General features: G+C 45.3%; 2 protein-coding genes and 2 long non-coding RNA genes across 6 annotated transcripts; 2 read left to right on the plus strand and 2 right to left on the minus strand.

Annotated features, from left to right (window-relative positions):
- The first annotated feature begins 21,150 nt into the window (after positions 1 to 21,150).
- On the plus strand, positions 21,151 to 51,992 carry PSMB7 (proteasome 20S subunit beta 7). The gene is given in 9 exon segments (XM_079962252.1): positions 21,151 to 21,180; positions 21,182 to 21,238; positions 23,631 to 23,726; positions 23,869 to 23,966; positions 24,316 to 24,456; positions 26,341 to 26,456; positions 33,729 to 33,787; positions 48,705 to 48,856; positions 51,763 to 51,992. Coding segments are annotated over 9 exon segments (846 nt in total). The 5' UTR covers positions 21,151 to 21,165; the 3' UTR covers positions 51,875 to 51,992.
- Positions 51,993 to 52,882: 890 nt separating this feature from the next.
- Positions 52,883 to 148,064, minus strand: NEK6 (NIMA related kinase 6). 3 transcript variants are annotated; one of them, XM_079962203.1, is made up of 10 exons: positions 147,743 to 148,064; positions 112,092 to 112,213; positions 100,380 to 100,520; positions 99,489 to 99,551; positions 92,279 to 92,389; positions 79,535 to 79,643; positions 78,359 to 78,466; positions 64,374 to 64,468; positions 58,892 to 59,005; positions 52,883 to 54,810 (listed from the first exon to the last, which is right to left on the minus strand). In XM_079962203.1, the coding sequence occupies exons 2-10, from the start codon at positions 112,182 to 112,184 to the stop codon at positions 54,700 to 54,702; spliced, it is 945 nt and encodes a 314-aa protein (XP_079818329.1). In that variant the 5' UTR covers positions 112,185 to 112,213; positions 147,743 to 148,064; the 3' UTR covers positions 52,883 to 54,699. The 3 variants fall into 3 exon arrangements, with proteins under 3 accessions (XP_079818329.1, XP_079818328.1, XP_079818330.1); XM_079962202.1 differs by lacking the exon at positions 147,743 to 148,064 and adding an exon at positions 145,558 to 145,585; XM_079962204.1 differs by lacking the exons at positions 112,092 to 112,213; positions 147,743 to 148,064 and adding an exon at positions 109,944 to 110,087.
- A 6,416-nt stretch (positions 148,065 to 154,480) lies between these two features.
- LOC307207973 lies at positions 154,481 to 157,329 on the plus strand. The gene is made up of 2 exons (XR_013834908.1): positions 154,481 to 155,282; positions 155,965 to 157,329. It is a non-coding gene; the product is annotated as an uncharacterized lncRNA (long non-coding RNA).
- A 38,079-nt stretch (positions 157,330 to 195,408) lies between these two features.
- LOC307207969 lies at positions 195,409 to 227,242 on the minus strand. The gene is made up of 4 exons (XR_013834904.1): positions 226,782 to 227,242; positions 212,609 to 213,029; positions 197,263 to 197,330; positions 195,409 to 195,757 (listed from the first exon to the last, which is right to left on the minus strand). It is a non-coding gene; the product is annotated as an uncharacterized lncRNA (long non-coding RNA).
- Positions 227,243 to 238,300: the final 11,058 nt, after the last annotated feature.

The following is a 238,300-nucleotide window of genomic DNA, read 5'->3' on the forward strand; positions in this document are numbered from 1 at the left end:
GTATACAGGACCGAGGCTGTTTAGGGCTTTAAAGGTCAGCATCAACACTTTGAATTGTGATCAGAAACATACTGGGAGCCAATGTAGGTCTTTCAAGATAGGTGCTTGAGGGCTCTTGGGGAGTTTCATTGATAAACTTGATCCAGCGACACTTCCACTTGCCTTGGGAACCACGGGCGGAACCCTTCAGAGTGGCTTCTGAGGGCCTTGTTTCCACTGAAGGCAGCCTCCTTCACCGTTCGTCATCCTGTAAAGAAGGCCAGGGTGTAAAATCGGCTAACCCAACGCCACCCATTTCTCTGACGGCGGCCTCCTAAGGAGGCATTTCTGCCCCTTTCCCAACAGGTAAGAAAGCAGACGATTGCACTCTCCCCATTTTTCCGGCTTCTGAGAAGTTCCAGGAGCACATCACTCAATTTGGCGTCCTTTGGGAGGGAGTCACTGGAGGCTCGAGGTGTTTTGTAATGTTAACTTTCCACTGCAAATATACAGGTTGCGTGGAGCAACAGACAGCTGCTTCCCTGCTAGGCACTTCCCTAAGTTGTTTCCGCCCTGTGGAATGCCCTCCCTTCAGATGTGAAGGAAATAAGCAGCTATCTTATCTTTAAAAGACATCTGAAGGCAGCCCTGTTTAGGGAAGTTTTTAATATTTAATGCTGCATTGTTTTAATACTCGATTGGAAGCCGCCCAGAGTGGCGAAACTCAGCCAGGTGGGCAGGGTATAAATAATAAATTTATTATTATTATTATTACTATTATTATTATTATTATTATTATTATTATTATTATTAATTCCAAGGCTCAAAACTCAGCTGTCTCCCACTTTCATGTTTCTTTTCACATGCACATCTGGCTTGCACCATTTTGAGCTGTGGGGAAGAAAGTTTTTTTCTTGGGTGAGCCCGTCTCACAATTAACACACGGGTGGGGGATATTTTCAGCCCACTGGGCCAGATCCTTAGCTCTCCCACTCACCGCAGACCACTGCAGTCGCCTGGCATGACCACAGCATTAGGTGACCAATTTTCCTTTGCAGCGGGGCTTGAGATCCAGCCATACTGAGCAGGGAGAGCCCAGCAGAGCCTGCTTGTGCCCCTGCTTGTGAGTTGAGCCGGTCCCCAGGGGGCTTGCATTTGGCACCAAACCTAAAAAAAGAAACCTTATACAAGCCCTACTTGCCAAGGCTCAATAGTAAGCACATTTAAAGGCTCCCCACTGTTCCTTTGCAACTGTTCCTTTGCCTGCCCCCACACCTGACATCATCAGGTATGAGCATACAGGTGAACCTCGAAAAATTAGAATATTGTGGAAAAGTTCCTTGATTTCCGTAATCCAACTTGAAAGGTGAAACTAATAGATGAGATCGACTCGTCACATGCCAAGTGAGATATGTCAAGCCTTGGTTTGTTATCATTGTGATGATCCTGGCGTACAGCTGGTGAAAACCCCAAATTATCTCAGAAAATTAGAATATTCAAGGAAATCAGCAAAACAAGGATTGCAGATGGAGCAAGATTGGACCTCTGAGAAGTAGAAGCAGATCTCGCTTTGCATGTCACGAGTCGATCTCATATATTAATGTCACCTTTTAAGTTGAATTACTGAAATCAATGAACTTTTCCATGATATTCTAATTTTTCGAGTTTCACCTGTACATGCCTCCCAGGTTGTTTTCATGCCCTTTCCTGGTCAAATGCATTTAAGATGACATGGTTCACCACTAGATGGCAGTAGCACCCTCCAGTTCAGTCCCGTAAGAACAGGAAGTTTGAGGGTTAAGAGGTTAATGATTTCAGAGCTGGGGGCCTTAAGCTTAAGTGCTGTAACCCCATACAGTTCAAGGCCATGTGCATTTCAAATCTAGGCGGAGCTGTGGGGAGGAAAGGAGACCACGTCCCTGGAAGTGTAACACATAGTTTGCGTGATGTGATTGCCGCTCAGTGATGTCACTAAGAAACACGTTCACCCCCAATACCTGAAGCATATATTTTTTTAAAGTTCCTTTTCTAAGGATGTGAAAATGAATATTCATGTAGTCCCATGCAGCTAAAAGATGTGCAGGCATGAAATTCCTGTGGGTCTCTTGTTGTTGTTGTTGTTGTTGTTTAGTTGTTTAGTCATGTCCAACTCTTTGTGATCCCCTGGACCAGAGCACGGCCAGGCACAACTGCCGAAACCTGGAAGTAACCCATTCCAGTACATTCCGGGTTTGGGCCGCCTGCGACAGGGTGAGCTCCCATTGCTCGGTCCCTGCTCCTGCCAACCTAGCAGTTCGAAAGCACATCATAGTGCAAGTAGATAAATAGGTACCACTCTGGCAGGAAGGTAAACGGCGTTTCCGTGCACTGCTCTGGTTCTCCAGAAGTGGCTTAGTCATGCTGGCCACATGACCCGGAAGCTGCACGCCGGCTCCCTCGGCCAGTAAAGTGAGATGAGCACCGCAACCCCAGAGTCGGCCATGACTGGACCTAACGGTCAGGAGTCCCTTTACCTTTACCTTTAACCTGAAAAAACGCAACATGAAGCGTCTGTAACCTGAGGTATGACTGTATAGCTATATATAAAATTTCATGCATTTCAGTTAATATCTTGACCCTCCTCCACGAAAATAACTGTTTACGTGGCCGTTTTCATATGTTGTGAAGGCTGAAATTTCAATTCAGTGGAGCCAAAACACAATCCATCCTCTAGATTTACGTATCTCTCTGCAGTCACCTCCTTATTATCAGAGGCCCATAATCCACATTCCTTTGTAAGAAAATATGAAATAATGTAAAACTATTTTTGCAGGCAAAAAATAAAAAAATAAAAAATCAATGTGGGGGGGGGGTAACAAGAAATTTTCCTCACCGGGTACCACCTGACCTTCGTACGCCTCTGCCAATGTGTAAGGACAGAAAGCCCGTGTCCACTGCCCTTCGTGTGGCCAGGCTGATACCCTGGAATATTTCAGTGATATCTTCACCATATTTTAGGTTCTGAAAATTGAGTCTTTGAGCCTATAGTGTTCAAAGCAAATTACCACATCTCTCAGGGCTTCCACAGTTCTGCTTCCCGGAATCTGGTGAGCTCTTTCTGTGTCATTGGGGGAGAGTGCTATGTTTAAAAACAGGGAGAGTATCCAGTCAATAATGAACTGAACCACATTCCACCCCCTTCCTGGTTCTATGGTAGACCTCAGAGACCAAACCTTTCCTCCCATCCCTGTCTGATGGGTCCTCCAGTTTCATAGCTAAATCTTCAGTCATCATTTGTAAGAGCTACATCTCAGACTGGTTGGTTAGAGCATGATTGTGTGCATCACTTGCTGTTTGAGAAATATCTGATAGAAAGCATGTAAAATTTCTGCTCCAACGTAGCTAAGGCCCAGTCCAAGGCCAGGGCTGCCTTATTTTGTTAATATACTCATCTGAGACTATGCCTTCCTCCATTATGGCAGCTCCTTTCCTGCCTTTTTGGTCTTTCATATTGCCTTTGGTCATGACAGTGTCGGGGGTCTCTTCTGTAGCCTCAGACAGAACTCACTCTGTTTCTTCCTGAAGATTTGCTTTTTGGATCATCACCTTGCTTAAGCTGTATAAAACATTTTGTTTGGATGTCAATAAAATCCACTCTGCTTAGATTTTGTCCCGGCGCCATCAGAGACCCAGAAGTATGCTACCATTTAGCTTTCCAGCTAGCCAAGCCCCGCCCCCCCCCCGCACCACCACTAATGACCATACTTAGGTGGTAACTATATCACAAAGGAAGGGATGCGGGTGGCGCTGTGGGCCTAGGGCTTGCCGATCAGAAGATTGGCGGTTCGAATCCCCACGACGGGGTGAGCTCGGTCTCAGCTCCTGCCAACCTAGCAGTTCAAAAGCACGTCAAAGTACAAGTAGATAAATAGGTACCGCTCTGGTGGGAAGGTAAACGGCGTTTCCGTGCACTGCTCTGGTTCGCCAGAAGCGGCTTAGTCATGCTGGCCACATGACCCGGAAGCTGTACGCCGGCTTCTTCGGCCAATAAAGTGAGATGAGCGCCGTAACCCCAGAGTCGTCCACGACTGGACCTAACAGTCAGGGGTCCCTTTACCTTTACCTTTATATCACAAAGGAACTTGCCTGGCTAGTTCAACAATGGAATCCTCCATTGGATTTTAACCTCTGCTGGACCCAAGACCCCAGGATTCAGAAAGGACTCAGGCATCGTGCAGACTAACACAGCAACAGTGTTACACACCACCCCAATCTCTGAGCAGTGAGAGGCTCCAGAGGGTCAGCAAACTTTTTCAGCAGGGGGCCGGTCCACTGTCCCTCAGACCTTGTGGGGGGCCGGACTATATTTTGAAAAATAATAATAATGAATGAATTCCTATGCCCACAAATAACCCAGAGATGCATTTTAAATAAAAGGACACATTCTACTCATGTAAAAACACGCTGATTCCCAGACCGTTTGCAAGCCAAATTTGGAAGGCGATTGGGCTGGATCCGGCCCCCGGGCCTTAGTTTGCCTACCCATGCTCCAGGGGTTCTAATGCTTAACCCAAGGTAAGGTTTCCTTGGGTTGAAAGGCAGCACATAGAATCATAGAATCATAGAATTGGAAGGGACCCCAAGAGGCATCTAGTCCAACCCTCTGCAATACCGGAATCTCATCTGAAGCATCCGTGGCAGATGGGAATCCATGATGGACTCTGCCACTGGCCAGAGGAGCAGGGGCCAGGAGGAAGCTGCCGCCCAAGAAGAACATCAAAGCATAGGGAAGGGTCACCTTGGCCCCATCAGTCAGCCAAAGAAGTAGCAGCTGCAAGGAGCTCACTTCACTGCTCCCTGATGGAAAGAACACTCTGCTCTGAGTGCCAGTCGTTCCGGGAATGCAGAGGAAAGTAAGCGGGGATAGGACAGTGGTGTAGCATGGGTTGCCAGGGCAAGGCAAGTATCATTGGCGACCTACCTGAGTGGCAGCTGCAGCCCCCTGTGAACATCAGGCACAGCAGAGAGCAGGATGGAGGATTGCTCAGGAGCAGGGATCTTTCTAAAGCAGGGGTCAGCAAACTTTTTCAGCAGGGAGCTGGTCCACTGTCCCTCAGACCATGTGGGGGGGCAGACTATATTTTGGGGGGAGGAAATGAATGAATTCCAATGCCCCAGAAATAACCCAGGGATGCATTCTTAAAAAAAGGACACATTCTACTCATGTAAAAACAGGCTGATTGCCAGACAGTCGGATTTAGAATTGGATTTAGAACTGGATTAGATTTAGATTGGGCCGGATCTGGCCCCTGGGCCTTAGTTTCCCTACCCATGTTCTAAAGCCTATGCTCCTCAGTTTGCCCGCACAAACATTAGGAGATTTTCTGTGTGAGGGCGATGACACACTATTTTTTTATTTATTATTTGCTTTGTTTTTCTTTTGACATTTCGTGCCCCTAATAATTTTACACCCAGGGCCCCTGTGGCTCCGCCCGTCCTGTGTCCCAGGGGAAAAACTGCCATTCAGGTAAGGGACATCAGCCAGCCTGGACTGGGTAAAAATGCCGACCTCTATATCTCTCCTCCTTTAGCTTCTCTTCTTTCTTCTGGAGGCAGGGACTCTCTTTCTCTTCATTGATATGAGCTGCTTGAAGAGACAATAATTGTCTGACCATTAGGTCCAGTCGTGGCTGAATCAGGGGTTGGGGCGCTCATCTCTCTTTATTGGCCGAGGGAGCTGGCGTGCAGCTTCCGGGTCATGTGGCCAGCAGGACTAAGCCACTTCTGGCGAACCAGAGCAGCGCATGAAAACGCTGTTTAGAATCCCGCCGGAGCGGTACCTATTTACCTACTTGCACTTTGACGTGCTTTCGAACTGCTAGGTTAGCAGTCTGTAATTGTCTGTAAAATAGATTAAAACTACTGTCAATAAATCATAGCCAAATAAGGCACCATTAACCCACCAAGCAGAATACTCTGTTTCCCACACAACTCACAAACTTAAATCTTTCTGTCTGCCACTTTGGGCAGCTTTGCAGCAAAGTGAGGAGCGTTGGGCTCCTCCAGATAAACTGTTCATTGAGCACTTGTCCTGAGCTGCTTTCACAAAGCTTATGTGGGGGTTGGATTATATCCATTATGCATTCCTTCTTATTTGTTTATGGTGCTGGAGGCGATACAATATTCAGCATTTGTCGTGCATTCACCCTAATTTGCTTGTCCACAGTTTACATGTCTTCCTGTTACTTCTTCTGGAATTTTCAGTGCATTTTTCCACCACCTTCCTAATTGGAAAAAGTCAGTTTCCTTTTTTAAAAAAGGATTTGTATTCTAAATGGTATCTGCTTGGTGGCTGGTTTCTAATTTTAACTTTTTATATGGCTATATGTTTTGTATGTACACTTATTGTAAATGTTTTCCGGGCTGTTTTTTTTTTTTTAAAGTAAAAAAATTTAATAGCAGCATATACATGCTTTCTTTGGGGACGCGGGTGGCGCTGTGGGTTAAACCACAGAGGCTAGGACTTGCCGATCAGAAGGTCGGCGGTTCGAATTCCTGCGACGGGGTGAGCTCCCGTTGCTTGGTCCCTGCTCCTGCCAACCTAGCAGTTCAAAAGCACCTCAAAGTGCAAGTACATAGATAGGTACCGCTCCGGCGGGAAGGTAAACAGCGTTTCCGTGCGCTGCTCTGGTTCACCAGAAGTGGCTTAGTCCTGCTGGCCACATGACCCGGAAGCTGTACGCCGGCTCCCTCAGCCAATAAAGCGAGATGAGCGCTGCAACCCCAGAGTCGGCCACGACTGGACCTAAAGGGTCAGGTGTCCCTTTACCTTTACCTTTACCTTTATACATGCTTTTAAATAAATGAATAATAGACAATTGTGTTGTGCTGGCATGAAAGAATAAGTTAATCCAACTAAATTGCACAAAACCTGAGCTTCCAGTGCTCCAGTTAAGTATTTTTATTTATCTACTTGATTTTTATTTTGGTGGGGGAGCTGCCCCCCGCTTGGCTATGCCCATATTCCAGCGCGCTCTCCTATCCACCTTGCAACAACCTCGCGCGCCCCAGCAAGCCATCTCCCCATTTCCAGGTGTCGGCAGCAGGTGGCGCCATAGCTGCGGGGAGGACCGTTTTGAACTGCCGCCAGACTCACCTGCACATCTGCAAGAGAGGCAGACACGTGTACCTGGGAGGATAGGGAAGAGAGGCATAGCCATTACTAGAGGTAAAATAATAATTGTAGGACATCTGCTTCGTTGTCAAGGACCAAGAGGGAAATAAAGCCGTTGTCCCTTCTAGCGAAAACCTGCTGTTTCTTTTCCCCCAGACTGCGCCCCCCCCCCACCAACTGCTCTGTTTGTTTGGATGCCAATCCAGTTCTGAAGCCTGTAATTCACCCCAGAGATTGGAGTTTAACTTCATCAAGTGAGGAGGCGGAGGGGAGGGAAGGGGGGGGGGAAAGAGAAGAAACCAAAGAAAAATAATATTAATAAAGGAAACCGTGTTGGAAGGCAAGAGAGCAGCTGGCTGCTCATTACAGCCTTTTTGCTTTTCCTATGGCAGCGAGGGGGCCAGAGGAAGGGGGGGGATCTCTTACTTCCTAGTGAAGTTACTCATGTTCTGGGTGCCAAGGTGAGCAAAGGGAGAGGAAGGGCAACTGGAGACAGAGGAATATATATATATATATGTTGGGGAGAGGGTATGCAGACCTTGCAAGAATAGGACCAACCCAAAAGTTCTTGATGCCGGCGGCAGATCAAATGGTACGCACCCATCCCACAAAGCCGGAACGTGTGTGGAGGAGGGGGACCAAGATGATCAAAGGTCTGGAACATGGGTATAGCCAGGAGCCATTTTTGACTCACAGCTGTCCATGGAGGCGCAGGTCAATTCTGTGTCCAGGGCAGCTGTCTATCAGCTCCATCTGGTACGCAGGCTGAGACCCTACCTGCCCGCAGACTGTTTCTCCAGAGTGGTGCATGCTCTGGTTATCTCCCGCTTGGACTACTGCAACGCTCTCTACGTGGGGCTACCTTTGAAGGTGACCTAGAAACTGCAATTAATCCAGAATGCGGCAGCTAGACTGGTGACTGGGAGCAGCTGCCGAGACCACATAACACCGGTCTTGAAAGACTTACACTGGCTCCCAGTACGTTTCCGAGCACAATTCAAAGTGTTGGTGCTGACCTTTAAAGCCCTAAACAGCCTCGGTCCTGTATACCTGAAGGAGCATCTCCACCCCCATCATCCATCCCAGACACTGAGGTCCAGCTCCGAGGGCCTTCTGGTTCCCTCCCTGCGAGAAGCCAAGTTACAGGGAACCAGGCAGAGGGCCTTCTCGGTGGTGGCGCCCACCCTGTGGAACGCCCTCCCACCAGATGTGAAGGAAATAAGCAGCTATCCTATCTTTAAAAGACATCTGAAGGCAGCCCTGTTTAGGGAAGTTTTTAATATTTAATACTGTATTGTTTTTAACACTCGATTGGGAGCCACCCAGAGTGGCTGGGGAAATTCAGCCAGATGTATAAATAATAAATAATTATAATTATAATAATAATAACAATAATTTATGTTAAGTGAGCAGGCTTTATGTTGGGGTGGGGGCAGAACCTCAGCTAAGTATTTTTTATTGATTTACTTAATATAGGAGGGCAGCTGACCCTTGCTCCCCCCCAACTATGCCCATGGTCTGGGAACCAGACCTCATGAGGGACTTTGGTATGTTTTAAAACAGAGGTTGCATAGCCACCTGTAGAATCACAGAGCTGGAAGGGACCCCGAGGGCCATCTAGTCCAGCCCCTGCAATCCAGGAATCTTTTGCCCACGACCCTGAGATGAAGAGTCTCCTGCTCTGCTGGCTAAGCTATAGTTGAATCTCCCACACTAGGGATGGATGGGCAGCAACTGAAAAGCAGGAGTCTGGCTTAAGAGGTGCAGAGCAGGCAGCTCAGCACACACGGTGGTGCTCTTCTCCAGCCGCCTGAGAAAGAGGGGCCTGCCTATTGCCACTTCATATATTTGATCTGTAACATGATCTGTGTGGTCCGAGGGCAGGAGCTCCCAAAAGGCAGGCGGTGGGCTCCTGATTCATTCCAGTAGTCTATGGTGTGCCCATGGATTTGTGGCTGCAGATAGGAGGTCTTATTATTAAATATACCAAGAAAGAAGCACACCAAGAACTCAGGCCAATGTACGACCTAGATCCCTAGGACCACTCCCACTATTGAAACTTACATTGGCCTGAGTTCTTGATGTTCTTTTTTCTTGCAGACGGGAGGTGGCGCACGGCCATCGCTCCAAGCATTCATATGGATTTCTAATTGTATTTTCATTCCTCCCTTTCTTTATTTTTTACGCTGTATTTTATGCATTACCATTTAAATTAAGAACATAGGAACATAAAGAAGAGGCTGTTGGGTCAGGCCAATGGCCCATCTAGTCCAGGATCCTGTTCTCATGGGGGCCAGCCAGATGCCGGGGCTTGGGCTAGATGCCCCTCAGGGTCCCTTCCAACTTAAAAAAACATTATGAGTCTATGATTCTGTGCCCCAGGGAAACCCAGAAGCAGCATTTTAACACAAGAGCACCTTCCCCCTCCTGTGGTTTCCAGGAACTGATGTTCAGAGGAATGAGGCTTCTGGTGCTGGAAGCAGAGCTGAGCCATTCTGGCCAGTGGACACCTTCCACATGCAAAGCTCTTTTTTGGGGGTGTCATTTAGTCGTGTCTGCCTCTTTGTGACCCCCTGGACTCAAAGGAAGGGTGGCGTCAAAATTTCATGAATGGTAAATAATGAGGTTCAACATCAAAAAGACTAAGATCATGGTCACTGGTCCCATCACCTCCTGGCAAATAGAAGGGGAAGAAATGGAGGCAGTGAGAGTTTTTACTTTCTTGGGCTCCATGATCACTGCAGATGGTGACAGCAGCCACGAAATTAAGAGACGCCTGCTTCTTGGGAGAAAAGCAATGACAAACCACTGATATTCCTCTCCTCCTCTGTGAATTTGTCTACTCCTTTTTGAAAGCCATTCACGTTGGTGGCCATCACAGCCTCTAGTGGGAGGGAGTCCCATCGTTTAACTCTGCGCTGCAGGAAGGGCATCGTTTTGCCTGAGGCCTCATCCACACTCACCCATTTGCCCCATGATTCCTAGCCATAGGTCTCCGTGGTTTTAGGGCTGCGTGGTTTTCCTGCTTTCCTCTGGAAAACCAGCTGCTTGCTGCTGAAGTGGACCAAATACCAATCTTCAGAAAACCCAGTGGATGCTTGTTTTGATTCAGTAGTTGTTCCAGGGAAAGCGGAGGAACAAAATAAAAACCTCTTGGATCCATGACTCGAAATCTTGGGACAAAAGGCGAGGAGAGGCAGGGCTGAGATGTGGAGATTTGCTTCAGAGATCCAGACCATGGGGAGCTCTAAAAAATTAATAATTATAATTTGGACTATAATTTGGTCTTTTTTATTTTAATTGGAGTATTATGATTGGATATATTAATTGGATGTTTTTTATTGGAAAATCAATAAAAATGATTTTAAAAAATAATAATCCTGGGACAAAAGGGAGTGTGCTGAAAGCCCCTATCGCTGGGCTGAAGGAGCTGCTGCAACAGGGTCTCTACACCCTAACACTGTGCTTTGCCTGCCAGCTGATTTCTTGCCTCTTGCCTTTGCCTGTGAACTGATTGGATCCTGACCTTGGACTGCTCTGACTTCGCCTCCTGCCTGCCTGGTCCCTTGGCTGTGTGGTGTAGTGGTTAAGAGGTCTCGTAATCTGGTGAACTGGGTTCGTGTCTCCGCTCCTCCACCTGCAGCTGCTGGGTGACCTTGGGCCAGTCACACTTCTCTGAAGTCTCTCAGCCCCACTCACCTCACAGAGTGCTTGTTGTGGGGGAGGAAGGGAAAGGAGAATGTTAGCCGCTTTGAGACTCCTGAAGGGGAGTGATAAAGCGGGGTATCAAATCCAAACTCTTCTTCTTCTTCTCTGCTTGCTTGGACCCTGACCTTGGACTGGGCCTGGGTACTGCTGTGATGGCAAGCTCCCTGCTCACTTTGGAGCCCTGGGAGAACAGGATGCTGCCTCTGGCTTGGAGATACTCCACACCACCTGTCAGGGTCCCGTCCCCCCGCCTGGCAAACCTCCTATCACCCTTGTGGGGCTACAGAAACAGAGGAGATGGAGGACCAAGCGGGAATGTCAGGGCTGACACCAAAAGGGCTGGGTTAGCTGTACGCAAGTGTACTCCAGGAGGAAGATGATGTACATGAAAGCACCTGCCTGGATCAGGGCCTGGCAGGGAGGAGGAAGAAGAGGAGGCAGAAAGGGGGACCCACACCTGCTAACACTTTGAAAAAAGGGAGATGGGCAAAAGAGGAAACCTTACAGCTCATACCCCCAGAACCCACTGAAGCAGAGCTTCTCCCTAGAAGCGAATCCTGGCCCACCTGTTCTGTAGCTGGAACTGTCATCGTGCACTGAAGGGGGAGAGAGAGGTCAGCTTGCCAGGCTCTGCACAGGACTGCTGCACCTTGCTAAGGGTCAGTGCCTATGGGCACCTGGGAGTACCAAGGCGATCTTCATCTGAGGCACAGGTGCTTTGCTGGAGCCTCTGTAATTAGGTGCACACATCGGAAGCTCTAAGCCTTTGGGCTAAGCAACCAATTTAGTGGGCAGCCTGCTGTTACTGCCAAAATGCCGGCTTCCCAGCACTGAATAGCTGAAAGGCACTTGTTAAGCCCATTACGCACCAGCTGTACTTTTCCACCTGTTCAAAAGACCTAGTTCAGAGGCTACCCCCGTCCACTGTGTGAGTCACCCCAGCCAACCCCAAGTGCACACTTCTTAGGAGCACCTGCTCTGTGTGTGTGTGTGTGTGTGTGTGTTGGGGGGAATTGCAGGTCTTAGTTCCCACAATCTATGGCGATGCACACATTAAAAACGCAGCGAGTTTGTTTCTCTCCCCCACCCCCCGTTTCAAGTTGTTTTTTTACTTTTCACACACCAGACAAGGGGCAGGTGATGTCTTAACCTGATGCACGTTTTCTGGTCTATTTCCCTATGCCTCCATCTCTCCCCCCCCCCCCCCCCCGCAGCTATCATTTGCACAAAGGCCGCCTCAAATGTACACACCTGAGTTTCATTGCAGCTTATGTTTTCAGACTGGAAAGACACTCTGCATATACTCAAAGACACTGTATTGGTATTGTGAAAGCTAATGCTCTCCCAATATTTTGGACCATCAACCCCAGCAATTTAAGGCCCTGTCAGATGGGATCAATGAGAGCTGTAATCCACAGAGTTCCAGAATGGGGAAATCTCCACTCAATAGTAGGGGTTGGTTTTTGAGAGTTCTGCTCAAAAGGCCTGATAAAGCAGGTTGCAGTGTAGCTATCCTCTGGCTTTCACACTTGCCCGCATGATCCAATGTAATCTCTGCTCAAAATCTCTGTTGGACTCTCCATTGGAGAGGCCAGGGTATTGGGCATAGGACCTTCTGCATGCAAAACAGCTGTTCTGCTGAGGCATCTAATCATAAGCCTGCATTTTTATCGAAGCTTATATTTTTGATTAAGGCCTGTATATTAAGATGAGCTTAAAGATTTTCAAATGTTTCATGCCAGGCAGAAGACCAGCTGCCTAAGAACCTTGGCAATGTTTATTCTCCTGGACAAGGGGGCCCCCTGATTTATAGCAGAAAACAATTCTCAAAGTCGTAAAAAGGGAATTACAGGCTGAGAGCGAGGACACTGACCTTGCATGTTGCAAAGTACAATTAAGCTGTAAGAGTGGTTAAATTAAGAGTTGGTAAATAGTAAAATAAAACCATGTGCCTCCCATTAAACTTGAGCCATATTTTCCTAAGGTTAAAAGGCCAAGAGCATCTGGCTGGCAGAAAGGAAGAGAATATTTTGGGAAGTCTTTTTCTAAAGTTGTTTCTTTCTTAAACTGAGATCCTTTTAAGATTTCTTTTCCTTTTAAAAAGTTATTTATGTTATGTATTAAATATATTGGTTTAAATGTAATTATGCAAAGGATTTAGAAACTAAGAAATGTTAAATCCTTATGCTAGATTCTTATTTCATATAGTTGAAAGAGATCACAGGGGCCATCAGCCCAGCCCCCCTGCCAAGCAGGAAACATCATTAGAGCACACATATGGTTGTCAGGCCTTTGTTTAAAGACCTCCAAAAGAAGGAGATCTTTCAATGATGATGTGAACCCAAGATCCTTGACATCTGTTTAAGATAAAAATTTAAGATTAACCATTTGTTTTGGAGGGCAATAGGGCAAGGAGGGCAAGAGGTGAGCTGGTAATTAAGGTTCCTTGTTGAGACACATGTAAGATATATTACTACTTATTTGTCATTTATAGATAGAAGAATATATAGTTTTTTGTTTCCCATAAAAGGGCAAAAGGAAATGGGTGTATCTTTTGTGATTGGTTCTAGCAAACAGCCAATAGGAATTTCAACCAGGCTGATTGGACAGAGGCAGCCACAGGAGGAGCAAGGGGGCTGGGTTAAGGAAATATAAGTGCTGGCCAGAATGGCAGGAGGGCAGGCCAGAGCTTGGTAACCATATACCACTGTGCCTCTCATTTATTTGTCTGACAAATAAATTATTATTTTAATTTCTCTATTGCTGCGTTGAATATTTCATTCCAGCTAAGCGTTAACCACAAGCAGGGTGCTACACTGCCACTGATCTCGTCCCAGCCATTTCCACATCCTCATATGAAGAATAGCTGGACTTGAGAAGGTATAGGTAGACAGAGCTTTAGAAGAACACACACTAGGAGCACAGCAGCAGCTGATGTTTTTAAATTCCAGACAAACTTTCACTACTGTTTGCTCCACACTGGATCCCAGCGAACGGACACCCTCTAAGGAACCCAACATGCCTCTGGCTTTGTAACATGGACTAACCCTCTCCCTGCTCCCTTGGCTGCCTCTAATAGATTTCTCAGGGAGATTGCAAATTGTTCCCAACTTTAGCTGCGTATGAGGAGTCAAATCCCTACAGGAGGGGGAGGTCAGCGCAGAGGTGCTCAGAGTCCAGTGCCAGATGAGGCTCGGGTTATTCGCATCCCACTCGCTAGAGGTCTAATTCACCCAATTAGAGGCTGGCTCCCTGCTTGCCACATTCCAGCTCAGGGCCATTTGTTTGTAGACCTTCCTCTGGACATGACTTCAAGTGCGCTCAGCTGAGCAATGCGCCTGGGCCCACATGCAAGATTTATACTCAGTTTTCTGCCTGAAGAAGCAACTGTCACTCACGCCAGATCTTTAAAGATTATGCATAACCTGATGAGATGTAGCAGTCAAGGTAGTTTTGCCCAACTTAAACATCTAACTTAGCAGCAGCTGCACACCTGCACAAGTTGCAAACCTGCCAAATCACTCAGGCAATGTGATGGCCACAGCTAGGTGACTGGGCTGCTGTGGCCTTCTATGTTTGAGGTTTGGGGTTAAGCCTCGGTCTCTCCTCCGTCCTCAATGCCTAGGACAGGCAGGCACCCCAGCTATTCCTGATTTTTGCCACCTAAGAAACAAGAATCAGCAATTTCTCTCCTCACCCTTAATTTGGTAAATATGAGAAACTCTTCAGGTGCCTTAACTGAACACTGGAGAAGTTGCTTGTTAATTGTGTGCATTAAAGAGAAAAGTTTAAATGACCCAGTCTCTTTTTTGCAAGACACCCTGAGGGAGTCCATAAAACCTGTGTTTTGATTTTGGGTATGTGCAGGGGTGTAGGAAGGGGGGCGGTGGGGGTGGTCTGCCCCGGGTGTCATCCCTGGTGTGTGTGTGACAAAATGCCCCCCTGGGTGGATCGCTGTGCCCCCCCCCGGCGCTGATCACTGCACTGATTGCCCCCAATGGGCGCTGATCGCCACGCTGATCACCCCCCTGGGCAGCTCGCCCCCAGGTGCATGGCATCTGTGCCACTCTGGGTGCCCTAGCAGCTAGCTCCGCCGCTGGGTATGTGCGCGGTGATTTGTGCTTTATTTGTGCAACAGTTGATGTTACACTGTGTGTGTGCACGTGCAAAACCAGTTATTTATTTTAAACTGTCCAGAGAATTTTATGTTATATGGCAGGAGCTGTGGAGGATGTGTTGGGGCTGCCGTTCCCCTGTCCTCTGTCTGGCTGAGTCACTGCAGTTACACCAGAATGGAGAAAGGGAGGGGCACAGTGGCCGTGGTGAGGCTAAGGGGGTTGCAAATGTGCTTGCGAGAGCACCGGATTGGCTCCACTGGCACGTTTCTTCTGCATGAGCCTTGATGCCACACACCTCCCCCACTCGGTCCCAGCATGCTGCAGCGACTCACCTGCATGAATCTCAGGTGAGCAGCTATTCAGTCTTGCTTCCATAGAGCAGTACACAAATGTCAATCTGTCATGGATGCTTTAGTTGAGATTCCTGCATTGTAAAGGGTTGGACTAGATGGCCCTCAGGGTCCCTTCCAACTTGACAGTCCTACACTTCTATGATTCTAATAAGGTAAACAAACACAACTTTAGGAAGAGGATTTTATTTATTAGACATCTTATCAGCCCTTTACCAGAAGGCTCCATGACAGGTAACCGTAATAAATTGTACTATTCCCCTACCCTATTCCTTAGTAAAATGTTGCTGTTGCCGGTTTTTGTTTTATATTGATTTTAATACATAGGAAATGTTTACTTTAATATACATCTACATCTATAACTTTAGATAGACATTGTGGCGTTTGCCCTCCTATGTGTGTGACATCATACTGGGTTCATAGGGAAAGGGTTAACTAATTGTAAAATGACTAACCAGTGGGAACCCAGGGGGCAGAGTTAACTGTGTACAGTGGTACCTCGGGATGTGAACTGGATCCGTTCTGGAGCCCCGTTTGCATCCTGAACAGAACGTAAGATGCGACTGCGCATCTGCGCGTGCGCTGTTCGCGTTTCGCCACTTCTGCGCATGTGCACGACATCATTTTGACCACGAGTGGTGAAACCCGGAAGTAACATGCTCCGTTACTTCCGGGTTGCTGCGGAGCGCAACCCGAAAATACTTATCCTGAAGCATATTTATCCCGAGGTATGACTGCATAAGGTTTAAGTGCAGAGGATTTTTTTTTAAGAGAGTTAGAGTTGTTGAGAAGACAGTCTGGAGTTAGGAGAGACAGAGAAGTCTGTGGGTTGGGCTAGTCTGGTGTGAGAGAGTGAGAGAATTTGTTAAGAGGAGTCAGTGAAACAGTTGTGATAATCAGTCAGAGAGTATTAGGAAGGTATAGGCCAGTAAAGAAACTAAAGTTAAGATACTGACAGGAATATTATCTGAGAAACCATAAACTTGTTAATGTTTGTAAAATAAACTTGGTTTTTTTGGTTCACTTTTAACAACTGTCTGGACTCAGTGTTTTACCAGAGAGTAACGGGTTGGTGGCAGCGGGGAAGCGAGCACAGTGGGGGCGCAGGGATCAATAGACCGTTAAATGTCCAGGGACCCTGTGTGATCGCCACAGGCATCTTAGTAGAGGGCATTTGAAAGATAGATCTGATTGTTTCTATTATTAATGGTTGTTCGGTGATTTGTTGTTTTAATGGATTGTGTTTACTAAAATAAAAATCTGGGGCGTGGGGAGACAATAAGACATACCATTATAAAACAATTACAAACATAAAACAAGAAAAGTGTAAAAGCAGTTCCACATATAAATCAATTCCATGTATAAAAGCAAAACAAACATTTAAAAATAAGTCCATATATAAAAGCAATTTAAAATAGTTCCAAAAAAACAGGTTTCCTTCCCTATTTCAGGGAATAATAAGTTCTTTTGGCTCAGATCTTTTATAAACATTTGGACCTGATTAAAGATGTAATAACTAGAAAAGAAGGAATGAAAAGATATAGGAAGCATGTTTTCCAACAACTAATAACTGCAGTGCTGCAATTTTTAATTTTAAAAATATTTATTAACACCACATTGCAAAAAGTCTAAGGCTGTGCCTGATCTTCAGATGCTACTCCTAGAAGTTTTTTGTAACTTATTTTTCTTACAGCTAAAGGATCCCCCCTCTTGTGCTCCACAGGAACTTAGGAAGCTCTGTGCATCTCACTCACTGTTGCCTACATACTGATGGCAACACCTCCAGAATTTCAGACTGGGGTCTCTCCCAGTCTTACCTGTGTATGCCAGGGACTGAACCTGGGACCTTCCATGACCTTCTGGACCCATGGACCAGAGCATGCCAGGCACTCCTGTCTCCCACTGCTTCCCGCAGTTTGGTCAAACTCATGTTCATAGCTTCGAGAACACTGTCCAACCATCTGGTCCTCTGTCGTCCCCTTCTCCTTGTGCCCTCCATCTTTCCCTTTTCCAGGGAGTCTTCTCTTCTCATGAGGTGGCCAAAGTCTAGGAGCCTCAGCTTCAGGATCTGTCCTTCCAGTGAGCACTCAGGGCTGATTTCCTTCAGAATAGAGAGGTTTGATCTTCTTGCAGTTCATGGGACTCTCAAGAGTCTCCTCCAGCACCAGAATTCAAAAGCATCCATTCTTCGGTGATCAGCCTTCTTTATGGTCCAGCTCTCACTTCCATACATCACTACTAGGAAAACCATAGCTTGAACTATACGGACCTTTGTCAGCAAGGTGATGTCTCTGCTTTTTAAGATGCTGTCTAGGTTTGTCATTAAAAGAAGCAGGCGTCTTTTAATTCAGTGACTGCTGTCACCATCTGCAGTGATGGTGGAGCCCAAGAAAGTAAAATCTCTCACTGCTGCCATTTCTTCCTCTTCTAATTGTCAGGAGGTGATGGGACCAGTGGCCATGATCTTACTTTTTTTAGTGTTGAGTTTCAGACCATATTTTGCGCTTTCCTCTTTCACCCTCATTAAGAGGTTCTTTAATTCCTCCTCACTTTCTGCCATCTAAGTTGTGTCATCTGCATATCTGAGGTTGTTAATATTTCTTCTGGCAATCTTAATTCAATCTATGTCAGAATCTTGGATCCCATTTTAAGACTGCGTTTACCTCCAACAATTTGTCACTTTCCTCAAAGCAAGGGGGGGGGGGGAATAAAATAAAATAAAAATAAAGACCTGTACCTATTAAACAGTTGGCAAAGTACATCATTCTCAACTGTCTTTATCACAAGTTGCCCCTTTTCCAAAATCTCTGGAGGATCTTTTTCTCTGCCTCTATTCCAGTTGGGTTAAAGAATCAAACCTTCTCCCTTCTGGACCACCAACAGCACCTGAAATTCAGCAGATGGTGCACCGGATGAGCAATTGCAAATGTGCCAAAATTAATTACTTAAAAGTCTCTAGGGCTGATCGTGGCAAAAACCTTTTGCACTTGTGTAGCTCCTGAGAATGCGTGCAGCTGAACAGGCTTCAATTATAGGCTAAAAAATGAGCACAGACGGGAAGAGGCAGAAGGAATAACAAAACGACACAAACCACGTGTACAAGGAGTGTAACTAGGATGGGCCGCTGCCCCTGGCACTTCTGTAACTTGTGTGAAAAGACAGGGGAGGGGGTAACCTAAGGAGTATTGACCCAGACCCTCGGAAGCTGGCCATGACCTGTAATGAACATGACTTCCCAGAGTTAAGATGAGCAGGATGGGGGGGGGGGGCAGTCAGTCAGAAGAGGAAGAAAGAGACTTGTCTTTTTCTCAGCTAGTCGAAGGCAATGGGCTTAAAAAAACAAAACAGCTCTGAGGTTTAATTACTGTGTATAATAAATCTTCTTGAAAATACAACCACTGCTTGCTGATTACCTAAGACGGCTGCCCGCCAGTTCCTGACTCTACCTGTTAAAGCAACTGGACTCCATAGCCAAAGGATGGCCACCCTGCCTACGGGCAGTAGCAGCCAATGGTGAGGTTGGTGAGTTTAAGGAAGGATGAAAACATGTCCCTGTTATATACACCCAGAAAGTATTAAGGGAGATCAATGATACCAATAGCTGGGTGGGACAACACGCAGTGACACACACTGCTTAAGGACTTCCTTACATAGCACTCCTGCTAAGCCTAACTGAGCTCAACTCCACAAGAGTCCCATTATCTTGTCCCCAAATTACATCCACATTTCCCAGCCAAAAGCACCTATAATTGGATTGCAGATGGAAATTAACTCGCTGGGGGAAATGATCCTACAGCAACAAATGGCATTAGACCCCCCCCCTTGGCCTGGGAGGGAGGCCTCTGCACCCTATATTAACCAGTCCTGCATTTATTATGTAAACCAGAGTGGTATCTGTAATCCTGATAATTGCTGTTGTATTGGAACTTGGGTGTATTTGCTTTCCTTTCCTGAATCAATGCTGTTCTAGGTTTGCTCCCCCGCCCCCTCAGTTGTCACCAATGCCATTTATCTTTTAGAAGTGTGGTACCATCTATTGAGGGACGTGGGTGGTGCTGTGGGTTAAACCACAGAGCCTAGGGCTTGCTGATCAGAAGGCCGGGGGTTTGAATCCCTGCAACGGGGTGAGCTCCCGTTGCTTGGTCCCTGCTCCTGCCAACCTAGCAGTTCGAAAGCACGTCAGAGTGCAAGTAGATCAATAGGTACTGCTCCAGCAGGAAGGTAAACGGTGTTTTCCTTGTGCCGCTCTGGTTGGCCAGAAGCGGCTTAATCATGCTGGCCACGTGACCCAAAGCTGTACGCCGGCTCCCTTGGCCAGTAAAGCGAGATGAGTGCCGCAACCCCAGAGTCATCCACGACTGGACCTAATGGTCAAGCCTTGAAATAAAATTATTTGTTAGCATAACTTTTGTGAAAATTATTTATATGCTTACTTATTTACAAGACTTCAGTTATCCCCAGGGTAAAAAATAAGGGGGGGGGGCACATTATCTACCTGGCCCGGGCCTCTGCCTGGCTCAGTACTCAAGGCAACACACTGCAACTGCTGCCCCTATCGTGCCCGGCTGCCCAGCCCCACACCATAATCCCGCCGCGGGAGCCGATGCATGGGGAGGCAGCAGTGCAAGGGGGGGCAGCCTTTCCTAAAAAGGGTCAACAACTTGGGGGTCCCCCCTGAAAAAAGGTCGACAACTCTGAGAAAGGGGGGAGGGGGCCGCCAGATATCCTTAAGAAGGCCCTGCCAAAGGGCTTTGCGTCCCCTTTTGCGGTGGGAGCGGAGGGAGGGAGGAATGGATATGACTCTCGCTTTAAGCCCCGAGGGCAGCTAAGAAGCTGTTTCATGTGGTTGCTCTTTGCTTCCTTCCATGTTTCGGACCCTCGGCTTCCTTCCTCCCTTTTCTGCCATCTTCGCCTCCATGAAAACCTTGACTCCACTTTGGGATTTTAGGACAAGACCTGCCAAGGAAAATAAATAACTTATTTATGTATGCTACAACAGCGGCAAGAGGATGGAAGAATGAGGAAACGCCGACGAAAGAACAGTGGCAACAAAAATTGATGGATCATGCAGAACTGGCTCAACTGACACACAAACTGTGAGACAAGGACAACTGCGCCTTCAAAGAACGGGAACTTTTTACAAATTACTTAAAATACAACAAAATGAATTGGACTCTTTGGCAGGTTTTGAATAAACATACAGAAATTTATCGACTGTTAACATAGTAAGATAATATATAGAATTGTACAACTTTACAGTATGCAGAGAATAATATGTGGTGAGAAATCAGAGAGATGAGCTGAGGGAAGTCTGGGGGGGGGGGAATAATGAATACGACATATTTTGATATTTTGTCATGTTGAAATTGAAAGGGGGGCTGAGGGAAGTCTGGGTTTGATGGGAGGAAATAATGAATATGGCATGTTTTGATATTTTGTCATGTTGAAATTGTTAATAAAAAAACATTTCTTTAAAATAAGGGAAACCTTGGCTCCTCTTTTAAGCAATCAGTGAAAACAAAGCGGAACGAAGGACCACCGAGGCCCCGCGCGGGATTTCAAACGAGAGAGAGAGAGAGAGAGGCCTTTTTATTTGGGGGTTGGGGTGTGTGGTTTAAACGTGACGAAGGAAGGAGAACTTTTAAGCCCTTTTTTCCCTCAGCGCTGAGAGGAAGGAAGGAAGGAAGGCGAGCGCAGAGGCGCCTCCGCCTCCCTCAGGTTTTTGGCGGGAAAGGGGCGGGGCCTCGCGCGTGACGCAGCAGCAGCAGAAGCCCCGCCTCCTCCTCCCTCCCTCCGAGGCCGCTTCCGCTTCCGCCGCCGCTGCCTGAGGGGAAACCGAAGCAGCAGCCCGAGCAAGATGGCGTCGCTCTCCCGTCTTGCAGGCCTCGCCGGCCGGCGCTGCCGGGGGATTCAGCTTCCACAACTGCGCCGGTCAGTGGCGGCCCCGGGGGCGGGGGGGGGGAGAAGGAGGGGGCAGGGCCGGGGGGGGGGAGAGCGGCGGCGGCGGCGGCGGCGTCTCGGGCGGCGGAGGGGAGCCGGGCGGGCGGGCGGGCGGTGACTCAGGAGGCTCCGAGGCCTAGCGAGAGAAAGGCGACTCTTCTGAAGCAGCAACAGCCACGGTAATACGTAGCGCAGCAACAACAATGGTAATGAGTGCCGCGCGCGCCGGCGCTGCCCTCGGTTTCCCCGCGGAGCTTCCTTCGCGGCCTTCGGGTTCGCCTCAGCGCAAAAGCCGCCGCCTTGGGTTCCGCGGATGCCGCGGTCTTTCCGGGGGGCGGGGGGAGGCGGAGGAGGAGCCCCCCCCCATGGACGTGGCTGAGCGAGCGAGACCCCCAAGGGCCGCCCATGGGGTGAGGGGACAGGCGGGGGGGGACTTTGCCCTGGGGGGGGTCTCAGAGAGAAGAAGGAAGGGCTGTCGCTTCGTCACTCTCAACCTCATGGGAAGCTTAAACCTGAGAGTTTCTTATCCACGCGTGGATTTCTTTCCTCCTCAATAACTAGACAGCTGACGGAGGGTGGAAATAGCGCTCAGGTTCTTTGCTGGGGGGGGGACGGGCGGGGAGACGGGAATGATGATGATAAGAATAATTATTATTATTTATATCCTGCCCTCCCCTGCCAAAACTGGGCTCAGAGCGGCTAACATCAAATGAATGACACATTAACATAAAATTAGACAATCAGTTAAAATACATCCTAAACTCAGATCATGATCAGAATAAAATCCAATCAGATGCCAACCCACAGATTAGGGTTGGGGACCTTAAATGCTCACAAGGCCCAACTGTTGGTGCTGAACTTATTGGGAGGCCACTTCCATGCAAGTTCTTATGAAAGGGGATGGGGAGTCAGAGTGAACCACAACCAGAGGCCAGGCGGAGCAGCTCCGTCTTGCAGGCCCTGCAGAAAGATGTCAAATCCACCTTCTTATCATGCTGGGCAGCTCATGCAGCGGTTCTCCACCTGTGGGTCCCCAGATGTTGTTGGACTACAACTCCCATCATCCCTGAGCTCTGGCCTTGCTAGCTAGGAGTGATGAGAGTTGTAGTTCAACAACATCTGGGGACCTACCAGTTGAGAAAGGCAGGCTTATTATTTTTTTTATAAATAATATTTATTAAAATTTTAAAGGTTACAAAAAGAAAGAGTAAAAACACCATATCAAACAAGAACAAAACAACGCATCACAATAAGAAAGAAGAAGAAAAAACACACAGCTAATCTTCCCATAACTTGTCTTTCATTTGCTTGTTTCCTTGACCTCGCACCTCCCTTTTTTGTATTCTAGTTCAGTTAACTATTTCAGCAAATCCTTTCCATCTTTTCCACTTTCTGTTCTGTAATTTATCTTAATATAATGTAACTTTACTTTCCCTCCTTTCACCAATTAACAGTCTATTTTTTCCTAAACCCTTATAACATTTCTGCTAAAACCACATAACTTCATTCCAACATCCTTCTAACATTCATTAATTTTACAATGTTTCTGTAGATAGTCTTTAAATTTCTTCCAATCTTCCTCCACCGAGAGAAAGGCAGGCCTAGAGCCTGGTGCTGACAATCCCACGTTTGCCCAGTTGCAGGTTTGATCCCTGCATGGGACGGCTTCGTATTCCTGCCTTGCAGGGAGCTGGACTAGGGCTAGGTGATCCTTCGGGTCCCTTCCAACACTGCGGTGCTATGAATCCCATGTTTGCCAAATCGTATCTCCTCCCATAGGAGCAAACGGTTGCTAGTTCCCCCACCCCCAATTATAAGGGGGGAGGGTAGAAGAGAATTGCAGGGGTGGGAGGAGCGTGAGGGTTGTTGATTTGGCTCCAAACTGCTTGTGTGTGCACTTGTCACCACCAAGGGAAAACACACTTGCCTGCTCCCCAGTAGGGCAGGTGGAGCACGCAAAAGCGATCCAGTGTTGTAGCCGACAGGTAGTCCAGCCCTTGGGCAGGCTTACTTAGAAGGTAAGTAAGGTTTGATTTCATTCTAGCAGGATCTGCTTATTATCTTCAATTTCTAAGAATAAAAATTTTAAATGCATGACAAACGTCCAGGGTGTGTGTGTCCTATAATGAACTATTCAGGGGGCCAGATTCAGGGAGCGATGGGGGTAGGTTGTTACTTTCCTGACGGGGCTGTCTTTCTTTCATTAAATCGGGAGGAGTGGGGTATTGGTGGGCTTGGTGCTTGCATTGGTTCGTTTTGCTGCATTCACTTCTTTCTCATCCTCTGGCAATTAGCATAGCCAGGATCTCCTTACAACATTTATGGAGAAGACTTTTTAATTTTTAGCACCAGTGCCTCGTTTTCATGATTACCTCCTGTTGTAGGAATTCTCACCTTGAAGCGGAGGGGACCAAGAAGGGCCTGCGTCTTCCCACAGCCCGCAAGACTGGCACCACCATTGCTGGGGTGGTCTTTAAGGTGAGGCCCCAATGCTTGTTGCAGTAAAAGCAGCTCTTTCAGTGCCTGTCCTATGCATGTCAGAAGCAAGTCCCACTAAGCTTAGTGACACTTGCTTCCAGGAAAGTGGGTATAGGATTGCCATCTCCCTTTCTTTCTCTAGGATGGGGTAGTACTTGGAGCAGATACAAGAGCCACTGAAGGGATGGTTGTTGCTGACAAGAACTGTTCAAAAATACACTATATATCTCCAAACATTTAGTAAGTATATATATTACTAACCTTTCTCTAGGCCTGCTCATGACCACAGATTTTCTGGAAGTGGAAAGTTGCAAAGTATTTGTTTCTAATGGAGGGAACCAGGGAAAAGTAGGAAGAAAAAACATGGGTATTTAATTGTTGATGTTTCACAAAGGGATTTCTCTGTCCTCTCCCGAAAATGACCAGCTGCTTTACTGGACTAAGGCTGCCTAGTTAGCTCTTGATTCCTATAGAGTGGCAAATGTATTCTGGGGTGGGGGTGGGGCGGCTGCCAACCAAGTGTGGCCATGGCTTCTGGATAATTGTTCAGAATCTGCTTGTTTACTAAATGAAATAAATATGTTTGCAGTTGTTGCGGTGCTGGAACGGCTGCAGACACAGAAATGACAACTCAGTTGATCTCTTCCAACATGGAGCTCCACTCGCTCTCAACTGGACGGCTTCCAAGGGTGGTCACAGCCAACCGGATGCTCAAGCAGATGCTCTTCAGGTAAGTGGCTTGTGGACTGAGCAGTGCTGTTGCCACTGTTCGCCTCCTCCCCTTTCTCTCTTCATTCAGTTAAGCAGTATACAGGCACAGGTAGTTGGGAAAGTTCAGCAGTCGAGTGGCATGTTCTAAAATATGTGTGTGTTTAAACAATTTTACAAGCAGAAGCACTTGCATTTCGGGGTGGTAACAAAAATAGCAGTAAGAAAGAGCCACAAGTAAGGCTGCTTTGGGCCCCGGGGAGAAATTCCTTTAGCTCATCGGAAAGTTCTCTGGGGAGCAAGCGGAAAGGGAACCGCGCTTCAGTCCCAGGACGCTGCCCTTGGCTCTCCTGCGCAGCCAGAGATCTTGCTCACAAATCTCCTAGCTGGAAATCTCATTTTGGTTGCTAGGTGGCGCCACTGAGTCGAAAAAGAGATGGGAGACTGGTTAATTTTGAATGCTGATGACAAACACAGAAATTGGGAGGACATATTTTAGAGCATGCCACTTCTGCACAAAGGCTTGGACTTGCCAGCAATGAGCTGCTGACCATGGGAAAGAGAGTGTGACCCCCATCACATGGTGGGAGAGAGGAGGGTGGGTGGACGGACTGGTGGGAGGGAGGCAGGATTATGCAAAAACAAGATCTCCAGAGCACAGTCTCTTCCAAGGCTGCCAGGGGAGGGGATGAATTGGAAAGGACCCCTCACTGCAAAAAAAAAAAAAAAAAAAAAAAGAGAGAGAGAGAGAGAGAGAGAGAGAACAAACCAGAAGCTGCAGTGTGCCTCATTGCATGGCCACTTCCTCTACACCACATTTGCATGTAGGTTTTGTGCGGCATCTTGGTGCCCTGTGTGGGGGGAGGGAGTTGGGAGGACTACCCCCTCACCCCAGCTGTTCAGCCTTACTTCCTCCTGCCCTTTGCTTCCATGCCCTTCCTGTCCAAAGCTTTCACCCTGCTAGCCTCCAGAGCAGGCTGGCTGGAGCCACTGGCACACCCTACCGAGGGGGGAGGGAGAGGCAGAGGATGTGCCCCTTTGCTGTGAGGGTGGCTGCTTGCTGGGTGTGGGTGGCTGGCTTGTGTGAGGGATGCCTCGTATACAGTGGCCTAGCAGAGCGGGCAGGCAGGAAGCAGCCCTTTACTGCAAAGTAAAGCCTTTTACACTGCGGAGTAAAGGGCTGCTTCCTGCCTGCTGAATCTGCAAGGCCAGAGAGATGCGGCTCTGTGAGCCTGCCTCCCCCCACCAACTCCATGTGTTCTACATCTCTCTGGCTGGGACTCTCTGTCCTGCAAGCCAGAGACTTTGGGCAATGCGCAGCTGACAGGTGGGCAGACAGGCAGCACTTCCTCCCCACCCCTCTCTCTTTGGGAAAGCTTCAAGTCAGTGGTGAAGGCTGCCGGGTGCACGGCCACCATGTTTCCTCTTTGCTCAACTTCTGTTTGTGCAGCATAAGCTGGGCGGGGGGTGGAGTGCAGGTGTTGGGGCAGCTGCTTTTTACTCTCTTGGAAGCCCATCTGTTTCATGAGAGGAGTCTTTGACGTTTCAACACTCTTAAGCAACCCCCTTGTTTTCCTGTTCCCTTTTATGGGTTTAAATAGTTTCTGCTAGGAAGGGTGAGGGCAGAGAGAGAAAACTCTGCACAGAACTGCATGGCTTGCACTGCCCCTGCCCCTGCTTTTGCAAGTTGGCTGTGGTTGTGCTCTTTTGGTGCTGCGCTGCTTGCAGATCCCCTGGCTCACGCGGGCACACAATCTTTTTCCCCCCCCCAATGAAAAGGCACCTAGGCATTCTTGTAGTGCCTGGAATGCAGGTTTAGGATGTCATTAGGCTCCTAGCTTTTATATCCCAGTTTCTAGCACTTTTTGGAATGCATTTCTGGTGTTCACACATTCATGTCTTCCAGGTATCAAGGTTACATTGGCGCAGCCCTGGTTCTGGGTGGGGTGGATGTCACTGGAGCCCATCTTTACAGCATCTATCCTCATGGATCTACTGACAAATTGCCTTATGTCACAATGGGTGAGTCTTTCCCTGTTACAATTTACCGTATTTTTGGTCCCATAGGACGCTCCGTCCCATAGGACGCACCTAGTTTTTTTGGGGGGGGAATAAAGGAAATCCCCCCCCCCCATTATTTCCCCCCCAAAACCAGGTCGGGGAAACAGAACCAGGTCGAGGAACAGCGGGATGGCGGCGCTGCGCCTCCCTGCTGTCTCCCGAGCTTGTGGGGCTGGCCGATGTCTGCCCGGCGTGAGGGGCGCTCTGCTTCAGGGCGCGCTGGGTGGCAGGCTGCTATCCGCAGTGTGGGGAGCCCTGCGGGGAACTCCTGCAGGGCTCCCCATGCTGCGGATGTCTGTCCGGCACGAGGGGCGCTTTGCTTCAGGGCGCCCCTTGCACCGGGAGGCAGGCTGCTATCCGCAGCCTAGACAGCCCTGCGGGAACTCCCGCAGGGCTGCCCAGGCTGCGGCTGTCTTCCTGAAGCCTGGAGAGCGAGAGGGGTTGGTGTGCACCGACCCCTCTCGTTCCCCAAGCTTCAGCGAAAGCCTGCATTTGCCCCATAGGATGCACCCAGATTTCCCCTTCATTTTTGGAGGGGAAAAAGTGCGTCCTATAGGGCGAAAAATACGGTAGGTAACTGCACTGCCCACTAGTGGAAATCTGTCGTAATTAGTTTTTCTTTCCTCATCTTTACTCTTGTGTGTGTGATTCTGAAATGTTGTTAGCGTTGTAGAAAGTGAAAGTAAAACAGGGATTTCATACTTTGTGTGATCATATCTCTTGATGCCTAATAATAATACTTTATATCATTGGCAAATTTTAAATGGCTGGGTGGGGAGATGGGAAATACATGGTGAATGGCAAGTGTTTTGCTAAATCAAATCCCAAGGCAGTGGTTCTTCTTCAGAACATTAAAGCAAACACACACAAAGTTTCTGAAATGCCATCAGAACCTCTAGAGAAATTACACTGTAACGATGATTTCAGATTTCTTAAAGCAGCCCTGTAGCTTATAAAGGGGTTGTCAGCAGCAAAAATAATGTTAGCTGACTGAAAATACAGGTGTGTAGCACTTGTCAGTGGAGAGTGAGAGAGCTTCTAATATAATGTTTTGCTCTTGAAATGGATGCAGTACTTAATAGGCAAATGCTACTATGGATGTTTGGTGGAGTTTGTCCACATAGATTCAGTTCATTCTGACCCCAATTTCACTTTGCTCTAATGCTTTGCCGCCTGTATGCACAAAAAAACCCACACCTCTGTGTTTACTAGGGTCAAACATTTTTCTTAAATTACTTGAAGAAATGATGTGTGTGTGTGTGTGTGCGTGTGCGTGTGCACACACACACACATACACACAAAACCATAGAAGCATCTCTTTTACAGATAGCCCTAGTTAGATTATGGAAGAGGCATCCTTAAAAATTACTGCATCTGTATGGTTTATTTTGATGTTCTTTCATGCCAGTGTTAGGGAAAATTGGAGTCCTGGGCATAGAGAAGCAGAGTTGTACAAAATGCTTAGAAGAACAGAGTGTGGCTTTTTTACACCAATAGATGGTGCCATGGTACCCTACAAAGTAGTAAATTATTTATTCTGTGCATGAAATCTATTTTTGAAAGAATGCTATTATAGGATTTATGATGTAATATTCTATTCAGACCCTTATATGAATTAACATAAAATATGAAATTGGATTAATATTTATAAATGTGCCCTGAAACTTATAAATTATTAAACTGCTGAACAATAAATTACCTTGCTGCATTTGTATAGTGAATGATTAGTGACCCAAAACTGCAGGATTCATGTCTGCCTTGCACCAGGAATCCTTTGACTCTGTTTTGTTTGAAGCTGTAGAGCATGGCTATCCTATGAATATTGTTCACTGAACCCAGGGAAAGAAATCTGACTGGTAAGGACTGCTGTCATTAAATGGGAATAGGCTTCTAAGCCTATGAAGCCTGGCAGTATTAATCTGTCTGTTTTATCTACCACGCTGCTATTCCTCTAAAAAGAGAAGAAGAAGAAGGAGGCTGCAATTCCAGTGTGTTTAAAAGCAAACCACACTGAACTCCACAGCACTTGTTTCCAAGTAAACGTGCTTATTAAGGTTGGGCTATTGCATACCTGATGGTGCTTCATTACAGGGTTCATTGTGCAGATCTCTGGTCTGGTAAATATCATACAGTATGGGCAACTTCAGTCCACTGTTTAAATAATTTGTCCAAATGTAGGGGCCATGTTTTAAATGTGATACTGCAGACTGAGAGTCTGAAGAATGAATTTCTTGCTCCAGTGTGCAGCATACCTAAGGCTTAGGGATTACAATCTTGAAATGATCATAAAACCAGACATCAAAATTCATGCCCTCAAGCTCTGTTATTGGGATGGATATCTGGCACAGACATGAATGTCTTGCAGTGACTCTACATTGACACAACCCAGTTTTGGCCTCTTCTGGGAAGAAAGGAGTGCATCCTTTTGATGGGCAGATGTGATGCAATATGAACACAGTTTGTGTTTTTAGTACTCCTGTGAAGGCTGACTGATCTCTTATGTGCCAAAATATTAGCATGATTTTTAAACTCAACATTTTGACAAGCTCCACACTTTAGGTTGGTGGCAGAGAATACATATTTAAGCCAGAAGGACTTAGCTATCACAGCAGAATAGTAAATACTCAGACCTGCTCATATTGGATCAGATGTTAGGCACACACAAGGCAGCAGTATTACTATTCCATGATTCCTCCATGTATCTACAAACTGAATGCTAATTTCCTCATACCTTTCTCTTGTTGTTTTAAGCAATATTTTACATGTGTGTGCGCGTAAGGCCTCTGTATTGTTGCTCAAAACAGGCAAAGAATAGAAATCCAGCATTTTGTGCCTAAATAAGAGACCAGTGTCGTTCCTTAGAAGGAGTTTAAAACATACTCAGTGCTTACTCAGGAGTGAAAACATCAAATTAAAGTGTTTATGCTGACAAAGGACAAATGCGGATTTCAGCAAACGATGCAAGATTGTCTGATTGCTGGCTTGTCTAGAAAAGCTTCTGGCCATGGCTATATAATGAAATGCATGCATACAATTAAAGGGCTTGAAGTCTGTACTTCAGACTTGGAAAGCAGCAAGATGCATTCTGGTGGTCTCTTGTGGCTGAGGCTGATCTCTTGGCACCAGTATTGTTTCATATTCATAAATCAGCTCTTCATGCATTGGCAATGTCTGTCTGCAGCACAGGCAATGCCACCAAGAGACCAGGCCTCTCAGCCAGGAACCAGAGTGAAAAATGATGCCGATCGATGGGTCTGTGGAGAGCACTGGATATCTACCTAGGAGGAACAGCAAATTGAATAACAATGAACGTTTGTGAATAAGTGCGCTGTCAGGGACTGTTGACACTGATGGATTAGAGAAATCTAAATGTTACTCTCTTCACAGTGCATTTGTTTGCCAGTGTGGCAGGCAGAGGCAGCAGCAAACAGGTTCTTGAGTGCTGGAAGATGCAGAAGGCTATTTAGTAAAAGAAAGCACCCTTCGCTGAATGTTTGGCGTTCAAAAGGCTGCTAGCTGCAGTGTGCAAATGGACAAGTCCAATATCAGTTAAATATGGGACAGCAAGGTCATTTTAAAACACAAGAAGTATCTCTAGGTCATCAGATGTATGAAGAGGAATGCTGTGACTCTAATGTAACTGTAAAGAGAACATAATTCAGATATTATTATTATTATTATTATTATTATTATTATTATTTATATATCGCCCTATACCCGGAGATCTCAGGGCTGTTCGCAGAAAAGATTCCCTATCTTGATATTCTTCTGGGTCTAATAAAAAAATCACTTTTGAGATTGGTGTAGAACTTATTTCTAGGCTGTTTTTAATTTAAATGCAGGCAGCACTGAGAAACTTACGTGCCCTGATCAGTTTATTTTAAAATATTTTTAAAACCACCCTTTCTCAGTTAAGATATCCAGATGATGTGCAGAATAAGACCAAAAGTGGCCATATAACCACAAAAGCCCCACATATAAAATACAGCCTAAACAACTTTACAAGGCAGCAAAATATAATAGAGGGACGACACACGCAAAGCAGCTTGAGCAAGCAGGAAAGTTTTGAATTGGCACCGTGAAAGATGACGTTGTCAGTGCCTATGCAATTCTGTGGGGATGTTCCACAATTGAAATGCCCTGACAAGAGGCATGTTCCTTCTTGCAGCATGTTCAATAAGAGCCTGGCCCACAGCAGGTTGTAAGGTGGTTGTAGGCTGGTGTAGGGGCAGGTGCTGCGTCAGGCAATTTAAGAGCATGTTCTTGCAGACTGCCTTGTGACCAGCGTTATGCAGTTCTCTTCAGTGTTGGGGGGGCGCATGGCATCCAGAGAGTTCCGTGCAGCTCCTGTCCCCAGATGCAGGCCTGTTGACTGGGCTTCTGGCGTTGAAGAGAATGAGCTACAGTGGTGCCTCGCAAGACGAAATTAATCCGTTCCGCGAGTCTCTTCGTCTTGCGGTTTTTTCGTCTTGCGAAGCACGGCTCTTAGCGGCTATTAACGGCTTAGCGGCTATTAACGGCTTAGCGGCTTTAAGAAAAAGGAAACGAACTCGCAAGACGTTTCGTCTTGCGAAGCAAGCCCATAGGGAAATTCGTCTTGCGAAGCACCTCAAAAAACGGAAAACTCTTTCGTCTAGCGAGTTTTTCGTCTTGCGGGGCACCACTGTAATTGATGAAGCTGCCTTGAGTATTTTGTGGTGCTTTGGGAAAGCGAGGGTGGTCTGTTACCCAGGCTTGTCACCCAGTGTTCTGGTTTAGCACCTCTCACTTCATTAACCCTTTTGTGTTGTTTATGCCAAGCTATATGCCATGATAGCCATTGTTTAAAATGCCAGCTCTGTGTCTTGGTCACACACCAGCATGATCAAGAAATGGGAAACCAGGGTGAAGCTGTGCAGAAAGAGGCTGCCTCCCCTAGTTGAGAACATCGTTCCCGGACAGAGCACCTCCTCTGCTCCAGGGAGAGAGCTGACCGAGTGCTTGGGGTGAGAGATAGGATGTGCCCCCCCCCCCCGGCAATATCCAGTCTCTGAATCCATTAAGGCTCTTCTTGGAAAGTCAAAAATGAGAGCGCTGCAGCTGCAAAGATGGGGATCAGAATCTGCCCCTACCACAGATGTTTGGGTAACGGGCTGGTGGTAACTTCGGGTCTGTGTATATATCTTCACAGTATGTTCTCTATTCACACCCTACTCATCCCCTGCCTTCCAAAATGTTGGGAATTTTGCTGGCGTGTGAATGCAAAATGGGCTGTTTCAGAACGAAGGCCTAGATATAAATTAAATAAAAAATAGATTGTTGTGAAATATTTCTTCTGCCACATTACAGCTCTTGTCTTGCCTGTTAAAACTCCAGAGCGAGGCTCTTCCAGACACCTTGCCTGCCTCTTATTCCACCTGATTCTGCTTATTCCCGTTGTGGGGAGCTTGGCAATAAGGCTTGCCTCACAAACTGCATCCAGAGCAGCCCGACAGGACTTCACTTTGACCTCCTTGTGGTTCAGCACAGTTCTTCTTGTTTGCTATTTTTGGCAGCTGGCATATTTTGTGCACGTTGCTCTCCTCTCCTGTTAGTCACTTGCAAAGAATTCCTTTTTGCTTCCCATTCCTACCTTTTTGAAAATGGAGCTGTGCGTGGGCTCCGAGGCAAAAACGAATAGCCGTTGCCTGGAGTATGAGAAGATGCTTTGTGCACCCCGCTGTTTATAAATGTGATGTATTTGGTACTGTAACGGTAATGATCCTCAACCACAGCAATATTCCATAACAGGAGGAGTCTTTGTCACATTCGCTGGAATTACCATGTTCATTGATTTGTGTCTGTAAATCTGCCTCTACCCTTTAAATTTGATCTATAATTGGACCTCCTTAAATGGTTCAGATAAGATAGTCTGTATTTTCTCAGCAATGTCACTGTCAGCTTCTCCCTTTTCATTATACATTCAGCAGACTTGATAAAATCAGCAGGACGCCTCATTTGAAACTCTTTAATCGCTGCCTTTTTCTTTACTAAACCATTGAGGTGGTCAAGCGATGTACACAAATCATTTTAAATGGAAAATATGGCTTTCTGGGTGACCCAGCTAAACAGATAGTGGTATGCAAAACAAGTTAAAAAGTAATAAATGCCAAAAAATCTCCTAATTGGCATAAAAAATTGTCACTAACTTTATTCAATCTCCAAAAGCAGAGCATCCTGAAATATTGTCTGGGCTGCACTGAAACATGATGATGATGATGTCTATGCAGGGAAGATTCACATTCTCTTCTGAACAAAGCTTATTTAAGATTGCTAAATAGTTCATAGCCGCTCTTTGCGTGGACTTGTAATGCCTGGAGCTCACATTGGAAAGGGGGTTCTTCTGTTAGTATTTTTGTAGGACAGCTCTTGAAATCGCCAAATGTGTGTGTTTAAACCTTTGTGTGTGATTCATGTTTGCCACTCTGGTCTGCTCTGCCTTACTGTTTGTTAGTGCAAACTAGAAACAATCCAAAACACAATAAAATAAAACACAATTGAACTGGGGTAGATGAGACTGTACGGCCACCCGGATTCCTCCTACCTTTCTGTGCATGTGCTAAACCAACTCACTGAAATAATCTGTTCCTTTCAGCTGATCCAAATGATTTTAAAGCCCTAGTCTGCCTCTTCTTAGAGCTTCTGGCTTGGTCATATATGGCTCAGTATATATATTTCTAGAAAATATCTCAGCTGTTCTAGAAATGTTGCCCCAATCTATATATATATATATATAAAAACTCCAGGATTTAGAGAGGTGCTTCTGCTGCTTCTAAAGCCTTGGTCATATACCCAGTAGGATTTTTTTACTTGCCTTGAACAGCAGGACCACCCACCACCCTCTCTGCCATACCACACCACTATTCACTTTTGATATTGAGAATATTTTCAAAAGCATTTGGGAAGGGGGCTTGGGTTCAAGAAATAAAAGCTGAACTTGCTCCCACTAAACCCTGGAACGGCTTCCGTTGGGAGCTTGTTGGGAGTTATCAACCTGCTTTTTCCCTTTGCCTTTCTTCAGAGTAAGGCTCCATTTGTTACTGAGCTAGGACAAGAGATGCTGCTCTAAGTAGCAAAACAAATGTATAGGAATGTAAATCAGTATTTGTAAAGTTCTTGTCTCGCTGTCGCCTTTTCTGTTCTGTCATTTGAAAACCACAATGGTGTATTGGATGCAATGAAAAAATTAAAACGAAAACTTCTTGCTCTTTTCAGGTTCAGGTTCATTGGCAGCCATGGCAGTTTTTGAGGACAAATTCAAGCCTGACATGGAGGTAAACACCCTCTTCGCCTCCTGCGCTCCCACTGTTTTATTTGTATAATTGTGATAGTAGCATAGTGCGATTTGTAGGATGGGGGGGTCCTTTGAATGATCCTTAATGGTTGGTTTTCAGTTACAGCAATGCCACAACAGTCTGAAGAGTCACTTTGTTGTCTTCTGTGGGGGTTATCCAAAGCATTGTTTCTGTGCTAATAAATATGCACAAAACTTGAGTTAGACACAAAACTGTAAAATGTGTGTACCTATGGAGAAATCCGTGCAAGTCTGACACCTGTCCCTTGTGGATGGAATTGCAGGAATTCTGTAGGATGTGTTAAACACATACCTGATGTTTCCTCAAATGCTGGTGTTTCCAGATATTTTGTGCCTGACTCTTTAAGCTATGAGGCCAAAAGTGGAAGGTATGGGTGATTATTGGGTCTGTGCATGTTCTTCACAAAGCCACATTCTGTGCCCTTGAGGGGTTTTTTAAGTGGAGATGGGCATTGAAGTTACTTTTTGTGGCTTAGTGGTTCTCTACTCCCAGCTTGTCAAGGGTGAAATCCTCACTACCATATTTGTGTGTTGAAACAGCAGAATGGCTAAAAATGGGAGCAGAAATAGTAAGTTTCTAGTTGCTTAAAGGCCAGCCTGATTTAACCAATTGTCATGCACACAATCAAGCGGCATTTTTAATTGGCTGCTGAATTGAGCATAAACAGGAATCCATTAATTTTGGTTGGCCATGGTAGCTGGTGCTGCTGCCTCTGAGTATCTGAAAATAATGTACTTTGCTTTCTGAGTCCTTTGAAGGAAGCCCAGTGCAGAGTAATGGAAGAGCCCCTACCTGCCCCTTGCCAGAGGTGTTCGCTCTTGGAGGTTCTATTTATCCTCACAGAGAAGAGCAAAATGTGACTCAGCACTCAGCTGAAGCTGACAGCTTGTCTTGGGAAAGCAGTCACCTTCAGCCCAACATTTTTACTTGATGGGTGATTGTCTTAATGAGTTGGATCTTAACTGCTGCTATCCTGGTAATATCACTACTTAACTCACAGTGAACATCTCCTAGATAGGCCAGGCTCCTGTGTCACCCTTGCACACAAGACTCAGATTAGCAGGCCAGTGCCAACCCAGCAATTCTGAGCTTTTATTCTTGATTGAGAATGGAGAAGACCAATACTTTGTGTGCCTGTGGTGTCACTTGTCAAGGTGCAGAAGCATTACAAAAGAGGGGCTGCCCCATTTGTCCCAGGGTCTTCACACCTGACTGTACTGCCTTGGCAGTCTTTTTGTTTGTTTATGATTTTACTGGTTTATTAATTTCCATACCACTCTTCATCCAAAGATCATCACCATTACTATATTAATGCTTTGGACAGAGCAGCTTGCTCTGTCCTCTGACTAGAAGAAAGAAGCAAGTTTCCATTTTGAAACAGCTTATAACCACATTTTGGGGTTTATATGGAAGAATTGGAGTGAGGATCCCCTCCACTCTTGCCCCATTCCTTCTCCTTCATCTTCCAGCCACTCCTCTCCCTAGTTGGAAAAAAAATGTTTTATTGGCTAATCTGGTTTTATGGGAGGGAGAGAATTGTATCCTGCTCTGACTACTATAGATAGCGTGGACTACCCAGAGCATGTGGATTTGGATGGCAAAAAGACTAGAATTCTGTTTGTGTATGTGCTGTTTTTAACTATGAAGGGAAGCTCTATCTTGGCCAGAATGAAGTACCCCTTTTAGATGGGTGTTCTCTAGCACAAATTCTTGGAAGGTTTAGTAGCATAACAGGTTGCATGAAGACAGCTCCTCTGTGAAAAGACTGAACAATATTTGGTAAATCTCTGTACCACTCCAGTGTGCTAATGTTGAATTGGTCAACTGCTGATGCACATGCAGTGAAAAGAACTTTAAAAATCTTGGTGCCATGGTCATTAAAATGTGTAGAAAATTAATATTTTTCCTGTCAAGATTAATGCAGCTCCTTTGTTTGCTAATTGTCAGAATATATTGATAGAGCTTTCAAAGGGCGGCCAGCGGTCTTCTTCAAGACCATCACATCGCACAGAAAAGATTCAAAGGCAAACAGTCCTGCACCCTCTGGTATCAACTTGCAAATTAGCATCTGGAATCTAATTAAACAAGCTTAATGAAATCAGCAGCTGAATACTGCAGGAAAAGACAATCAGCCCCCACCCCCTCTGATATATATTCTGTACTACTGAAGCCGTTCACCAAAAGCATCGTGTGAGCACAGTTAAAGAAATTAGCATTTATTTGAAGACAAGGAACTGTTTTTTTTCATTCTGTTACGCTTTTGGCATGCGCCAGCGTCCCCAGAGAGCCGTGCCACAACACATAGTGCACAATATTTATAAATCTGACAGGCAATAATAGCAACTTGAAAAATTTCTTTTGCTGGAATTTCAAGTTGAGAGCTGCCAAAAGCTGAGAGGATCAAACCTGCTCTGGCAGCTGCTGTGCCCTACAGTGAGAATAGCAGACTTTGAAGATGTTCGACTTAAAAAAAACCAGGACTGCAGGCTTAGCCAATTTTTGCAGGTTTCTCCAGCCCTGGCTCTCTGCCGTTTGAAGATGAGTTGTTGAAGCTTCTACCACTGCCTCAGGCATCCTCACACCAGCAGGGCTTGTCCCCCCCCCCCCCCGCACCTCCGACCGCGTCTTGAGTTTTAGGTAGCAAGTGGCTTTGTTGGTGCCAAGTGTGACAGCCCTTCCTTAGGCTGCAGCACAGAGTCTGTCTGTCGAGCCTTCTCAGGATAGATCAGTGGTGGGATGCTGGCCTCCAGAGGGGCTGTTACGGATTTCCAAGGATGGCAACTGCTTTAGGCCTAAAGCTCAGTCATGTTGTTGATGCTTCAGACAGGAGGTTGAGCCCCTGGCCACTGTAGGGCAAGCACAGTTGTTCACATGTGCACCTAAACTTGCCTGAAATAAGAATGGGAGAGTGGTATAGCTATTGATGGCTTGGGTTGAATTCTTGGAGCAGGGTTATACTGTTTGCATTCTGTAGCATCTTCCAGAAGGGGAAATTCCTAGGCCCCTAGGGACTTTTCCCCCTCTACCCTTGTGCAAGACTAACATCTAAACATTTAATGCTTATTCATTTTAACTGAGATTAAATGTAGGTTGGGCAACCTTGGGGAGAGGCTGTGTGAGGGAATATGCTGCTTCCTCTTGCTTCCAGGAGATATGGTGGCATTTTTATATGGGTAGCTCTTCTTCCAATCTCCAGTAATCTTGAAGCTGTTCATATCCTTAGCAATCATATGAACCTTACATGACAGAAAAGGCTTTCTTTCTTTCTTTCTTTCTTTCTTTCTTTCTTTCTTTCTTTCTTTCTGTGGTTAAATATTGCCATACTTTTTAGAGGCTTGGAGACAAACGGACCAGAATTAATCTTGGCCCAGATGAACCATGCTGATTTGTTTCTCATTTCTGCCTGGAAACACCCCTGAGTTTGCAGGACTGGTGCATGGTATGCAGGACTTGTGGAAGGAGACAAGGGCACATTCTTGAATGCTGGTAGGTTTGCTGGGCATCTTGCTAACAGGGCAACAGAGCTGGACTACAGCTGATGAGGACTGAAGGGGAGGAGGAGTGTGAGGAGACAGGAAGGTAAGGGAAAGTCAGCTCAGAAGAGGTGGAATTGCCTGCTGGGCTGCAGTCCTTCCTTACAGTCACATTTACTCACCGTTTAGCAGTTTGAAGTTTTTCCCCTCCCGCAGCCTTGACCTGACTTTAGAAATAGTTTCTCTAGCAGTTTGCTGTTCCCATTGTGGCAGTTTGGTCTGTCGTGTTGGGGTGGGAGAAGCATTGTGCTGTCCGATTTCATTGGTCCAGCATGCTGACATATTATTTATGTTGTTGTTAGGATTGGCCCTTCTCTGAAGAAGGTCTTGCATTCCATTCTATGGCTAGTGGTGTATTATCAGATACTTTGCACTTCCTAACAATTGTTCACAGTGGTACCTCTGGCTGCGAATGTGATCCGTTCCGGAGGCCCGTTCGCAACCTGAAAAGAACGCAACCCGTGTCTGTACAGGTGTGGGTTGCGATTTGCCACTTCTGCGCATGCGCACGACGTCATTTTGCGCATATGCACGAGCGGTGAAACCTGGAAGTAACCCTTTCTGGTACTTCCGGGTCGCCGTGGGACGCAACCTGAAAACGCGCAACCTGAAGCAAACGTAGCATGAGGCATGGCTGTATGTGAAAAAGGGCTCTGGAGATGCAGCTTCTGGAACTTGAGAGCCTCTGTATCGCTGCACTTAAGGGCCGTGCACTATGTATATTAGAGACAGTCATGCAAAGCACAAGTGAGCCCCCAGTGAAAAACAGCAAGTGCTGTCCCACGCCTTTTTCAGCCGTGGGGGCTAAAAGAAAGCATCATTCAGAACGCCACATTCAGCCCCACATGTTGGATTTGAACATTGGAAGCCTGGCAAGTGGCCTCTGCAGCCCAGCCCAGCCAGCCATCTGAAATCTGTTTTTGTTTGCAGATGTGAGGCATTTGGCCTGAAAGCTGTTAAGCTGTAGCCACTCCCCAGAAGCTTGTTCCCATCATGCAAGCACCATGACAAATGCATTGTCTGCAGTTCTCTTCACATTCCCACTGCAGCGGAATGTGAAACCCCTCTGCTTTAATAGGACGAGGGTGGCTGGTGGGTTCTGTGTGCAGATCTCACACGCACTGCAAGGTCTGTGGAAAGACACAGTCCAGCCTCCTGCCTCCCAGAGCGTTTTGAAACCACAGCTCTAGAGTGCAAGGGTGGACTGGCCAATGGACTGCTTTTCTGGACTTAAACGGTGGAAGATTCAGGATCTGTAGTTCAGGATGGATGTGAAAGAACAGGGCTCAGGTGGGGAGGTTGTGGAGAGTGAAGGAAATGACGGACATAATTATTTGCGGCTGGGCGCCTGATTAATGGCTGACAGCAATGCTGATAGTTGGGAGTTTTTGTTTGTTTTTTGACAATCGCCGAAACTTAAAACTTGATCAGGTGCTGGCGCCTCATCAGTCTCATTTAGGCTTCCTGTGTGAGTGACTGACACTCTGGAGCGGTGACACGCTGCATATGAATGCTGGCTTCATTAGTGGGGCTGATCAAAATGCCCGTGTCCCTGCCACAGGGCTCAGGTGTGGGTGTCTTCTGGCTAATCCCCCCAGTTGACACTTGGTGTTTTAATGACTCCATAGGAAGGTGGCCGCGTGCTGGGGGGGGGGGGGTTGCCAGCAGACGGCGGAGATCAAGGGAGACAGCCTGCATTAAGCGGCAGAGCTGCTGCCTGAGCAACCTGCATCCCCACTGGCAGCACACACAGCTTATGCAGAATGCGTTTCAAAACGGGGGCCCTTTGCGGGGGGGGGGAGGGGGAGCGCCCACCCCTTTGTGTATCTCTGGTGTTTGGTGCTTGCACTTTGCCTTGCCGGCCGCAGCCTCTCTGCCTTTTTCTCTGGGGCAGGAATTGTGAAGATTCATGCAAGGATGCTGGTATTTCTCCAAACTTCATCTCCCCATTTCCCTCTCTTAAATACAAACGTAATTGGGGGTGCTAATTTGGATTTTCCTTCACCGGTGGAACTTTCTACCTGGCATGAATTTTTCTACCTGGCATGCACAAAAAAATAATCCTGTGGAACTAATTATAGAAAAAACTCTTTTTTATTTTTTATTTAACGGGGGGGGGGGGATTTTCCAGTGATTGAGTACCTTGAGCTGTTTCATCAGTGTTCTCCCATAAGGAAATAATACATAAACTGTGGAATAAAACGTCACACTATTATGAGTGTTCCATCTGCAGAAGTATTTCAGCTAGGCAGATGAAATGATTCCCCTTTTCTCCCCCCATGTAGGGTTCCAGGGGGTCCCCCCCCCAATTTCAGGGCCCACACAAGGGGAAGGGGGGAGAGGAAAGCCCCTTTGCAACAGCTGAAGTGCTTGCATAGGACTTCCCCACGGGGTTTCTAAAGTGAATCCCACCCAAAGTTACCTTAAGGGTCTGATTTCTGTTAACACTGGCAGGCCTGCAGTTCCTTGCTAGTTTTCTTTAGTACTGTGTATAATTTGAAAATGTATGCTGAACTGTAGCACCTTTAAGCTGAGAGGTGCAGCAGCAACAGCCCGCTGAACTTCGTGGAAACGAAGTTAGTGCCTATTATATGAGCAGGTCTGCTCACAGTGGACTGTTGAAATCTGGTGATCGCTTTCACTCGTCGCAGAGTAGGTATGCCAGACAGGTAATTATTTTTGATGCATTTCTTAGGAGCCAAGTATTCAAACAAAAGTTGTATTACTGTTGTTTCTCGAACTGAATGAAATGGTGAGATTTTCCTGGAAAAAATCCCCCCCCCCCCATAATACAAGACTGGTTTGGTGCTTCTGCAGCAAGCAAGAGTTCTTAATACAAAATACATTTTGTATGCAAAGAGCCAAGAAATACTAAGTGGAGGAGGGGGTAGGGGTAGGGAAATATTTGTTGTGAACTTTGGAGAGAGGTTTTATTGGAATTCCCAGAATACTTTAATGATGTGGTTGTGGACTCTTCCCCTGCCTCTAAGATTGATTTTTTTCCCTGTTGACAGTAAAACATGAACAAATACACCTTAATACCCAACAGAGGGTTGCTGTTATAACACCGTTCACAATTCTGCAAGCTGCCTTTTCTTTTTCTTTTTGGTTCTCTGTCCATTTCCACCTTTCTGCTGTCACACAGATCCAGCTCCTCACTGCAGTTGTGAGAGGATGGATTAAGAAGATTTATAAAATCAAGGCTTTTTTCTCACAGCATTTGCTTGCTTGGATTTTGCTTCCAATCAGATCTTGGTTCCGTTTGCTACAATTTGTATCAGTAACAAATTAAATATGCCTGTGCATTTGTGTTTATCTTGTAGTAAATGAAAGCCCCTTGAAAATTCAGGTGGAGGCTGGCTCTGTGAGGTTTTATCCAGCAGAATGGCAGTGGCTGCTCATATAAGAATGAAATAAGAGGAGCCAGCCTTACTGAATGGTAGTTCTAGAATCATACATTTCTGCCTTGGCAGGTAATTCAACATAAATTGTTAATGTAAATTCAGGTTAGTGGAGAAGATATTTTTTACTAAAAAAGATAAACTGCTGATTAATTCAGTATAGAACTCAATTACAAATTGAAAGGGCCACTGCGGGACTGCAGAACCCTAAAGAGAACAGATGTTGAATTGATACTCCAGCATATTTCACACTGGTATGAAATATTAACATGGTTTATTATACTTGTGATGTAGATATGAGAAAGGGGAGGCCTGGCTTGCGTGTGTTTGTACTAGTGTGTTGTGAAAATAGCAAAGGTTCAGCCAGCTGTAATTAAAGGCTTTAAGAAATGGCTGATTCAGGGAGGATCTGAAGAACAAAGCCCAGTAAGTTTGTTTACAATTTGTTTTTAGATGTTTACAATGTGCAGAAGACAAATCATACAGCACAACATTTTTGCTAAATGCCCCAAAGGCAAGGACTCTTATATTGAACCTTGGCCTGCTTCAGATCGAGTTTTGTAACACGGGGTGAAAGAATGCTACTTTTGACCTGTGTGTCTTGTGATTCCATTTGGAGATTCAGCCTCTTTTTTCCACTTTATTGTTATGTCAGAAAAGGTGGGTTTGCATGGTGTGTGGCGTGGCTGAAGTAGTAATGTTTCCTTGCTTCTCTGAAATGCTCCTACCTGCAGTAACCCGTTGCAGAGCGCCTGTGTTCTTGTAAAATGTGGTTAACAGAACGGCCTGAAGGTTTGCTGTGCCAGAATGTGAGCCAAGGATAAGCTGCAGCAGCAGCACACACGTTGATGGTCAAGGCCAGCATTACTGCCAGGAAGTCTCATCCATGCATGCAGAGTTTACTGTTGTGCAAAGCACACTTCAAATATCAGCACCCATACAAGGAGTGAATTCTCGTGATGAAACAAACTCTTGTTTATTTATTGTTGCCAAAGCTTGTGTGTCTATGCTGTCTGTCATAGCTATACAGTGGTGCCCCGCAAGACAAACGCCTCGCAAGACAAAAAACCCGCTAGACGAAAGGGTTTTCCGTTTTGGAGGCGCTTTGCAAAACGAATTTCCCTATGGGCTTGCTTCGCAAGACGAAATGTCTTGCGAGTTTTTCCGACTTTCCCCCCTCCCCCCCCTTTTTCTAAGCCGCTTATCCGCTAAAAGCCGCTAATAGCGCTAATCCGCTAAGCCGTCAATGGGCTTGCTTCGCAAGACGAAAAAACCGCTAGACGAAGAGAATCGCGGAATGGATTCTTTTCGTCTTGCGAGGCACCACTGTATAGGTATCCTAGACAACACGCCCCCCCACTCCCAGATGTTTAAATTCTCAAACAAGAGTGGAGGACCCATGACCTCATAATTTCTCTTGCATTGAGATCTGGAAGATTACAGTGTGGTTACACCACCTGTTTGATTTCCTGCCTCATTGAAGCAAACATTCACATGGCATTTGGTCTGTAACATGGAAATCCACCACCTTTCGGTTCCCAGTGTGGAACTGAGAAGTGAGTCTTTTGTGTTCCTGATGCTTTTACTCCTTGCTGCTGAATGGTAACCAGAACAGCCTGGCTCTGCTGCATTAGGAATATCACCAGTGAGGTAAAATGCTTCACAAATGTACACAGCTTGCTGTAGCATTATATGCTGGAGGCCGGGTTAGGGTCACTTCATCCAGCTATTTCTGGATGCAAGGAAGAAATTGCTTAATTGGGTGAGGGTCAGTACAGGAGTAAATCTAGTCAGCTTGGATAAAGTGGTGCCCATTTTGAAAATTATTTGTATGGCAGCATAAGCTTCTGTGCTGCATTATTTTTTATGGGTCCTTCAATGCATCAGTTCATGAACAAGTTTGACCTTTCATTACGTAACTCACTAAATTAATATGAGAGTATATATCCTGTACTGATTTTTTTTTTTAATACCCGTTACTACTTTTAAATTAATACAGCTGGGGTACTGAGTGCAAAATAAGTTTTGAGTGCTATCCTATGAATCGTGATTTGGAAGTAAGTCCCACCAAGCTCACTTGGATTCCTGGGTAAATCAATGCACCTTGGATCGCCTCCTTTCCATGGATGCTAGATGATTCGTTGTGGGGTGGGGTGGGGGAGGAAGGGAAACTTGTTGCCCTCCAGATGTTGTTGGACTTCCAGCTTCCCCCAGCCCCAGCCAGCCTGGGCCAGTAGTGATGGATGATGGAAGCTTTAGTTCAACACCTAAAGGGCCACAGCCTCCCCATCCCTGCTGTAGGAAATTGTCTCTTTGATTTTAGCAAATGGAGACTTGGTGTATGTGGGGTGACCTCACGTTGATTTCCTCTGCCCCTGGTCTCCTGCCCTTGTGATAGCAGACAGCAGTGTTCTCCAGTTACAAAACTTGTGTTTCTTGATGACTTAGGAACTTGTGTGAAAAGCGTTGGATGGAGTGGAGAACTGGCACCACAAATTTCCCTTGTCCCAAATAAAACAATTGCTTCAGCAGTTTCTGGGTGATTGCTTGAAAGCTAAAGTCAGAAGAAAGCAATAATCTTGCCATCTTATTCCACTAGGAGGTTGTGCTTCAAAGCAACAATATCTGAATTGCTTTCCCCTCCTATTGTACTTTGGGAAATAAGGAGCATTAGAACTCAGGTCTCTATAAGCCTGTATGTCTCTGTCAGTTGAAGTTGGGGGCTTCCAGCCTTCCCTCTCCTTTTAAAAAATAAAATAAAACAAGGGAGGGGATGCAGGAAGTAATCAAACCTTTTTGATACGGAGCAGCTGCGCTGGGCTGGTTCTCTTCCTGAGCTTCCCAGCAGATTTAGCTCCGCTTCCAGTTATGTATTGATCTCGACAGAGTTTCTCCCAGAAGACAGGCATATCCACATTTCTATACAACCGAGGCTGCCGATTACTCTTCCATGGTCTAATTATCCTTCTCTAGGCTTTGGTATCCTTCAAGAGCTATCGTTTTGCTAGTCCCAAACTCCCAGCACTTCTGTATAGATTTTACTGCCGCTCTGACCTCCCGAATGCCCCCCTCTCCAGCCCAGTTATCTCTCTCAGATTCTCACTTAAAGTAATTTGTACATTTTATCTTTTTTATATATATAGTGAGGGCATAGAACATATTCCATTCTTCCACACTGGAACTATGGTGATGTGTTTCAAAATGTCAGGATGCAGCTGTTTACAGACAACCCAAAATACTGTTGGTGAATTTATAGGCACCTTTTCATGAGGTTGGAGTAGCTGGATGATGAAAAGCTGAAATAACTTTATGCAGGCTCTAAATATATAGAAATGTATTCACCTCTCGCCCCATTTCAGTGGACTGGCATTCTCCAAACAGTCCCAGGTTATTTTTTCTAAGGAAAGAGACATCCAGAAATGGACGTGAGGCAGTTCTGGCGTAACGTTTTGTAGATGGTGAAGTGACTTCTTTGCTTGCGACACAGCCAGCCTGCCTTTTCACTTGCAGAGTTGTCTCTCCTGTATGTGGATTAGGGTGCTCTGTACTCTTCCACCTGCAAATCAGTGAAGTGACCAAGGCACTTACTTGTAAAACAAACGTGGAAGTGTTGTGTCCTGGGGAAGGGAAGGGGAGAAACAGAGCTGACTTTGGGACTCTTGCCACTGCTGTTGGAGAGGGAGGTAATCTATCAGTTTTGGAGCATCTACAAAATGCAACTCTCCTGATAACGGGTTTAAAGTAAAGATTTAATACCGTCCTCTCTCTACTATGATGTTGCAGTGACAGTTTAAAACTCATTCTCTAAATCTCAGCAGACTTTACAGCCAGCAGTGGGCCAATATAGAGTTTAATGGCATTACAACACATAAATCATCTTTTAAAGATGCTACCAGTAGCTCCAAAATTAAATGCAGACAATGTCCTCAGTTATAAATAATTTATCAAACACCATTTCGGATGAGCCTTCATGCTGAGTTATTTATTTTAGCCTTTACTGTTCAATTCCTCAGATACGTTTTGAGAGATCCATTACTGGTCAGTTTAATGAACTTGGGGGTCTGCTGTGCCCCCCTCCAGCAGTTTGGCACATCTGTGGTGACCATTACATGGCTGGTCCAGACCTCTTTGTGCCTTTTACAAGTGCTGCCCATTTGTCATGTGGCGGTAAATGGAGGAGCACATTGGAGCCTTGGGACCCATTGCGTGATGCAGCAATGGAGGCAAGCCGAGCGCTCCATAAAGGGCTGCTTGTCACAGCTGACTTGTATTACAGTCCATCACTCTTACTGTAATCTCATTTAAGGAGCAGCCGTGGGCCCCAGAGAAGGATATTCCCAGTTAGCTTGGGCTTTGCAACCATAAAGGAGGAAGTGCTCCTTTTATATACTCAGAACTTTTAGGGTACTTTTTTAGATTAATTATTGCCCTGCGTCATTTGTGCTACCATCGTTAAGACTGCGACTGTCAGCACATTCAATATACACCTCTGTTTTGCAGCTTTAAAAACTTCGTTCGGTGGTAGGAATTAGCATATGTGGCATATATGCAGGGCCAGTTTTTCCTGAGCAGTGTTTCACAGTGCCATTCTTGAGCAAAAACAATATTCCACTCGTATGCAACTGTTTCTTTAATTAATAGGATTTAATAAAATGGATGTTAAAAGTGTTACGTGGGCCTGATGGTGGCACTTGATTTGGTAAAGTGGAGTTTGGTTTTGTCAGTTTAGACACGCAAGATGGCTTTGAAAGAATGCTAAAATAGTGTTGAATTTGGCACAGGGCAGACAGGCAGCTGTATTTTCAGTCTGAGGAAGAATGCCTCTGTTTTTCTGGTGGTGTCAAGTATTATGTTTGCTTATTTCAGTACATCTTTTTTTCTTGCTAAACTGAGGGATGTAGCTGAGATAGGGTCACATGAACACATCTGAGGCTTGTCTAAGGACTCATATTTGATGACAAAAATCCTGGAAGCTCATCTTTCTGCTTTTCTGCTTTTAATTCTGAACCAGGACAAAGCTTAGTTTGAGTGTGTTCTGAATAATCATTTTGTTCGGTGGAAGCAAATGAGGCAAGCAGAATGCAGACCTCTCTGCCTGTGTCACAATTGAGCTGTGAGACTCTTTGGGGCCTCTGCAGGAAGCACCTCTTGTGGGGAATCTCTGGAGAGTGCTGAACAACTGCTGGGAACAGGCACAATTTAATTTAAAAAATAATTAATTAATTACTATACTACCCTATACTCTGAGGTCTCAGTGCGGCTCACAGAACAAACTCAAAATAAAAACCTACAAAATATATAATCAAAATAAAAACAATAACCCCCCACACCCAATTTCTTAAACGGGCATAGGATGTCAATTAAATCAACCAAAGCTTGGTTAAAAAAGAACGTTTTTGCCTGGTGCCTAAAGGTGTATAATGAAGGTGCCAGGCAAACTTCCTTGGGGAGAGCATTCCATAAATGCGGAACCACTGCAGAGAAGGCCTGTTCTCGTGTTGTCACCCTCCAGACATCTCATGGAGGAGCCACATGGAAAAGGGCCTCAGAAGAATGATTTCAGGGTCCAGGTTCAAATGGAAAGTGGTACAGTATTGCGATCTTGAGCCGTTTAAGGCTTTAAAGGTCAAAACCAGCACTTCAGATTGGGTCCTTTGAATTCAAAGTATGTACTCCAGAATAACATCTAGCTGTATTGATGTCCAGCTGTTCCTCAGCCTGCTATGTGTTGTTTTCTCAATCTTCTATACCAGGCACCTAAAATTTGCCCTTTTATACCCAAAAAGTCCAAAAGGAGCTCTTCAATATTATTCTCATTAAATGTCCAAAATAGTTCTTCTCTGTTCCAATACGATGAATTTCTCAAGGATTCCGACAGATCTTAATAGTACTGTATAATAGTCCATGTTTGTTTACTTGTTGTGTCTTTATTAATTCTTACCCAATTCCATATATTCAAGTACTATTTCCGGTTGACCATGCCTCATCTTTAAGAAAAAAGGGGAAACACTTCTTCCACTTCCATTCTTTTTCCAAACCAATCGCCAAAAGCTTAAAGGCTTTTTCTTCTGTGTTCACTTCAGTTTGTACCCAAGGCCCTTTCTCTCTCAGCTCCATCTTTGCCATCTCCGGTTGTCTCTTAATGTCTGTATTCATAAGTCCCTTCATCATCATAGCAACATCCACTGTCCAGACAGCTATATGGATATCGTTGCATTCCTCCAGACAGCTATATGGATGTCATTGCATGTTCAGGCAGATATGGGTCCATATCTTTTTCCACAGGTTCTGAGCATTCTTTAATCTGATGTATCAAATCTTTTTTTTAATGTTCTATGCATTTCAGCTCTTAACTTCTGTCAGTTGTTCATCTAGTAGTTGGCATATGATACCAACAATCAATGAGGCATTTGGTGTTGTCTTTGCCGTATTGGGTTCTATTAATCTCTCCCTTGGCAGTATCTGGTTCACAAGAAGCTTGTGTCTGCTTCTTTATATATACAATTCCTTTCTCAAACATATAAGATTCAGTTTTGTTTTCACAGCCAACACAGTATGCATAAGATGGAGACTTACAGGCAGTATAAAGATTTAAAACAGATTCAGAGTCATCTTAATAAGTTGTATTCTTTCTTAGTCACCAGTGATTAAGATAAGCTTTTTGGTTTTTTTTTTAGCCTCTTAATTAGTGTCATTTAGTGCTTTTTTATGTTCTGGGTGCTAATTAACTAGCAGATAGAAAATCCACTTTATATTTATTTCCAGTCTTAGAAATAGTTAAAAGTAGGTTTTGCCAATCTGGTACCCTAATCTAAGGGCTATTATGTGGTGTGTGGGCCCAGTGAATGTTTCTTACTCCACCTCCAAAAACTTTTGCCTCTGGTGTGATGAATGTTTTATTCTGAGCATGTGAGGCTTATCCCTGAACTCCCTTATCTCAAAAGGGAGTTTGGGTAACCAAGATAAATACTTTGGTTATCGTGAATCACCACATAATTATCTCTGCCAATAGGAGTATCAGCAATCAATGACTAGTTTGCCTTTTTCCTCCCCGGAAGTCCCCAATGCCCTGCAATCCTGGGAAAGGGCATTTCGGTAACATGTTAGCTGATTCCAGGAGGCTCTCGCCTAAAAAATGCTGAATTCATCATTTGTAAGCATCCTCCGTTGCGCTGGAGATCCTTATCCCAAGCATCTTTTGAAATCCAAATTTCCTCCCCTCAGTGGGCCTGTAGAGGGTGCTAATGTAATGGGAATCACTTGCCATTTTCTGCTGTGATTTGGTTCAGAGTATTGGTGGCAAAAACATAAATTTTCTACTGGAAAATCAATTAAAAGGAGGAGTTTGCTCTCATAAAAATTGAGTGAGCTTTGGTTACCTGCATAGGATGTTACTTAAGATTAAGTAATGTGGTCTCTCTTAATGGCATTTCCAAGTCAGGTTAGTTTGCCTTTCGGTGAGTGTGCAGACTCACCAGAGTGGGTGATCATGAATTTGCTAATTCTTTTCTTACCAAAATGGGTCCCCTTGCACCATATAGGGAAAATGATGCTGGACTGCAACTCCCAGCAGCCGTTGAACACAGCCAAAAATATCTGGAGGACCACAAATTACTCATCCCTTCGATCAAAATTCCCTCCTTCCCCTGCTTGCTTTCCCAAGTGGATTTTGGTTTGGGTGTTCTCTTCCTTGGAATAGTTACAGCCTTTATGGATACACTTCGTTGCTGATTTGAATTGAGTAATATTTCCAGTTGCACAGGTTCTACCGAAGGGATCTTGGGCCTTGCAAACGGATCCTGTCCTGCGTTTGGTTTCTATGCAAGTTTTGCTTCAGGAGATGATCACTCCAATGGAGGCTGATGGCTGGCATTGTGCAATTGCTTGGAAATATGGGAAGGGGGGCAAATGTCTGATACCCACTTTGAATTTTTTCCCTAGGAGGAAGAAGCCAAACAGCTTGTGAGAGATGCCATAGCAGCTGGCATATACAACGATCTGGGCTCTGGCAGTAACATTGATCTTTGCGTCCTCAGTAAGAACAAGCTGGACTTTCTCCGTCCCTACGATATGCCCAACAAAAAGGGGAAGAGGTGAGTGTGTCCCTGTTTCAATTGTTTCCACAGACAAGAGAGTTAAACCTTCAGATACCAGGAGCAGGCAGATTACAAGTGCAAACACTTGTAGTTGAAATGCTACAGGTAATTGTATCCCAATTGTTGAGGCTGCACACTGTTCCAGCTTAGATCATTAAAACGCACTCCTGAAAAATAAATGCACAAGAATTTTTTGTCTGAAGTAGTTGTCAGCCTAAGAGAAAGTTTGCTCGTTCCTAAAGTGGAGGGAGTTCATTTTAATAGGAACGAAGGGCTTTTTCGAGAGACGTGCAAAAGACTCCTAGATAAACTGAGCAGTTATGGAATATGAGGAGAGGCCCTCGTGCACATCAGAAGTGGTTAGATAGCAGGAAGCCAAGAGAGTGGAAATACAGGTGGCTCATCATTTATGTGGGAGTTCCATTCCGGGCCCCTGCACACATACGCAAAATTGCATAAAATGGGGAGCACCTGGTGGCTTGTGAGGAGACCAACCCCAGAGCCCAAAGACAACCTTTTCAGGAGGGTTTACTCATGAATGAGCCTGAAGGGCGGCAGGAGGGCTTTGTTGAGCTACTCAGCCTCCCTGCCTGGCAGCTGCAGTTGCCTCTTCCCAGCGCATCGGCTGATTAAGCCCTGCCGCCCCCTGGCTTGTGTGTAGAACCTCCCCAGAGCCCTGGGGTGGGTGTCCTTGTGAGCCAGGATTCAGGCTGCTCCCCATTTCCAGATACCTCTTCTGGGTCCCTGGCACCACACGTGTGCAGTCATGCACAAATAGATTGCACATAAATGGGGACTTGCTTATAAATTGACAGTTCTCCGTATGAAAAGAATGTGGGGCTGTAGAAAGTGGAGACCTCCAAGGATCAGTATTGAGACCTGTGCTTTTTAACTTGTTTATAAACTGTCTTTGCTTAGGGGGGAGCAGTGAGGTGGCCAAATTTGCTGATGATGCTAAATTGTTCCGGTTTGCTAAAACAATTTGAGACTGTGAAGAGCTCCAAAGGACCTTCTGCAAACTGAGTAAAAGGGAGGCAAAGGAGCAAAGGCAGTTGAGTGTAAATGTAAGGTGATGTATTTTGTGGCATATATATATATATATATATATATATATATATATATATATATATATCACATCACACATATACACTCATAGGGTCTGAACTGGCAGTTACTGATCAGGAATGAGACCTTGGGTTTGTAGTGGATAGCTCAGTGAAGATGTTGACCCTGTGTGTGGCAGCTGTAAAAAAGGCAAATTCTGTGCTAGGGATCATTGGGAAAAGAATGTAAAATAAAACAGCAAACATCATTGTGCCATTATACCAATCTATGGTAGAACTGCCTTTGAAATACTATACACAGCTCTGGTCCCCTCACCTTAAAAGGGTAGAGTTGGAAAAGTTGAGAAATGTTCAACTAAAATGATCAAGGTGGAGCAACAGGTTGAAACCTTTGAGACTTTTAAGTTGACAGGAAAGGCAAGCAAGAGGTGACCTGATAGACGTTTATAAAATTATGCATGACATAAAGTGGCTAGGGAGGTTTTCTCCCTCACAACAGAACTCCTAGACATGCAGTGAAGCTGAACGTTGGAAGAATCAGGATATATAAAGTACTTCATGTGGAACCTGCTCCCACAGGAGGCAGTGATTCCGTTAAGGGAGGCTAAGGCTATCAGGGGCTACTAACCAAGACGCCCGTGTTCTGCCTCCACTGTCAGCAGTATGCTTTGGAAGACAAGTTGCTGGTAATGGCAGGTGGGCAGAGTGTGGTTTTGCTCATGTTCTGCTTATGGGCTTCCTCCATGTATGTGGTTGGCCACTGTGAGAAGAGGATGCTAGACCAGGTGGGCAATTGGCCTGGTCCAGGAGGCTGTTCTTATCTTCTTAAAGTGCAATTGTCCAGCGCAAATAGTATGGTGTGAAAAGGCAGCAGCTGGGATAGTGACCCTTTAGGGAGACCAGTATTCCCTGTACATCTGCTTTGTCTTTGCCAAGGACATGGCTGTTTCAAAGTAGGGAAGAGTCAGAACTTTCCATTTTTGTTGACAAGGGAATAGCCACTTTGCTGTGCAGTTTTCCATTCTGTTCCTTGCACCAGGTTATTCTTGAAGTTGCACTAGAGTGTGGGCAATAACAAGAACTGCATCATTTTGCATGGCAGCAGCTATTTGCTTCTTTCAAAGACTAGAAAGGACCATTTGGGAACCTACTCCTGACTGACCTTGAAAAAGGATCCTGTCTTTGCGGGAGCCACTTTCCCTGTGCTTGTAACCTTCTGTAAAAAGAAAAGGCTTATTGTAATCAGCTTTCTGGGTCACTGTCCTAATGCAATCCACAACTCCCCGGAAAGGTCACCTGGGGTTTCCACTCATAGCCTCCAACTGGGCTAACTGGCGGCACTGACATTCTCTCTATCCAGGAGAGGTTCTTCAAAAGCCAGAGTGCAAGAGGGATATGGATTACAAATACAGAATGAGGTGCTCTTGGCAGGGGTCGAAGCTCTAACTTGGCTTTCCGCTCCAAAATGGAGTCTTCCTTTCCAATAACTTTGTCTTAGAACGTATTCACACGCAGCATTAAACTGTTGTATTTTAATCTGTGTGTCCAGATGCCTCCCTCTTGGCCTACGTCTAACTGCCCTGCAGCAGAGGAAATAAGCTGGAGTCTGGCTTGTTGTGACTTGTAACTCTGGGCCTTGTGGTTTTGTTTCCTCTGTGGGTAGTCAGAAGGGGGCGATTAACCTGCTGTGTTCTATTTGGGAAAAGGGCAACTTTACTCAGTACAGCAACTAGATCTAAGTATATATCTCAGTCTCCATCTGCCCCCCTTGTTAGTGGGATTTCTGGCAGACACACATTACCCTCTATAATTGTTTCTCTATTCTCCACCCTCAAACAGGCAAGGGCGATACAGCTGTGAGAGGGGAACTACAGGTGTGCTCTATACGAAGGTTACACCCTTGGATCTTGAAGTGGCAGATGAGACGGTGCAAACAATGGATACATCTTGACTTCCTGGAAACTTCTGGGCAGTGGAAGAGGATTGAGAATTTTCATACATGAATTCTGTATCTGTATGCTGGCATTAATGTTTTGTATGCAGATTTAATAAAAACCAATATGAATTGACTGGTTGACTTGCGTAATAACTGGGGCAGGGAAAAATAATTTTGATTATTTGCTTCAGTAGGTCAGCCCAGTTGTACATCCAGCCTATTATGTGACCCCAGCCACTTCACAAGTAGAGCAGCAGTCATTCTTAGATGTAAAAGTTAACAGATCTTATCCCCTGTGTGCTAATGGTGTATTTATGCTGAAGCTGTCTGGTGACCAAGAAGCAATAGCCTAGGATTGTGTGGACTAAAAGCCTGCTTCATTAGATAAATCTGCTGAAGCAAGTTTTAGGTCATGAAAACTTGTGATGTAAATTTGTTGGTCTTTAAGGTGCTCAGCAGATTCCTTGGTTTTTGAATACAATATCCTTTTATATTTCTTTTATATTTATTCATTCATTTCCCATATTTTTCATAACTCAAGAGGAATAAATAAAGTGTGGTCACAGCATTTTTTGCTGAGCACTTTCACGTACCTTAAGCAGGTATAGCAGAGGCAGGGGGTTACAGATCATTTAGTAAGGCAACAAAGCAAAAGTAACAGACATAAGGTGGGAATTATTTGACCCTGGAACCCGTGTTGCTCTGGATTTTACACCAATCAGCCCCAAGTGGCTTTACCTCACCCCACACCTAAGCTATTTTGGGGGGATATAGTACAGGTAAATGAGGTGACAAGTGTACTTCCAAGGAAGAGGAAAGGCAGAAAGTCGGTATGAAGCGCAGTACGATTCAAACTAACTTTGATAAATGGCTATTATCCTACCTGTTACCCTTGAAACTTACATTTGCAGTATTTAATATGTGAACCAATTACCTAGTCCTTGGTTTAGTGGTCAACCATTTCAGCCTGTAACCATGGGAAATTCTTTCCTCAAGATTGCAAAAATATGTGCTCAGACAATATGCTTTTACACCAGGCACCTTTTTCTTTCTACAAAGAAAATTGTTTATTTTGTAAATCATTTAATCTTATCTAAAAATGCACATTCACAAAAAATTCTTTGGAAATACATGTACTTAAGCGCTAATAGATCTTAAGGAGTAAGTATATGAGACCAGATTTTAGCAGACACACCTGTAACATGGAATTGCCCAACAGACAGAAGTTTCATGTTGCACCCCAAGACCAGGTTATATATAAATTCAAATGAAGCCTGCAGTGCCAGGGAGAGACTACCTTGCTTTTAAAGACACCCACCAGCAGCAGCACCTGAGAGTTTGTAAGCAGATGTGCTGCCGCTGTACAATAAAGCTGAAATATTCTGACTTTCCACCAAGATTGATGGGATGGACTTCCCTGTGGCTTTCCACAGCCAGGATCTTTCACAGCAATTAAACACTAGCCTTATTACCCTTTGTAGATTGTTTCAGAACTGCTTAGTAGTTGCCATTGCCCTTCTCAATTTAAGGCAGACTGAGCTACACAGAAATCCACTGAAAAAGATGCATGTATATTCCATTCTTTATTTCCAGCAAAAAAACCTGCTTTGAAAATAGCCCAGAGGCCAGGCCACATTTCAGCCCCTGAAATGTGGACATCCTTCTCTAAATAGCATCCTTCAGTACTGAAGCTGATTGAGCACCATTACTCGGAAAGGAAAGAAAAAAGACAGATGCAAGAGAAAGCTGGCTTCCTGAGCAAAACCTTTCTTGGGCCAATGGAAACTGAATTACCAAGTCAATGAAGTAATTTAGCTGATTGAAAGTATGTGTAAATGCAAAGTCTTAATATGTCCTTCAAATCAGCTTGTTTAAAATATTCACATTCTTCAATGAGTCTTCACAGTCAAGAAGTGTGGGTGATCATTTGAGTTAAAATGAATGAATTCTATTTTAACTTACCTTATTGCATGGTCAATGTAATACCCTTTTACATTATGTTTTGAACACTGCTTCAAGGTAGTTGTAGATGGCCAAAGTACCACTGATTTTACAAAGCTTTTCTACCCCCCCCCCAACCCTGTATTCTGCGTGCAGTAACACTGGTCATGTAATATTAGCTATTGAGATTCTCACAAGATCTGTGCCAGCAGCGGCACAGAAACGGACAAAAAAGAGCTTTGGTTTGAGGCCTCACTGACTGCAGCCATAGTGACAAATAAAATGCATTGCAAAATATTAATCACAAAGTTTCAATTTCTTTAAAAAAATCTTCAAACATGTTCCCTCAGCAGACCCTATTATTGCAAAGGAGGGAAGTACAAAAACTCCAGGCTGGATGTTTTTTTAAAAAATATATGAACTAAAAACTGAATTTGCTATTAACCGTTTGCAAAAGAGGCAGAAGTAGCAGTTATACAAATTACACAAAATCTACTGTAATTCTTACATTAGTATAAAGTGATTTCACCAAAGGAATTATTTCAATATTTCACATTAGTTAAGATACAAGGGGTGTGTCAAATACACAAATGAGAAACCCTTGCTATAATAACCTAACCTAGATTACACACAACAGTTTTAAGAAAGGATCTTTTAAGAGATCTATATCTGTAACGTGTTATTTTAAAAAGTAACACCCTTGCAGCAGCATCTCACAGCCTTCACTTAGAGCGGATCCACTCTGTGAGCGCCCCTGCAAATGGCCAGCAGAAATCATGAAGCGTCTTCCTAGGAAGGCTAACTCTCCCATGTAAATTGGCGAGGCACCTCTTGGTTTCGTCCGAGACAGAAGGTTCAAGTAAGACTACGCTGGGATGGCTTTTCTGGGAGCACGTCGATCAAGTGCTGGAGGTCCACACATGCATCTGTTTTGCTAGCTGGTGCACATAACCAATGTCAGGTCTCTGGTCAGGATCTGGGTATATGCACATGCTGACCAGCTCTCGCAACTGCAAGGGGGAAAACAAGAGGACCGTGAGACACACCCTGCCGCCCATCACCATGCGCACCTGCCTGGTGGTGCAAGAGGGGCCCGTTCCCATTTGAAGGCACCCAAAGCCTTCCACTGCCAGCCTATGAATAAAATATTCTACCACCCTTGAGTTCTAGAGTAGACCTTGGTCAGCTCCATGGATTTTAAGACAGTTTGAAGACAAAACATGCATGCACACACACTCACAGATGCTCAAGTTAGAGAGTAGCACACTTGACTGGGGATACCAACATTTTAGATGCAGGTTTCAAAATTCCCACACTCACTGTTCAATACTTATTAATCCAACCTCACCTCCCTTTCCCTCTCTAATGGGCCTGGGCATACCATCAGAAAATGGCTCAGGCATTCAGGTCTTGCAGTAGTTGACAATATTGGAAAGTATCTGATGCAAGAAGTATATATCTACAGAGGGAGGTCAATGTGAAAGCCCTCATTAGCAATAATTGCCATACTGTTAATGTTCTGTGTTTGGTGGTGAAGAGAATGACATGTTGAGGTTCTGGCTCGAGAGGAAGCCGAGCCAGGACCTAATGAATATTTAGCTAACCTTCCTGTATGTACAACTGGAATAGCTGGGTATATGCCAAACTCAGAGCAGCACCCCCCCCCCCCCCGATGCTGATGGAATCCCAACCAACCAACAATGCCAATGGCCAAGGATGGTGACAACTGTAGACTTAGAAGGCACCAGGCAGTGAAACCCACCTGAAGGTGAGAATGAATTACCATGCAGAAGGAATCATTCAGGAGGGTGAAGAAGCCTAATGGAATCTCACATAGACATCTCACTTACATACCAGAGGACAGGGTAGATGGAGAAGTCTACAGATAATCTCACTGAGCCAGTCCCTGGCGGTGGAGGCTGTGTAGAGCACAGGAGAAGGAATTGCTCTTGCAGGCGCTCCTCCCTATATCAAAGCTTTTTGCCTGTTAGCTTAGAGCCAGGCTATGCTGGCTGGGACTGATGAGAGTTGCAGTTCAAGACATCTGGAGGGCACCAAGTTGGCAAAGGCTGAATCAGACTGGATAGCCTGACAGTGACCCTCTTAACACTGCTGTATAATACAGCAAGTGTAGAAAACAGCTCCAGTCCCCACCCCTTTTCATTTTGCATTTGAAAGATGAGCTTTTAATTGCACAGCCCCTGAAAGCAGATTAGACACCCTATGGCAAAAGAGGGAGAGGGAGAGGGAGAGGGAGAGGGAGAGGGAGAGGGAGAGGGAAAGAAAGAAAGAAAGAAAGAAAGAAAGAGAGAGAGAGAGAGAGAGAGAGAGAGAGAGAGAGAGAGAGAGAGAGAGCCTTGAGCCTCTGATCTTCTTCCATCCTGCCAGTAGCAATAGAATCAGTTATTTTAATGGTAATTAAAAGCCTGACCATCCCACAATCAGGTCCCGTGCATCAGGCGGAGATCCTCACAGGAGTAAAAAAAAGCGGTTTCCAGGCAGCAAGAGGGTGAATTGAAGATGGTTTCTGATGGTTGCAGATCACCTTCTGTACTTTTGTCAAATGCAAACCAGTCATGAGTGTTTCTACACTACTGAAAGAGAATAACCAAGCCCACCCCCCCACCCTGTCCGCATGTCCTCAGAGGAAGCCATTCTTGTAACTAGGAAGGGAGACACTGCTGGACACGGAAGGCGTTTTGTCAGGAATTAAGGAGCCACTCCAGACAGGGCTGCCTTGTCTTGTTCTGCTCTGCTCATCCAATGTCTCTCCTGAAAGGGAGGCCACCTGCATCACTGCCCCTCGCAAAGACAATACCCTATAGCCACCGCCAAATATCACTTCCCAGTCTCCTCTGCCTCTTCTTCAGCAAGGCACCACAACTTCACAGCACAGACTCCCCCCCATGAAGCATTTTCCTGACCCACACAGAATGAATCATTATGGAGTGCCAACTCAATACTCCAGAGACTAAATGTTTACTCACATGGCTAGGAATGTGTGTGGGATGTGTGTGTGTGTGTGTGTGTGTGTGTGTGTGTGTGTACTGGTACAGTTTCACACAACGGCAATTCACCCAGTGTGCTGGCCTGTTGCATGCAAATGCACCATCTGGAACGGAGTTCTCTGGGACCTGCCACTTTTATTTGAGCTCTCAACCATCCTCCTCACGCTGAATTGTATCACTAGACTGCACACTCTCTTTAGCACTGCCAGAGGGAGGCAAACCGATAGTAATTGGAAAGACAGGAAACACATCTGTCAACTTGCACTAATTCCTGCTGCCAGAAGGCAGATTCCAAGAAGCTGGAGCAGCAGCAAGGCGAAGGGAAAGACAATGAACCTGGCTGGGCCACAGGAGTGGTCTGCAAGAAGGAATCGTGCTCAAGCAGCCAGAAAGTTGCCAGGAGGGGCCGGCATGGCTGCATCAACACTCCTGCGCATCAGGAAGGGGAGAGGAAATGCAGGCACTTGTCCAAAGTAGGACCAGCAGCAGCCAGGGTCATTTAGCATAAGCCTTCCAGTATGGAAAGGGATGTGCATGACCAGTTTCCTCAGTTGCCATATGCAGCCGGGGTGGAAACTCTGTGCCAAAAAATGCCACAGCCTACAACTTGGACACCGTACAAGACCTGGGCTAATGTGCATACTGATGTTCCTTCTATTCTGAAGAGGAGGACACAGCACTGGAACCACCTCTCCTTGCCTACTGGAAACTCTGCTCAGGCACACTCTGCCCTTCCAGCTAAGCAATGCTCCGGACTTAGCAGCCAAGAGAAGCGGTGCAAGGAAAGGCAAATTTTGCAAGAAGCTGATTGGAATGCTCAAGACTGCCTGCTCCTGGTGCAAAGGCTGACACAACTCATCCCCCCCCCCCACGCCTCCACATCAAACTCTCAGCAACTTATACATAAGATCCCAGTGCATTCATGGTGATCTGCTTTTTACACACTGAATTCAGAGAAAAAAACTTGCTGGAATACTGGTCACCTTGCTCCCCTTAAGTTGTGTGTGTGTGTGTGTGTGTGTGTGTGTGTGTGTGTGTGTTAAATTCAGAGCTTGTTCCTTGTGCCCCTTCTCTGGCATTTATGCCCACCCCCACTTCCATTACCAAACAAGCAGGTTCACATTTCCTTAAAATCAAGACTACAGAAGCTACTGGTGTGCGGGAGGCAGCAGACTTCTGAAAGCGCACTTGGGTCTTTCATCTGCCCTGATCTCATCACTTGCTTTCCAACTCCAAAGGGTTAATATATTTGTTTAAAAGCTGCAGAGGCGCACATGTGCTGGCAGCACAATCACCGATCGGACTGCAGAATGTATGGCGAATATGTGTGTGGCAATGCACTGCTGCTGTTGTGGTGAGATGAAACAACAGAGAAGCTTCCTATCCTCCTTGCACTGCAATATAAAGGCCTGTGGATTTTTTTACCTCCTACTGGACACTTCAAGTACTTGGGCTGCATAAAACGTAGTAATTTCTAATGTGGCTATTGCAGGAAAGCGATTTTTTTCGATGTGTGGGTGCCAATACAGCTCCTTGCCAAGGGTGCAAGGGACCCTAGGTATGCATCTGGAAAATTGGCAGGAAGGAACACTGTCGACCACTCTCTCCCACCAGGTGCTCCTTCCATTCGTTCTTAAAACACTGCATTTCACAAATGATGAAGCTCGAAGCTTATGCTGAGATCCCCTGAGGGCTGTACTTGGTCCAGCATTTGACAGGCCCGTTTTTAGCAGATGCCAGGGGGCAACTTGCAGCACATTTGGGCCCAGTCACACGATGCTGTGCACTGGAGAAGGAAAACCAAGCTTTAGGCATCACGGTGCTGCCCATCCTGCTGCCTCAGCACTGCTCTGCTTTCCGTGAGCATCACACTTGCTGCTTTATGGTTCCTGATTAGAAAAAGTTTCTGAATATGCAGCTGTGTAAGCAGGAAGGCATTTCCCCCTTCTGAAAAGGCTTTGAGGATGTGCCAAGGCAGTTGCCTGAAGATGCTCCACTCTTGAGCTCCCTGCCATGTGTGTCTTTGTGTGTGCGTGTTCCTTCCATTCAGGGCCCAAGAGAGCGTACAGCTGAAGCTACTCACCTTGTCAGAATAATGTTCGGTTGGAAGAGGGGGGTAATCACACTGCTCTATCTTTTGGCAGAGCGAAAACAGGTTCATTTTATCGCCATAGAAGGGACTCTGGAGAGCTGCCATCTAGAAAGAAAATATTGGAAAATAAGTAATACAGGAGAAATGTTCAGGGGGGACCAACTGAAGTTCGCACGGGTCTGCTGCTTGGCAGTTGTGACCAAGTTGGTTGTGACCATTTCCACAAGCACAACTTGGAAACTTGCCAATAAACGGGTGGCTCTTCCAGGAGGTTCTAAGGACCATTGCAAATGAACTTCTTGAGGTGTCCTTGGCTACTCCCCCGCATTGCATTGGGATGGGCCATTGCATCCTGGTGGGGCAGCTCATGCTCCACCAGATGCCATCCGCCTCCAGCAGCTGCCCCCTCTTCAGAGAGCTGGATCTGCAGCCCCTCTGCAAGTATCTCTGAGCCACAGGTTTGGCCTGAGAAGAGCAAGTGCAAACTTTTCTGCCAATGGTAAAGACTCATGCTTCATACTGATGGAAACATTTTCTGTTTGCTTCATTCAAAGGGCAAATTATAACCTTGTTTACTGTACAGAGAGATCCAACTTCTTACGTAACAGCCCTGTCACTTTTTTGGTCCATTTGGTTGCAGAAGAGACACTTGCCCTGCACACGGGAAAAATTTTATGCAGGCTTTGCAGAAATGTGAGGCAGCATTGAAAGTGTCTGCTGGACAGCCAATCGCGCAGCCCTTATACATTCAAAGCAATTTATAACTTCAGAGATGGCAGAGGATAATCCAGCTGGATATTTTGTTAATTCACCCTCAGCAGCTTAAAAAAATTCTGCGGTTGCTTCTTTCTTTCACAAACCCAACCACTAAAAACAAGCAGTATGACTGACTGTAAACACATGCAGAAGACTCAAGCAACAAGGCTAATGGCATGAAAGGGCCTTTCAAAACAAACAAACAAGCAAACAAGCAAACAAATAATGGGTTGCATCCAACTAAGCCCTACTCAAGAGTCAACCCACTGGAATTGATGAATCCAAGTTAACCATGCTCATCAACTTCAATAGGTCAACTCTGAGTAGGACTAGCATTACATACAGCCCCATCTCTCTTCAGTCAAATCCTGCTTCCTATTTGAAACTCTTTCCCAACCCAAAGAAATATGTAAATTCTAGAAGTTGACCTGAACTTCAGCAGGACAGAAAAGCAGCTCCGTTTGCTCAACTTCACGGAAGTACAAAAGCAGCAATAAGATGCCCCTGTGCACCCCAGATACCTTTTCCTCTTCAGGCATGGGAGCAAGCAAACACACACACACACACACACACACACACACACACACACACAACGTGCCCCCAACAACACGCTCAGCAGAAGCATAAGGCCAGCCCCCCTCGCCTCCATCTCCAGGAAAAGAGCCAAAGACACACACACCCCGCTCCCCATTTACATCCGCCTCTAATAAGGTTGGTCTTCAAAGCGAGTGCCGCCAGCGAGTGGCACAGAGGCTCGGCAAGCGAGAGCGGCGTCCCCTCAGCATGCGGCCCCCATGGAGCCCCAGCTGCTTATTAATCCATAATGCTATTCAAGGGCTCCCTGTCACTCTCGCTGTCACAAGCTGCCCCTCCACAATGAAATAATCCTCCTCCTAATGAAGCACTATTGGATAATTGTGGATATTATCTACTCTGGTTAGAAGATCTTTTAAAGACCATTTTGCCGCAAGCTGCGGCAGATCGGCAAAGCCACCACTTCTTTTTATTTGTGTTTGCGGAGCCTCAGCTCTGAGCCACTATTTTAATAGGGAGGGTCTATTTGAAAAGTGTTAAGTCTTTTGCTCATTATCATGCACAGGGGGTAGCGACCTAAAGAAATCTGCCTCTTGGAAGGCAATCAGCAATCTCCCAGCAAAGGTGGTTGCTGTTGCTGTTGTTGTTGTTGTGGTTGTTGTTTCTAATGCAGTGAGGGGGGGGGGGAGAGAAGTTACTCCAAGGCACTTCTCACCCATTTATTACTTTTATAAACAATACTGATAGAGAACACAGACAAATTACCAATATCCATTTGGGCAGTTTAGAAATTTGGCAGTGAGGTAGAGGTCCCTTGATTTATCCATTAAGAAAAGGTGCCCAAATCAAACTGGATTTCCGTGATATTAAAACTTTGTTTCCCCAACAGCACAGCTTTAGTCACGGGCCTCAGTTCTGCTTCATACACCCTTCCATGTGTGTGGGGGGGGGGGAGGCACCCACCCCAGGGATGTGTTGGGAATGGGGAGTCAGCCATTGACGCCACTGAGACCCACTGAACACAGGCAGCTCTCCAACCCCTCCAGCGCAGGGTGGCTATTCAAGACTCCTTTGCCCACACAGGGGCCTGCACCAAATCCCCAGATCGTATCCTGAGAGATGGCTGCAGTGGCAAATCTGAAAACACAACGGTAAGACTCCCAGCAGTGCTAGCCAGAGCCCTGTTCCCCCATTCTTGTCATCTACGGACAAGGGCAGCCTGTCTGAGGCACTGAGCAAGAGGCCCCCTCACTCCTGTGACTGGAATGGCCAAGGTGGCTGGCTGAGGTCTGTGGCTTAGATGCATTTGAAGGCTTCGTTTTGACATCTGGATTAGAACAATTGCAGTGGAATGGCTGGATCCCCGTTTCAAACTGACCACCATGCTCTACGACTGGTCTAAGAAAATAAAAATTGCTCCCTGTGTTTAAATTGATTATCTTGTTAGAACTGCTAAAGCCATTGCTTGCAGCTATTTACAGGAGAAGGAGAACTTATTTTTATCCCTTGCAAGTTATCTTGATGACAGATCCCCAGGAGATGGTGAAGCCTTCCCACTATTTTGATAAGATTTAATATAAATCAATGTGAGATTGTAAATGTCAAGTTTAAGTGGCATTATCTGGCTTCACACACACACACACACACACACACACACACACACACACACACCAGCCCAAATAATGTTAAAGTGAATTCCAACTGGCATGTGTGCCTCTAGGCTACTTGGAGACAAAATTCCCCCAGTTTATCTGCACAACATAATCAAAAACAAAAAGCACAGAGAAAGCTTCTTCCACCCAGTCCACCGCTGCTTTCCCTATTTTTAACAAAGCAAGAGCGGAGGCATGAGGATGAGAACAGAGTATTGACACTGACATCTTTGGTGGCCTCCACTGCCACTAAGCAGTGGGCAGGACGGGGCTTGTTCAGGGCTGGCCACATTTGCAAAGATGCTTCCTTGGAACAATATCTGCAGATACGCTTATCTCCGCTGAACTGAAACTTCAAGATTACAGCTGGAAGTGCCATGGCTGGCTTAGAACTGACTTGGGCCTGAGTCACGGAAAAGCAGGCAATTATGAATTAATATACTAATATATACACACAGAAATAAGGAACACTCTTCCTGGTTGCTGACCTAAATGTGATCAAGGCCTGACTAGAGAGCCTGACTTAATTACAAGCTGCCACCATTTATGGAAGGTAACAAATGTGGGGAAAGACAAAAAACGCTCTGAGGGAGCCAAACCTCTTCTCATGCTGTTTCTGAGACAAACATAATCGCTGGAAGGTCTTTTTCAGGCACACCAAGGATAGGGCCACCTGGGGGAGAGCAGTGTCACCTGTGACTGTGGCTTTCCCAGAAGAGTGAGCCACAAAGGTTGCAGTTCCACTGGTGGGAATGGCAGAGACCGGCTGTGGGGGTTCTTCCTTTCAGAGTTAACAATACTGGGGAAGGGGGATAATTTTAGAGACTGTCACACTGCTGTGCTTTCCACAGTAGAAGACACTCAAGCAACCGTAGACACAAAAACACACTCCCACCTAGTGCTATAGTTCTAACAACTGCTAACGATGGCAGTACGGAGAGGAAAGCATTTTCATTTCATCTTGCCCATCCTAATGATACTGAGCAGGACACACCAGGACGTGCACCAGGGCCTCTGCTTGAGGGCTCACTCTGGACACATCAGGAGCAACTGGATGGCTTGCCTTGATTAGGTCTGTTTTAAGGGAAATCCCTCCCATCACCCACGACTTCAAAGTCAGTGGCAGCAGAGCTCTTGCAAGAGGAGCAGAGGGCTGTTACGAGTCACGCTGTGCTGCTCTCTCAAAGGCTACTCAATCCCTACCACGGCATCTCATTGATTTCATTTATTGACTTCTCCACACCGATATTTCTCTCTCCCTCTTGATGGACCCTGCATGGTGCTTTTGCACACTGCCAACAAATTAATCAGCACCTATTGAGCTGCTGGATGACTCAGACCTGAAACCCCAACAACAGCACACTGCCTGGTCCAACAAGCATCTCATTACACCTTGTGAGCCAAGCACACCCCCCCCCCCCCGCGAAGGAACAGCACTATCCCCACGGCTCTTATCTGACTTAGGACGGCCTCCTGCACCCAGTATTTTTGAGATTCTTCAGCTCAAAACCCAGCAAGGAAGACTGTCCTCTGGGGAAATGGGTCTTCTTAGGTCTTTCTCATCTGCCCTTGGACCTCAATGCAGAGTCAGCAGCACCTGAGTTCCTAACTGAGACTGTTTCCCCTCCTCTCTAGGTTGTTGTTGTTTTAAAGGCAAAACTATTGCAATTCATTCTGTCATTGGCTGATGCCAATACAAACACAACACAACGCAAGGACCACTGGAACTCTACCTTCCAAAGTAATACCCTACAGGCTACCCTGACCATGATCTGCAGGCAGGCAGACCCCGGGGTTCCCAAGCAGCTTGCTCTTCCAGGGCTCTTGGCACCAAGTCTCTCACTGAGTTTTAAAAGCAGCTCACATTGATGCACAGGAAGCTTCAGAAGAGCACCCAAGAGGCAACCCCCTGGGATGTTCCTCTGCCCTTGCCATCAATGCTCAAGTTCAGGGTCAGACATGCACTTTCAACACCACCGGTTGCTTGAGCATTGCAGCTCTCAGACCACATCACAAATCATACATAACTTCCTTCAAAACGTCTATGGTACTCACGTTGACAATTATAGGTTAAAACAAGTTACACTTTTATACCAGCGGCACAGTTGCAACAGGGTATTTTGAGAACAGCCCAGGACTAAGTAATATGCTAAGTATGGATGGAGCATGAATCCTCTGTGACCAAACCAAAGATGCAAGCAGTTTAAGTTTCTGAAACTCACTATCACACAAACTAAACAGCATGAATTTAAACTCTGTGTCAGAACCAAATTTTTGGGCAATGTAATTAATGATTTGCAAAACAGGAATCTGACTTTGTCCTTGATTCTTGCCTTCTTTGGTCAAGATCCAGCAATCCTAGGCACTGTATGGACTCCTCAAAATTTGGCATTTCCCCAGGTCTGTACTCATCCAACAGTCTACTAATTCGTGATATTCAGAATGGAAGGCAAGTTTTATTCTCTGAACTATTCATGTGCCACTTATTTCCATTTTTCCACACTGTGCATAAACATGAAAGTGATACTTACCTCATACAATAAGCAGCCCAAGGACCAGATGTCCGATTTAAAATTATAGCCATTTTCATGTATCCTTTCTGGGGACATATAGTAGGGTGTTCCCACTGCAAGAGACAAGCCCAGAAAGAGAGATCACTCTCTGAAGAGAGAGCACCATTTGTGCGATGATCTGTAAGCAAACTAACGGACCAGAAGCTGTGGGAGCAACAGGATACTTGACATTAAAGAAATTAAAGACTAGGAAATGAAAACATGGATATATTAAGAAAAACACATACTCTGAGGAAGACTCCATCTCAAAACCAAAGGTCACCTTTTCCTACTGACCACATTCAGCAACACAACTGCTAAAAGTTAGCAGCCTCTATTGGCCATTAAATAGAAGATCTCTCTGCCAGACTGTTGAGGACAAAAGCAGAGATTAAAATGGCTTCTCCGGTCCTCATTAATCCAAAGCCAAAGGTGACAATGGGTTCAGGGATTTGGCCCCCCAAAAAATTTGTTCCAGATCTGCCCATTGTCCATCTGTAGCATGAACAGCATTGGAATCGCATGTTGAACCAGAGGTCAAATGCTCTGGAAGGCCTGCAAATGCCATCTTCCTAGTTAAGATAACCCCAAACTAATTAGTAATTGTTGCAAGAATGAGCTCATGTATGTTTTATATTCACTTGGTTTGATATATGTTAATTGGCTAGCTTTGATGCTATGCTTACCTGTCAGCCTTGGGATGCTGGGCTCTAGGGCCGGAGCGGGGAGAAGCTTTGCACAGCCGCCACTCAGGTGTAATAAGGGGTTCTGGGCAAAATGATGTATACTGCTTTGTGCATAAAGGCTGTATGAATGGTTGCTTGGGTGTGGACACACATCTGTAAAGGCAGTGAGGCTCTGCACATGGTGGTGTAAGCTTACACCTTTCTTTATAAAGCAACAGAACTGGCCATTTTGGTCTTTTTGAAATCCTCCTTTGGTGTCCCTGCACCAAACCACTCACTCCTGCCATTCTTGGGAGCCTGCAGTTCAGAACAATTAAGGACTGACACAGCAGGGAGCAGTTCAAAGTTTAAGCCCATTAAAGAGGGGACATTGCCACTGCTTCAGGCAAAGCATGATAGCCTCAGTTAGCCCCACCTCTTATAACATAGGCAGTCAGAGTGCAGTAAAAACTCTCAAGGATTTGACAAGTGCAGTGCAGCAAGACATTTGATACTGGAAACACAGGAGATACCAGATCAGTGTGAGCTCCAAGACCACCAAAACCCAGCCTGGAGTACAGAGGAGAAATATACCAAGCTAAGCTCGCTGGCTCCTCTGGACAGCTGGAATATACTAAAGTAATAGAGGAACAAGGGCTTTCTCCTCCAGCTGCCTGCTACTGGGCTTTTGCCTTTGACAGCGGCTAGGAACCAATTATCAATATCCTAGTCTCAGTACAAAGTTGTGTGATTTTAAGGAGCATCTCTTCTGGTTGGGAATTGGGTCAACAAAGAGGGAGGCTCATTCCTTGTGAAGAGCAGCCTTTAGGAAAAGGAAAAGCCACACTGTTTAACATGCCTGCCTCCATTTCTCCCTCCTGTGCCCACACCAGCATTTCAAGTGAGATAAAATACTCAGTCGAGGTCTACTTCATCTGAGCCCTTGACCCAGGTCTGCTCTGACTGTGCAGCGGCGCAGAAGCCGGATTTGGTGTGTGTGTGTGTGCGCGCTCATTAGCTAGCACCTCTTTTAATGAACTACACAGGGAGACACACATCAGGACAGCAGAATACTAAGAGGAGGCAAGGCTGGGTGCTGGCTTTTGAAATCCTTGTCTGGCTAGGTTCTTAACCGCACACTTCAGGAAAGGGAAGCATATAATCAATGACTATTTTGCTGTCTCCTTCCAAAATGCATTATATTAGATCATTTAATCATGCTCTAATCATTGCTCTCCATGTGTTGTTGGACGACAACTCCCATCAGGTTCAGTAAGCATACTCAATAGGCAGGTATGATGGGTGTGCAGCAACATCTAGGGGGCCACAGGTCCCCCCTCCCAACCTGATGGTTTCTAAAACTGAAAAAGTTAAAGTCAACTGCTGCAGTAGAAATGGATTATCTGAAGCCTCTCCAGAAGGCAACACCCAAGGTCTCTTCTGAACCTGGATACCCAGCATGACTAATACTGAACATTCCCAATGGCTCCAAAATACTAAGCATTAACTGTGTATGTAGCACTTTTTCTTATTGTGCTGATCTTACAGTCATCCTCTTATTCATATCCACAAAAATTCTTAAGAGGCTGAGAATGATCTGCTTAACACCACCCACAGGCAGTGAAGAAGACCCTTGATTCTTGGCCTCCTCGATGGAGGTTTACCACTCTATCCATAAAACCTACTCACTTTCCTGTCCCCTCCTATTTTCAAGCCCTACTAGGTACATTTTTCTGTACTGAAATTAAAGTAGCCTTGGCCCAGCAGGACTCTCACATTCATGGGAGTGCTTACTTTTGAAGGAGAGGATGGAGATGGGTCCACTAAATACCAGATTTTGTTATCCAGAAGACGCACATTCTATAACCCTTTCCTGCGGTATCCTGAGTGAAGTAGCTCTGCACACGCTCAAAGGCACTGAGCCCTGAGTGAACCTGTGCACAACAGTGGGAGCGAGAAAATGTGTGTGAGGAAACACACACACCTACCCAAACCTTGGGGAGTCCAGAGCACTCTGGGGGCAAAGGCAGAGCCTCTGGCATTCATGAAATCAGAACACAAAGTCTTGGGTCACCACAGAGTCCTTTTGAGGAGACTTGGAAAGTTGCTGCTTTGCATTCTGCAGTTGTGCAATCCTTTGTTCAATATAAAATTGTCATTCCAAATAATGCCTGAAAACGACATTCAATCAAAGCAGAACGACAGTGTTTATGTTACGGGTGAGTGCGCCATATTCCTAATTTGCTTTCTGCACATTAAACTGTACTATTACGGGAAGTAGGTCTGTGGAACAGCCTGTTTGTCACCCTGGCCTGCTAAGACTACCCTGGGCACCTGCCTATCGGGGTGGTGGTGGTGGTGCTGTCAGCAAAGAAATGAACAGGCAGATCTCTGAGCTTGAAAAGAAGGAGAAGGGAGACTTCCGGGTCGGCGCCATCGCCGAATGGCGGACTCCCTCCGAGCTCCGGAGGGAGTCGGCTGGGTAGGGGTCGGGTCCTGCCGCGCTGGCGACGCGGGGACCCTCAAAAACCATGGGCGGAGATGCCCATGGACTTGGTGACTCGGCGGGCACCGTTTGCGGCCCCCCCGACCCGCGAAGGAGCCTTTTTAAAGGCTGCGGAGCGGGTGACGGGGGGGGGGGGAGTGTGGTGCTGTGAGTCCAATGCTTCCCCTGCCCAGCGAAGCCGCATGCCATTCGGCGGAGAGCAACGACTTCTTCTTTGAAAATTTCGGATTTGGACTAAAAGGAACAACCCGTGAGTAAATTGATTGGACTTAAAAGGGAAATTTGATCTTTGAATTTGGAGCGAGCGGGGGGAGTGCAAAAAGGAAGTCCGCCCCCCGCCCCCCCCGTTGTAGATGGCTCAACGCAAGGATGTGACAACTAAGATCGAGAGATGAACTTGTTTACCTGAAAAAAAATTTTAACTTCACGAAGGGAAATTACAATAATTGTGCTGGAGGAGAAGACTGATTTGTGGGAACTAAAATGCAACCCCCCCCGGGAACCGGGAACGATCCGCTATGAGAGACTGGTGAAGAGACACAGAAACTTTGACAGCTGTCAAAGTAGCTGTCAAAGCAGGAAAATAAAAGAGAACTTTGTTACGATGGCTTTGCTGGTTAGATTTGTTACAATTTGGACATAAATTATTGGAAATAAAGGCAACAAGTTATTTGACTTTTGGGTCTGATTTTGAAAGAAATTAAGTTACCATATTCCCTCTAGAGGGAGGCTGGGACATTGCAACAGTAGCAGCAAGTGGAAAAATACTATGAATTTGAGCAGGATCTGTTATCTCTTGGGAAAGCTGCAAAAACGAAGCATTATTTTGTCTACAGAGGTTTCTATACTAAAGGAGACAATGGATTTATCTATTGAAGAAAGGAAGGGACTTGACGCAAGTTATGTTCCTGAATAACAAAAGCCTCTGTGGAGAACAAGAAGTTTCTGAATTAGAAGGTTTCTGCAGCAGAACAGGAAAAAGCAACCTGAGGAATAAGAGCTGGACCAAATTTGAAGCCGGAGTATTTGGAACATCCAGACTTTAAAAGGACCAAGAAATAGAATTTAAGTTAGACTCTTAAACATAGAGGTCTGGATGGAAGAACAATGACTTTTTCTGAGAGTTTTTTCGAGATTGGACTTTCTGAAATTAAAAGCTATCAAAAGACGGCAAAGTGGAGTTGAGATATAGACGTGGATACACCAGGCTGGCAGTAGACAATGGATGAACTTTGGGGATTGGAACCGGGGAATGGGGGGGGGGGGGAGAGATTTGGAATCCAAAGGCTGTAAAATTATATATTATTTCTTTCTTTTCTTTTTTCATGTTTGTTGTTTGAAAATAGGGGAATTCGTGGAAGGGAAATGGGGTCGATCTTAGGGAATTATATAAAATATAAGGAGAAATGGTTCATTAAGATAAATAAGATAAATTAATTTGGAATAAATGGGTTATTTAAAATTATAAATAAGGTTTTAAAATTTGGGGTAAGAATCTGTGGAATCAATTTAAGGGAAATGGAATACAAGAGGGGGGGGGGGGGAATTCCGGGAAAGATGCCACTGAAACCAAGTGTAAATCATATTTGTTTTTTCTTTCTTTCTTGCTATCTTTCCTTTTTATTCTGGAAAATTTTTAATAAATATTATTAAAAAAAAAACAACAAAAGAAGGAGAAGGGAAAATGTATTATTTTTTAAATAAATGCCAAGATAAAAGACTGACAAGCCCAATTGTCTTCCTGGCCTGTCCAGCATTAAGTGGGGATCTCTTGTAATGAGCATCTTCCAGGAAAGTGCACAAGACTTCCGATTTAATCAGCCAGGACTCAGCAACGCATCACATCAGCCAATTTGACAAGAGGAGGCTAATCAGAGGCTATTAACCAGAAAGTTTCCATGGCAGAGAAGACAAGGATCCTGGGGGTGGAAGAACAGCCTATGGAACGAGAAGGCTTGGGATGAAGACCTGGGAGCCAGCTGTCAGATTTCATGTATGGGTTCTTTTGAGGGACAGGTGGCTACTATGGGCTGGGCTGCTGAAAGCACCTTTTATGGGTTATGCCATGTATGCAGGGCTGGTGTGCAATCAGAGCTTTACCATCAATCCTCCCAGGCTGAGAGGGGAAACTTCACAGGAGCATAAGAAGCCCCCGCTGCTGCATGCTCTGGGCATGGCTGGACTCTAGGGACATAGGCCATACACCAGGTTAGGCTACTGGCCCATCTAGCACAGCATCATCCGCACTGATTGGCAGTGGCTGTCCACGGCTTCAGGCAGAGAACGATCCCAGACCCACCTGGAAAGGCTGCCATGAATTGAACCTGGAGCCTTTTCTGCATGCAGAGCCGATGGGGTGGCGCTTGCCCTGAAGGAGCAGGCTCACAGTTTTGGGGAGCTTCTGCATCCACCTTTGTCACTGGGGGCTCAGGTAGCCTCAGAGGCTAGAAGTGCCTTTTACCAAGTGCAATTGGTATGAAGCTATGGACATTCCTGGACTGGGAAAGTCTGGCTACAATAGTTAATGCACTGGTTACTTCAAGACTGGATTACTGCAATGCGCTCTATGTGGAGCTTCCCTTGCGCTTCATGAGGAAGTTGCAGTCAGCAAAGAATGCTGCACTGGCTGCCGGTTCGTTACCAGGTGTTGCTCTTAGCATAGAAAGACCTTAACACATTGGGGCCAGTTTGCCTTTCAGATTGCACTCAACCACGTATGCTGCACTCAACCACTTTGATCTGTGGAGCTGTTGCTGATACAGGTGCCATACAAGACGTGTTCCACATTTGTGAGACACAGTTTTTTAGTGTGGCAATAGCCACCCTTTGGAACTCCCTGCCTGTTGACATCAGGCAGGTGCCTTCACTGTACTCTTTCCAGCACCTGCTGAAAACATTTTTGTTTAGGTAAGTCTACCTAGATATGTAAATGTTGATGCATGTTTTGTTTGCAGTTCTTCTGATCACATTTTTTTTAAAATGTTTTAAATATTTGTTTTAAAGTTTTTGCTGATAATTTTATTCTTTTATTCTCTTTGTAAATCATGTTGAAGTTTTGTACAATCAAGTAGTTTATAAATTTAATTAAATAAGATGAATAAATTGCTAATGTATAAGGGTGTGCTGGTTCACCTGGGTGTCTTTCTCCTGTACCTGCGACTAGTTAAGCGTGTGAGAGTGACTCAGCACAATCTAAAGCATGGTTACTTGTGCTTGAAGCAGTGCTTTTTCGGGGGGGAATACAGGGGTACGCATATCCCTAAATGTTTTGTGAATCTAACAGGAGAAGAAACGAAAATTTTAAAATGCTAAGTTTCTTCTCCAGCAACTGAATCATCAGTTCCACTGCCCCCCCCCCCAATCATGGTGGCTTCATTTCCTTTCCCAGTGTTTCCTGAGTCTCAGACGGAAGCGGGCATTTAATGTGTGAAGCAGTGTGGAATGTGGATGTGTGATGTTTTACTGATGAAAGTTTGGCCTCGTTGAGGGGCAGTATTTAAATCTGAATAGGAAAATGAGTATTTTTCATTATCACAGCCACCAAAGAAGTGTAAAGTTAATGATGACCTCTGTAAAAACAAAAGATGGCACAACAGCAAGCACAGGAATGGGGAAGATGTTAGTGCCCACAACCTCATACCGATGTGGAAGTTACTGCCAGCTGTGTAATATGAGGTAATGCATGTTCTTTGTACTTTTGTCCAATTACTGTATTTATTTTCCCCGCTTTGAACTATAAAATAGTGATTTTCTTGAGTCAAAATGAGAGTACCCCTAGTTTTTTTTTAGAAAAAAAGCATTGGCTTGAAGTCAGTTTGCTCTTGGTCCCTCCTGCCCTTGGCCGGAGCCTAGCCTGTTGGAACCTGGCAAGGAGACTGTGAGCTGCTGGAAGAATTGTGCAACATACAACTGCATGCCTACAAGCTGTGGATCTGCACTATACTCTCAGTAAAGGAAGTGACTCTACCTGGAACTGTCTGGTGTTTTTTCTGTTCCACTGGCACACTCCACATGCCACAACATAAATAAGTAAAGATTTACAATCCATTCGGCCACACGAAAGACTGCCATACACATAGCTAATTTAGTTTTTAGATAATTAGCCCATGCATTTTCAATTTCTTCCATAGCTATTCATAAGCTATTGTGAAGGCCCAATTTGGGCAAAAAGGGTTGTTCATAGATTTAATAAATAAAATGTCTAGGGCTGGAGAGCCATATTTATGCTTTATGTACTTTAATGGGCAATAAAATGATAGGCAGCCATGTGGATAGCCAGACAAGAGACTTGGGTTCAATACACACGTCTCTGCTATGGACTCACTGGGGCCAGTAAGATGGTCTCAGGCTTCCTGTTGCAAGATGGGAACAGTATAGCTGACCTACTTTACAGTTTGCACAAAAAGGGGAGCTACTACTTACACTATGCAACTTCATTTTCAAACACCTATCCACATAGAAACTAAATGCTGACACAGAGGTCCAGACATGAAACATGCATGAAGAGATGTGGCTTCAAATGACTTCTGTAAAAAGAACATCAATTTGATGTTTGCTTCCTTTGAACGGATACACTCAAAATTTAGAAGTGCTTTTCCCTACTCTTGCTGATTGTTTAAACCACAGCATTAGCTCCAAATATATAAGCAGGCTGAGGAGCAGGAGATGAGTGCTCATTTTCCCACGCTGTAAAAATTATTATTATACTATATGCTATTAGATCACAAAAATGCTGATTTAGAATTCTAAAACCCTGTTTATTAATTAGACAAAAACTTACTGATTAGAAATGCATGCTAATTTATTGCAAAAACTATAGAAACTTTTTTTTAAAAAAATAATTAGACTATTGACTGTGAGCCAATTGCAGAGATCAGATAGTTACTAGACATAAAAACGGAGTGAAAGATCATTCAGGGAATCAGTGGATGCCGCTAGTCCTCAGCCTCTAATAATATCAAGCCAAAATGGCTTTTTCTTTCTCAAGAAAAACAGTTGTAAATAAATAATAAATTCAATTTTAATTCAATTCAATTATATATTTGCATTAAATTCTGTTTTAAAACCATGCATATATATATATATATATATATGACTAAAACATTAATAAAATAAATTAATAATAATAATAATAATAATAATAATAATAATAATTTAAATCAACTGTTATCTACCATCATGCAAAAAATGTAAGTTCTCCCCAGGAATCACCACCCTAAGGCAGCCCTAAATTCTGACCTTCCCCAGTTTCAAACCAAGATACAAGAGGGCCTTGAAGGGGCAAAGCTGCTTAAGGCAGCAGTGAGTTCCAAAGATGCTCTGCTCCTATCAAGACAAACCCTGCAAGTTCTGAAGCATGTTCATGACGTATGAAAAAGGCAAAGAATGCTCCCTTCAGAAGATGCCTAACTGCTGCAAAGCTCCAGCCATTCAAAACAACTATTTTTTTAGGAATACTGAGTTTTAGAGTGTCACTTGCATCTCGGTTCAGTTATGATATAACTCCAAAGCTAGAGAGCGACATTCAGGGTCATTTAAGCCTGAACATTCTTCTCCAGGCACATAAGACACGTGGCCTGCTTCTTATGAGGAGCGCTGCTTCTTCAGCAACACTCAGTTTACTTCAGGTATAAATTGGAAAAATAAGTTTCTTGAGGCGTATGTTGCAAAAAGAAAATCTTCCCATTTTTTCACCTCCCTACTGTAAATAATCTGGTACTTTTAAAATTGTCTACAAAATAGGACTGTGTCAAAATATTTTAGTAAATTAATATTTTACAATTCATCTATTCTGGTAAACCATTAATATTTATTTTTTCTTTAAAAAGACATTACCTCTTAACTCCTGTGACATGGCTGAATTGTACAGAACAAGCATAGCGGATTCTCTGTCAAGACTATTCAAAATGTATTTTGCTGATTGGAAGCCAGGAGTTCAGCTCAGTGGCTGAGCACCCACCTTGCAAGCAGGAAATCCCAGGTACAATTACCAGCACCTTCAGGCCAGGCTGAAAAAAAAGACTCCTGCCTGCAGCCCTGGAGAACGGTTGCCGGTTAGCAATGTCAAGACTAGTGCCACTGGATTCTGCTCTGGTCAGACCTCACCTGGAGGAGTACTGTGTCCAGTTCTGGGCACCACAGTTCAAGAAGGACACTGACAAACCGGAACGTGTCCAGAGGAGGGCAACCAAAATGGTCAAAGGCCTAGAAACGATGCCTTATGAGGAACGGCTAAGGGAGCTGGGCATGTTTAGCCTGGAGAAGAGGAGGTCAAGGGGTGATATGATAGCCATGTTCAAATATATAAAAGGATGTCACATAGAGGAGGGAGAAAGGTTATTTTCTGCTGCTCCAGGGAAGCGGACACAGAGCAATGGATCCAAACTACAAGAAAGAAGATTCCACCTAAACATTAGGAAGAACTTCCTGACAGTAAGAGCTGTTCGACAGTGGAATATGCTGCCGAGGAGTGTGGTGGAGTCTCCTTCTTTGGAGGTCTTTAAGCAGAGGCTTGGCAACCATATGTCAGGAGTGCTCTGATGGTGTTTCCTGCTTGGCAGGGGGTTGGACTCGATGGCCCTTGTGGTCTCTTCCAACTCTAGGATTCTATGATTCTATGATTCTATGACTGCACTAGATGGAACAATCACCTGACTTGGCATAAGACTGCTTCCTGTGTTCCTAAATACAGGACGGAGAAGCCTTGGTTCCTCCTGCCCTCAGCCCAAACGCTAATGGCACAAGGGTGGCTTCACTACACAGAACCGCCATTCACACATGTGGGCTGATGCACCGACAAAGAGGCCCCTTCAGTACAAAGTTGGTCTGGCATGAGGAGCAACAGGATGTTTACACCTTGATGTTCTCTTTGGACAGAAATAGAAACAAAACCTAAGGGGCATAAGTCTGGATCAGATCAATGTGGGTGTGTGCCCCTAATCCAGGGTCTCGCTTCCAGCACTGACTAGCCAGGTGCTTCTAGGAAGTCCACAAGCAGTCTGTGATGATGCTGTCCAGCCCCACCCACTGGTTAATAATACTGTACAGATTCCATCTGCTGCCCATCGGCTATCAATGGCTGCATATTACTTCCAGTATCAGACAGTCTGAATAGCAGCTGCTGGGGAACACGAATGGGCGGTGTGCTACGACCATTAGCTTGCAGGCTTCGCATGGACATCTGGTTGACTGCCAGGAGAGCAAAATGCTGGACTAGAGAGGCCCTTGGTCTATGTTGTGTTACCAAGACTCTCTTGACCACACATCATTTCCCCAATCCCACATCTCTGCAGTTTTCTACACCACCAATACAAAAGTTGTCCTCTAAGAGAGTAAATACACAAGACCAAATCCTGTAAGGTATCTGTGGCATGAGAGCAGTTTCTGCCATTTGGGAAATAAGGCCATACATCAGGTTTCCTCAAAACAAAGAAAGAATGTCATTATTGAAAAAAGACTCTTTAAAAAATGCAGCTGTGGACTGTGCCTCACATAGTAATTTCATAAAAGTGACAACTCATTGTATATTTCAACACTGGGTTGCAATGCTAACATAGTTACTCGTAAGCTATTCTAACAGCATCCCATGAAAATCCAGGTGCCCCCCTGTGCAAGTCTGAATGTATAGTAATTAAATGTTCCTGGTAAAGAATAAACACAAGCTGTGAGAAGAGTAGGCAACTAAATGTATGAAATCCTTAGTTTGGAAAGCTTCTATAGCTGGTCACTGTATTACATGGTCCCCATATCCCACAATTATTTCCTGGAAGAACTTGCAAGTCAAGTATCTCCCAGCAAACCGTTAAGTGCATACACTGAACTACAGCTGAACTGGGCAATCCTGACATATGAAGGAGAACATCTCACCTTCCAACAGCAAAAGGCAGATGGTCAAAGGGGGAGCATCTGTAGAACACTGCCTAGACTTTGCTAAGGATTTTCTAACTGCTTGTGATGAGACAATATCACAATTTTCCCAGTGAGACCGACACGTTCCCTTCCCATGTTTGAATAAGGTTTGGGGTTTACTAGCATTAAGGACTCAACATGTGGAATGATGTGCACCTAAGTTTATTCTGCCAGCCTGCTGTCAGGTATTTATTTAAGTGGGCCTCACCCCTGTCTTGCTTTATGAATGCAGACTTGTGGTGAAGAAATAGGAGCCTCGAAATCCAGCCGTGTAATTTGTCGTGCACAGCCGAGACATTCGCTTGTATCTGGCGAGGAGCGTATGGGCAAATCTTTCATTTTTCTTTCATTACCCCGGCATGTACTGTCACTTAATTTTTATGTATGCAATCCTTCCTGACAAATATGATCTGCTGCTGGGTAATTCGTTTGACGTTCATTCTGTTCCTTGCTCTAATTATGGCTTCCATTTCTGACATGGAGGCGTCTGTGCTGCCAGAGCCAGGAGTACACCTGTCAGACAAGTTGTGGTACTGCCTAATGCCCTTTTATGCCAGTCTGATGTTAGCAAATACAAAGGGAGGAAAAATAGGTGAATCTATTTGCATAAGCCCTGCACTCAATTCATGGGTCAGCAGCCTTAGATATTAGAGTTTAGGACGGTTGCCAGGGCAACACTGAAATAGGGGAAAAATTCCAGTATTGCAAGCAGAGTCGCTGTGCATATGCATTTCCTAATGTCTATCAAAATGTAGATTTCCAGATTAAACTAAACCCGAGGTTGTGCTACTGTGGAGCAAATAAAAATAGTAAAGTGAAGGAAGATGAGTTGAACTTCAAGGGGTTGTTTTGATTTTCAAATGAAACATTTCTCTGGCTGCAAAACAGACTTGCGCTTCGGTGCAAGACCAAACTCAGGATCCTTTGGCATTCCAGCACTCTAATTTTGCTGCTCGGAGACTGTTTCTCCAGAAGGGCAGCCTAGTCATTGCCAAGGAGGAAGAGAGAGGCTTCAGCAAGTGCTCCATTAAAAGCACTGACACTGGTCTCCTGCCTTCCTCATGACTGCCTGGTCCAAAGTCTTAATTTCATTATTCTAAGCGTAGCAAATGAGATAAAAGGATCCTATTTTTTACCACATCTAATGCAATTTTAAGTTGTTCTGAAAGGGAGAAATTCATTGGTGTGGCCCAGCCTGACCACACATATACCACTAAGACAGCATCCTTGCCATTTTCTGTTGAATTCACAAGAGCACCCAGGCATACTTTCCATAGCAACCAAAGACCATACTTCTTCTCCCACAGTGCTGCAATGGCATGCAACCTTGCAATCTCAGAAACACACGTTCAATACAAGCAAGTTAGATAACGCAAATCAGTAAGGCCAAATGGACAGCTTGTGAACTAGATGCCAGGAACCAAAAGGGAAAGTGGACATCAACTGCATCCTGTAAAAAACCTTCAATACAAAACAGCCAGATGTTGATAATAAATGCTACATTTATCATAAATAAATTTAAACATTTTTTAAAAAATTATTTCTAATTGTATTATTTCATCAGAGATGTGCTTGCTAGCCTCAGCTCCTTGCTAGCCTCAGAGAGAAGGGATAGAATGTTAACTAACTAACTAATACAAAGTGTCAAGGAGTTTACATTTGCTGGTGTCAAATAAGGACGCACTGGAAGTCTGATCAATGCTGAAGGATATACAAAGTCCACATCATTCTACAAGTTTGGAGTGGATAAAAATAATGAAGAAACAAGAAAAATGGAATAAAAAGAGGCATAGAAGTTTCATCCTTCCTTGGTTTCATATTGTTACCTCAATATGTTCCTTCACACAGTGGTACCTCGGTTTACAAATTCTTAAACTGAAACCCTTCTTAAAACTGAGGTGCGCTTTCCCTAACGAGGCCTCCCGCCGCCGGTGCCCTTCCACCGTTCGGATTCTGTTCTTAGACCCAGGTAAAGTTTGCAAACTAAGACTACTTCTGCTTTTGCGGAGTTTGTAAACCGAATCGTTCTTAAACCGAGGTACCACTGTATTGTCGTCTCAAGGCGGTCATACTGCACCTCAGGTGAGTTTGCACAGGATACGTGGAAGCAGGTAACTGAAAACAGCAAATCCTTGATAGCCAATAAATTAAGTCTTCTAAAGTTATACAGTATGAACCAAATAGGTATCTGTGGCTTTATGAATAATGCACAAAAACCTTAATACGAAGCAGTACAATTTCTGAGTTGCATCCCCCTCGCCACTATCTGAAAGAAGAGTCACAACCTGTTTTTCCTTATAAGCAGGCCTAGCGCATGCAGAAGACTTGCTCGGGCTCCTTTAACCATTTGATCTTAAACTGTAGAAGAATGTCATGTAAACAAAGGAAGAGCCACCAGAGGCCACAGAAAGTTGTTAGGATCTGGCCTACTGCTTGGCCACAGTCACTAGTCCTTTCCACGGGTGTCTGAAGGTGGCTGCTATAAAACTTGCATCACACCAGACAGTCAGAGGTCCGTCTGTGACTTCAGAATTCCCTTGTGAAGAACAATGGCAATTACACCAGCAACCATTCCACAATTCAGGAACAAGAAGAGATTTTTTCTTTTTGAGCTTTCATAGCAAATTATTCATTTACCTTCTAAATGGTGTTTCAGATCTCCAACAAAACAAAAAGCAAGGCACTCAAAGTAGAAGGTAATAAATACTGGCCGACAGGGGTAATGTTGCAGAATAGCATATTGCACATCTTAGCTGATCATAAAACATATAATTTAATCACTAATAGGTAAAAAAACAGCAACTACTATGTGACCAAGAAATCTCTGACTGAGTCAGGGGAATTGAGTAACTGTCACTCAGGCACAATTTCATGAAGGATGTTACCTAAGGAATGTGCGGCAGTAGTTTTAGAGCTAAAGAAGCGGCCCAGTCCAAGATCTCCAAGTTTCACAACTCCAGTGGCTGTTATGAACACATTGGCTGGCTTTATGTCTGGAAGACAGAAGAGAGAAAGTAAGTCAACCCAAGAGGGCTTTTTTGGGCTCCATCACAGCCCACAACTTCCTCCCCAAGGATGAGTGACTAGGTATGCGTGTACAGAACTTTGAAAACTGAATTTCCTAAGCCACGTTATTGATGCTTTCCCAGTCTATTTTACACACCAGGAGAAAGGAAGTTTGTGGGGAAGGATAAACATATTTTCCCACAACAAACAAATGAAAATTGAGTCTGGCTTAAAACACTGCAAAAGCATAAAGGGCCGTTATGCTCTTGAAGGGTAATTTTATTTTTTAAGGATTTTGAACATTTGGAGGAAAATAACAATAAAAATAAGCATGCACCTGGACAAAATACTAAAATTAGCAACAATATTTTCTCTTTCCAGGTTACAATTGCTTGCATTCAGATTGGAACGAGTTCCTGGGAAGACCACTGCAGCCTCATAATTATAGAACTATTAGTATGGTATTTGGTGAGGGTGTCGTCATAGCCAGGAAGGACTGATGGCCTCCCTAGTGCTGCTTTCTCATCTGTAAAATAGAGAAAGGAACAACAGCCTCGTGGGCCTGGAGTGGGATGAAAGGAAAATCCTCATGAACTTGGTGATGAAGCAAAATAATTTGGAAGAGCAGGACAAGAGCAGTGTTTGCTACACTGCAGGGAAAACCAATTTGAGGGCAGCATCAGGACAAGCAACTGTTGTTACACATTTGTGTTTTCCTGAAGCATCTCTCTTTCAGAAAGGGAAAAGAGCTTGGCTTAGCATTCCCTGCGCCCACTGGTCCCGGCATTGTGCTTCCAATGCTGTTCTAAATAGATGCTGTGACACTTCTACCAAATTTCCGTTGTGGCAACTGGAGGCACCTCGTCTCCATAATCCTGCTGATCGCCTCAGACTGAACGCTTTACAATCAGGCACAAGGAGAAATCCATCTTGCAAGCTCCACTGTCTCTAAGCATGCAATGGCTGAACATCAGCATAATTGTTTTTGAATGTAGGCGCTTACTAATTGGAACATTATACTATTATTCAGCGAAAAGAGAGTGAATTAATGTTACCTCTGTGCATCACCCTGCGGGAGTGCATGTGTTCAACTGCACTGCACAACTGCACAAAATATTTCCAAACCGTTCTTTCTGGGATTAGCCGCTTCTGCTTTTTAAAATACTGTGAAGAGAAAACAAACAAAAAGATGAACAAGACAGCACTGAATCTCTCTCTCTCTCCCTCAGTCATGGCTAATGTGTTCATCAGCTGCCACCTTACTGCTGTCCTCAAGACCATCAGGCAAAGTAGTTCAGCCTCTGCTTCCCATTTAACTCCTTGCCTATGTATAGAAACTTCAATGCAATTCACTAATTAACAGCATTATGAAAAATATGCTTAAATAGGTTTGACATTTTTGAATGGACACCAATTATAATCAGCATTAATCTCGTTAATTACATTGCAGAACATATTTAATGCCTCAAAACAACAAATGTCTAGAGTGCCTTGCCTTAAGAAACAAAAGGATTTGTTAGGAGTGTGTTGCTGTTTTTTTATTTTTATCTTTAAACCCAGCATCTTGAAGATGTTCATCAGAAACATCATTATAAAAGAATTCTCCCTTAAGTAAACAAGCTACTGAATGCTCCTCTAATATCAGATATGGAAGCACTTTTGCAGCAGTTTGCACATGGATAAAACGCCCCAGAAAGTTGGGATGCCCAAAAACAGACAAGATGCCAGATTACATTAGTTGCTATTCCTGTATTGCAGGGGGTCAGGCTAGATGACCCTGGGATCCCTTCTAACTCTAACTCTAATTTTGTGATTCCATACTTGTAGCATACTACTGATCGAAACAAATGGACTGCAGTAACTAAGGCTGTGAGTGTTCAAAAATGATGCCTGACAATGCTGTAGCTCAGGACCGCAATACCTCTAGGACGAACTCTCCCCATAGGAACCTACCCGGATCCTGTGGTCATCATCTGAGGCCCATCTTCATGTCCCCCTCAACAAGGGGTCCAGAGGATGGCAACACAAGAAAAGACCTTTTCTGCGGAGGCTTCTCATTTGCAGAATGCTCTCCCCAAGGAGGCTTGCCTGGCGTCTTCTCTGCTTACTGTATTTTTCACTCAATAAGACACACTTTTCCCCTCCTAAAAAGTAAGGTGAAATGTGTGTGCGTCTTATGGAGTGAATGAAGGCTCCATGGCTTCAGCGAAAGCAACGCGAAGCCTCCAGAGTGCAGCGGGAGCATTCCCGCTGCGCTCCGGAGGCTTTGGGTGGCTATCCCTGAAGTCAGGAGAGCAAGAGGGATTGATGCGCACTGATCCCTCTTGCTCTCCTGGCTTTGCTTCGCTGGAGAGGCGCTGTGCAGCTTTCCCTCTCTGCGCAGCGCCCCTTCAGCGAAGCGGGAGGAGAAACGGAAGGGGCTCCATTTCTCCTGCCGCTTCGCTGAAGGGGCGCTGCGCAGAGAGGGAGAGAATATTTTTTTTCTTGTTCTCCTCCTCTAAAACTAGGTGCGTCCTATGGTCGGGTGCGTTTTATAGAGCGAAAAATACAGTATTTTTAGGCACCAGGCTAAACATTCCTCTTATAAAAGGTAAAAAGGTAAAGGATCCCTGGACAGTAAAGTCCAGTCAAAGGCGACTATGGAGTTGCGGCACTCACTTATACCTCCCAGGCCTTTGGCTAATACACAATCTGTAGCCTTTAAAACTTGTTCTTGTTTGTTACTATGCCATGTATTTTTGTGTTTTTATATTGTAAACTGCGCAGTGATCCTCGGATGAAGGTGGTATAGAAATTAAACAGACAGACAGGCAGATATCAACATGGTATTTCAAGAAATCCCAAATTCTGCACACTGTTTTGTATTTATACTGCCTAATTTATACAGCATTCTCTCTTGAATGTTTGTTTTCCTATGGAATTGGAACTCTGAACATGACCAGAGTGGCAGAAGGTACGAAGGCAAGACTCTGAACCTACTCCCCCTTCCACCCACTGAACTCCAAAGACTTCCACCACTGCCAAATATTTCCTTAATACATGTATTGTCAGCATCGCCCTTGAGCCAGTGTCACCAACTGGACTCATGCACTTCAACCTCGACTGGGCTAGGCGAGCTGGGTAGCACTTCCAGAGACCACCAGGTCAAAGTGCTGTGGACTCACAGCTTAAAGTTGTGAGCACCGGATTCACTTCCACAATACAGTCGTCGCACAGCAGAGTATAGCAGAGTCTGGCAGTGTATACACGACTTGGAGCGCAGCTCTGTAGAATATCTTCTTTTATTCTATAACTACAGCTATAATACAAAACTATATACAGAGCTAAATAGGTCTAAGCATAAATGAATGCTGCACTGAGTGTCTGCAGCTGCTCTTAGCAGCAACCTTATCTCTACACACGATCTCTAACACTCAGTCTCTCTCTCTCTCCGACACACTGACTGACTGACTGACTGACTGACTGACTGACTTGGTGCAGGAGCTGAATAAGTAGAAAGCAGAACACTGCTCCTCCTCTCTGGAGAATCAGCAGACTCGTCAGGAGATTCTTGGATATGGGAGGGGTGAAATCTCCTCATCTCCTCAATAGAAATCAACTTTAAAAATCAGACTTTCAAGGTACTACACCAGGACCAATTAACAAATTCCAACCTTGCACAGTGTAAGCATCCTCAGAATTAATTATCAACTTCTCCCACCGTTTCAGCAGAAAGCAACATACTGTATTTTCTGAGCAGAATAATACACACAATAGGCCAGAAACTCATGCAGGGGTTACATTCTGGAGGTCAGTGCAAAAGGCAAAAACACACAAAGTCAGGAAACCCCCCTGGAACTGCGGACCCCATGTGACCATCCCTACCCTACCAGCCTCTGGGAAAGTCATGTGAGGCCACTGGAAGGCTGTGGGTGACACAAGATCTCCTGGGGCCTTTATGAGATCTTGTGAGATCTTAGATGGCCCCTTCCATCTGTTTCCCCCGTTCTCCATTTATTTATTTATTTATTTATTTATTTATTTATTTATTTCCCCACCACCCTCGCAAAGCAGCAACTGCGAAAGTAAACTACGTGTAAGCTGTGGGTCTACTGTACAGCCTTTGTTTGCAAGAATCATACACCTTTAAGCCAAGTGGTACATGTCATTGCTGGAATGAAGCTGAAATGGTCATCCAGTCCACCTAAACCAATGCAGCTGAAGACTTTGGTTGCATCTTTTAGACCATGTTTCCGTTGTGCTCTCCTTCTCTGGACAGATCTGGAACTGCATCTGTTTGGAGTAGTACCGTAGGTCCCACCCACACACCCACCTCCACTTGACACCTATGTTAGTTTTAGGCCACAACACAATCTTTACCATTTTATCTCTGAGGATTACAATGAAAAGGGGAGGAATTTATACACATTCTACGATGCACACTCTCACCAGAGAGCCTCAACCACTCTTATGGCTTCTGTGCCACACTGCAGCCACACCTGGGACTCATCTGTCTTGAACACAGACTATTCCACACTGGAGCATTAAAGAGTATGTGAATGAGAAAGTCCTGTGACTCCTTGCAGGCATTTCAGACTGAAGTTCTGTGAGATGCAACTTCCGGTTTGATCACATCCCGAAGCAGGTCATGTGTTTGAGCTCTCTGGAGATGAGCATGATCACTGGGGGATTTTTTGGGGTAGCGTGAGAGCGCCGCACACCCCAAAATGCTCAAGAGGGTGTCTTGAGCCCACAAAGAAAGCAGCAGCAGCGTGAAAAGTGGACCCTTGGTTCCATTCGCGAAAGCAAAAGGGAAAGGTCTCTCCCTCCCCCCCAGTGAGAAGCCTCAAAACCTGAGTGGCAATAGCGGTAAAACTTTCCAGAAAATAAGGAACTAAATTACACCGATTAGCGTCAAGGCAATGAAGCTATTACTACTATAAACTTAAAAAATAACTGCAGGAGGACAATTAAATAGCAATATCAGGAATGTCATCAATATTTTGGAATACCTGGAAGATATAAGTGATAAACCAGCAGTACTCATGTTAGTAGATGCTGAAAATGCGTTTGACAACATCTCCTGGGATTTTATGAAGACACAAATTAAACACATGGGCCTAGGAGAGACCTTTGGCAGAGGAACAGAGGCAATCCACAAAGGATTTATGAATCACGTGATTAGGAAATCACACTTTACACAGTGTGGGCCAAATATAAGGACCTACTAGAACCAAAGGCACCATGGTGGCTGCCCCTGACAGAGGCATTCTCAATTAAGAAAAAAACCATGAGAAGAAATTGGGCTACTTTCCAACTAAATGAAACATTCCAAAAGGACAAACAAAAAGGCTTCTCTTCACAGAAATTTCAAGGCTGGAGAAAGACTTAATAAACACACACACACACACAAAAACCCCGCTCTCCAATATTTATAGCCTCCTTCTTGACTGGGAGGTCAAGGAGGAGGAAGTTAAATCTGTTATGGTGCAGCGGGCTAGGGACTTTGGGATGCAATATCCAAATGGAAACCTGGGAGAGGTTGTAGAGGGAGGATGTAAAACTCACCGCTTCTTACAATTTGAAAGAGAACTGCATGAAGGTGCTCTACAGATGGTACTTAACACCTGTTAAACTTGGTAAAATGTATATCTAGATCAAACATCTGTTGGAGATGTGGGGAGGCGCAAGGCACCATGATCCACGTGGTGGAATTGCACCAAAATTAGGGATTTGGGGAAATAATTTACAATGAACTTAAAAAAATGTTTAAATGCTCGTTCCCAAAGAAGCCTGAAGCCTTCCTACTAGGCATAATGAACAATGAGATTCCAAAAAGGCTAAGGAAAATCTTCAAGTACATGACAGTAGTGGCTAGAATTTTGATTGTGAAAGCATGGAAAGGGGACTCTGCCCCTACAAAATTAGACTGGCTAAGCAAAATGTTAGAATACGCTGAACTAGCCAGACTAACAGCAAGATTCTGAGACCGCACAGATCAACTATTTAATAGAGAGTGGAATGTATATAGAGAATATTTTTAAATATATTGTAAAAACATAAATTCGGTGGCAGATTTGGACACATTTTCTGCATGAATTAGGAGATAGTTACAGAGAAAAAATGAAAGAGTACAGTGGTACCTCAGGTTACAGACGCTTCAGGTCACATACACTTCAGGTTACAGACTCCACTAACCCAGAAATAGTACCTCGGGTTAAGAACTTTGCTTCAGGATGAGAACAGAAATCGTGCTCCGGCGGTGTGGCAGCAGCAGGAGGCCCCATTAGCTAAAGTGGTGCTTCAGGTTAAGAACAGTTTCAGGTTAAGAACAGACCTCCAGAACGAATTAAGTACTTAACCTGAGGTACCACTGTATTTTGGAGAGATGATGCTTAGTGCGTAGTGAAAGGAAACCTAGGAAGCACAGCGGGGTGATAGGAAGTCATACTAGAATTAGTGAAGAATTAACTCAATTGTGGATGTAAGAAGTGCAAACTCTTTTTCAGATTGCATTTTGTTGAATATAGTACTACATTTTTTATACACTTTTTCTTTGTTGTGCTATGTTTTTGCTTTTAAAACCAATAAAGCATAAAAATAAAAATAAAATTCTGTGAGACGCTGAAGAGCAGCGCAGGGCTGAAGTGTTATTTACTTGATAATACTTCTTTCTTGTTGAAGTATTTAAGGGAGGAGACACTAGGCCACAATTAGCAACCTTCTTAAATGCCATGTCCAATAAGATTTCCCTGACATTTCACAGAAAGCCAAAAATTCTCCAGTGAGTTGTACTGCTAGCAACCCTCAGTTACATCAGCTCCACAATGCCTCATAAATAATGTAGGCAACAGGGACATGGCAAAGAGGGAGCCTGAGGGGTGGTGGTGCTTGGGTGTGTTTTAAACCACTCCTCGCCTTCTAAGCATTGTTGCAGCTATTCTACTATTTCTCTGAAAGGACAGGGAAGTGACTTTGTTTCCCAACAATTCTGTCTCAATACAGTGGACCCTCGGATTACGTACCTCTCTGGATACGTAATTTTCGGGTTGCAAAAGTGGCAAACCTGGAAGTATTTTTCCAGGGTTCGCCGCTCACACATGCGCAGAAGCGCTCTATCATGCGCAGAAGCAGCGCCTCTGGTTATGGATTTTTCGGGGTGCGCACAGACCCCTGGAATGAATTAAATCCGTATCCAGAGGGTCCACTGTACTTGGATTCGGTTTAAATAGGAAAAAGACAGTCATGGGAACTGAGTCCGGAAACATAACAGCTGAAAGGGTGAGCACAGAAACGCACACACCGCAGAGTAGTTACACACCAGAGAGCTGTGGTCCACTTTAGTCCCACAACATTTATTTCCATGTGTTCAGACACCCACCTCCCCTTCAAACATGAAAGTATTCACCAGGTTGAAACTCAGTGGACACACTGGAAGTATGCAAACCATGAAGGACTGTAAAGCCACGTACAGTGGATGCTCGGGTTGTGAACGTGATCCGTGCGGGAAGCAGGTTCGCAACCCACAGCGTTCACAACCTGCAGCGGTGCGTCTGCGCACGCGCGGGTTGCAATTCGGCACTTCAGCTCAAGGCGTGATTTAGCGCTTCTGCACATGCGCGGCTGCCAAAATCCCAGAATTAACCCATTCCGGTACTTCTAGGTTTCGGCGGGTGCACAACCCAAAAAAATGCTACCTGAAGCGGCTGTAACCCGAGGTATGACTGTACTTACTGGGAGTCATTTGGTGTAGTGGTTAGAAGACTGGACTTGAACGTGGAAGACCAGGTTTCAAATCCCCACTTAGCTATGAAGCTGACTGGGTGAACCTGGTACAGTGGTACCTTGGGTTACAGAAGCTTCAGGTTACAGACTCCACTAACCCGGAAGTAGTACCTGGGGTTAAGAATTTTGCTTCAGGATGAGAACAGAAATCGCGTGGTGTGGCGGGAGGCCCCATTAGCTAAAGTGGTGCCTCAGGTTAAGAACAGTTTCAGGTTAAGAATGGACCTCCGGAACGAATTAAGTTCTTAACCCGAGGTACCACTGTACAGTCATTCACTCTCAGTCTAACCTACCTCGCAGGGTTGTTGTGAGGAGAAAATGGAGATGAGGTGAAATATGAACACCACCTTGAGCTCCATGAAGGAAAGGAAATAATCAATAACCCAGAATCACGACAGCAGACGGAGCTCACGTCCTGCTGATAATAATGAAGAGCCCATTATGCTATTTTCCACATTAAGCTCTCTTTTCTTATTCTCCCTGCCCATGTTAAAATTCTTTTACACATATTCATGTTCTGTGAACTGTTCACCCTTCCTGACAGTGAGTCCTGAAATTATGAGCAGACAAATATTAGACCAGTGTGGTGTACTGATTAGAGGGGTCAGCGTGTTGGACTAGGGTTCAAATCCCAATTCAGCCATGAAGCTCCCTGGGTGACCTTGGGCCAGTCACTGTCCCTCAGCCAAGCCTACTTCACAGGGTATTTGTGAGGATTAAACGGGGATGAGAGAACCATGTACATCACTTTGAACAACTTAACAAGGAAAAGGTGGTATATAAAGAAATAAATTTCAGAAATGTAAAGGTAAGAAGCCCAAGTCCAAAATAAGCCATTGCCCGCCAGTTAGAATTCCTGCTCCGCGATTGCAGTCATGGGATTGTTGTCTATCACATGACGGTGTATGTTTTGACTCCACAGAGTGGGAAGTAACAGAAACAGGAAGTTTGTGTTACTGTGTTCCGTGAAGTGGGACTATTGTCCTTTTTCCTTTTTCTCTTTGCTGTCTGATGCTAGAGAGAGAGGGAGCCATGTTGCAGTGCTCCGTGTGTGTTTAGATGTAAATAAAGTAGATTAGCCAAAATGCTGAGTTGCTGAGGTCTGTCACGCAAGTTGCGCAAACTCTGCGGATCCCCAAGTGTGCCGGTGTTGGTTGGCATCGGTCGCCGTGATGTTCGGGCAGAAGAAAGCTTTTGAAGCTCCCGAACGATCCACCAGGAGGGAGGGAAAATGCCAGTCGGGCATGTGTTCCTGCCAGGGTCCTACTGGAGTGTAGGCTGATCTCCGGACAGTAAACACAGCACTGCCCCCCAAAACAGAAAATGCTTCCATGCAAAGCACTGACTTGGCCACACCAAGAGTTCTTTTAGATCGCATCGTCTCAGAATCTTGGAACGGATTATATGAAGAAAACATTGTGCTAACATGAACCTTGGGACTTGCTCGGGTCACCGAAAGCCAACTCAAAACAGAGATGTTGTACTGCACTGCGTGGGCAGGGCTCTTAAGTCTGCAGGGAAGACCAGCAGAACAGCAAAATAATCAATACATGCCTCACTCGGATCAGAGCCTTGAGAAATTCTCTATAAATTCTCACAGAATCAGACATTCTAAACCCAAGTGGTATCTAAGAGCCTGGTCTTATATCCTTGATGAACGGCTGAGACCCTACCTGCCCTCAGACTGTCTCGCCGGAGTGGTGCATGCTCTAGTTTTGGGCTACTGCAATGCGCTCTATGTGGGGCTACCTTTGAAGGTGATGCGGAAACTACAACTAATCCAGAATGAAGCGGCTAGACTGGTGACTGGGGGAGGCCACCAAAACCACATAACATCAGTCTTGAAAGACCTATATTGGCTCTCAGTACGTTTCTGAGCAGAATTCAAAGTGTCAGTGTTGACCTTTAAAGCCCTAAAGGGCCCAGTATTCCTGAAGGAGCGTCTCCACCCCCATCATTTTGCCCAGACACTGAGATCCAGTGCCGAGGGCCTTCTAGCAGTTCCCTCCCTGCAGGAAGCCAAGTTACAGGGAACCAGGCAGAGGGCCTTCTCGGTAGTAGCACCCACCCTGTAGAAGGCCCTCCCACCAGATATCAAAGAGAACAATTACCACCAGACTTTTAGAAGACATCTGAAGGAAGCCCTGTTTAGGGAAGCTTTTCATGTTTGATGCATTACTGTATTTAAATATTTTGTTGGAAGCTGCCCAGAGTGGCTGGGGAAGCCCAGCCGGATAGGCGGGGTATAATAATAATAATAATAATAATAATAATTTTTATTTATACCCCACCCTCCCCAGCCAAGGCCGGGCTCAGGGCAGCTTACAAGCAGTAATAAAAACAAGTTGAATGATTACAACTTAGAAACAAAATTAAAATACAACATTAAAATATTGAAACATTAAAATATTAAAACATTAAAATGTAGCCTCATCGCAGGAGGAGAAGGAAAAGAAAAAAGAAAGAGGGGGGGGAATCAAATTGGCTCCAAGCCAAAGGCCAGGCGGAACAACTCTGTCTTACAGGCCCTGCGGAAAGAAATCAGATCCTGCAGGGCCCTGGTCTCATGAGGCAGAGCGTTCCACCAGGCCGGAGCCAGAGTTGAAAAGGCCCTGGCTCTGGTTGAAGTTAATCTTCATTTTTCCAGGTTTATTTATTTATGGACCTTGAGGCGCCCAGGGGTGAATGAAGTGTGGGGCAGAGGGGATGGGCCACCCCAGGTGCCACTCTTTGCCGGTTGATAAGATGGCCCCTGCCTCCCCAGGTGGTAGATCGGCTGAATGCGCGCGCAGTCCATATGGGCACAGCTCATGCGGTGTCCGTGTGGGCTGCCGCTCTCGTGCACCATCCATACAGGCTTCCATACAGGCTGCCTCTTGCACAGCGACTGTATGGGCTGGTGCGCATGCTCACTCCGTATGGGATGCCACACATGCGCAGTCTGTACGGGATGCCACTGGTTCAGCAACCTGCACAGTCGTCCTGCAAGTGAAAGCCCGTACGGACTCCGTACAAGTGGCAACATGCAAGCAGCAGCCCGTACGGAGTGCGCATGTGAGGCATCCTGTACAGACTGTGCATGTGCGGCATCCCATACGGTTGCTGCTCATTATTATTATATTAGTGGAACTGACCTGACTTTGCCCAAGCGTGGTTATAAAATTATAAGCTGGAAAGCCCCTCTATAGCAAACTAGCCATCAGGACAGATGATGAGGTTATTATTGCTGAAGAGCAAGCAGGATTTAGGCAGGGCAGATCCACCCTAGATCATTGCTTTGTCCTAGCACATCTCAGAGACAAGTATGCTAAGAAACCACATGGTGTGCTTTACGCAGCCTTCATCAATTCATAAGCTGTATCATGCCCCTAAATTGGCCACAAAACCCATCTTAATTCGATTATATGCAGATGATGCGGTTCTTCTATCCCAAACAAAAGTAGGCCTAAAAAGACCTATGAGAACATTTTCAGGATACTGCCAGAGAGAATAGCTGACCGTGAATTACAAGAAAACCAAAGCCATGGTTTTCACCAGAAACTATAGATGGTGCATGGACAACCAGCTAACTGAACAGGTCAAAGCTTTCAAATATCTTGGCCTTATTTCCCAGTCTACAGGGTCATGGGGAGCACACCAGAAATTTGCAAAAGAAAAAGCGTCCGAAAGCACCAAAATTCTGACATGCTTCTTCATGTTCCAAGCTAAACCCCTAGCACAGTTATTGCATGGGGCTCAGATTTGGACAGGCACTTCCCTTGGATCTACGGAAGCTGTCCAATCAAAGTTCTTAAGGCAAATTTTCTCTGTACCACCCTGTGTCCCAAACACCTCATTGCAGCTAGAGGCTAATCTTCCCTCGGTAGAATTATGGATCTGGCGTAGGACACTTAACTATTGGCTTCGCCTAAACTCAAATCCCCCTGGTCTAATATCCCTAGTGCTGTAAGATTGTCACAAGAGCCCCTGGACTAAAATTGTCTATCAAAAACTTCACTCTTGTGGGTTATCACCACCACAATTACTCACTTTGGGTTTTAGTAAAGCAAACAGTCTAACTTGTCAGCGCCTACTGAGCGTCAAAACAACTTGGCCACAATAAGGAAATTTTGCCCATAGTATGACTATTTTCCACCTTTGACTCTCTGGCACTCTATCTGCATAACCTAGCAATTCTAAAATATAGACGCGCTTTTACTCTCGCAAGATTGAATGTCTTGCCCTTGGCTGTACTGGAGGGACAATTCCAACAGATTCCACACGAAAAACGCTTATTTGGAGATGGCAGTACTGTGGAGATGGCATCCCTATGGAGATGGCAGTACCGAATCGGTGGTGCATGCCCTTCTGGCTTGCACTCTTTATAAAGACTTGAGGAATGAGGTTATCACTCCTCTTTTATTGTCCATTCCAGGTCACCCAGCCACGGCCACACTGCCCTTACTCTTGGCAGATCAAGATGAGCAGGTGACAGCAAAGGTGGCAAGGCTTTTAGCTGGGGCAATCAGAATAAGATCCACTATTTGACTATTGATTCAAAACCCGAAAATGTATTTTATCTAATTGACTTTTTATTTCTATTCTTTGTATATCGTATTGTTGTTTTATTGCTATGGCTGATGCAAACAGAGATTCATTCATTCAATATAATCTGGGGTTTTCTTGGCATGTGGTGAGCTTTCTAAAATGATCATTTATGATAATGTCAGATCAGTGGCGGCAAAACGGGGGGAAATATGAGCGGCTACATCTGTTCTCACAGGGAATGCCTGTCTCCAGATTAACATGTAAGAAACGATTGAAAACCAGGTGACAACAGCTGAGCTGAAGCAGGTTCCACCACACAAGGATTCCCGAGAACAGCACAGGGAAAGAACCCCCCCCCCTGAAGTCTCAGGCCTAAAAGCAAAGAAAGCAAAGAAGATCAAGAGCCATTGGAAAAGCTTTCAGTAGCTGCCTAAGAATTAGAAGTGCCCATCAACTGAATATCAGTACAGAAAAAGTTATGTGGTCAAAGAGGGTAACTGCCTTTCATAGTTTAATGGCTGCCAATTTGTTACTAGGCCAAGTCCAAGGTTTTACTATGGCTATATAAAGTCCATGGTGCTTGGAACCAGTTTTCCTTGAGAAATCACCTTGCCCCATATTTACTTATTTGACTGCTTCAACCTGCAGAACTTGCCCTCTTCTAAGTGCCGCTTAATCTTCATTCATTTGCAAGGAGCCAATGTTTTGGCATGGCGGCGCCTGTGCCTTAGAACTCTCTGCCAATAGACATGAGGCAGACACTCAGACACTTTGGCTGTAACATTTCAGAAACCTGCTGGACACCTTTTTTTTTTTTATCTCGGGCAGGAAGGTAAACGGTGTTTCCGTGCACTCTGGCTTCCATCACAGTGTCCCGTTGTGCCAGAGTGGTTTAGTCCTGCTGGCCACATGACCTGGAAAGCTGTCTGTGGACAAACGCCGGTTCCCTTGGCCTGACAAGCGAGGTGAGCACTGAACCCCATAGTCGCCTTTGACTGGACTTAAGCGTCCAGAGGTCCTTTATCTTTTACCTTTTTTACCCAGGCATACAAATTAGTTACCTATACTCGTTGTTAAACATTTCATTGATTCTTATCAGTGTTTTGATAATTATTTTATGCATATTTAATTGTTCTGTGAATTACAGCTGGCTGCATCTACTATTTTATGATGTACGAAACTTAGAGAGCTTTGTGATCCAGTGGTTTTTAATACTTTATAAATTAATTCACTAGCATTGGCCCAAATTATTAAGATTATAGCAAGTTATAACTCTGATCCGAGGCTGGGAAAAGGGCACTTGGCTGCTCGGCCCTCAAGCTGCTTCCTGCTAGAAGTCAGTAACAGAAATGGGGAAGTTTTTTCTAGTTTCTTATATGACAAATGCACCACCCTGTGCTGACTTTTAAGTGCTCCATTTCCCCATGTGCCCTTGATTCCAATTTTGAAAGCTTTACTTTACTTTAGCAAAGTAACTGTGTAGCCTCAAGAACAAGGCTTCTCCTTACCTTAATCATCTGAGAGAGGTCACCTGCATCTGCCAGTTCCAATACAATGTTAAGTTCATTGTCCTCAATAAATGAATCCAAATACTTGATTATGTTGGGGTGGTTCAATTGCTGCAAATAGACAGAGTAGAAGGACAATCACTATATGAATGTACAGAACACCAGTGTGTAATAATGGCTCACAGGTGTGAATGAAGCAGGGAAGGCAAGAGTCTGGTGGTGGACTTCTCAGTGTCACCAACCCCCTCAAAGTTAGGGGGAAATCCATGAGGGATTTTTAAACCATCTTATCAGAAAGTCAATTTATGCTGCATGAGAAAAATACAAGAACCTATGAGAGAACAAAACCCCATGGTGGCTATCACCATTAGAAGTGTTGTCAGGAAAAATAACTAATATGGAAAAGGTATGGGCAACATATAGAGAATTGTTAATTGAGGAGGAAGAAAATCAATTGAATGTAAAAAAAAATTGAAGATATAAGACACTTGTTAACTGATTGGCTCCGATACCATCAATTAAATGACATTTTAGGCTGGATAAAGGAGCTGGTTTTGGTAAAGAATTTTCAAGATTGCAGAGAGAACTGTTGGAAAATAATGAAAAATTTCTGTCAAGAATGTATAAATTGGGGCTGGAGTAGAAAACAAAAGATGCGGAAGTAAAATCTGTAATGATTCATTGAGCAAAAGATGTGGGACATAACATACAAATTACCTCAGTAGAGAATGGTAAACTTTATTGAATACATTAAAGAACACTGTAAGAGTTTAAAAACATTAGCAGGACTCACATAATGCTTGTAATTTAAATTAACAAAGGATAAAAATGGAGTATAACAAAGTTAGATAAAGTAATTAGAGGCAGTTAAAAGGGGAAGAATTCTGGAAGCCGGGGGAGGGGTGGGAGGAAGTCCTGGGGTTCAGGGAACCCCATAAAGGTATTGACATGAATATGGTTTTGTGAAAATAAGTGTATAGGTCTGTGTGTATATGTATGTGTGTGTTTAAAAAAGTATGTTTTCTTTTTCAAAATATGAAAAAATAATTAAATAATAATAATAATAATAGCAACAACAACAAAAACAACAACAACAATTGCAGCTTGATACGGTTTTTGTTTCTGTATGTTGTCTTGAGTGTCCTTCACTACAACAAGCTAGTACCGTATTTTTCGCTCTATAAGACGCACCAGACCACAAGACGCACCTAGTTTTTGGAGGAGGAAAACAAGGGGGGAAAGTATTCTGAATCCCAGAAGCCAGAACAGCAAGAGGGATTGCTGCGCAGTGAAAGCAGTAATCCCTCTTGCTGTTCTGGCTTCTGGGATAGCTGTGCAGCCTGCATTCACTCCATAAGACGCCCACACATTTCCCCTTACTTTTTAGGAGGGAAAAAGTGAGTCTTATAGAGCAAAAAATACGGTAATCATTATTAAAAAAAATAAGTGTAGCATCACACTCATACTAAAAATGAGGAACAATCATCTCCAGAATATGATCAATTTGGACTAAAATGAACACCAAAAAACATTTCTCACCTACATCTTGTAGGCTTAATGTGGACATGACAAACAAGGAGGTTTTGTGGGTGTATGAGGACCTCACAATGCTTATTTCATGTGCCCCAGTCAAACAGCAACCACAGAGGAATTGGAGAGTCAGTTGCATAAACAATTGGAAATGATTATGTTGATTGGAATATTATTTGCCTTTTCTAAAACAGATAAATAAATCTGTTAATATTTATATACTGTTGACTGATATTACATTAACGTTGCTGTTAATATTTTTTAATGGAAATTGGTTCTAGCTTTGAATTTCTATTTGTTGTTATTTTTGCTGTTAACTTTTATGAACCTGCTTGTTATAAAGCAGCATCACAATGTTAAATCAAACCAAAAAGGCAAGTTCTGACCTTTTGGATACTGCCCAGAAAATGAAGGACTAAAATAAATCCTCACTGAGCAGCTATGAAACTACAATTTTACCAAGAACACTTTAAGTGCCGTCTTATGCACCCAAGTGCCTTCCTTTCCAGTCACAATTCTGGCCAGCTCCTTATTATGTCTCCCGCTATTGTGTGCTTCATTAAATGCAGCTTTCCCATCCAGGCATTCAGGACCAAACTCTGCCTCCAGAGCTCCCTGCTCAGACTCATGTTCTTTCCAAGTACCACATTTATCTGGAATTCCTGCACCCACAAGAAACAATGCCAGCGAGTGCATTTGTATACTAATAGGGTTGTTTGAAATTTCTGCCTTTTGACATGGGGGGGGGGGAAACCTGCAGAACCTTCACTCCAGCTTCATCCTCTAATGCACATAAACACTCTGGCTCAGACGACTGCTATCCTCTCATTTTGTAAATGCTGCTGAAAAGTTTGATGGAAGCAAATGCCTGATGTATATGCAGAGCAACGCTGTCAGTGACAGGCATGCAAAAATGCAAGTGGCCACTAACGGGACAGAGTGATGCTGGCAGGCCAGCTGATGTTTAGAGCCACATTACTAGCTGCTTTTACTCTCCTGGCTGTTCAGAAAGTGCTCCACATTCACCCACCCCACCCCCACAGCCACGACTTTTTATAGGACTAATTCACAATGACTAAGGTTTCCTTGATTAACGTAGTAAGCATAGAAGTTTAATGCAAAACTTAAAACTGGTTATTTTTTCACGGAATCGTAGAATATTGTAAAGTTGGAAGGGAGGGACCACAAAGGTCATCTACTCCAACCCCCTGCAATGCAGGAATACTTTGCCCAGGGTGAGGCTTGAACCCACAACCCCGAGGTTAAGAATCTCATGCTCTACCAACTGAGCTATCTAAATTTCTTCTCCCCTGTCTCCAAATACAAAACAATATGTTGTAACACAGTAATTAACGCAGCCCTTGCTTCTTCTGTTCTGTAAATGACAATCTTGTTCTAAGTACAATGCATAGAAAATGTAAATACAGGCTTGGTGCGTGAAGAGGTGGAATCGAGGGACACAGAATGAAGAGCCTTGCAGGGATAACATTCCCAGAAGGAGAGGTGGCTACAAGGCAAGCTTACAGACCAAAACAGATTAATGTACACCTCTCTGAACCACCCACACACCCACATACCCCAGACATGAGCCACAGGCTTACTACTTCACTGAGATGAGGTCTTCACCCTTTCTCACCAATATGTTTAGATTATATCAGAATGGCTCTATCTATTGTAATGACTGAACACTTAAAAATGGTATATTTCCTTTTAAACAACTGAAAAATATGTTTCTTCATGTGTGACAAAAGCTGCAACTTTATATATTACCATAAGTAACATTCATAAAGGGACGCGGGTGGCGCTGTGGGTAAAACCTCAGCGCCTCGGACTTGCTGATCGTAAGGTCGGCGGTTCGAATCCCCACGGCGGGGTGCGCTCCCATTGCTCGGTCCCAGCACCTGCCAACCTAGCAGTTCGAAAGCACCCCCGGGTGCAAGTAGATAAATAGGGACCACTTACTAGCGGGAAGGTAAACGGCGTTTCCGTGTGCTGCGCTGGCTTGCCAGATGCAGCTTGTCACTCTGGCCACGTGACCCGGAAGTGTCTTCGGACAGCGCTGGCCCCCGGCCTCTTAAGTGAGATGGGCCCGTAACCCCAGAGTCAGACACGACTGGCCCGTACGGGCAGGGGTACCTTTACCTTTACCTAACATTCATAAATATGACTGCTCTTCTTGTAAGCCTAACTATCTCTATCTGATGGGGCCTGTATTCAAAGAGAGAGGCATTTCCTGAAACAGCAGCAAATAAAGCAAACCAAATAATACCCAACTTGTTTAATTGTACAGATGAAAAACTGAAGTTTCAAAGCACACTTCAGAGCTGTGTGTGTGTGTGTGTGTGTGTGTGTGTGTGTGTGTGTGTTTTCTGTGTCTCAGGGCAGAGTCTAGTTGGGAGTTAATGGTAGAACTTTACTCGTTTCCATAGAGCAACCCTGCAATACATCCCAAAGACTGCAGAACATAAGCTAACTTGTTTTCTCTTGGATAAACTGTACAAGTATGAAATTTTTGCATAAGTATACATTATCCCTACCTCTGCTTTTGTACAGCATAGCAAAACAGCCTTCAGTGTGTATATATTTGTAAGAGCAATTGTCCAGGGAGCCATCAATTAACAAGAAATGAGTTGCAGATATTTATTTGACATGTTATTAGCTGCGCAGGACCGATCAAAGCGCATTCCAATTGCTGATGCTGACAGACAGACTGAAGCAGTCCCCTTGCCTCTAAACAAATCCTTGAACAACTCTGCCCTCATAGACTCTGTGGGAAAAATCTGGCACCTGAACCAAATTATCAAAAAACGCTGACCTGCATCATGTCATTAAAAACTGCATCTCAAGTTGACATTTAGATCTTTGCTGTGGTATGTTCATCTCTTCAGAGCTGAATTATATACATCTTGGGCAAAATCTGTCAGATTTGGTTGGAACTTTCAATCAAAAACTTGGATACATTTGAAAGGAATGCCCGATAGGCAACAACTACTAATAGATCCCTCATGCCTTTGCAACGCAATATTATTTATCAAACTGACTTTCTACCATGCTTTGAGCAGCATGCATGCAAGTGTTTGACCAGCAGTGACTGCTGTCTGTAATTTTTCACAATGCTTTCCAACAAAGTGTACTACGCAGTAAAACAAGTTTGTAGACAGCTGCAAATCCACCAGTGTCCTGCAAGTCAAGTACCACAAACCAAGTCCTTGTCAGGGATTCTAGAGAAGAAAAATTATCAAATTTGGTACCAGGAGTCTTGGGTATTGAAGAAAAGGATGCTGCAGATCAAGTGGGTGTCTTGCTAGCACAGCAACTTCCATCCACCAGAAATGCCTTCCTCAGGCCAAGCTGACCTCTCAATTCCAAGCTCAAGAAATGATGAGCCAGGATTGGAGAGCAATGACAAGTCATCCCATTGGTCCTACACAACAGGAACTAGCTGCCTGTGCCATACAGCTCCACAGCACACTGTTTCTACAGATGCCAGTGCTCAGAGATTGCCGGCCTCCTTCTCACAACCTGAATCCCTCTGACTCCCATGTGCCTCCAACTATGCCGGGTCTATTCCATTCCATTCACTACTGGCCCTGAATGGGGTAACTGTGCCCCTGGAGGACCAGGTGCGCAGCCTAGGAGTCATTCTGGACTCACAGCTGTCCATGGAGGCAAAGGTCAATTCTGTGTCCAGGGCAGCTGTCTACCAGCTCCATCTGATACACAGGCTGAGACCCTACCTGCCTGCCCACTGTCTCGCCAAAGTGGTGCATGCTCTGGTTATCTCCCGCTTGGACTACTGCCGCTTGGACTACTGTGCTCTACATGGGGCTACCTTTGAAGGTGACCTGGAAACTACAACTAATCCAGAATGCGGCAGCTAGACTGGTGACTGGGAGCGGCTGCCGAGACTACATAACACCGGTCTTGAAAGACCTACATTGGCTCCCAGAATGTTTCCAAGCATAATTCAAAGTGTTGGTGCTGACCTTTAAAGCCCTAAATGGCCTCAGCCCAGTATACCTGAAGGAGCGTCTCCACCCCCATCATTCTGCCCGGACACTCAGGTCCAGCTCCGAGGGCCTTCTGGCGGTTCCCTCCCTGCGAGAAGCCAAGTTACAGGGAACCAGGCAGAGGGCCTTCTTGGTAGTGGCACCCGCCCTGTGGAACGCCCTCCCACCAGATGTCAAAGAGAAGAACAACTATCAGACTTTTAAAAGACATCTGAAGGCAGCCCTGTTTAGGGAAGCTTTTAATGCTTGATGCACTATTTTATTTTAATATTTTGTTGGAAGCCGCCCAGACTGGCTGGGGAAACCCAGCCAGGTGGGCAGGGTATAAATAATAAATTATTACTATTACTATTACTATTGCTATTATTACTACTACTACTACTACTACTATTACTATTACTACTACTGTCATGGACCAATTTATCTTCATGCTGCTCTGGTAAATTCCACTAGCACTACCTAGATCTTTGTGTAAGCACTCTCTCAATTCAGTTTAGACTCCTTCTTTGCGAAACCTGGCAGCATCCCAGCAACTTAACCCATCGCCTGTCCACAAGCTTTCCTAATACCCGAGTGAAAAATAATAGGAAGCTGTAGACATTAAACTGCTTTGGAAATATATGCAGAAAAAATAGGGTGTAAATTATTTAACTCAAAATAAGACACACATTGCGCTTGTTCTTTTCATAGTTCAAAAATCATCATTCTGCAATGCCTTGAAGTGTCAGGTTCTAGCCTAACTCCCACTTCGTGCAGGGGAACCTTGGCCAAACAAGGACAATGCTAGGGAATGCAGGTGAAGCCAGAAAAGGAAGGAAAATGCCTTCAGAAAATACACAGGGAACCAGAGAAGAAAGTGCTAATTATTCCAGTGTATCATCTTTCCTCATTTTTGTCTTCACAGCCCAGCTAATATAGCATTCACAACTTAACATCTGGCTCCCTGGTAAGCTTGGCACAGGGAGATCTGCAGTTGCCTCTGGACATCTTATACAGTAGGGATGATAATTGACCATCTCAATTCCCCTGTCATTCTGAGGGTTTTGATTTCACTTCTCCTTGATTCTAACATGTGTGGACATAATGTTCTGAATATATCTAGTACCATATGGGAGACTCTTCCCCTCCACCTTCACTCAAGCCTTGTTTTGTATAGAGCGCTACAACACCCAAAGGCATTACTGATTATCTTCACTTTGTTTGGTTTGGCATTCTTTGCTCTTTCCTCACTATACGTTTACCAGCTCACACAGAACAGCTCTGATGTAATCTCATCTTATGGCTAATCTAGCAATGAAGCTGCATGGAGTCCAAATACTGGTTTAGAGCCAGAATAGAGTCTCATGCCTTCTTCCAAGGAAAGAAAAGTATGGAAGAAGCACATCTCCTCAACTCTACACTGACACAGAAAGGGGATCATTTCAGTACAAAAGAAAAAAATTATGCTCCCTCTATCAAAAGCATACAAATCTTAAAGATAACTCTCTATTGCCATTCTGCAACACACACACACACACACCATCCAAAAAAGGAGGAGTTAAGTACAATAGTGGGAGATCATAGATTGCTTCAAGGGCCTCTAACCACACACCACTTTTCTCAAGTTACACCATAAAACAATAATCTTTTCCATTCCCAGATAATCATCAAAGGTCTGGAGAAATTCTTACCTTCAAAAGGTCTATTTCTTTAATGCAATCTTGTCTAGCCTTGGCATCCATCATTTCAAATATCTTCAAAAGGAAAGAGAGTTACATGTTGAAAGTCAAGCAAAAAATATGGATGTTCCCACATGTTTAAGATTCTAGATCATCCCTAAATTATCTTATCTCCTGGGCAACCATGACCTTTCTAAAGCTCCCTAGTTTCTTGGGGTTCTTAAGAATGAAAAAGACCTGCAAACAAAGCAGAAACAGTAGCACCAGCATTTAGCACATAAATACAACTGGATAAAGTATTATTAAGTTTGTTGTTTTCTCATCAATTTGTTGACCTTAATAAACACAAACAAGCAAACAAACCACACAAACCAAAGTAATTACATTATACTGTATACATAAATGTGTATCTTAAGCATACGCTGAAAAGTGCCAAGGAAATGAGTACAAATAATGATCTAAGACTTTTTGGGTTACACAATTAGACTCTCCTTTCCTATTGATAAAATAAATTGCCTTCTTTTGCATATTCCTCTGCACTAATTAAAAGCAAAGAGGCTTAGATATTCATCCTAATAATCAGAGGGCTATTCACTATTTTATATGAGAGTAGCTTGGGTATACTAAAGGGATACCCAAAATAGGCCCATGTAAAATCAAAATCCAGCCTACAGCATATGGTAGAAGGGAGCCAAAAATATTAAAGATTGTAACATTTTATACAACAAAGAAGGTAGGTTTCTGGTTCATGGTCAACTCCACAAATGGATATCTATAAGTAGCTGCTGTCTGATCCATCCACAGGTAAAAACAGTTCCAAGAAGCAAAGAGGTACACGACTTGCCCATTTGTGCCACCAAGAGGCACATTCATCCAATCTTACTTGGGTATTCCGATGCTCACCTGTACTTTCTTTAATGCCACTGGTTTTCTGTCCAGAAGGCAAGTAGCCTTGTAGACTTCACTGAATTGTCCTCGTCCAATTTTCTTCTCTATCTGAAAGTCTGCTAAGGTGCAGCGATAAGGGTATGAAGTCAGATGCCTCTGTTTGAGGAGAAAAAGAGGATAGTGGGTTAAATGAAAACATATATTCCTACTACCATAATGCTATACTAAATCAGAAGGCAACTGTAGCAGAGCTCTTCCACTAGATCAAACCTCTCCCAGCAAAAGTATTTCAGAGCCACCTATATCAGGCTGATCTGTGAAAGGAAGATAGATGCCTATAAAGGTGAGCTATAGTGCTATATGCTTTTAAGAGTGGTTTGTGGCATTATTTCTGGGAGGGACCATAGACAAATGGTAAAGCATTCTGCAAACAGGGTTTCAGGTCAACTCTATGGTACCACTATGTAAAAGGGATCACTGGAAGGAGACTCTGGAAAGACTTGTGTATGAGACCAAGGAGAGCTGCAAGCTAGAGCATACAGTGCTGGGTTAGATCAAAGATAGCTCCCTCCAGAAGTTGCTGGATTACAACTCCCTAACCATTGGCCATGCTCACTGGGACTGATAGGAGTGGGAGTCCAATATCTGGAGGGATCCACTTTGGCTACCCCAGAGCTAGGTGGATCAACCTACCAACCAAGACAGTTTCAAATGTTGCCTCCACAGAATCTTTCAGTGGCTATTTATTTATTTATTTATTTAGCTGTAAGTCAGGAAATGTTGTTGTTAACCTTGCTTTTCAGTTCCAAAAATGGATCCTAGAGCAATTTACAAAGGACTTTTTTTAAAAAAGTAAAACAATAAAAACAAGCAAAATGGTAAATAAGAATGAAAACAGCAAAGCAACAACATATGAAAAACCTATGAAAAACAGAGATTAAGAACTAGTCAGAAGCTGTAAGAAACAGAGTGACTGAACTCTGTACTGCTGTACAAAACTTATGATTTACTAATGTCTACTTTAAACCACCCCCTGAAAAAACAACTGCCCCACATCCTCTCAAATGTATTCAGATCCTTCACTATTCAATATCCTGAGGGATTTTGAAGTTGAGAGCTTTTAACTGTAAATGGCACCAACTTTGTCATGGTGTTTCCTGCTATGAAAACAAGGGTTTCCCCAAAGCAAACGGTACAATGGCTTGGTAACATTTTTACAGTATAGTAGGAGATACAAGATCCACATTCCACTTCACAAGATGCACCATTTTTAGCAGAATTTACTGAACCAATCAGTATTCAATACTGTTTTGGAAAGCCCTTGCCTCAACTGTTGTGCGGGCTTCAGGAAGGATGCCTGAGATTCCAGCACTGGCATGAATCAGTAACTGGACAATAGGAACTACTGCAGAGATGGAAAGGTCCTGCAAAGCTCAATGATTCTGAACCGTGCTTTCAAAGCTGGGTGCAGGCTTAGAAGCTGGAACGGTAGCAGGGATAACTACATCCCGTGTAGCTAAGCCAGAATCTGATATGTCAGATGAAGCTCAAAACATCACAGCTTTTTTTGACAACAAACATGAGGAATCATAGAATCATAGAGTTGGAAGAGACCACAAGGGCCATCGAGTCCAACCCCCTGCCAAGCAGGAAACACCATCAGAGCACTCCTGACATATGGTTGTCAAGCCTCTGCTTAAAGACCTCATGAGGAGCAGTAACTTCTACACAGAACTTTACTGGCTTGAACTTTATATGCACTATGCAATTCTATCATACAACCCCACCACTCACTCCAATATATAGTCCAGTAAACAGAGGATGCAACAACATAATTATGCATAAAAGGCTTGAAATACGCAATAAGTAATGATAACATTCTCATGCACATCAGTACATTAAAGGAATGCCAAGAGCAGTTCTCTGCTGCCTTCTGCACCTGAAAAAACAAAACACGGGAGCAGAGCAGCATAGTTTCCTGCAGACAAGTTCTCACTCCTTGCAATATGGCTCAGCCACAGAAGTCGGCTCACCAAGCCCCATTAATGCTGGGACACCTCAGCTGATAGACTCTGGCATCCGCCAAGGCTACAGCTGCACATTTACATATGCAATGACCTAGATTTGCATTTGCTATCACAACCTATCAGACCTAATTAAAGCAATGGAGCCAAAGAGAGGATGTAAAATTATAGCATGAACAAAAGGAGCATATCCAGGTCAGACCAAAACATGCCAAAACTTCCGTATTTATTAGAGCAGGCCATTTTCCCGCCATGTTTAGACAGTTATTAGTAAAATATTGTGTCCACAGCAGACACGCTTACAGTCTAAATGGGGGGTGGGGGTGGGAGTGGTAAAAAGAAAGGGAAATGCTAGGCCACAAAATCAACCCACTGCTTGTCATCCAAATCGTCTACAGTCATGGGCTGCTCTTCTAAATTTTCTCCTGTGGCCTAAAAAAGGGATACCTAACAGCAGACAGAAGGCACCGTGTAGGGATGAGAGACAGTAACTTGTTTTGGCTGAGCACACCTCAGCTGACATAAAGAGCTGTAACTCCACTCTCCACTGGAAGCCACCAGTGGGCCAAAGAAGAAGACAGACCTCTCCTCTCCGTCTCTGAAGCCATCAGAGGTGGCGGGAGAGAAAAGAAGGCGGCTTGGAGGAAGCTCGCCCTTTGGCACAAGGGTCTCTGAGCCCAAGTCTTTCTGCCCTCCTACCATCAACCCATGTAGGAGTTAAGGGCAGCTGCCCCCTATATCAAGTAAAACATCAAGATACTTAACTAACTGACCAATCACATCGGTTCTGCCCCCCTAACAAAATTCCCGTCCCCTCAACAAAGTCCTGCCCCCCCCCAACAAAAATCCTGGCTACCCCCATGGTGAAGGGATTCCCCCCCCCCCAAAAAAAATGCTTTCCCCCCTTTCTTCTATGAAGTTGAACCTCCCTGAATATTTCACAAGGTCCCAATGCATCATTTATTTAGTTCCAAATTCACCATAAATTTGATCCAGTATCAGTCACTCTAAAGTCTGATAAAAATAAAAGGGTGTTCACCAATATGAGAATGATACCCAGCTCTACCCCTCACTTACACTGGAACCAGTGAAGGTCCTGTGTGAGTGTCTGGATGCAGCTGGAAGATACATGGAGGTTAACAAATTGAGGTTGAATCCCGACAAGACAGAAATACTGTTTCTGGGGGACGGGGGTGGGCAGTGGGGGTGGGGGGCTCCTAGTCCTGAACGGGGTAACTGTGCCCCTGAAGGACCAGATGTGCAGCCTGGGAGTCATCCATGAAGGCACAGGTCATTTTTGTGTCCAGGGCAGCTGTCTACCAGCTCCATCTGCTACATGGCTGAGACCCTTCCTGATCGCAGACTGTCTTGCTGAAGTGGTGCATGCTCTGGTTATCTCTCGCTTAGACTACTGCCATGCGCTTTACATGGAGCTACCTTTGAAGGTGACCCGGAAACTACAACTAATCCAGAATGCGGCAGCCAGACTGGTGACTGGGAGTGGCCGCTGAAACCATATAACACCAGTCCTAAAGGATCTACGTTGGCTCCCAGGACATTTTTGAGCATAATTCAAAGTGTTGATGTGGACCTTTAAAGCCCTAAACCAGGGGTTGGCAACGTTTTTTGAGGCTGGTCTGGTCCACTCCCCGGCAGCCCTCTCAGTGGGCCAGAGCGTGCATGCCCGTGCGCTCAAGCTATTTCCAGTACACTTCTGGGACAATGGAGCGCACGTGCGCATGCTATTACCAGTGCTCTTCCAACCCAGAAGTTGGTCCCCCGCGGCGAGAAAAAAAACAGCGCTGAAAAAAACACACGGAATCTCCACGCTGATCCACGGAACAGCTGTGGGCCGGTTCCAGGAAGTTCATGGGCTGGAACCGACCCATGGGCCTTAGGTTGCCAACCTCTGCCCTAAACAGCCTCGGCTCAGTATACCTGAAGGAATGTCTCCACCTGTTGTCCAGTCCAGACATGGAGGCGCAGATCCAAGAGCCTTCTGGTAGTTCCCTCACTGCGAGAAGTGAGTTACAGGGAACCAGGCAGTTGGCCTTCTTGGCAGCAGTGGCACTCTCCCTGTGGAACACTCTCCCATCAGATGCCCAGGAAATAAAGAACCATACAACTAATAGGAGACATCTGAAGGCAGCCCTGTATCGGGAATTTTTTAATGTTTGATGTTTTATTGTGTTTTTAGTATCCTGTTGGGAGCCGTCCAGAGTGGCTGGGGCAACCAGTCAGATGGGCAGCTTAATAATACGGAAACTGTATGTTGGTACACAATTGAAAGTTGGCAAAAATACTTCATTGTGTCACTGTGGTATATGTTTATGTGCCAGTACTGGGAAGGCGGAAATACCTATTTTTAAAACTAAGGCAAGAGGCTGAATGTCTGCCTGAGCAGAACACACCACAGTAGAGAGCCAATTAAAGGCATCTGTGAGGTGCACCTGACCTGCCTTGTCAGCCTCATAACATGCTTCCAGCCTACGCCATCTGCACTGACGCCGCATGGGAATTGGTGAAGCCATGGTGTAGCATGGTGTTACCACACTGAATATTGCAATGCATTTCATCTTGGAGAAGTGTATGGGCAGAAAGCATTTATTGGGCACCATGAGTGTTGTCTACTCAACAACTTTGCTCACAACATGAGGTCTGCAGCTAAAAAAATAAAAAAATGCAATTGCACAAAATAAAGCCCCAGCTGCTATCCATGAATGCAACAATATTTCTCAACTGATTGGGAAGCATGAATAGAGCAAGTATCATACCATTAAACCTCCTCAGGGACAGTCCAGTTGCTCCACAAGAGAGAGCACACAAATAGATATGAGAACAAGCAGATATAAACACACATTAACACTGCAAATTCTGGCAGAATACATGCCTTGCCTGCAAAGGTTTCTAGGTCCATGGCATCTCCAGCTAAAAAAAAAGCTGCAAAGAAGACTGAAAACACTCTTCTCAAAATCAAATTCATTGGATTCAAATGATAGATTGGGAAAGACTATGGAAGAATGACATGAAATTTATGGCCTGTGTTTTACTTAAAGAGAATTATATGAAAATATTATACAGATGGTCCCTAATTCTGGTTAAATTAGCAAAAATGTATAAAACAAAAGATACTAAGTGTTGGATATGTAAAGCAGCGGAGGGCACTTTTTACCACATGTGGTGGCAATGTAAGGTTATTTTTAAAAAGGGAAATGATATATAATGAATTGAAAAAAATGTTCAAAATAACATTCGTTAAAAAACCAGAAACATTTTTATTAGGTATCACAGGATTGGACATACCGAAAAAATACAAGACTTTGTTTATGTATGCAACAATGGCTGCTTGGATATTATTAGCACAACGCTGGAAAGAAGAGGAAGTCCCCACTAAAGAAGACTGGCAAACTAAGTTAATGGAATACGCGGAAATGGCTAAATTAACCGGGAGAATTAGAAACCAAGAAGACAATAAATTTAAAAAGGAATGGGGAATGTTTATTGCATATATACAAAAGCAATGCATACAAGTTAATACATTAGCAGGATTTTTTCAAAAAATGCTTGTAATATTATAGATAAGGTATAAAATTGGAAAGTAAAATGAGGTAAAGAATTTATGGACATGCATGAACAACATAGAACAAGGGAACTGAGGCGAGGGTGAAGTCAGGGGATTCAGCGCGCCCCAAGCTTCTGGGTGCAGGCAAGCTCTCCGCTAGCCTTGGGAGAGCTGGGTCTCCCACGGCTAGCGGATAGCTCCCTGAAGCCTGGAGAGCGAGAGGGGTTGGTGCGCACCGACCCCCCTCGCTCTTCAGGCTTCAGCGAAAGCCTGCATTTGCCCCATAGGACACACACACACATTTCCCCTTCATTTTTGGAGGGGGGAAGTGCGTCCTATAGGGCGAAAAATACGGTATGTTTTTTCTTTTTTATGTAATGTTTTGTTGTTGTAAAAATTATAAAAAAGGGGGGAAAGAAAACGCTCTTCTCTGCTGAAGACCCTGGAGGATCGGCATATCACCTGTCCTGGAATAAGACAGTTCCACATGTATCAAAACTGAACAAAGGAACCCACAATGTCTTAAGTTAACATGAACACTGTGAAACAGAAAACCAAGCTGTGGAGTTCCCTTGATGTTTTATCGTGTTTTTAATATTCTGTTGGGAACTGCCCAAAGTCGCTGGGGAAACCAGCCAGGTAGGTGGGGTATAAACTACTTATTACTACTACTACTACTACTAGGGACACGGGTGGCACTGTGGGTTAAACCACAGAGCCTAGGACTTGCTGATCAGAAGGTCGGCGATTCGAATCCCCGCAACGGGGTGAGCTCCCGTTGCTCAGTCCCTGCTCCTGCCAACCTAGCCATTCGAAAGCACGTCAAAGTGCAAGTAGATAAATCGGTACCGCTCTGGCAGGAAGGTATACGGCGTTTCCGTGAACTGCTCTGGTTCACCAGAAGCGGCTTAGTCATGCTAGCCACATGACCCAGAAGCTGTATGCTGGCTCCCTCGGCCAGTAAAGCGAGATAAGCGCCGCAACCCCAGAATCAGCCATGACTGGACCTAATGGTCAGGAGTCCCTTTACCTTTACCTATTATTATTACTATTATTATTATTTCAGGAGCCATTTTTATTTAAGTCTCACTTAAGGCAACAGTAACTAAAATTAATTTGTTGCATTAGCTTCAAGCACTAAGGAATGGCTTGATAAAAGTATCAAACCAAATTAGTAGGCAGCAAGAATAATATAATGCAGATTTTAAACATTTCCCCCATTAGAAATGCCAACGAATTTTGAGTTATTGCCACCTTTAGCTAAGAAAATTCTCTCCATTCCAACCTACACCAATGCAGTGTGGGTCTGACAACAATCTGGCAGCAATTCTAGTTATATATTCACTTACTCTAATTAGAAAACTTCTAAATAGAAAGTTCTATTGTGAGTCATAAGGAAAAGGTTAACTATAACACTAAATATAAATACTGCAGACGAGCAGCAAGGGATGATTCTAAACCACCTCTTCAAGTCTTCCGGGACGTGTATGCAGCTAATTGTGGCACGTAACCAATTTATCTGTCAATGTTGCAACTTTATTCCCTTTCCCAAAAGTGGTTCCCCAACTCTGTATATGAAAGCCCACAAAACAACTACTGCTCCCACTTTTGCATAATCATTTAGAACGCAAGAAGTCTATGTGCCTGTGATGTATGTTTGGTGGACAATGTGACAGTTAATGTGAAAGGCATGTTTTGCCTTTCAGAACAAAAACCAGAGTTGCAATGGATCACAAAAGTTACGTCCAGTGGTTCCTTGGTTCTCGAACAGCCTAGTTCATGAACAACTTAGAACCTGAACGTCGCAAACCCGGAAGTGAGCGTTCCAGTTCTCAATATATATATATTTTTAAGTTGAACGTGTCCTGAGCTTCCATTTTTAGTGTTGCGCTTCTGTTTTGAGAGAGAGAGAGAGAGAGAGAGAGAGAGAGAGAGAGAGAGAAAGAGAGAGAGATATCGAAAGATCGTGCTGATTGGGGTGGTGGGGAGAAGCATTTTAGGGGTAGTTTTTCAACAGCCTGGAACGGATTAATCCGTTTTGCATTAGTTTCTATGGTAAAGCGCACCTTGGTTTTGGAATGTTTTGGTTTTGGAACGGACTTCTGGAACGGATTAAGTTTGAGAACCAAGGTACCACTGTATAGTACCTGAATTCTCTAAACCAGCCTTCCTCAACCTCATACCCTCCAGATAATATTGGACTTCAACTCTCACTACCCTGCACCCCTGGCTCTGCTAGTTGGGGCGGATGGGGGTTGCAATCCAAAAACATCCAGAGAGCACCAGGTTAGAGCAGGTTGCCTTAGGCATTCTCAAAACTCACCCATCTTTTTTGTTGTTGTTATGAATTTTGACTTTAAGAAAGTTATTGTTCTACAGCATATCAGAATGTTATAGATGAAATCCAGTACAAATGCAATCAAGATACAAATACAAAAGTAAGCAAGCCCAATAATTTCAAATAGCCATACTTGGTCATAGTTTGTTTAGTTCTAGGAATTTATAGTGCACTGTTCAGTGTGCAGTCCCAGGGTGGGGAAACTCTATCTCTGGAGCAAGGTTAGATAATAGTTTTATCCTACACTGATTAACCATTTTGCTAAAATTTTACAGTAAAAGATCCTTAATCACCAGTCATAAGATCTAATCAAAACATGGACAGAAGATGAAAAACAGATGACCTAATCCTGGCACTGACCTAAACCAGTCATTGGGAGACCAAAATACCCCCTGATAAGGAAGACATCCCATGCTTCTGGCTATGTAACTGTTCTGATAAACAGTCGTGCCATTTAAAAGGATTATCATCTGACTTTTCAGGAACCCCATACTTATGAAGGCTATTCCTAAGACATTTTCTCTCTGCTGAGTATAAAATAACCCTATTTGTTTTTTGAAAAGTTCTCTCCACAGTCTCCCCAAAAGGATGATCTTTTAAAATAACTTAAATCCATTTTGTGATCTGAGTGGTGCTAAAATATTTTAATGTCTACCAAGACAATCACATTTTGAAGTACAACAATGATTGCATAATTGATATATTCTTATACATCTTGAGCTAGTTTGCTAAAATGACTCTTATTTCCTTCCTCTGGGACACCCTTCCATCGGATGTCAAGGAAATACAGAACTACACAACATTTAGAAGACACCTGAAGGCAGCCCTGTATTGAGAAGTTTTTAATGTTTAATGTTTTATTATGTTTTTATATGTGCTGGGAGCCATCCAGAGTAGCTGGGGCAATCCAGCCAGATGGGTAGGGTATAAACAATAATAAAATTATTATTGTTATTGTTTTATTGTTATGGTTATTATTATTCCAGGAGAAAAAAATGGGACAATTATTTCTGGTATCTTCTCTCCTTACTGCCCATTGAGACAAATGACACAAAATACCTGACATTATCAATCAGACCAACTCCATTTTCTCAATCAACAATCTTCTCTAAAAAAAATAAAAATCAGCTCCTGTTAACGTCAATTCAATAATGTGTAGTGATTCAGTTAACAATAATAGCTGTCATTTCACTCTTAATCTCTACAATATAAAGTATTAGGATTATAGTCAACAATACAAAAACAAACTGTCAGAAACCCAGTCTGCCAAAATCTGTTAAGCTTTATCAAATCACAAATCGATCCACATTTAATAATGTAGCAGTAAACTACTGCAATCAATACGAACAAAAATGTATTCAAGAAGCTCAGTAAATCTAGAACAAGATCAGAAATAAGTAAGAAAATTCACTGAAAAACTGAAAGGAAAAAAAGAGCTCATCAGACACTGTCCGTCAAACATCCATGGAAGGCAATTCCACAGATTCCGGAGATTATCCGCTCCATTGCCTAATTCTTAGTACAGCCAAGTATGTTTCTTAAAATCCAATTGAAAGCGGCTTCTCAATACCTTAAACAGGAGCTCTGATCAATACATTATCCTCTTTAATAATAGCCTCCAAGAGACTCAAGAGCTGCTTCCACATCATCCCCACCTTCAGTCTTTTCTCTTGTAGTTCCAGTTCTTTAAGCCTCTCTGCAGGACAAGCTTCCAAACCCTTAATCATCTTCACTGGTCTCCCTCCTCCATCTCCAGTCTTGAGTCCAAGAGCATAGACACAACTTTAACAGAGGCTGGAAGTGGCCAAAAATGCACTTAAAAATGACCACTTCTGACAATGATGCATCCTGTCAGGCCCACAGGAGACAGTATTAGCCACTAATTACATTTAACTATGTCATTAGAAATTCCAGCATGTGCTCTAAGAAGCCATGAATGTATCTGCTGCGTAAGAACACTTCCTAATCTTGTTCATGGAATAATTACATGGGCTCCATCCTGCCAAATGAGACTGTAATTAACCCTAATTGCTTAAAATGTAACTTGGCTAATTCAAGGAGATCAATTACTATTAAATGACTTAATATGACAAATTACTGCAGTAGGGGAGGGGGGGAGCGTTCCACACAGGCTATTTCAACGCAGCACTGAGCACCATGTGTTCACAAGCTATTCATTGTTTTTTTCTAGATCTCATTGTTGTACTTCGCTTTTGCTCTCTTAATGAATTAGCTCAGCAATGAATGGCAGGACTCACAATCCAAATGTTACTGCTTTTCCAGGAAGAGCCTTGCCGGATTCATAGTTCTGCAGTATTGATGGGCAACAGCAACCCAATGCTTAAGGAAAGCTAGTATTGCTTCTTCACAGTAGACCTCTTTAATATGCATGACTATACGCAATATGCAATACCACACTTAAGAAATGTGACATGGCCATAGAAAGAGAGACTGAACATTTATTACATCATCATCATCATTCCGGGCAGCTTCCAACAAAATATTAGAACACAAAAAAACCCTCAAACATTAAAGACATCCCTGTACAGGGCTGCCTTCAGATGTCTTCTAAAAGGCAGATAGTTGTTTATTTCCTTGACATCTGATGAGATGAGAGGGCGTTCCACAAGGTGGCCACCACTACCGAGAAGGCCCTCTTCCTGGTGCCCTGTAACTTCACTACTTGCAGTGAGGGAACCGCCAGAAGGCCCTCGGCACTAGACCTCAGCGTCCGGGCAGAATGATGGGGGTGGAGACGCTCCTTCAGGTCCACTGGGCCGAGACCATTTAGGGCTTTAAAGGTCAGCACCAACACTTTGTATTGTGCTCAGAACCGCACTGGGAGCCGATCTAGGTCCTTCAGGACCAGTGTTATATGGTCTCGGCAGCCACTTCCAGTCATGAGTCTGGCAGCTGCATTTTGGATTACAGTCAAACTCAGTTGTCAAACGTAATCCGTTCTGGAAGACTGTTCGACTTCCAAAACGTTTGACAACTGAGGTGCAACTTCCCATTGGTTGCAATAGCTTCTTGCACTCAAGCGGAAGCCACTTTGGATGTTCAGGTTCCGAAAAACACTTGAAAACCGGAGCATTTACTCCTGGGTTTTCAACATTAGGGAGCCAAAATGTACGATAATGGAGGCATTCATTCGGGAACCGAGGTTTGACTGTAGTTGTAATTTCTGAGTCACATTCAAAGGTAGCCCCACGTAGAGCGCATGGCAGTAGTCCATCATAGCAATCCTGTGAGGCAGGTATGCTGGCAGGGACTAGCCCTTTTGTGTCTGGACGGGGATTTTAAACATGGGTTTCCCCAATCCAAGACCAACAAGCTTGTTTTCTCCTGCTCTGGAGGGCAGGACTTGAACCAATGCCTTCAAGTTACAAGAAAGGAGATTCCGACTAAACATCAGGAAGAATTTTCTGACAGAAGAGTTGTTCCGTAGGGGAACAGATTTCCTCAGGAAGACGTGGCCTCTCCTTCACTGGAGGTTTTTAACCAGAGGTTGGGTGGCCACCTGTCCTGGATGCTTCAGCTGAGATTCCTGCCTTGCAGGGGTTGGACTGGGTGACCCAGTTTTGTGATTCTAACCACTGCACTACAGTGACTCCACAGTCACATAAAGAAAAAGATTAGCTGGTATGATGTGGGAGGAACACTTGCTTCAAGCATTCTGGTCAGGAACTTCCAAATGGATTTTGTAATGCTAATGGCATCCTAAATTTTGATAATAATTATTGATTTTAAGAGTTGTTAAATATTTGAAGCAGAGGGCCATGAGAAAGAAAACGGCTGCTTACTTGTGCATCATGCTGGTATTCCTGGCTTGCCACTTTGCAGAGCGGGCTGTTCTGGTCCCCCAGATGATGAGGATGACTGTGTTGTCCTTCCATAGTAACATTCCAGACTTTGCCTTTAAGCTCTGTGGAACCAAGAACACACCTGTGTCAAAGCAAAAGGCACCTACATGGCTGAACTCAAGCGGATTAGCAGGAAGAGCCAGTAAATGTCACTATTCTCTGGTGATATACATACAACTTCACATTTGAACAGGAGTTCTTCCCTGTCCCCCCATCACAGGCAATTATCTGACCAGTATCACAAGCTCTACATCCCACAAGGACCATATTCTTGATAAAGAAGCTAGCAGAAACGTCTGCCTCTTCCTCTCTCACTGCCATTCTCTCCCTTTTGTCCTTCACTGCTTATACCTGCTGCTAGCACCCAGGCCCCATGTTTCCTGGGATCCTCTGTGTGCGCACAGCCACGCAGGTGTGCAGTAAAATGGTACCTCGGAATGCGAACGGGATCCGTTCCACAGCCCCATTCGTATCCTGAACAGAACGTAAGATGCGACTGCACGTCTGTGTGTGCGCAGGTCGCGTTTCGCCGCTTCCATGCATGCGCGTGACGTCATTTTGACCATCTGCGCATGCACAAGCGGGGAAACCCGGAAGTAACGCGCTCCATTACTTCTGGGTTGCTGTGGGGCGCAGCACGAAAATACTTATCTTGAAGCGTATTTATCCCCAAAGGATATGGGGACTGGGCCACTTTTACCATCACAAGAGGGAAGGGAGACCCTAGAAAGATAAGTACCTGTTTGTCACACTTTTCACAGAATACTGACCCAGGACCTTCCACCTTGCCCACATAAGGACATGAGAGGTTGAGGACACTCACTATATTCCAAGCACAGCAAGAGAGAAGCAAGGCATAGCAAGCATCTAATATTTCAATACAAACTTGCACATTCTTCTGAATGTCACAGAAGCAAAAGTTTGCCATTTTTAATTATTCCACAAAACCCTTATTTAAGTGCAACTGCTTATATATAATGATTACAGCTGTCAACGAAGGCAAATGCAAATTCCTATCTGAGGAGATAATGCAGAAATTGAAAGAACACCAAACATTACTTTTTTGACCATTAAAGAAACCCCATGTGACAGTCTAAACATATGGAGATTTGGCTACAATGACTGGATCCTCTTCTATGGTTACATTCATGAAATATAATAGCAGATGTGGTCCATGTTATCCTCTTCTGGCTCAAAGAAGAAGAAAGTAATACTGCCAACTTTAGCTGTGAGCAAACCTGTGACAATTCTGTGGTACCAGAATGACGCAACCCAGACAAGAGTTGTGTTATGACTGATGTTAAACATGAGTTGCTCACAGATGCTTGTAATTGCAAGTCCTTCATAAAACTAACTTGCAACACGACACATTCTAGCTACAATGCTTATGTCAACTTGGATTCTTCCCTCTTGCCACTACCCTGTCATGCGCATGCCACTGCCAGGGGAACTTCATTGCACCATGAAGACACTTCCCCTTATCAGTCAGTGCAAAGATTCAACCATGACACTTCCAAAGTACACTGCCGAGGCAGCTGGAAGATATGACCCCAAATCCCAGAGAAGCATCTACAGCTTCCCAACAGTGGGAAATATTCCCCAGGCTTCTGTAAATTCCTTTCTAGAAATAAAAGTCTCCAGAGGCAGTCAGGATCAAGAGGGAAGCAGCAGTAACATTAGGGACACTTAGTAATGCTCCCCAGGAACAAGTCTGTAAAGCACTGACGTTAAATATTTGACTTCATACAGTGTATGACAAAAGCTAACTAAAAGAAAGAATTTAAATTAATTGTGGGGTATCATTCTATAGCCCCATCCCTGGACTGTAGGCTTCAAAAACCATCTCTTCTCTGCTGCCTTTAGGCTTTGGTTTCAACATGGACTGCAAAAAATTGTGCCATTTGATTTTTCTTATAGTATTTTTAGCTTTATGCTGGTCACTTTTTGGATTATGGATTTGGATGTTTTATACTGTATAACAACAACAACAACAACAACAACAACAACAACAACAACAACAACAGAGAGGGAGACATTCTAGAGGGAAAGAGCCATGTTAGCTGTTTGTAGCAATAACCAAGTTTTGCGGCACTTTAAGGATAAACACAGAACTGCAGTTTTTTAGGATAGCTGCCAAGTTGAGGTTCCACAGCCACAATAGTTTTGTTTGTTTTTAAAGCAGAGACTAGAGCACTAATACCATTTCTGAAGTTCCTCCAAAAAAAATCCAAGCAGATTTGTATTGATAAAACTCAAAGGCAGTCCAGAGTCCACAGCTGGGTGACTAGAGAGAAGACAATCAGAATGCCTGCTTGGAAAACACTACACACTGCAACTAGAGTGATGGCAAAAGTGGTTCTGTTAGACTACAAACCACCTGAGTCTCCTGGTACAGTTTTCCACAGATGAAATACAGGTGGTGAAGAAGGTCCTCTTCCCCGTAGCTATCGCCACTTGGTAGGCTCAACGTTGAGCTCTAACCCGTGTTCGGTTCAGAACAAGTTTTCCACCCTGGCGCTATAGCCAACTTTGCAATTGTTTCATTGCCCTCAGCTTCATGGAAAACTATGGGGCCATCTGCGCTCCATGCAACTGGAGAGGGCGCTTTGGAGCCAGACGGTGATAGCCCTGGTTAACTCTGCATTCCAGGGAATCAGCTGAAAGGACATCAACATGGGATAAAACATCCCCTACCACTCTATGGAAACCATTTGGCTCTGTTAAGTGGCGGGGGTGGGCCATCCAAATCAGCTCCACCTCCCTGCAGAGGGGAAGGTTTGTGGAGAAATCTAGCTGCTTTGTTGGATCTTATATTGGAGTGGATGAAATGAACGTTGTTTATAGCGTACAGATGAAGAATCGGAAGTCCCTTACCTTCTGAATTTTTTTTCTCTTTCTCTCTCAGCTAACCTCTTTTCTATTTCTTTATTTCTCTTTCATTTTCTTTATTCCTTTACTCCCCCCTCCTTCTCTTTATGTTCTTATTGTATTTAGATCAAAAAGGGGAGAATATTTCATATTAAGTTTTGTATTTTTCTCTATCAGCACCAATAAAATTTATTCCGGGGGGGGGGGGGAATAAAAGGAGTGAAAAGGAACACAAAACCCACAGACAAGAAGCACAGAACTCCAGCCTACAAAGCAATCAAGCTGCAACTTCTCCCACTAGACAACAATCTGAACAGCTATCAGTTTCACTAACTCCTTCTCTTACTCATTCACTAGAAATGACATCACATTTACAGGGTAGCATTTCTCCAAAAAAACACTTCTGCTCCCTGTTTTAGAAACTGAGTCAATATGTAAAAGAGAATTTGGTAAACACTGCAATTGCTGGGAATGGGTAGGGGTAAAATCCGGTCCTGTTACAATTGTTTGGTTAAATCTGAAGTAAAGGGCTAGAGATTACCAGACAATGAATTAGTACCATGTGACTGAAATGCACAGCTCTGAAAGTACACAGGAGAAGGAAAGGAAGCAGGTGACTGGCTGAATTGAAGAAACTGAGAAATCAACAGCCATATCTAATTTGCAAGGATGTTTGTGGTATTTCTCAGTTCTTTGGAGGTGTCAGCATTTTATCACCATCCACACTGTTTTAGGTATTGCAGCAGTTTGTGGGTTTTCTGCGTACAACTAGACAGTCCTCCTTTGAAAAACACACTTCTCAAAGAGCACCATGAATGGGATTTTTGATATAGAACATTTCATAAAAAGCTATACAAATTGCACAGGGATGTTTTAATATTTGTCAGAATTAACCCTTGGCTTTTTATTTGTGAACGGTATAAATTTCATACTAAAGTACAAGAATTAAAGTACAAGAATTCCAAATGGCACATTCCTGCTGTTCTAGTTTAAGGTGACTTCCTCACAGGCACTGAGCCATGAGTTATCCCAAACAGAAACAGGCTCCTTTCTGAAACTGTGAAGCTCAGTCTGTCAGCAACACACACATGGAGAGCACACATGCTTCTGGTAGGCTCATGATTCTTTGGGTGCTGCAGGGAAGACAAGGTGTGCTTGCTTCCTATGAAAGATCAGAGACAGCCATTAGCAGCTCAGGACAGTACAGCTGCCACAAGTAATTCAGTTTGGCTACTTGTTTCAAAGCATCTTTGCTTGCAAAGCTTTGGAAGGAGTAACGACAAAATATCAGTTTTGAAAAGTGATATGTGTCAGCTCACATGATACCAACACTGATTCTTGCTGACACCCAAGGGACACACTGTCCTGCTCAAAACTAGCAGCTATTCTGGGATGCTGGGAAAACATGCTATAGGTAGATCAGAGCAAAACTCACGAGAGGCAAGGCAGCAAGTTGCAGACAGATACCTACTTCTGCTGGTGAAAAAACTACCCTACCCTGAGCAAGAGAATCAATAGACTGCACTATCTTTACTTTTAAAGTAGACACACTATAGAAAGCTGCCTTATACAGAGTCAGACCACTGGTCCACTACTGCCATTCATTAGATAAGTATTGTCTTCCCTGATAAGCAGTGACTCTTCCGGGATTCAGGATTGAGCCTTTTCGCAACCCTACCCGGGGTCTTTGGCATTCAAAGCAGATGTTTTACCACTGTAGAGATCTGATTATAATCCACGTATCTAGATTATTTAGATTCATTCCAATCTGGGTTAAGGGCTGGCCATGCGACAAGTCACTTTGATGGATGACCTTTACAGTAAGCAGGACAAAGGGGAGTGTGACATTGCTCCTGCTCTTCGCTGCTTTTGATGACCATGGCTCTCTGGAATGGGAATTGGGGACCCCATGTTACAGTGGCCCCAGTCCTGTCAATAGGACTAGAGGGTAGCCTTGGGAGAGCGTAGCATCTGTTACCTGGCAATTACACTATGGGTTGCCACAGAACACTATTTTATCCTCAATGTTGTTTAGTATCTATAAGAAGCTGCTGGGAGCGTTCTTTGGGTGTTTGGGGGCAAAACTCCATCAGTATGCTATTGACACTCAACTCTATTCCTCCATAACATCTAAATCAGGAGAGACTGTGAAAGCCCTGGACCAGTTCCATGACACAGTGATGGCCTGGAGGAGGGAAAACAAGCTGTGCTTGAAGCCTTTGGTAAAGTAGAATATATTTTGCTTTTAATTCAGGACGCTGGACGCAACTCAATGATTACAGCAAGGTGGGTTATGATGATTGCTAATAGGTTAGAAATAACTGCAGACTTGATTGCAAAGCCAGAGTATTTCCTTTGTTATTTCCAAGAAACTTAAAAAGAGACAGGCCAGAGCTATCCAAACTTTTCATGTTGGTTACATGCTTTTTTAGACATACATCACTTCACGACATAGTAATTCAGTTTTACTAGCAAACTGACGGTGAAACTAACCCCTTTCCATCTCCAGGAGGAGTGCTGGGAGCATTCACATGACACACCTACACACTGCAGCCGACACACTAATGCAGGGATCGGCTGAGGTGTACCTCGCCTGGGATGGTTCACTCCAGCGGAGATCCCTCCATGGGCCGGATCACCTGTGCGCCCGTGATCTCTGGCGTCTGCGTCGACATGATTTCCAGTGCCTGCATAGATGCAATTTCTGGCACTGTGGAAGCGAGTCCCTGTGCTGCGCTGGTTTAGCGCAGCACGCGGGGACTTGCCAAGCGAGTGGCTCAGTTCGGGGGGTTGCTCGTGGGCCAGTTAAACGACCCCCGTGGGCCACTTGGGGGCCTATGGGCCCTAGGTTGCCTACCCCTGCACTAATGTGTCGTGACACACAGTTTGGAAAGCTCTGAGATAGGTCCTGGGGAATTTTATCATAGAGTAGTAAGTGTAGTTTCTGAAAAGGCAGGCTGGTTAACAAGATAGTATGTTCTAATCACCAGTGCTAATAAATGCAAATGATGCAAAGGGGAAAGCTTCCGGCACTATTCTTTAAGGGTGACATTTCCAGAAATTCTAAGGTGAAGCAGTTCTGGCTTAACTGACTGTCTAATTAAAAAAATATTATTATTTTTAGTATTACTCTTTTATTGAAAGAACTCATTGTATTACTCTTTTATTGAAAGAACTCATTGTATGGAAGTTCTATGCGCCCTTATGGTGGCCAAGAGACTCATACTGATGAATTGGAAGAATAAAGATATGATGCCCCTGACCATTAGGTCCAGTCGTGGCCGACTCTGGGGTTGTGGCGCTCATCCCGTCGCGGGGATTCAATATACAAACATAAAGGAGTCCAATAAATTCTGGATATTATTTTTTGTTGTGTAAGTCTTAATGTAAAGTTCCCTGATACCTTTGGTATCACGGGTAAAACATTTTCAACTGTCTGGGTAATACTGAAAGTTCCAATTCTTTATTCCAATTATTTATTAAAGTCTGCATATTGAACTTATTTATTCTTAATAAATATCTATAAAATGTAATCACTGGTTTTTTTTAGTTTCAAACAAATTGTTCAATTGCTCCAGTATCTTAGGTGCCTTGGAAGCTGAAATGCTGCTGGCCCAAACAAACATGTTAGGAGACATTGTAACTGAAGATATTGCCATTGGGCCATAGCTGATAGATGATATTTTTGTCTTAAAACAGCACAGATATAAAATTAATCTTCCTTATTGATCCATTGTTTCAAAGTCAATGTACCTGCTTTCAGCCAATTTTTAGATTGGGGTTTCCCCGCAAAGTAATTTTGGCATGTGAGAATGCATCAAATTTGTTTTTATTAGACAACCTATTCCATATCCTTCTAATTAACTAATTCAATTAGAAGGATATGGAATATGTTGTCTAATAACTATTATTGTCTAACAACTGCTTCCAGAATCATCTGGGATTTTGAATATTTTAATCCTAGTACTGTATTATCCAACCAACCAAAGGTACTATATGTGTGTATTCTAGGGTTGCCCATGTCAGAAAATTAAGACAAGGTTTTCAATATTTAGTTTTTGACAGTAAATAAGCATAGTGATATAGTTCCAAATTCAGAATTCCAAATCTGACTTCTTTCATTTGTAACTGCAAATAAAGCCTTTGATGGCTGTTAAATCAAGTTGATGAGTGAAATGAATTATGGAGCAACTCAAAGGAAAGTTTTCTGCTTGCTATCATTGATGTAAGAGGGAAAGTGGGCCTATAAACCCTACTCAATACAGAAGCTGGATTTTTATGCTTGCATCTTCACACCCTACCAGACATAAAAAAACATATATCCACCTGTTTGTACACCAGCAGTATTTGGCAGAAGCAACCCTGTTCAACGCTATGAAGAAAATTACAGGGGTTCTAAAGGTAAAGGGACCCCTGACCGTTAAGTCCAGTTGCGGACGACTCTGGGGTTGCACATTCATCTTGCTCTATAGGCCAAGGGAGCTGGTATACAGCTTCTGGGTCATGTGGCCAGCATGACTAAGCCACTTCTGGCGAACCAGAGCAGTGCACGGAAATGCCATTTACCTTCCCGCTGGAGCAATACCTATTTATCTACTTGAACTTTTTGGTGTGCTTTCGAACTGCTAGGTGGGCAGGAGCAGGGACCGAGGAACAGGATCTCACCCTGTCGCGGGGATTCGAACCGCCAACCTTCCGATCGGCAAGCCCTAGGCTCTGTGGTTTAGACCACAACGCCACCTGCATCCCTATAGGGGTTCTACTATGACACAATTAATAATGCAGCTCCCAACACTGTACAACCAGAAGTTAAATTGTATGGCCATAATCAGAACTGCTGAGCTGCACAACACAAAACTCAATCCACTAATTTGACCCCCATAATGGCTACAATTTTGCAGAAATACACCCAAAGGTACACCAACAAAGCATATCCAAGCAACATTACTCTATTACACTGCATCACAAGGCACCAATTTTGTTATACCGAGTAAAACTGTAAGGGCTACTGGCACTAATGGATTTATTTATGAGTAACTCTGATGAGGACTGGCTCTTTCCTGTATTGAACTACTGTAACAAGTTCTGTGTGGAGCTTCCCTCAAGATTGCTCCAGAAGCTGCAATTGGTACAGAATGCTACCAGCGGGTTGCTGAATTAAGTACCTGTGCTGAGAGAACTACCATAAAGAAGGCTGATCGCCGAAGAATTGATGCTTTTGAATTCTGGTGCTGGAGGAGACTCTTGAGACTCCCATGGACTGCAAGAAGATCAAACCTCTCCATTCTTAAGGAAATCAGCCCTGAGTGCTCACTGGAAGGACAGATCCTGAAGCTGAGGCTGCAATACTTTGGCCACCTCATGAGAAGAGAAGACTCCCTGGAAAAGACCCTGATGTTGGGAATGATGGAGGGCACAAGGAGAAGGGGACAACTGAGGATGAGGTGGTGGGACAGTGTTCTTGAAGCTACCAGCATGAGTTTGACCAAACTGCGGGAGGCAGTGGAAGACAGGAGTGCCTGGCGTGCTCTGGTCCAGGGGGTCACGAAGAGGCAGACACGACTAAACAACTAAACAACTAAACAACAACAACAATAAAGCTGAGGGAACTACACTAGCTGCATAATAGCTATGAAAGTATATTCGAGTTTGTGTTACTTACATATAAAGCCTTGTACAACAACTTGGGATCAGGTTTCCTGAAGGACCACCAGCCCCTGTATGGTCCCATAACAACACTTTGGTCACTTGAGGAAAATTTTACTCATGGCACCATACAGAATATCATTTGGCAGCAATCCCAAAATGGGAATTTTCTGCTATAGCCCCTTGAAATGCCATTCCTTTGACCATAGGTCAATTATCTGACCATCATCAAATACTTGCTTCAGAGATCTTGCTAAGACATATTTTTGCACAGGCTTTCCTTGTTTTATAAAACTAGTCCTGATGCCATTTTTATCTCTGGTTTACATGATACTGTTTTACTGCTTTTATGTTTGCACTGCTTATATACCATGTAAACATTTTTTACATATCAAGTAGTTTAGAAACATTTTAAAATAAATAAATAAAATCTCACAAGTCCATGCTCTTTGACATGTTCCATTGTCAGAATTATTATTAAGTGTCTTAGTGACACGGCACCAGGGATTTTTCTAGCCCTGCTCATCCATCAGATTACTTTTATGCATAAATCAAGCCATCAGCCAATTTATACTGTATTTTATTCTAAATGAAGTAAAACTATCACATTTTCCTTCAGCTGAGCACTTAGCAATATTATCTGAAAGAAAAATACAATGAACATTTTTCCTTTCCAGGATTAGATGTTCTTGTTCTCCTTTCCAACATAGCTGCAGGCAAGTTTCTGGCCTGGAATTTACTTGCTCCTAAACCAGCAGGGAAAAACATTTGTAATAACAACAACCACCGCCACAACAAAGAACTGCCCATAAAACATACTGGCTCACTGTATTAAGGCCTATACAATCCCCAGCATGTGGGAGACGAAGGGTTTGATCACTTAAAATGAATTCCTCAATCTGAATGGTACTCCATTTCACAATATGCAAATACAATTTTGGAATCTCCCCCTGAACTCTGACCGTCACTTACTCACACATACATACACTTCTTCTAAAAGCGATATTCCAGCAAATATTCCTGCAACCAAGGGAAACCAAAGCTTACACCACCCCCTGCAGAAATCTGACAGGTGCACTTTAGAAGGCAAAAATGCCCAAGGCACTTGGTAGCGAAGCCCAATATCATTAGTTACAGGATACCTATTAAGGAAAGTAACTTCAGTAACAGCAGCCTCTGCTCATAACTGATGCACTCTGATAGATGCCCAATGCGCACTCCCTTTCCAAATCAGCCTCGATAACAGCTGTGATCAGCTTAATAAGGTATAAGCATGTAGCTTTGGATGCCTAGATCACATCCACAGGCCAAATTATTCTCCCTGATGAACAAACAGCTTGAGTAGCAAGGAATACTTCCCAAGCAGAAGAAAGCACAGCGGCAAGAATAGTGCCCACATGCCTGTTTCCCTATGCCAACACACCTATCCTCTTGCTGTGGATATCCAGCTGTTTTCCATATGGCTACCACTCAACCCTCTCTGTTGCTCACAATGCCACTGAGCAGCAGTAATGCCAAATCTTAAACATTTCAGGTAATCTAAAAGGCAAAATTTTCTAGCTCTAAAAACACTGAATTTAAAAACCAAAATGAAGCACCCCCAAAGCTATTCAGCACCTGAGATTTCCCAGTTGAAAAAGGTGCATTGTTCAGAATGTTGGGGGAAATATATTGCACATAATTTCTGGAATACTGGAATACTCAGGAGGATAGAGAGGGAACAGAAATTTGTGTATAAATTCACTGCTTCTGTGCTCCTATGCACAAACACATTCCCCTATTACCTGCCTATTTGCATAGGAGAATGAGACTTGCTTCATTTTTACCAATGCAACTTGCTAAAGCATCTTCCAGTGTTGCGTATCAAAATCCAAATCAGTGGCCTAAGCCCAATACTCATAATGTGAGGGGAAATGCAGAAATTGGGAGAACGAAGTGGATCACTGCAGTCTGTGTGAGAGCTTCTCCAAAGACCTCAGAAGCCCACTCTACAGTAATCTGGAGCGGGGCTTTAGTGTGGCTGCCCTTACCCTGTGGAATAGCATTCCTGTTGAGATACAACAGCCCACTATGAGCACTTCTCAGAAACAGTCAAAGACCTTTTTGTTCGAACAGGTTTTCCCAGCTGAATAAATGGGTATTTATCACAAGTGCCCACTTGTTGGGGTTCTAGTCTTGTTTTAAACATACAGTGGTACCTCCGGTTACGAACTTAATTCATTCCGGAGGTCCGTTCTTAACCCGCAACCGTTCTTAACATGAGGCGCACTTTCGCTAATGGGGCCTCCCGCTGCTGCCGGCACACAACTTCCACTCGCATCCTAGGTCAAAGTTCACAACCAGGAGCATCTACTTCCGGATTAGCAGAGCTTGTTACCCTAAGCGTTCGTAAGGGGGAAGGTACGTAACCCGAGGTTCCACTGTATCTGTTGTTGTTGTTTTTTTACCCGTTTCTAATTATTTTATATATCTTATATTGCCTTGGCATTGTAGTTTAGAAGGCGATTAATAACTAAATGATGATGATTATAATAATAATAAGAATGATGATAAAAATAATTTTAATGCCAATTCACCCAGTTTAGAGTTCATCACAATCACTTTTATCTTCTTCCTATGCTTTGTATCATCAGCGAGCTGCCACCTCAGTGCTCACTTGCATTTAGGAGCACAGGTCCCAATAATGATCCTTGGTGGGGAGGGACTTCTTACCTCTCTTCTTTGTAAAATCTGTTTCCTGTTCCTTAACCAATTCCTGACCTACGATGGACCTGTTGTCTTATCCCATTACTGCTAAGTTTACTTGGGAATTTTTGATAAGCCACATTACTGAAAGCTGGATCACCCCATCTCAAGTAACTCTTACTAGGTTAATCAGACAGGACTTAGGCTTGCAGAAGGCATGCTGGTTCTGCTTCAGAAACACTTTCTCTATATTATTGGTATTTCTGTCTTTAATAATGCTTCCCACCAGTTTTCCCACAACAGATCTTAATAGTCCTGTAATTTCCTGGTTTCCTGTAAACCAGACATGTCCAACCGGCAGATTGCAACTTTGATGAAGTGTCCCCAGAAGAAGCTCAACAACTGTACTGTTGGTCTTCCTCCCCCCAAAAAGCTCAACAACTTTGGTCAATCCAATGGGTAGATCACTGTCAGTGTGTTTATAGTGGGAGTATTTCGTAGTCTCTTTGGAGTTGGACATCCCTGCTCTAAACAAACTGCTGTTACATTGTCCATCTTTGTGTATGGAAGCTGAACTTAGGGACATTGCCTGTTTGTTTGTTTTTGTTACAAGATCAGCAATTTCACAGTTAAGACCCCTCCAGACCAGTAGTGATTCATTTGTTTTTCATTTGTTAATAAGCCCTAGAACAATCTCATTATCACTCAAATTACTCAGACTCCTTCCTTAAAAAGTTAGTTCAGGCACAAAGATCTGCCCTACGTCTTCCACAGTGTAACAAATCAAACTTCCTTTTCCTCCTTTAGTACACCTTTAACTCCCTTGTCATCCAAAGGTCTGATCACTTCGTTAGCCAGTTTCCTGTTTCCATTTTACTTTTTTAAAAATGGCCTTAATGCTTTTAAGGATGTGCTTCTCAGATTTGTTTTGGCATCTCTTTTTGTCTGCTTGCATTTATTTTGCCACAGATTGTGTTCTTTTTTTGAACAAGACTTTTATTTTTTGAAGAAAGCCGCCTTATCTCCAACAGCCTCCTTGACTCTGTTGGCTAACTACACTGGCTTTAGCTAAAGCCAACAAAATAATCTGTCCCAGCACAATTGACTGGCAGAATGCAATACAGTGGCACATCAGTGATATGCACATTGAACATTCCTTCATGTTTCCTTGCCAGAGCCATCTACCTGAAACCCTGGGCTGCCGGCCAAAGGCAAGCTGTGGTAGGGAAGAAGGCTAGTTAGTGCAGAGAATAGGCTGGCAAGGCTGGCTCATGTTCACTGCTTAAAACATGTTGCTCTTTCATTTCTGAAGTGCCATAGCACACTCTTTTTCAGCTACAGGTTGGCAATAAGGGGGGGGGGGACCTTGATAAATCAATAGCAAAGTGACATTATTATGCTTTGTCAGCCAAAACAAAGGGCAGCTCATGGAAACTGAAGTACAGTACTTCCACTCTGTGAGCAGTGTTTGGATCTCACTTAATACTAAAGTTTTACAGAAATCGCAAGTGTGAAAGACACTTCTATAAGGTCTATTGCAATCTATAGGCTTTATTTTCACAAAAATGTATTTGGGACTGAGGTGGAATATATGTGTAAAAGAAGCAGAACAACTTTTACTGAGGCCTCCATGAAAGAACAAAGTGACTGAAACTATTTTGAAAACTAAGCACCAAAACGATTCTGCCTTCCTTTCTCTCTCTGCTGCCTGATAATGTTCTCTCTCTTGCCGGCTCATAAAATAAATCTGTCAAGATGCTATACAAGATTACTGATATATTTAAATGATGGCCCTGGCTTGTGATTACATTATCTCCTGGCTCTGTACGTGTGTGACAAGGCAGCAGCCCTACCCTGGGAGAGTCTTATTTCTGAGTGACTTTTATTGTCCATTATCTTACAGCATTTATGCCACAGCCATGATGTCTTGTAGGAATATTTCACAAAAGAAATATCTTTGTCGTTAGTATTCTCACTGCAATTTAGTCAGATCAACCTTTAAATCTCATCCATCATGCTGAAGAGCTTTGGCAAAGCAAGCAACAGTAATATATGCCTTCTTGTAGAACGTAATTACCAGCTAGGTTAAACAGCAGTGCCTCCCCGCACCTCCTCCTGCAACACAAGCAAACAGAAAACACACAAGCAGCCTCTGGCTTCTCGCGCTCTCACTTCTTCTGGGTGGAAGTACATAACCGGTTCACTGCAAGCAGACTGACACTGTCTGGCACATGACAAATATACTTGAACCTAACAATTAAGCTTCTGTCAGCACTTCCAAAAGCAAGGAGCATTTACAGTAAATCCCTCACAACTTTTAACTCCTTTGCTTGCCTTTCTCAGGAATCGGTTCAAGATGAGTCAAACTCACCATAGGCAGAGCAGTTTAAGACGAAAAGACACACAGATATATGGCAATATAGTAACACACACCTTTCAGGACCTAAGCACTGATAAGAGAGGTGGCAACAGACAAAAGAGTCCTCGGGAGCGTAAGGGAATTGTACAAAAAATTAGTAAGACTTCTTTCAATTCCTATAGCTGATCTTCTCCTGACTTTCTACAGCATACATGTTCCTGCTACAGCTTGAGAGGCTATCCACAAAAGTAGGAGTTTGCATGGTTTGCAAGTGTTCTCAAATAGTGAGGACTGCCTTTAAAGGAACGTTCCCTTTCCCCTGCTTATGGCAACCACAGATTTTCTAGCCTTTCTATGGAAACTTATGAATATGATGCATTCCCACACCTACAATGGCTTACCAATTATATTGCTTGGTGATGTGGGACAGGGCTGCTCTTTTCTGCCACTTTTTAAATTTTCCATCCTCAGGTTCTCTCTCTTAGAACTTAACAAATAATCTGCTCCTTTCTTATTCCCAATTATCTGCCTTGCATGAAAGGGGCAGGGATTCATTCTGGTGTATTAATGACACTTGGGGAATCTTTACACAATTTACAAACAGAGAATATTTTTAAATGCTTACATTATTACCCAGAAATATGGCTAAAGCCTCAAAAATAAACACTGAACATTTGTTTTTAAAACTTTCTTCTTCTTCAATGTGAAGAAATGCAGAAGGGCTGGCAAGGAAACACAGTAGTGCTTCAGTGCCTTTCAAAGGAGATGTCACTGTCTATATAGCATTTGAGATATACTGAAAACCAACAAAGCTTATCGTGGGACATCTGTCCAGCATAGGCAACGCTCTAAGATCCGAGCCAGAAGCTAAACACCCCTGGAAGCTTGTGCAGATTGCTACAAGAGTGTTCTCAAGGGGAGCAGAAGCAAGAACCAGTTTCCTGGCTACTGCCCTGGAATCCTGTAGAGGGATACTTGCCACAGGCACAGAACCTACATAGAGGACTGGAGAGAGACCACAAAATTTCCTAATCTGTAATAAAAGACTGCAAAAAGGACACAATTTTTAAAAATAGAGATTCAATATTAAACACTAGAAGAAGGACAGGGTTCTAAGGGAAAACCCCTGATGAAGTTGTTCTCAAGGGTCACTCTATCCTTAAATTACACAACCGAACAATCACTGCTACCCCATGCAGTTCATAGTAACTCAGCCCTGCATGTGCACCTGCTGATTTTGCCACAATAAATCTGTTTATCGTAAAGGTGCCACAAGGTGCTTTCCCAACAAATCCCAACAAACCAGTAACTTAAAGTTGAAAACCAAAGCTGCTCTGCTCATTTAACCATACACACAATTTCATGAATGGCAGAACAATTAATGCAGGGGGTCAGGGGAGAAAGTAATATAGTTAGGGCTTTGTTCAAGATATAAGTAAGCTTTACCAGAGCATCAACAGAGGCAAAGAGCTAAACCTCACCTTCTGTTCAAACACCAACTTTGGAATGTTAAGTTAAAAAACAAAAAACAAAGAGAAATCCCAAACATTTGTTAACTCAACAAATGTGAACTTAGCCAGAGTTGGCTCATTCTAGACGTCAAAAAAACAAATGCTGCTAGCCTATATTTAAATATTTGTGGCAAGTTTCCCATCCTGTTTGAAAGAAATTCTCCACCCAGCTCATGTTTACGTTCCTGTCTTTAGTCAGCAAGATTAATCTTTCAACAGAAATATAGTAAGATGTTTCTATGCTGCATTTATTCATTCACAAAAAGCTCCAATGAACACAACTTCTTTCTAGAGAGTAGTGTGTATCGTCATTTCCATTCACCAAGACATTGAAGCAGTGCATTTTTGGTAGAGGTTTTTTAACTACCAAAAATGAACTTCCTCCATGTATTCAACTTTCACCACTTTCCTGTAATATAGATCAAGGACGACCAAATGTGAGCTATATTTACAGACCAATTTAATCTGGCCTCAAATGACCCTTCCACATTTTACTCAAATTTTAGTGCTTTTGCTTGTTTGTTTTAAAGCTGCCCATATCATTTACAAGAGAAAAAAAAGAAAAGTGTACTGGAGTGCAAGAAAGAAATCTTCACTTTAGTGTTCACTCTGATTGGATTTTATATTTTGTGATTTGTAACTGCCCGAAAGTTTCATCTCTCTGAAGACTTTATGCAGGTAATTTCAGATTACTGAACACCACACACATATGGAGAAGGGCAGCAGCTATTTGCCAGAAATAGTCAGACTTGCTTTTTATACTAAAATACACCTAACATTTTGCTCTCCACACCAAACTACAATGGTTAAAGTTAAAATGTTTATTATTGGTCCCAACAGTGTAAAATGGCTGAATCTAGATCTCCATCTTGCATTTCATTAAACAGAGAAGACCTTTTAAAGTTATTTTAAAAAGCTGAATCTCAAAGTAAAGCTTCTTTTGGCATTCATGTCAGAGAAGGAATTGGACCTTAAACAACAACTAATTTGGTGCCTTTTGTTCTCTGTTCAGACGGTGGCAACAAAGGTTTTAGTGGGTACAGTACTTGTCTATGCGAGCTTATTACACCCATTTTATAATTTGATTGAATTGTACCTGGAAATGAATTAGCAAACTGTTGTGATTAAAATCCCAAATATAATGGGCTCAGATACTAAGGGGGTGGTGCCAAGATCATGGGAAGCTCCTCCTAAGATGCAGAAGAAGGCCGTTTGTCCACACTGAGGCTGCAGAAGTCCCAAACTCAGGAGGTTCAGCTATCTTGCTTTCTGCAGCCTGGCCAAGACCTATCCAGAAGCTATTTGACCTGGTGGATGGGACCAACTCCTTCATTTTCATATTGGATTTATTTGCTGTACTTGACTGCTCTAGTGTTGTAAATTTTTGTTACTGTTTGACTACTGTGTTAATTTGTTGGGTTTTATTTTTTAAAAACAGTTGGAAGCTGCCCTGAGCACTGTGCATACAATGCAAGTTTGGATATAATTAACTGAATCCCAACAAGACAGAAGGACTGTTTTTGGCGGACAGGGGGCGGGCAGGTGCGAGGGAATAACTGGTCCTGAATGGGGTAACTGTGCCCCTGAAAGACCAGGTGCGCAGCCTGGGAGTCATTTTGGACTCAAAGCTGTCCATGGTGCCACACTTTAATTCTGTGTCCAGAGCAGCTGTCTACCAGCTCCATCTGAGACCATCCCTGCCTGCACACTGTCTCACCAGAGTGGTGCATGTTCTGGTAATTTCCCACTTGGACTACTACTGCAATGAGCTCTGTGTGGGGCTACCTTTGAGGGTGACTCAGAAACAACTAATCCAGAATGTGACTCCCAGACTGGTGGCTGGGAGTGGCTGCCAAGACCATATAACACTGGTTTTGAAAGACTGACTCCCAGGATGTTTCCAAGCACAATTCAAAGTGTTGGTGCTGACCTTTAAACAGCCTTGGCCCAGTATACCTAAAGGAGCATTTCCACCCACACTGCTTAGCTTGGACACTGAGATCTAACTCTTGAGGGCTTTCTGGTAGTTCCCTCACTGCAAGAAGTGAAGTTATCGGGAACCTGGCAGAGGGCCTGTCTAGTGGAACGCCCTCCCATCAGATGTCAAAGAAATTATATGATTTTCCATAGGAATCTGAAGGCAGTCCTGTATCAGGAAGTTTTTAAGTAATAAATTCTTACTACTACTACTACTACTGCTACTACTACTACATCATCTACATTCTGTGGGAATATTAAACTTGTGTCTCAATTAATATTTTTTTTATGCATGTTTATTTTCATTTCCGTGAACTGCCTTGAGTCTCTGCTCTAGGGGAAAGGCAGGATATAATAAACAAACAAACAGACACTGTAAAAATACCATATATTGTTCATGCAGATGCAACACTTCCTGCCACTAACAATGACTTGTATGTACTTGAACCTATATGCTGAACAAAAAAATCTGCTGGCAGTGATGCTTAGCTATGTGCATAAACAAACTGGTATTTGGAGGGAAAGTATTATAAACCTGATGTAACAGGTCTTATCAATATAAAACAGGAGGGATGAAAAAGTTCAGAAGTAAATCCTAGCGGGGTGGGGCAGCAAACACATCACATTATGGGCAGTTTCTATTCCCAGGGCTGCAATAATGAAGCAGCTCAAATGGAGCCTAAAAATCTGAAAAGTTGTTTATGTACTTGTGCTGTAAAGCACACACCAGCGTTTCTTTGGTGGACAAAAAGCATGGTGTCTGCTTTAAGAGAGGAAGTAGCTCAAGGAAGAGGGGTCCCAAAGTGTTTTCGCCTCACACAAATTTCAGTCTTTCTTGGAGTTGCCTCAGCAATTGGCTATCAGCTCTGTTGCCCTGGATTCTAGCATTCTCAGCCTTGGGAAAAAAATTTTTGAGAGATGATACTATAAGAAAAGGAGATGAGGTATGTCTCAGACTGTGTGTACCATTACAATGAAAGCAAACACACCCAAGACCCACTGCAGTAGACATTAGAGACAGAGTCATCCATATTCCACCTGGCAACCTATGTACTTTTTAGATTATTTTACAATGTGCTTGAAGACAGAAACACCTGTTATAGCCCTTACGTTTGTATACTAATGAATGTGCACCTCAACACTGAATTAGATTCCCATCTTTGCTGGCTGCTGGTACCAGTAGTGTGAAAGATACTAAAGTACTGCATGCAGTTATTGCAGAATGTCTGAAGATAAAGGGCCTTCATTGCTCCATTTTTCTTATTCATTAAAGGGTCATGGAAAAGTAACACGTATACAAAAGGAAGCCCCTTCCTTGAAACTTTCTTACACCACCAGCGATTCAAAGGGACAGCTATGTCTTTGAGAGAGTTATAAATACAGTTGCATTAGCCAACACGAAACTCTCTGCAGTGTGTTGTATACCCAAGAATATTACACAAGTTGCTGTCCTTCATGAGAAAGAATTAGTTTTCCACTGAAAAGAAAGGAAAGTAACTAGAACAGCAACTCCTTGGGGGACTTATTAGATCCTCAAAGAGCTGCTGTGATTGCTGCTTTTGCCAGGAGAAGTTTCATCTTACATGTATACAAGGGGAAGCCATAAGAGAGGAAAACCCTGAAGACTACACTTCAATGTTCCTAGATAACTGAAGAAATATCTTTCAGCAGCTGAGTGCTACACTAGGCTTTTTCTTAAAATTTCCTAGCATAGCATGAATGTCAGAATTAGCATCCAGGTGAGATTTTCTGCAGACACTCATGATTTGGTCACTGAATCAAATTTTCCGCTTAGCTTTCCCTAGACCTACAGTATGAAATTTTAAGAGAAAAGCAAAATCTGGCCGCTGGTGGGAAGGAGGAAGATGGAAAGTCTTAAAAATACACTGTTAACAGCTATCCCTAACTGAAAATGGTTGGAATCTCACTGCCTGTTTGACTAAAGAGAGCTTAAAAACTAATCGGAATATATCTTGTAATTTTTATGGTCTCTCCTTGTGTTTTTATTAGTTTTCAGTTTGAGATTGTATTCCCACAGAAGACTCCACTCCCACAAGATAAATTATTTTACTCACATTTCTACGTACGTTTATTACTTAAAGAGGCCACAGGAGCAGTGAACATCCCTGAAGCAGCAGTGCTCCATAAGACAAAACTGAATACATTTTATTTTATCACAGTAACTGAGTAATATACAACTTCTCTTGATTATTCATTTCTTCCATTCCATGCCCAGTACATGGCAACACTGACCATACTGATACACCAGTGTTTGTGGTCTGGGGAACATGTATTAGCTGATCCACAACCAGCCTTACGCCTACAGTACATAAGAGAGAGCAACAGTACGTAAGAGCATAAGAGCGGGCCTACTGGATCAGGCCAAAGGCTCACCTAGCCCAGCATTCTGTTCCCATAGTGGCCAGCCAGATTCCTAGGAGAAGCCTACTTGCAGGACACAAGGAGGGAGAACAGCACTCTCCTCACCTGTGCCCCCCAGCAGTTGGCATTCAGAGGCAGACCAGTTCAGATACTAGAGGTAATACCCAGCCATGATGGCTAATAGCCATCAGTAGACAAATTCATGGCTAAATCCTTTTTAAAACCATTCAAGTTAGTGGCCATCACTACATTTTACTGCAGTAAATTCCAAAAGGTTAAGTATGCACTGCATGAAGTTGTATTTCCTTTTGTCAGTCCTAAATCTTCCAATATTCAATTTACTTTATTCATTTATACACCACTTTTCGGGTGGACCTCACAAAGTGGTTCAATTTCACTGAATGACCTCAGATTCCAGTGTTATGAGAGAAAGAAACATGTCTCTATCCCCTTTCTTCACACCACACCCAGCATAATTTTTCTAAACTAAAAATCCCCAATTGTTGTAAACTTTACTCATGGGGAGTTGTTCCAGTTGCACAATCATTTTGTTTGCCCTTTTCTGAATCTTTTCCAGCTCTAAAAGATCCATTTTGAAATGTACTATAATATACACCATGGGCAGGCAAACTAAGGCCCGGGGGCCAGATCTGGCCCAATCACCTTCTGAATCCGGCCCACAGACGGTCCGGGAATCAGTGTGTTTTTACATGAGTAGAATGTGTCCTTTTATTTAAAATGCATCTCTGGGATATTTGTGGGGCCTGCCTAGTGTTTTTACATGAGTAGAATGTGTGCTTTTATTTAAAATGCATCTCTGAGTTATTTGTGGGGCATAGGAATTTGTTCATTCCCCCCCCCCAAAAAAAAATATAGCCCGGCCCCCCACAAGGTCTGAAGGACAGTGGACCAGCCCCCTGCTGAAATGCTGTTTTGATTCCCTTGGATTATTTAAAGTTTCTTTTGTGGCCTTTTGAAAAGTGGAAGCAATTAACCATTCCAAAAAGAAAGCATGAAAAATAAAAGGAGCACCTCATATCATACCTTTGTATTTTGAGCAAATTAATCTGGAGTAACTACCATTTCCTCATGCTGTACTAACAAAAGCACATATTACATGCCTACACATCTGATGGCCCACCAAGCTGAATGCAGCCCACCAGACATGCACTGTAGCCAGGAGGGTAATTACTACACCAGTTATTGCAACTGAAGGTAGGCAGCAGAAAAAAGGGCCACTATGCATGGCTGTTGGGCTGCATTGGTGGTTTAGAAATCATGTACTAAAATCCCTACTTTTATGCTTGCAGGATGCTTTTAACACACACACCAAGGCAAGGCTTAGTCCTCAACAGAACTGCTACATCCCCGTATACTAATACACACCCACACAAGTAGAACACATTTAAAAGGGGGCGGGAATTATCTGCCCTACAGGAGACCTTCCTTGGACAGCAAGGTAAACACAGAGCAAGGGGCAAAACTTGTCATTTTCTTACTTCTTGAAGGAGGGAAAACACTTTTTAAAAAATACTACTTTCATAACAAAGTTTGTGATTTACTATCAGCCTGAGCTCCCCTCCTGCCCCCAAGAGAGAAGCAATCCATACAACCAGGTGAAAAGTTGCAGCTTGTTTGTGTACTTATGCAAAGAGACCACAATGGAGTAAGATTCCCTCTTCAGCGCATCCAAAGGCTTCATGAGGAGTTCAAAGGGAATGCTAGAAACTCAATAGCTTATAACAACTTTTCAGCTTTTGCGGTCAGTCAGGGACACTGCCCTTACCCTCCCGTGGTGGAGATTTCAGTCGCAAACCTTGTGACAGGAAATCACTTGGCTGCCAGGGGGTGCTCCCGAGTCACAAAAAGCGCCTGGCGCCTGGTTAGTTTCAAACACTGTTTTCAAATGAGATCTGCTATGCTGCAGCACAAAGCCAGTGAAGCTGAAACCCATAGATATAAAATGGGGGGTGCAAACCAGAGATGAGAAAAACTGGAAGGCTCACAAAGAACAGCACACCAACGTCACAGAAGGTATGCGGTCATGAAGGATGTTCTACCAGCCACTGCCAATGCAGTGCCAAGAAGCGAACTGAGCGGGGAAGGTCAGTTGTACATGCTAGCGACCACCTCCTGAGGGAGGGAGGGACACTGGTTAAAGCTCTGGAACAGGCATCTCCAACCTTCAGCCCTCCAGATGTTTTGGACTACAATTCCCATCATCCCTGACCACTGGTCCTGCTAGCTAGGGATCATGGGAGTTGTAGGCCAAAACATCTGGAGGGCCGCAGGTTGGGGATGCCTGCTCTAGAATATTCAAAAGTAGTCAGCTTCACATTAGTGCAGATCCCATATGCGGGACTTCATGGAGGCTATGAAGTGAGACATCAAATAAGAAGAATTAAACCTCAAGCCTCAATCACTAAGGGAGAAGAAAGTCTGAAGAATCAAATCAAGCAGGTAAAAAAATTACAATCTGCACTGTACTGTTGGATGGTAACGTTCTTATAGCTGACAAGATGTTATTAATTGGAGTAATTGACCTGTGAAAGCAGTAAGAAGCTCAAGCGAGTTAAAAAATTATCCTATAAATACCATAAAGATTAACAGATCTTTAATATTCACCCAAGAAGCGCTTACACTAAGTACGATGATTATGGTAACAGAGTTTATTTACTAATGTAGGGCTGACTTTAATATATACAACTTGCCACTAAAAGCAGCTCTGGTTCTTAATCCTCTAAGAGCTAAAAGTCATCGCTTAGATTTTCCAAACTGATTAAACAGAGTCTGCAAAGGAAAGAAAAAGAATCCACTACTCATTTCTGATGTACGAAGAACTCTACATAAATGTTTTAGTATAGTAAGCTCTGCTTGGCCCAACTGGGAGTCTGAAACACACTCCATCACCAAGATCTTGCACACAGGGATACCTTCTTCTTCTCTGGCAACAAAGATTAAACACAGGTTGTTGAGTGAGAAAATCAAAGACTAGGAGGCCAAGAGTTTTTCATGGATTCTCTGGGACTAACTAATTACCTTGTTTCTGTCAAGGAGCAGGTTTCCCACAAATCAGACTGAAAAGCAGTAACAGGGTTTTACTAATTGTGCCCTAAAGCTTAGAACTTCTAGAATGAGATACCATGGCTGGTCTTTTTTCTTTTTTAGTGACAATGATGTAAATAATATTCATACACAGTTAACAAAGTAGCTGGAGCTTTTCAGAGTTCCATAATCAAAAGCAACGGGCCCCTGTACCAGGGAGCTTCAAGCAGAATTTCAATACAGTGGTACCTCGGGTTAAGAACGTAATTCGTTCTGGAGGTCTGTTCTTAACCTGAAACTGTTCTTAACCTGAAGCACCACTTTAGCTAATGGGGCCTCCTGCTACCACTGTACTGGGAAGGGAGCAGAGTGGGTGGAGAAGAACAAACAGCTAACAAGGATGTGAATATCATGGATTTATTGTGGAAGTGGGCTTTGAGGAGCACACTGCTAAAAATATCACTACTAACAACAAAAACATATGTTAAAATTTGGAAGCAGGAAATCAGCTGGTGAGGCAGTCAAGATTGTTGGATGGCAAAGGATTTAAACAGGAAGACTGAAGAGGACTTCTCTAAAGAGGAAGGCTAGAGGAATTCTTTGCTAGACTGCACTGTGGAATATGCTGGATACCAACAATTGTTTGAAAAGTTAACAGTCAGGTCCTGAGGAATCAGCATTGAGACCAATGCTAAGTAACCTGTTCACAATTAGAGTCAGTGGTGACAGGTGAGGTAGCCAACGTTGCAAATCAAACCAAATTACTCAGGAATAGTGAAAATTCAAGCAGACTGTTAAGCATCTCTCCAAATGGAGCAAATGTGCAGTAAAATGGCAGATGAGGTTCAGTTTAAGAAAAGATAATGTGATGCACATTAGAGCAAAAATATTCTACTTCACTCTTAAAAGTGATGAAGTCTGAATTGGCAGTGACTATCTAGGAGAGAGACTGTGTACAGCAGCACTGAAAAGGGCAAATTACATGATAATGTTTATTAGGAAAGCGAGAATAAAACTGTCCGTATCGTAATGCCTTTAATGTATGGTGTGGTCATCCCAAAAATGAAAACATAGAGGGGTTTTAGCCCTTTCCACATGATGCAAGCCTAAATTACGGAGGTGTTTTAGTTTCAAAAAAAGACAACACACAGCGGCATGATAGTTGTAAAATTATGCATGGTATGGAGGAGGTGAAAGCAGAGAATTTTCTCTCCCCCTAATCTAGCTTTAAAATGAAAGGTCGCCCAATGAAATGAAAGGTCACCCAATAGGATTAAATTCAAAACAGACAAAAGGAAATAGTTCTTCACAGTGTAGTTAATATAATTCTTCCCATAAGATGGGTTGATGGGCTGCTTAGATGCATTTCAAAGAAAATTGGACATATCCAAGGTGAACAAGTTTACAGACTATTGGTCATGACGTCTAAAAGGAATCTTCATGTACAGAGACAGTTTACAACTGAGCATTAGGGCAATTGTAACTGGTGGACCTCCATTGTGGGGGGAAAGATGCTGGACTAGATGGATCTTATCTGGAAACAGTGGGATATATCAGGGCACTATTTTGGGACTGAAAATTCAAGTCTGCCCTTGTATAGATTAATTCATGTGTGTTGCAGCATCAGAGCAACGGTGATGAAAGACAAGAAGATGAAAGCACAGCTGCATCACATTACAAATCTATTAACTCCCGCCCCCTTCCCTTACACAATGCTCTTTATACCTAGCTGCTCAGAAGTAAGTACTTCAGGTGAAAATTGTTTATGGATATCACAGGCCCGTTCCTTCAGCAGCTCATTCAACCAACTCACAGACATGCCTAGGAGTTGCCTCTAGATCTCTATGGAGGGGCAGCTTGAAGAACGCTGACGATTTCTGAACAAGCAATCAAGTGAAAATATATTTTGCAGACCAAAAACATCCATCTTTTTTCAAATTATTCCGCAAGCCAGCTTGCCCCAGTTGGCTCTGACATTTTGCAAACCAAAAAGTGTAATAGTCCTTAGAATCTTGCAGTGAGCACATATTCTATTCCATTATTCCAAAAATCTTCCTTTTTAAAAAAGATTTCCTCTCCTCCCTGGCACACATTCAAATTCACAGCATGCTCAGAGTCACTCTCTAGTAGTAATATGGACAGCAGCTGGCTCATAGGAAAGGGGAAAATTTGGAACTTGAGCTGTCCTACACCCACTTGAGCCAGGAGCAGACTGCTGACTCAAGAGGCAGACACTGACAAGCAGATGCCCGGGTTCCAGTCCCCTGCACGTCACTTTACAAATACATACAAACACACAGTCTGAAAAAGCAATCCCAGTTACTTGGCACCCATCCCCTCCCAAACAACTTAAGAGTACAGGTTCAGTTTCATGTCCATTCAAACGGCTGAAGGACGTTTCTCATTTAATAATAAAGAGAATTCTCAAAGTTCACAGATGAAGCAACAAAAGTAATTAGAGAACAGTAAACATCACACCACTCTTCAAAATGGAAAGGCTGCGAGCCCTTTGAGAGGGTGTGGGCCAGCACCTGTTCCAAGAGCATTCTAGACTAGGGCAAAAGTTCACAGAGCCTATCAATTTATCCTTCATCTCAATCGCAATAAGAGGGCACTAAACCATGGCATTTTATTTATTTCAAATAAAGAGTTCAACAGGAGGAAGATACAAGACGTGTGCCCCCTCCCCAAGAGAGAAAGAAGCAGCCATCCTGCCCTTCCCAGCATTATTTTTAAATAACCAATAGGGAACTGCTTTCCACATTTCACAGTTCTGGTAAAGTGGCCAGTTTATGAACTCTTTTAACAGTTCACAGTTGTTCCATTAAAGAAAACCATTCAGTCATGAATTAATATGGCTCTAACAACTGGTCTAAAATTTAGGCACTGCGAGTCTCTATTGCTTTCAACTTCAAAATATATGCGTTTTTCTAACTATGGGATTTCGTTCAGTGTCAAAACGCTGAACAGTGCAAAAGGCTCCACTTTTATGACAAGAATATTACATTTGTTTCCTTTGAGTCTCTACAGCAGAGGTAATTATGAGTGAGGAAAGATCTTGCTATTATTAAAGAATTCTCTAGGCTCCCTGACTTTGTTGTGTAAAAGCAAGAATAGAATATCATCATGTTTATTTTGATAAAGTATAAAAAATTCTAAGAAGTTTATTGCTTTTAAAAATGTAGAGGGGAAAACATTAAATACACGCTCTTACAAGAGAGTCGCTGCAGGGACACTAGTTGAATTCCAGGGGAGAATTACTATTTCAAAGCAGCTCTGGGCAATGTGTCAAAATCAATATTAAGCAAAGTTATCTGCACTTCTAAATCTGCTCTTTAAAGAAGGATCTATAAAGCAATGTGCTCAGCCTCTTGAGTCAGAAGCATTTTACTCAAAAATATTAAGTTCTATGTCTCGCATTCTACTATGCACCTCTATGGTTTACCTAAAAATTTTATGAGGCAACACAGCCAGATGATCTCCTATAATAGGAGGCTGGGAAGCCTCAAACTGAGCAGTTTGGGGCAATTCTGCAGGAAGTGATCCAAGTATTGCAGACAGTATTTGCTAGCACAATTTCTGTGGCCGAAATCAGCACAACTGCCCACCAGGGGAGAGAGAAAAAGGCCTGCATCTTTGGAAAGATGCTTGTTCCTTACATGAAATCCATCTGAGGGAAACAACTAGGAAGACTCCTTCAGATTCCACATGCAAGTCAGCTCAAGTCATTTCAATAAGACATTTTAGCACACAAAACTTTGGAAACATTTTTGTTAGTGTATGTAAGAAAGCGTAACATTTAAAACGGATGTCACGGCTTTATTACTATTTGGAAGGTTGAGGAACAACAATAAATTGTCCATCGTATCAGGAAACTGGAGAAAGTATTTTTAATTACAAAAAAACAACAACACAAAACGTAATGTAAATCCCACAGTTCCCAGGGCAAAGAACTGAAGCAAGAACACTCTTATGATGAGGTGCTTCTGGAACTTGCAAAGGAAGCTCACATAGGCACAGTAAACATAACAGAAATAGTCCCACTTTTATTTATAAGTGCCCTTTACTGACTCAGATTGGCTATATTCTCTACTTCACTAAATCAGTGGTTTTCAACCAGTGTGTCATGGCCCCCTGGGGTGCCTTGAAGGATGGTCAGGGTGCGGTGGGCAACCCTGGCCTCTGTCCCTCTTTCCTTCCTTCCTTCCCTCCTCTGATGCCCTCTCTGTCTCTGCCTCCCCAAGGCTTGCACAGCTGTTTGTTGCAGCGGCCCTAGCTTCAAGCTCCCCAGGCGAGCTCTGGGGCTGGCCAGGGGGTGCTTCCCCAGCCCCTGTGGGGCAGTGTGAGGAGCCATCTCTCTTTGGGGCGGGGGGGGGCAGCTCAGAGACCAGGGACAGCAGCTGCCCAGAGGATTCCCAGGGAGAGGGGAGAGGAGAGGAGGCTGAGGGAACACTCCACAAGGGAGGGTGTTCGAAAAAGGGTGAGGGGCTGCCAGCTCTGCAGGCATGGGGGAGACGTAACTGGGCTCCTGAGCCCCACAAAAAATGGAGTTGGTCAAGGGAGCCGTGGACTCAAAACGGTTGAAAACCTCTGCACTAAATGATGATACTGATGCTTACACCATTTTTAAAATATTGGTACACACTTTTAAAGTGCTAAATATCACTGTGTGCTAACACCAAAAATTTGGTTCCCTCAGAGAACAACATTAACATCAACATTAACAATACTCAAAGGGATAGAGGCAATTTTGGAGGTTGCAGTCTTTGTAGAGTTAGAGGCTTGAAATGACGCAAGCTGTAAAAAACAATGATGTGTTATGATCTGCCTGAATATTGAACTAAGAAACCATACACCTTACAGGAAGACAATAATGGGCAATGTTTTGACTTTTGCTCTCTTGAATTTAAAAACAATGTATGTAAAAAGATACTTAGCCTTCTCATAAAGAGAACTACTGTACAAGGTTGATTTACTCGGCACACAAAGGAAAAATAAAGTCTTATGTTCAGCTATTAGGCCTGCAGGAGCAATCCATTAAAGCAGGCATTTGATCTTTGGAATATTCTGACTACCTTTCACTAAGCATTTTGTCAAAATGTTAAAAAGTCTACTTCATCTTATGAAGCCTGAAAATCTGGCAAAACCTCACAATAATGCTGCTTCAGGCAATCTTAAGCACTAGGATCTTATTTACACCATTTCAAGTGGGAAGAGACTGTGAAATGGCTATCCAGAGCCCATTTTTGCAGTAATCAACATTATTTAGCACTATCCCTAGCTTGTCACAGTAGGATCCTCAGCACTTGCTCTGGCAGCATCCAGGCGAGGCTTCTGAGGAATTATTTCCCTTCTATATTATAAGTAGCAAATTTAGTGACAGCAGCAACTGAAATATATTCATATGCAAATGTGGAGAACTATCTTTTTATTACTGTTGTTGTTGTTTTTTATTTTTATTTTTATTTTTATTTTTATTTTTATTTTTTTTTTTATTATTATTATTCCCTACCTACCTGGCTGGGTTTCCCTAGCCACCCTGAGCATATATAAAAACATAGTAAAATTAGCAATTCCAACCCCATGATTCATGTACAGTTGGCTACAATCTGAGGTGCATTCAACTGATGAACGATCGCCAACGCACAGGTCCTTCTTGGACCCAGAAGAGAGCAAGGCAGGCTGGGGTACCTTTATTCGCCTTCTGCCATCGCACACAGAGGCTGGGAACACAACCCCTGTGTGAAATGGTCGTCGCAATTCCTTCTTGTTCAGAACCTTCTATATTAATGGCAAGCATTTCATGTAGAATACATCTCATAATAAATAAAGGTTAAAAGCTAACTGAAGTAATATTACTAAATGAGCTAGTTAGCTAATTTATATATCATTTCATACATTCAGAGGCACTCCAAAGCTATTTACAATTAAACAAAAAAAGACAATAAAATACTAAAAGTGCTAATCCCAAAAAAGTCCCAACCCCCAGTACAAAATACCACTGCCCCTGGTTGAGCACTGCAGCCACCTGCAGTTGAAATGCCCAGGAAAATAAAAATGTTTATTCTGCTGCTGGGAAGAGGACAAAGTTAGAGCTTATGCCCCAGGCTGTGCTTCTTTAAAATGCTTAAAGCTTGTTTGCTCAGCGTTAGCTGCATGTTACAGTCCACAATTTTGCTTTTTATCCCAGGGATTCCCAAACTTGGATCTCCAGCTGTTTTTGGACTTCAATTCCCATCAGCCCTGACTACTGGTCCTGCTAGCTAGGGACGATGGGAGTTGTAATCGAAAAGCAGCTACCAACACACACCCAAGTTTGGGAATCCCTGCATTAGTCCAACTGTTAGCACCAAATAAATGATAAATGTTAGGAGGGAAAGTAACCAATTCTTTTTGTAAACCTACATTCTTCTGAGGGAATATGTTGTTTTCATTGTACAGTGGTGCCTCGCAAGACGAAAAGAATCCATTCCGCGAGTCTCTTCGTCTAGCGGTTTTTTCGTCTTGCGAAGCAAGCCCATTGACGGCTTAGCGCTATTAGCGCTATTAGTGGCTTATCGGCTTAGTGGATAAGCAGATAAGCGGCTTAGCGGCTTAGAAAAAGGGGGGAGGGAAAAAAACCAGCAGGAACTCGCAAGACATTTTCGTCTTGCGAAGCAAGCCCATAGGAAATTCGTTTTGCGAAGCACCTCCAAAACGGAAAACTCCTTCGTCTAGCGAGTTTTCCGTCTTGCGAGGCATTTGTCTTGCGGGGCACCACTGTACTTTCTCTCTTCCGCTTTGCAGTCTCCACAAATGCCATTCTATAGAAGCAACATAAATTACAGTTATTTACAGTTATTGTCCCAATTCCTATTTGGGCAATTAGCAATCAAGTGAAGTTCACTTCTCTCTAATTGTTGCTTTTTAATTTTCCTTCCAAAAGAGTTATGCTCTATATCAGAGCTTCCCAAACTTCTCTTGTTGGTGACAAACTTTTTAGACATGCATCAACATTTCACGACATAGTAATTCAGTTTTACTAGCAAACCAGAGATTAAACTAACTCCTTTTTCCAGCCCTGAAAGAAGTGTGGGGAACAGTCACGTGACACAACTATACACTGAAATGGACACGCTAACGTGTCGTGACACAGTTTGGAAAGCTCTGCTCTATATGATATTAAGTCCTACAAACTGCAACAAAGCACATCATTATTTCCTGTTTTAAGGTATTTGGGCTACAAGCCAAAACCCTCTTATTCCTTGGGTAAAAGAGTTCAATGACTGCAGCTAAAGTATATAGGTTATTCTGAGAAAAGTGAAGCATTGTATGTGTCACATATTCTAAGGAATTCACTGTATAGATTCACAACAGTTTTGTCTTCTGGATAATAAAGTTTCAGGGCAGATCTGTGCCAACTAGCCTCCTTAAAACTTGAGGAAATAAACATGACCAGCAGTTTAAGGCTGTTCCGGCCTTTTAATGCTGCTGCTGCTGTTGTTGTTGCAACACAAACACTCACAACACTAAAAAAAAAAAAAAAACCTAACAAGAGAATACAAATACAAATATGAATATAGATACAAATACTAAACAAACATATAACCATATTTCACTTCTTGTTTTCTCCTAATTGACTTCCTTCGTCCTCAGCGCAGGTCTACTTTCATATTTAATAAACTGTTTCCTTCTCATTCCATTTTTCCTACTTTTCTTTCTATTTTAGACTTTTATACCTTAATTTGTTTTGCAAAAGTTAATCAAAACAAGTCCATGTATTAATTTGAGGGCACCGCTTTTTATGATAATCTCTATATTTTCCCCATTCCTTTTGAAATTTTTGTTTAGACTGATCCCTAACTGCATCTGCCATTCTAGCCAGCTCTAGGTTATCAAATAATTTTTCTTGTCATTCATTTTTGTTGGTCTGACTAGTTTTTCCAGTTTTTGGCAATTAGGATTCTCGCCACCAATATTGAATATAGGAATATTTTTGTGTTTTCCCTAGCAATATCTGAATCTAATATTCCCAATAGAAAAGCCTCTGGGTTTTTTTTACAAAAGTTTGTTTAAGTATTTTCTTTAACTCTTCATATACCAAATCCCAGAAGCTCTTGATTTTATCACAGGTCCACCACATATGTAGGAGCGTCTCCGATGCTTGATTGCACCTCCAACACAATTTAGATTTTGTTTATACATTTTAAATATTTTGCTTGGTGTTAAATACCATCTATAAAACATCTTTAACAAATTTATTAAAATAATTCAACATTAATACATACATGGTACAAATATATAAACATGCATTTCATAAAGGTAAAGGTAAAGGTACCCCTGCCCGTACGGGCCAGTCTTGACAGACTCTGGGGTTGTGCGCCCATCTCACTTAAGAGGCCAGGGGCCAGCGCTGTCCGGAGACACTTCCGGGTCACGTGGCCAGCGTGACATCGCTGCTCTGGCGAGCCAGAGCCGCACACGGAAACGCCGTTTACCTTCCCGCTGGTAAGCGGTCCCTATTTATCTACTTGCACCCGGAGGTGCTTTCGAACTGCTAGGTTGGCAGGCGCTGGGACCGAGCAGCGGGAGCGCACCCCGCCGCAGGGATTCGAACCGCCGACCTTTCGATCGGCAAGCCCTAGGCGCTGAGGCTTTAACCCACAGCGCCACCTGCGTCCCACCTATGCATTTCACACAATCCTTAAAAATATTCATACATACCCACACTCAATCCCACCCAGCCTCACAAGCTGTAAATCTCCAATTCTCTTTCCATAATCTCCCCCATGATGATAACTGAATAGGTTTGCCTATGTCCATTGCCCATTTAATCATTACCTCTTTTACTTGTTCATCCTTCACCTCCCACTCTAGTAAAGTTTCATACATTTTAGAGACTACCTTTGTCTTATTTTGTAATAATTCTTTGTCCAATATTGAAATTTCTCTTGCAAAACCTTTTTTGTTATCTGTTCTGAACACTTCGTTTAATTGGTAGTACTGAATCCACCCTGTTAGGTGATGTTTTACTTCCTCATATTTTTCCAATTTCAATTTGTTATCTTTTTCTTCTAGCAGATCCTTTTATGTGCCCAATTTGATTCCGTATTTTTTCTTTTCACTGCTATCGCCTCCAAAGGCCAAAGCCACCAGAACAATTTAGGTTCTAATAATTCTTTGTACTTTTCACAGACTCTATATATCAACTTTCTTACAATATGGTTAAGAAATCCTCTGTGGACTTTCACCTTTTCATGACCTAAGTAGGCATGCCACACATCACGGTTGTCAAACCCTTCTAAATCCAATAAATCTGCATTTTGCAGTATCATCCATTCTTTTAACCAATTTAGACAAACTGAATCATAATACAAATTTAAATCAGGTGGTGCCAATCCACCTCTATTTTTCTTATCTATTAATAATTTATGTTTAATTCATGGCTTTTTGTACTGCCAAATGAATCTTGATATATCTCTTTGCCATGATTTAAAGCATCTTACCCCTCCAATTATTGATATCATTTGAAATAAAAACATCCTTTTGGGAAGCACATTCATTTTCACTACTGATATCCTACCACAGAATGATAATTTTAACCTGTTCCAAATCTCCAAATCTCTTTTAATTTCTTTCCATATTTTTATATAATTATCCTCAAATAGATTGCTATTTTTATTCGTCAGCCAGATTCCCAAGTATTTAGTCCTATTTACTATCGTTAGTCCTGAGCTCTTCTGTAATTCTTCTTTTTCTTGTATTCTTTGCTAGCATGTTGGTCTTATTTTTATTTAACTTAAATCCTGCCACTTTTCCAAATTCGAGGATCTTTTCTATTATTTTGTACGCTTTCCTCTGGATTTTCAGTGGTTAATATCAGGTCATCTGCAAATGCCTTTATCGTGTGCGATATCTTCCCCACCTTTTATGTCTCGATCTTTCCTTATTGCAATCACTAGGAGTTCTAGTACCATAATGAACAATAAAGGTGAGAGGGGGCAGCCTTGCCTGGTCCCCTTACTTATCTTAAATTCTTCTGTTATCTCATTATTCAATATCAATTTGGCTCTCTGATTTCTGTATATCGCCTCGATACCCCTGCTGAAATTTTCTCCGAGTCCTGTGGCTTCTATAGTTTTTTTCATAAATCTCCAAGAGATGTTATCAAAGGCCTTCTCGGCATCTACCAGCATCAATATATCTTTTTTTTGTTTTTTTTTTTGTTCTTACTTCCAAATATTCTAATATATCTATTATATTTCTCATATTATTGCACGTGTGTCTGCCTAGTAGAAAGCCCACTTGATTCTTATATATAATTTCATTCAATACTCTTTTTAATCTGTTGGCTAGGATATCAGCAAATATTTTGTAATCGTTATTTAAGTAATCGTTATTTAAGTTAATTTATATTTAATAGTGATAAAGGTAAAGGTAAAGGACCCCTGACAGTTAAATAAGTTGCAGACAACTCTGGGGTTGTGGCGCTCATCTCGCTTTACAGGCTGAGGGAGCCGGTGTTTGTCTGCAGACAGTTTTTCCGGGTCATGTGGCCAGCATGACTAAGCCTCTTTGGGCGAAACCAGAGCAGCACACAGAAACATCATTTACCTTCCTGCCGGAGCAGTACCTATTTATCTACTTGCACATGCTTTTGAACTGCTAGGTTGGCAGGAGCAGGGACCGAGAAACAGGAGCTCACCCCGTTGCGGGGATTCGAACCGCCGACCTTCTGATCAGCAAGCCCAAGAGGCTCAGTTTTTGATTGATATTGGGTGCATTCCTTGTTGGGGATCAAAGTGATAAATGCTTCTTCCCAAGACTTTAGTATTCTTCCTTCTTTTAAAATTCCATTCATAACTCTTTTCATTGGTTCAGACAGTATCTCTTCTAGTTTCTTATAATATGCTTTTAAGGCAGTTTAAGGCCTTTTGAAGATGCTTCTGCCTACCTGGACAGTTCATCACTCTGCCCACTAGTACAAGGAGAACCAATGCCAGGAAGAATGAGGGCTGATCAGGTGCAGAGTTCCTTGCAGTCACATCATCTTTCTGTGTGTGGGCTGCAGCAGCCACACACAGCCCAGGATCCCCCTCATCTGCTTTGTGAGTAGGCAGGGAGATCCGGGGAGATATCATGCACCTTGGGTTCTTGTTAGTGTGCAAAGCGACAAAACACACACACACACACACACACAAGTCTAGGCTATTCCCAAAGAGAATAGAACATGAAAGTGAGAGAACAGGCTGAATTCCCTGCAAAAAGAAGCTATATGAGAACAACTGTTCTGTGTTATGCCTTTGGGCAGAGGAGGCAGCACCAGCACCAATTCTAACATTAAAATTTGCAATCTGATACTAAACCACACAAAGAACCCTATTTTTAGCAAAAATTTCAACCATGCACACAGTTCCAGAAAAAATTCTTACTGAAAACATGAGTAAACTCAGATTATACCAAAACTGTATGAGGAGGGAAATGTTTGTTTCAGGAACTTCTTACTTTAGCTATGTTGACCAAAGAATGAAAGACAACAATGGGACTTTCCATTTGATAAGCTCTTTCAAATTTATGGCCTCCTTAACCTGGGTTTCCATTCAGATAAACACCCTGATGTAGTCAGTGTTAGAAATTAGCCAGGCGCCAGATCTCAAGTTTGCATTGCTGTGAAACACTTTTTAATAAAAACATTTTTCCTATTAACAGTCTTAAATAACGAACACTTACACAACTAGATATTTATTTATAACCCACTCTTCATTGTTCACACAGCCCCATATGTTCACATATTTGAATGTATGTGACTATGTTGTACAGAATCAGATGGTTGATTTTGTGTTGTCTACTCTGAAATGAAGCAGCAATCCCAAGTTTTTTTCTGCACTCCTACCTAAGACCCTTTGAATTTAAGTTGCCAGGGAATGAACTGGGGACCTTCTGTATGCACAGCCTGTGCTCTTCCCCTCAAGGCCACATGAGACTCTTCGAGGAGGAAGTGAAGGCATACTCTGTGCTCTTAATCACAGGGTTGTGAGTTTGAGCCCCAAGTTGAGCAAAAGATTCCTGAATTTGTAGGGGGTTGGACTAGATGTTCCCTGTGGTCCCCTCCAACTCTACAATTCTATGGCTCTATGAAAACAATTTTCTATCCATAGCAAGAGCAACTCCCAAAAATGAATGTGGATGATGGGTATGTGTGCAGTGACAAACAAATTTCTGCCTTACAGACATAAATCAAGGCTCGGAAAAGACACTGGGCAGGATTCTTGGACACGATCCCCAAAGCCTGCCTCTAATTTATCCTTTGATAGCAGGAATGAAGAGAAACCTGTCAGATAATGAGATGACAGCAGAACTGTACTGGAGAGGCCCACACAGATTCTGCATTAGAAAACACACCACAAACTGTTGGGATGTTTTTAAAAATCAAGTAAAACAGACACATTGAAAAGTAATGGCACCAGGTCACCTCTCACCAGAACGGCATTCAGCTGCATGCCAGCAAGTTCGCCTACATCACATAAGTGGCCATGGCGATTCCCTGGGGCCAGAGGCACCCCCTCAAGGATGGCACAAGCGACCCCACCAGAGAGACGATCCCCAGTGCGCCCGCCCTGTGCCCACTCGTGCCCCTAACCCACAACACCTGGAGAGGATCCCTACGGCCACCCACCACGAGAAGAGCAGCAGTCGTGGGAGGAAGTTCAGCTGGGGCGGGGTAGGCGGGGCGGGGGCGCCGCCCGAGGTGGGAATGAGAGAGCTGATCCCGCGAATCCAACAGGTAGGTCGGTCAGTCGTCGTGGTTAAGGGAGACCCTCCAAGAGGCCAGCACACCTGGTGCATTTAAAAAGGGAGCCATCCCTAACAACAGACGTAAGAATACCGGGGGGTGGGCAAGGAGTTATAAGGTGCTGGAGGTGCTTTTAATGCTGCGGGGGTGGGATGAGGGGGCGAAGTGCCACGGGGGAGGGGTGACCTGTGGGGTCGCGGGCGGGGGGGAGGGGCGTGTCCCGAGTCCGAGGCTGAGGGGAGCCGGTGGGGGGGGTCTGCTCGGCGCTCTCTGGCCCCCCGCCCGCCCCCCCGGCCGCCCAGGTGAAGAGGCCTCTCGGCAGGTCGCCGCCCCCGCCATCGCTTACCTGCTGGCGGCTGCTTCCGCCAGGGAGGCGCCTTCCCTGCCGGAGGGGCTCCGCGCCGCCACAGCAGCCCCCTCCCCTGCCCGCTCTGGCTCGGGGGGCGGGGGGCGGGGGGAGCCGCGGAGCCTCGCGCGCGCTCTCTCGCCCCTCAGGCACTCAAGTCAAGTCAGTCAGTCAGAGGCGCCGGGACGCAACTTCGACCCACTCGCCACCCGACCGACCGACCGACCGCCGCGCGCGCGCACACACACACGCACACACGCGCGCCCCCGCCTGCCCGCCTCTTTTCTCTCTCTCTCTCTCTCTCTCTCAGCCCCGCGTCCGTCCCCAAGCTGCCACGCAGGCCTCCCTCCGTCCCTCGTCGGGAGCGAGCGCGTACGCGTCACCGCCGGCTTCCCGCCCGCCACTCCAGAGGGACATGGGGGGCGTGGCTTCGCCGCGGGGCTCCTGCCCCCCCCCACACTCGAGAGGCGGGGTGCGCGCGCAGGCGGGGCAGCGGCCGTTGGCGGGGGGGGGAGGGGCGGCGCTTCCTTGTCCCTCGCGCGAGCGTGGAAGCGACCCTCGCGCGCGGCCTCTCTCTCTCTCTTTCTCTTTCTCTCTCTCTCTCTCTCTCTCTCTTTCTTTCTTTCTTTTTCCCCGCTGACGTGCAATAGTGAGGCGTCCCTGGGAAAGATATATTCCCCACAACTAAAGACAAATCCTGAAGGCGGATTGTGTGGTAAAAGAGATAAAATAAAAGTATAATAAAAATAAAATAAAAGTAAAAATAAATAAAAGTAAAAGTAAAATAAAAGATGTAAAAAAAATAAAATAAAAGTTGAGTCCAGTGAGTTGTCAAAAGCCCCTGACCCGTTTCCACGAAGGTGGGTCGGGCCACCTGGGAGGCCGGGCGAGCGGCCGGGGGAGCAGATCCAGGCTCCCCGGAGCGCGCCGCCCTCCTCCCCGGGAGGCTCCCCTGGTGCTCCCCGGCGACATTTCCCCCTCTCCTTCCCGCCCTTCCTCCTCCTTCTTCCTGAGAGCCATGCCTCCCTGAGAGCAAGGGGGCCAGGGCTGCAGGGCACCCACCAGCCTCTTCTCCACACGACCCACAGGTGATCCGTGCTATCCCTGCAGTATATTCTGCAACAGGAATACCGCTTTAAGATTTTTTTCCCTACTTAGAATTCAAAAGTAGTAGCAGTAATGATTACCAATACTAAATAATTTTAATTTCATTTGCAGGAAGCATACTTTATTTGAAGCATAAGATACTGGCAGCATTCACACAAGGTGGTAAGCAATGGTTGGTGGTTTACTGTGAAGGGACAGACCCTGCCTGCGCCCGAGAGCAACATACCACAATGCTTAGTTTAGTAACCCAAGAACAAGTTGGTCCCTGATTCTGATCAAAATAAAAAAATTCCTTCCAGTAGCACCTTAAAGACCAACTAAGTTAGTTCTTAGTTAGTCTTTAAGGTGCTACTGGAAGGAATTTTTTAATTTTGTTTTGACTATGGCAGACCAACACGGCTACCTATCTGTAACCTGATTCTGATTTAGGCTAAGCCAAGGATCATGGTTGGTTTCTCCCATCCACTACTGGGAAGGAGCAAAGGGAGAGGAATCACAGTGGTTTCACAGAAACTATTACCTGGTGGTTTACTGTGACATATGAACGAACACACAGCCATATTCAAGGGATCACACTAGCCAAAAACACTTTCTTTTCACTAGTTGCCAAAAACCATTTCTTTTTCTGAATTAATGCCAGTTTACCTTTATCCAGCCAAGGTTCCCTAACAAATTATGTTTCTGAAATCTGGGTAAGTTTGCTTCCCTTTAGGAGCTGCAATATGATTTTGTGGATGAAACCAAAGTCAGCAGTGTTACCCAGTGAACTGATGTATCCATATCCATTCAGAATCCTTCAGATTTGGCCCAGTTAAGTTTATAGTCCAAAATACGTGCCAAGGAGGTGCTTGCAGCACCTTGGGTACTAATTCCAAATAGGATGGGAAACACTTCATCAACACAAAGCTGAATTATCAATTCTTAAAGTTTTTAATGTGTGATATCTTAGTGTATTTTTGGTCTTTGTGGAAGCCACCCAGAGTGGCTGGGGAAACCCAGCCAGATAGGCGGGGTACAAATAATAAATTATTATTATTATTAGTCACTGATTATAATACCTTCATATCTTGCCACATGCAAGAGATTATAGAAAAAGGCCTAGGAATAACAGAGACAAGAGGGAGCTGGGCCTCATCCCCCTTTGCAAAGATGCTGGAGTTAAACGAAGTCATTCTTTTAGAAGTGAGGTCCTTTATGAATTAGTTTTACCTGTATTTAAAAATGCAGCCAGTATGGGAGTTCTGTGGCTTCACTTATCCAGGAGTCCACCGAAGGGTAGAGAAGGAAATAAAAGCACAGATGGTGACAATTACCTTATGAACAGTGGCCATTCAACAAAAATGGTAGTTGATAACACAGACCTCTACATTTTGCTTTGTTTTGGCTTCACTGTTTACATCTCCCCTCTGCAACTCAGGATAACAATACATCTGATGAAGTGGATTGCATACTCTGGGAAAAAGTAAGAGAGGCCATGATGGTCATTTCTTCAAAGTGAGTATGGCAAAGTCATCCGTTTTACACAAAAACGTTTAACACTATGTAGAAAAACATACTTTGCTTTGATTCCAGAAAGAGTTAAGGCTTGTACGTGCATAAATTTGTACCTGTTCTAACAACAGGCAGAGGGGAAAACACATTCCTCAAAAAGATTTGCAGTCAACATATTGGAGCAACATGCTAATCCATGAAATGTGTAGATTGGGAGAACTAAGAGCAATGAACATATGGACCTCTCAGTAGAGCTTAAACATTTTCAATGTTCCTAACAATAGCAAGATATTTATGTTTGATAATCTTAAGAGATTTACTCGTTTTTGGCAGGCACCAAAGCTGAAAGTGCTATGCCAGTCTTTCCATTCTTACCCCATTGCTGCTGCGTGTTTGGGTGCTGATTGACTAACTGAGCCCTTAACAAAACAGAGGGTGGGCATATCCTGCTAGGAAATAACAAAACCTTGCTTCCTCAAAACCAACATGCAAAATTTGTTTCAGGGACATTTCTGCGTCAGCTGTATCGTATGAAGGACTGCAAGTTCTCAATCCCCCCCCCCCTTTTTTTTGCAGCTCCATCTTTCCATGCACATAGAGCAAACTCACAGCTGGCTTCCCCAGAATGTCTGCCACATGCAGGCTCTGTTCTCATATTTCTGTAAGATCCGAGTCCCAAAGGAAGCATTAATGCTAGAGGAATGCATGCTGGCATGTGACTCCTGTGAAAGGAAGTTGGGGAAAGAAAACTCAAATAAGCTGCTCAGGTCCACTGTGGGAACCACCCTCTGCCTAAAGATTTGTGGGTCAACCTTTTAAATATTTTTCAATAGATAACACTGTTACAAGGAGGAGGGGGAGGCATGAGCTTCAGAATTGCAGTCAAACTGGTATCCAGGAGGAAATAGCAGCCTAGACTGGTCATGTGGTGCAGGAAAGAAATCTGGACCAGCTGCCTGCAGACCTCATCAGGGGAGCATGTAACTGATGGCAAACCGAAAAGAGAAAAATATCCCCAGCACAGGATCTGAAATCAAAGGTTGCCATGCAGGAATAGGAAAATGGGGAAGTATATGGGGGGGGGGAGATGGCAGTGGCGTGGTGTGGGTGGCCAGAACCCCGGGCTGCGCAAAGGGGGTGGGGTGGGAGGGAGGTAAGCAGACGGAGTATGCATGCACATTCAACTGCCTAATGGCATTCGCGTCACCCAGGAGATCATAGCTGCAGAGATAAGAAAATAAGAGTCATTCCGTTGTCTGGAGATGTCACTTCCTGGTTCTCATGAAGAAACCATTTTCAACGGAACCCAGCAAAGGAAACATGTAGCTGTATTGAGACAGCACTGGGTGTTGAAGTTTCGTGCCCCTAACAATTTTTGGCAACCAGGGCAACCGCCCGTGCCCCTCCCCCGACACTACCCCACTAAATGATGGGGGTATCTGGAGTTCAGTTCATAAGAAGATTTTAGGTTACATACACACCATACATTTACAGCAGGGGTCAGCAAACATTTTCAGCAGGGGGCCAGTCCACTGTCCCCCAGGCCTTGTGAGGGGCCGGACTATATTGGGGGGGTGATGCAAGAGCACCAAAAGCCTCGGTTGCTGCTTACCTAAGAGCGGCATGGGCTGGCGGCAGCAGAGGGACGATGAGTGGTGCATGAAAGGGCTCCAGAGGGAGGCTGCTTAAAATGGTAACCTCTCAAGCGCTGCTGCTGCTGGCACCAACAAAGCGCAGCCCCCTTCCTCATCTAGGCAGGGCAGGGAGAAGCCGGGAGAGAGGAGGAGCCGCTGCAGTGGGAGGGAGAGGGGGGGAAACGTGCACACGCTGGCGATCTACATGGCGATTTCCAGACCATCCGCGGGCCAGATCCAGAAGGCAATTGGACCCATAGCTGTCAAGTGTCCCTTATTTGAAGGGACAGTCCCTTATTCCAGTGCCATATCCCACTGCTGTCCCTTATTGATGGATGTCCCTTAAATTATGTCCCTTAAATTTCAAAGGAAGCAGCTCCTCTCCCTCCCTCCCTGCCGGCCAGAAGTCTAAGAACGACTGGGGGGTGGAGCTTGCATGCCTTGTGTGTGGCTAGTTAATGCAAGCTGAGGAGTTTTTTGAACACTGGACGCCATTTTGTTGCACGTGCTGCTGCAAACTTTGCAGTGCAAAGCCAGGCCGGGGAGCCATCTTAAGTTGAGGCTGCATAGGCCTTGTGGTGCATGTGATTCAGATTCTATTCAGTTGAACCTCTGGTTACAAAGTTGGTTGGACAGTGTTCTCGAAGCTACCAGCATGAGTTTGACCAGACTGCAGGAGGACAGGAAGACTGGAGTGCCTGGAACAGGTGAGGCTGCAGGTCCCTTATTTTGGCTTCTGGTCCCTTATTTTCAAATCTGTAAGTTGACAGCTATGATTGGACCTGATCTGACCCATGGGCCTTAGTTTGCCGAACCATTATTTACAGCATACACCCCCCCCAATAATCCTAGGAATAGAGCTACAATTCTCCCCTTCACAGAGCTACAATTCTCAGCACCCTTAACAAACCCATGTTTCCCTTGGGGGAAGTCATGTGCTTTAAATGTTATGGTGTTCATACGGCCCTAGACAAAAAAAATCACAAGGACGCAGACTTGCAGGGAGAACATACTGGTTCTAGAGCAAGCAGGAGTCTTGTTTCTCCGTCACACCACCCTCTTGATTTAGTAATGCCTGGTGTTGCCAGTGCTTGGCATCTCCTGTTGCTCAGGAAACACTATTTGCCCCAATCATGTGCTCCTATTTGAAGTCTTCACTGGCGTTTCTTACACAGGAGGCTGGATAACAAGTTTATTCCACATGTGCATACTGTATCATTTCATGGCTTACTTTGCCTCTTGCCATCAGGTTTGCTTACATCAGGGTGGCTAACCTGGGGCCATTCAGATGTTGTTGGATTCAACTCCCAAGAGCCCCATCAGGCATGGACATTGGTCAGGGATGGTGGCAGTTCTACTCAAGAATATCTGGAAGGCCACAGGTTAGCCATCTTGGCTCAAGCACTGCAAGGTGGTGTGTTTCTTTACGCCCTTCTCTTCTCAAAACTTGGTGTGCAGGGTGATTCCCTATGGTCTTCCATCCAGGGTCTGGCCAGTCCCAGACCTGCTTAGCTTCACAAACAGAACTGCATCAAATGCCTTCAGACTAGTCACTTTTCAAGAGCCCCTTACAGCAGGTCAGTCGTTCCGCGAACAGAAATAAACTGGATAATCGTTGCAGCTTATTAAGAGCCCACAAAGAGAGCAGAGTTAAAACAGGTAAAGTCCAGTCTTCTTTCAGAATTTAAATCGTGGCAGGTGAACATTTAAAGTGCTATTGTACCACAGTCATAGCTTTCCCAAAAGCATCTTAGGAACTGCAGTTTGCTGAGGGTGCTAGGAGGGTGCTCTGTTCCCTGCATAGAGCTACAATTCCATACCCTCCAAGTATCCCAATTTTCCAGGGACAGTCCCAGAATTACAGAAGCCATCTCGGTTTCTGATTTGATCCTGGAATGTCCTGCTTTCCCTCTATCGGATGTCCTTATTTTCATCAGAGAAATGTTGGGATGCAATTCCCAAAGTTCCATGGGAGGCGGGATTGATTGTTGGAACTACTTTGAGAATAGGAGCTATCTAACAATAGGGCTGCCGTACGTCCAGATTTTCCCAGACATTACCCGGATTTCAAATGTGGAATTGATGTCTGGGGGAATTTCCAAAATAAAAAGTTCAACAACTTTCGGGTTTTCCTAAAAAAAACCCTCAACAACTTTCAGGGTGTCCTGGTTTTTACTTTTTGAAATACACTGGTACCTTGGGTTACATATGCTTCAGGTTACATACACCTCAGGTTACACACTCCACTAAGCCAGAAATAGTGCTTCGGGTTAAGAACTTTGCTTCAGGATGAGAACAGAAATCGTGCTCCGGCGGCATGGCAGCAGCAGGAGGTCCCATTAGCTAAAGTGGTGCTTCAGGTTAAGAATAGTTTCAGGTTAAGTATGGACCTCCGGAACGAATTAAGTACTTAACCTGAGGTACCACTGTATGGCAACCCTACTGAACAAGTCTTAGCACCCTTACCAAACTAGAGTCCCCAGGATTCTTTGGGGGAAGGTATGATACTGCTTTAAATGCAAACTGCAGATGGGGCCTACCTCTTTCAGGCATTCAGGTGCTTAGCAGTTTCTTCTTGATTTTCTCACTCGCTCCCTTGCAAAGACCTTGCCCTTCATGCACCAAAGTTTAATCCCCCATTTCTCTTTCTTCCAATCCAGTTTCATTGCAGCCTCACATTCTCTCTACAGCTGGAACTCTTCCCCCACATTCTACAATGCTGAACTTTTCATTTCGTTATTTTTGTGAGTTTTGGCAGCTGCAGATGTTCTTTTGTTTTATTCTGTCCCCTTTTCCCCACTTAAATTGAAGCCAGGTACACCAATTGTGACTTTTAACAGCACCACCCTCCCCTTATTCCCCCCCCCCAACATTCTTCCTCCCATTCTGAGTGTTTTTCAGGCAAGTTTCTTTGGAATGTGCAGATTGGCTCCAGCTCCACGTATGCTGCTGACTGCTGTTGTTTGGAGCGAATTGGCGGCTGCTTCCAGCGTTCACAGCCAGATGTTACAAATGTGACCCAGCCAGAAGCTGCAATGTGCCCACACTCACTCTTGCTCCAAGCTGCAAAGCTTTGTGTGGGACTGCTCTCGCCTCCTCTGGAAATCTGAAGTCTGCTTTGCTCGCTAGTTTTCCCTCCTTTCTTTTTTAACTGGTAGTACAAGCTCTTTCACAACATCTGAAGTGCTCTCTGAAGAAAAGCAGGGCCTTCCTTCGTGACTGAGATTTTGCACTCCCAAAAACTCCTGGATCCAATGCCCAGAAAGCATCGTTTTCAGTTCTTGGAATACTTGGTGCAGCTCAGGCAGGTTAACAGGTTTTCTCAGCTAAGTGTTGAGAATGGGGGTGGGAAGGTGGAATTGCAAGGTCAAAGTAGGAGCCTAAATCACCCACATTTGGGTTTTAAAGAACTGGCAAATGCCCCTATATTTGGCTTGGCCTATAACTAGACTAATGAGCTGAGGCTGTGCCTGAGTTTTCTGCGAATGCATCCATGGTAAGAGTGGACTTCACCCATGCTCCTTGCTGGCTCCTAGGAAACTCCTTGTGCTGTTGGTGCACAGCTATGTCTCCCCATTCCATCTCAGCTGGGAGTGGCTGTCAAGGTGTTGGGCCAGTGAGTGTCTGGAAGCAGTGATGGGCTGGATGGAGGACAATAAACAGGCTAAGTCCTTAGAAGTTGGAGGTGCTCTTGGAGGGTGGTTTCTGGTCCAGAAATTAGATGCACAGCCTTTTATCGTAGCTTCAATAACTAGAGCAGGGTCAATACAAGAAAGCCTCATTTTTTATTTTTTTATTATTCTTTCTTTATTGAAAAGAGGAAAATGGCAAACTAGAAAGCCACATTTCTTCATATTAGGCAAGCTGCGAACTATGCAGCCTTACCTGGTGGTTCAGTTAGCCCAGGGAGCCAGATGGGGTTGTGTCAGAAATGTACAGTGTTCCAATCCATAATTAAAACAAATTTAAATACTTATTTGTTCTAGGGAGCTGTGGAGAGTGCACATAGGCCCCTGCAGCAGAGAAGGGGTTAAGTGGAAAATATTGAAGGTGCAAAGGCCACCCTGACCTCTGTCACTGGTGGTCCTTGTCAGTGGAACTAGAGATGCTGGAAGCATCATTAGAGCTGCTATTTAAATTGCACATTCATAGGGCAGGGCAATGGGTGAAGTCAAGGAACACCATTGTTTGCAGTTCATTAGCAACAGAGAAACAGGCGAGGGGGGAGAGAGGGTGAAGGGGCATCAGAGCAGCTCCACCCTGCCTGGCATGTATGGACTGAGTAGCATAATGTTGAAGAAAAGAGGACTGATTATGTAGTAGCCACAGCACTAAATAAAAGTCGCTTAAATTGGCATTTGTTGGAGGATGGCTCAGAATATAACGAGAAAGTTCCCAATGAGAGCAAGGCCACGTTCACAAAAGGTCTTTCCCACCCAAAATTGGTGTGAAGGGCATTTCATTTTTTATGGGAGATATTCAGAACTGGATGGTGATGTGTTTTGTTTTTGCAAAAGTGAGTATTCCCAGGAAGCCATAATCGCTGCATGAAATTCAAGTTGTCTGTGACTGTGTGTGCGTAATTCTGGCTGTCTAAATAGTGGGAAGACAAGTCTTGGCACCATCCAATTCTAGAGGGATGGCTATGGTAGCAATCTTTTTTTGATGAAAACAACACACAGTCCTGCTGTTTCACCTTGGGAACTACACCATGGACCAGAAAAGCACATTTTTCTTGGTTGCGTCTTGCAGGGACACTTTTGACTTTTTGCATTAGGAGCGCTGATTGGATTTTTCGGGGCTTGGCTTGGACTGTTGATACTTTGCAGACAGGCCTCTGTGAGGCGAGGCAGGGCATCTGTGCCAGAGAGCAAATTTTGAGGTGCAATTAAACGACAAGAGACTTTCAATTATTGACTTAATAGATGATCTATCTCCCAACAGAGAACCTTGGGAAGACCAGCTGCAAGGGGGTTACTAGGTATGGGCCCATGACACAAATTAGCATGATATTTTTATTTATTTTTTGCAAATTTTGCATAAATGTTTCCAAATAAGCATGAATTTGCTCATTGTTGCAACTGCATATGCTGAATCCACTTTTTGGAGGGAGAAAACAAACTCGGCCTATCAAGACTTCCTGTGAGCTATAGAGTGCCAAAAAGTTTTTCTGAGTGCAGTATTTTGTTTGGGCTTCCTCCACCTGGAATATGTTAGGAAGAACTAATGTTCATATGAAAACTAAAATAAGGACTGTTGGGTAGATTAAATTGTTGGGTGTATGTGGTTTAATTATCACTGCTGCTGTGCACCAGGATGAATTGTAAGCAGAGGTGTAATATACTCGGAGTCGACCGTGTGGATTTCATGCTCTTTATTCAGCTCATAGTAGTGAGGAATGAAAGTTTCCCCAAAATATCTGCTTTATATACATTGTTTACACAATGGGCCGCATGTGATTAGCTAATTCTGGGATTCTCCTGTAGGCCAATCAGGTTGCGGATTCACTTCCACCTGGAGCTGGATTGGGTGGTTCCTGCAGACCAATCGTACTGCCGCATTGTTCTAGGACCAATCAGACTGCTGCATTCTGGATCCTATTGTTCTAGGACCAATCAGACTGCTGCATTCTGGATCCTATTGTTCTAGGACCAATCAGACTGCTGCATTCTGAATCCTATTGTTCTAGGACAAATCAGACTGCTGCATTTTGGATCCTATTCAACTCAGTACATAACAAGAGGCATAATGTGGGTTGCCAACTCCAGGGGCCATGTGGAGGGGTGGGTGGGAGGGAGGGAAGGAAGGGGACGGAGTGCGCATGCACATTCAACTGCCTAAGGGCATCTGTGTCACCCAAGAGATTGCCGCTGCAGAGATAAGAGTCTTTCTGTTGTCTAGAGAGGTTTACATGGAGAAGCCATTTTCAACAGAGCCCAGCAACAGAAGCATGCAGCTGTATTGAGGCAGAACCAGGTGTTGAATTTTTGCGCCCCATCACAATTTTGCTCCTGGGGCAGCTGCCCCAATAGCACCCCCCACTCTATGCCACATCTATTGCCTGTAAGCAAAGACAAAATAAGTGTATGGAAGGTAAGGTTGCCATATTTCAAACAGTAAGAATCCGAACAGAAAAGTTGTTGAGCTTTTGAGGTATTTTTATGCAAAAACGGCACTGCCGACATAGGCTGCCATTCATCCGAATTTCCTGGACTTTTTTGCTGATTTCTGTCTGGACACTGCTGCCGACTGCAGTATTTCGGATATGTCCTGGAAATTCCAGACGTATGGCAACCCTAATGGAAGAGACATCTGGATTTTGGCACAAAAAAAATCCAGGGCTTTGACCCCCTGGGTCAGCCCATGATAAAATCCCTGGGTGCACCTATGAAATAGATTGTTGAACACCGGCTCTTATGATGTCTACAGGTGGCAGTAGGGCCAGCTCTATCCTTAGGCAGAATGAAGCATCTGTTTCAGGCACCAGGGGCTGAGAGGCAGCCATAGTGCCACTGAGTTAACCTGCTCTGCACTTCCTAAGCTACCCAGCTGCCTCAGTATTACAGTGCAGTGCCAGATTTACATATTAGCTAAACAAGCTATAGCTTAGGGCCCCACTCTCTTGGGGGCCCCAAAAAAATTCAAAGGGGAAAAAAACTGGGTGTGCCTTTCCAAAATATAAGATAAAAAACAAATAAAACCTACATACAGCAACAGTGTTTTGTGTTGTGTAGGCTCCTATGATGTAAGTAATGAGCCCCACCTGCTAGCCTGCTCCCTAAAATATCACTAGTTTGCTCATTTCTATATATAGGGTGCCTGCATTCTGCACATGCAAATGGCTTGAGATACCTATTAAATCCAAAAATTACCATATAGCATATAGTCAACACAAAACCAACAACTATTTGTTGTTGACAAAGGACAGCTGGACATATAAAGGGCCCCATTACCTTCAGGAGCTTAAAGGTAAAGGTACCCCTCCCCGTACGGGCCAGTCGTGTCCGACTCTAGGGTTGCGTGCTCATCTCGCTCTAGAGGCCGGGGGCCAGCGCCGTCCGAAGACACTTCCGGGTCACATGGCCAGCGTGACGAAGCTGCAGCTGGCGAGCCAGCACCAGCGCAGCACACGGAAACGCCGTTTACCTTCCCGCTATAAAGCGGTACCTATTTATATACTTGCACTTAAGAGTGCTTTCGAGGGACGCAGGTGGCGCTGTGGGTTAAAGCCTCAGCGCCTAGGACTTGCCGATCGAAAGGTCGGCGGTTCGAATCCCTGCGGCGGGGTGCGCTCCCGCTGCTCGGTCCCAGCGCCTGCCAACCTAGCAGTTCGAAAGCACCTCCGGGTGTAAGTAGATAAATAGGGACCGCTTACCAGCGGGAAGGTAAACGGCGTTTCCGTGTGCGGCTCTGGCTCGCCAGAGCAGCGATGTCACGCTGGCCACGTGACCCGGAAGTGTCTCCGGACAGCGCTGGCCCCTGGCCTCTTAAGTGAGATGGGCGCACAACCCCAGAGTCTGTCAAGACTGGCCCGTACGGGCAGGGGTACCTTTACCTTTACCTTAAGAGTGCTTTCGAACTGCTAGGTGGGCAGGAGCTGGGACCGAACGACGGGAGCTCACCCCGCCACGGGGATTCGAACCGCCGACCATACGATCAGCAAGTCCTAGGGCCTCCTCAAACCTAAATCTGGTCCTGCAGTGGAGGGTGTTGTCCCATCAATGGTGTCAAAATAAAATTCAACTGCCAGTCCAGCCAGACTGTATGTAGAATGATGTGTGAGGGTTTCCTTCGCTTCAGGTAGCAAAATGTCTTGAGCTAACCATGAGTGGTAAGGATCAACAATGCACTGTCCTGTCGCACCTAACTAGGTGCTTCAGCAAACAGTGCTGATGAGCACCCCAAGGAGAAGCTATGGGGCAAAGGCAGATCCCTTGTTGCTCCTCTTGAGCTGAATGTGTCCCCTCCTGCCCCCTGGACTGCCAGCCAAGCTCTAGCTTTCTACATTCTGGATACACTTAATTACGTAGGTTTTTTGACCAGCTGTTTTTCATGCATCATTGAGAATTTGTGATGGAAATATGAGCAATCCATGTTAAACGCCCTAGGCTAATTGAGCAAAGTGTGCAGGGAAGGGGGTCTACGGGAAGCAGGATCCATACAACCGTATATGCAAGTGAGCATACGAAAAATTGATGTAGATTTGTGTCCTTTCTTGGCAATACATAAGAGGCCACCGGCACTTCGTACACGGGGAGCAGCCCTTGGCTATATGCACTCCAGTATGGATCATCCACTTGATTTCTGCAATTTTGTTTTAGACTGTTTTAATGCTGCTTTTGTTTTAATGTTGTGTTTTAATTGTTGGATCCTGTCCTGGGGCCTTAGGGTGAAGAGGATAATGATAATGATAATAATTAATAATAATAGATTCTTTACACTCACACATAGAATCATAGAACTGTATAATTTGAAGGGACCCCAAAACTCATCTAGACCATCCCCTGCAATGCAGGAATCACAGCTAAAGAACCCCTGACAGTTGACCATCCAAACTCTGTTTAAAAATCTCCAGTGAATCTTAAAAATCTCCAGTGAAGAAGAATTCACCACCTTCTGAGGGAGTACGCTCAATTGTTGAACAACTCTTACTGTCAGAGAGTTCTTCTTAATGTTTAGCCAGAATCTCCTTTCATGTCATTTGAATCAAATGGTTCGAGCCCCACCCTCTGGAGCAGGAGAAAACAAGCTTGCTCTATCCTCCATGTGACAGCTCTTTAGCTATTTGAAGATGGCTATCTTATCTCCTCTTTCCCAGGCTAAACATCCACAACTCCACCAACCAAGCCTTGATTTCCAGACCCCTGATCATCTTGCTTGCCCTCCTCTGCACACGTTCTAGATTATCAGTATCCTTCTTAAATTGTGGTGCCCAGAACTGGGCACAAGACTCCAGGTGTAGTCTCACCAAGGCAGAATAGAATGGTGCTATTATTTCCTTGATGTGGACACTAGCCTTCTGTTGATGCAGCCTAGAATAGCATTAGTGTTGTTGTTTTTTGCTGCTGCATCACACTGTTGATTCATGTTAAGCTTGCGATCCACCAAGACTGCTAGATCCTTCTCACATGTACTGCTAGTAAGCCAGGTGTCCCCCATCCTATATTTGTGCATCTGGTTCTTCCTGCCTAAGTGCAGAACCCCACACCTGTCCCTATTGAAATCATTTTGTTAGCTTGGGCCTAGTTCTCCAATCTGTTAATGTCATTTTGAATTCTGCTTCAAAGTTTGGTGTCATCTGCAGATTTGATGAGCATCTCCTCAATTCCCTCATCTGTCGTTTATAAAGACATTGAACAACAATGGACCCAGGACAGAACCCTGCAACACCCCACTTGTCATTTTTTTCCAGGATGAGGAAGAACCATCAGACAGCACTCTATGGGTTCAGTCAGTCAACCAGCTACAAATCCACCTAACAGTTACCTCATTCAACCCACATTTTACTAGCTTCCTTACAAGAATACCATAGGGGATTTTGTCAAAAGCCTTACTGAAGTTAAGATACAATATTTCCACAGCATTCTCCTGATCCACCAAGCTAGTAACTCCATCAAAAAAGAAATTAGATTCACCTGGCATGACTTATTTTTGAGAAACTCATGCTGGGTCTTAGAAATCACAGCATCCTTTTCTAAGTGCTCACAGTTTGACCGCTGAATTATCTGTTCTAGGACCTTTCCTGGTATCAATGTCAAGCTCACTGGCCAGTGGTTACATGGGTCTGCTTTCCCTCTCTTTGAAGATGGGGACACCTCCAGTCTGTAGGGACCTCACCTGTTCTCCAAGAATTCTCAAAGATCATAGACAGAGGCTCTGAGATCACATCTGCAAGCTCCTTTGGTACCCTTGGGTGCAGCTCATCAGGCCCTGGAGATCTGAATTCATTTAAAGTAGCCCGGTGTTCCCTTACCATCTCTTTTCCTATCTTGGACTGCAGCTCCCTCCCTCCATCATTGATTCAGTTATCACCAGGTTGGGCATCGCTTTCCTTGTGGGTGAAGACAGAGGCAAAGTAGGTGTTGAGTAGTTCCGCCTTCTCTCTGTCGCCCGATAGCCTTTTCCCGTCTTCTCCATGCAGAAGACCCTTCACTTGCTTGTTCTTCCTCTTGCTTTGGACATAGCCCCCAACCCCTTTTTTATTATTCCTAACCTCTCTTGCAAGCCTCAGCTCATTCTGAGCTTTAGCCAGCCCCTGCAACTGTTGGCTACTTGTGCATACTCCTCCTTAGTGATTTCTCCCTTTTGCCATTTCTTAACTCTCAGCTCATCTGTAAGCTCCTTATGCAGCCACAGTGGTTTCCTTAGATGCCTCCCACTTTTCTTTCTTGTTGGAATTGTCTGCAATTGGGTGTCTTCAATATTTCTCCTTTTGGAAACTCCCATCCATCTTGGACTCCCTTCTCTTTGATCTCACCCAGGAGCTGCTTAAGCTTGTTAAAATTGGCCTTCTCAAAGTCCAGAGTTCATGTCTGGCTACCCTCAGCCTCCCCTTGCCTCTCTATCATGAAACCCAAGAGGACATGATCATTTCCTCCCAAGTTTCTGAGCACTTCCACTTCATCAATCATCTCCTCCCTGTTGGTAAGGACCAGGTCCAAGATAGACGATCCCCTTCTTGCTTCTTCCATCTTCTGGGAAATGAGACAGTCAGCGAGGCAGTGGAGGAATTTGTTGGACCTTACATTCTTGGCAGAGTTTGAATTCCAACAGATATTGGAGAAGTTGAAGTCTTCCATGACCACCATATCTCTCCTTTCTGAATGTTTGGTAATCAGTTCCAGGAAGGCACCATCCAAGTCTTCAGTCTGGCTTGGCGTCTACAGCAGACACCCATAGGAAGGTCACTGTTGTTTATCTCACCTACAGTTTTTACTCATATATTCTCATTCAGCTTTCCATGCTCCAGGTCATGGATTTATTCACAAGTGTACACATCGTTTACATACAATGCTACTGCTTCTCCCTTCCTGTTTGGTCTGTTCCTTTTGAACAGGTTATTCGCCTCAATTCCTATTTTCCAGTCATGAGTCCTGTTCCGTCATGTTTCAGTAATGCCTGCCAGATCACATTTGCCATTCTGTAATTCATCTTACTTGTTTCCCATACTCTGTGCATTTGTGTAGAGACAATTGAAACCATGAGTCCTTCCCTCCAGCTGCTCCCTTCTTGTACTTTCTTGCCCTTTAGTAGGTTTCTAGAGCACCACCTCTGTTTCATTTGCATCAATGAAGCTATTTCCCCCAGTACCAGGTGTTCTTCTGTCGCCTGTAATGTTGTCTCCCTCCCTCTCAGGATTTAGTTTCAAGCTCTCCTGATCAGTTTGTGAGACTGTTAGCAAACACATTCTTGCCAACCACTATGAAGTGCAGTCCATCTCTCAGTAGAAGTCCTTCTTCAAGGAAGCGGAGACTGTGATCCAAGATGCCAAACACTTCCTGACGACACCACCTGCACACCCAGTGATTTACTTGAAGTATTTTCCTCTCTCTTTCTGGGCTACAACCTTCAACTGGAAGGAGTGATGAGAAGACCACCTGTGCCCTAAGGCTCTTCAGCTCCCTGCCCAGAGTCTCACAGTCCCATGCTATATGTTGAAGGCTGTGTGTGGCAGTATTATTTGTACCCACATGAATCAGAATGACTCTGTCCTCATCGCAACTGCGTTAATTTTTGCACAAATTGAGCAGCGGCCTATGTTTACGAAGAGGGTTCCTGGCGGAGCTGCATTGCGGACTCGGCTGTTTTTGCTGAATCAGTGGCAGCAAAATGAACAGGTAATTACGCCCTGCCATGTGTGTCTAATTCTGACACAGGCAGCAGCTGAGCAGCAGGCTGTGTGATACTACCAGTGGACGATGGGGAAGGAGCAAGGAATAAATTGGTCCCCATGGCCAGAGGGAGGGGAAAGGGACTTTGTCAGATCCCTCTGTCTTCCTATGGCACCGAGAATCTGCCTTTGCTGCGATGGCATTATTTAATACCGCTAAGATGTCAACAGGAAATCCTTTCAAGCATAGTTTGATACATCATGACAGAAAATCATTCAAGGCAGGGGACAAGATACCCAGCCGCGATGGAGGGTCTGGGTTGGGGGTGCATTTCCTTCAAATCACCATGTAAAAATCATGATGCAGCAGCAAAACAGAAGCCCCCTATTTCCCCTTCCCAGAGGAAATAGAAGCTCTTTAAGGCGTGCAATTTCCCCCTCCAGTTGGTACAGCATGAGATCCTTAATCTTAGGATTGTGGGTTTGAGCCCCACATTGGGCAAAAGATTCCAGCATTGCAGGGGGCTGCCCTAGATGACCTCTGTGGTCCCTTCTAATGCTGCAATTCTATGAGTCTATGCTCCCAATCCAACAACCCCCTCCATATCATGAACTGAGACACAACTCTTCAGAAGTTGGATCTGGGCTCTTCTACCAGCAAAAAAACAGGAATTAAAATCCTTTGGGAGATGGTGGGCACCTTCATTGGAGGTTTTTCAGTGGAGGTTCAGTGCCCAACTCTCAGGGATTCTTTAGCTGTGGTTCCTGCATTGCGGTTGGACTAGATGGCCCTCGGGGTCCCTTCAAACTCCATGATTCTAGAACACAATTAAAATGCAGTTTGCCCTGACAGCAACCTGGTGGGAATCATCACCCTCACCTTAGTTTTCAAAGGCCTGTCTGAAGAGGAAGGTCTTAGTCTGTGGGCAGAAGGATAACACAGAGCGAACCGATCTATCCTACATGGTCTTCTTTTAGCCCATATCTGTACCCAGTGCTTTTTTAAAAGAAAAAAAAAGGTGCTGGGATTCACCATGAAGTTGTCACAGCAAGTGCCAGACTTTTAACATTGGGGTGTGTGTGCTGGTGCTGCATAGACTTGAGCACTCCCAGAAAAAAGCACTGCCTGCACCTTTTGGCACCAGTGTTCTTGGGAACTCTTGACTCCAGTGCCTCCTCTGACAGCTCTAAAGGTTAACCCCCAGCGGCCCCCTCAAGGGGGTCATTGGCCTGTGGGGTGCAGGATTAATCCTCCGGGGACTCCATGTCTGGCACCAGGTCAGGGTTAGGCCGAGGAGCAAAGTGGATCCAGCTGCCACTGGCAGACTCAGCACAACACCACGGCAAGGAGATCTTGCTTAAGGTTGCCAGACTTTTTTCACTTGTGCCATTGAACCAATCACGCAACATTCATTCCCTACTAATAAATCTATGGCACTTAAATGAAATCACATTAAATGGAATCCGGGGATATTCCGGGAACAGATTTTGTCCTGGGACAGATTTGTAAATCCGGGGACTGTCCCCGGGAAACGGGGACGTCTGGGAACCATAATATTGCTGCTGACCTGTAGTAAGAGCTCCTAAAAATCCTATGCCACTCTACTAAAAGGCAAGCACCGGAGCAAATGCCTGGGTAAACAGGAATGTCCTTGTTTGGTGCCTAAAATTTAATGTGAAGGCACCAGGCACAGCTCTCTGGGGATAGCTTTTTAAATTATTTCATAAAATGTATATGCCACTTGAATGTAAAACAACCACAAAGACTTCCGGTTTCTGTGAATGGCAAAAAGGAGTGCTAGTCTGATCATCTGACGGACTCAAGCCCCGCAGAGATACAGGGGGAAGCACCAAGGTGAGACACACCCCCTAAAAAGCCTTGAGAGGGTTCTCAAGGGTTCTCAAGGGGTCCAGCAGTCCGCAAAAGGGCTCTCCTGCGACCCTCAAATCCCTGTTCCAAGAGGAATGGGGAGTGGGGGGGGGCAGTGATTAAGCCTCCGGACATGGCAGCAGTATTGGGCATTTTCACTCTGTTCAGACCATTTTTAATTGTTCAATAGTAACTTATTGAACATGGCAATTAAAAAGCAGCCAACCCCAAGTTCGGATAGAAGGACCTCTGTAGAGGACACGGGGGATAAGCCTTATGGTGAATGGGTGGAATTCTTTTATAAATTGAGAAAAGAGTTAATTAAGAAGATAAAGGAAAATTTGGATAAGACAGCAAATAAACTTATAGCCCCAATGGACAAAAATACTGAAATGGTGGCAGAACTGATTTTTAAGATAGAACCAGTGACAAAGAAAACAGAAGCGGTGGAGGTCTTGATGCAAGGGCTGGAGGAAAATTTTAGAAAAATGGAAATTGTGATTGATATGAAGAAATACCAGGAGACACTCAGGGCAGATATGGATGGCATGGGGGTGGGGCGGGGGCGGGAAATATTTGGGAATGCCTTGGTGGCAGAAATGAGGCAGAAATTACAGCCTCTGAGACCAAGAGGAGACTGTGAGGAAGGGCAGCAGGGTTTTAAATCAGATGTAACTGATAGTTGCCTTCCAGCGAAATTTAAATATGCCAAAGTTAGGAAGAAGAATGGGAAACACTTATTGTATATGTGCAATAATAATGTAAATAAATTGATACATTGGCAGGCTCAGACTACACACTTGCAATCAGCAAAATTTGGATAGAAGAAGAAGAATTGATGAAGTGTGTGTATGGAAATGCAGAAGAATTTTTGTTAATATAAGGAACCAGAAGAGGGAATGGAGGGAAGTCATGAGGTCTAAAGAACCTCAAAACAAGGTTTTGCAATGTTTTTTGTGAATGGGCACAGGGGGGATTTGTTTTTTGTAGTTAATTGTGGAAATTAATTGTGAAAAAAACAAAAAATTATTTACAAAAAGAGAATGTACAACAACAACAACTCCCAAAGCAGTTTGCAAAAAGATAATATAAGAAAATAATGTGGGTGGCCTTGACTCCCCCTAAACTCCTAGGTGCCAGATCCTCCCCTAAGATTCCTGGGTCTAATGGGTGTTGGAATATTAAAATGGGCTGCCAGACACTGGATTTAGCAAAGTGTTAAAATACAGGCCAAACCAGTTTCCTGATCAGGAAATCACCTGGGAGAAGAGCCATTATGGAGAACAAAAGGAAGGTAATGGGTGATTAACAAAGCAAATACTCTGTGTCCGATGGCAGATGGCTGTGAGCCCTTCTTCAACAGAAAGATAGTTAGCAGAGACAAAGCAGAGTTGGGCCTTAGGATTGCAGTTGGGGATGATGTGGACTAGAGAAAAAATAGTTGCAGACTGGAGAGAAAAGAGACAGTCTGTTAAATGCAGCGAGCTGAGCAGAGTCACAGAGACCATGGCTGATTTCTGCTGGCATCCAAACTGTGCACATGGGAGAAGCAAGGACCTCTTGGAGTGTAAAACTCTGAGCCCCTCCATCCCAGACCTGGGTTGTATATATGTATAAATAAACCATATATCATGAAGACACCACAGTTCCTACTGTGCCTCTTTCCAAAGGCAACACAAACCTTGGGTAAGGACCCAACACCCTGGAATTTTGCATCGCTGGGAGATTGGGGTGGCACATAACAATACTAAAACAGATTAAGATTCACACCAACTTTCTAAGGCTTGTTTAAACAAGAATGTTTTTGAAAGAGTACAGTGAAGGTGCCTACTTGATACCAATAGGCAGGGACTTCCAAAGTGTAGGTGCTGCCACACTCAGAGACCAAGTTCATACAAATGCACAGAACGGGTATTATGTGGCACCAGTAGTAGTGCCAATTCTGCTGATCAAAGTGGGCATGTGTGGGCTAAGATGTTCTTGTAGGTAAGCTGGTCCCAATGTTGTTCAGAGCTTTATATCCTAAAGATAACACCTTAAACTTACCTGAAGAAGTGTTCCTGCACACCAAAGCTCATACCAATAACAAACTTAGTTGGTCTCTAAGGTGCTACTGGAAGGAATTTTTTTTTATTATTTTGTTTCGACTACGGCAGACCAACATGGCTACCTACCTGTAACCTTAAACTTAGCCTGGTAGCAAATGGGCAACCAGTGCAGGTCTCTGAGGAGGGGTCCTTCTGTGCAGCCACTCCTGTCAATAATCATGCTGCAGCATTCTGCAGCATGCTGCATGCTGCAGCTTCCAAATCAGGTTGAAGGGAAGCCCCACCTAGAGCGCATAGCAAGGCTTTTCTAGCCCAGGAATGGCTGTAACTAGTCAATAGCACTTCCTACCTTGACACATCCCCCTCTTCTCCCCCAGCTCTTGCCCATCTGCTTTCATGCTTTGCCTTGCCACCAGCATGCAGATGCACGCCCCCCTCTCCCTGTTTCCCCCTCCAGCCTCATCACTTGCCTCGGCCAAAACATGACGAAACCCTGAACCTGTTTGCCAGCCTCTGGACCGCAGGTGGCTGGAGGTTTGCGATCAGATAAGTTGCCGAAAGCGCCAGCCAATCCACTCCCATCTCAAAAGCTTAATGACTGCAGCCCACCCACCTTACCCATCCCTTCAAGGCATGAGCCTTGGAGGATCCAGCACAGGGGGCTCACTTAATTACCTCCAATTGTATATGACGTTGTCATGTTGATTTACTAAATATACGTGGGAAACCTCTTTATTTTGCCAGCCCATAGAGGATATAATCCAGAGCTCCCAGGAGCGGCTCTGACACCAATTCCCTCTGGTTATGTTACCTGTCTTTTCCACCTGCAATTGCACCGATGAAGCCCGGAAGGGATGTCAATAACTAATTTATTCATTTTACTTCTGATTTATTATAAAAAGGAGAAGATGTCAGGGCAACTTGTATCGAGTGACAGTGAAGCTCGCAGTACCTTCAGAAAAGTCTGTGCCTTCAACAAGTAGGAATCAGCATTTCTTGTATTTGTATCGTATTTCTTGATGCAATAATAATAGGGCACTTCAGAGGTCCGTGGTTGTGTGTTTGATGGCCAGGAACATTTTTGTTCCTTTCCAAGACACTACCCCCCAAGCTGGGACCATGCAAATTTTTTGCTTGTTTGTTTGTTTACATTTCTATCCTGACATTTCACCTGGCAGGGCTTTTCACCTGGCAGGGCTTTCCACACCGACTCACGCAACCAAGGTCCTTGGCACACAGCTCCCCTGGATTGCCAAAGTGTCGCAAAGATGATGGGCAGTGTTCCAGACAGGTGTGAGGAACATTTTTTGGTCTGAGGACCACATTCCCCATTCAAGAAGTTTCTAGGGGTGACAAGGCAGTTGTGGGTACAGCCAGAGGCAAAAAGTGAGCGGAACAACAGGTGTGGCTCTTTTTTCATATTTTTTATTGCTCAATCTCCACATAACAAATTATCAAATCATATATTATATTATAAAATTGTATATATCCTTACATATCTGTCCATCATGTTATCAACAATAAATTTGTGTATGTTTATTCAAAACCTGCCAAGGAGTCCAGATTATTTTGTTGTGTTTTTAAATAATTTGTGAAAAGTTTCCATTCCTCCTTGAAATCACAGTTGTCTCGCAATTTGTATGTCAGTTGAGCCAGTTCTGCATAGTTCATCAATTTTTGTTGCCACTGTTCTTTCGTCGGGATTTCCTCATTCTTCCATCCTTGTGCCATCAAGACTCTTGCCACTGTTGTAGCATACATAAGTAAGTTCTTTATTTTCCTTGGCAGGTCTTGTCCTACAATCCCTAACAAAAATGCTTCTGGGTTTTTTTTACAAATGTCATATTAAACATTTTCTTCAATTCATTATGTATCATTTCCCAAATTTTTAAAACTTCTTTACATTCCCACCACATATAATAAAAAGTCCCTTCTTTGTCTTTACATTTCCAACAAATGTTAGAGCTGGTTTTATACATTTTTAGGTGTGGCTCTTATCTTTGCACAGGAGGCTGCATTCCCTCTCTTCAGAGGCCAGCACTTCCATGAGGAAAGGCAAAGAAACCCCTGGCCCTGACCCCTAGCGCCGCTGTCAGCCCCACCACAGCTTCACCTGTGCCAACACCCCCACAGTGCCCTCACCGCCAAGCCTGTACCCTCTCTGCTGTGCCATGTGGGGGTCAGCAGCATCACAGGCACAACAGTGGGGACAGGGAGGAGAACTAGGTCAGCAGGGCGTTTTGCCTACAGTGTCTAAACATCCCAGGGTTTCCCCTGCCCAAGCAAGGGATTTAGTATGTCCAGAGGAGGTCACTCACAAACAGTGAATGAAGTAATAAAAAATTAAACAACAAGGTTGGTGAGGGAAACTGGACCCTGAGCTTTGCTACTGTGTAGGTGTAACCTTCACAGAAACAGCAAACAGCTCTGAGGATGCTCACAACAGATATGGGTCTACCAAAAAAGTAGACTTGCCAACATGGCTGGATTGCCATCGTGAGAAAAGAAGGAAGAGGGATACTGCATAGCCAGGGATAAGAGCCAGCGAACTGTCTTCCTGGAGACAGTTGGCCATTACAACACTTTTGGACTGAGATGGGCTGAGTGGTGCAGATAGCTGGCCAGAGAATGGGAGGTTGACAGTTACGTCTCCCTGACCCTCTATAAATTCAAATGGATTATGGAACATTCCTATATATGCTATTGCCTTTTGTCTGCACCCATCCACTTCCCTGCCTCTCAGTGGCGTAGCGTGGGGGGTGCAGGGGGGGCCGGCAGCACCGGGCGCAACATCTGGGGTTAGGGCAAATCCACGGGTTAGGGGGCGCAAATCCACGGGTTAGGGGGTGCAAATCCACGGGTTAGGGGGCGCAAATTACTTGCCTTGCCCCGGGTGCTGGCAACCCATGCTACGCCACTGCTGCCTCTCCACCCGAGAGGAACATGCTGAAAGAAGGATGTAGCTTAATATTATTGTTATTTTGCCAACTCGATATAATATGAAAATATGGAACTCACCCTTTTAGAACTCCCTACTGTCGGATCCCCAGAAGGCTACCACACTCCAGCCCTTTTCGAAAGCCTGGAAGACCAACCTGTTTCATAATCAATAGCTGTGAAGGCTGTGGTTGTTCCTTCCATTAAACCTTCTGTTGAAATTGTGTTTTATATCATGGACTGTGGATGTGGTTTTTAATGTCCGCTGGATTGTTAATTTGATATTGTGGATAATGTTCTAAATCTTACTTTGTGAACTGCCTTGGATGAGTTGTACTCAGGAAAAACAGCCTATGACAATTTTTAAACACACAAACAAACAAACCAGTATATTTCCTATCTAAGGGAGATATTATTTTCAAAACTTGTAGAATACTTTGTGCATGACTCTTCTCACAGGCAAACTCTGTGCCACAGCAACACATCTGGGACTGCTGATAAACTTTGAGTACAGAAGGAAATATTGGGCCCATTCACACCATCAGTTTAAAGTACTATGATGCCACTTTAAACATTCATGGCTTCCCTCAATGAATTCTGAGAGTAGTACAGTGGTACTTCATGTGACATACGCTTCAGGTTACAGACTCCGCTAACCCAGCAATAGTACCTCAGCTTAAGAACTTTGCTTCAGGATGAGAACAGAAATCGTGCAGCAGCAGCGGCACAGTGGCAGTGGGAGGCCCCATTAGCTAAAGTGGTGCTTCAGGTTAAGAACGGTTTCAGGTTAAGAACAGACCTCTTAACCCGAGGTACCACTGTAGTTTGTTAAAGGTGCTGAAAGTGGTTTCACAATTAATTCCTCTTCACAGAGTGCTGGCTGTATCTTTGTACTTTTGTTCTTCTAGTCTGTGATGCTTTTTGGTTTACATTTTTTATTCTTCTTTGTGTGTGTGTGTGTGTGTGTGTGTGTGTGTGTGTTATGCTTGCAGCTCTTTGTTGTTGTTAACAAATCAATAAAACGCTGTTTCGTGGGGGAAAGCCACCATTACTTGGCACTCATATAAGTGCCTGTTCTGCCGATTGAAACAGTCGAGTGGTCGCAAACTTATTAAAATCAAGCCCGTTTGAAAGTGCTGTGCCTTTCATCAAACCTCCATCAACCACCAAGGCTGTTTCTTGCTTTGTACGCACTGGCCTCTGATAAGTTGCGATGCACAGCATTGGTCAGACTGAGGGGTGGGGATACTTGTGGTTTTCCAGGTGTTGTTGGACTCCTGCCAGCCCCAAACAGCATGGCCCTTGTCAGGCATGATGGGAGTTGAAGTCTAGAAGTCTCTGGAGGGTCACAGGTTCCCCATCCCTGGTTAATTCTGAACAGAGTCACTTCACAGGGGCCTGCCCAGCAGTGTGGGAAAATCCCCAGCGTCCTGTCAGGGCACTTAAAATGTTTTCCAGTTCATTGGCTGGCAGCTGAGCTGCCCCAGGAGATTATATGAGCAGCTCTCTGGGCACGGATCCATTGTTACGCCACGGATGCTTTTGTAGTCACCCTCTGAGTTGCCTGGCAAGGAGAGTGACAATTTGGGCTGCTTGGAGCACTTCTGTAAAGACCTGGTGCCAATTGTGCAAGAAAGAAAGAAAGAAAGAAAGAAAGAAAGAAAGAAAGAAAGAAAGAATCAACAGATTTCTGAATGAGCAACTGCATTTGGAATACTGAGTACAGTGGTACCTCTGGTTGCGAACAGGATCCGTTCCGGAGCCCCGTTCGCAACATGAGCAGAACACAACCTGTGTCTGCACGTGTGTGGCTCGCGATTCGCCACTTCTGCGCATGATGTCATTTTGAGCATCTGCGCATACGTGAGCGGCGAAACCCGGAAGTAACCCTTTCTGGTACTTCCGGGTCACCACGGGGCGCAACCTGGAAAGACGTAACCTGAACTGAGCGTAACAAGAGGTATGACTGTATAGTTCTGGTTGCCTTCCCTCAAAAAGTATATTGCAGAGTTGGAAATAGTCCAGAAAAGGGGCAATCAAAGTGATTAAGGAGATGGAGGGACTCCCCTGTGAAGACAGATTGTAGAGCTTGGACTCTACTCACCTTGAGATGAGGTGACATGATGGAAATGTTTTTTTTTTTTTTTTATAATAATTTTTATTAATTTTCCACACAAATAATAAAGAACAATATAAAACAGTATAACTTCAAACTCATCGGTTCATGCCCTTTTTTCTTTGACTTCCCCATACCTCCCCAACCCTGCATCCTTATTTAATAATTCTTTAGCAACCCTTAGGTCCATTGTCTTAATTCCCTTTCATCAAAAATTTCTTAAGTTTTTTATTTACTGCTGCAATTCTTTACTTCTTACCCCCTGACATCTTAATATTCCTCAATTTTACAATTATTTTTAAGATATATTTTGAATTTCTTCCAGTCTACATGATGGAAATGTGTGAAATTCTGCATGGCACATAGAAAGTGGACAGAGGAAAGTTTTCCTCCCTCTTCCTAACACCAGAACTCATAATAATTCCCGCACAGGACAGCCGCCTATTCCTGCCTTGCGGTGGAGTAGCTGATATGTCCCTCAGGGTCCCTTCCAGCTCAACAATTCTATGATTCTATTGTTCCAGCAACACTAGATACAGGATAGATAGAAAAGATGGGACTGGCTGAGATGACGGGCAGAATCCGTGACCAGGGGAAGGAGACAGTGGAAGAGGACTGGAAGAAATTTAAAATATACCTTAAAAACTGTTGCAAAATTGAGGAATGCTAAGATGTCAAGGGGTAAGAAACAGAGAATTACAGCTGTAACTAAAAAAACTAAAGGAAATTTAATGAAAGGGAATCAGGATAAATTGATCAAAGGGTTGCTAAAGAATTACAAAACAAGGATGCAGGGACGGGGAGGTATGGGGAAGTCGAAGGAAAGAAGGGTATGAAAATACAATTTTGAAGTTATATTTGTTTAAATGTTTTGTATGTTTTTGTTTTGTGTTTTGATTTTCTGTTTTGTGCTTTGTTTTTATTATGTGTTTGAAAAATGAATAAAAATTATTTTAAAAAAAAAAGATAGAAAAGATGATTTCTTCATGCATCCCATAGTTGCACTATGAAACTTGCTACCACGGGAGGCAGTGATGGCTCCAAACTGGGATGGCATTAAAAGAGGACCAGGCAAATTCATGGTTGAGGAGAGGGCTACCGGTGGCTACTAGTCACAAGGGCTCTGCTCTCCATCCACGGTCAGAGGCAGCAATGCTCCTGAATGCAGTGGTACCTCGGGAGGCGAACGGGATCCATTCCAGAGCCCCGTTCGCATCCTGAACAGAACGCAAGACGCGACAGCGCGTCTGTGCATGCGCGGGGTGCGTTTTGCCGCTTCTGCACATGCGCACGGCGTCATTTTGACCGTCTGCGCATGCGCAAGCGGCGAAACCCGGGCGTAACATGCTCCATTACTTCCGGGTCGCTATGGAGAGCAACCCGAAAAATATTATCCTGAAGCATATTTATCCCGAGGTATGACTGTACCGGTTTCTGGGAACTGCAGGAGGGGAGAGTGTTTGTCTTCCTCTCAAATCCTGCTTGCTGCTTTCCCACAACCATCTGGTTGGCCACTGTGAGAACAGGCTGTTGGACTGGATGGGCCCCCTTTGGCCTGATCCAGCTGGGCTCCTCTTACTTCTGAACAGCTATCAGCCATGAAAACTAAAGGCTTATTCATTTAGTCCTGATGTTCCATGATTTCTTCGGTTCGTCCCATGATATCTAGGGATGCGTCTGATGGGTTTTTCTATTGCCCCCCTGGAAATAGCTGCTGTTTACTGGTGAATCAGAACAAAGATCAATCCACAGAAAGCCCAAGAGACGTTTGTTCAAATTCAGCAGTAAACAGTGAGTTTTCAAGGGGAAAGCGACAGAACAAAAGAAAAACCTATCAGGCAGACGTGTGTCTAGAAACCAAGGGGCAAACAGGTGTGGATGAGCCCTAAATGAGACTTCAATGGCCAGAGGCAGTTTACCTGTCAATTCCGAGTGACTATGGGAAGAGGCATCCTTCTGAGAAATGATAAATGCATCAGAGCTCTGCATATGTGCTCATCCGCCACTCTAGAGGGTGCTAAGTCCTGGTCCCAGCAGACTGGCTTCTCCCACCTCTGCATACAGTGGACCAAAATGCCTCTTCTTGGGCAGAGACCACAAAGGCTCCCCAACCCCCCCCCCTGGCAGGAGCCCCCTTTCTCCCCCTCCCCATGCATTAGGTGCACTCTCCCTTCCCACTCTCCACATGCTCCTTTCATCAGATGCCTTTGAGGTTCTTTAGAAAACAGTACTTAATTAGACCCAGTTACATCCACTGGTGCAGAGAGGCTTCTGTCTGATCTTAAAGGCTTCCCTGTCAAAGCAAAATAATAGTCCCAATTAAATGCATTTTGTTTATTCTGTGAAGTTCAAAAAACAGAGGGGCAGCGTGCTCCCTCTTCCCCTGTTCTGGAACATGACGAAGTTTGCGCTGCGCTTGCAAAACAGCTGCAGAGAGGACCAGCAATAGCAGTGGGCAGGTCGACCCTGAGGCTCTGGCAGCCGATCCTGGGCCAAGGACCGGGGGCTGCCTGGGGGTGGGGCCAAGCCCAGAGCCTGAACAAGATGGCTCTGCCCCATTTCTCCTCCACTCTGCTACCCTGAGCAGCTCACCACAAGGGCGCCCCAGCATTCAAGCCCCAGCAGATCCCATTGCACACCACCCAACTTTTCCAGAGCCAAAACTGGAGTGTGCGTCTTCCAGGATGCATTCCAGGGTGAGTCAGGTGACCCGTGCCACACTCTCAACCTGTGGCGGGGGAGGGGGGGAGATGGCCAAGTCACTCTGCACAGAGCTGACCCCATGCCACCACAGCCTTTTCCACATCATTTTATTTATTTTATTTAATAAAATTTACACACCACTTGAGGGACGTGGGTGGAGCTGTGGGTTAAACCACAGAGCCTAGGACTTGCTGATCAGAAGGTCGGCAGTTCGAATCCCCGTGACGGGGTGAGCTCCCGTTGCTCGGTCCCTGCTCCTGCCAACCTAGCATTTCGAAAGCACGTCAAAGTGCAAGTAGATAAATAGGTGCCGCTCCGGCGGGAAGGTGAACAGCGTTTCCGTGCGCTGCTCTGGTTCACCAGAAGTGGCTTAGTCATGCTGGCCACATGACTGTACGCCGGCTTCCTCAGCCAGTAAAGCGAGATGAGCGCCGCAACCCCAGAGTCGGCCATGACTGGACCTAATGGTCAGGGGTCCCTTCACCTTTACCTTTACACACCACTTGATTGTAAGGAAAACTTCTAAACTGTTCATGAAGAGGTTTATCAGTAAAAAACAACTCTTTTAAAAGCATTCAGAAGATAAAATCAGACACACTAAAATACTGTTCTCTTACAGATGTTCAGCACGTCTTATGTGGCACCTTTAACAGCACCGATTCCACAGGGGGAAGTGGCCGAGTGCACAAAGGTGGGATAAGATAAACAGGTCACAAATTGTTAAGGGGGCAAAATCCCCCTTTGAGGTTTTGGCACCCCTGAAGCCTCCCAGCGCACTTATCTCACCACAGGTAAAGCCATGACTCATTTTTCCTCTCGCCTGCTGAGGCTTGAGGTCGCTTCTTAGAAAAAAGGAGATGGGGGAGAATGCGCTAATCTGTCACCAAGAAGAAAAAGATGTGTGATTCTCCATTTCTACTCCCTCTTGCTTTTGAAGAGGTGTTTCATAACTTTCACTTTTATTTTATTTTATTCCCTCTCTTTTCAAATCCTTTTTCTCCCTGCAGGTATTCAATGAGATGGACAATGAAATTAAACATGAAAAGTTTTATTTCAGAAAAGAAAAGAAAAATCTAGATCCGTAGCTGGGAGATACCTTCATTAGCAGTGACAGCCAAAAAGTCATAAAACTGCATAACTTTTCACGGGGCAAGACATTACACAAAGTAGGAGGTGGGGGGGTGTGTGTGAAGAAAATACCCCAGAAGTATGAAGATGAGGCTGGGCAAAGTGTGTTTACTCCCAGTTCCAAGAAGGAGACCGCAGGTTGCCTTCTAGACCAGGAGTCAGCAAACTTTTTCAGCAGGGGGCCAGTCCACCGTCCCTCAGACCTTGTGGGGGGCCGGACTATATTTTGAAAAAAGAAAAGAATGAATTCCTATGCCCTACAAATAACCCAGAGATGCATTTTAAATAAAAGCACACATTCTACTCATGTAAAAACACGCTGATTCCCAGACCATCCGCAGGCTGGATTGAGAAGGCGATTGGGCCAGATCCAGCCCCCGGACCTTAGTTTGCCTCCCCATGTTCTAGACCAGGAGTCAGCAACCTTTTTCAATCCACTGTCCCTCAGACCTTGTGGGGAGCCGGACTATATGGGGCAGGGGGAACGAATGAATTCCAATGCCCCACAAATAACCCAGAGCTGCATTTTAAATAAAAGGACACATTCTACTCATGTAAAAACACTCTGATTCCCGGACCGTCCGCAGGCTGGATTGAGAAGGCGATTGGGCCGGATCGAGCCCCCGGGCCTTAGTTTGCCAACCCTTGTTCTAGACCATCACTGTGTTTGGAAAGAATGAGGAAGGATAATTGATTGGGAGCTCTTGTGCAACAAACCCACTTCCCCCAAAGACCAGATGTTTTGTGGCAAAGGAAAAAAACTGATGAGGAAGCTTGGATAACTATTCCTTTTGATGCAACATCACCTAATCTCCTGGCGAACAAATCAGGATGAATTCAACAGATACACTGTAAGGATGTTGCTGCCATTTTACCATAAGATTGTAAGAGGAGCCTGGCTGTGTCAGGCCAAAGGGGCCCATCCAGCCCAGCCTCCTGTTCTCACAGTGGCCAACCAGATGCCCAGAGAGAAAGCTAAAAGCAGGACAGAAGCACTAGAGCACTTTCCCCTCATTCCTGCAAAGAAAGAGGCAGGGATGGCCACCAACCAAGTGGCAGCTTTGAAAGAGGATTGGACAAATTCATGAAGGAGGAGGAGGAGGAGGAGGAGGAGGAGGAGGAGGAGGAAGAGAGGGCTATCGATGGCTGCTAGCCAAAATGACTATGCACTGTCTCCACAGCTGGAGGCAACAGTGCTTCTGAACACCAGTTGTGGAAACCCCGGGAGGGAAGAGGGCTGCCTCTGTGCTCATGTTCTGCTTACTGTTTTCCCACAGGTGTCTGGTTGGCCACCATGAAGAAGAAGAAGAAGAAGAAGAAGAAGAAGAAGAAGAAGAAGAAGAAGAGTTTGGATTTGATATCCCGCTTTATCACTCCCCTTCAGGAGTCTCAAAGCGGCTAACATTCTCCTTTCCCTTCCTCCCCCCCAACAAACACTCTGTGAGGTGAGTGGGGCTGAGAGACTTCAGAGAAGTGTGACTGGCCCAAGGTCACCCAGCAGCTGCAGGTGGAGGAGCGGAGACGCGAACCCGGTTCACCAGATTACGAGACTACCGCTCTTCACTACTACACCACACTGGCTAACAGGGTGCTGGAGCAGATGGATCCCCTTTGGCCTGACCCAGCAGGTGGTTCTTATGTTGACAGACCTCCAAGGTCATCCACAGGGCAGCCATCTTTTAAGGTGGAGGAGATGGGCGCTGACCACGATGTCCTTCCTGCACCAGAACCCAAAGGTCTCAACGCACTCAAATGCCTCTTCTCTCCTTTCCGTTCTTCAGTTCCCCTTTTAAAGTGTCAATAATGGGAGTGCTTACTGGGACCCCTGAACAATTCAACCCTTATATTTTATTTATAACCACTGGAGCTCAGAAAACAGTCAGAACAAGGACACAAAAAATAAAATAAAACCATAACACTTTAAATAATTGAAGGCAAAGGTATTAAAAGTACACAGGCAGTTACAGTTGTTGCAGAAATTCATCCCCACAGACCTGACGGTGCACACAGTGGCTGCATTTTTAATTTTTAAAACATATTTCTTTCGGAATTATCCAGTAATACAAGAGAGCCACATTTATGGGGTGATAAATTACTGCAATAAACTGCCTGATGTCCAAAGGCAGAGGGAACGAGCCACCACCGAAGGAGGAACGCAAATGGGCTGGCCCTGGAGAGCCCCAGGAGACCCGTGAGCAGGGGAGGGAGAAGGGGGCTCCTAGCGAGCTCTTGGCCTTAATTACTGCGAGGGCTTCATCCTGCCTGTTCTTGGGGGCCCTTTTTTGCTTCAGCTTCAGATTTCTTTTTGTCTGTCAGCCCTGGGTGTTGTGCATATTGAGAGGAGCGCTGAAACTGGAATCCCACACAAGAAAAACTCGCTTTGCCACAGAAAAGGGAATGAGGAAGTGGGGGGGAAGAAGGCAATCCTAGCTTGCATCAACATAAGTCAAGTGTCCAAATCAATCATAGCACTACAGTGGTACCTCGGGTGAAGTACTTAATTCGTTCTGGAGGTCCGTTCTTCAACTGAAACTGTTCTTAACCTGAAGCACCACTTTAGCTAATGGGGCCTCCTGCTGCTGCTGCACTGCTGGAGCACGATTTCTGTTCTCATCCTGAAGCAAAGTTCTTAACCTGAGGTACTATTTTTGGGTCAGCGGAGTCTGTAACCTGAAGCGTCTGTAACCTGAGGTACCACTGTACTCTATTCAGCCCTGGTCAGTTCTGGGCGCTAGTTCTGTGTCCAGTTCTGGGCACCACAATTTAAGAAGGATGTTGACAAGCTGGAAGGTGTGCAGAGGAGGGCGACCAAGATGATCAAGGGTCTGCAAACCAAGCCTTATGAGGAACAGTTGAGGGAGTTGGATATGTTTAGCCTGGAAAAGAGGAGAGTGAGAAGAGAGGGGAGAGCCATCTTCAAATATCTCAAGGGCTGTCAGGTGGAAGAGGGAGCAAGCTTGTTTTCTCCTGCTCTGGAGGGTAGGATTCAAACCAATGGCTTCAAATGACAAGAAAGGAGATTTTGACTAATCATCAGAAAGAAAGGAGATTCGGACGAAATATATGGAAAAAACTTTCTGACACTAAGAGCTGTTCAACAGTGGAACGGTCTCCTCGGGAGGTTGTGGGCTCTCCTTCCTTGGAGGTTTTTAGGCAGAGGTTCAGTGACCCTCTGTCATGGATGCTTGAGCTGAGATCCCTACATTGCAGGGGGCTGGACTAGATGGCCTTCGGGGTCCCTTCCAGCTCTATAATTCTCTTATTGCCCTTCCATGTTGTCAGGATCCAAACATTCCGAAGGAGCCTTTGACAACCTGCTGCCCTCCAGATGTTTTGGACAGCAACTCCCATCAGCTCCCGACCAGCATGGACTTACGATGGTGGGGTTGATGGGAGTTGAGTGGCAGCAGGTGGGGGGAGGCTGTTCTAAAGGAACTCTTGTAAGCTCTGGCTGAAAAAAGGCCCTGGGATCAAAGGAGGCAAAAGCCAGCCTCTTCCTCTCCTTTCCCCTTGATCCCCAGAGTGTCCCAGGTTCACTCCAAGGCATCGCCAGATAGGACTGGGAAGGGCCTTGTTAAGTTGTGGGTGAGCATATCAGACGACACAGCGATTCTTCAAACAGCTCTTGTTTATTCACAGGCCAGGACAGAACTGAAGGGTTCAGTCAGCCTGCTTATATAGAGCTCCAGTACAACGTAACTGTAACAACTTTCTAAAACTATCCAATCACTGAATGTCACTTTCGATCCCTTATTTGCATAACTATCTACAGTATTCCCCTGCTGGCCCAGGGTGAGAACTTCAGTACATAACAGGCCTTCCATTTCAAACCTTGTGGTGCCACAACTGAGGTAGATGGATTCGGTCTGGCTCAGCATAAGTCAGCGTCCTATGTTCCTATGTTAAGACAGAAGACAGAAAGTAGGAAGTTACTCTGAGGTGTTTCTGCACAAGAACCAGTCTCAGTAACCACTTTACTGCTACAAAGCCAGTACAGTCATACCTTGGGTTACAGATGCTTCGGGTTGTGTGATTTTGGGTTGCGCACCGCGCCGAACCCAGAAGTACCGGAATGGGTTACTTCTGGGTTTCAGCACTTGCACAGAAGCACCAAATCGCGACCCACGCATGCACAGATGCGGCCCTGCAGGTTGCGAACACAGCAGGTTGCGAATATGCTTCCCGCACGGATCACGTTCACAACCCGAGCGTCCACTGTACAAGTAGGGATGGCATTATAAGAGGATTGGACGAATTCATGGAGGGGAGGGCTATTGATGGCTCTGCTTCCACAGTTGGGGGCAGTAATGCTTCTGAATTCCAGTTACTGGAAACCACAGGACAGGAAAAGAAGAAGAGGAGGAGGAGGAGGAGTTTGGATTTGATATCCCACTTTATCACTACCCAAAAGAGTCTCAAAGCAGCTAACATTCTCCTTTCCCTTCCTCTCCCACAACAAACACTCTGTGAGGTGAGTGGGGCTGAGAGACTTCAAAGGAGTGTGACTGGCCCAAGGTCACCCAGCAGCTGCATGTGGAGGAGCGGAGACTCGAACCCGGCTCCCCAGATTACGAGACTGCCGCTCTTCACCACTACACCACACTGGCTCTCAAGTGTTTGACTTGTGCTTCGATGCTGTTTGCGGGTTTCCCAGAGGCATCTGCTTGGCTACTGTGAGACCAGGATGCTGGGCTAGGTGGGTTCCTTTGACCTGATCCAGCAGACCTCCCAACAGTGAGCAACAAGGGAGCAAACAGAGCACAACGCAGCAGATTGGGGAATGGCCTGCCTCCATTTTCGTTCAGTGAGATGACTTGGAAAGACACTGTTTTGCACAAGTGTCGTCCTGCACCAGGCAGTAGTCAGGCAAGGGCAGACGGACTCAGCGCCATCCGCCTTCTCCATGATGGGAAAATCAGACCCCAGCTGCACACGCTGCAGAATTTCCTTTGGCCTCAGCCTGCACTTCACCTCGGGACTCTGGAAGAAGCTCAGCGTTTTTCAGACAGTGTCCTATTAAGTTACCCTAAAGTATTTTCAAAGAGGGTGTTCTCTTGCCTGCAATTCTGCTTGAGTTAACAAGAAATGACAGAGTTGGGGATATATATATATATATATATATATATATATATATATATATGAGCCAGGCAAGCAGAAATCTAACCGGAAGGCAGACAAAGCAACAGGAACCAACTTGAAATTACGTGAATAAGTTTGTGCTTGTTCTGAGCTGCTTTCCCAGGGCGAACAGCACCAGAGGTCGCTGTTTTGAAAAGGACCCAAATCACTCATCATGCTGAGTGACTCAAAATCCATTGTCATGGTTTTTATGCAAAGTCTTTTCATTTTGGGGGAAAAATACCTGGGCTTGGATTTATCTGGGCCTCCAGAAAGAGGCTGTTCTCTTTATTAACCAAAGTTTTATTAAGACCTTTTATAATACATTACAATATAAAAAGCTACTGATCAAAAACAAAGCAATAAAGAGAAAAGAGGAATACAAAGTGAACCCTCCCATCTCTCACCTGGGAGCTTCCTTCCACCCTGGGAGACCTTCCCTCCCCCCCCCCCCCGCAGGGTCCTGCCAACTATCCACCACCTTCATCTGCATGGTAAAGGTAAAGGTAAAGGTACCCCTGAACATTAGGTCCAGTCGTGACCGACTTTGGGGTTGTGGCGCTCATCTCTCTCTTTAGGCCAAGGGAGCCAGGGTACAGCTTCTGGGTCATGTGGCCAGCATGACTAAGCAGCTTCTGGCGAAACCAGAGCAGTGCACGGAAACGCCGTTTACCTTCCCGCCAGAGAGGTGCCTATTTATCTACTTGCACTTGCACGTGCTTTCGAACTGCTAGGTGAGCAGGAGCAGGGACTGAGCAACGGGAGCTCACCCTGTCGCGGGGATTCGAACCACTGACCTTCCAATCTGCAAGCCCTAGGCTCTGTGGCTTAACCCACAGCACCACCCGTGTCCCCACCTGCATGTCAACCCCATCTGTTCTCCTCAAAGGAAGGAGGCTGTTCTGGGCTTCTCACCTCATCATCACCCTCTGCTGTTCCTGAGCAGCATCAAAGCAGCAAGGGGAGTGAAAAGTCTGCTGATTCCTGTGACCCTGGCTAGCTGCCTGCAAAGTCACCAAGCACTTGGGCTCCCTTGGCAAAGCATGAGGCATAATAAGAGCATGAGAAGAGCCTGCTGGATCAGGCCAGTGGTGGCCCACCTGATCCCACATCCTGCTCTCAGCAAACAGCAGACAGAACATGAGCACAAGAGTCACCCCCTCCCCTCCTATACTTTCCAGCAACGTACAGTGGTACCTTGGGTTACAGATGCTTAGGTTACAGACGCTTCAGGTTACAGACTCGGCTAATCCAGAAATATTACCTCGGGTTAAGAACTTTGCTTCAGGATGAGAACAGAAATCACGCAGCAGCAGTGGGAGGCCCCATTAGCTAAAGTGGTACCTCAGGTTAAGAAAGGACATCCAGAACGAATTAAGTATTTAACCCGAGGTACCACTGTATTCTGGGGAACGCAGGTGGCGCTGTGGGTAAAAGCCTCAGCGCCTAGGGCTTGCCGATCGAAAGGTCGGCGGTTCGAATCCCTGCGGCGGGGTGCGCTCCTGTCGTTCGGTCCCAGCGCCTGCCAACCTAGCAGTTCGAAAGCACCCCTGGGTGCAAGTAGATAAATAGCGACCGCTTACTAGCGGGAAGGTAAACGGCGTTTCCGTGTGCGGCTCCGGCTCTGGCCAGAGCAGCGATGTCACGCTGGCCACGTGACCCGGAAGTGTCTCCGGACAGCGCTGGCCCCCGGCCTCTTGAGTGAGATGGGCGCACCAACCCCAGAGTCTGGCAAGACTGGCCCGTACGGGCAGGGGTACCTTTACCTTTACCTTTACCACTGTATTCAGAAGCAGCGCTGCCTCCAACTCTAGGGGGCCGAGGTGTCTTTGACCCCCTCAATATTAGTTTTAAGGGGACTGGGCCCCTCAATATTGAGGGGGTGGAGGAGGCTGAGTATGGAGCTGAGCGTGGCACAGCGGACTGTCTCGCCAGAGTGGTGCATGCTCTAGTTATCTCTCGCTTGGATTACTGCAACGCGCTCTATGTGGGGCTACCTTTGAAGGTGATCCAGAAACTGCAATTAATCCAGAATGTGGCAGCTAGACTGGTGACTGGGAGCAGCTGCCGAGACCACATAACACCAGTCTTGAAAGACCTACATTGGCTCCCAGTACGTTTCCGAGCACAATTCAAAGTGTTGGTGCTGATCTTGAAAGCCCTAAATGGCCTCGGTCCTGTATACCTGAAGGAGCGTCTCCACATCCATCGTTCTGCCTGGACACTGAGATCCAGCGCCGAGGACCTTCTGGCAGTTCCCTCCCTGTGAGAAGCAAAGCTACAGGGAACCAGGCAGAGGGCCTTCTCGGTGGTGGCGCCTGCCCTGTGGAATGCCCTCCCATCAGATGTCAAAGAGAACAACAACTATCAGACTTTTAGAAGACATCTGAAGGCAGCCCTGTTTCATAGAATCATAGAGTTGGAAGAGACCACAAGGGCCATCGAGTCCAACCCCCTGCCAAGCAGGAAACCCCATCAGAGCACTCCTGACATATGGTTGTCAAGCCTCTGCTTAAAGACCTCCAAAGAAGGAGACTCCACCACACTCCTTGGCAGCAAATTCCACTGTTGAACAGCTCTTACTGTCAGAAAGTTCTTCCTAATGTTTAGGTGGAATCTTCTTTCTTGTAGTTTGGAACCATTGCTCCGTGTCCGCTTCTCTGGAGCAGCAGAAAACAACCTTTCTCCCTCCTCTATGTGACATCCTTTTATATATTTGAACATGGCTATCATATCACCCCTTAACCTCCTCTTCTCCAGGCTAAACATGCCCAGCTCCCTTAGCCGTTCCTCATAAGGCATCGTTTCCTCATAAGGCATCGTTTAGGGAAGCTTTTAATGTTTAACAGGTTATTGTATTTTAGTGTTTTGTTGGAAGCCTCCCAGAGTGGCTGGGGAAACCCAGCCAGATGGGTGGGGTGTAAATAATAATAATAATAATAATAATAATAATAATAATAATTCAGTGGCTGGCTCCTCCAGACATCGCAATGTCACAGGCATGTGACATCACAAGTGGCTATGATGTTAGCTGCCTCCTCCTCCTCCTCCTCCATGAATCTCTTTTAAAGCCATCCAAAGTTGGCGGCCATCTCTTCCTCCTGTGGGAGAGAGTTCCACAGTTTAGCCACGTGCTGTTTGAAGACGAAGGAACTTCCTTTTGTGTGTCCTGGATGGTCCATCATTCAGCTTCATCTACCAGCTCTGGTGCTGGCAGAGAGGGAAGAAAACTTTTCTCTCGCCACTTTCTCCACGCCGTGGGGTGCTCTGCAAGAAAAGAAATGAAATAAACGCCCCCTCCAGCAACTGCGTAAGGCAAATCTGCAGCATCAGCCCCGGCAGGCAGAATCGCTAAGTGGTGCTGAATGTCTGTGGCATGAACAAAGCCATCGCATTAATGCGCTTCTCTGGATTCCTGTCATGGGAGCCAAGCCCATGCAGCCCGGTAATGATTGCGTCAGTAATCTCGGGACACGGAAGATGGAGGAAATGGCAAACACCGGGGCCGCTAATGGGCGGTTGCCATGATCAGTCACAGATCGACTAACGGGCAGTTATGAGAGATTTTCATGTAGCTTCTCTCTCATTCTTGCAGTTCCAGAAAGGGGGGGGGGGGTTTGCAGCTGGATGGACTTCTTAGAAGGACAAAGGTGCCCACTGGCAACCGCAGGGGGTACTTAGAGGCCCACTGGGCAGAGCTGTAACTATGGGGAGGGGGTTAGCCGGGGGGGGGGTTTGCCCTGGGGGAAGACATTCACGGAGGTGCCATTGAGGCTCCCAGCCCCCCCTCTCTCTGTGTGTGTGTGTGTGTGCAGTTGTGCATGGGAGGGGGTGCCAAACTGGGTCTTTGACCCCGGTGAAATAAAGCCTAGTTTTGTCTCTGCACTGGGAATAATGGGAGGTGGAAACGAATTGACTGGGAATCCGCACAGAAATATATATGCCTGCTCTGAATGGGCCACAAACAAAGCAAGGGATGGATTTGGAGAAGGAAGGGAATGGGTCACAGGTTTCGTGCACGTTGATCACATGGATAGGGTGAAATGTGAAGTGTTAGGAGTACTTTGCGCCATAAATAAATACATTGAGAGGCTGGCCAACAGTTTCCCTGAAAGACTGGATATTTATACAGAAAGTGGGAGTGTGCTCTTAGGGCAAAAGGAACACATTGGATCAAAGTGAATGGGATACATTCAAGGAAAACATTTTATATTTTACTGACTGTTGTAAAAGTCATATAAAGGTAAAGGTAAAGGGACCCGTGACCATTAGGTCCAGTCGTGGCCGACTCTGGGGTTGCAGCGCTCATCTCGCTTTATTGGCTGAGGGAGCCGGCGTACAGCTTCCGGGTCATGTGGCCAGCATGACTAAGCCGCTTCTGGCGAACCAGAGCAGCGCACGGAAGCGCCGTTTACCTTCCCACTGGAGCGGTACCTTTTTATCTACTTGCACTTTGACGTGCTTTTGAACTGCTAGTTTGGCAGGAGCTGGGACTGAGCAACGGAAGCTCACCCCATTGCGGGGATTCGAACCGCCGACCTTCTGATCGGCAAGTCCTAGGCTCTGTGGTTTAACCCACAGCACCACCCACATCCCAAAAAGTCATATAGCACACCCAATTTAAATATAATTTAAATAAATGTATGTCACAAAACAGAAACTCAGACTGCACTGATCTACTGGGTGTACAAGGGATAAGGTGGCTCTCAAGCAACCTGGCTGCCCTAAGGAAAGTCCTGTGGTGCTCAGAGACAGCCCTGGTGGACTGGATTCGGCCTCTAGGCCTGAGGTTCCCCACTTTGCCTTAAAGACACACACTCCTGCTTTTCAATTCATATTTGGCTTTGACACCTCTACAAATAAACACGTACATAATCAAATCTCCCCATTTGTTTTGAGCCTTCTAACTGAAATGTGTGGAGTTTAATGTGCTTTAACGAAAGATACTTTGTTGTTATCTTCCCGCTCCCACACACACATCCATGTGCACAAGTCTTTTTGATGAGCACCCACTGGCTTTTAATGGGAAACTGACTAAATGAACATAATGCTGTGATCTTAAAGGAAGCCGCTGCACAACTTTTACAAGGTGCTGCTCACCCACAAGTAATTAAAACCTATCAAGGCCACCTGGGAATAAAAGTGAAATGAAGTTAGAGCCCCTGTTTAAGACAATTAGCGGGAGACAATGATCTCGCAAACAGGCTAAATGATTGAGGCTCCATGCAACTGGAGAGGGTCCTTCGGAGCCAGACAGTTAATAGCCCAGCGCGCCACCAGGGAATCAACTGAAAAGCCATCAACGTGGGATAAAGCATCCCCTACCACTCTCTGGAAACCATTTGGATCCATTAAGGGGGGGGGCGGACTATCTGAATTGGCTCCACCTCCCTGCAGAGGAAAAGGGTCACAGAGAAGTCCAGTTGCATCTGACCATGGCACTTCTTTTGTTTCACTTTTACTTAGATCACCCACGTCCATAGAGGTGACCACCAGGTCTAAGGCATGCCCGTGGCTATGAGTACGGCCAGATTTATTCAGGAACAGCCCCATGTAGGCCATGCTTTCCACGAAGTCCCAAGCAGCCCCTTGTAAGGTTGTGTCAGCATGGATGTTATAATAATAGTTGTGGTTGTTGTTGTTAATTTTCTACCCCACCCATCTGGCTGGGTTTCTTTCAACAGAACATTAAAAACAGAATAAAACTCCTAACATTAAAAACTTCCCTAAACAGGACTGCCTTCAGATGTCTTCTAAAAGTCAGATAGTTGTTTATTTCGTTGACACCTGGTAGGAGGGCGTTCCACAGGGTGGGTGCCACCTCTGAGAAGACCCTCTGCCTGGTTCCCTATAACTTCGCTTCTTGCAGTGAGGGAACCGCCAGAAGGCCCTCAGAGCTGGATCTCAGTGTCTGGGCTGAACAATGGGAGTGGAGACAGCCCTTCAGGTATACTGGGTCAAGGCCGTTTAAAATCACCCAGGACCGGGGGCCACTATAAATTATAAGGATCAACATTATTGTCAAATGAAAAAGAGAAAATCTTTGTAACGAATTATTAGTTTATGAGTTTGTAATCTCTGTCTGAGTTTGTAATCCCTGTTTGAGTTTGTAATCCTGGTCAGAACACATACTTTTGAATGGATTAGTTTTTGTTACTATTGACTATTGATTTGTGAGTAGGGATCACTCCCACTACTGAAACTTATATTGGCCTGAGTTCTTGGTGTGCTTTTTTCTTGGTATATTTAATAACAGGAACTCCAACTTATTTAACGTCCTAACAAAGATTAGCACCCTTAACAAACTACAGCTCCCATAATTCTTTGGGAGAAGCCACACCTGTTTAAAGGGGCATCATAGTGCTTTAAATACATGGTATGAGTGTGACCCTGGGTGCATAGGTACATATGTATTACATATGAATTAACTACATATGTATGCAAATCTAGAAATGATTATGACAGTGCATCTCACCCCAGCGGGGGAAAGTCTAACAAGGTGTAGCCTGCCTGCTTTCTCCTCCTGTTTCCCAAGCCCCTTCCTGCTCTCTCTCTTTCCTTTAAACCACTGACTAGTTCCCAAACTTTTTCAGGCCCCCAACCCCTTGGTCTCATAAACTCATCTCCAGTGCCCCCTACCCTATCCTTTGCTGCTGCTGCTGTTGTTGTTTAGTTGTTTAGTCGTGTCTGACTCTTCGTGACCCCATGGCCCAGAGCACGCCAGGCACTCCTGTCTTCCACTGCCTCCCGCAGTTTGATCAAACTCATGCTGGTAGCTTCGAGAACGCTGTCCCACCATCTTGTCCTCTGTCGTCCCCTTCTCCTTGTGCCCTCAAACCTATCCTATAAAAAGCATTATTCAGAAGATCAGTTTGCACAACCCACTAAGGAAAATAACGCAATAAAATTCAAAACAGCAGCAACAATTAATTGCACATCTATTCAAAATCCAATTACAGTGGTACCTCGGGTTACATATGCTTCAGGTTACATACGCTTCAGGTTACATATGCTTCAGGTTACATACGCTTCAGGTTACAGACTCCACTAACCCAGAAATAATATCTCAGGTTAAGAACTTTGCTTCAGGATGAGAACAGAAATCGTTCTCCGGCGGCAGCAGGAGGCCCCATTAGCTAAAGTGGTGCTTCAGATTAAGAACAGTTTCAGGTTAAGAACGGACCTCCGGAACGAATTAACTACTTAACCTGAGGTACCACTTTAAAACTATTTGGTTTAATTAATTCAACAAAACTGATGAACGTGATACCATTGTTCAAAAGTCTGATAGTCATTTACGTGTCCAGTGCTCCCCAGCTGCACCCCTGGTAATCCCATCGCACCCCAGGGGGTGGTAAGACCCACTGTGAGAGCCCAAGCTGTAAACTGAACTTGTACCAGATCATGGGTAGGCAAACTAAGGCCCGGGGGCCGGATCTGGCCCAATCGCCTTCTAAATCCGGCCTGCGGGGGGTCCAGAAATCAGCGTGTTTTTACATGAGTAGAATGTGTCCTTTTCTTTAAAATGCATCTCTGGGTTATTTGTGGGACATAGGTATTAATTCTTCCCCCGCTTTTTCCAATATATATTCTGGCCCCCCACAAGGTCTGAGGGACAGTGGACCAGCCCCCTGCTGAAAAGGTTTGCTGACCCCTGAACCAGATGGTCCTTCAAAGAGAGGACTGTCTTCTGTAAAGCAGGGAGCATGGCCACCCTAAGCAGAGCATGTGGAGAGCACCAGCTCAGCTCCAACATACGGAGGCACCAAGAGCCCAGTGACAGCTTTAAGGCTGGTTTATTCTGCGGGTGCCATTAGAAGGGGGGGAAGCACGTTTGACCCGCTGAAGCCACCGCGGAGCCACTGCAGCCACGCGGGTCCCCAGCCATTCTCGCTGGCCCCATTACCAAGGCTGGGCTATTTGGAAGCCAGCACAACAAATTCCAGCTGTCTCCAGCCGAAGTGGCCTGCTCTCTGGGGACCCACAACCCTCCTGCATCAATATAATACTTGAATCACACTTGTATATCACATTAGCACTCCTGCCTCCTATTTTCATCTCGATCCCCCAACATTTACTCCTGGCTCTAAATTGTTCTTTATAAAAGGGTCTGCAGGGACCTTGTTATTTTTATGACTGCAATAAGCCAGCTCCACAGTCAGGGCAAGGGCGGGGGAGGAGGGGGGCAGCTCCAAAAGGCGGAGAGAGCCCAAAAGTCAGCTCCAGAGATGGAGGGGGGTCTTGCCAAAGATGGGGAGAAAGTGGTGTCCATCCAGGAAGCAGGCCTGAGCGTTGCTGACCTTTGAGAAAAGAGAAACTCTGTGGTGGTGGTGATGGGGTTTCAGTAAATCCGGGACTATTCTCGGCAGCATATTTAGCTGTATGATTAATCTGGCTTCAGTCTGGGAAATTAGCAGGAAATAAAAGGGGGGAGGGGGGAAGTGCCCCAAGAGTTCTCAATGTTTCTTTTTAGATCTCACAAGGCAGCGATTGATGTGCCCATTGCACTGGGCCTTCCTAATATTTCATTGCCCATCTTGTTTGATTTTGGTTCAAAGAGCTCATTATCTAGAATATTATTCCTCCACCTTCCAACCACCAGTCTACCCGCCCCCCCCCTGCCCAAAATAAAACCCTGACCCAGAAAGGAGTGTTGGGGAGAGAAGGTTATGTACCTAGTGCTGAATGCAGAAATACCAAGTGCTTGGCTAATTATTATTTCACTGAGGTTTGGTTGCTGAAAAGCTGAATCAGAAGCCTTGCTCGTTATCAGTTGTAAAACATAATTTCCACAGCTCCATTAATTAGCTACCGAGAAGAAAGAGAAGAGGAAAGGAGAGGGACATAAAGAATTCATCATTGCAATAAATTCTTTTTGCTCAGAGAGGAGATGTGATCTCGGAAGGTGAGGGATTGGTGGCCTCTGTAGGCCTACAGAAAAGCAAACAGTCTGGCCGGTTGATGAAAAGCACAACAGTACTCTTGGGCACGTGCAGAGTGCCTTTCCTCACCACTGGAAAGGGTTTGTGTGTGTCTCTTGGCAAACATTTCAGAAGCAGCAAAATTCTTTGGCAATTGCCTCAGGAAAGCTTGGAAATGTAAGACACCTGCACAACTGAAATAGTTTCTGCATCTGCTTCATGGAAACTCTTTATCAAAGGAAATGTTTAACACTTCCTGCTAAAAACTGTTTGGGGCAAATTCCCTGCCAGTGTTCTCCATTGCCTCTGTGAGGGACAGATTTGATTAGACACAGAGGAGCATGACACCACTCCTGCACTGCAGGGGTGGGGCTGGATGACCCTCAGGGTCCCTTCCAATTCTGTTGTTCATCACTTTACTCCCGCTTGGCCGGGATAGCCGGTGTGGTGGCTCAAGGGAGAAGATGCAGCAACGGTAATAAAAAATGGTGCTGAGAGACAGCTGGGAGGCGAGTGACATCCGAGAGCAGGATTGCTGGGTGCGGGGGAAATTTGTGGGTCCCTCTCCTCCCAGAGGTATTTCTCCTCCTCCCTTGAAGGCACCTCTTTTGACGAGAAAATTGAAACGGAAGATAAGAGCATAAAAAGAGGCTGCAGGATCAGGCCAAAGGGGGCCCACGCAGTCCAGCATCCAATTCTGCACAGTCAGGGGAAAAACAATGCTGTCCAGGGTTGTAAAGACTGCGGAGAGAATAATTGGGTGCACTCTTCCCACCTGGGATCAAATCTATGCTTCCAGGCGCCATAAGAAAGCTGCAGGGATAGTGCAGGATAGTGCCCACCCCGGAAATGATCCCTTTCAGCTTCTGCCTTCTGGGTTATAAAGACTAGCACTAGCCGCCTGAGAAACAGTTTCTACCCAAATGCGATTTTGGTTTTAAACGCCGTGTAAGGCAGTCTCTATGGGAGTATACTGTACAGTGGTACCTCTGGTAAGTACTTAATTCGTTCCGGAAGTCCATTCTTAACCTGAAACTGTTCTTAACCTGAAGCACCACTTTAGCTAATGGGGCCTCTTGCTGCTGCCGCGCTGCCTGAGCACGATTTCTGTTCTCATCCTGAAGCAAAGTTCTTAACCTGAAGCACTATTTCTGGGTGAGCGGAGTCTGTAACCTGAAGCGTGTGTAACCTGAGGTACCACTGTATTTAATTATGGGGTATCAGAGTTTTTAGGGGGTCAATCAGGCTGGGATAGTTGGGATAGCAGGTTTGTTGTTTTTTGAATGCCTGATGAAGATTTTTTCGATTTCATTGTTCTGTATGGGCCAATGACAATAAAGATGATCGTATTGTATCGTGTCATAGTGGCCAACCAAGTGCCCTACTGGGAAGTCCACAAGAAGGACCTGAGCACAGTGGCTATCTCCCCTCCTGTGGTTTCCAGCAACTGGGATCATCATGGCTAGTACCCATTGACAGCCTTGACGCGGGTGGTGTTGTGGGTTAAACCACAGAGCCTAGGACTTGCTGATCGGAAGGTCGGATCCCCGCGATGGGGTGAGCTCCTGTTGCTCGGTCCCTGCTCCTGCCAACCTAGCAGTTCGAAAGCACCTCAAAGTGCAAGTAGATAAATAGGTACCACTCTGGCGGGAAAGTAAACGGCGTTTCCGTGCGCTGCTCTAGTTTGCCAGAAGCGGCTTAGTCACGCTGGCCACATGACCCGGAAGCTGTACGCCGGCTCCCTCGGCCAGTAAAGCAAGATGAGCGCCACAACCCCAGAGTCGGCCACGACTGGACCTAATGGTCAGGGGTCCCTTTACCTTTACTCTGCTACATTCATGACATTCAGGTGTGTTCCACCCCCAATGTATTTCACTTTAGAATAAGGGTGGGGAAGCTGTGGTTCCGCCAGTTGTTGAGGGACCTCTTCTTCCCCCATCTCTGACCATGCTATAGGAAGCTGTCTTGTACTGAGTCAGAGCAGTGGGTTCCTCCTCCCCTCCCCCCCCCAACAGCACCTACCTGGAGATGCCCCAGAGGACTGATGCTGGGACCTTCGGCACGCAAGGCAGATGTTCTGCCACTCAGCTACATCCATTTCCCATCCTAGGAGACCAGAGAGGTCTGGAGGGACACAGGTGCCATTTGGGCGCTAAGCCTTGAACAACACACCTGAATAATCCAAAGGTTGGTGTAAGTCAAGAAGCTGCAGGCTCCAGGTGGACTCCCTGAACCCGCTGTGGCTTCTGGGGAGTGAAACCAGATGCAAAAGCAGCTCCTTGACTTCGTTCAGCAAATAATTTGGGTTTATAATTTGATTTGATAATGCTATGTATTTTTATTGGGTGCTCTTGTTCTGTTTGTAGGATGTTGGATTCGACCGTGGCCTGCTTTTCATACAAAAGAGGGGGGAAAATTTATTCAGTTTGCATTTAAAGGCAGGTCTACCTAAATCACACTTTCTGAAACAATGCGAGGACCCAAAACACAGCCATCCTTCAAAATCCACCCCTCCCCCATTTTGCAATGCTGTTGTCCAGCTAAGCAAAGTGTACAAAGGTCCATACGCAATAAATGTACATATAAATGCATATATTCGCAGGAACATACATTCAAAAATGCATCATATTAGGGGAAATCAGTTCAGAAAAATTGGTACATTAGGCAAAGTGACTTGCAAAAGTGCTTGCTTTAGGAGAAATTCACACTAAAGCTCTGATGGCATTAAAAAAACAACATCGCAGATCACTGCAGAAATGTGCAGAACTGAAGTTTAAGGTAGGAAAAATGAGAAACTGAAATTGTTATTGTTGTGAGCTTCTTTCACCTCAACACTGTTGTTGGGAAAGCAGGAAACCCACATTACAGCCAATCCAACTGAACTGGAACGGAAACTGACAGATTTCTCTGTCCTTGATGTTTATTTACTTCTTTTAATGGACGTGCCATAGGTCTTCTTTGGGTGTTTTTGGTGAGATGTAAATCCCCATAGAACCAGAACGGCATAGGGACCCATGCCTTCCCTGGTTCTTTGTCTAGACAAAAAATCTCTCTCTCTCTCTCTGTATGTGTGTGTGTATCTCTGCTGGTGTTCAACACATTGCCTGATTCTGTGTGCACAGAAGCTGAGGTTTTGTTTTTTGATTCCCAGAGCACAGAATAGGGCTATTAAAGAAGACATCCATTTGTCTCCCTTTATCCCATTTCCTCCTCTCCTGATTCTGTGGCATGGGATGTGGGAATCAGCTTCTCCGAGAGGCTCCACCATAGAACTTGCCTTCCAACAAAAAGAAAAACACACACCAATAAATAAATTTTATAAAGGGGCAAGATTAGATGCGCATGCACAAAACATTTTTTTAAAAAAATATCAAGACTCCTTGCACCCCATTTCCCCTTTCTTCCTGTCCTGGACGCCCCATGCCCTCTGCCTGCCCCTCAGGCCCAGCATGTCACAGGGGGCTGGGCCACCGCAGCCCCCTCTCCTCCTCCCCCCCTCCAGCCCAAGAGAGGAGGCTGGTGGAGGCGGCCAGGGAGAGGGAACAGGGTCTGCTCCCTTGCAGCCACAGCTGCCTCTCGGGACAAGTGCCGCTCATCCACTGCACCGCTGGGGGAAACAGGTACATTTCAGGATCAAATCAGAACCCGGGGTGGCTTTTGTAATCCCAGGAAAATCAGGACACATGGAGAATATGCATAGAGTTCACAGTGTTTAGCTGTGTCATGAAGTTTTGTTTTGAATGTGGAGTTCGTCTTCTGGAATTGATTAGTCTCTTGCTGAGTGGGTCGGGAAGAGCATCGCCACCCCCAAAACGATTTAGTATTAAATGCTCTGTTTTTAGTTTGGTGATTTGTGTTTTAATGGTTCGGCCATTGTTATTTTAACATTTGTCTTTATACATAGACCACTTCCTGCCAACCTAGCAGTTCGAAAGCACATCAAAGTGCAAGTAGATAAATAGGTACCACTGCAGTGGGAAGGTAAACGGCGTTTCCATACGCTGCTCTGGTTCACCAGAAGCGGCTTAGTCCTGCTGGCCACATGACCCAGAAACTGTACACTGGCTCCCTCGGCCAATAAAGCGAGATGAGCGCCGTAACCCCAGAGTCGTCCGTGACTGGACCTAATGGTCAGGGGTCCCTTTACCTTTACCTTACATAGACCACTTTGAAAAACTCCCCTGTGGAATGGAAAAGTGAGGTATTATTTTTTCAGAGAGATAGAAATGAACATATAATCCTTATCAATACTTATGTTCTTATTCCTCATTTTGATTCTAGTCTCACGCTATACAGTGGTACCTCGGGTTACATACGCTTCAGGTTACATACGCTTCAGGTTACAGACCAGAAATATTACCTCGGGTTAAGAACTTTGCTTCAGGATGAGAACAGAAATCGTTCTCTGGCGGCGCGGCGGCAGCAGGATGGACCATTGGCTAAAGTGGTGCTTCAGGTTAAGAACAGTTTCAGGTTAAGAACATACCTCTGGAAAGAATTAAGTTCTTAACCTGAGGTACCACGGTAATAACAACAATGACAATCACAACAACAATAATAACCTGCATTTCAAAACGCACTTTCATTGTGCCCACTGTCACAACATTTCCGGTTGAAAGAGAAGCAAAAGGGGCATGAGCTGGGCTATATCCATGGCAAGAAATGCAGCCGGTAGAGTCTTTCAGCCCAGGTCACTTTGGTGCCCGAGGCAGGAACCTCTGAAGCATCTCCCCCTGGCAGCTCTGCCCAGAACACACGCCCACTGAGCCTGGTTGCCTTGGAAGGAGTCACTCCGCCCATCACCACCATCTCTGTCCTCCTCTTCAGACCAAGGAGGAAGGTCGGTCCTGCCGCCCCAGCCTCTCCCAGCCCTTGCTCCTTGACTGAGCTGCCTTTCATCTTGAAAGGCCTCTTGGTGCGCCTCCCTTTCCCGCTTGCTCCTGCCCGCTAACCAATCTTCAGACTGCACAGCAATTCTCTTCCTCTCACCGGCTCCCCACTTTTAGACAGTAACCTGCGACGTGGGATTGGTGCCAAGGACCCTCTTGATGTTCCAAGCCCCTCTGTGGCTGCCACTTTGCCTCTTGTCTACGCCGACAAGGAATGCATGTTCTGAAGAAGAAGATTGAGGGAGCGGGGGAGGGAGAAGACATTTCCAAAAGTTAGTGAAGCAGAAAAGTTCCTTTCCGGAAAGCACTCTGGCTACCTTTGGTCAAGCTGTGCTTTTCTCCACACGCCACCTTTAATCTATTAAAACATTTTCTAAGACTTCCCTTCACCTGAAGGCAAAGTGAACTTGCCAGCAAGACCCCGCTACAAGGCTGGGTCGCTCCTCAAATAATGGCAGGAGGTTGGCCGCCTTCCACCTTTGAGGAATCAACGTGCCAGCTTTGTGAAGTTGCCTTTCTAATTTGGAGCTGCAGTTCCTTTAACCTTTTAATAAGAGAGACGGAGGGGAGGAGGGAGGGGCCAGGCCTTCTGCTTTGTCTCTTCCCGCTCTGCCCGGCTGCAAGCAGAATTTTCTGCACTGCCCTTTGAGGAAAAAGGCCTCGTTCCCCACCTTTCTACTTAGCAACTTTGGTTTCAAGCTGAACCACTTCTGTGAAAAGGGTTCTCCCTGCCGAAACTCCCATCCGCCTCATCAGCATTTCTGTTCTCAGGTTCGGTGTGGAAATGAAATTGCAAACTCTGGTCTCTGGCCGTCTCTCTCCTGGCTGTCAGAACCCCGAATACCACCAAATCTTGCTCTGTGCTTCTACTTAAAAGCTGCCCCACAATTATCAAGGAGTCCCATATATTCTGCCTGCGTGCAATCGTTCCCACAACGTTATCCTGTTGCTGGATTCATGGCCTCTGCCGAGAAACAGCAGTAAAACTGTCTGGAGTTTGCCATTTTACACCTGCCTGTTCGCTCTCAAGAGTCTCTGGAGTAGCTGTGTGAACTTCAGCTTCACAGTCTCCTTCCTTCCTGTTTGCCCCCGAGGTGCTGGTGGGGAAATCACTCAGCCAGCCATGGTGGTGGCGGCGGTGATAGCTCTTGCATCCCAAACAAAGGTAGGAGCGTTAAGCTGGCCTTGTGACATGGGATCCTCGCCATCGCTGTTTTTTGGGTTATTGCAAAGAGCCAGCCAACATATTTAAAGTAGCCTCACATTTAGAGCAGCCTTAGTTAAGACACATCACAGTGGGTGGTGTTTTATGTCACCTCCTTTGCACATCTGCACTTCCACATCATGCTGAAGGAGCTGCAAGTTTTTCACTGGGAAAGATTAAGGTCCAGGTAACATGAAAGTCAAGACAGGGGTTTCGTGGCACAGCCAAGGGGAATCTGATGGAGGAAATGGGGTCAGGAGGAGCGGAGAGGTCAGCCTTGACTGGCATTTCTAACCATAAGGCCAGTCAGGTGGCTGGGAGGAGCATCAGTACTGGGGAGGGAATGATGAGCCAGACTCCTAAGGGGGCACAGCTGTTAGAAATGCCAGCGTAAAGAGGCAGCACTGCCACCACACAATCAGCACAATCCTGAAGAACCAAGGTCTTGGCAATATATATATATACAAGGCTCAGCCGCTCCAGCCCAAAGTTACCAAATGGCTGCATTCACACATAACACTAACCTGTGGTTTGTATTAACTATGATGTGTTCCAGAAGTTGTCTTGCAGATGAGCAAACTGTTAGCTGTGTCTGGAATAAAGCAGATCAGGTGGAAAAGTTTCACTGAGGGAAAACTGAAGAAGAACGAGGTACTGTATGTGGGAGCTTTGTCTTATTCACAGGCCTACGCAGGGGTGCAACTCATTCAGAACCACTTTTCCCTCCCCAAAGTGTCAAATTTCAGCCGTCTTCCTCACGGACAGCTAACTCCCACCTGACTAGAACCTTCATGTCTTGTCCCTCCATAGCTTGGCTTCTTTTCGAGTTGCTTTGTGCCTCTGTGGTTTGGTGAGCCTCTGAGGTGGGGTGCACAAACAAACCTTGTTTGAGCAAGGATGTTGGGTACGGGCATAGCACCAGACCATAGTTATCAAAGAATGCCATCATTCAGAAGTGAACAACAGGCCATGGCTTCACACTGTGGTTTGTTGCCAGAAAACAAACCATGGTTGGTCTGAAGTCAGACGGGTGGCCAAACAAACTACAGTGGCTCGGCATTATGTACAAACTAGCCCAGTGAGAGGGAGTTGAAACTGGACCAAGTGGACAGAAGACAGGAGGAGCAAAGGAGCTGTGTGGTGGCCTAGGGAAGTGAAACAGAGCAGCAGCTTCCAAGAGGACAATTCCTACCCCTGGAGAGGGGGAGACAGGGAGAATAGGTAGGCCAAGAGCTGAACACGTTCTCGTCCTTCTCCTCCACTGCAGAACCCAGAACATCAGGATGTATTTCCCACACGCCCCAGAACGGAGCAGAAAATTAAAGCCCTCCCCACTGTGTTCCTTGGTAGCACTGCAGGCCAAAGCCGGCCGACCAACCTTCTTCAAGACGGTGGCACCCCCGTTTCAGACTGCTCTTCTCCCCCTCTGTTTTGAAATATGAGTGGACAAGACAGGATCATTCCATTGTTAGTGCAGCTAATGCAGCTCATTAGATTTGTTTTAAACTCTGGGAAGCAAATGAATATCTAATGAGATTTCCCCCCCAGGTGTAATTAGTGACAAAGCATCGCACGTTTCTCTAAATATACCCCCCATTTCTCCTTCTCTCCGCCTTCCCCCCTACACTTAACTGAGTGCAGGAGACATGGAAGCTGCACTTCCATTTAATGAACTGAACAAAGCAGATTGGAAACTAAGAATATTTTAATTATGTTTATTTAGCCTTCAGCAAAGGATCAGAGAGATTGGTCCAATCAAATTAATTTCAAAAATGTGCCCATATAAAGTTGTCCAGCCGCTGGAGATGTCCGCATGGATCATTTGTGGCAGGCTGTGCCCTGAACGGACAGTCAGTTGGCTAAACAATGCGAAAGCCAGGATATAAGGCCTTGTTTAAAGAGGAGAAAGCCAGGAAGGCGACCCAGCAATAGATTTTTATTCATCCAACAGAAAGCGAAAATGGTGTTCACAATTCCCACGATGATAGATAGCAGTGTCTTCGTGTGTTGACGTGATCAGCGTTGATACAGAAGGGTCTTCTCTAAATTTGGCCAAAGATGAGGGTTACACCAGCATATATATTTCTTGTTCATTTATGTCATAAAACTTTTACACTGCATTGTAAAAAAAAAAAAAAGCCTCAAAAGCTTCAAAACAGTTTACAAAGAGAATAAAATGATCAGTAAGAACAGTAAAAACAACACTAAAACAATCAAAAGATAACATTATCAGTAAACTAAAATCCACATTAAAACATACACTTAAATGAAAACATGAGGCGGGGAGTTCCAGAGGGCAGGTGCTGCCACACCAAGAGACGGAGTTCTCAAACCGACACCAGGGGAATTATGTGGCATGTGCAGTGGTGCCACTGCTGTGTCTGCCCTGGAAACATCCAGGGATTTGTGCAAGCACAGCTGGAGGTGTGGAATGGCTCTCATTGAAACTGCTTAGCATGGATGGGGAACTGGGGAATCTCCGTCCGAATCAGGACCCTGTAAAAATCTACTTTCCCTGCAAAAGTCACTGATTTGCTAGAAATGAAAACACCTTGGGTTTTAAACTGTGTTAGTCCAGCTCAGAAGACTCCCATTGAGGTTAATGGCTATGACTGATTTAGGTCCTTGAGCTTCAGCTGGATAATAATAATAATAATAATAATAATAATAATAATATTACCCCCGGCGGATGCTAACAACAAGCTCAATTCTCTAGGTGCTAATCTTTATTGTGGATGGGGGGGGGGGGACTGGATTCAGTCCACATTTAAAGGTGAGCCCATCTAATTCACACAATTCTAATCAATATATAAACCAAAACGCAGCTGTTCTTCGAAATTTGCACTTTTCTGAATGTTGCAATGCAGTTCTCCAGCTAAATAATGTGCAGGAAAGTGCACATACATATGGGAATTACATACCCAAAGTGAATTATATTAGGGAACATTGCTTTCCAAAAATGTTTATATTAGCATAAATGTATGTGCAATAGAATCATAGAGTTGTAGAGTTGGGAGGGACCCTGAAGATCATGTAGCCTGACCAGGAATATGCAGCTGTCCAATACGGAGATGTAACTTTCAACCTTGCCATCATCAGCACCACGCTCTAACCAACTGAGCTATTCAGGCTAGAAGATCTTTTAGGAGAAAATGCTGGTGAAAATTCACATTTCATAGGAAAACGTCAGCAGGCTAGAGCAGGACCTCAAGGTTTGTAAAACTACAAGCAAATATATTATTATTATTATAGGGTTGCCATATTTCAAAAAGTAAAAACCAGGACACGACAAAAAAAAAATATTATTCAAAACCACCAAAACCACAATTTTTTTATTGTCTTGCCTAAGATCCAGGAAAAAGCACCACCTTTCAAAAATCCCCAACGTCATGTCCACCTTTCAAATCCCGGTAATGTCTGGGAGAATCTGGACGTATGGCAGCCTTAATTATTATTATTTTAGCAGGGGGAGGAATGACAGCCTAGCGAGGACTGAGCATGCTCAGTGGGCGTGGAATGCTTACTGGCTCTTAGAGAAGGGAGAGTGCAAGACTAGGGCGGATATAGTTGGCTGGTTGGAACCCTGAGCAAGAGCTGTTCAGGCTGCAACATTTTATTGCAGGCCCCACGTGTTATGATAGATGCAAAAGGAGGCCGCCCTCCAAATGCAATACTTGAACCATGAGCTATTTGACTGGCCTCTGCCTGACCCAGCAGGGCTCATCTTTTGTAAAAGAGAAGGACTTATTCAGCTACCATTGCCACATGCCTCTGTGGAAATGAAGTTCCCAGAAGAAAAGCTGAAAAATTGTTGTTTAGTCGTTTAATCGTGTCCGACTCTTCGTGACCCCCTGGACCAGAGCACGCCAGGCACTCCTGTCTTCCACTGCCTCCCGCAGTTTGGTCAAACTCATGCTGGTAGCTTCGAGAACACTGCCCAACCATCTTGTCCCCTTCTCCTTGTGCCCTCCATCTTTCCCAACATCAGGGTCTTTTCCAGGGAGTCTTCTCTCCTCATGAGGTGGCCAAAGTCTTGGAGCCTCAGCTTCAGGATCTGTCCTTCCAGTGAGCACTCAGGGCTGATTTCCTTCAGAATGGAGAGGTTTGATCTTCTTGCAGTCCATGGGACTCTCAAGAGTCTCCTCCAGCACCAGAATTCAAAAGCATCAATTCTTCAGCGATCAGCTGAAAATAAGCTCCCTCAAAAGCCTGCTGGAGTGATATGTCCCTTTCATATCACTAAATGTAAGAACCATTTTAAAAAAATAAAAATAAGTTTTTCTGGAATTTTTCCACCACATCAGCAATTGAACAAAAATAGACTTTGGAAGGATAGCAGTTGGGAGTCAGCAGAAATCTTCAGTCTCCTTAACCACAAAGTCCTTCCTGGAAGATGTCCGGGGCAAATTGTCTTTCCGAAAGAGCTGATGGCCAGGCTGGTGTCTCAACCTGCATCTGCCCCCCCCCCCCCCGCCTCTTGGTTTGCTCCCGAAAGTTTTAAGAGGATTTTTGAAAAAAGAAAACCCTCCAAGGGCCTTTCTGTACCAAAAAATGTCATTCCTCGGCTGAGTAATGGAGTTAAAAGGGCATCTTCCTCCCCTCCCCCCCTTTCCAGATCCAGAAACGTGTCTTGGAATCCCTCTTTCCCCTATGGACTGGGTCTATGTCTAGATAGTCACATTGCATCCTCCTCTGACAAGTCCCTATGTGCGAATCGCCTGCCCCCCTCCCTCCAGAGTTCCACTAAAAGGAGAGCTAATTAATTCTGACCATCCCTAATGGTCTTCTAGGTCAAAAAGAAAATGGAGATTCAACTGCACTAATTTGATCTCTAATGTCTTCGTCCCCCGCATTCTCTGCCCGATTAACTTCTTGAAATTTAGTTTCGATAAGTGGAGGCAAGCAGGGCAGAAACTTCCAAAGAGATTTTCTTCATGAGCAGCGGACGGACGGAGCCTCTTTGGACCTGCAGGGAGAGAGCAACCTTAATTCAATTCCTCAGCAGCCTTGACGGATGTGGTCGCCTGGGCACAATCTGGGTCACTCTGAAGGCCCAGAAGATTTTGATATGTACGGGAGGAGAAATATGAAATGAGGAAGAAGTTGGTCGTAGTTTTAGTAGCACAGCAGCAGCAGCAGCGGCAACTAATAATGTGGAAAACACTTAACAGGAGTACCATGAAATGAACCGAAATGTAAGAACAGGAGCAAAACAAAGTCAAGCAAGGGGTCGATCAGTTCGCTTTGCTGGGGGCTGCCAGCTGCCGACCAACCCACCGCCAGGGGCACCGTAATAGCTACCTCCGTGGCCCTGCTGTTGGTGTCAGCAGGGTGAGCCCTCTGCAAAAGGAAGTAGGGAGGTTTTTGCCAACTGCAGCTCCAGGGACAAAGGGAATTTCCTGCTCCGGGGGCCTGGGGAGGGGGCCAGAGGGTGTGTCCCGCTTGGCAAGCTGAGTGGAGACGCACCAGAAGCCAGCTTTCTCCCACCCAAGTCTCTGCCGCCCGATGCTTAGCAAAGCATTCTCCCCAGCCAAGGTCTGTTCGACCGGGGCCCTTTGACCAGCTCATTGTTCCCTTGCCAAAGGGCCACACACAGGAGGGGAGAGACAATGGGGAAGCCCTTGCATTCACCCAGAGAGATTGGGGGCGGACGGGGGTGGGAGAGCAGGCCTAGAAAGTGTTTGCTGCTCTGAGAGAGCCTTTTCAAACCCCTTCTTGGCGGACGCAGAGTGACAGTTGAATTGCAGCCCTGCTTCCCGAGAGAGCCAGATATTCCCCTCGGCCACTTTCGCCAAGAGCGACACCCCCCCCCCCCCGTTGCATTCACACAGCTCCCAACGCAGCTGCAGTTGTTGGGAGGTCTTGCCATTGTCTTGCCCAAGAAGAAAGGTTCCCCACTCCCTCCAGTTCTGCTCCCCCACCCAAAACCTTGCAGACCTCTATTGCTGACCAGAAGATGCAAGATGAATGGAAACATTAGCCAGAGACGTTGGGCAAGTGTGAAGAGGGGGCCTCCGGGGCTCTGTGCCCTGGGCTCACTCTTTTCACAGCTGGAGGGGCAGGCGGTGGGGGACAGGAGGAGGGCAGCTTGAGGAACCAAAGACCTTGAATGTGGAGAGGAGGGGAAAGTTAGCAAGGACACAAGCTGCATGGGGTGAGGAGGAGGACACTGGGAAAAAGAACCGGAGAATCATAGAATTGAGGAGTTGAAAGGAAACTCAAGGATCATCTAGTCCAACCCCCTGCAAAGCAATAATCCTGACTGAAGCATCCATGACAGGTGGCCCCCCCTTTCCCCTTGCTTTACAACCTCCAAGGAAGGGGAGGTCCTGCCATTTAGGAAGCCAGGGCCATAATTACAGATGCAGCTAAAGATATGGGCACATGTAATAATAATAATAATAATAATAATAATAATAATAATAATTTATTTATACCCCGCCCATCTGGCTGAGTTTCCCCAGCCACTCTGGGCGGCTTCCAACAGAACAATAACCTGTTAAACATTCAAAGCTTCCCTAAACAGGGCTGCCTTCAGATGTTTTCTAAAAGTTTGGTAGTTGTTGTTCTCTTTGACATCTGGTGGGAGGACGTTCCACAGGGCGGGTGCAACCACCGAGAAGGCCCTCTGCCTGGTTCCCTATAACTTGGCTTCTCGCAGTGAGGGAACCGCCAGAAGGCCCTCGGAGCTGGACCTCAGTGTCCAGGCTGAATGATGGGGGTGGAGGCGCTCCTTCAGGGATACTGGGCCGAGGCCGTTTAGGGCTTTAAAGGTCAGCACCAACACTTTGAATTGTGCTCGGAAACGTAACCCAAGCATCCACACTGGCTGCCCACTTAACTACTGAGCCAGGTTCAAAGTTCTTGTACTTATTCACAAATCCCTATGCAATTGAGGTCCATGGAATCGCCGGGACTGGGCTGACCAAACTCTTATATTCCAGCTCCACCACTGAGATCATCTGCAGGAGTGTCACTGTCTGCTCCTCAAGTTGGTGAGGCTCATTTGATAACAAGAATAAACCAGCCTTTAGTGTCATTGGGCTAGTCCTGTGGAACACTCTGCCAGTCTTCTGCGTCAATGCCAGCTGGAAAAAAATTCCACCAAGCTTATGCAGGAAATTATAAACACATCCTTCTGCAACATTTTATAGCTGATGATTGCTTTTAACTTTTCAGTTGTTTTTATTGTATGGTTTTATATTTTTATTGCTGTAAACCACTTAATTTTTTGTAATGACACTTTTTAAAATAAATAAATAAATAAATGTATAATAAATACAGTTTGGCCTGTAACTATGTTTAGAAAGTGAACACTGGTAAGTAGTGGTGAAAAAGGAACCTTTTATCATATGTGATAGATGTAGGGGAACCTTCAAATTTGGGATAGAAATATTTTGTGAACCGGGAAAAGTTTCCAATCAGATGATTCAACCAAACCCTCAGATATCATCACTGCTGTTGATTTTTAATGACTCACCTCAACAAATACTTTTAAAAAATTTAGTAATAAAGGCATTGGGCCCAACCCCCAGAGGCACCTCCAGTTAAGGCTGGGAAATAATCCGAAACCCCAGGGAGACTGCTGAAATTCAGGGCAGTAGAGGAAGCACTGAGACAGCTATTAGGCAGACCTGTGGCCTGACTCTCTGCAAGGCAGCTGCCCATGGCGCTTAAGGGAAATGCAGGCAGATGGCATTCGTTGCACAAGAGGGTTTCTGTTTGAGCAAGAAAGAGAACTGGGGTCACCTCAGTGGGCCTTTGCACACATGTGTACATTTGCTGCATAAATGTATTCCTGTCACTACTGATTTTAAGCCTGTGGTGTGTATACAGTGGTACCTCTGGTTGCAAACGGGATCCGTTCCGGAGGTCCGTTTGCAACATGAAAAGCCCGCAACCCGAAGTGCCGTATCTGCACAGGTGCGCGGTGCGATTTGGCACTTCTGTGCATGCGCAAGTGGTGAAACCCGGAAGTAACCCTTTCCAGTACTTCCGGGTCACCGCGGGCACAACCTGAAAGAACGTAACATGAGGCAAACGTAACATGAGGTATGACTGTACAACCAATGAACTCAGACCCTTCAATCGTCTCTATTTTCCAGGGCTGTCCCTGATGCAGAGAAGCTGTACCGGTTTCTGATTTGATCCCGGAATGTCCCACTTTCCCCTAGGATGTTCCCATTTTCCTTGGAGAAATGTTGGAGGGTATGGAGTTATCCGACCTCCAAGACATCTGAAGGCAATCTTGGATGGGGAAGTTTTTTTTAATGTTTTGTTGTGGTTTTTTATATGTTTTTATATGTTGGAAGACAGCATCTTAAAAAGTAGAGACATCACCTTTCCAACAAAGGACCGTATAGTAAAATCTATGGTTTTCCCAGTAGTGATGTATGGAAGTGAGAGCTGGACCATAAAGAAGACTGATCACCGAAGAATGGATGCTTTTGAAATCTGGTGCTGGAGGAGACTCTTGAGAGTCCCATGGACTGCAAGAAGATCAAACCGATCCATTCTCAAGGAAATCAGCCCTGAGTGCTCACTGGAAGGACAGATCGTGAAGCTGAGGCTCCAATACTTTGGCCACCTCATGAGAAGAGAAGACTCCCTGGAAAAGACCCTGATGTTGGGAAAGATGGAGGGCACAAGGAGAAGGGGACGACAGAGGATGAGATGGTTGGATAGTGTTCTTGAAGCTACCAGCATGAGTTTGATCAAACTGCGGGAGGCAGTGGAGGACAGAAGTGCCTGGTGTGCTCTGGTCCAGGGGGTCACGGAGAGTCGGACATGACTAAATGACTAAACAACAACAACATATTTTGGAAGCTGCCCAGAGTGGCTGGGACAACCCAGTAAGATGTGTGGGGCATAAATAGTAAAATTATCATTACAGTGGTACCTGAGGTTACATACGCTTCAGGTTACAGACTCCGCTAACCCAGAAATAGTGCTTCAGGTTAAGAACTTTGCTTCAGGATAAGAACAGAAATCGTGCTCCGGTGGCACGGCGGCAGCAGGAGGCCCCATTAGCTAAAGTGGTGCTTCAGGTTAAGAACAGTTTCAGGTTAAGAACGGACCTCCGGAACGAATTAAGTACTTAACCCGAGTTACCACTGTATTGAATATGGGATGTCCCTATTCTCATCGGAGAAACGTTGGAAGGCATGTGGAGGGCATTTTCTGAGTGCAGGCAATACAGCCATTCGCCACTAGATGTCAGGCTCACAGCCTCAACAGAACCTTTCCCTCCCGAACTAGATGTTACGATGCTGTGATCCTCTGTTTAAAGGTGTGCAAAAAATGAGAATAAAACAAATGAAAGAGAGAAGGGAGGGGAGAAAGGAGGGTCCCTTTTCTCAGAAAAGGCATTTCTCAGACACTGACACTGCCCCCACATAAAGACACAGCGGCAGAGCACGTGCTGTGGGCATCTCCTGTATCCACTCCTGGCACCTCCGCCTGAAAAGGGCCTTGTGAAGGATGGCTGTGGGTCACCCCTGACCCTTCACCCAGCTGACTGGTGAGATAGAGCTCTACAACATCTGGAAGGTCCCAGGGTTCCAGCCCCTGTGCTAGACATGGTCTCATCACGTGCTGATTGCAGACCAGGTCACCACCTAAATCTTCCCCCTAAGAGCAAGCTTTGAGTTGGCCACACATTCAGAAGACTGACAAAGGATAGGATTGTTCTTGTTGTTGTTGTTGTCGTTTAGTCGTGTCCGACTCTCCGTGACCCCCTGGACCAGAGCACTCCAAGCCCTCCTGCCTTCCACTGCCTCCCACAGTTTGGTCAAACTCATGCTGGTAGCTTCGAGAACACTGTCCAACCATCTCGTCCTCTGTCGTCCCCTCCATCTTTCCCAACATCAGGGTCTTTTCCAGGGAGTCTTCTCTTCTCATGAGGTGGCCAAAGTCTTGGAGCCTCAGCTTCACGATCTGTCCTTCCCGTGAGCACTCAGGGCTGATTTCCTTCAGAATGGATCGGTTTGATCTTCTCGCAGTCCATGGGACTCTCAAGAGTCTCCTCCAGCACCAGAATTCGTATCTCAAGGGCTGCCAGTCGTGGAAGATGGAGCAAGGGTGTTCTCTCCTGCTTGTTCTCTCCTGTTCCTGCGACTGGAACCAATGGATTCCAAATACAAGAAGGAAGAACTTTCTGAGGATAAGCGCTGTTCTACAGAGAAACAGATTCCCTTAGAACAGTGATGGCCAAACATGGCCCTCCAGCTGTTTTGGGACCACAATTCCCATCATCCCTGACTACTGATCCTGTTAGCTAGGGATGGTGGGAGTTGTAGTCCCAAAACAGCTGGAGGGCCAAGTTTGGCTATCACTGCCTTAGAGGGTGGTGGGTTCTCTTTCATGGGATGCTTTTAAACAGAGGTTGGGCGGCCATCTGCCAGGGATTATTTAGCTGTGGTTCCTGCCTTGCAGGGGGTTGGGCTAGATGACCCTCACGGTCCCTTCCAACTCTACAGTTCCATGATTCTATGATTTGGTGAGACCTACATTCAGTTGTTGCTGCACATGTCTTGGGTTCAATGTGTTCTCTCTTCTCTCAGCTGACCCAGATCCTGAGGCAGACTGAGGCAGCTGCCTTGGGTTACAGAATCCAGGGGGTGTCTCTGCAGATGCCCCTCCCCACAGCCACCGGAGAAGAAACGTCTGCCTCCAGTGAGATCTCACAGGGCTCTTGCAAGATCTTGCCAGAACCCAAAAGCCATAGCTGTGCGACCTCGGAAAGTGAGGCTTCAGCAGCAGCAGCAGCAGCAAGGCAGCAGGACTGGATGGGTCACCCCAAGCCCAGATGGGGAAACAGATGATTTCATTGTTTCAGAAACTCCTAGAATTCATGTTGCTGCCTCACCAACGAGAGACAGGATTTGAGAACCAAACTTGTTCATTTTGGCAATCCAGCCTCCCCTCCCTTTCCCCTGATTTGTTTTTATTCCTCTGAATGAGGATGACTGCTGCAATCTGTTTTTAGACAGTGCCGAAGCCACAAGATAAAAGAGGCAAAAGGAATCTGCTCATCTGCATATTTAACGTCTTGCGCTGCAGTCGCTGCATAATTTAAGCCTGGCATTAAAAACGCTGCCCAGATTTTAAAGGGTTTCTGTTTAAGCAAACGAGGGCTGCTCCACAGACAACCTATTTACTAGGCATTCAACCTGATTTGCTGACACAAAGCTCACACGGAGGTTAGACTATAGCTGGTCTTTGTTGAGAATTTGCTTTGATTTGTTTGTGGGGAAGTTATACGACGGTGAGCTTTCATCCTGGTTTGCCTGTGGGATGTTAACGCATCTTCCTATTAATCATTCATCACCCACATTCAATGCATTTCTCTGTCACTTTCCTAACTGCAAAAAGAACCATGAAATAATTTAACAACAATTAAAAGGAAGAATTTGAAATACATACACAAATACATACAGGACTCCCCTCACATTATACAACTTTTTGTTTAACTTTAAACTGTTAATAATAATAATTTATTATTTGTACACCGCCCATCTGGCCGGGCTTCCCCAGCCGCTCTGGGCGGCTTCCAACAAGGATTAAAAATACATCAAAATGTCACACATTAAAAACTTCCCTATCACCTTCTATACAAATAGTAGTCCAGGGTAATAACTTAGATTAATTGGTTGTTATTTTGCATATATATTTAAGCACAAGCTTCTGGATTAGAGTGGGATATTTCATAATTTATCCTTATGGTGTTGTTGAAATAATAATAATAGTAATAGTAACAACAACAACAACAACAACAACAACAGCAACAACTCTCACATTTCTTATTTTAAAATGGATGTGTTGCACTGGGGAAGGTGTGGGAGACCTCTGACCAGATGTTGCTGAAAAAGCATCACCAAATTTGCTGGCCCTGATGGGAGTGTCATTTGGCAAAACCTGGAGGGCCAAAGGCTCCCCTATAACTACACTAAGTAAAGGTATAGCAGCACTTTCAACCCACTTTAACTGTGGAAACCTGATTTCCACCGTGTGCACTTGCATTCCATGATATCTCTCCTGCAAAATACCCCTTTACAACCCCTAACTCAGACACCTGACAGCTGAGCAACCATCTCTCCCTCCTTTCTAAAACACAGGATGGTTGCATCTTATGTGATGGTTCCGTTCCAAGGGTACTCCATGTATACACAAAAGTCATGTATGCCAGTGGTTCCAAGTTAGGGGTCCAGGGACCCCTGGGGGTCCGAAGAATGTACCCGGAGGTCCGCGGCCCCATCCTTTGCCTTCCCCCCAACTACTTTTTTGGTCATTTTTGCATGGTAATTACACAAATTTTATGGTCTGTTTTAGTGCTGTGCGGGTTTTCAGTATATTGAAAATTACAGATGGAGGATTTGACCTGGCATGTGTGACAGAGACTTGGTTGGATGAAGCAGATGGGCCTGTCCTTGCCGCTGCTTGTCCACCAGGTTTCTCTTATGCACAGCAACCCAGGTCATGTGGGCGGGGAGGGGGGGATTGCAGTGGTTTTTAGGAAGTCATTAGTTGGCACCAGGTGTCCTATTGGGAAGACCCAGTTTTCTGAGCACCTCCCCACTGCACCAATAATTCCCTGCCTGAGCTGCTTCAGGTTGTGGCGGATGTTCTCCTGGAGTTTGGTTGTCCAAACATTCATGCCAACATGACCTTACAAGGGGCTGCTCAGGACTTCATGGAAAGCATGGCCTCCATGGGGCTGTCCCTGAATAAGTTTGGCCCAACTCATAATTGTGGACATGCCTTAGACCTGGAGTTCACCTCTATGGATGTGGGTGATCTGACACTAAGTAAAAGTGAAACAAAAGAAGTGACATGGTCAGATCACTTCCTGGTGCATCTGGACTTCTCCATGACCCTTACCCTCTTCAGGGAGGTGGAGCTGATTCAGATGGTCTGCTCCTGCCACTTAATGGATCCAAATGGTTTCCAGAGAGATCCAGATGGTTTCCAGACAGCCAATATGGCCAACTATCGCCCAGTCTCAATTCTTCCATTCTTGGGCAAGGTGATTGAGCAGGTGGTTGCTGAACAACTCCAAGCGTGCTGGGACCATTTGAATCCCTTCCAACTGGGATTCTGGCCTCATCATGGGACTGAAACTGCCTTGGTCGCACTGGTCAATGATCTCCGGCAGGCTGGGCACAAAGGTGAAAGCTGTTTCCTAGTTCTGCTGGATCTCTCAGTGGCCTTTGATAGCATCGACCATAACATCCTTCTGGACCAGCTAGAGGAGCTGGGGGCAATGTTATGCAGTGGTTCCACTCCTTCCTCCTGGGCCGTGTCCAGAAGGTGGGGGGGGGTGAGTGTTGAGACCCCGGGGCTCTCACCTGTGGGTGCCTCAGGGTTCGGTCCTCTCCCCCATGCTTTTTGACATCTACATGAAGCCGCTGGGAGAGATCATTAGGAGGTTGGGGCTGGGTGTTCATCAGTATGTGGATGATACCCAGCTCTACCTCTCTTTCAAATCAGAACCAGTGAAGGCGGTGAATGTCCTGTGTGAGTGGCTGGAAGCAGCTGGAGGACGGATGGTGGTTAACAGATTGAGGTTGAATTCTGACAAGACAGGGTTCTGTTTTGGGGGGACAGGGGGCAGGTGGGTGTGGAGGACTCCCTGGTCCTGAATGGGGTCACTGTGCCCATGAAGGACCAGGTGCGCAGCCTGGGAGCCATTGTGGACTCACAGCTGTCCATGGAGGCACAGGTCAATTCTGTGTCCAGGGCAGCTGTCTACCAGCTCCACCTGGTACGCAGGCTGAGACCCCTCTGAGGGGTCCCTCTGGACTACTGAAATGCACTTTGTGTGGGGCTGCCCTCTGGCAGCTCCCTTACTGTGAGAGGTTACAGGGAACCTGCGAGAGGTTACGGTAAGGTTACAGGGAACCAGGCAGAAGGCCTTCTCGGTAGTGGCACCCGCCCTGTGGAACGCCCTCTCATCAAATGTCAAGGAAATAAACAACTATCTGACTTTTAGAAGACATCTGAAGGCAGTCCTGTTTAGGGAAGTTTTTAATGTTTGAAGTTTTATTCTGTTTTTAATGTTCTGTTGAAAGAGTCGTTGGGGAAACCCAACCAGATGGGTGGGGTATAAATATTATTATTATTATTATTTGGGGCAAAATCGGTTTTGAAATCATACTGCAATAACAATTTTAACCCAGCAATACGCAGCAATATCTCACTCCTCCCTCGAGGGAGAGCAGGCTGATTTCAAGGCAGCGTGGCATGATGATCTCAACTGATAATGCTACTGATCTGAGCTGCCTTCCCTCACGCTGAGGGAGACCAGGGCGGTGAGGCGCTGCCTTCCCCTCACGCTGAGGGGGACCGGGCAGCTGACTGTCCTCTCTTCAAGGCCCTGTAGCCCTACCTTCCCCCTGGCAATGGGGCGGTGCAGCTTTTCTCAGTCAGCAGGAAAGCAGCAGCAGCCACAGAGGATGTGCATCTTTTCGGGCTGCTCTGCTGATGCCCCCCTCCCCCTCACTTCCTCCTGTTTCCCATCCAATCTCCAGGCTGTTCCTTCCCTCATCCCCATGCCTGATCTCCAGTTTCAGACATCATGATATTATTATTATTATTATTATTATTATTATTATTATTATACCTCCCTGTACCCCGGGGTCTCAGGGCAGTTCACAGAATAAATATATATATCAGAATATCATGGTGTTCAGTTGCTCAGCCTAGTCTGTTTTTTAGTATACCTGAAATCCTTTGTTTATTAGGGGCTACCTCACATTTTGTTCATGAAATTGCTTTGCAGAGATAACTACCATAGAGTTATCAACATTTTCCAAAGGTGGAGGGTGTCCCCGTGGCTTGGTGTTTGAAAAATAGGGGGTCCTCAGTAATTAGGTAATTGGGAACCACTGTTGTGTGCCAAAACCCCTGGAGTGGCTAGCAGGTGAGGGGGAGAGAGAGTATCCCTTTACTCCCAGAGCCTCTGTACTGAATAGGCCTGAAGGAGGAGAGCTTGCAAGCTCTTTTTGCACTGGATAACCCAAGCAGACCCAGGATAAAAGAGCTTTTGAGATCTCTGCCTTGCTTAGGGGACAAGGTCTGCTCTGGTGCTGGGAAGCTGGGAATGTTCATGCAAGATCTCAGGTGGCCCCACAAGATCTCTCAAGAGCACCCCAGAGCCCATACAGTGAGTGGGTCTTGCCCTGTAAGGAAGACAGATATCTTTAAAGGCCTTTCCACACCGGGTAACTCCAAGCTCTTTTAAAAAGAACTTTCTCCTCCGTGCTTGGACTTGTGCAACTTCCGCCAGATCACTTGCAAGTGTGCATGGTTGAAACTGTGCAAGTTAAATGCACATACGATGTGATCATATTGGGAAATGAAACAAATGAGACCCGAAAGAGAATGCAGTGCTAAATGCTGCAGAGAAATGGAGTATTGGTGAGCCTTTTTGCACCTGGCAAAACCAAGGTTTGCCACTGAGGGCACCACAGGTGGCTCTTCACATATGTGAGCATCTGCAGTCATGTCCTCTTGCTCTTCATGCTTTGCAGGAAACCCCTGCTGGTGCCACAAAAGGCCTCTGTGGGGAGCACATTGGCAAGCCCCATTTTAACATATCAATGTTCTCCGCCCTGGAACCTCAAGCAGAACTGAAATAATAAACAAACAAAGTGGAGACCTGCAACGTTTTGTTGAAGTCTCACTTGTTTCATCTTATTTCAAAAGGGAGGGAGAGGCAGTTTCCAGCTCTCAACTTAGAGGTCCCATTTAGAGATTGTAAACGGATTTGGTGGCAAGGTTGTGGATTCCCAAGGCACATAGGGAGGGGCAGCACATCCCTACCCTTCCAATATTGCCCCCCTGCCCTACCCTTGCTGAAGTCTCCCTTACCTAGGCTGCCTGGTGGTGCCCATGAAATGGCAATGTCAGCAGTGAGTTCCGGCCAGATCTCATGAGATATCAGCAAGATTTCATGAAGCGTCTCCAGAAGCTGCTGCCACCACCACTTCTTCTCCAGAGACCGACACCTGACAGGAGTGCTGCCTCTGGGGGTTCCACTGCCCGGGGTTGCTGCCTCAGCCCCCCTGACCTGTGGAGCATGTACATCCTGCAATCAATGTTGCCTCCTTGTTTTCCTGAACTCAGAGTCTTGGTGTGATTCTGTCCCAGGGCGAAGAGTTCTCCTCCCAAAGAGATTTAGTGTGCAACGCAGTTTCTGTTGGTGTATTTAAACTCCAGGCGCCATCAGAGAGCAGGGGCCATTCTGGCTAGACTGGTAGAGGTCAACATTAGGTAACAACAACATGAGCAGCTGGGGATGAAGGCAGGCAAAGGTGAGGCCAAGCAGTAAGTAACTAATTACGATTGATAACCTGCTGATCTGTTGCTGCTGTTATTATTTTGGCTGCAAAAAGAACCACCAAAACGATGAAGGAATTGGAATAATCCTCCCCCTCCCACTACTAGGAAAAGTTTAAATATATGGAGCTTTTCAATTTGGGAAGAAGGGGAGACATGAGTGTGTTGTGTGAAGTTTTGCATGATGTGGAGAAAGCAAATGGAGGGCTTTCTCTCTCATAAAAAGAGAACTTGGAGTCATCCGGTGAAGGCGTTCAAGACAAACTTCTTCACACAGCATGGGATTCAGAGCTATGGGATTCAGAGCATAGTTACAAGTAACACACCGTTAAACTCCCTGCCAAAGGAAGCAGCAATGGCCAACAACTTGGTTGGCTTAAAAAAAGAGGATTGGGCAAATTCATGAAATACAAGGGCTATCGATGGCTACTAGGCAGAATGGCGATATTCTGCACCCACTGTCAGAGGTATCCTTGCTGGGAATCGCAGGTGGTCAGAGTGGTGTTGTTCTCGTGTCCAGCTTGTAGGCTTCCCAGAGGGACATCTGGCTGTGAGAACAGGACGCCGGGCTATTGGCCTGATCCAGTATGCTGTTCTTATGCTCTTATGCTCTTGCACTCAGGTTGCGCTTTGCGGCTTCCTACAGGCTTCTGGCTTGCCACTGTGAGAACAGAATGGTGAGCAAGATGGGCCCCCCTTGGTGTGATGCAGAAGGGCCCTTCTCACATTATGATCTGCCCTATCAGCCAGGCTCACTGTCTTGCTTTGCCTGGGCATAGAAACCTCTGCCTCCCTCTCCCTCCTGCTTGGCACCGCAGCCCGTCTCTGCCCCCATAGCCCCCTCAGTCACTCCCTTAAAAACCTCCCTGAGCTTTGCACCTCCTTCTCCTAGGCCGCCCGGCCACCCGCAATGGCAGCCTGGCCCTTCTTGACCAGCTGGCGTCTGCCTGGCGTAGCTGATGGCCAGGGCTTCCTTCATCCTGCTTTCTGGTGGCAGGTGCCCTTCCGCCACACGTGGCGGGTTGTGGATTCCCCTCCAGTCCGTCCTCTGTGGCCAAAGAGGTGCGAGTGTGTTGGCGAAGCTGAGACAGACAGCTCGATCGATGTGGCAAATCCCCCGTCCCTTCCCCGGCAGCTGTAGCCCAATTAAACCCAACAGTGCACAGGTGTTTGCCGTAATGACTTTAACATGAAAAAAGCAAGGCTCCCTTTAGGGCCTTTAAAAGAAGAAATGTAGAGCTCTTAACGTTTTATATACCAACGACATCAAACCAAAGTAGGAAATAATAAAGCGAGGGAGGGGGAGGGGCGGCAAAGGGACCACGTGACACACCGTGGCAGCCTCAGCCAGGTGCTAATTAAACAAGAGCCAGCGGAAGGAAGGAGGCAAATTTCTCCTGCCCCCAAGGGATGGTCCCACTCTGGGGAAAGCCGGAAGCACAGCAGCCTCCAGGATTCTTGGCTTGTTTCATGGTGGCTGCCTGCACCTTGCAGCACCAGTTCAGTGACTCAGCGTCACCCACTGCGAGGGCGGGAGCTGGGAGACAACAGAAAGGCAGTTTGCCAAGCTGGGTGGACACAGACCCAGGCCACATCCATACCACCTGTTTAAAGCACTCAGAAACCTCTTTGAACAGACATGGCTGCCCCCAAAGAATGATGGGAGCTGTAGTTTGTTATGGGTTCTGAGAGCTTTTAGGAGCCCCCTCCTCTCTTCCCATCCAGAGCTACAATTCCCAGTTCCCTGGAAAGAAGAATCAACTATTAAGCAGTCTGGGAACTGTAGTGCAGTGAGCTGGGAGCTATTTCCAGAGGGCTTGGGCTGCCTCACTAAAAGTCCACTTTTCAGAACAAGCTAAGCATATCTCTGGGGCATGTGGCACCCTCCATGGTACCCCCATGTGAGCAGCACAGTTAGCAGACAGAGATATATGGGGGAGGCAGTCGCTTAGGTAAACTGATCCCAAATCGCTTAGGGCTTCAAATGCAAAAAGCAAAAGACTGGAAGTTCTCTACAACCTACCCTGTGTCTGGCCTGTGTAGCCTTCTGCCCTCAGGTATGACGGTGCTCTCATATTGCCTGTGTAGTCCTGGGGAAATAGAAGAGTTCTCAGCAAGGATTTAAAAGTTGAACAGAAGTTGCCTGTAGGCACAGAATGTTCCACGAGGCTGGACTGATAATGCTAAAGGCTTATTTGTTGTTGTCCAAAGAGCGTCACCAACTTGGGGAACAACCAGAGAAGCCCCTGCAGACGATCTTGGTGACTGAGCTAGGATAGAAGGGTTCAGGCACTCCCTGAGGTACCCTGGACCTAAATTGTTCAGGGCTTTGTGAATTAAGACAAGGGCCTTAGTAATAGATGGGTAGCCAGAGCAGACGCTTTAAAAGGGTTGGCACATCTTGTTGGCCAGGGGGCCCCTCAGCAGTTCGGCTGCCGAACTCTGCACCAGGTGCAGCTTCTGAATCAACCCAAGGGCAGCCCCACACAAAGCGCATTGCAGTAGTCCAGCTTTGGGCCTACCAATGCATGTGGAATTGTGGGGGCACAATCTGTCACAGGCAGCAAAAAACTTTGGGTCACCCCCTGTTGGAACAGGCCTCCTGTTCCACTGAATGGTTCACAGAAGGATTGTCACTGTCTCTCCACCAACGCCAAATGATGCAAGAGTCAAAAACTCCTGCTGTACTTTGAGCAAGGCCTCTAGGGCTTCAGCTAAAGGAAAGACACCAGTGTGAGTTGAGCTGGGATGGGATTCAAGAACGCTCACTAACCATCAACATCTCCAGTGTTGTCAGACTTCGCATTTTATATGGTGAAACACATTTTAGTCCAGGGGTCGGCAAACTAAGGCCTGTGGGCCGGATCAGGTCCAATTGCCCTCTGGATCCAGCCCATGGACAGTTCTGGAGTCGCCACCTGGATTGGTACAATCACCATTAAAAAAAAATAATTGGGCACCATTTCCCCCTATGATCCCCCCCCCACACACACACACACCGCGGCACCGGTGCCTCCCTTCTCCCTCCTCCCTCCCTCTTCCTGGCTTCTCCCTGCCCTATGGAGGAAGGGGATTGGGCTTTAATAGGAAGCCACGCTGCCCACTGGGGAAAGATGGCACGGAAAGGAGTGGCGCCGCCACCACCGCCGGCTCCCAACCGCAGGCAGAGGGGCGGGGAAGGTAGGCAGGAGGAGGGGAGGGCTGAGAGAGGGGGGGAGAGAGAAGCCCCCTCTGTCGTGTGTGTGTACACACACATGCGCACGTGTGCAGTCCGGCCTGCAAAAAGGACTGGGGGACAGTGAACCGGCCCCCTCCCAAAAAAGTTTTCTGACCCCTGTTTTAGTCCATTCATCTGCAAAGTTTATAGTTTGTTTTTCCTCCTGGAGGGAAGTGGTTTTCTACATGAAGAACCCTCACCACTCCATTGCAAACTAAGCCTCAGGAGGAACAGTTGAGGGAGCAGAGCATGTTTAGGCTGGAGAATAGAAAAATGAAGAAGATACAACAGCCATCTTCAAACACTTGAAGAACTTGTCCCATAGAAGACTGAGCAAGCTTGTTTTCTTCTGCCCCAGAGAGCAGGACCTGAACCAATGGATTCAAATTGCAAGCAAGGCCCTAAACCTTAGGAAGAAGTTTCTGGCGGTAAGAGCTGTCCAGTAGTGGAACAGACTCCCACAGAAGGTGATGGACTCCCATTCCTTGGAGTTTGGTCCTCTGTAAGGGATTCTTAAGCTGTGGTTCCTGCATCAATTCTGTGGGTGGGTGTGCGTTGTGTTGGGGACTCTCATTTGCTCAGAGACCCATCTATTCTGTCTTCCACCGGCAGCTCTGAACAGCCCCCTAGGGGCTTACCCCCTTCTTGCTCTCCCAAAACCCTTTCTTAACAAACGCAGGCAATGATAATGTACCCCTGGGCAATGAGTGCAGATGGCGCCAGTCTCCCTTCATCAAGAAGCAACATCTGAAGGAAGCCGACAGAGCGACATGGCGCACATCACAACATTTCCCTTCCCTTCCCCTCCATCTCCATTTCAATTTATAGTTCACACAAGCAGCTTAAACACGCCGATTTGAGATCAAAACAGAACTGGGGGGGGAGAGACTTCAGAGCATCTGTTCTATAGGAGGATGCCGTGTGCCTGGAGATAATTTTAGACGAACGTGTTATAAACAAGATCTGTGGAACTTCGCAGATCATGGCGAGCTGTTGGGACGGGTGCATGTGGGGCTGACTTACAGATTAAGTGTATAAAATGTTTAGCACGGAGCTGTGAAGTCAACTTTTCGTTTGTTTTAAGAAATATTTGAGGCAGGTCAGAAAGGAGAGAAGACGAGTCCTTTCGTGGGTGAGCCAAAACAACTGAGGAACAGAAGGAAGCAGGCGCTTATCAACAGGGAAGTGTAAGAAAGGCCTTTTCAGATCAGGTTAAGGTCAATCCAGACCAACTTAACACAACATGGTGTCCTCCAGATGTTTTGGATTACAACTCCCAACTGGGCTGGCTGGAAGAAGAAGAAGAAGAAGAAGAAGAAGAAGAAGAAGAAGAAGAAGAAGAAGAAGAAGAACAACAACAACAACAACAACAACAACAACAATTTATTTTTCCCCCGCCCATCTGCTTGGATTTCCCCCTCGAGTAGGAGGAAGATTTTCACCTTAAGACAAAGCCTTTGGCCATTTCCAGCTGGCATTGGTAGATACAGTTCCATATTTAAAATAGTTCAAACCCATCTTCCAGGGCAGACTGTCCTCCCAATGATTTTTGCAAAGGTTTAACACATGCAACGTAAGCATGTTGTTGTTGTTTATAACCCCCTCCACTAATTTTATAAGCAGCATTTTTTTATTCATTTTTAATGTCAACATTAAGCAGTGTAGGAGGATAAGAAGAGCCTGGCTGCTGGATCAAGGCCCATCTAGCCCAGCCTTGCGCTCTCACAGGGCCAGCCAGATGCCTCTTTGCAGTGGCTCTCAAAGGGTGTGAGAGCTGCCACACTGGTGTGTCAGGAAAAGATGGCAAGTGTGGCAGGAAGATTCAAGGACAACCGAAGAAACATTTAAACACCTCAGTGTATCGTATCAAAATAAATTTTATCATTTGCTTAATATGGATAAATATCTTCTAAAAATGAAGCACAGCTAGGAGTTGTTTCTTTTTGTTTTCCACCATGTATGTTATCAATAAAAAAATTCAATGTAGCACGAGCAAATTTTTATTCTGAAAGTGTGGCCCAGAGGAAAAAGTTTGAGAACCGCTGCCTCAGTGGGAAACCTGCAAGCGGGATTTGAGCACAAAAGCACTCTTCCCTCCTGTGGTCTTCAGAAACATTGCAGAGCATGGACATCACATGCCATTGATAGCCTCCTCCTCCTCCTCCTCCTCCTCCTCCTCCATGAATTTGTCCAATTCTCTTTTAATGCCACCCAAGTTGGTGGTCAACATTGTCTCCTGCTGGAGCCTCCATTTCCATTTGTGCACTGCTTGAAGATATATTGCTGAGTTGAAGATAAAAACGGCTTTTTAGGTCCTCTGAAGACCAGCAATGATAGGGCCAGACATATTTCCCTAGGGCAGGTGGATCAGAGATGAGAGGTGACCACTGAAAAGGACCTGAACAATGGGTACTCACCAGCCTTTCACTGGTGACCCAAAATTCAGGGCCTCTGAAGCAGAACTCAAGGCTCAGGGAGGTACATTTGGGTGCAGGCAGCACTTCAGGCAAGACCCTCACAGACCCTCTAGGGAGGAATGAGAGTGGGTGGCCACTCTGCTCCCACCCTGGGCTTCCCAGAGGCACCTGGATTGCTCATGGTGTGAGCAGAATGTTGGTGTCACCCAGCGGGGCTCTTCTTATATTGTTGCGTGTGAAATTATGCACGGGGAAAGCGAATGGGGAAAAGCTCCTCTTCCTCTCTTCTATAACACTAGACCAGGGGGCAGCATACTTACTGTGTCTTGGGCCAGTGTCTCCAGCACCAATTGCACGGTGAACCGGAGGGCGGGGGAGCGAGTGCCCATATGCATGCGGACACGCTATTTCCGGCACACTTCCGGGTCAGAGGAGCAATGGAAATAGCTTGTGCGCATGTGCACAGGCCTCCTCCGACCCAGATTTGCACCGGAAACAATGCTTGCACATGCGCACAAGCTATTTCTGATGCTCCTCTGACCTGGAAGTGGGCAGCCGTGTGGCGCAGCACCAGTGAGAGCAGGTGGCGGCAGCGGGCGGGGGCACCGCGGGCCGGATAAATGAGTCCCTCGGGCTTTATCCAGTCCACAGGCCTTAGTTTGGGGACCCCTGCACTAGACCTCATGGGCATTCAATGAAGCTGAATGTTGCAGGGTTCAGGACACATAAAGATAAAGGGACCCCTGACCATTAGGTCCAGTCGCAGACGACTCTGGGGTTGCACGCTCATCTCGCTCTATAGGCCAAGGGAGCCGGTGTTTGTCTGCAGAGAGCTTCCGGGTCATGTGGCCAGCATGACTAAGCCACTTCTGGCGAACCAGAGCAGCTCACGAAAACGCCGTTTACCTTCCTGCGAGAGCAGTACCTATTTATCTACTTGCACTTCGTGCTTTCGAACTGCTAGAATGGCAGGAGCAGGGACCGAGCAACAGGAGCTCACTCCGTCGCGGGGATTCGAACCGCCAACCTTCTGATCTGCAAGCCCTAGCCTCAGTGGTTTAGACCACAGCGCCACCCATCTCCCTGGACACATAAAAGGAAGTCCTTATTCATGCAGACCATAGCTGAACCATGGAACTCGCTCTCACAGGAAGCAGGAAAGGCTACCCCCTTAGATGGCTTCAAAAGAGGACTGGACAAATTCATAGAGAGGGCTGTCAACAGCTACTTGCCACACTGACTGTGCTCTGCCTCCACAGTTGGAGGCAGGAATGCTTCTTAATGCCAGTTGCTGGAAACTGGCAAAAGGGGGGGGGCTCTTGCTTGGCTCTTGCTTGCAGGTTTCCCCCAGGCATCTGGTTGGTTGCCATGAGAATGGGATGTTGGACTGGATGGGCCCCCTTTGGCCTGATCCAGCAGGGCTCTTCTTAGGTTCTTATGCAGGGGTCAGCAAACTTTTTCAGCAGGGGACCAGTCCACCGTCCCTCAGACCTTGTGGTGCACCAGACTATATTTTTTGGGGGGGGGAATAGGAATGAATTCCTATGCCCCACAAATAACCCAGAGATGCATTTTAAATAAAAGGGCACATTCTACTCATGTAAAAGCACACTGATTCCTGAACCGTCCATGGTCTGGATTAAGAAGGCAATTGGGCTGGATCCGGCCCCCGGGCCTTAGTTTGCCTACCCATGTTCTTATGGCTTTAAAGGCCAGAATTAGCACGTTAAACTGGGGTGCAGAAAAATGAATGTGAGTCGTGTGGAATTGTTGCAATGTGGACAGATACTTGTCTCTCCAGCCCATGGTGGCTCACTGCAACTTGGTTCTGTTAGTGATGCAATTGCCAAGCTGAAAACTGTTCAAATCTCCCCTCTCTCCCACTCTGCAGCTTTTCAAAATGACATTGTATTTACATTTTGATTCCCACCCCCACCCCACCCCCAAAAATACCAAAAAGCAATGAAAGAAAAGGAACACACTTTTTGTACTGAAATATTGAAAATGTCAAAACTTGTTTCTGCTTTTCTCCGGCAGTGACAGATGTTGGTATCCTCAGTTGTGAAACGACACGTCAAAATGTCTAGTGAAAACATCAAACACAAGCAACAGCACTGCAGAGGATTCAAAGCTGAGCTCCTTGGAGCAACTGGATCAGGAAGGATGAACTGAGAGGTGGGGTGGGGTAAGAGTGAGAGGGTGATGGGGGTTTTGCCATGGCAAGAAGGCCTAGCATGTGGGGGGGGGGAGAGACTGAGTGAGGAGGAGGAAGGTTATCTAGTTCCAGTGCTCTGATGAAAAAGGGCCTGTTCTGGGTCTTTGCTTTTGCTCTCCATTTTTTGCATTGAGTTGCTGGGGACAAATTTGATTCCATTTGCATTTAGAGGCAGAACTACCTCATCTGCGCTTTCCTAAGCAATATGCAAACCGAAACACAACCGTCTTTCAAAATTCACACTTTTCTGAATTTTGCAACATAGTTCTCTGGCCAAGTAACGTGCACAAAAATGCATATATTACTGAAAATAACATTAAAGTGTGTTATGATATAGAGTAGTACCTTGGGTTACATACGCTTCAGGTTACATATGCTTCAGGTTACAGACTCTGCTGACCCAGAAATAGTGCTTCAGGTTAAGAACTTTGCTTCAGGATGAGAACAGAAATCGCGCGGCAGCAGCAGGAGACCCCATTAGCTAAAGTGGTGCTTCAGGTTAAGAACAGTTTTAGGTTAAGAACGGACCTCTGGAACGAATTAAGTACTTAACCCGAGGTACCACTGTATATGGCTTTTAATCCTATCAAGGCAGATTCCACTGAAGCCAGGATGGCCAAGGACCTGGAGACCAGGGTTCAAATCTCTACCTGGCCATGGAGCTCTAGACCTGTGACCACTGGGGACCAGTTGCTGTCTCTCAGCCCGACCTACCTCACAGGGTTATTGTGGGAATTAAGTGAGGAGTGGGGAGAACCATTGCATGCTGTCTTGAGCTCCCTGGAAGAAAAGGCAAGATAGAAATGCAACAACAATAACAACAATGGAAATACTTGACAAAAATGTGTACATTTGGCAAAATTACATACAATTTGTGTATATGTGTAGAAATTCACTGATTAATTTTATGAGGGTTGGTTTTTTTTTTAAGCACAATCTGATGTGGAAACGCAGAGAAATGAACTGAAGATAGGAAGAAATGAGAAATTGATAGAAACTGAAACCTTCATATTTGCCTTCCCCAGGTCACAGAATTCTTCCAGTGCTTCATCCTGCAAAGGGGTCACTGGCAATAGGTTGTATGAACTAACCAGAACCCCCAAGAAAGATTATTGTTTTGCGGAGTGGGGGCAATACAGTCTAGCATTTGGATGACAATGATATTGTGTGGATGCAGTAAAAACAAACCACCCTTTGGGAGCCCCCATGGAGCTGTCTCATCCAGGGTGGGGTCTCCTTCCAAGGTCCTACAGATCCACCTTCCTAATCCACATCAACATCAGCCTGCAGTGGAAACACCAGATGGAGTGAGGATCAGGGCCAAAGAGCCCCTTGGGCTACCAGCTCCAGGCCACAAGGTACATTTTCCTACCTTGAAGAAAACTCCAATTTATGGGAGAGGTTGTGGAAAGAGGATTTAAAATTTACAGTTTGTTGTGCATTGAAGGAAATCTGTATGGAAATGATGTACCGTTGGTATTTGACTCCAGTAAAGTTGACAAAAATGTACAAAAATGCATCTAAGTTATGCTGGAAATGTAAGGATAGGGAGAGTACCTTTTGCCATATGAGGTGGTCATGTAAGGCAGTAAAGGGCTTCTGGGAAATGATATATAATGAACTGAAAAAAAATGTTTAAGATAACATTTACTAAAAAAAAAACCCAGAAGCCTTTTTACTAGGCTTAACAGGAGAAGAAATACCATGAGACTTAAAAAGACTTTGTGTATATGGCAACATTTGCAAGAATGTTGTTAGCCCAGGTGTGGAAGGAAGAGAAGGTCCCGAAAAAAGAAGAGTGGATTATCAGACTGATGGACTATGCCAAAATGGCAAAGACGACTGTGAAGATCAGGCACCAAGGTGACAAAAAAATTAATCAAGAATGGGGAAAAAATTGTAGAATACCTTAAAAACCACTGTACTGTAATTACTTAGAAACATTAACCGGATTGATATAGCATTTATGAAGTAAAATGGACTAAAGTAGTAAAATGAAATAGAATGAATAAATATAATTATATGCAAGAAAAGAGGGTAAAATATAGAAACCGGAGGGGGGTGGGGGAAAGTCTGAGGGATTTGTATAATCTCAGTACTGTATATATGAAAAATGTTTGGAGTGCATGGAAATAATGTTAATATAAAAAACTGAAAATTGAAAAGAAATTAAAAAGAAAAGAAAAGAAAACTCCAAAATCCACCGCTGGGCAACACCTTCATTTTGGACCAGCCAAAATGTCACAAAACAGAAAGTGGAGCTTTTGAGTTCTCCAAAGCCTTTTCATCTGGCTGGGATGTTATGCAAATCAGGAGGAAGGGGAGGAGAAAGCAAGGAAAAATAGGAAGCAAATAAGTGCAAGAATTAGGCTGGGTGTTGAAGCAGACTGATTCCAGCCTCTGTTTGGAGCTGAGGGATCAGGCTGGATTCTGGAAGCAATGGCAGCTTCTCATTTTTGAAAATGCAAAAGGCCGCTGTTACCCAGCCTTGCATGAAATCCACAAGTTCCTGGTTAGACAGAGAGCAGAAACAGAGAGAAAGGGCAAAAAAGCCCTCTTTTTTGGCGCAGAGAAAGCTGCTTCCCATCATCTGACCTCTTCTTTCCTTCCTTTTAAGCTGGGGGTGCCAAAGATGGATCATGCAGCTGTTCTGCACACAAGGAATGTGCTCTGTTTTAAGTTTCCAGTCCTCATGGAGGTAAGTGGGTGGGCAACTCCAGCTGAAACCTCAGAAGCAAAAAGGAAAAGGCAGGGCCAGGGCTCACCTTCCCAAGCTATTCCACCACCACCACCACCACCCATGTCCTGCTCATGTGCTTTCCATTGGGGCCATGTGGTTGGTGACTGTGGGCAACTGGATGATGGACTAGATGGGCTCAGTTCAGCTTGATCCAGCAAGATCCATCTTATGCTCTTAAGCTGTAGAGAGATAGATGAAGACAGGAACAGATATCTGAATGGTGCAGGCAAGGCTTTAAAAAAATGCTGTCCTTAGCATACATAGGTGGGAGAGGCCATTTGGAGTTCTGGCTCAGGCAGCAAAATGTCTTGGACTGGGACAGGGATGGGGACAGGAGATGGAAGAAATCACTCACAGTTCTTCACCACAGTCACATTGTGTAGTGAAGTACCAGCATTCCAGGTCAGAGCTCTTCACCAGGGCAGCAAAGAGATCCCAGGTGTTGCAATAGAGTTAACTCTGCCCACCCACCCTGGCCATTGACTCGCCTCATCAGGAAGGCCACCTGGGTGGTGACTGTCTTCTCTCGCCCTGGACCTTAGCTGCTGGCCTTGGGTTCTTGCCACTCACTTGACAACTCAGCCCAAAGTGAACAAATGAAGAAAACTAAGCAGAACTGTGAAGACTGCACAACTGTGCAGACTAAGAGGCAACCTGAATATTTGCATTAATTGAAAGTGGTTGCAGGATCCAGTCTTCCCCAGCACAGAATTTGCATCGCTCCTTGGCACTCCTCTCCCTCTCTATCCGGACCCCATCAGCCACTTCCACTTGTCAAATCACCTGCAATTTGAGCCAGAGAGCTGGCCGACTTCTCAGAGTTTATATTTAAATAAGCTCTTCTGCTGAACTCAGGCTTAAATATATCTCCCTTTAATCTGATAGCATGAGTGGAAACCCGCAGGAGGGAGGGAGGGAGGGAAGGAGGGAGAAGCCCACCAGGCAAAGGCAGCTGTAGCAGCAACGCTTGCAGCTGCTGCAGGATTTGAGATGGTGCATTTGGGCAGGACCTTGCATTAATACTCGGGGTGGGGCTGGAGGGGGCAACCCAGGATCTTTGGCTGTGTTTATTTCTTCACTAACAAAATGAATTTCAATATGGACAAATGCCTGGTTCTGCACTTAGGCAGGGAGAACCAGCTACACAAATACAAGATGAGGGACACTTGGCTTGATTTAGGGGTCTTAGTGGACCACAAGCTTAACATGAGTCAAGTGTGGTGCGGCAGCAAAAAAAGCAAATGCTATTCTAGGCTGCAGGGATGCGGGTGGCGCTGTGGGTTAAACCACAGAGCCTAGGACTTGCTGATCAGAAGGTCGGCGGTTCGAATCCCGGCGACGGGGTGAGCTCCCGTTGCTCAGTCCCTGCTTCTGCCCACCTAGCAGTTTGAAAGCATGTCAAAGTGCAAGTAGATAAATAGGCACCGCTCCGGCGGGAAGGTAAACGGCGTTTTCGTGTGCTGCTCTGGTTCACCAGAAGCGGCTTAGTCATGCTGGCCACATGAGCTGTACGCCAGCTCCCTCGGCCAATAAAGCGAGATGAGCGCCGCTACCCCAGAGTCGTCCGTGACTGGACCTAATGATCAGGGGTCCCTTTACCTTTTTATTCTAGGCTGCATCAACAGAAGTCTAGTGTCAGTTGCCACCTGGAATATTGTTTCCAATTCTGGACAGCACCATTCTAAGGCTTGTTGACACTTCCACTTGTCCCACCACTTTCCACTGGGGAAACCCTCTCTTTACCATTGAATCCGAACAAGCATCCATCAGTTTTCCTGGGGAATTGGTGGGGCAAACAGAAAACCGCTTGGGCCCTTGCTTTCTAGGCGCAGGACAAGTGGAAGTGTGGGGAAGCCCTAAGAAGGATATTGGACAAACTGGAACACGTGCAAAGGAGGTCTGGAAACCAGGCCTTATGAATAATGGTTGAAGGAGCTGGGTATGTTTAGCCTGGAAAAGAGAAGATTGAGAGGAGAAGGGATATCCATCTTCAAATACCTTAAGGGCTGTCACGTAGAAGAGGGAGCCTGCTTGTTTTCTCCTGCTCTGGAGGGTAGGACTCAAGGCAATGTTAGATGGCCATCCATCCTAGATACTTTGGCTGAGATTCCTGCATTCAACCAGGAGGTTGAAGTAGATGGCGCTTGGGATTCCTTCCAGCTCTACAGTTCTGTGATCCTAGTATCACAAATTGTGCCCCAGGGGAGTCTACAAGGGGAGTGACGCCAAGAGCCATATTCTCTTCTAAGAAAGCTTTCAGGAATTGCATGCTAGTGGTGGGCAGAGCCAGAGGCAAAAGTGGGCGGAGCAAGGAATGCAAATTTTTCCCTTTACACAGTGCGGTAGTTTCTGCACATGCGCTCCAGACACCCCTCCAGGCAGGAGGAGAGGAGGATGACCAAAATGATTATATTACAGTATATCAATTTATTTTTTTTAAAAAAAACCACACACACGTTTAGAACTTTTTAGGATGCTTTAGGATTTGGATGTTGTCTTTGTCCATGGAGTCACAAAATTAAAAGACGCCTGCTCCTTGGGAGAAAGGCGATGGCAAACTTAGACAGCGTCTTAAAAAGCAGAGACATCACCTTGCCAACAAAGGTCCATATAGTTAAAGCCATGGTTTTCCCAGTAGTGATGTATGGAAGTGAGAGCTGGACCATAAAGAAGGCTGATCACCGAAGAATGGATGCTTTTGAATTATGGTGCTGGAGGAGACTCTTGAGAGTCCCATGGACTGCAAGAAGATCAAACCTCTCCATTCTGAAGGAAATCAGCCCTGAGTGCTCACTGGAAGGACAGATCGTGAAGCTGAGTCTCCAAGACTTTGGCCACCTCATGAGAAGAGAAGACTCCCTGGAAAAGGGAAAGATGGAGGGCACAAGGAGAAGGGGATGACAGAGGACGAGATGGTTGGACAGTGTTCTCGAAGCTACCAACATGAGTCTGACCAAACTGTGGGAGGCAGTGGAAGACAGGAGTGCCTGGCGTGCTCTGGTCCAGGGGCTCACAGAGAGTTGGACATGACTAAACGACTCAACAACAACAAAGGATTTGGATGACTTTAAAAGAGGAGTGTGGCCAATTCACAGAGGTGATCCGTGGCTACTTACCTGGGTGTCTATGCTGTGTCTTCACAACCAGACTGCCTCTGAATGCCATTTGCTTGGAATCACAGCTGAGCAGGGCTGGAGTAAATTGCCCTAGTTCATTGCAGGGGTGGTGGTTGTTGTTATATATATTCCGCCTTTTCTGCTGGCAGGGACTGAAGACTAAATGATACTTTGGGTCCCCTTGGACTCTGCAATTCTATGATTCTATGAGAGTTCCGCTGTACTCAGATCCTCCTTTTTTTAGGGCTTCCCATTGGGTCATCTGGTTGGCCACTGTGAGCACAGGAGGCTGGACTAACTGGCCAATGGCCTCATCCAGCAGGCTCTTGTCATGCTCCCCCCTTCCAGTAAACCAACTAGCTCCCTGTGCATCGACCAGCACATGAGGGAGGAATGTTCAGACCCAGCCTCCTCTCTGAGGCAGACCTGTTTTGCCTGCCAAAGTTCCTTCAATTATGCTGTGTGTGTGTTCCACGCTGTAAAAATGATAAATCAGGGACGTATCTCAGGAAGTGTTTTCTCCATCTCAAACGCATCAAAAATATTGCTGACACTGATCCATAGCTGGGAATGTCATTTCTGAATAAACATGATGTCATTCCCGTTCCATTCATACTCCTCCTGGACAGCTGCTGTCAGCATCACTGAAGAAAAATGCCACCTCACCAGTGACAGCTGCCATTTGAGCTACTTTGTGGATCAGCCTTGCTGGGAGCGGAGAGTGGGAGGGGACAGAGCCACGGGCAGGCGGGGGGGGGGCAGTCATGCAGATGCTATTTAAAGTATATTGCATCCCGGTGAGAAGTGCAAGAGCTCATCTGTGGCCAGAGCCACGTTCTGCTTAAACCAAGGCAGTGGCAGACAAGCAAAGCTCCTTGCCTTGCTCTGCAGAGAGATTTAGTTCAGGGCACCAGATCTGAAGTTGCAGTGGTGGGCTTGCAGTGTGTGTGTCCGTTGGAATGATGCCCTGAGACCCTTCCATTTATTGGGGTCCCACACCTAGTGAGGGATGGAATCTAAGAGGGGTTCCTACTGCTGAACTAGTCAGGCAGGTTTGTTTGCAAGACGTGGCCTTGGCTGGCCACTGCAGTGTCCTCGCCAGCCTCCAAACAGAGGCTGTGCTGCAAAAGCGACAACCAAATGATGGGGCCCTGCAGGAGAAGGGGTTTCCTCCCCCCACCTCACCTAGCTGCTAGAGAGAGGGGGTGAGAGCTGAGCTTAGGGTTGGACTTGGGAGAGTCTGCAGTGGAAGTACTGTAAATTGGGAACAGCCACCGTCAATGCCTTTCTTTGTGCCATGGCTTTCTGAACATAAAGACGTGAAAAGAGCCCTGCTGTATCAGATAAAGGCCCGCCTGGGCCAACATTCTCTTCTTACACTAGACAGCTAAGTGCCCTTATGGGAAATCCACAAGCTAGGCATAAGTGCAGCTACAATAACTTGCTCACGGCCCCCAGAACATCCTCAAATGCATCCCAGGGCATGTATTCCTTTTTGGCCAGCATGGGTGCAGGCAGTGGAACTTAGTCAGAGAGAGGACAGGTGATCATCAATGGAACTAATAAGATCTGTGCAAGCAGGGTGATATGGACTGCCTCTCCCGATATGAACAGACCTGGACCATCACCATTTTCCATGGGAGATGAGAGCGGGCCTTTTCCGTGGTGGCTCCCCACTTGTGGAATGCTCTCTCCATGGAGGCTCACCTGGCCCCATCATCTCTCTAGGCACCATTTCTTTTCTGCCAGGCCTTTGGCTCTTAATTATCTCTGGCGCTTGAGTGGGGTGGGGCGCTTGAGTCCTTCCTTTTAAAAATAGGAATGGGCTTCATATTTTTCTATGTTTTGCTTTATGCTGGGTTTAGTGAACATTATTTAATTATTGGTGTTACTTGCTTTGAGTTAGTTTTATATATACAGTGGTACCTCCGGTTACGAACGGGATCCGTTCTGATTCGCTGCTTCTGCGCATGCGCATGACGTCATTTTGTGCTTCTGCGCATGTGCGAGCGGAGAAACCCGGAAGTAACCCTTTCTGGTACTTCCGGGTCACCACAGGACATAACCTGAAAGAACATAACATGAAGCGGACGTAACATGAGGTATGACTGTAAAAAGGAAACTACATGCTTCTCCTTCTCCCCATTTTATGGAAGGTCAGGCTGAGAGAGTGAGTGACTGGCCTGAGGTCATCCAAAGTGAGCTTCATGGGCAAGTTGGGATTTGAACACTGGTCTCCAGGGTCCGCGGGACGTGGGTGGCACTGTGGATTAAGCCACAGAGCCTAGGGCTTGCCGATCAGAAGGTCAGCGGTTCGAATCCCCGCGACAGGGTGAGCTCCCATTGCTCGGTCCCAGCTCCTGCCAACCTAGCAGTTCAAAAGCACGTCAAAGTGCAAGTAGATAAATAGGTACCGCTCTGGTGGGAAGGTAAACGGCGTTTCCATGCTCTGCTCTGGTTCGCCAGAAGCGGCTTAGTCCTGCTGGCCACATGACCCGGAAGCTGTATGCCAGTTTCCTCGGCCAATAAAGCGAGATGAGCGCGCAACCCCAGAGTCGGTCACAACTGGACCTAATGGTCAGGGGTACCTTTACCTTTACCTTTTACTCCGGGGTCCGAGTCCAGTATTCTGTCCACTGCACCACACTGGCTCTCATCTTCACTTCTTCCCCGTGCAGACCTGGTGAGCCTCAGTCACTCAGCTCCATGCCACCAAGCCTGGCGTCCATCCCGCATGGGGGAGCATATGCTTTTTTGCAGCTGTGATTGCCGTGCTAATAGATTCTCTTGCCAGCCATCCTGGCCCATTGCTTTAAGTGTTATTGCCACTCTTGTTGCTTAACGGCTCTCAGGGGTCATTGTTAGGCAGTGTCATGCGCAGATGGCAGAGCAAGGGCAGTGGCGCTGAAGTTCCCAGCTCTCCCCCCACCAAACGCCACGGCTTCTTTGGACCCATTCTTGCTCATCAGCCGTCACCGTGATCTTGGGACCTGGAAGCAGACTGACAGCCGTCACTTGTGCCAGCCGTGCAACTCAGCAAGCGTTTTGTCTGCAAGCTTGGTGGTTGTCTTGTCTTGAAATGAAAGATAGCATGTGATGCTGGCTGCATTCAGAGGCAGTAGGTGCTTCAGAATGAATACCAGTTCCTGGAGACCACAAAGCAGGAGAGCTCTCTCCCCTTGGAGCCTCTTTTCAAAGTTTCCAGTGAGTATCTGGGTGGCCAGAGTGGGAACAGGATGCTGGGGGGCATTGGCCTGATCCAGTATGCTGCTCTTGTGCTTCTATGCTCTTGTGCTCAGGCCCTGCTTTTGGACTTCCCACAGACCTTTTGTGAGAGGTGGAATCTGGAAAACCATGAAGATGACCTAAGGGGTGGGAGGGAGTAGTAAGACGCCCAGTATCGCCCTGCATCGAGTTGGCATATTAGACAAGGGCATTCAGAGAAGAAAGGAGGCATTATCTTAAATGCGAAAAGTTCAAAGAACAAGGAAATTATAAAAAACAATTTTGACAAGTTGGAGTAGAGCCGACTTGTTTCAATAAGCTGCTATTATGAATTTTAAAACACAAAAACAGTAACAGGCATTCAGAATTTCTATTTTATATCCTGTACTAATGTATATATTTTAAATACATGTCAGAATTCCTCACCGGAGGCAAATACAATATTTATGTGAAGCAAGCGAAAGACTTCAAAACCACTCTGGAGATGTTAAGCAGCCGGTTTATTTACAGGCTTAGAATAATTCAGGGAAACAGAGTGACAATAACGTAGACACACACACATTGTTTACCGATGCATTTATTGTGGCCCTTGCAAAAAAAACAAACCACATCTCTTAGAGCAATTGGGGAGGTGGGGAGGAAACCTATGGTTGGTTTTCCCAGTTCATTGCTGCTCAAAGTTAATAAGAATAAGAACCTAAGAAGAGCCCTGAGGCTGGATCAGGCCAGTTCAGTGTAGCATCCCTGCTCTCACAATGGTCAGCCAGTTGCCTCCCTGGGAAACACACCAACAGGACACCACAACAACAGCCCTGTCTCCACTTGTGAGTCCCGGAAATTGCTATTCAGAGGCAACCTGCTTCCGACCATGGAGGACAGAGCACAGCCGTCCTGACTAGTAGCGACTGACAGCCTCTCCTCCATTAATTTTCCCAGTCCTCTTTTAAAGCCATTCAATGACTCAGCTACATTAGTGAAGAAAAGGCATTTTATATGCATTACAACACTGTGACACCAGATGGCGCAAGTGGAGTTCCGTCTTTCGCCAATGTGATTTCCCACTTTGAGGTTTACAATGTGTTTTCCTGGTTTTTATTTTTTTTATGTGTCCAGCCCAAGATGGTGGCCATCACTGCGTCCTGTGGGAAGGAGTTCCACAGTATAACTACATGCTGCACGAAGGACTTTCTTTTGCCTGTTCTGAATCCTTGAACATTCAGGTTCATTGAACATCCCCGAATTCCAGTGTTATGAGACAGGTATAAAAAACCCCCACTACCCACTTTCTCAACACCTTGATTAACGTCATATACTGCTATCATATCTCCTCTTACTTGCCTTTCCTCTAAACCCAAAATTCCCAAATGTTGCAACCTTTACTCACAGAGGAGGTGTTCCACACCCTTGAAGATGTTAGTCCATAGCTGAGTAAAAAATGAAAACAGGCCGTGCCTGGTTGGTCTCTTTGTGCAGAGGGGATTCCACCAGGGGCGTGTGGAGGACCCTGCTGCCTTTGCATGCAGGGCCAGCCAAAAACATTTTACTGCCTGAGACAGAACAGCAGCCACTCCCTTCCCACTGGTCAAGGTGTGTTAGTATCTAACACTGACCCAGCTATTTTGGCTCCTAAGGCAGAACACCTGACAAGCACTTCTCTCTTTCTCTCTGAGGTGGGGGTTAAAATAGCATAATAAGGGTGATAACAATTTGCCACCCATTCATAACACTCAAAATGAGCTGCCTCTGTCTTAAAGGACAGAGCCAGCCCTGCAGTTTTAGTTCATCACATTGGGGCTTGTTTGGGTGAATTCCCCAGTGGATCAGGCCCAGTCAGGGTCAGGCCAGCCTGCTTCCCTTTGTTGCTCAAGACAGGTTCACCTCTTCCTTGACTCCTACTGAAGGCCAGCTCTTTATTAGCCTACCTGGGACCTGGGGATTTTGGGTTACACCGACAAAACTGAAGGGAAGATGCAAACAGCAAAGCAATGGATTTGCAGCTCAACTGAGTGGAAAAGCTTGTCAACGTGACCTGAAGGCTCAAGTACAGACTGTGTTGCAGTGGGATGGCAGGGAGGTTGGTTGCTGCTGCTGCTGTTGTTGCTGCTGCTGCTACAGAGCTATGGAGCCCAGCTGCAGAAACACAAACACCAATCCCTCCCCAGGGAAGCACAGCTGGACTGGTGTCTTGTGGAGACTGTTCGGTCTAGGAATAAAGAGACGCCCCTTAGAATTTCATTAGGAGCATAGAAAGCCTTACACTGAGTTGGACCATGGTCCATCTAGGAGGAGCTGGTGGTGCTGTGGTCTAAACCACTGAGCCACCTGGGTTTGCTGATCAGAAGGTCAGCGGTTCAAATCTGCATGGCCGGGTGAGCTCCCATTGCTCTGTCCCAGCTCCTGCCAACCTAGCAGTTCTAAAGCACACCAGTGCAAGTAGATCAATAGGTACTGCTGCAGCGGGCAGGTAAACGGCGTTTTCATGCGCTCTGGTTTCCGTCATGGTGTTCCATTGCACCAGAAGCAGTTTAGTCATGCTGACCACATGACCCACAAAACTGTCTGTGGACAAATGCCAGCTCCCTGGACCTGAAAGCAAGATGAGCGCTGCAACCCCATAGTCGCCGTTGACTGGACTTAACCACCCAGGGGTCCTTTACCCTTACCTTTAGCTCAATACTGTCTACACGGACTGGCAGCATTGGCTCTCCAGGGTTTTAGGCAGGAGTCTCTACCAGCCATATCTGGAGATGCTGGGGACTGAACTTAGGACCTTCTGCACTGAGGAAGAAACATTTGTGGGCAGCAGCCTATTGCATCAGCTGCCAAAAAGTGCATCAAGGAAGTGGTCGGCACAGACACAAATTCCTCTTGTTTGGGACTGGGAGCTCCTTAGGGACAGTAGCTGGTCATCACGGACTCTGTAGAGCACCATGAACACATTGTTTTCAAATAATCGGCTGATCTGCTGGTGCTGGGTCTCCATTTCTTCTGCTTTGAAAAAATAGTTTGATCCCAGCTTTTTGTCAGTTACAAAGTTCTACAAGGAAACCCCCCCTCTCTCTCATGAAAGCTCAGGTTGTTTGTTTGTTTGTTTGTTTGTTTGTTTGTTTGTTTCACCAAGCACTTCAACACACTTATCTTTCTTTCACTCTTAAGGCTCTGTGTCTGAGCATCCTTTTTTCCCCTCCAGAGCTTTCCCTGTGAAAACCTGCTCTTTAAAGCCCAATAAGAGCAAACTGCAATCCATGAAAACCCCAAATGGATGTTTGCTTCAATTGAGTGCTAAAGAGCAGTTTTTTGCAGGAAAACTTATTGCAGTTATTAACATTGCACATTTGGTAAAAATAGGATGAAAAAAACTGACTCCTTGAAATAAGAAATGTCCAGTCCAAAAATATGGTTCAAAAGCTTTACTAGCAGAAGTTGCTTCAAAACAAACATAAAACAAATAATGCTACATCCATATAGTTGCATAATATCATGTGCTGATCCCAGCCCAGGTAGAACATCTAAGAAAAATGAAATAACTTTATCCAGAGCTGAAATCAAAGCTCTGCCTTTCCCACACAATCTCCATTAGCCTGAGGCTGTGTTCTCCTGGAGAGAGATTAAGCACATGTTCTTTCTCTAAGCTTCATTATCTCTACAGAGCTTCAGAACAAAGAACTAACGCACACCAAAAATGAAGACCTGTATTTAAATACTGCATGTGATCTAAGTTAAACACCTTGTGAGAGCTAGCAGAGACACACTCTTAGCTAATCATCAACTGTTAGGCTCTCTGAGAGTTTTTGTTTATCTTAATTGACTATGCTATGCTTTCAGCAGTACACATGTAGGTATATACAGAGTTAGGTCAAGGTAAAGGGACCCCTGATCATTAGGTCCAGTCGCGAACAACTCTGGGGTTGTGGCGCTCATCTTGCTTTACTGACTGAGGGAGCTGGTCATGTGGCCAGCAGGACTAAGCCGCTTCTGGTGAACCACAGCAGTGCACGGAAACGCTGTTTGCCTTCCCGCCAGAGTGGTACCTATTTATCTACTTGCACTTTGACGTGCTTTCGAACTGCTAGGTTGGCAGGAGCAGGGACCGAGCAACGGGAGCTCACCCCGTCGTGGGGATTCGAATTGCTGACCTTCTGATCGGCAAGTCCTAGGCTCTGTGGTTTAGACCACAGTGCCAGAGTTATTTTCCATTAAACAATTATACTTAACAAAGCTCTGGGGGAAAAGAGCGGGAGAGAAAATGCTCAGACACAGAGCTTTAAAATACAGGCCTTTGCCTGGAAAGTGCAGTGGATAAGCCCGAATTGAACCTGGAAAAGGAAAGGAAGAACAAACATGCAGCAGCAGAGAGTAGCTCTTCATTTTACTCCTGATTACCCTGCCTTTTTTTAAAAAAAAGAAAACTGAAAAGTCAAGGATTGCCCGTTGCTACCTATGCACCAGGAGTAGTAAACCTGTGGTCTTGCAGAGGTCATTGGACTCCAAATCCCATCAGCCCCAGCGAACACAGGCAATGGCCAGGGATGATGGGACTTGGAGTCCAGCTGCAGGCACTATATTCCCTGCTGTAGACAAGGCAGGTTTAGCCATATTAATATCTGTGGAAGGTCTTTTAGACTGATCCAGCAATGCTATTGTGTTAGCTAAGAACAGAGCCTCCACATTCAGAGGCACTCTGCCTCAGGACACCAGGTGCTGGAAACAAACTGCGAGGGAGGGCTGTTGTCTCTGTGTGGGGGGCTTCCAGGAGGCATCTGGCTTCATGGGTGAGAGGCTGGCCCACCTTGTTCTGAGTATGCAGTGCTCCACTTACAACCCCTCCTGCCTTTCTTTTAGGCAATTCCAGTTCCAGAGATGCTATTACCCCAAAGTTCCTAAGGTGTGAGTGAAGGGTAACAGCAGGTGGAACTACTGGAGACAGAAAAGCAGGTTGCAGCCTCTGAATGGGCAGGCCGCTTGGAGGAGGCAGTCTGGGCGGGGAAAGAGCCAAACTTCACAGCAGCCTAGAGGGTCACAAGCAAAAGTTTGATTCTCCTGGGAAAGAACTGCAGAAACAAAACAACGAAACTTCTTCAAGTCAGGCCCTCCCCCTGGACTTCCTCCTTCTCCTCTGTGAAAGTTTTTACATGAAGAGGCCAATGTAGTAGTAGTAGACATTTCATTGGCATCACATACAACATCCAAAACAAATCAATACAGAATTGCCACTTCCCCAGTGGCACAAAACATAAGCTGAAAGAAAGGAGGCAGAGCAGTCTATCGTCACATCTCTTGGTCTCCAGGGAGATCAGACGTCTGCAGTGTATTTTGGTGACAAAAAACCAAATAGAGATATTTAGCCACTAGCTTGGTGAGCTCCTGATCATTCCCCAGTAATAGAAAATAAATGATCTCTGACTCTGGTTTCCATTTGGGGATAGAGAGTTGATCTAGAAATTGCTGACAGAGATCAGCATATAGTTTACAATTGAGAACGATATGTGTGAGGGTTTCCACCAGGTGGTCTTCACATGGGCAAGTTCTTTCTCCTTCCACCCTGCCTGGGAACCTTCCCCAAAGGAGGTTGGGTGGATTTGAATTAAACCTGGCCAGCCAAAATGCCCTTCTTTCTTGAGGGTTAAGCAGAAATTCAAGGTATTTCTGTTAGTTTCATGTGCCCAAGAAGGTTGAAAATAAAGAGAGGAACAATGTGTGATGTGTCTCTTTAACCCAAGTAACATGCAGCCGAATTCCTCCTCTCTCTCCCCAAAGAAATCAGAGGCGAAATCAGGCGTGAAGTAGCAGGTGGTGGGGAGGCGAGAAGGCAGTTCTGCTTCAGCCATTAGAAGGAGGCTTTCCCTTCACCTCCAGACACCTAGTGCCCTGACTGGCTGCTCCAGGTGTTGGGTCCACAGTCCGCTCTCCAGGAAGAATGGTGCTTTCCGAATGGGACAGAAGCCAGCGGGGTTCTTCTGCCACAGCCTGTGAGTGTGTGATGTGTAGCCTGGCCACAGCAGCTAGCTGCTAAAAGGTAAGGGGGAACACGAAAAAGGAGGGGTGGGGAGGATAAGGCAGGTTTTGACTGCCAAGGGAACATGCACCAGGATTTCCTGGGACCTCAGAGATCCAGCAGCAACCTCTCATTTTGGAAAGGGGGAACACAGGAGCCTTGCTGCGTCAGACAAAAAAGTCCACCTGGCCTTGCGCCCTGATCCCTGCAGTTGTCATTAAGATACCTCCAACCTCGCTCACAAGCAGGATACGAAGACAAGAACCCTCCTTAGCTCAGTGTCTTCAGTCCCGGGGCTGTGAGGTAGACTGCCCCTGAATATGGAGACTGTGCTCTTCGCTTTTATAAGAAGAACCCGCCAGGATTAGAAGAGAGGTCCATGGCAACTGCATCCCGCTTCCCACAATGGCCTGTCACGAAGCCCACAAAGAGGGAATGAAGGCAGTCTCATCCCCCAGCTCTTGCTCTACCTGCCAGGCAACTGGTATTCCGTGGTGTACTGTGCCTAGACCTGGAGGCTCCTCTTATCCTGTGTAGTCAATGTGTCTTGACATCCTTCCCATCCTCTGCTCCCTGGGACCTTATGCATCACCATTATTATTAATAATAATATTATTCTTGTTATAGGTATTAATATCTCACATTTCTCACAGGCTGGGGTTCAAGGTGACTCACAACTTTTAAAACCATTACGGAATGCAAAGCAGTAGAAGAAACTAATTAAAAAGCAGTGGTTGAAATAACCAGGGTTAAAGTACAGTTTGCCTTGACAGCTGCCCAGTGGCCGCCATCGCCTTCACCTTCGTTTCCAAAGCCCTGTCCTGAATAGGAAGGTCTTGGCCTCCCAGCAAAAGGGTAACAAGAAGAAGGGAGCCAGCCTAACCTCTCTTGGGAGGGGATCCACAGTCTGGGAGCAGCCGCAGAAAAGGCCCTGTCTCATGTCACCACCAGCTGTGGCTCTGATGTTGTTGTGCCCAAGAGAAGGGACTCAGTGCCTGATGTTCTTAACACCTGGGCAGGTGCATAGAGGAAGACAACCTAGGCCCAAGCCATATACAATTACATGCAAAAGTCCCATGTACATTAATTTGCCTGTCTGTACATCTCTCTGCAGCATCCATTCATCTGCTCTGCATAATTTGCCTTCTTAAGTTGTGGACCATATGAGGTCAAACAGACAATCCATTGTTCATCTCTTCAAATATCCGTATTGCTATGACGCTTCCCTGACAGATGGCCTTCCGACCTCTGCTTTAGAAACCTAACTGGAGGTGTTAAAGCAGAGGATCCATGGCCATCTGACAGGGATGCTTTAGCTGCAGTTCCTTCATTGCAGGGGTTGGACTAGATGACCCTTTGGGGTCCCTTCAAACTCTACAGTTCTACACCCTTGTGCAAATCAATTGAAACAAAGCATGTTTTCTATCTTACCCGTAACCCTGTACTCAAGACAAACACGAAAAGTCAGTTGATCATTATGGTGTCGGAAACCTGCAGCCAATAGAAGGAATGATGCGCTTGCCACAATATATTGAGGTTCTACGAAAGAGAGCTATTCCAGAGCTGGAAAAGAGGTACTGGGATATTGCAGCAGGACCTAGCCCCCTGTCGCACATCGAAAGTGGTGAAGAAGAAATTCGTGACAGAGCAGCAAATACAGGTACTTGATTGGCCAGGGGATCCCCAGACATCAATCCCATTGAGAATGGGCTATATGCAAAAGTTGCCTCTTTGCTGTAGACTGTACGACTCTGGAGAATCTCATTCAGGCGCTGATTCAAGTGTGGTACAGGGATCCAAAAATCAACAGTGACTGTTCGAAACTAGTAGACTCCATGCCAAACAGTTCAAATGCTGCTTAAAAATAGTGGAGGTCATATCCGTTACTAATGTACGTATATTTGAGTTTTGTACATGCATATGTGAGTTTTGTAGAATAAACTACATGGATTGTTTCAATTAATTTGCACAAGGGTGTGTGTAATGAAATAAAATCTGGGACATTGGCCTGGCTCAGCGTGAGGAAGCGTCCTTCCCGTTGCCTCATCCCGCTCTTCTCTTCAGGGCTGGTGGCTCAGGAACGCACAACTAGCCAGACTTCCGGGTTAGCGCCTCCGGCAATGGCTGAATTCCTCTGATCGGGAGGAACTTGCTCCGTGGATTTTAGGGTCTGACCGCCACGGCGAAGGCGGAGACCCACTAAAAACCACAGGCGGGAGAAGCCTGTGGACGTGGGATTCGGCTGGCACCTTTTGCGCCTCCCCTACTCGCGGGGAGACCCGGTTTTGGGGATCTGGAG

Source organism: Podarcis cretensis (assembly GCF_951804945.1).
Source record: "Podarcis cretensis genome assembly, chromosome: Z".
NCBI lineage: Eukaryota > Metazoa > Chordata > Lepidosauria > Squamata > Lacertidae > Podarcis > Podarcis cretensis.

What these genes read in the sequence shown, in the direction of transcription:
- NEK6 (XM_079962202.1), bottom strand. An exon ending in CCGCAGGGTGATGCACAGAG is followed by an intron (nt 78,467 to 79,534) that starts GTAACATTAATT and finishes TCTGTCTTCCAG; the next exon opens with ACATAAAGCCAGCCAATGTG. An exon ending in TGGGCTGCTTATTGTATGAG is followed by an intron (nt 59,006 to 64,373) that starts GTAAGTATCACT and finishes TTTTCTTTCTAG; the next exon opens with ATGGCAGCTCTCCAGAGTCC.